The sequence below is a fragment of the Emydura macquarii genome, unplaced genomic scaffold (genome assembly GCF_026122565.2).
Source record: "Emydura macquarii macquarii isolate MOO-44397 ecotype Brisbane River unplaced genomic scaffold, CSIRO-AGI_Emac_v2 contig_2473, whole genome shotgun sequence".
Lineage (NCBI taxonomy): Eukaryota > Metazoa > Chordata > Testudines > Chelidae > Emydura > Emydura macquarii.
Window position 1 is genome coordinate 271,450 of NW_027132610.1, and position 243,652 is coordinate 515,101.

At 40.5% G+C, this 243,652-nt stretch overlaps 2 protein-coding genes, 1 long non-coding RNA gene and 1 pseudogene across 4 annotated transcripts; 1 reads left to right on the top strand and 3 right to left on the bottom strand.

Annotated features, from left to right (window-relative positions):
* Positions 1-9,005: 9,005 nt before the first annotated feature.
* On the bottom strand, positions 9,006-13,590 carry LOC137162901 (vitelline membrane outer layer protein 1-like; annotated as a pseudogene).
* A 25,129-nt stretch (positions 13,591-38,719) lies between these two features.
* On the bottom strand, positions 38,720-39,112 carry LOC137163143 (ribonuclease H-like). Its single transcript, XM_067563293.1, has one exon. It carries the CDS (start codon positions 39,110-39,112, stop codon positions 38,720-38,722), a length of 393 nt encoding a protein of 130 aa, XP_067419394.1.
* Positions 39,113-54,870: 15,758 nt separating this feature from the next.
* Positions 54,871-231,840, bottom strand: CWF19L2 (CWF19 like cell cycle control factor 2). Of its 2 annotated transcripts, XM_067562792.1 has the most exons (18): positions 231,602-231,840; positions 203,007-203,117; positions 195,947-196,063; positions 194,552-194,662; positions 193,233-193,352; positions 181,632-181,725; positions 178,935-179,050; positions 176,540-177,252; positions 162,921-163,017; positions 159,639-159,731; positions 130,717-130,842; positions 129,075-129,212; positions 86,973-87,185; positions 85,343-85,459; positions 78,591-78,746; positions 71,895-71,975; positions 58,761-58,862; positions 54,871-55,976 (listed from the first exon to the last, which is right to left on the bottom strand). In XM_067562792.1, exons 1-18 carry the CDS (start codon positions 231,683-231,685, stop codon positions 55,836-55,838), a joined length of 2,730 nt encoding a protein of 909 aa, XP_067418893.1. In that variant the 5' UTR covers positions 231,686-231,840; the 3' UTR covers positions 54,871-55,835. The 2 variants fall into 2 exon arrangements, with proteins under 2 accessions (XP_067418893.1, XP_067418894.1); XM_067562793.1 differs by lacking the exons at positions 54,871-55,976; positions 58,761-58,862; positions 71,895-71,975; positions 78,591-78,746 and adding an exon at positions 83,964-84,050.
* LOC137162904 (uncharacterized) lies at positions 231,646-235,535 on the top strand. The gene is made up of 2 exons (XR_010922558.1): positions 231,646-231,762; positions 234,380-235,535. It is a non-coding gene; the product is annotated as an uncharacterized lncRNA (long non-coding RNA).
* The last annotated feature ends 8,117 nt before the right edge of the window (positions 235,536-243,652 follow it).

Sequence of the window (243,652 nt, forward strand, 5' to 3'; positions counted from 1 at the left end):
AGAGGACTGCCTGAAAGCTGCCATCTTCCACCCCTACTAAGGCCATCAACTTGGCGACCAAACATCGATCAATCTTCTCCCACTCTTCAGAGCAACAACCTAAGCTACCACAACGGCCCTCTTCAGGGCCAAGTAACACACCAGGTAAGTTGGAGGATCCTTGGTCCAGAAGCTAACACTGAGGGACTTTCCCCGGCAAAGTCCAAGTATCTCACAAACATGTTGAAGACACACAACATTGACGTCCTTATGCTTGAAGAAATCCACATCTCCAATGACCAACAGACTAGCTGCTACCATATCCATGGTTACAACCTCACGACTAATCACTATCATCCGAAATATTAGTAATGCAGTCTTTTACAGCACAAGCTGTACTCTTGCAATTCTTGTGTGAACAATACATTCTCACTTGATCCAGTTGTTTCTTATAATGCGGTCATCCAGGTAAATTGGATACCGTCCATTCAGTAGGTTATCAAATATTGCTGTGTCAGGATTTAGTATTGGTACCTAGACACTGAACAAGATTGTTTTGAACAACGTGTGCATCAGTTAGGATGCACTGTCACTGACCCTAAATTATGACTAGCACTAATAGAGGATTTGTTTACACAATTTGTAGTTACTATGTAACTTTATTTCTTTACCAATTTGTTTCTTCCTTGCCTTCATATTGTTTCCTGCCAATAGTTTGTTAATTTTTACCTCTGTGTTGCTGAAAACAGTTTAGCAATGCTATGCACATTGTAAATGGTGTATAGCAATACAGCAATACTAAAGTTACTTTTACACAATAGCCCAATTCAAATTAAATGACAGCTTAACCTGGTCCAGCTAGTGGTTTTCTAGCTGATTGCCAATTCAATTGTCCATATATGGTATACTGAGATATGTACCGGACCAGTCTTATTTATAAAGCACTTCATTTTTCTTTTCTTGAGGCCTGGGGGTTTCTTCACAGTATACTGATGATTTCCTGTGTCTTTTGGTCTGTGAGATGCAACCTACTTGTGTATCACAGAGCAATGCAACCAATGGAACAGAGAAGCTGTGTCCTGCCCAGCAAAGCTTACCAGATGGTAACCACCAGCAGTGATATGGGTAACCTATAACAATGATGGTCACTACTGTGTAGTAACTAATCACAAGAAATTTGTATATTAAGGCCTCATTTGTAATATCACTACTCCAGATTTCTCTTTTACTTTTATATAGATAGCACTGTGGGACACACTGTAATATAGCCTATCCCAGTATTTCAAAAACACTCCAGCCTACTAGTAACAATAATACAGGTGGTAACTCTAATTGCCCTAACAACAACACATTTCTATCTGTGGTACAAAGTGAAAGGGTCAAACTACAAAACTAGATTGAGCCTTTTCCAGTCATATCACTGCATACACCAGTCATAGTCCTGGACCTGACATTCCCAGGACCACCCTAAGGGACTAAAAACAACTGGAAAATAAAATCTGTCCACCAATCGTACAAGGGAATATGTAGAGCAAGGGACAGATGGGGCATGAATATGTGGATGGTAATCAAAGGTGGCTATATTTACAGTGTTTAACACACTGGGTCGTCTTCAGTCCATGAATTACGCTTTTCCAGGATGATGGATAAAACATCCTCCCCAAAAAAAGGCAAAAAGTGGTGGAATGTAGTAGAAAGAGAGAGATTGAGAAATGAAGCCTAGTATAACAGGGCAGATATGAGGCCTGAGCTAAAGAAGTAGATGGGCCCTGCAGTTATAAAACAGAGTTAACAGAAGTCAGTCTGGCAGGGTCACAGAATCAGGCAAGAACACAGCTGGTACTATAAAAACACACATTCCTAAGGAAGAACTAGGCATATAAACACTCACGCATGCACATTCTAGAAAGGTGGTACCAGAACCCCCCAGTACCAAGCACGGTACTAGTACTCTCCTCAAAGATAACAAGAACATGCTGACCCTTCTTTTAGATAAGGTCTGGATGACAGTATGATGGATAGAGATATTTTGATCAAACCATCAGGTACAACGTAAAGGGTGGTATCTCACCACATCATAAGGGCACTACGTCAATTGTTTGCATCAGTGTATAAAAGAGGGTCTCAGGGGTGTGTGTCTTTGGCTGGCCAAGTGGGGAATGGAAAGTCTCACCCTTCACTGAACCAAACCCATTGCAATGAGCATCCATGTCTGAGTGTATCGATAACCATTGAATCAGAGCATTTGGACCATGCTTTGATGACAATAAACCTGGCAAGGGGCCTTCACTGCTGAATCCAGGTCTGTGTGCATTTATTGCACCATTCGATCAAAGTTTGCTTTGTCCACTATCTGCACATAGTGGGAGCAGCACACTGAAGGCTGTATGTGTTCTAACACCTGACAATGCATTTCTGTGGCATTTGAGGGATATACATTTTTATTTTACCATCTCATCTTCATCAGCACTGATGAGGCCTCATTTGCAGTACTGTGTCCAATTTTTGGGCTCCCCCATTATAGAAAGAATGTGGACAAATTGTAAAGAGTCCAGCAGAGGGCAATGAAAATGATTAGGGGCTGGAGCACATGACTTATGAGGAGAGGCTGAGGGAACTAGGCTTGTTTAGTCTGCAGAAGAGAAGAATGAGGGGGGGATTTGATAGCAGCCTGTAGCTACCTGAATGGGGGTTCCAGGGAGGATAGAGCTAGGCTGTTCTTATCGGTTGCAGATGACAGAACTAGGCGCAATGGTCTCACGTTGCAGTGGGGGAGGTCTAGGTTGGATATTAGGAAAAACTTTGTCACTAGAAGGGTGGTGAAGCACTGGAATGGGTTACCTAGGGAAGTGGCAGAATCTCCATTCTTAGAGGTTTTCAAGACCTGGCTTGACAAAGCCATGGCTGGAACAATTTAGTTCGGGTTGGTCCTGTTTTGATCAGGGGTTAGACTAGATGACCTCTTGAGGTCCCTTCAAACCCTCATCTTCTAGGTTTCTATGATTGTTCTACTGCCCATTCGGGTTAGAAAATCCTAAATCTTGTGAAAATGGAAGTCAGGCAACAAGCGTACAAAGCAAGTTGTTTGAGTGCATGGAGGGACAGAAAGTAGCCTGTCCATTCTAACTGCTAAGCATATATTTGTTCTGAAAAACAAAGAGAAACGTCTGCCTTAGACGACACCTGAACCTGTGGTAATTGGAAAAAGTGTTTTCCAAAGGAAACACCGGTTACTATCGTTGGCCTCTTGCTACTAAGGGCCAGAACTGAGGCATCACCACTTTTTATATAGTTCAATATATGCCAGAGGGTTGCGCCCCCCCAGTATCTCCTGTACAGGCAGAGGAGCTATATATTTTTCAAAAAACCTGTCTTGAAGCCAAGAAGCTCTTGCATTTCCAGTGTTGACTCAAGTCACATATAGCAAAACAGGCATTTCAGAATTGCACACTCAGACTGTCGTCTACCAGCTTGTCTGTCTGTCTGTCTGTCTGTGTCTGTGTCTGTCTCTCTCTCTCTCTCTCTCTCTCTCTCTCTCACACACACACACACACACACACACACACTCACACACACACACACACACACACACACACACACACACACACACACACACACCCCACCCCCCCCCCTTCCTAGTCTCTAGTGGAGGTGGGGTTTTAATAAGCCTGCAATAGCCTTTGATTTGGCTCAGGTGTTTCTAACTAACCTGCAGTAACCTCTCCCCTGTCTGCAGGAAAAAGGGCCTTTAGCATTCTAGGGCTGACATAGCGGTCCTCAAATACCTTTTTGCAGTCCTCTGGCTTGACTTTATCACACACGACTTAGCTACATCTCTCAGGAGGATGAGGGTTTTTCCACAGCCCTGAGCGACATAGCTAGGTTGACTTAACTTTTAATTGTAGAATGCCCCTGTAAGAGTCTGGCACAAAATGCTGCAAGAACATGTCTCCCTCTTGTTAAGCAGCGTGAAGGTCTTCTCCCTTCTAGAATATTGAAGACAAGTGATGTTTAGCACCTGGTTTGTCAAAGCACCAAAGCTGAGCCATGGGTCTCTCTCTCTGCATTCTCTTTTCTTAAATGAAAAACATGAGTTTTAAACTCAAAGATTATAGGAATATTCCTATTCAAATTGATTTATTTTATACATACTCTGTAGTCTTCATGTAGCTTTCAGGGAAAGATGTATGGTTGGGAAATGTTTTATAGAAAGCCTTCATTTATTCTTTACACACTTAGAAATGGTATAAGCTTTTTTTAAGGTGTTTATTTGTAAACATTTGGTATTTCAATGCAAGCCTCAAATAATAATTGCCTGAGAAACATTGCTATATAAACAGGAAGGTAATTTGATGCTATCACTAGTTATTGATATAAGCCATGAGTAGAAAAATATTGTTATTAATTAATTATCTGGCAAGGCTTACACAACTCCTGACCAGAAAAGAAAGAGAAGAATCACCTCTCCAAAGACTGTTAAAAAGGAAGGACAATAACTTCAATAACTTATTTAAGTTTGAAAGACTGTTCTGAAGAATGAGTCAAGTTTAGACAGACTATTTTGAGAGCTGCAAGACATTTATGTAAGTGTAGCCCCTCCTGTCTACTAGCCCAGCATAAGGGAGTTCAAGATAGGGAAAGTCTGCCTTGTGAATTTTACACAGATTTGGGAAACTGGGCCTGAGGTTCGACTGTGTGCTCTGTGTTGTTTGTCAGTGTGTATTCACCTGAGACCAGATCTACTCAGAACAACCACCAGGAACAAGGTTTTATTCTGGCAGGAAACATAGAACAGGATTACAGTCCATCGGCCTCCTCTCTCTTTGCCTACCACATGTTCCCAGCCTCCGTCAGTGCTGAAACTTCCTGCTGGGAGCGGGGAGGGCAGAGGGTATTTCCTGGCTGAAGACAGGAAGTTCTCTCAACATGCCGCAGTTTGTAGTCCACAACTTGTAGCTCCCACTGCTGCTGAAGCACACTGGACCTTGGGCTACATATGCTACAAAGCATTTCCCAACTTTATACCTTACTCTAAAGTACCTTTTAAGGGAATGTATAAAATAAATTTGAATAGGAATATTCCTATAATCTTTGAGTTTAAAACTCATGTTTCATTCTTAAGAAGAATGGGGAGAGAGAGACCCATGGCTCAGCTTTGCTGCTGTGATAAACCAGGTGCTATACATCACTTCCCTTCAATATCCTAGAAGGGAGAAGACTTTCACACTGCTTAACAAGAGGGAGACATGTTCTTGCAGCATTTTGTGCCAATCTCTTACAGGGCCATGGCTACAATTAAAAGTTAAATCAACCTAGCTCAGGAAAAACTCACACCCTCCTGAGAGATGTAGTTAAGCCAACCTAAGTCGTGTGTGATAAAGTCAAGCCAAAGGACTGCAAAAGAGGGCTGCTATGTCAGCCCTAGAATGCTAAAGGCCCTTTTTCCTGCAGGGGAGAGGTTACTGCAGGTTAGTTAGAAACACCTGAGCCAAATCAAAGGCTATTGCAGGCTTATTAAAACCCCACCTCCACTAGAGACTGGGAAGGGAAGGGTGGGGTGGGGTGTGTGCGCGTGGAAACTGGGCCTGAGGTTCCTCTGTGTTGTATGTCAGTGTGTATTCACCTCAGACCAGATCTACTCAGACCAATCATCAGGAAAGGTTTTATTCTGCAAAGAAACAAACATAGAACAGGATTGCAGTCCATTGGCCTCCTCTCTCTTTGCCTACCACATGTTCCCAGCCTCCGCCAGTGCTGATACTTCCTGCTGGGAGCAGGAAGGGCTGAAGGTACTTTCTGGCAGGAGACAGGAAGTCCTGTCAACATGCCCCAGTTTGTAGACCAGAACTTGTAGCTCCCACTGCTGCTGAAGCACACTGGACCTTGGGCTACATATGATATAAGAGTGTTTTGATTTATTTGAAAAAAATTTCAACTCCAATTAAACCCTAATGAAACTAAAATATTTCAGAAAATGGACTGAACACAAGAAGAAGTTAAAACTATGAAGTTTAAAGATATGACAGTTGCCTCCAAAAGAACAAAGACAATTAAAACCCTGTTAAATGGTATATTCGTGATCTGAAAATACTTGCAGAACCATGCATGAAGTTATTAAGCTAAGGAAGGGAGTGACAACAGCTAATATTAAAATCCAGCCACAACCCTAAAAGGGGTGTGTTTTCCACCTCCAGTAAAACTACAGAAAGAGGCGTATAAGTGTCTCTCTCTCTCTGGCAGGCAGCACTCTCTGCTCCCATCTCTCAACTTCGATGGCACTGCTGTCTCAACATTCTCATCTCTTCCAAGGACAATCACTGCTTCTGCTACATAACATCACCAACACATCAACGTCATGAGAGAGAGGAAGTTCCCCAAAGCACTGCCAAGGAATTAGATTTATCCTTGTGCCCTTGGGATGATTTTAACAGGATATTGAAATGGTTTAGACTATATATTCCTGGAAAGGGGCATAAGTTAAATGAAGGAAGATAACACTTGTATTTAATATTCTTAGGCAAACTAATGAATCTTATGCCAAGACAGCTCCTGGAATAGCTTCTTTTGAATAACTGATTTAGGTACCTTCATAAGCTTTCAGGCTTAGTTAAGATCCCATGATCACCTAGGCAGGCAATACTTATCCCTTAAACAAAATTACTTTGCCCATCTATAAACTGGCTTAATTATCTATGATTCATTAGAACAGGACTAACTGTTAATTTTGCAACTAACATGCTTGATCTCAACTTTCCTACAGAAGAGCACCACCCCCCAAAGCAGACATATGAAGGAATAATCTCTGTTAAAAGAACCAGACACCAGTCCAAAGGTGAAGCTGGAGTCAGGGTCAAGGGGCCAAGCTGAAGGTCCGAACGAGAGTCAGAAGCTGAAGGGTGAGCTGGAGTCATAGTCAGGAATGTAGCCAAGAGTGCATCAGAACTCGGGGTTAAGAACCAGAACAGAGCAGACAGGCTGAGACTGGAGCTGGACTAGGAACAAGGATGGGAGCAAGGTGAGAGCAGGACTTAGAACAACAGTCAGAGCAGGTAGCAGCTGTGAAAACAGAGTAAGAACAACTGCAGAAATGGAACTCCAAGAGGAGGAGCTGCAAGACTCAAGTAGCGGACCACTGGCTCCCCTGTCCAATCAGGAAGTACAACCATTTGGAGCGTGCTCATTGGGTCCAGCTGAGCTTGCTGGGTTGCCTAGCAACCAGGCTGAGAGCCAGCTGTGCCCCAACACTACTAAAGGGACTATAATGGAAGTAACTGTTATTTATTCTCTCTCTTTTGTTTTCATTTTTTGTTTTCGTTTTCGTGATGAAACAGGCTTAGTTCACCCCAGTGATTATTTGACCTGTTTCTAATCATGGTGTCCCCTAAAGCACGGCGAAGAATGCCATGTGACTAAAATAGTGGGAATTGCTTTCCTGAATGGGTGTTAAGAGAAACAATTATTAAGATTGGGATCCTAAACAAGAGGAACTCCATTAGTGTAGCGTTCTTTGTGAAAGTGCTGAAGGGGATTGATCACAGCCCTTAAAAGAATCCCTGTGGCAAAGCAAATTATGTACTGTTAAAAATGTTTCTGTGGATCTCAGGCTATATTGGACACAACAAAAGATTGTATTCATAGTGCATTGGACACCACGGAGGTTGCCCTGAATAAAGGCTTTATCCTCTGATGTTAGTTGGTGCTGTAAGAAAGAAAAAGGAACTGTTACACTGGCTGGATTGGGGGGGGAGGGAGGCATTTATTATATTTTTTAACATCAATACATCAGAATCATAATAATTCGTGTGAGATATGCCTGTCAGGTACTGTTAGAAAGGCTATAATGTGCTAAAGAATATGATAATGTTTATGTTCATATGTTATGTGTATAATGGAAGTTATGGATATGTTTGTATCTGTATTTCATATTGTACTGTGTTTCTGGGCAACACCCCAGACTGTATGGCTGCAGAAATAGCCTGCTTAACAGCCCATTAAGAAATTTACAGGTACAAGGGGTCCAGGGGGAGAAGCCAGGGATATACCTGATGAGTCACCAGGACTTACTCATGTGACTCTGGACTCCATCTTATTCCTGTAAATTTCCACAAGCAGCATGGCAAAGCCCATAGGACATAAAAGGCAGCTGTACCACATCTATTTTGTCTTCAGTCACCAGTCTTCAGCCTACTTCTGGATCAACTCATCTACAACTGAACTGAAGCTGTGAAACAAAGGACTGAGACTCATTCAGGTACTGGATGTACAACAGAGGGCTATACAAGCCTGCAGACTCCACATTTCAACTGGAAACCTGATGTTTAAATAACTGGTCTCTTTACTGGACCTAGTAGCCAATTGGGAGCCAGAGACTGAAATGCAGTAAAGGGGGATATGTATATTTTTATTTTGGCTTTTTGATAACCAGTGTGGGGAATCAGAAGCACTGTTTGTGGCTGGTTGGGAAGTCTGACTTCAGTGTCACCCACCAGTGCTGGGAGAATCTGCTCTCCTTTAGCAGCCTGCCATGACCTTGGCATTTTCAGGTGGCTGCCCTAGGCACGGACGGGTCACAGGAACCCTGATGCATGTGCTGTGGGACTGTCCAGCATCAGCTAGCTGTGAAAAGAGGTGGATAGAAGAATGAAAAAATGCTCAGCTGCAGCAGCCAAACCTCATCTGAAAATTATATTCAAGGATATTTACCTGCTAAGTCTGGTTTAACTACACCACAAAAGCTTTGGTTCAATGATCATCAAGTTTTAAAAAGGGTTGGGTTTTCAAAATGGATGGGTAGGCTTATGCCCAGAACACAGCAGTGGCATTTGGACATGACTGAGTATCAGCCAAAGACCTACTAGTTTATTGCCACAGAGCTCAATTACATGAATTTGAAGAAGTTTGGACCCTGTGTCTAGACACATTTGGATAAAAGTGTCGAGGCGGCTCAAATAATGCCACACTTCCATTCAATCTAACCCTCTGCTTTTTTCATTCACTTTCCCTAGGCCCCTCCCTCCCACTGTCTATTCATGTATGCCTTCTCTTACTGTATTACAGTTATTCACACCCTGACATGTTATGTCTACGTCGTATTGCCTGGCTTTGTTGTCTGGTCTTGCAGCTTTGATGAGTTGTAAAATCGTTGAATTGTGTCATTGTATTGAGGATCCTGTGAAGTATGCCATTATCTGGAAACACACACTGCTGTAAATCATTTACCCTTCTGTACATTTAATTGTCTGTTTCTTTATGAAAATCAGTCATACACACAAGATTTGGCCCCAGCCATTCCTTGGTTCTCTGGACAACAAATTTGAACAATTTTTACAATAAAATTACTTGGTTCCCAAAACCTTGATACACGCCTTTCTACCCAATATAGTCGTGCCTCCCTTCTCACCTTATCAGAGTCATTATCTCAGCTTCTGGGGTTTTACTCTCCTTCCACACGCCTCCCAGTCTCCTCGCCTCCTGGCTCTCCCCACAGTCCTGCCTACCCTCTTCCCCTGCACATGTGGGGATGGTACATGCTCACATGCCTGATTTGGGTCAATAAGACACAGACGTCTTCTTGTTTAAGAGCAGTGCTAAGCTTTAATGGTGTTTCATGGGAAGCTGCTGGTGTTAGGGGATGGGCAGGGATAGGTGCTTGTTTAGTTGCAGCAGAAGAACTTCACATCATTGAGTGCCGTGTCATCCCCTCTGCCCTGGGATGGCTCCACCTTTGTCTGGATCCCACAAATGGCCCCAGAGATGCAGAAATCACTCCATGTGCCAAAATCACCCCAGGATTGTGCAGTGCCCATCAGCTCTCTTCCATCTGAGCATCTGAAGTGTATGTTGTTGGCTGCCGTGTCATCGCCCATTCCCTGGGATGGTTCCACCCTCAGAGCAAAGGACATCAGGTTGCTCCTCTGGCACTTTTGGTCGTCAGTCCATTCGCCCCACCTGCCAGAGAAGAAAATAACTGCCTGAGACTTATTCAGCATCTGCTACCCATCAGGGGGCACCAGTCATCCTAGCTACAGTGCACCGGGGCCAGTGTTCATAGGGCACACGGCAGTGACCTGAAAACAGGCCTGGTAGGGCCTCAGTTATTTTGTTTTCTTTGTCTTAAGTAGTGGGGGGGTTTTTTGCTTGTATTTAACCTTAGAAACATCAGAAGTGTCAAGCCTGGTCTGTCCTGGTTTTGCTGGAGAACTCCCTGGGGTTCTCAGGAGACACCCCTTGGGTGAGAATTTGGGAATATCTGTGTAGAACTTAACACTTCTGGTTGATATTATGGAGTTATTATGAAGTCTTACTAAGGAAAACTGTTCTGTCATAAATGCTTCTCTGTCACTACTGACAGGACACGCACCAGATATTCTCCAGACTAAAGACCAAGGGACCATGCAAGAGTTATGTAGAAAAGCAATTGCATCCCAAGGCAAAATATATTTCCTCCTCTATCCGAGGGGAGGGGTTTTTTGGAGCAGGGGAAAGTTACCAAACTCTGAAGCAAGGTGACCAGGTGGGATTTAAAGATGGGAAAAAAGTCAGAGAGGAAGAGGAAGCATTAGGCAGGAGAGAATAAGATCAGAGAAGCTGGAGAAGGGAACTCCATGAGGGAGAAGTCATCCAGCATGCAACACTCCTGCATGAGACAGGGGAACCCTGCCTGCCAGCCTTCCTGGACACAGATCCATCCCAAAGAAAGGGTGAACTGGGAAGTGGATACATGGATGTTTATTGTTTTGTATGATCTGTACTCTTTTGGGCTTAATATGCCTAAGTAAAAGAACAATTCTGTTAGACTCTGGGCAAAGTGTTGAGTGTGTGTTCTGTGTGTCACAACTACTGCATGCCTCTGGAGGGAATTCAATGGGGTGAAGATCTGGGAGACGGTATATATGAACAACTGGAGTATTGAGAGAACCTACAGGGTGAAATCCTGTCTCCATTGATGTCTGTAGTAGAAAGAGAGAGCATGAAACATGGATCCTGGTACAAAACCTGAGGCCTGAACTAAAGTGAGCAAAAGTCTGGCCCTACTGATAAGAAGCAAAGTTAGCAAGAGTCAGGCTATGGGCAAAAGTCAGGCACTGTTACAAAGCAGACGTTTGCTTACAAATTCACTGTGTGGTACATGAATATGGCAAAAAACACAGGCACTTCCAAGAAGTACAAGGCACAGTGTGTTCATGTACGCACATTCCAGAAGACACAGGTACACCCCAACATAAAGGTCTGGCATAAACACAATACTGGGATATGCAACAGGAACACACCAACCCCAAGTAAAACAAAAACAAGGGGACAAGATAGGATGATGGATAAAAATGCTTTGTTTGAATCAGCAGGTACAAGGGATCAGATTGGTAATGTCAGAAGGGTAATAAGTAACTTGTTTGTATCAGTGTATAAAAGAGGGGATACAGAGGAGGTGTCTCTGGCCTAGAGGGAAGTGGAAAGTCCTGCCACTTACTGAACCAGTCCATTGTCTCAGGCATACATGTATTAGTGTTCCTGTAGAGTCTATGGGGTGCTAGTACTGTACTTTATCAGCAGTAAACTTGGCTGAGCACATTTGCCACTGAACTGAGTCAGTGGTTTTCTTGGGCAGCTGAATCAAGGTCTGCTGTCCCGGCTACCTGCCCACAGCAGGTGCAGCACACAGAGAGAACACACATGCAGCCAACAACTGATAATGTCAATGGCAAAATCCCCATTCACTCCAGCAGGGCCAGGACATGAAGGACGTAGCTAAAAATCCCTATCCCCAGGCCAATTGCTGCAGCTTTCACACTGTGCTCTGGATCTGGTATCATTTCACTGCTTCTCTCCAGTCCTCCACAGTAACTTCCAGGGCACACAAGATCTGAATTTTAACATAAAATGGCCATCAGTGTCTAACATGAAGAAGCAGAAACAGAACAGCCATTGCCCTATTTTAATTTTCCTTTATAGATTATCTCTAAAGAGAGGAAAAAGTCAGAGAAGAGACCCTGTGCAAATGGCATTGTTCATGGTTATTCTCTCTGTGGGTTGCAGAGTAAGAGGGAGAGAAACAAAAGAGCTACTCACGGCCCTACAGCGGACTCGATGAAGGAGCCGTCAGTACAGTACAGGCGAATGCCATTCAAAGCTGTGTCATCACGTAATATCCCAGCACCTTGGACTGCCTCCACCTGGGAGAAGGGTACAAGCGATGGAGACACAGGTACAGATTGGTAGGAGAGGGTTGGAAACTCCACCCCCCAAGCCAATAAATCTTTCCAACTTCCTACTATTAAATTAACTGCATTTCTTAAGAGAAAGGAAAATGTCCAGTAATAATTAGAGCCATGAGGCCCCTGACACTTATAACAGCCACTGCCCTGGGAAGCTGGGAGACAGCTAAAAAACCTGTCCCATATGTTCCCCCTCATGTTTCCCACCCCTTTGCCATCCACCCTGTAAAGCAGAGCCCTGGATCCAAGCCGGGAAGAATGAGGAGGCTGCCCCTACTCACAACCCCCACACTGGCTTTTCACTCTTGCAGCAACACAGATTCAAAGCCACTAGAGGGGGGAGATAGCCAGGCTGGCTTTAAATGAAGTGGCGATGGAGCTCACATGCATTCCCTTACTGTACATATTAACAGTTCCTCTTTGGCTGGGAAACCCGAGACCTACTCTACACTAAAATAGTTTTGCTGTTCTAGCCTTACTTATCATGTCCTCCTTGTGTAGCCACAACCATAGTGGCCAAAAAGTACTTTTGCTAGTATAGCTCATTCCAGTTTGGTGAGTAAAATACACTATCCAGACAACAGCACTTTTGGCACACCTACCAGGACTTTTGCCAGCAGAGAAATATTTTCAAAATGAAAATAAATCACACCCTTAGCAGGCATAGCAATGACAGCAAAACTTTCAAATGAAGATCTGCCCTCAGAATAAGTTTCAATCAAACTTCCTTCCTAATTTTATTCTTTCTCCTACTTTTACCCCCAAATATCTATCACCTTTGATGTTAACACCTGTCAGATACTTACAGACAGTGGTCACATCCTCACTTCTTACTTGCAGCTTACCCGAGCCAGACAGATTTAATTCTTTTAATATCGCCTCCTAAGTCTTCCCCTACACCCCCTTTCTGCTTCAACAGATGTCTCTGGTTGTGCCAAAAGCAAAGCCCCATAAACCCGGCTGTGCAGACAATTGTGTTCTCATCTCCTTTCAGCCCCAGATCTGGGTCACAAATATTCCTTTCCCCCGCCCTTTAATAAACTGAGTGGCCCTGTATGTCGATGGCTGGCCAGAGTGTGAGGAAGAGAGGATTTAAACAAAACAATTAGGAACAGTCTAGAGTCAAGAGAAGGTCTTGCTGGGATACTGAGTGATGAGTGTGGGTCAGAGGGTCAGGAAGTGGCAAGGAGATGGGAAAAATTTTACCTTCAATGAAAATCCATTGGCGTAGCCACTGGGGCAAAACTCCTCCTCCCCCCATTCACCCCACTGGAAACAGTGAGGGTGGAGCTGTATCTTCGTGCCTCTGCACCCTGGAAGCAGCAGGAGAGGAGCAGGCAGAGCACTGCATGGGTGAGGGGCTGCATGGTGCAGTATCAGCTCTGGATCTACCCACAAAGAAGCTGGTGAGTGACTAACACCCTCAGATACGAGGGATATTTATACCCAGGAAAGTTGGGCTGGGTTTCCTTGCTGCCCTGGCCTGGTGCCAAATCCATCTTGGAGCAATCACTCATTGCCACGTCCCTGCACCTAGACACTGACCTCCCCTCGCACACAAAGGGCTCATCATTCCCCACTGAGACTTTCAGAGACTGAAGGAAACTGCTGCCCAGGGCAAGGGCTAAGTGGGCAAAAGAGGGAGTGTGAGTCCTGAGGGCAGGCTGCGGATTTTAGAGCAGCTGCTGAAGGTTCAGAGGTAAAGAGGAGCAGTGGAGAGGACCTTGGGGCTGTGTTGGACAGAGGGTCCTGGCATTGGCAGGAGAAAAGAGAGAGATTTTTTCTTCTTTCATAGCTTTATCTCAGGGTCTCATTTCTGCTCTCTGCAGTTCCCTCACACTGAGTGGTGAGATTCTCCCACACCCTCTGCTGTCACTCTGCCCTACCCCATCCCCCTGTTCAGAAGTCTGGGCTGCAACCACCATTATCATAAAGAAAATATTTACATGGCTCATGAGATTGTGTGTATGGGATAAGGGATTGTGGTATGTGTGTGGGAGGGGGCCCATGTTACAAGTTTGTACTGTGCCTGAAAAAATTATGCTTGGGCTCTGATCATGTGATTCTGGTTGAGAAAACACACTTGCCTGTTGCTGTCCTGCCTAACCCAGACCCTGCCCTGGAGGTTGGTGGGGGAGGTGTTCCCCACTCAGTTAGGACATGGGACACCCAGAGGCTAAAGGTAAGGCACAAACACCTGGCCACTTACATTTATGAGGAAGCAGAGGCCATCTGCAGTCTCTGTCTCCTAAGTGAAAACAAGGCCAGTTAGAAAGCCTGTTTCTTCTGAAATGCCTATTCAGTTCTTAGCTCTTTCCATTTAAATCTGTGTGACAAGCCCACCTGGTTAGGTTAAATCCAGTTTCTACAAAAAATGTTCTTAAAGAATAAACAAGTCAGCTTCTGGGGAGAGAAGGGCCAACAGGGAAAGGCTGCAAGAGCTAGGGTCATTGTTAACAGTTGCATGTGTAAGCGCAGTGGGTTGAAGTGCCTACAAGGCAGGGAGCTTGTTACTACCATCTGTTGATGAACAGGGGAAAGAGTGCCAAGAGCTGCTTCAAAGCTGTTTACCCAGAGCTCCAGAGAGACAGAAGTTGTACAGGGTAAGGAGATCTCTGCCACCATTGATTGGTGAACAGGGAAAGTACAGCTACCGACAGTTCATTTATGTAAGTTTTCTACCCAGAAATCCTCCAAGTGACACTCTGGGGAGTCACCAGAACAAAGCACAAACTGCAGATTGGTGTGTGAGTGGGACCGAGGTGCAGGTGGGAGGAGGGGATCCGACTTTGTGGCAAGGAGTCTGCTGCAGGTTTCCATGTGCTACTGGTCCCCCGTTGCCGAAAATGTTGGGAAGAGATAACACAGAGGTTGCTCTGCAACAAGAGGCAGTAGCGAGGTAGGTCTTTGCTGAACCTGCAGTGGACAGCAGCAGAGTTGAGTGAACACTGGTGAGGAGCCTCCTACCCAGCACCGAAAAAGCTGAAATCACTGTAGGAGTGTTGGATGGTGGAGCCTCAAGACCACTCCAGGCAGCACTTCCTCTAGGGGTGGGATGCAGGCTGGCTAAGTGCTATCCTAGACTTTGGGACTACACTATCTATTGACACCAACCATAAATGGGGCTTAGTGGAGAGAGGGGAAGTGAGGTGTGAAAGGGGCAGTTGCTTATCTGACATTCACACTGGGGGGTGGGGAACTGAGTTAAAGGGCTTCTGCCAAAGATACCATAGCGTGGCTAATTTCTTCATTTATATGAAAAAGTATATATAAAAGTTGGTGTGTTTTCCCAAGTTTATCCTGTGTCTCTCCTTGCACAGTAATGAATTTTTCCTTGTGTTATAAGCAGACTCAGTGCTTGCAAGAGAAGTAGTATTGCCTGTTAATGGCACACAGGGGAGGGTATTTCATTTTTCTCTGATTTCTGGGTGGGGATTGAAGCTGCTGGTGTTTTTTAATTTCAAGAGGAACCTCTTCAACGTCGGAACCCAAACCTTGTTGTCGCTGACAAAACCTGTCAGAAGGGGCCCGTTTCTTATTATAGACAGGACTGCTGGCACCGACTCTTATTTAAGTTGCTCAACAGTTCTCCTTCTTAGATTCGGTTTTGAATTACTTATAACTTTGCCAAACTATAACCATTTGCATTGAAATTTTTGCATGCCCTGTGTCTGCCTCAGGCTGAGTTTTTCTGGAAATTTTCAGTCAAAATGGTTCAGCTGTTTCCAAGAATAAGGCTAAGGAAAATATTTTGTGTTACCCTCTGTAAAATCTCTATGCTGCAGGGTCGGTTGAAGAGAGAGAGAGATTGAGTCAGGTAGAGTGATAAGAAGCGTTTATTCGGTTACAGCTTCTAGTCCGCTCGTTCCCCTTTGCCTCGCGACTAACAAAGTGAGCCCCGAGTTCACTACTTTAAAACTTTTATCTAAAATAAATGTAAATACACACACTTCTACAATGCCCCATAAAATCCCTATTTGGTGATATAAATGGTTATAAAATGAATATTAATGGTTAGGGGAGTCATATAATTATATCCGCCCCTGTTTATTTCCCACGAAACCTGCATAGCATATACATTTATCTTAACAGCAGGAATGACCATGAAGTCCCTTAACAAAGTAGCAACCAGGGAAGAACTAGGGGAGAGATCCCGAGCCTTCCCTAACAGACATGCTGAGAAAAAGAGAGACAGAGAGAGAGTGTTGTGGGGGGGATAGGGGGTCTCATCACTCCGTGCATCTCAGAGGTTCCCAGGAGACAGGCTGTTCAGCTTAGGGTCCGGAGCGCTTGAGACAGGCAGAGCCCCCAACACGATCAGTCAGGATCCAGGCATCAAAACAGGGATTTGAACTTGGGTAAGGGTTTTTGTAGACCACCAGGTTTGTTTATGGGTAAACAATGTCTCAAGGAAGTATCCCAGAGTGATATTCATTGTGCTGGACAAGAGGAGCTGATCATTCCTGGCTATGGGCAGTGTTCCTTGAGGGAGTTCACAATGCAAACAGGCAGATTCAGTGTTTTGCATATCAATAACTAGAATGGCCTGATAACTGCGGAGCTCGGTGTGTGGAGAGTGGGTTCATTTACATCAAGAGCAGAGATCTCCCATCATGCAGTGCGTCCCTGCTTTGCCAGTCCCAGAGTTCAGTGTGGTCCTTGCTTTGGAGCTTGGTTCTCCATACGCTATGCTAATTCTTGTTCCATCTTCGATGCAGATGAGGCTTCTGTTCGCCATTCGATGTGCTAATGGAGATGCCTCCTTTTTACATCTTTGATGTAGACGAGGCTAGGGGAGTTGTCTTAATCTTCCATTGCCTTTTCATTGCTTTTGGTTTCTGGTTCAAGCAGAGGCTGGGGGGGGGGAAATCAGGTGAGCCAGAGAGAGTAGGGGTTTTGCGCCCTGGTTCCCCAAGACCACAGAGCTGCCAGGTAACAAGTCCCCCCATTGATGGGGTGCTAGCGTTGAGCAAGTATCCCCATCACATTCTTACTCCGTGGTATCAGGTCTGATCTTCAATCCATTGTAGCCGCCGCATCAGTTGCTGGATCCAGCAAACCAGCATAACCAGACCAATGCTAATATAATTTGGAAACCAATGATCACCACAATGGGGTGAAGCATGATATTCAACATACTTGTTGCACTGGGGCTCCATCCAAGCAAAGTCTCCCACCAGGAGTGATATCCTGTGTTTTTAACTGTGGCTGCTAACCTAGAGATCTCCTGGTTATGATGTTGAATTTCGAGTTTTCCATTCTCTCCCAAAGTTTTGAGCCTTTGCAGCTCAGCTTGTAAAGAGGGATGAATTAATAGTTTCTTAATGGCAGGGAGACCCATTCCCAGTGAGATGGGGGAAACCTCCTTCTATAGTTCCGGATAGGCATTTAAATGTTGTACAGTCCATATAGGCACAGTAAACTTAATATCACAACTAACAATGGGGGTTACATTACAGAAACAGCAATTAATGTAAGGCACCATGGGTTGAATCCAATGTCCATTAATCAATACAATATTACATCTTGTTCTCACACACACACGCTTTACCAATATAGACAATAACAGATTCTCTCTCCTGGATAACGTAATAGGAACAGTGAGACTTATTCCCAGGTTGGGGGAAGAAGCATTCATCATGTTCCTCCCATGCTTGGTCTTCATAGATGTAACTCAAACCTTCTTTTCTCCTACACCCTTTTAAATTCACTGTGTTCCACACCTTATCTTTCTGCTAAGCCCAAGTGTTATGATCTCTGGAGTACATTACGGAATTCTCATCAATCTGTAATCCCAGTGGGACCACTGGGTGGATTACTCTAATTTCCTTGCCTGCCATGGTTATCAGGAATAACTGCAAGCTCTGCTGGTGCTGATTATACGAAGCATTAACTAATCTCCACCAGGGCTGGAGGGCTAATTCTTCTTCCGTTACATAGGGCCGAATCAAGTGAATTGCTTCCATGGGAATTTGTCCTGCTGTGGCCTGCCGAATCATTCCCATGATTACATTCTGGGTGAGAGCCTGAGCTTGCTCACACACTGAAGCCAATGAAACATTATTTTGGAGGGACTGTATACCAGACATCTTAACCCTTCATCTCTTTCTATGAGTCCTTCCCACCCAGGAAATACTTTACTTATTAACTGCTGTTCCTCACTTAATTGTTTCAAAGATGCTGTTAATGGGATTCCCATTTTCCCTATATTTTATGTGGCATAGGACAGTTTATTAGCCAGAACGTCTATATTTGAAGCATCAATTAAAGAAACTCCTGCTCCCACAGGTGCAATGCAATCATTTAATTCCCGTTTTACTCTATTTCCATGGTTGGCCCCTTGCCACATTTTTACCCATTCCTCCCAACCCTTATGGCTAATTCCAATCAAGGGAGCACATGCAGGTGCAATGTGAGAGATATTCATGCCTTCTAAGTGGATTTGAACCTCCTTCAGGGAAGTCTGAGATTGAAGAACCAATTGTTCTTGTTGATCCAATTTTAATACATGGGGTCCCAAAATTGGGGCTCTTAAAAGTTGGAGGGGAGCCAGGTTTGTGATCAGAGGATGGAAATTTAAAACTGTTTTTTGTTGTTGACCCAATTCCACCCTGTACAATCTGGACTCATGGAATCCCTCCGAAATGGCGATGTGCCCATAGAATTTAAACCAAATTGTTGGCATGAGCTTGTCACAGTGTGTGTCCTTTAGTGGAACTACCCAGTCTGGGGGACCTTGCTGGAGCAGGTCATGTCCGGCTACAGTCCAGTTCAGCGGTTCCCAGTTCATGAGGAACCGTGTGATATTTTTGCCTGCTGGTGTGATCAGGGACAGCTGCAGTTCATCTCCTGGCAGCGGAGGCATCTGGGTTCCAACAGCAATGATGACACATAGGGGCATGGTCGCTCTCCAAACAGCGGAGGAAACCAGGGCTAGCATTCACCTTCCGCTGCGTCTGTCACTGTTTGCTTTCGATGGTGTCTGTCCCTCTTAAGTCCACACTGGTTTACAGAAGAAGGCGATGGAGTCTGGTCTGGCCTTAATGTCATAACAAAACGTGAGTGGCTCCCCAGTGGCACTGTGTGTGCAGGTGACAACACTTTGCCAAGGCAGCCTGAGGAGCTGTCGGCAGCGTAGAACTGGTAGTGACACTGCAGGGCCAAGGGGTTGCTCCCATTCCCATAGAATCCATGCATGTGGCACAGCAATTTTACCTCCTGAGCTCCAGCTGCAAACATCTCCAGAGTTCAGAGGATCACTGGTTTAGCATACAGCCTGGACAGCATCAGACCCCAAACACCTATGAACAGCAGGGCTTTGGTACAGCAGTGGGATGTCATGGCTCATATTTGGGACTTGTGTGGGGACAGAGAAGAGAAAGACAAACTCCCACACTCCCCCCGTATATACTGGGAGAATCTGGGACCAACAGTGCAGGACAAAAGTGGAGTAGTGACCTACGAGAGGGTGGCCCTAATAAATCAAGGACTTTTCTGGCCTTTTTCTGCCTCAAAATCAGGGTAGGCACTGACAAGCCCATCCAACGTGTATTTTCCAACGGCCCAAAGCCGTTGCTAGTCAAGAAGGGTGGCTGGCAGGATAGAGAAGACTGTCTATAACATTACTTGAGGGTCGGGTAGTTTACCTTTCCATTATTTAAGCTGTGATGAATAAAACCATTTTCGCCAAGTTTTCCCACCTTTTCCATTCCAGATTTCAACCTGATAAACACTAGGGCTGGCCCAGTTCATAATAATGCAGGGGCCATCCCAGGTATGTATCAAAGAGTGCTCCTTTGCTGTGCTCTATCTGGTTGGTGTCTCCAGTGTGGTTACTAGTAGCAGCAGCTTTGGCTAAGGCATCAGCTCTATTGTTCCAGTGCACTTCTTCTAAGCGATTTTTCTGATGCCCCTTTGTGTGAGTCACCCAGGTGTCTCCAGTTCTTTCCTTGGTCAGGTTAGCAATTTGTCTCCATTTGTCTGAATGAGAAATGGAATGCCCATTTGTGGTCACCATTTCTCTATCCAACCAAAGGGGGAGCCACACAGTGATGGCTCTAGCTATCCAATCAAAGTCAGTGTAAATAGCCATAGAAGTGTCACGAGATTCATAAGCCAGGACGGCTCTAACTGCCTCTACTTCAGCTGCTTGGGCAGAATGGGGGCGAGCTGGTCCTTGGAGCATCTCTCCGTCATTTACACGGATGGCTCCATACCCTGTTCGAGGATGCCCCTTACGGTAAAAACTTGAACCATCTGTAAACCAAATTACAAGCCCCTTCTGTTTTGCATCTGCAAGTCTCTTGCCTCCCTTGACTGGCCATTCAATGTGCTTTACAAGGGGGAGGGGGCAAGTATGTTCCTCTCCCTCTATAATTAGCCCATATGGGGCTGGTGAAACCACTTGCTCTTTTTTAAATTCTACTCCACGATTTACTAGGGTACTAGTCCACTGCGCAATGCGTGGGTTAGAGACCTGGACATCCTGTATTTTCCCTGATACGATGTACTTGAGTGGGGAATGTATAGTCTGAACAATGCCCTTTGACCCTCCAGTAATAAATTCCCAATGTGTGAGACTCCAGACCAATGCAAGGCACTCCTTTTCACATGGGGGAAAGCCTTGCTCTGTGTGATTCAGGAGCCTGGAAGCATAGGCAACGACTCTGAGCTTGTCACATTGCCTTTGATTGAGGGTGGCTCCAATGCTTGTCTCCGAGGAAGCCAACTGAATCACAAAAGGGAGGACAGGGTCAGGATAAGCCAGGGCAGGAGCATTAGCCAAATCTTTTTTTCAAGGTGGGTAGGGCAGTCTGACGGTCTGGTCCCCATTCCCAAAGCCGGTTTTTCTTTAATAATTGGTACAGCAGCTTGGCCTTGTCAGAAAACATTTCAGTGAACTCTCTGGAGAAATTAAAAGTTCCCAAGAGAGCTCGTAAGGAGTGTATGTTGGTGGGAGCAGGTAACTTTCCTATTGTTTCTACCCTTTGCTGATCCGGGGTCCGGCCATCTTCCCCAAGACACACACCCAGGTATGTCACTTGTTGCTGTACTAACTGAGCCTTTTCTCTGTTTACTTTAAATCCTGTCTCCTGTATTATTGTTACTGTATAGCACCTCCCTAGTGATATCCCTGTTCATTTCTGAAGTGGGGGTGTGTATCAAAATGTCATCTACATATAAGATTACATGTGAGTGGTGTTCAGGGCACAAATGGGCCCACATTTTAGTGACATGGGCATGACAGATACTAGGGGCCGAGTGGAAACCTTGGGGGGTTCTGCTGAATGCGTATTGTTGTCCCTATAAGGAAAAGCAAACTTATACCAACAGGAGGGATGAAGGGGCATAGCCATGAAAGTATTAACCAGATCAATCACAGAGAACCATTCTGAGACAGCTGCCACTGCCACTAAGATCTCATTGTATTTAGCTACTACAGGGGCTGCTGCAGGGGTGGTCGCATTTATTGCATGGAAGTCTATTGTCATTCTGTAGGTGACCCTGTCTGCCTTAAGGACCAGCCGTAGGAGTGAATTGCAAATGCTTTGCATAGATACGAGCACCTCTTGTTCCACGAGACAGTCTATAGTATTTTTAATGCCTTCCTCTGCAGCAGTTGGGTATTTATATTGTCTTTGAGGAGGGGGATCTTTTCCTTCAATCAAAACCTCAGTACTTATTTTTCCACACTCTGTCTTATTTTTAGTCCATATACCGGGAAATTCTTGTACCCAAGGATCATTAACAGAGGTTAGGGTGGCTGTGGGTGCCTTTATAGGGGCACAACGATGCACAGCCGAGATCTCTGCCAGACCCTCTTCAAATTTCCATAGCACCCCGTTAGCTAGATCCACAGTTAGCTGAAATGCTCGGAGGAAAGGAACTCCCAGGATTCCCTTTTCATTTCCCTCGTGAACACAGCATTCCACTTGTCCCTGTAGTCTGTCTATTTGCAAGGGCACATCCTGCCAGACTGGGGTTTCCTGGATTTCTCCCCTATCCCCGCTGAGCTGAACCTGTTTAGTAGTGGGTGTCCCTCCAGAGATCCACCGGGGACTTAGAATATTTACTGATGCTCTAGTGTCCACTAATAACTGGGCTAAAATCCCTGGGTTCCCCACTGTAGCCCTCACAGTGGGTCTCCCCCAAACGTCACAATGAATTCTTGAGATCAGCTGGGGAGGCCCCTGGGGAACTGGGCACCGCTACTGAACGACAGATTCCCTTGGGAGCCTCAGTTCAGTAGAGGAGGCAGGGGTCTGGTGTTGACTGGGAGTGGGCGTGCGGGATGCACTCCGTACTGGGGCAGTGGGCCGAGGGATGGCTCTCTGCATTAACTCAATTCTTCGTATGGCCTGAGACAAAGCATTAGTCAGGACACTAAGAGGCTGACAATGATATTTTCCCATATCCTCCCCTAAGTTTACCAGCTCCTTCCAAGCTATACTTCTAAGGGTTCCCTTCGGTTGGCGTGTCCCAGGGCTGTGAGATGTCGGGGTGTTACAGTGGGGAGTGTGATTGACAGAGTGAGGACCATTATTTGCAAAGGTGATCGCCTGCACAGGCTCTGAGATAGTCCTTTTGCTGGGTTTCTTTTTAAAGCCCCAGTCTCTCGCAGCAGATCTCCTGCCTGTTTGATTTTTGCCACTAGTTCATGCCAGGTGAGGTGCTCTAAATTCACTGCCCTATGGTCATTTTGGTCTGAGAAGTTAACCCTGCATAGGTGTTCTGCACCAATTCAGGTCCCTGATAATGGAAAGAAATAATCCCACTCTCTTCTGTCTGGGGTAAAGAATCAGAGAGATATGCCAGCACTTTTTTTTAATTAAGTAAGTTTCTGGGGCCTCTCCTAGTTTCTGCTTTTCCATTATATACAGTTTTTTAAGAGAAGAAGCAGGCAGTAATATTTTAAGAGCACTTATCATCCATTCCCAGGGTCCAGTGGCAGTCCGCTCCCAAGAACCTATGTCTATGTCCAGAGTATCTGCATCACAACGAGAGGCACATAACTGAGCCAATTGGGTTAAGTCCATGCCATCAGCAGAGGGGCACATTTGCCACGTAACGGCGGTGTCACGGTTCAATGATCCCAGTCTCTCAGCAATAACTTTGGCTTGACTGGGAGACCATCTCACCATGTCCATGACCATCTCTGTTGTGGGGAGATCGGCTCCAGCCACTAGGTGTTTAACCTCCCTTGTGGAAACAGGGGCAACATTATGCATGGGGGCCCAGTCGGGGTTGAATGGGCCTTTGGGGACAGCATCAGGGGGTATTTCTATTTTCCCAGGGTGCCCAAAGTCACAATCCTCTCTTATCCTTACAGCTGCTACCACCGCCTTGTGGGCACTAAGCTGGACACGCAGTTTGCTGATCTCTGCCTCACACTCCTGGTGGCTTACTGCTACTTTGGCTGCTTTGTTTTCATCTGCCAAGAAGCGAGTTGCCGCTCTTGCTCCTTCTAACAACATTTTTGTGTGTGTTAACTCTTTCCTATACTGCTCTGCATTCCTGTTTGCCTTGTCTCTCTCCTCTTGCATATCTCTTAGTATAGTCACCATTTTAAGCTTTTCTGCTAGAAATTCACACCCATCTGCCTCACATTTGTCCAAACGCTGTTGTAACTGCTCAAGCTCCAGTTTCTGCCTTCCCTTTACCATTTTAATCAAGTCCAAACATGCATAAAACAATACCCATGCAGCAGCTGCACTCTTTGCGCTACCCCGTGGCTTAATGGTTGTGCAGTACTCTTCAAAGCTTAGACCCACCTCAATCAGGGGATTCTCACCCTGGAAGCACCCTCTTTACCAGGGACATTTCTCTTTCTTCATTACCCATCTCTCTAGCCTGCTGGTTTTCTCCTATCTCAAGCGAGCAGTCAAGGGAGTTTTTCCAGCCATCTCAACTTTCCTTATCACACTAAGGATCAGTACCGAAAGCGCCAGTCACGTAAATCTCTAACAGTATTGCTCTAAAATCTTATTTCTAATGCACAATTCTTACTTAAAAGTTACAGGAGGTTACCAAGTATTTTATGAAAGAGAGAGGAGAGAGAGAGACCTTACTAAAGGAGCTTGGTCTGGTAGGAAGAAAAGGCTTGCTCAGATATGTGCCTCAGTTTCCCCACTCTGCAGCAACTACTCAACAATTACCATGTGATTAAGGTTACATGCTGCCCGCATTCTCCACCAATTTGTTACCAGATTTGTCCATCACCTTGAGGTGTACTCATTTATTAGGGTTATCTTCCTGGAAGGGGTGTGTGATTCTATTAAAGTACTGCTTGTGTTACTTGTGTGTTCATACGGCTACAAGTCTCCACCCAAGGGAGCTATCCTGCAGGACCTAAGGTTTTCAGGGCTGGATTCCTCCAGCCCCAGATTCAAATAAACCCCCCACAGATACACACACACATTCCAGATTAACCGAGTGTGTTCGAGCGGACCGGGCTATCAGCACTCTGAGTTGACCCCTTATATGTCCCTGAACTCAGCAGGCTGGGTGACACAGCACTTTCCGCAGCCACACTTATATACCCCTTTGTACCGCACCAGAATAGGGCACACTTCTTGAGCAGGCTGGGTCCAAACAGCACTTTTCAGCTGCCCCCCTTATATGCCTCTGGACTCCGTAGGCTAGGCAGAGCAGCACTTCTCAGCTGTCCCCTTTATATGCCCCTTTACACCACAGCAGAATAGAGCACCTTTCTGAGCAGGCTGGGTTCAAACAGAGTTTTCCAGACTTCCACACTTGGAAGGCCCCCAAATCCATTTCATCCTCGACCTACTCTCATCCTGAGAAGTAAGCACTACATAGCACTATAAAAAGAAAGCCATTATAAAAGTGATGACAGTGAGATTTGTTGAGAACGCTAAACACACAATCTGAAATTAGACAGCTACAAATGGTCTTCAAAAATAAGGGAGAGACAAATGAGTCATTCAACTCAGCACTATGGGAGTCTCGTTAGAGACTATTTCCTGTAACTGATGGAACTAACTATGACTTTTGAAATTACTAGAATTTGGTATTTTTTATTGTGAACAGATGTCAGTTTCCATTCAAAGGCAGCAAGTTATAACATGGCTGCCAGTTTGAAAGGGTTATGAAATTAAATCTTTGCCTCTGCTTCCATAACGTGTATAGAGCTGTTACAGAGTGCAGGGAGTGACTAGTTGAGCCTGCACTCTGATCACTTAGAGGAAAATTAGTGCCCCAGGAGAAGCTGATTGGGGGTAACAATCTAATCAGGTTGATGGGTTGGATAGGGTAAAAACTGAGTTGGCCCCAGCAGCCCAGGGCTGATAAAAAGAGTCATAGGAAAGAAGGAAGGAAGGAAGAGAGGGGAGAGGGAGGAACAGGGCTAGCTGAGCTTAATCACACAGAGGCCTCAGAGTAGGGAGATGTCTAGTCCCCTCAGGTCCTGCTGAGAGGGCCTAAAGCTTGGCAAAGATTGTAAATAGGCAGGGGCACTGGGGACTATGGTAGTGAAGGAAGCAGTGAAGGAAAACGGAAATAAAGCAGCTCCTGCAGGGAAGACGACGGGGTCAGAGGTGGGCTCTTGTTACAAGATATGGAGATCTGTAAAATACAAAGCAGGCATGCCATATCTACCATGTATGGAGCAGCTGTCCCAAGCTAGCTCGGCCTCACTGAGCGAAACATATTTTGCAGCTATTTCACTCTGAATTGTGTGCTGGTTAGATCTGACAAGCTAACGAGGATGGCACTTGATCAGTACTTGGATGGGAGACCTCCAGAGAAAATCCAGGTGCTGCCGGGATCAGTGTTTGTGTTTCAATAAGTGGCGCTCGTCCCTTTGAATCTACACTTCTGGCCCAGCAAGGTGTTACGGTCACAGTGCTGTGTTTCATAACAGATACCAAACAGGTGCCCTGATCAGATAGTCATTAAAAATCCACAAGAGCAGAGGTGTGAACCCTAGTACTCTGACCAAACCACAATGTAGGGTCACAGAAGTTAAAGGAAGAAAAGATTTAACAGCATTAGATCATCAAATCCACCTCCCCGTTACCCAGACAGAACACATCATTGTCTAGGGAACATATCAGATATTAAACCAATTTACACTGTTGTCATGGGTAATTGCATTCTGCCTGTCTAAATGGTATTCTTCACTGCTGCTGAATTTTTGCCATGCATTGTTAAACAGCTGCTACATTCCACCCCAATGATGGATGATCTAATTCTGACCTATAAAGTTTCTAAAGTGCTTTGGGACGCATCCAGACGAAAGGTGCAGTGAAAATGTGGTTTTTTTATACTTATTCACGTAGGGGCTGAAAGCATTTAGAAAACATAAGAACAACCACACTGGGTCAGACCAATTGCCCATCTAGCCCAGTAGCCTTTCTTCTGATGGTGACCAATGCCAGGTGCTTCAGAGGGAATGAATAGAACAGGAAATCATCAGGTGATCCATCCTGTTGGTCATTCCCAGCCTCTGGCAAACAGCAATTCCTGCTTATCCTGAGTAATAGCCATTGATGAACCTATCCTCCATGAACTTATTGAGTTCTTTTTTTAACTCTGTTATAATCTTGGCCTTCACAACATCCTCTGGCAAGGATTCCACAGGTTGACTGTGCATTGTGTGAAGAAATACTTCCTTTTGTTAGTTTTAAACCTGCTACCTATTAATTTCATTGGGTGACCCCTAGTTTTTGTGTTTATGAAAAGAAGTAAATAACACTTCTTTATTTACTTTCTCCACACCAGTCATGAGTTTATAGACTGCAATCACATCCTTCCTTAGTTGTCTCTTTTCCAAGTGAAAAGTCTCAGTCTTATTAATCTCTCCTCACATGGAAGGTTTTACATATCCCTAAACATTTTGTTGCCCTTTTCCAATTCCAATATATCTTATTTGAGATGGGGCAACCAGATCTGCATGCAGTATTCAAGATATGGGCATATCATGGGTTTATAAAGAGGCAAAATGATATTTTTCTGTCTTATCATCTATCCCTTTCCTAATGATTCCCAACATTTCATTAGCTTTTTTAACTGCCATTGCACATTGAGTGGATGTTTTCAGTGAACTATTCACAATGACTACAAGATCTCTTTTTGAGTGGTAACAGCAAATTTAGACCTCATCATTTTATATGTATAGTTGGGATTATGTTTTCCAGTGTGCATTACTTTGCATTTAGCAATCTTGAATTTCATGTGCCATTTTGCTGCCCAAATCACCCAGTTTTGTGAGATCCCTTTGCAACTCTTCACGGTCTGCTTTGGACTTAACTGTCTTAAGTAGTTTTGTATCATCTGCAAATTTTGCACCTCACTCTATACTCCCTTTTCCAGATCATTTATGAATCTGTTGAACAGTACTGGTCTCAGTACAGTCCCCTGGGGGACACCACTATTTATATGACTCTATTCTGAAAACTGAGCAGTTATTCCTACCTTTTGTTTCTTATCTTTTAATCAGTTACTGATCCAGGGGAGGAAACTTCCCTCTTATCCCATGACTGCTTACTTTGCTTAAGAGCCTTTGGTGAGGAACCTTGTGAAAGGCTTTTTGAAAATCTAAGTACTATATCCACTGGATTACCCTTGTCCACATGCCTGTTGACCCCTCAAAGAATTCCAGTAGATTGGTGAGGTATGATTTCCCTTTACAAAAACCAAGTTTGCTCTTCCCCAACAAATCATGTTCATCTCTGTGTCTGATAATTCTCTTCTTTACTATAGTTTCAACCAATTTCCTGGTACTGAAGTTAGGCTTACGGCCTGTAATTGCCGGGATCGCTTCCAGAGCCTTTTTTAAAAATTGGCATCAAATTAGCTATCCTCCAGTCATCTGCTCCAGAAGCTGATTTAAATGATACGTTACATACCACAGTTAGTAGTTCTGCAATTTCTCATTTGAGTTCCTTCAGAACTTTTGGATGAATGCCATCTGGTCCTGGTGACTTATTACTGTTTAATTTATCAGTTTGTTCCAAAACCTTCTCTAATGCCACCTGAATCTGGAACAGTTCCTCAAATTTGTCGCCTAAAAATAATGGTTCCGGTTTGGGAATCTCCCTCACATCCTCAGCCGAGAAGAGTGATGCAAAGAATTCATTTAGTTTCTCTACAATAGCCTTATCTTCACTGAGTGCTCCTTTAGCATCTCGATCATACAGGGTTGTTTAGCAGGCTTCCTGCTTCTGATGTACTTAAAATTTGTTTTGCTGTTACTTTTTGAGTCTTTGGCTAGCTGTTCTTCTCATTCTTTTTTAGCCTTCCTAATTATATTTTTACACTTCACTTGCCAGAGTTTATGCTCCTTTCTATTTGCCTGATTAGGATTTAACTTCCACTTTTTAAAGGATGCCTTCTTGCCTCTAACTGCTTACTTTGTTGCTTAGCCACAGTTGCACCTTTTTGGTCCTCTTACTATGTTATTTAATTCGGGCTATACATTTAAATTGAGCTTCTATTATGGTGTCTTTAAAAAGGTTCTATGCAGATTAAAGGGATTTCACTTTTGGCACTGTACCTTTTCATTTCCGTTTAACTAACTTCCTCATTTTTGTGTAGTTTCCTTTTCTGAAATTAAATGCTACTCTGGTGGGCCACTTTGCCCCTCTCCTGTCCCGAGAGATGTTACATTTTATTACATTATGGTCATTATTAACAAGTGGTTCAGATATATTTACCTCTTGGACCAGATCCTGTGCTCCACTTAGGACTAAATCAAGAATTGCCTCTCCTCTTGTGAGTTCTAGGACTAGCTGCTCCAAGCAGCAGTCATTTGAGGCATCAAGAAACTTTATCTCTGTATCCTGTCTTGAGGTGATATGTACCCAGTCAATATGGGGATAGTTGAAATCCCCCATTATTACTGAGTTTTTTATTTTTATAGCCTCTTTACTCTTCCTGAGCATTTCACAGTCATCACCATCCTGGTCAGGTGGTCGGTAGTATATCCCTACTGCTATATTCTTATTCAAGCATGGAATTACTATCCATAGAGCTTCTATGGCACAGTTTGGTTTATTTAAGATTTTTATTTCATTTGACTCTATGCTTTCTTTCACATATAGTGCCACTCTCTCATCAGTATGACCTAGTCTGTCCTTCCAATATATTTTGTACCCTTGTATTACTATGTCCCTCTGTATTATCCTCATTCCACCAAGTTTCTGTGATGCCTACTATATCAATATACTCATTTAATATGAGGCACTCAAGTTCACCCATCTTAGTATTTAGACTTCTAACATTTGTGTATAAGCACTTTAAAAATTGTCACTTTTTAGCTGTCTGCCATTAAGTGATGTAATTGAATGGGACTCCTTTTTCATTTGACTGTTTCTCATCAGATCCTACCCAAATTTTATCCTCTGCCATCCTCTCTTCCAACAGACAACGGACGCATGTCCATTGCCTGTTGGAAGTATTTATTTCAATTTTGTTAAAGGAATGTCATCTTAAAAGACAGCATGTTTTAGCATATCCTAGCTATGTGCACAGTAATCCAAACTGCAGTGGTAGTGACAGTAATTGCATCTGGATGACCTTGGGCAAGTCACTTAAATCTCTGTGCCTCATTTTCCATGTGGAAACATGGTTAATAATATGTCCTTTCTCCCACCCTTTGTCAATCATACGTCTGTTTAGACTAAGTTTCTGTGCAGCACCTAGCACAGTGGGGTGCTGATCTTGAGGCTACTGTAATACAAATAAAAAATAATAATAATTAGACTTTTCCCTGTCCCAGGTGTCCTTTGGAATAATTTTTCCTTGGACCAAGAAATAATCATTGACTCCACTGGAAACCAAAATCAGCCATGCAAATAGGAAACTGTGAATTATTTGTCTGAAAACCAATTGGGAGAGAAAACAAAGCCTGAACCCCAAATGTGCCTCTGTTACCAAAATCTGAGGATCTGCAATGAAACAAAGTAATTAAAAAAGCCCCACACCCTTTAAAATATTTGCAATTTAATCTTAATTTCAAAACACAGATGTGGGTTGAGCTAAACCTTCTTGTTGTGAGCTGGTTGTAACCACCGCCTTTCATTCCAGATAAATGTACAGAAATGGTTGAAACAATGGCAGTAGCACCCAAAACATGGGCACAGGGAAAAGCTTGAGTATAAACTGAATCATGTGGCTCTAGGTGTTAGGGCTTTGATTGGTGGAACTGTTTTGGTCTGGGCATGTGTGAGAGAAGGGGCAGAGAGGAAGAGAAGCAGACAGAAAGCCAAGCAGACAGTAACAGAAGTCCTGGTGCTTGTGATGTTGCTCTGAGAGAAAGTTGAGAGAGAGTTTTTTGGACACAGATTACTGGCTGGAAAGGCAGCTTTGGAACAGCGAGCCAAAGAAATGTCTCCTGTGTTCAGGGAAACAAGACTTTATGTATAATCTCGGTCAGTAAATAGGATTGCATCAAAGAAAATACCTGGTTCTATCACAAATTTCTCTTCCTAGTAGAAACCACCAGCAGGACCCAGAACTTTGAATCATTTCAACTTGTCAAACAAAAATAAATAAATCTGAGCTACTTATTTCAAAATAACTGGGCTTGTGGGAACAATTCCTGGGTTGTGCCTAGTTCAGTCAATCAGATTTTTTTGTTTGATCCTCTTCACAATGGTTAAAGAGAAGAGAGCCTCTTTAAGTATGAATGGCCATGTGATCAAAATCCTAGCCCCTACAATCTTGTAAAAGAAATACTCAAATACACAAACAGCAGCAGTTTCACACTGCATAAAAACACCATAGGAAATACCAATTTGTTATGGGTGGGTTCATTTTCATTTTGATTTTTGTGGTATATGCAGAGAGTTGAACCCCTAGGACCAGACCGTTTCCATGGTCAGCTGGGGAGTTCCATGGTGAGTTGAGTTCTCTACTGGCATCTCACTTAGAATTCACTTGGGCTCAGCAATTGAAAGGAGATTCTTAAATTTGCATGTCAAATTATTGTCAATATTTGATTATGTGAGTAGAAAACTTACAGGCTGAAATATTGGACCAGATTCCCCTCTCAGTTACAGCTGTTCAGACTCTGCAGTGCTCTCTGCAGCAGCATGGGGGGATTGGAGCCGGGCCAGCAGGTCCACAGTTATACAGATCCACTGACCAAAACCCTGCAGGAGAGGTGCAGTGCTACTGCTGCAGCTCTACTAGCATAGAATCCATAGTGGCGTTGCAGTCGTGCTAGGTGCTGCATACTTGTGCACTGACTTAAGAGAAGCTTAATCTTAAAGTTAAGGCACAGGGCTGGGAGATCGGAGGTCAGCTCCCAGCTCTGCCACAAACATCCTGTATGACCTTGGGCAAGTCACTTCATTTTTCTGTGCTTCAGTCCCAAATCTGAAAAAATGGAGAGAACGGTATTTTTCCCCACACTTGGTTTGGTCCAATTAGAGTTCAAGATCTTTGGGGCAAGGACTGTCTCTACCTAAGTGAACGTACAATACCTAGCACAATGGGGTCCTGATCTTGCTACTATCGTCTAGTTAATTCTCATGCTGTCTGACCAGCGTGGAAGCCTCCAGACGCATTACGTGCCTCCATGATGTTCTGTCCTGAACTGAATCAGGCGTGTTATGGAGCAGGATGCCTGTGAGGGACAATTGTCTGTTGATGCCTTGCAACAATCACATTTCAGCTCTTCCATGGGGTCTTTTCCATCCTGCTTTCATTGGATTGAAGTCAAAGATGATTCTCGCCAAGAAGTTTGTAGATATTGAGAGCAAATGACCATCGCACCTTAGAGAGCATTGGGTGAACCTTTGAGAGATAGGGACCTGTTTAGTTAGAAGCCAGACCTCTTTATTCAACTTGAAATCAAATGATTTGATGTTTTCGATCTCTCAGAGATACTTCATCTGAATGGACTACTATAGAACTATATTATAGTGCAAATAATAACTTATTAGTAAACAAATAATAGAGCTAAAGGCTGTTTTCATTGCCCTGAGGAAAGGAGACAAAATACCAGCACTGATATCATTTTCTCATGTTAAAACTAATAGGAAAAGTGTATAAAAGATGCAGACAGCCTGAGAATATATACGCATCTTTTCAAAGAGCTCCCACGGTCTTCATTAAGAGCTGCAGACACACTATTACCATCATTGACCGAGTACTAAAAGACTCAAATGACATGTTTAAATATTTACAGACTCCAGGGTGGGCAGATGAACTAATAGGGTCTTTCTTGTCTCTAATTTCTGTGATTCAGTTGTTTGATAGTTTTATTATTTTGTTTGAAGTAGGTTTGACTTCCCCCTTTTCCCACCAGCCTTCAGAGGACGAGACAGTGACCCTCTCTCCAGAGCTAGCACACACATTGCATTGGCCAGTGGGGTTCACTAGAGAGAAACAAGGAGTTCCCACCCAACATGGGGTTAAAAACACCACAGTTCCAAGCCAAGAGGAGCTCAGGACTCAGTCCTAACGTGGGAGCTGGTTCCACTACACCTGGGACAACCCACAGTCTTTATCCTGAAAGAGATCTAGTCCATCTTCAAAATGTAGTGACAGTCAATGAGAATTGTGCATATAATTCTCCAGTGACTCAATGGGAAAATTAGACCCCGTACTCGCTACATAAAAGAAAACAGCGAATTAATTAATTTCTTTAATCAAGAAAAGAAATAGTAATGGAAATTTTCTGCACAGGTATGTTTTCCAAATGATGGAGTGACTCAGCCAGCTAAGTAATTGGCCTGTTATGTGACTGCACTTAAGGATGCAGTTGGGGTTTGTAATTTTTTTTTTAAGCCTTGCTGGTAATGACTACATTGAAATAGAAGAATTAGCACAAGGTTGTCAGACCTGTGGTTATAAAAGGCCCTGCTGTCTGTTGTAAAACAAATGAGGATTCAGTGCCAGAGGAATAATTGGCTGCTGTAGTATCAAACTAGAGTTTCATAAATAAATATCTTTAATAAGGGGATCGATCTGTGGAACAAACTTCCCAAGGAAATTAGACTGATCTGTGTGTGACCACGTTTAGGTAACTGTGCGAGGAGACCTTCCCTCTTTGATATAGCTTTTCTGTGAGAACCAGAATGACATTAAAACTCTCCCATTCTCTCTTCCCCACACCACACAGAGCCAAATAAACAAAGCTTACCCCAGCTGAAACTTCCTACAACTCAGACATGGAGAAGAGCTGGAGTCTTCATGAAGTCCACATTATGGCAGTCTAATCAGTGTGGGAGATGCTATGATGATGGGTAGCAATACAAAACCTTAAGATAGATAGAATGAATAGAAATACATCTTCAGGTAATGGACCATAATGTTAAACTGAACAGCTTAATGTGGACAACACATGTTCGCTGGAGGGGAACAATGAAAACAGAACGACAAGAAACAGTCAAAGGTCAGAAAGGCACTAGGCAGGAGTTGTGTGAAGAAGATTGAACAGAAATTCTAAGTAATATTTATAGATTTTATTTTCTTGGATTAATCTTGCATAATTTTATTATGCTGTGTTGCACGTATGCAACATCATGTGCAAACTGGGCCATACAACTTCAGAGCCACCAAACATTGCTCTAGCAGTAATGTAGAACTCTGTGATTGTAGAGAACTTTTGTAACAATCAGAGAGATTATATGAACAATTAATACATTTAAGGTTACTTTTAATATTAAATGATGTTTGTTAGGACTCATTATACTGTTATTACCAAAATATTTAAAGCTGCTTTATTGTTGTTAATTACACTGAAAAGAAAATTATTCCTATTGGAATAGCCTACTACAATACAGACCTGGGATAACTCTAACTAGAAAAGGAAATGGTTTCAGATTATAGGATTCCACTACATTTGAAGAGAAATGGGGTGCATCACAATTGATTTTTTTTTAAAACATCAGTATTGAACTGTACATACCGCATAAACACGGACCCTTAAACAGTCTTTACTATACCACGATCACAAAAACATAAATAACGCACAGACATCCCCAATTAGTTTTTCTCTATGAAAACTCTAACGTTGGTGAGTGAGAGAGATAAATGTTTTACTATTGTATTTTCTGTTGGCCAAGCTCACAGCGACACTGGACAGCCACTATAAAACAAAGTATTATTTATTTAACCACAGAAACAAAAACAGAGAAGTCAAAGAACAAAGCCTGTACATGTATTTGTGGTATGGTGTGTTGGCCACCGGTGTTTATCAGTGTAGGCTGCGTGCGTGTCCCTGTGCAGATGCTGTCCCAGCTCTGATTAGGAAACCGAGACGGCTCTCACGATCGAATAAATCGACACGACCACGGATTAGCGGAGCAACAAAGGCATCCAGGCTTACTGCATGCAGCACAATGAAAAGTGACCTACAGAGTATCTCTGGGTCAGTTTCGTATAGGCAGCGTTACAATGGCCACAGCCCAACGGCAGGACTTTCCATTATCCCCTAGACTGGACGACGTTGTTCCCACTGACATCCTCTTTTATACATTGTTACATACAATTTCATTCTGCCCCCCTTCAACGTAGGTAGTTGCCACCCTCTTGACGTAGTCTAATACCACCTTTTTCCATTAATTGGCTGATTTGGCCAAAACAACTCCATTTATCACCTTTTAGTCATTTCTATTGATCAGTGTCATTTTAGGGAGTTAGTTCTCTTTGGTATCTTGGTGCCTCCTGCACCTGCTACATAATTTGCATTTTAGTAATATTTTGGCAATGTATACGCTTGCAGTATCAGCACTTTCCTGTGCCAATTTCAGTTAACTTGTTTTTTTTCCCTTTATACTCCTGTTCACTCCGCTTTTTCCACTTAGGCCGTAGCCTGTTTTACAGGCCTTATGACTACATTACTTAGGTCTTATACTTACTACATTTCCCGGCTTTTTATCTTTTTATGGGGAGGATGTTTACCCATCATCCTGGAAAAGCATAATGCATGGACTTAAAGGTAACCCAGTGAGCTAAACACTGTTGTGTGTCACCTCTTTTGCTGCTATCCATGCGTTCATGCCCCATCTGTCCTTTAGTCTGCACATTCCCTTGTACGACTAATGGGCAGATTTTATTCCCAATTGTTTTTGGTCCCTTATGGTGGGCCTGGGAATGTTAGGTCCGAGACCATTTTTATTTAGTGGGGTTCAGTAGTTCACGCTGTTGTTATAGCGCTGATACTTTGTGTTATAAAATATACCTCTAGTAAATATATTGCCATTCCTGCAATTTTAACTGTAATAGACTTTGCTGAATTATTTCTAGCACGCGATTTTCATAAACCACACAAGGATGCATTATTTTGTTCTATACTATTAATTATTGTAAGTATAGTTGAATTAAGATGTTCAAACCCTTGGCTATAAGATTCATATTATCAATAGTGATTGCATGTTGGTCCAACAGCAGGCTACTGATCCTTCCTCCTGTTTTAACTGCCTTTCCTATTTCACTCACAATACTATTTATTTTTAAATTAAGATTTTCAATATCTGCTGAATTCCATATGGACAAGACCTGAGCCTCCCAGTATAGTTTCTGCAATTCCTCTCTTTTCTCTCCTTTGCTGTTCCCATAAGGGATTTTGTGACCCTTTCCAAAATTGTATTTGCATTTCCAATTCTAAATTAAACCAATCTTTATACTGTGGAGTGCATTGTTTTGGCATGGTAATACCAGTAACATTTAACTTCAGGGGTACGTATATCCCACCAACATTTTCTACCATATATTCTATAGTAGGATGCAAAAATATTCCTGATGTAGGCCAAGGCTGTAAATCTGGGCACTCCTTTGTGTGAGATGTTGTTGGCAGAGGGGTTGTAATTGATGGAGGGGCTGCAGTGGTGATTGGGCATGTTTCCTCAGATACCTGTACATGATATATCATTTTCGAATATCCGGAGAGAGGGTCCACGTTCCAGTATAGGTACCCTTATCTTTTAACTGAACATTCTTTATATAAATAGAGGCACTCCATCTATCCTCAAGATTGATAAAGGTAACTCTATTTAACCACCCTTCATATGTTTGGGCCACTCCTTTGATGTAACTAATTACTCTTTCCCTCCTTTAAACCAATCAATCCAAACTTCTATTTTTTTCTTTAGGGTATGGGTGAATGTTATTTCTGTTATTAGAATGTTATTAGAATGTATATTCTAATGCTGTTATATGGTGTTCCATTACTTGTTGAGTATTGGACAGAATTTGTGGTCGGTCCAGTACCTGTTCTTGGTCCCTGATTATCCTGGTCTTATTCTCCACTGATATTACATTCTTGTTACTGGAACTGATGCTAGAAGGAACAATGAAAACAATAACTTGGTCACAATTAATAACCTCATCCACTTTCCAACAACAAGCATATTCCCGCTCTGTGTCTTTGGTCAATGTTAATGTCTTTTCAATTTTTTGTCAATTCATCCCCACTTTCTCCCCACGGACGTGTTCAGTCTGGCTTATTCCTGTAACAGTCCATCCCCATGCCATCTTTATAAGAAATGGTGAAACCCTGACGGTATGTCCTGTTTGTTGTCTTCCTTCTGTTTGGCATACCAATTTTACAACAGTCCCATCGGAATGACTTTGACTTCTTGCATTCAGAGTCTCAAGGGGATCACTGGAAATTTCGGTCCACAAACTTCTTACCATGATATGAGTTTGGTTTAAGTTTTTGGTATCAGATAGCCCGATCACTCCTTGGATCAGAACCGCCACAAGCAGCAATCTCCATATCCAAATCAGGTTTCGGTTCATAATCTATAAAAACAAAACACAACACTCACTTCTCCCTTTTTAAGCTTCGGATTCCTAAAGGCAGTGCTTCCAGCAATTCACCCTTTCACTCCTGTCTGGGTCTTTTTCCACCCATCATTTCTTCCTGTTTATAATCTCTGTCCAATATTTCCAAAATCGTGGCCTCAATTAAGGGTCCGGTAATTTGGAATCGCGCAAGCGGGGGAACACCGGGTTTCAAATTATTCCAGCCAGTTTTTGGCCCAATAACCCAGACTGGTTCCGTCCCTCCTTGCTCCAATTTCCATACTGATGTATGTTTATCATTCCACCAAATGATAATTTTATTGCCTAATCCCCAGTCAAATTGTCCCCTTCCACCCAACCGTCTGACTGCATAAGGCTTGCAGATTTCAAACCTTTGTAGCTGTGCCCAATGGATGAGGGTCAGGGGTGCAGATGTAGTACGGAGATCTAGAACCAACAAACCTCCATCCTTTAATTGGAATGTGACCAGCAAGGATATTTCCTTTAGTATATTTTTTATCATTTCCCTACGCTGCATTTCTGTAAGAAAAATTATAACCCCATATCTTTTATTTTGTATACTTTTTCAGCTGCATTGCATGTTTCCACTGAGGTTGTTTTTCTATTTCTACCAGATATATGGAGGGTGCCAATTTATCTATAATTAGCCAGGGGCCATGCCATTTCTTTTTGGGAAATTTTTTCTTTGGCTGTGGTTCAATTTTTACCATTACTACTTGCCCTATTTTGCCACTGTGTATGATCACTAGCCTCATCAAAGGCTCGATCCATTTTCTGTTGCTCCAGAGCTCGCGGTGCTGCGGCAGCTCCTTGAACAGTTCCCAGCCAATACTTAAAGCTATTCATCCAGGTAGTTTTTGCTAATTCTTGTAATGTGTGCCACTCTGGCGGGCACATTAGATTTTCCCAACCTGGCATTGATCTCCCAAACAAAATTTCAAAGGGGCTGAATTTTATCATACGATTTGGGTGACTTCGGATTCTCATAAGTACCCATGGGAGTATTACAACCCAATTTGTTCCCAATTCATTACACACCTTACACAGTTCAACCTTTAGAGATTTATTCATTCCCTCCACTTGTCCCCCAGCTTGAGGGTGGTAGGGGATGTGTAATGGTAATAGAATTCCTGCCCAAGTTCCCATTTCTCGGTACATCTTTCCAATAAAGGCGGGTCCGTTATCTGAATCAATGCTAAGCGGGAGACCCCATCTAGGGAATATTTCAGTCACAAGCGTTCTCGCAGAAGTGCGACTGTCTTCTTTTTTGGTGGGGAAAGCCTCCACCCATTTATTAAAACTATCCACAATTACAAACAGAAATCGATTGTTTTTGGATGTAGTGGGTAATGGTTCTACAAAATCTACCTGTGATCATTGGAAGGGTCCCTTTAAACTCTGATGCATTAATTCACTCCTCCTCTTCCTTCAAGCAGGGTCCTGTCTGGCACAAGTGAGGCATTGGTGGATATGAATATCTAAATTCTTTCTCATTCCCAGCCACCAACCTATCTTTTTAAGTCTTTCCAGTGCTTCTTCCAATTTTGGGTGCCCCTCCTCCCCCACAGCAGAGCCATGTATCCACCTTAACAGAAAATGTTTAAACTGGTGAGGTATTGCTAACACCCATTCATCATCAGATTTGGGTACGATCAAGCCCTTTTCTTTTTTAAGAGAAACTCCTTGCCAAGAGGAAGGGCATTCCACAATCCACTGCTGGATTAATTTATCCTTTCCCTGTATCTCCTGTAACATTTGTAATTTTTCAGTTTGAACTTGTTCTTGTTTCATCTGTGCAGAATTTCCCAAAGTATGCCAGTTATTGCTGCCTCTTTAGCCAATTTATCGGCTTCTTCATTTTCCCACTGCAATGATCCTTTTCCCTTATGTGATTTTATTATAACAATTCTCATGTTTTCAAATTTTGTTGCCAACTCCTCCATTTGTTGCCAGAGGACTTTGTGTTTGATTTCAGATCCATCTGTGCCCACAATATGCATGGTAGCCCACCATAGCAAATAAACGGTAGTGCCTTTATACACATAATCCGAATCAGTATCAATCACTATTTCAGATTGTTTGTTTTTCACTCTTTTTGATACTTCAACAACTGTTGATTCTTCTGTCGTTTGAGTTCCTCCCTTTGTCAATTTATATTGGAAGGAGTCCACAGCTTGCATGCTCCCTGTCAAACAAACTCTGGCAAAGCCTGTGACCGGTGTACCTTCTTCCATAATATGAGCTTCCATCTACAAACCAAATTGTTTTTCCCAGCACTTGGTCTATCAGGGTTGCTTTAAAAATGGGGTGAGCTTTAGAGTTTGTTTGGGGTTCACAGATATGTTCACAGATATGGTTAGACCCCAAACAGATATTTCAGGCTCTTTCAGGACAATTAATTGAACATTCTCGGTCATGAGAGCAAAACCCCATTGAATAGCTTTGTCCACCCTTACATTGCCTTTAGACAAATTCTCCTGACTCAATAGTTTTTCTAGGGCATGGTGGCTTTTAACAATCACCTTACTTGCCTCTACAATGGCCTGTGCTTTTTGCAGGGTCCAATATGCTGCAAGAGCCGTTTGTTTGCAAGCTCCCAGCTTACTTTCCGGAGCTGTCAAGGCTCGGCTGTAATACGCCACCGGTCTCTCCCCCACTCCAGAATCCCGTGTGATCATTCTCACAATACAGAAATTTTTAACACTAGGAAACAGCATAAAGGGAAATTCGTTATCAGGGGTGGCTAAGGTAGGAGCCTCCATTAATGAGTTTTTTAAACTTTCCCAAGCATTTGTTGCTTCCTCGGTTAAGGTCCATTGAGGTCTTCTAAGTACCTCATATAAAGGTCCTGCTTTTTCTGCATATCCTACCATAAACTCTCTGCAGAAATTAGTAAGTCCCAAAAAAGATTGCAAAAATTTAGTGTCCGTTGGCATAGGTAGGCTAGTAATACATTTAACCCTTTCAGCGTCTACTGATCTTCCTCCCGCACTAAGCCTAATTCCCAGGTATTGCACCTGTTTCTGTTTGATCTGGGATTTAGAGGGGTTACGTTTCAAGCCGTAGGTTTGGCAGCAGAGCAGCACTTGTTTGACCAACTTCTCATGTTCCTCCTCAGTTTCACTTACAATCAAAATATCATCCACATATTGCACTATCTTCCCTGTTTGCAATAATCCTTCCTTTTCTAGCATTTCTCGCACTGCAGTGTGAAATATCGTAGATGAATCGCAATATCCCATATGTAATACACTCCAGCAATATTGTGTCCCTTGGAACACAAAAGCTGTTCTATACTGAGATTCTGAACTCAATGGCAAGCTCCAAAAGCCGTTTTCAATAACAAATACAGAAAACCATTTCATTTCCGGAGACACCACCTCCAGTAACTCTGGATACGCAGCTACCACAGGGACTCCTCATTTCACCATTTTATTTAACCCTCTGTAGTCAATGGTCAGTCTCCAGGTTCCATCTGGCTTTTTTACTGGCCAAATTGGTGCCGCATTAGGCACTGCACACCTTCGGATTAACTGTCATTTTTCCAATTCCTCTATTACTTGCCTAAGTGAGTCTTTAGCTTCCTGTGGTGTCGGGTATTGCTTAATGTAAGGGGGAATTTCTCCCTCCAATTTGACTTCCATTTCTATTTTTCCAGCATATAAGGAATCTTAAGCTTCATACATTTTTCAGTTTCGGCCACCAAGTCTCCCACCCCACAGGTGCCTTGGGTGGATCTTTGGACTTCATTGATTTAACAGTCTGCGTGACTAACCCCATAGGGAAAAGAGTAATATTTTCTCTCCCTGTGGTTACAGTGTGGATTTGCCAAATGCACATGTTTGGGAAGTCTATAATTATTCCTAATTGCCCAATTGTAGTTGCTCTAATTAAATTTTCATTTCCATCAATTGCACATTTTTCCTGAATAGTGTGTGTCCCAAACTGAAGGAGTAGTTCTTTAACTTTATAATTTTGAGATTTTCCCGATATTCCCTGTATGCATGTTGTCTCTAAGACGGGATAATTTTGGTATGTCTTTTACTATAGTAATCCCTGCCCTCGTATCCAATAAAAAGTCAACAAGCCTGTCCCTGACTCAGATGTCTAAATGGGGGCACCCCCAGACGTCTAAAGTCATGGGTTGCTGAAAAATACATTCCGATTCTTGGGGTGGGCTGGCCTATGCTTTATATTCTATGTCCACTGGCTCATTTAATCCAGAGACGAACGCAACAGGTGTTCCTTGCTTCTTTTCCTTATCTCCTTGTCTGCTTTCATTACTGATTTTACATACTTGCCTGTAGTTTGTCAATTTCATCTTTTAACTCTCTGTTTTCCTGCACTAATTGTCCTGCGGATTTCCATTCTCCTTCTCCTTATTTCTCTATTTTTCTCTGTTCCTCAGCCTGTCCAACCACAGCCTCAACCACAGGGAAAATACCCTGGTCCTTCCATTCTCCAATGCCCTAACTGAGTTCATAGTTCACTTACTGGGGTTCCCTCACATTGTCTAACAGCTGTTTCTATTTTTTCTAACCATTCTGGCATGGGTATGTGTGCACCCTCCTCTTCACACCAGGCTTTCATCCATTCAACTACTCCTGTTGGGCGTGCCTATAAGATGATCGCTTTTAAACTTGGCTGATCTATTGCATCCTCAGTTAACGCAAAATATGCCTGAATTCTTTCAGCTAACTGTGCAGAGGCTTCTCCTGGTATTCTGCCCAATGCTCTCAGCGTTGCAAATTGTGATGGTAACTTAAAGTGTTTTTGTACTACACGTTCAATCATTCACTCAATTCCGTCATCAAATCCAACAATGTGTGCACTCAAAGAGCCTAGCAGAGTTTTGAATAATAGTGGCTCTTCCTTTAACGTTCTTCCCACAGCTTGCACTAGCTAAGAGCATTTACTTAACCACCTCATTAAATGATTGAAGCTGTCTGTTGGCGGGGATCCCACAGCTCCTACTAGAGCAGTTAACTCATTAATTTTCAGTGCCCCTGTGCGAGGTGGCAGCCCGCTTGGTCTAGGTCGACCCTATCTGCTCTCTATGACCCCAGAAGCTATTATATCTTGGGGTCCCATACCTACTCTTCTTGCTTTACCAAAATTTCCTGTTAAATGATGATGCATTACATCTATCGCTCCTTCTAATTCAGCAGTTTGCTGATCCATCTGTCCATACACTTTTTGAAACGGAGTTGGTTCCAGACTTGGACATTCTACTCCACTGTGGCCCTCCCCGTTTTCGCTGGTATAGTCACCTAGCTCTCCAGCTCTAACAGGAATGGTTCTAGGTGTAGGTGTCACCGAAACCTGATTCTCAATATAAGGTGGTGGTTTTGGTGCAGTTGCCCCTATGTACGGTTCTTTGAGTAGCAATTGGTCTGGGTCATTCCATATATCTCCATCCTAATAATCCCAAGTTCCTACTTTTAGTTTTGCTAAGGCCACTTTTTTTCCATGTCTGTCCCCTCATACTCTGCTGCTGTTCTCCAAAATTTATTATGGGGGACGGTACTTCTCTTTTTTGTAAAATTTTCTACAGCTGTTTCTAGGTGTTGATTTTCCTGTTTTAATTGCTCGAGCATATCATGTGTCTGAACAGCTTGTTGCCCTGCCAGCAGAGCCTGAGTTTTCCAGTATTCAGCCATTTGAGTTATCTGATTTAACTCTTTCATTGTATTTGTTGCTAGCTCTGATACTTTAATAGCATGCTGCCTTAACCATTTCAGCGCCATAGCCATGATTTGGAGTACTCTACACTTCTTACTCATTTTTTTTTTTAGGGCAACGCTCTCAGCCATTGACCTACATATTCCTGTCCATGTTTCCCCACTCTGTTTCTTAAACTCCTATGGACCACCTTTACTTGCTACCCAGTGCATCCAATATTCACCAAACACTGTAGGTATCTGAAGGGAGGGTAAAAGGGATTACCTAGCTCGTGGTTTTCTGTCATGTTAGATCGCAATTCCTTCCAGAGGACAGCTCGTTTACTTACCAGATCAGTGGCTGGGGTCACCAGTGTGGTACAGCGTGTTGGCCACCGGTGTTTATCAGTGTAGGCTGCATGCGAGTGTCCCTGTGCAGATGCTGTTCCAGCTCTGATTAGGAAACCGAGACGGCTCTCACAATCGAATAAATCAACATGACCACGGATTAGCAGAGCAACGAAGGCATCCAGGCTTACTGCATGCAGCACAGTGAAAAGTGACCTACAGAGTATCTCTGGGTCAGTTTCGTATAGGCAGCGTTACAATGGCCACAGCCCAACGGCAGGACTTTCCATTATCCCCTAGACCGAACAACGTTGTTCCCACTGACATCCTCTTTTATACATTGTTACATACAATTTCATTATGCCCCCTTCAAAGTAGGTAGTTGCCATCCTCTTGACGTAGTCTAATACCACCTTTTTCCATTAATTGGCTGATTTGGCCAAAACAACTCCATTTATCACCTTTTAGTCATTTCTATTCATCAAAGTGTCATTTTAGGGAGTTAGTTCTCTTTGGTATCTTGGTGCCTCCTGCACCTGCTACATAATTTGCATTTTAGTAATATTTTGGAAATGTATACGTTTGCAGTATCAGCACTTTCCTGTGCCAATTTCAGTTAACTTGTTTTTTTTTTCCCCTTTATACTCCTGTTCACTCCGCTTTTTCCACTTAGGCCGTAGCCTGTTTTACAGGCCTTATGACTACATTACTTAGGTCTTATACTTACTACAGTATTGTCTTACCTAAAAGCCATCTAACTTACCTGACACCCCAACATCTGAGTGTGGAGGGACACTGTCTTCCCAGCAGTCCCAACTTCCTCTCTCCCTCTCAGATTCAGGACTGAGGTTTTTATCCCCTTTCAGGTCCTTTGTTTCATATTTCCCACTTTGATTTCATGTGTTCATCCCCTCCACCCACTTGCGCATACCAACCTGTTAGATCATAGTGTGGTGAGAGTAAACTTTCAAAGGAGTTAACACCTGTATTATTTGTTAATATTGGTGATTTGTGTTATCCATTGCATTGTGTGCCTTCCTGAAGATGTATAAAGCCATCCCAGACCATGGGTATGTCTACTTTGCAATCTGGAAGTGTGATTGCAGCACATGTAGACATACTTGAACTGGCTTCAATCTAGCTAGACAGAAGCTAGCTTCAATAACAACAGCAGTAAAGACGCACCAGCAATAGTGGAGACACCTTAGTCCCGCCCAACCGGGACCCTGGGAACATATCAAGCAGCCAGCCCATGCCACCATAGCTTCACTCTTATTGTTATTGGACCTTTTGATCTAGCTCAACTGTCTCTATAGTTGCTCTAATGTAGACATACCCGGAGTTAACTGCGTGCACTTATGTCGCAGATGGCATGATAGTGTTCAGTTAAACATAGGTCCCCATAATATTCATTAAAAAATACAGATTTCCCATATTCTTCACACCCAAAAGGCACTGAAAGTTTTTAACTTAGGAAAGAAACTAGTATCCAAATCATAAGTGATCTATTCAAGAGAAATGAGATTATGACTTTCCAAGAAGTTTAAAATAAATTACAGTGTCTCACATCGTCAGTATTCAGAACATTAGGCAGTATGCTACATGCCTACCCTAAATAGGACTCCCACCAATTTAGAAATAAGGAAAAGTGGAAGTCTGGGGAATAGAGCCCCTTCTCTATTATATAGAAAGACCTAGTTCTACCAAAGAGTAATGTATTTTAATGAGAAATGGCACAGGAACACAGGAAAGACATTATTTATTATTTGTGTTACAGTAAGACTTGAGACTTCAGGCATGAACTAGACTGAGATCCTTGCACTAGACTCTTCTTCCTGTATGAACTGGAAACAAAAGTGAATTAGTTTGGTTAAAACAGGTATAATAGATTCTAATCAAATTGCTTTCCTTGCATGAATTAAACAGATCTTGTGTATATATGGTGTAATCTATTCATCTCTATCCTTCCCAATATTTCTTCTGCTCTGCACCAAACCATTTGCTCAAGAAATAAAAAGTTAAAAGGGGCTTTACATGACTGAGCAGCAGCAGCATTCTGCCCCAGCATAAGTTCTCCAGCAGAAGGCAGATTTCATCTTTTGCTAACCATGGCTCATTCCGGGATAACAACAAAGCTCAGCCCAAAATATTAAGATTTTGCCAAATCTCAAGCAATTGATAGCAGGGTCTTATAATGGGAAGTGTCCAGCAATCTTAATTCTAGGTTGTGCTACCAGCTCTAGTGATAATATAGCCTGGTATTTACAAGGTGACATGTCTTGCATTTCATTTACTTCAATGTGAAATACATGAGCTGGGGAGAATGGATGGCTCAATAGGCTGGTTGCAGAACAAAGAGCCTTTTATCTCTTGGTCATTACCTTAATCAGAGATTTAGTGACCAAATACCATTACCATCTGATGGCTGTTCCAGCATCAATGTCAAATGACATGCTGTTCTTGGCGCAAAAACTAAGGGACAGGGATCTGTCCCACAACTGGCCCCACTGCTGCCAGAAGTGTCCAGGTGTGACAACATGGGAAATCTGTCTACAATTTATGAATGCTGGTTGATGTTGACAAATTATTATGCAGTTGTTACTATGCAAATTGCTGTATTATGCATGCCTCTCAGTATGCGTATCCATCATGAGCTGTAGGGTTTTGTCACATCTCTGCCAGAGCAGAGACAATAGTGGGTTGTTAGAACTCAGTGATCACCTATTGAGATGGAAACAGCTTGGAACAAAAGGTGGTTCCTCCTGCTCAGATAAAACAGATCTCTCTTACCTGTCCATAGGAGACTGGAGGCTAGAAAAAGGAAAGTTACCAAATATGGAACTAAGCAGCCAAGCAATTGGTAGGGGGATATATAACCAGACTCTCAGAACCACCAGGGAAGCATGGGGCAAGACACATAGTAAGTTTGGGCATGAGGAAAGAAGGGGTTGAACTGGGCAAGGTCAGATGAAGCAAGTTGACCTAGGGAGAGAATGCTCCATGTTTCAGAACAGAAATCATGCACTGGAGCAGGCCAACTCTGGATGGGCCCAAAGGACTGTGACCCCAGCCCAAAGAATGACCTGGAGAGGTGAGGAAACAGGCATGTATAGATCTGTGTATTTCGCATGTGATTAAGTAAAAAGCAATACTGTATTAGACCTCTGTACAAAGTGTCTGTGGCAACATATGCTACACCTATCACATGAATCCTTGAAGAGGTAAACCACAAGGATCACAGCTTTGGTGAGATTCTGGAGGAGGGTATTTAAGCTATAAGGGAGTTTAAGGGGTCAGTTCTGTCTTGGGAAAGGCCAGGTGACTTCAAGGTTGCAGCTCGCAGGATGAGGTGGTAAACAGAGGCTCTGCACCTCAAGTGTGTGCCTATGGATGCAAAGACAGGGACACAGTGTCTGAGCTCTGTTCAGACGCTGGACCCTGAGACACCTGTGGAACCAGCATCTGGGTCTCCTGACAGAGATCTGGTGCGCTGCCAGCAGGAAGAACTCAACTGATCTGTGATACGAGGCTTGAATGGGATGCAGATTAGAGCTGGATGAGTCTTTTTTGGATGAATAGTTTATTCAACAAAAAATGCAGTTTCATTCAACCTGAAACTATTTGTGAATTTGACACAAATAGTTAAGCATTCATAAAATGGCCAGAGGAGGAGGAGGAGGAGGAGAAGGTATGGTGCTGCTACTGTCACCTTTAGACCTGCACTTACCTGACATCTGTGAGACCCAGATTCATGCCCCTGCTCTGGAACAGGCTGATAATAAACTTTTTCAATTCACCAAAAATTCCAGCAAGTTTCAGTTCAACCTGAACCAATTTGTTTTACCCCAGAACTGCCACCAGACTGAAACCTGTTATTCACCCATCTCTAACAGAGAGTACTCTGCACCTTGTAGTGACGGTCCCACCAACTCCAAGCTAAGACATTGCTTGACAGTGTTTGTGGGAAAGCTTGCACCGCTGCCACTCACAAGGCACCTGTTCTGGTGGACTTCAGCCTCCAGACGTTTCAATCTGATGTATTTCACAACCGCCCCTCCCCCCAATAGGCCATTGAGGAAGTGGGACAACAGTTGAACTGTGATACATCCCCAGAAGGGGAACTGAACTGCTAAGAGGACCAGCTGGGGCCAGAACAGACCAGAGAGGGCGGAACCATTGCCTCCATGGAGAAAGCCCTGGGGGTGCGGTCCCAATACCATGGCTGGGACTATTTAAAGACTGCAGACACACCCGATCAGAAGGGGTGCTTGCGAGAGGTGGGTGCCACGCCGGTAAAGGTTGTCACATGCAAAGCTGGTGTCTGAAAACTGAGAAACACGGGCAGTGATGTGTGCGCATGTAGGTCCTGCACATACTGGAATAAGGCCTTGTCTACACTACAAAGATAAGTCGACCCGTGTTAGCATTAATTACTGCGGTGGCTGATGCGACACCTCACCAGGAGCGCTTTCACCCACCTAAGAGGGGCGGTGTGGTGAGCTGAAAGCCCGGTCTCTCAGCTCCGCTGGCAGCTTCTTGACGAGAGCCCAACTGCCCCACAGGCTTTTCTTCCCTGGCACTTCTCCCTTCTCTTTTCCCTGTCAGGAGCTGGCATGAAGCCGCCCAGGGCTTCTCACCCCCTGGGGAGCAGCGTCCAGCTGCCATGGCTTCTTGCTCCCCCTGTTCCCCATAGGATCCCAGCAGCCTTGTCAATTTCAGCTCAGCTGTGAAATTAACAATGCTGCCCCAGCTGCCAGTTCGGAGTGGGTAGAGAAGCCGCCCAAGGCTCTCCCTTTCCCACTCCTGGCTGGGAGTAGGGTCCAGTCGCCCGGGGCTTCTCGCCCCTTTCCCATCCAGCCGCTCAGCTCTCCAGGGGTGTGGGGGGCAGCTGAGCTGTAGCTGCCCAGCTTAGCAGAGCCGTGAAATTGAGAAGAATGACTGCCAACACACGATGTAAGGAATGCAGTGTCTACGCTTATACTGTGTTGCCCTAACTGCTCTGAGCAGGGGGTTGCACTAGATGACCTCCTGAGGTCCCTTCCAACTCTAATATTCTATCATTCTATGATTCTATAACTACACCGACATAAGCCCTACAGCTCATGTGGAGGTGGTTTTATGATGTTGGTATAGCAGGGGAGTTACATCGGTGGGAGGAGCATTTCAGGGTGTACACCTCCACTGTTTTGTTGACAAAAGTCAGCTTTTGTCAACAAAACTCTATAGTGTAGACTAGTCCTAACCTTCAGTAATATGCTTAATCTGGTGCTACTTTAAAACCCCATTTTCCTAGCACTTGCATTACTGGATGTGGGGAGACACAGAACCTACTTGCTTTATGTTTTTTATGGAACACCATTAGTGTTTTGTATTTAGTATGCCAGACTCTCATCAAGGGACTCATCTGCTATGCTGCTTTGCTCAACTTGCATGAAAATGCACTAAGGAAAAGGTGAACATTCAATTTAATTGCAAGACTGGATTTGTTTTTCATTCAGAGCTAGGAAGATAATGCAATGCAATGCAAATTATGCAATTATTACAGACAGCCATTTACACAGCATGCATGGCCAACATCCCACCCAGCTTTGATTTGAAATATTTGGACAAAAATCCAGAGGAAAACCAAAATTATATATCCACAAAGCATTTAAAAGTATGTGTTTGCAACAGGCAAAGAGCATCTCCAGGGGAGATTCTATCAAATGAAATGGATTTCAATGGGATTTTTGGAGGTGCACAGGAATGCATAGTCAAGTCCTGAAGTAGGTTCTCTAAACTTTATTGATGATCCTGAACTCCAAGGCTGGAGTAGGGACAGTAGATGTGCACATAGTAGGAAGATGGTAAGGGCCAATTTAGATCTGGCTACGGGGGGGGGGGGGGGGGGCGGGGAGGAGGGATGGGGGATGTGCAACTTCAGTTAAGTTTGTGGGTGCTCAGAACCACTTAGGCAGATGCCTTTAATGTTTGTCAAGTGCTTTGAAGATGAAAGTGCTAAGGATTAAGATCCCCAAGGATTTTTTTTTTTTAAACAAAGTATTTTCAAGAGTTATTTTTAACATCTCACTTCTAATGGGAAAAAGAAATTTTCTTTTTCACACAATTCAGCAGACAGCTGTGTATGGAGACAGGGGTTATTCATACAGGTGTAGGGTGACTGCCCCGCTATCTATTTCTGTTCTGATGCTGGCCAAAATATGGTTCCCTTGAGACAAAACATTAAAAGGAAAGGCCAGAGATCAGAGAAAATTGGAGAGCAGATACTTAGAAATCTCTTGAGAAATTTAGAGAAAATAAAGGCTATTTGAAAAAGATGAATAATATGTATTGCAATATTCTCTGTCTATCCCAGGAAAATACTTATTAAAATATTTAGAGGGTTTGAAAATCCTGGGTCTATTTTATACAAATTATATATTACATTTTACTGGAGTGTTCAGGAATGAACAGATTGGGTTGCATACAGTACTCCACCTCTGTGCTAAATACAGCCATTACTTCGCTCTTTTATAGCACCACTTGTTTTGAATGCATCAGGTCTCCCAATGTCCCTGCAAGGTAGGAAAGAGGTCAAAATCACAGCTCTACAGATGGGAATGAGATGAAGAGAAGCTAAGCGACCTGCTAAAGGTTACACAGGAAGGCTGAACTGAGCTAGAAATGGAATCCAGACAACTGATTCTGTCCTAGCCACAACATTATCCTTCCCCACTATCTCTGTGGATGAGTCTGTTGGTGAGAGACACAAATGTTTGAGCTTACAGTGTGCAAATATTCAGTTATTTATTGTCCAAATATTCAACTACTGCTGTGTACAGTAGGCAAAATTCTGATGCTACTGGGAGTGCAAATTCAGTCATTCCTTGGGTATTCGGTGGACTTATTCCAGTTTTACACTATTGTAACTGAAATCTGAATCTAGCCCTTTGTACGAGAGGTGTTTTCAAGTTGTAACTGCTTGTATGTCTCTCACTTGTGCGTGTGCTAATTCCGATAATATTAGCCTCTAGTATAGCTACACTGTAGCATGAAACCAAGTTTAGCTGGTTACATGGATGCACCACATTTATGTTGGGGTGAAATAACTTACTCTATAGAGCTGGCTGGAGGATGGCAATTTTGGGGGTTTCAGAAATCGTTTTTGTTCTGTACCAGAATGAAAACAAAATCTTTAGATTTTTTCACAAAAATGGAATTGTGGCAGGATGGCTGTTTTCAGATAGGCATCATGAGCTTTTCAATTCTGGACTCCGTCTATATTTGATTAGGAATGACCAGGCAGCCCTGAACCTTAAAACTAACAAACATTTCTTTCGAACTAATGCATCTCTGCAAAATGTTCCAGCTCTGATGAAACAGCACTTTGGACCAACATTCCAACTAGGTCTATTGCTTTATTTACCTTTATTGCTTTAGTGTTTTGTTTACCTTGTTACTCAATGTGGTGTACCAGTGTTCAGTTGGTCCAATAGAAGACATTATCTCATCCATCTGGCCTCTCTAATATCCTGGGACCAACACAGCTACAACCACACTGCATGAAGATTTGTACGACATTTATAATAAATCCTCAAAAGGTGAAATCTACCTTCAGTGTTTCCATAAGCTATTCACATCTATACTTTGAGGCTACCTCTGTCATATGATCTTTTCCCTTGTTTAATTTAGATGCATTACTTTCTGTCCAAGGCCCCCAAGTCCATGGGAATTGTCTTTAAGTTTACTTTAAAGGGTAATCTATTTGCTTGTACTTTTGCTGAGCTTTAGGTTTGGAATTGTATACTCTCTGTGAACACCTGCTTTGTTTTTTAGCCTTCTCTGGGGTACCTGCATTACAGGAGCTAAAATTAAATTAAACAATCAATTGTTTTTCTGGGATTCTAGGAAAGGACAACATAGGGCCAAATTCAGGGCTCAAGCTAGGCCTAAGACACACACATGCAAACTTGTGACTAAGGAGGAATCATGGAATGAGACTCAGCCCTACTCAAACAGAGTTAATTCTCATTCTATGGGTCTTCCCTGGTTTCAGAGACAATGCACTAGAATGGTCTGCAAAAGTCATCTGGTCATCATCCGCTCTCCCCACTAGTTTGAACTGTGCTCCTGGCACTAGTAATTGCCATGAGTAGTTGGAAAGGGATTGCATTACCACTACTGGATCCGTCAAAATAAGTGCCCATATAATCACATCTTTTATTTAATCCAACATCATGGCATTTATTGTCTGCATCAGCTTAAAGCAGGGCCTTGTATTGCTCCTTCTCCAAGAGTTACCCGGGTGATGACAATCCCATTGGCCCATTACACAAAATTCCAAGCCAGGAATATTAACACATTCGAAAAAAAATACAGTCCATTACTCCTGTACACATCCTTAAACTCCAGCTCATTAATACAGAAATTCCCCCCTGCCCAAAGATAAACAAAAGAAGATAGCTGGTGCAGTTGTGTCTAGCATTAGATAAATATGTAATTATGAAGATCAACTTTGCTGATATTTTCACAGAGTACAAATGCTTACTTCCACTAATTCTGATCCCCTCACCTCACAATACAAGTGACTAACCAAGCAGATAAAGTAAAGACTTCCTGAGGCAATCAAAGAGTTAATTACTAGCTTTGAAATTTGGGATGGAATTTTATGGAAAAAGGTTCTGGTAGAAGTCCCACAGACTGTAATAAAAGATTGAGACAAAATGGATTACATTTATGCTGACTACAATATCACTTTAGCCAACAACACATTTTTTCTGCTGTTCTTAAAACAATAAGGGACACGTCTCCCCTATCTCCCCAATAATCCCATGAGCAAATACTGACATCTGGAAAAGAACTTGTATTATTGCTCAACTACAGTAATGTGCTAATGAGAACAATGATGCTAGTGAGTGCAGAGAGAATCTTAAATGTGCAGCCCTCTAGGGATAATTGGTTAATTGGTCTATCTGTCTCAATTGTTAGGATTATAAAGGGTTAGTCAGTGTTGGAAAAATTGTTACTCACCTTTACCTGGAGTTCTCTGAATAGCTTGTCTCCAAAGAGCCACATTCTTGGAATAGTAGCATGTCAAACCACGTGGACACAGACCTTTTCATAGCAACCAGGCTAGCTGGGATCAGGAAGAGGAAGCATGGTGAAATGATTGGAGACTAGTGCTCTTGGTACATACAGTGAGCACACTTTAAACTTTTCTTCAGTTCTGAAAGTTTCTACTGCTTTAAGAGAATACATATAGCATGTATGATTATCCCTATATAACATCAGATTCTGCCATCCTTTTTCGGTTGTGTGGTAACTTGTTCTACTGATTTCAATGGGACTCCTTGTGGAGAAAGGTACTACTCAATGTGAGGGTGGTAAAATGTAGCCTGTAATGAGGGTGTGACCCGTCCCGTGCCCAAGGTAGCCAACTGATAATGCCAAGATCAGGGCAGGCTGCAAATGGAGAGCAGATTCTCCCAACACTGGTGGGTGACACTGAAGTCAGGCTTCCCAACCAGCCACAAACTGCGCTTCTGAATCTCCACAGAAGCCAGTATACAAATACACACAGCCCCCTCTACTGCATTTCAGCTTCTGGATCCCAAATCAGCACTAGGTCCAGTAAAAAGAGACCAGTTATTTAAACTCTATGCTTTTTACTAAAAAGGTTCCTTCTGACCCCAAGGGGTCAGCCAAAGTACCAGATCAATATAAGTTTGGATCTTACCTAAAATACCACACTGTTAGCCAATCCTTTAGTAACTAAAACTAAAGGTTTATTGTAAAAAGAAAGAAAGAAGCAATGAGAGAAATGATAAAGGATCAAAGCAAATCAAATACATACAGATTATTGTAAGTCCATATACATCAGGTTTCTAGAAGAATTGTGGAGTTGCAGGCTTGTACAGTTCCTCTGGTATACATCCAACACCTGGATGGGTCTAAGTTCTTCGGTTCAGCTGCAAAATGATTAGATCCAGAGGTAGGTGTGTGTCTGCAGCTGGACAGGAACAAAGACAAAATGGTTTCTGTGGTTTGATCTTATATACCCTCTGTCTCTGGCCAGGAGGCCTGTGGAAACTTGCAGGAGCTAAAATGGAGTCCGGAGTCACATGGGCCAATCCTGGTAACTCTTCAGGTACGCCTTTAGTTTCTTCCTGGGCCCTTTGCTTCTGTAAAGGTTTTGATGGGCCATTAAGCGGGCTATTGTCCTGCCGCCTCTCTGTCTGGGGTGTGTCTTATACAGCATAGTTTGAAACACAGGTACATCAAATATGTCCATAACTTCCATTACAGATCTAACACATGAACATAAGTATTGCCATCTTACTCAGCGCATTACATCCTTTCTAACAGTACCTGACATGGCATATCTTACATGAATCGTTATGATTTTGACATATTAATGTTACACAATACAGTAAACACCTCCCCTCCCCAAGCCAGCCCACGTGACAGAGGGTGCTGCCAGAACTAACAGAGAGATTCAAACTGAAAATTTTAAGAAAGCACACAACACAAGAGTTTGGAAATGGCAATTACTCTGATTTGGAACTAAAGTATTATGTTGTTGAACTAAACTTCAGTACACAAGTCAAGCAGTAGAGAGGGATAAGGACTCGTATAAATACTAAGAGACCCTTAGGTAGGAGAAAGACTAAACTATCTACACATGAGAAATTTAGGAAACAGAGCCAGTAAGGCAGGAGAGAAGGGAGGAATTTTGGGAGAAGTGGCATTTATTTAGGAAAATGCATTCAAGATCATCATGTGTTCTGGAGCACTGTTTCCCCTCTGCTCACAATCCAGGATATGAAAATGACTTTTCCCTGGGACCCAAAGACATGAGACTTCGCCGTTTCTATGGTTATTCTTTAGGTGACCTGTGGTTGGAGACAACACAGGCTTTCAGGAAGAAGGCAGTTTTCAGTTGTGCTTTACAGATAACATGGACTGCACAGCAGACAAACTTGTTTTCTGGCTTTACCAGTCCTTTCTAGGACCTTGAGTAATGAGGTTGTTATTTCATCACTTCTGTTTGCTATGTTCTCTCCAATGTAGTTTACTTTAGATTAAAAAAAAAACAGATTTAAAATAATCAAAAGTGAGAGCTAAATCAATGTACTTTTAGAGAATATTGTCTGAAAATATTCAAAGACAAAAAACTTACCATGTCCTCTTGCTTGAGGCAGATAAGAGAGGCAAGAGTTAACCTGAGAAGGGGTGATGTGCCAGGACAAAGCCTAGCTTAAGCTTTTAAAAGGTACCACTGAAAACCTTGAGTGCACACAGAGGAAGACTGAGCAAAATGTCTGTCAAGCTATTGAGGGTGTCACAGTTAGAGCTGAGCAAACAATTGATTTTTTGGTTCAGTGGCCAAACAAAAGTATCTGTAAAGCAACTCAGTTTATTTAGTTATTTTCCTCAACACAGTGAAAAACTACTATTTTGAATTAACATTTCATTTTGAACACGTCAATTTGAAACACGTCAAAATGGTTTATTTTGACATTTTCTCGACAAACCACTTAGACATTCACAAAATTTTTATTCTGGGGTTTTTTTTTCAGCCAAAGCAATTTGCCCACATCAATCCAAATTTGCAAATAGTTCCACTACCCCAAAAATGCATTTTTGGCATATTTAGTATTCACCAAAAAATGTTTGCCCTGCTCTAGTCAGAACACTTGGGGCCAGATTCTGAGCTGGTGTAAATTGAGTTAGTTCCACTGACTTCAGTGGGGCTACACCAATTTCCATTAGCCAAGGATGTGGCCCTTAGTGTCCAAGAGGTAAATTGTAACATTGTCAAAGCAACATCATAAAATGATACATTAGTCATTAAAACAAAGATGGCAGTTTATTTATAAAATGATCTTCCCAGCAGCAATACGGTGAGGCAAATTTGCAAGGTTACTGTACAAAATAATTCACATACCATATTTGTGTAAGTGGGTCAAGCTTACTTTAATTCTGTATGACTCATGTGGTACAAAAAGAAAACAAATGTTAAAGGAATACATTAATTATTGTGGGTGTTTAACCCATCAGTAGTTTATCTGGTGAAATACCAATACTTTCTTCAGTCCTTTGAATCTCAGTGATCCATTCCCTAACCTGACTGGGTCACAATAGCAAGCTGAACTATGTGAGAAAACAGTTGAGTGGGAGGATTATTTGAACCATATTTCAACACAATTCACAAATACTGTTCCATTCTGAGCTTGGGCCAACACACAGACTGTCAATCACACAAATCCTGCTTTGAAGGCTTAAGTAGGACTTAAAGCCTTATTACAGGCCCTATGGCCAGGAGTGGATTTCACCTGCAGAGAGCACTGGTGTCCAATATATGTAATGATCTTCATCTGAAAGAGCAGAGGGACTAAAAACAGAACCAGAAAACTCCAAGAAGAATTTCTAATTTAACAGTGTATTATTCAAAATGTCCTTACAATTTACATCTCTGTCAGCAAATATAGTCATTAAAAGAATTAAGCATTGACTTTGTAGAAGATAAGTAACTCATTAGATTCAGAAGCCAGAAAAATACAAAAGTGGAATTGCATTTTGCTGAATTTAACTAGCTATGCAGATGTTGAATTTTTTTTTAATGGGGGAGGGGACTTAGTTTACAAAAACAATGCTGTACGTTTCCAATCTGATGGTTTACAGCTTACTTACAGATCCATCTGTGAAATATGTGGCCTGAAAAATGAGAAGTTTATGGACAATCTGGAGTTAAACAGTATTTCTGGTTTTTCAAATGCTTACTAGCAATGTGTAAAACATGAGTGTTTTACTTAAAATATGAAATATCCTTTAAAAATAATGTACAGTATGTATTGTCCTTGATGACTGTCACTCTCTCTCTCTCTCTCTCTCTCATTTGGATTGGGTAAAGGATTCACTCTTTAGTTTTGGTGATGTCATATGGTTTCCACCACTGTGCAAATTGCAACACTTTCTTCCTCTGATCATCAAAGTTCTCTCGAATTCCTTTTTTCCAAAGCCTTGGTTCCAAGTCCAGCATGCCACCAATGATTTCCTTTGCAAGTAAGACAAAAGAGAAAATAAAGAAAAAGGCTGAAGATTGTATGACTTAAGGCTATTTTGCAGTCAAATCTTAATATATATATGTTTCAGGTTATGGGTAATATCTTCTATGTTACTATTTTCCTCAAATGTCACTCATCCACCTTGTCTCTCTAATATCCTGGGCCCCAGGGCCAGCCTTATGAGTGGGCAACTGCCCAGGGCACCATGGTTGGAGGTGGGGGGCACATTACGGTCAAGAGGCAAGGAGCGGGACAGGCCTGGAATGCAAGGCTGTGGAAGGGAGTTCAGGGGGAGGCAGTGGATCCCAAGAGTGATGGGGGGAGCCAGCAAAGGCTAGGGGGGATGGATGGGATGGCAGCAGGAGCCAGAGGTGAGGGGAGATGGATGGGGGGCCCAGGGAGGCAGTGCGGGCCAGTGGCAATGTGGGGGATGTGTGTGGAGCAGGGAGTCCGGAAAGGCAGCAAGAATGAGGGTGTGTGTGGGGGGCCCAGGGAGGCAGCGGGGCCCAAAGGTAATGGGGGGACAGATGGGGAGCTGGGGAGGCAACGGGGGTCATGGGTGCCCAAATACAAGTTTGCCCAGGGTGCCATCTTCCCTAAGGCTGACCCTGCTGGACTGATCCAACTACAACAACACTTCATAGTCAAGGCTGAAAGAATGAAAACCTGAACATAGCTAAATGTAACATTTTAAGAAATTAAATTCTGAAAGCCTGAAACTCTCCATACTAGACTGAAAAATGGAAGAAATTCAGCTTGTCAGGTGGATGACTCAGCCAACAACCTCTCAGGTACAGCACTGAAATGCCCTCTACAAGGATCATACTACTCTAGGGCTATGTGGGTGTATTAGTAGATTTGTGACTTAAGTAGACAAAAGCCCAGAAATTCACAGGCTCCCCACTCTGTTCATAGCTCTTTTTGAAAAAAAATTAAATTATTCCCCAAGTCCACTTATTGTCTGGTTTTTCATTACTGAATCTTCCAAGAAATTATTACTATGGCTTAATAAAAAAACATAAGTTCTTTTTGCAATTCGTAGTTTATGAGGTAAATTCTGAGCATGGTACGTGCAGGGGTTTAACTACTTCATAATATTAGCACTTATGTGAGAGAGAAATAGAGTGTATGGGAGTACAGATGTTATACAAACTTTAATTCTTTTTATTTCTTAAATGGATTTCATTGAGAGGTTCTTAAAGGAATTTTTCCTCTATCAAGATGAAACTTTCAAAGACAAGCTGTATGACGTGACCCAGTTCCTAAATATAAAGATTATTAAATTGTCTTGTTTGTGAAAAGACTGATGACATCTAGTCATATTAATTTGGCTGATGGATGAATAGTAAGTGGCTTGTTGTTGCTAAGTCTTCTCAATCAGTTATTTTGATAGGATTTTGGAGAGACTTTTTGGTACAATGTCATCTCAAGACCTTTCACTTGGACAAAGTCATGTCAGCCTTCTCAAAAATGATTTTGTGTTCTGTATTTTTGATACTTTGACATTCTCAATGGTATGCAAAGACTGAATTTTTTTTTTTAATAGCTGGCTTAAGTTTTCCCAAAAGTGAGGCAAGCTGAGGATGGCCTAACTGAAATCTGGTGGGACCAAGTTGCATGTCTCGAGGGTAGTCTCACACCTAATTTGCCCAAAGGGCTTGGAGGAGGCTCTGCAAGATAAATTGAGCTTCACTCACTCTTCAGGCACTGAGTCACCCAATGGAAAACTGACATTCTAGAAATTTCGAGACTGATCACCTCGGGAAGAAGTAGTCAAGACATCAACTGACAAGCTATACCAGCCTTTGGCCAGTCTCTACCTGAAGGCCTGCTAGAAAGAAGTGCTCTGTCAGCAAGATCACCATCTGGCCCTTATCTGCAGTTTCAGTTCCTACTCCATGAGAATCTTTAATGTTCCGAGAGCTGAAGGCTTTGTGAACCCCTGTTACTTTAAGTATCTTAGTATCTAAAAAACTTAAATTGTCATGTAAATTTGGGTACTAAATTGTCTAATTTCAGCTTATCAAAGTGTTATGATACAGACTAACAAAATATTTTTGTTGGGAGTTTGAGGATTAAAGCAGTAGCTACCACACTAGAATTGAAATCTAATGAGGAAGCTTTGTAATTGGTTCTTAGGTTATTGCTTCAACATTAGATAATTTATTTTAGTATCAAAATATCAATCAGGTTCTATTTATAGATTCAATTGACGTGGGTGAAATTATTTTGTTGGGGTTTATGACCAAATGGTCACCCACCTCCTTAGATCCTTTCTTAGAATTTATAAGGATTGATTATTTGTTGTATAAATCTGATAAATGAAGTAATTTGATAATTTGAATCCACTCCAATATTGAGACTAACTTGTTGATTTGATAGTTGCACTGCTTTATTCTTAGCTTAATATTATAAACAGTAGCTTAGCTTTGGTGATGTTCTCTTGATTTTAATTTTGTTAAATAGTTTTATTAAAATGTATAACACTGATACTGAGTAACATTTCTTTCAATTAGCAACATGGATCCAAAACCTTTGAGGAAGAAGGTGCATATCAGTTGATCAACCCAAAAGCCTGACAAGACCCCCTCAATTAGCATTTCGTTCTCACAGATGTGGCTTAAATCCCAATGCACTACATAGAAAATCAACTGTCATCTAGTAAACTGTGATAAAGTATGTTAAAATAATTCAGTGTTGGTGATGTCTGATTTAACTACTGGTACAAAAAATTAAATACACGACTGGTGCTTTGGTCTTGTACATGTTAATACCTTTCCAAAATAATGAGGGAACTTATGCTGATCTTCAATCACATGAGCAAAGCCTCCTTGAAGGCCAAAGTCCACAGAGAAGTAGGGCAAGCCTCTAGGAACCTAAACACATATACACAAAAAAACATGCATTTTAGATATTTTAATAGCGTGTACTTACAAAAGAATTGCTGTGATTAATTAAGGCTCCTCACAATTTATTAAAAGTAAGGGTTGTTTTAGAGTTGGTGGTCAGCATTAACACAGAAGATATTTAGGCCCTGATCCTGCAGGTCAATGGGACTAACAACATAAGTGAAGTTAAATATGCATCTATGTATTTGCAGGATCGGGGCCTTATAGGCATGTCTACATGGCATTTTGGAGCGAGCCTCCCAGCCTGGGTTGACTGACTCTGTTAGCTGTTATAGACAGTGCTTTGAAGTTGCCTACTGGATGATAGCTCAAGCTCTGAAGCCTAGGGATGGGGGTGGGCTCACAGTCCGAGCTCTAGTACAAGCCACAATTTCAAAGCACTGTCTATATCACTATTTTTAAAGTGCTAGTATGAGGTCCACTGGCCCAACTCTGATGAGCCAAGCTACAAGGCTTGCTCCAAAATACTCTGTAGACATTTCTATATCTTCATGCATCTTGCTGCATCTTTCATACAAACTGCATCACAAAAAATGTTTTTATATAGTTAAATCTAGCTGCAGAGTTAAAATAAAAAATGTTGGGGAAAAGAACAGGATACAGAAACTAGATGAAGAGATGTTTGAAAATAGATGGAGAGATTATGACATGGAGCGAGTCAGGAAAGTTGGATTCAGATGGCAGGAGCTGCAGAGAAGATTATAACATCAAATTTGGTGAGATTGAAGGGATGGAGAGGAGACTGACGCTAGGGAGATCTAAGTATAAAGGGAGAACCAACATCATCAGAGATTTCCTTGCCTTCTGGACTATAGTTGTGTTAAAAGAGGGGAAATTTAAGAAGCAGGACTGCAAATTAAATTATTGTAAGTGATGAAGAGTATGACACAGGAAAGCCAAATGCCCCAGATTTTATACATACATATATACACTCTTATTGGCGGCCATTTTGATGCCCTGAAAAAAAGAACTTTGTAGGAAACACAAATGCAGGGATACAGGGCTAGAGCAGCCTCCCTACACAGTGCATTAGTGGAAGTTATGAACTAGCCTGCTGAATGGGAAATTTTCCACAGTTCATTGAGCCCACACTGAACTGGCCAGCCTGCCAAGGGATACCACTAAAAGAATTGTCATTGGGAGAGGAAGGAGAGGTGCCCTTGAAAGATTATTATTTGCTATGGTTTTACAAGTGGAGTATCGCTGCTTCATGGAAGCAAACTATTTTATTTCTTCTGATTGCTGAGCATGTTCCGGCACTAATGGCAGGAGTTATTGTGTCTCAAACTCACAGGTACTTCCTCTGTTCCAGGCCAAATGTTTCACTATCCTGGGTGCTGTTTTACAAATTGCTTTCAAATAAAATGATCTCGAGCAGTTCTTTTTTTAAAAAGGTAAGAATTCACATGGAGGGTGCAAGTTAATTTATTTTATAACATACAACATTTATAGTGAAGCATTTAAAGTCAGGTTTAAAGCTGCTAAGTAAAGAATGGCCTTGGAAGAGGAAAAAAGTGATTGCTTTGTCTTACTTGAAAACAGTTCCAAAAGATTAAATAAAGTTCTCCCTCTCTCCGGGTAGATTTTGTGTAGTTTTGAGTAAGGACATGATTTTGATAATTAGTGAATCAGCTAATTTATGTGCGATAAAGCTGTGGGATTTGTTTAATGTGGCTCTGATATATAGTTTGTCCTATAGAATACAGGTCTATACTATAGCAGTTAGCAACTGTTATTGCTTACAATCTATTAAATTTTCTTTAGCAGCCTGAACTATTTCAATTATCTGTGTTATTTTTCATTACTGCTTAGAGGTCCTTTTATAAGGAATTAAAATTAAAAGAAAAATTTTGATTAAGAAGTTTAAAATACTATAGCAAAATTAAATAGATGAATTATTTAATAGCTGACACATAGGATTATGATGTCTGCTTATGAACAAAATTTAGGATGCTTAAAAAAAATTGTTAACTAGACAAATCACATTTCTTCCTGTAAATTCTGACCTGCTGTAGTTACAAATAACCTCTAAGATTACTACATAGTGAAAGAGATTAAAGATAAAAAATATGTTTCTCTCTTTTTCATAGCTTCTCTCATTTGACAGCACTTTGTGTGAAATGCACCGTTTTGCTTATATCAGCAGCACATCTTGTCTCTTGCACTAGCATAAGGACCTCACTCTCATGCCCTGATCGGGTTGGGGGGGAAGGGAGGGGAAATTCACTGGCACACACTTCCTCAAGCCCTTCACAAGGGTGCTTACCAGCAGCAACCAAAGTTGAAACTGAAGCTGAATAGGCAGCATACAGACAGCAGTGTATAGAAAGACAAAGGAGAGGGCGGAAGAGGGAGGCTCCTCAGGATGTTTGGCATTCTTATTTTCAGGGCCTGCCTAAAAACTTTCTAAATAAATTCAAGAGAGCAGAAAAACCCTGATAATATTTGAAAGACATTAAAAAAAATGTTTATGACAAATCATTTGAAGGCAACTATTTGAAACTTGAATATTTGAATACTGAATACAATCCTGCACTGATGTCAACTTTAAAAAAAATCAAGTTGACAGCTGACCCTTAAAGTACCAATAATTATGTGGGTAAGTCTGGTCTTTTAGCCTACATCTAGGAGCCTTTTGTGGATCCTTTTTAAGTCTACGAAGGTCATGAGGGAGAGAACTTCTACCTCTTGTCCTGATCCTGATAAATAAGACTAAGAGCCTTCCGACCCAAGGAGCAAGAGACAAGCTCAGAAGCTCCTTATTTCTCTTCCACATATTGGACCAAATTCAGCTATGGGGTAAGCAAGCATACCTCCCATTGACTTCAGTGGAAACTGCATCCAACAACATCAGAGCTCAATAGAGTTCACTATGTCTAGGATAAACCCTAAATTGAAAACTGTAAATAAACTCATTAAGCTGTCTCTCATTACTGATATGCGAGTTAACAGCATGTGTTTATATTTCAGTACTTAAATGGACCAGGAATGTACACAACTAAACTTGCAGTGTGGGTATGCTGACAAACCCTTCCTGACTTATTTTTAACTTACATTTAAATTTGCTTTACAAGCTTCTGGCACTGCACTCCCATAACCAATTTAGTATGGTATATCAGAGAGGAATAATAAAGGAGTGGAAATGGGAATGCCAGGAGGGGGAAAGGGAAAACAAATTGTTATGTTAGAAGCACTTATCCTTGAAATTAAAGTTTGTATCTAGAAAATGAAACAAAGCTTTGATATATTGGTTCTTATTGTTTTGAAACAGGTAATAACAATGCTTCTAAGTAAAATTTTCTCATCTTCATGGTTGAAGTAAATGGAAATAATGTTAAATAACCAACAAGGATGCAGCAAGGCCCCGTTGTTCCTTAGCTGCACAGAACATGGAAGCAACAATGGAGAAATCCTCTGGAACCAGGATGGTGGGTGTAATGGAGTTTGTACCAGGAACAGTAAAAGAGCTACTGAGTAGTGTTCTGACAGGTTAACAATCCCCCAGAGTCAATAAGGAGTCAGTTAGGGAATAAATGAGTTGTATTATAAACAAAGGAGTAATATAGATTTGTAACTAGTTATACTCATCTAAACAAACAATTAAGTATAAAATATAAAATAATATGAAAGGATATAAAAACAATTAAGCACAAAACATATTGATATAACAAGGTATTAAACAGGCAACTAACTATAAAGACCTAAACTAATATTAAACAGACAGTGGTTCCCTGCCAGGAATCAAACTCTGGTCTCTCACTAAGCAGAGAGGGACACTTACTAGTGTGCTACAAAGACAATTAGCTGCTTGCAGGAAACAGAAAGGGGGGGGGGGGGGAGTCACACAGACGGTTACTATAAGGCACAGTGGCAGAAGCAGTTAATTACAAGACAGATTGCTTTCACACAAACACACAGAGAGATTTCACACAGACAGTTACTGGCAAAACAGAAAGATTTTACACAGACACACAGAGATTTCACACAGACAGTTACACAGACAACGTAGCTGTAAAATACAGACTGATGGGTAAACTCCTTACCAATATTCACAGCATTACTCGATTAATTCGATATGGGCCGGCAAAACTCATTTCACGCTCGGGGGGAAGGGCGAAGACGTGCGTGGGGAGGACAGACCAACTGATCAGGCTGGTTTTGATACTGCTCTCCGAGGGGGCTTGGGAAAGACCCCTCTTTATGAACTAAATGGGACATGAAGGGTTAACTGATTGGCCCAGGAACATGATATGGGCTTCGTGCCAGCACTGGATTGGCCGGGGGACCCTTGCAGTTTTCCTGGTTGCTGGGGAGTTTAGTCTCCCCTGGTCAGTTACATTCCACATATATGACGTGGGAGCCAAAGGTGCAGCCGTATCCATGGTAATGCCCCAATAAGGTCAGGTCGTGGGTTGACTGTTAGCCCGAATGGATGGGGAAATGCGAGGGGGGGCCATGTGCAGGAATTTTGTGCAGCAACAAGTAGCAGCATCCTCTCACTACAGATCTACCTCCATGAAAACTATACAGGAGCTGAAAGTTCTGTATTGAAAAGTACTTTGTTCACTTGTTTAGAAGATCTGGCTTTTACCTGCTGCTCCTCAAGTAAAACTTCACCCTCAAGAACTGATATCCTCATCCTTTTATAAGCCTTTGTCCTTTCACTCTCCCAGCCCCACAATGGTTTGTGTTTTCTCTCTAACTTTAGATTGTAAAACCTTTTGGGTAGGTAAGAATTTTTTTTATATTTGCTTGTTATTCACATTATAATAATAAGCACTAATTTTAATGTAATTATATTATATTAAATAAAGCAAGGAACAATGTTCTTGGGTCTTGCCCTTTTTTTCTTGTACTTATTTTGTAGCATGTATCCATAAATTCATCAGTTCTTCTTTTGTTTCACCATAGTCTTGGAACTTATCTTTAATTAAAGAAAATATATAATTTTCAATGAGCCCTCAAAACCTCATTACAAGTTATTAATACGTAACAGATCAAGGAATTTCCACAGCTACAAACCTAAAACAGTGGATGGAGACAGCATAAACTATTATAATAGATCCCTTGAGACCTGCCTGTCAGTGTTTCTAGGAATAATACAGCTCTTTTGACATGCAGATGTAGACATAGCAACTCCCACGATACCATACGGCCAGCCCACTGCGATACATAACAGAACAAAGCAGTATACTCTGCACTGTAATATAAACAATGAAAAGTAGGTCCTTGTACCCACAGATTTAAAATCTATGGCCATGGCACTGATTTTTTGACATAGGAGTAGAGGCTTCTAAAACTCTGGGTTTTGATATAGCTGCCTAAAGAAATGATCTGAACAACCTGTAAACTAGCGCTATATTGGGAGTTAGTACTGTAGCTATAAGAAATTAGAAATGAAAACATTTGTTTGGATTTACTTGAACTGGGAAAATTAAACGCAAAAAGTGGTTGGCTTCCATGGGTCTATACTGGTTGAACCTTCTGGTGTTCAGGACAAGAAAACCTGAAAATTCAAGGTGAAGTCACATCTATGATTTATATACCATTGGTGTGCGTGGTGCTTTACAAAAAAAAAGAAAAGAAAAAAAGAAGAGATTATAAGGTTCTTGACTCAAACAGCTAAGGGTTAGATTGTGTCTTCAGATATAGCCCTGAGTCAGGGCTAAAATATCTATTCTAGTACAATCACAAATTATGGGTTTGGCACAGCAATTACTAGGTCAAAATATATGGCTTGTGTTATGTAAACAATTGATTAAACAATAAATATGTAAGCACCTGGATGTTAACAGGGTTATAAGGAATAGCCAGCAGGGATTTATCAAGAATAAATCATGCCAAACCAACCTAATTTCCTTCTTTGACAAGATTACTGGCATAGTGGATATGGAGAAAGCAGCAGATAGGATATATTTTGATTTTGGTAAGGATTCTGGCACAGTCCCATATGACATTCTCATTAGCAAACCAGGGAAATTTGGTTTAGATGAAATTAGTATAAAGCAGATCCACAACTGGTTGAAATACTATATTCAAAGAGTCATTATCAATGGTTTGCTGTCAAACTGGGAGGGCTTATCTAGTGACGTCCTGGAGCAGTCTCTCACTATCCAATGTTCTGACTACTTATTTGGATTGTGAAGTGGAGAGTATGCTTATAAAATCTGTGAATGACACCAAGTAGGGACAGTTTGCAAGCACTTTGGAGGACAGGATTAGCATTCAAAACAACCTTGCCAAAGTGGCGATGTGATCTTAATTAAACAAAAATGAAAATTCAATAAAGAAACCTGCAAAGTACTTCACTTAAGAAGGAAAAATCAAATGAACAACTACAAAATAGGGAATAACTGGCTAGCCAATAGTACTGATGAAAATGATCTGGAGATGACAATGAATCACAAATTGAATATGAGTTGCCCTAATATCATTATGGAATTAAAAGGAGGGCTGTATGTAAGACATGGGAGACAGTTGTCCTGCTTTACTCAGCATTGGTGAGGCATCAGACAGAGTACTATGTCCAATTCTGGTCACCACACTTTAGGAAACGTGGACAAATTGGAGATTGTCCAGAGGAGAGCAACAAAAATGATAAAAGATTTAAACTGACCTATGAGGAAGGGTTAAAAAAACTGGGCATGTTTAATTTTGAGAAAAGAAGACTGAGGGCGAACTTGATAACCGTCTTCAAATATGTCAAGGATTGTTATAAAGAGGACCGTGATCAGTTGTTCTCCATGTCTACTAAAGGTAGGACAAGAAGTAACAGACTTAAACTGCAGCAAGGGAAATATAGGAGAGATATTAGGAAAAACTATGTAAATATTAAGGTAGTTTATCTCTGGAGATGGCTTCCAAGGGAAGTTGTGGAATCCTGACCATTGGAGGTTTTTAAGAACAAGCTGGACAAACACGGGTCAGGGATGGTCTAGGTTTACGTGGTCCTTCCTCAGCACAGAGGGCTGGATGACTTCCCTTCTAGTCCTACACTTCTCTGATTCTATGTAGGAGGTCAGACTAGATTATCATAACAGCCTTAAAATCTATGAAGAGAGTTGGTGAGTAAGCTGTATTACCCAAAAGTAGTCTTGCTCAGTCACAATTCCTCCTGCACTCCCCACTTGGCAGGAAAGAGGGAGGAGGAATTAAAATAATTCAGCCCTTGAAAGGGGCTGTTTCCATGTACCCAGCCATATTCTCTGGCCAGCATACAGACAAGTCTCCATTCACTCACTATTCACAACACATTGCCCCTACAATTGCTCCCTAGTGGGAGCATCCACAAAGCAGCTTCTGTTCTCCACACAGGACCCACACCCAGACGTGATGTGTTCATACCAAAGGACTGGGAGAAGACCTAATTTTCCTCTATATTTGCATTAAAATTAACATCTAGTCCTAGATTACAGAGATAACACAGGTAAAGACGGGGGTGGGGGAGACAGGCATGACGCCAGAGGAAAAGGCAGTGAACAATGGGAAAGGTATACAAATGCTGTCAGAACACACTTGCACCAAGAAAGCAGACTCCATAAGGATTTTTCATATATTTCTTGTTTGCTTGTTTATATAGTCGAGCACTAGGGCAGGAGCATAGAACCATAGATACTAGTGGTAAAAATACTAATCAAAATAAAACAGAGACAAGATAAGTGAAGTAATAGCTTGTATTGGACCAAATTCTGTTGGTGAAAGAGAAAGCTTTTGAACTACAGAGAGCTCATCATCAGGTCAGGAAAAGGTACTCAGTATGTCACAGTTAAATATAAGGTGGAACAGATTGTTTAGCATGAGTAGTTAACATATATTCTAAGATTGTTGTATGCAGTAATCTTGTAGCCGTGTTGATCCCAAGATATTAGAGAGAGAAGGTGGGTGAGGCAGTATATTTTACTGAACCAACCTCTGTTGGTGAGAAAGACAACCTTTTGAGCTTACACAGAGCTCTTCATGAAGTCTGGGAAATGTATTCAGGTTTCCTTTGAGAATGATACTAAGATATCAGATATAGAGTGATCATATTGTGAAAAACGTTTGCCCATAGGTGATACGTTATTTTTGTCTGATCATTTTTCTGTGTATGTTCATTTGAGAGCATACTAATTGCCTGGTTTCACACACAAAGTTAGTGGAGAATTTAGTGTACTGGATGAGATACACTCCATGTTGTGATGGGCATGGGTAGAACCCATGGATCTTGAAAGGCGTGTTGGGGGCAGGGTATCGAGCATAGTAGCAGTGGAGATATTACTGCAAATTTTGCATCTGTTGTTCCGGTAGGGTCTGGTGCTGCTTTAGAATCATAGAAGATTAGAGTTAGAAGGGACCTGAGGAGTCCAACCCCCTGCTCAAAGCAGGAACAACCCCAACTAAGTCATCCCAGTACAGCTATGTCAAGCCACACCTTAAAAACCGCTAAGGATGGAGATTCCGCCACCTCCCAAAGTAACCCATTCCAATGCTTCACCACTCTCCTAGTGAAAAGTTTTTCCTAAGATCCAACCTAGGCCCCACTGCAATTTGAGACCGTTGCTCCTAGTTCTGTCATATTCTACCACTGAGAACAGCCTAGCTCCATCCTCCCTGGAACCCCCTTTCAGGTAATTAAAGGCTGCTATCAAATCCCCCTTCATTCTTCTCTTCTGCAGACTAAACAAGCCTAGTTCCCTCAGCCTCTCCTCATAAGGCATGTGCTCCAATCCCCTCATCATTTTTGTTGTCCTTTGCTGGACTCTTTCCAATCTGTCCACATGCTTTCTATAGTGAGGGGCCCAAAACTGGACACAGTACTCCAAATGAGGCCTCATCAGTGCTGAATAGAGGGGAATAATCACTTCTTTTGATCTGCTGGAAATGCTCCTACTAATGCAGCCCAATATGCTGTTAGGCTTCTTGGCAATAAGGACACACTATTGACTCATATCCAGCTTCTTGTCCGCTGTAACCCTCAGGTTCTTTTCTGCAGAACTGCTGCTTAGTAAGTCGGTCCCCAGTCTGTAGCAGTGCATGGGATTCTTCCATACTAAGTGCAGGACTCCGCACTTGTCCTCGTTGAACCTCATCAGATTTTGTTGAACAAAACTGACCCCAGCAGCGACCCCTGGGGCACTCCACTTGTTACTGGCTGTCAACTAGACATTGAGCCGTTGATCACTACCCATTGGGCCCGATGATCCAGTCAACTTTCTATCCACCTTAAAGTCCATTCATCCAACCCATATTTCTTTAACTTGCTGATAAGAATACTGCTTTGAGTTGGTGGGTCCTGGTCAGTGGGGAGCTTGCTTCTGATGAGCTTTGTGAGGTTGGTGGGGGTTGAGTGCCAGAAGAGGGGCTCTGGGAAAGATTTCTTTTAGAATGTGATCCCCATCGAATATGGATTGTAATTGTTTAATGATAAGAGTGAACAATTTTCACAAAACAATCACTCTACATCTGACCTCTCAGTCCTTCCTTAACCTGCACAACACCTTCAAAAGAGAAGCCTGGGAGATTAAATTCATAACTTTGCTAGATACTAAAAATCATGGACTGCATAGAGACACTAGAGTTCTGGTTCATTACAACAACAATCTGTAACCAAATAATCCCTCCCTTGTTTGTCCTATGATTGCAGAGGTGTTAAAGGGTCACTTCACCTTGAATGGTCACTTAGACTCTGTGTTAACTACTTATGCTAAATAATCTGTTCCACCTTGTATTTAGCTGTGACACTCTGAATACCTTTCCCAGACCTGAAGAAGAGCTCTGTGCAGCTCAAAAGCATCTCTCTCACCAACAGAAGTTGGTCCAATAAAAGATATTATCTCATCCACCTTGTGTCTCTAATATCCTTGGACCAACAAGACTACGACACTGTAATCAAAATAAATGAGTTTCGAGGAGGGGGTTGAAGAGGAGAGCGAGGCTTCTTTGCATGCCTAAAAAAAGATGACTGGAAAAGGAGACAAAAGAAGCATTAGAAGTCAGAAACAGAAAGAGTGTAGGGCATGAGAGGAGAAAGAGAAAATGAGGGCTGAGATATAAGCAAAATTAGAGCTGCATAGAACCTTGAAAGTGAGAACAGAGTCTGAATTTGATTTGGATGAGACATAAAACCATGGAGGAGACTCAAGGAATGGAGATGATTTTAGGTGCAGTGGCTAGATTGGAGGAGACAGAGGTGATAAGCAAGGACAAATGAGAAGTCGTAAGAATTAAAATCTACTTCCTTTCTGCCCTTATTACTAAAACCCCTGATCACCAAAGAATGGCTCAAATGTTTTAGCAGCAGACGTAGAGGAAGGGATGAATTTTAGAGACGTTTTAGAGGAATAAGCAAGAGGTTTTGGTGAAAAATGTATTTGTAAAAAAGGGTGAACAGAGAGGAATTGAAGTTGCAAATCTAGAGATCTCAGAAGACAATGAGGTTGTCAATAGTGAAAGAATAGAGTAGAGAAGAGGATGAAAGAAGGAAAGAGGATTAGTTTTATCTTGGGGTATGTTTAGTTTAAGAAAGGAAGTGTGATATAGAAACGTGGAAGATTTAAAAAAGAATAGGAGTCCAAAAATTATAGGTAGAAATTCATTCATGGTTATGCAGCACTGATAAACCACCCAAACAAAGGAGTAAAAATATATAAGACCCTGACAAAGTGTTCCAGAGCACAGAGAATCATTTTACAACAGAGTAGAAATTAAGTAAAATGATGTAACAGTTGTAGCTGGGAAGAAAGAAGATAAAATTGTTGAACAGCATCTGAATCCCTTGGAAATATATGACAGTGATAGCAGAAACAAGTTACATATACTACTGCATTTCACTGGATGTTCATAAAAAGATCCACCAACAACTAATTCTAGAATTCACAGGTACAGATATCACAGAACAGGGAGACAGTGCAGTGCTTAGATTTACGCATTTGGTTCTTTCGACTATCAATCTCTCCCTCAAAAGTGATACTGCATTAATTCATTACAATACAGTATTTCAATAAATAAAGCGACGTTTGTCATTATCATTCTTCTTAGTATACCATAAACTAACGACAGGAAAAAGATAAATAACTATAATCTAGTATTTTGTAGACATAAGCAAAAATAAGGATGTTAAGGATTTTAATCTAATGGGAAAAGAGCATGATAAAGATGACAAAAAAAATTCTTAAAATTTATTCCTGGCAAATTGAACATGCAGAATCTCAGATACAAGAAAGACATCAAGAAGAAGAAAAATGTAATGGAGAGATAGACAAAGCAAATCATCCCAGCTAAAATCACGGCTTATTAAAAAACAATTTTCTAGACACTAGACTCTAAAGGACTTGATAAACTTTAGGGGTGTTTTGCCATTCACTTCAATGGGGCCAGGATGTCATCCTAGGTAGATAGTGTACTGCCCTGTACAGTCTTGTTACACATGATCGATAGTTGATAAAGTGTGTTTAAATCAGTCTGAGCAAAATAAATATGCTGCTAGACATATCTGCTGAATAAACACAGATGGATAAAGTAAAGAACTGCAAGATCTGTTTTAGATTGTAAGCTTTTTCAGCTGCAGCTGTCTAAAACCCATGCACACCTAATGCTCTATCTAAATAATGTATACTACATGGTGGGTCGCTTAAAGATAATAAAAGGGAAGAGAACCAAGATAAGGAGCCTGAATGGCAGTCAGAAAGATGGAAACAACCGACCACTGCAAAAAAGTCTACAATTTGTGGCAACCTTTCTGCAGTATGATGCCTTAAGAAACAAAGATCCTCAATAAGATCACTGAGCAGATGTGATTGTAACCCATTCTAAGAAACGTGGAGTTGCTAAGAGATGGGTTAAGAAATAAAAGCCAAAGCAATGGATACGATGAATTAAAATATCATGGCTTAATGAAATCATACAAAATTCATACTATCAGCACAACACAGAAGAAATAAGAACAGAACAATAAAGAATATGAATGCCTTTTAACAGGAAATAGAAAATAAATAAATAAAATAGTAGTGGAGAGACAGGTGTTTTGTCAGGAACAGACAAGGTAACTAATGAAGCAGACAGAATACTTATGAAACTAAGAATGGGTACAGAGAGCTCTGGAAAGATGTAAGCAGGCTCAAGTGAGCTGACAAATGAAAATATTAAAATTACTCAACAGTGTAACATTTCATGCATAGATACACTTTCCTCTTTTATACAGACACCTTCAAGGTTGTTAGTCTAAAAACTAACCTGCCTCAAAAGTACTCTTATACTGAAGTTCTCATCTTCAGATTCCATCTTATTTTCCCCTGCACAAACTGATTGCTGCTGCGGAAACTATATATAGTAGCACAATAGATTATGTGTGTTTCTAGCATCATATATAATGTGTGTGTGTGCGCATGTCAAAATTGCCTGGTGCAGCCCATACTCAGTTAATTGATTTCTAAAAGGTATCTTCAATAGGAGACCGCTGTCAAGGTAGGCCAGTTTTTAAACATAAAAAACCTGGTGTTATTCTTTTAATAACTAGTCTATATGAAGATTTGTTTCAGCATAAGGCTGTAAGATAGATACAATACTTTTCTCTCCTTTTAAAAATAAGTTTTATATTCATATCGAAATCTCCACAGTATGTACTTTAACATGATAGTGGTCCATAGTCAGGGCACACAAAAATTATACCACACTTTTTCTAGACTAGTAACCAACATCCCATAGGTTCCCCCCTCAATTTTTTAAATTAGTTACAAGGATATGGTGCTGGGAATTGCGTACAGTCAGCATACATTTGATCTCAGTGAGCACTTGGAGTCCAATCCAACTCCTACTGGAATCAATGGGAATCTTTTCACTGATTTAAATGGGAGTTGGATCAGGCCCCCTAATACTCATCATGTCTTCATCATCTGTGTTTATTCCATCAGACTTGGCCCTCCCACCTAATTGTTCTCTCTCTCTTTCTGAGATACACAAAGATTTAGAGGTTGACTGATCTTACATACAAAAATTTCATGTTAAATGTGCTTCAGTACTTACAGACTTCCTGATATCTTTTGAAGAAAGCTCAATCAACTTCTTGTTCATGGACCACTCTTCATCAGATTCCAGTATAGCTTTCTGTAAAAGCATTGTATCTAAATGTGAAAACAGACCCTCACACAGCAAAGCACAGAAGTGTAACTTTTTAATGCAATAAAGTGAATTATAAGGAATAGTATGCAATGTGAATACCAATAATTTCTCTAAGGAAGTAGCTTTATTTTTTATAATATTTTTGCACTTTTTCAGAATGTAAATATTTTATAGAAATAGTGTGTAATGTTCAGATGCTCATTTAATTCTGTTTCTTTTACTTTTTTAGTTTTATAACCGCAACCTAACTTTTGTCTAACAAATAATCTTTAACAAGAATTTTCAATTTAATAGAGAATAAAAAAAGTCACATATTCCTATTACCATGCTCACTAAAAGCCACTTATGAATTCATTAAATGTTACTGCTCTTTTCTGCAGTAGAATCCAACACAGAAGGCTACTGGCATTCAAAGACTTATAATGCTATCTAAGTGTCTGCCCTCATCATATGGAAATGGAATCTACTGCACCTACATTTTAAATGTCAGTTGCCATGTATTTTAATAGTGGACACACTGGAAAGAAAGTGAATCACATTAAAATAGCTCTCTATTAGATCTTATACAGTATCTTCCTTTTAGAATTTAAAGAAAAAGAAAGATTCACTAGCATCTAGTTTGATATTTAATTAAACCAATCAGGTGGAAAATTTCACATGTGCTAAAAGTAAGTTACTGTGTCTGCACACGTCAGATCAACTGTTTTATGTTGTTGGAAACAAAGTAAAATGTGATTTCATTCCAGGGAAACTAAAAAAACCTCAAGAGGAAAGTCACTATCCATGTCTGCATGAACAGAGGGCCCCATACGCTGTTCCTTACTGTGGAGAGAGAGAATTTGAGGAGCCCATGGGGACTACCCCATCTGGTAGGGGGGAAGAAGAGAGCAGACAGGCACTGGAGCTGCTTCTATGCACATTCACTGCCCATTGCTCCCCACAGAGCTGAGACACAGGCCTGGTCTATGCTGACAATGGAGGTCGATGTAACGCCACTTACGTCAACCCCCTAAAGTATGCGTCTCCACTGGCATGTCAGTTCTACCGACCTAAATCATGGTAAAATTAGACTTAATAAAACCACCTCTGCAAGTAGCGTAGTGCTGAAGTGGAATTCAGTGGGTCGAATGAGCGTCAGTGTAGGCAGAGCGCAATGTAAATCGACGTCATTGGCCTCCAAGAGGTATCCCGTAATGGTTTGTTCTGACCACTCTGCACATTCACACTCTGCTGCACTGCGGCCATGTAAACAGGAAATAGCTTCTCCCTGCAAGCCCTTGGAAATTTTGAATTCCCATTTCCTATTTGGTCAGCATGAAGAGAGCTTGCCAGCACAGCTGATCATGGCGACGGCATGCCCCAAATGTGCTCCAACCTGGAGCCAACCTGAGGTCTTAGATCTCATCAGTCTGTGGGGCGAAGAGTCTGTTCTGGCTCAGCCCTGAGCCAGCAAAAGAAATTTGGAAACCTACGAGAAGATATCTTGCGGCATGTTGGAGAAGGGGCACAACAGGGACGTGCAGCAGTGCCGCGTTAAGATAAAAAAACTGAGGCAGGTGTAATAGAAAAATAGGGAAGCTAACAGCCATTCTGGCTCCTCGCCCAAAACATGGCGCTTTTAAGAGGAGCTCCATGCAATTCTCGGCAGAGATCACATCACTGTACCACCGCAAAGCATTGATACTTTGGGGGAATCCGAGGCAAGGATGAATGAGGACGAGTCCGTGGATGAGAAGGAGAATGTGGGGCAGGCGAGTGAGGTATCCCTTCTCCATGAAAGCCAGGCGCTGTTTGCAACACAGGGAGAAGCCGAACCAGATGCAGGAAACCATGACTGACCGTGATGCCAGGGAAGGCACATCTGGTGAGTATATACGGCAAATTGCATGTCTTTGGTTATATCCCATCCAGAATCTTGTACCAGCGGAAAAAAAGTGTGTGTGGCAGTGTGGCTGTGCTTCCTTGAACTTGGTGTGCTTAAGCACTGGGTTCACCCTGGAAAAGATTATTTATGTGCACAGGAATGCTCTGAGAATCCTCCATGCATATCTCCAGGAAGCTTTCGTGCAGGTACTCTGCAATCCTCTGCAGAAAGTTTCTTGGGAAGGCAGCCTTAATTCTTCCACCACGATAGGACACTTTCCCCTGCCACTCTGTTATTAATTGTGCAGGCATCACAGAGGAACACAGCATAGCAGCATAAGGGCCAGGGCCTGTAGCCAGATGCTTGCAGGAAATCCTCCCTTTCCACCTCTGTGACCCTCAGCAGGCTGATATCACTCATGGTTACCTAGGGAAGATGGCACACATTTACAGTAGGCGACCAAGGAAATTTTTTAAAGTGTGTGTTATTGCACAACTGGGGATGGTTTCTTGGTTCAGCACACTACAAGTCCCAAAGCAGGACATTGTTGCTATGGCCCCTGGGCATCTGCAAATGGGTTCCCATTTTTTTTTTACTCCAGAGACAGTTAACTCATAATCACCCCTCACCCCTTCTTCCGCCTGTTAAAAGCCTGATCAATTGGGAGCACCACATCCATGCTGCTCTAGGGAGCATGGATCTGTGCAGCATGGGCCCCGGGGATTTCACTAACACGGATGCACTCGCCCCTTGCTTACCATGGCTAGAATGGCACTCTGACCCCTGCAATATCAAATAACAGAATACGGTTATTGCCTTCCCTTGGGAATGTTCAGGGACTATTTTTACATTGTAACATTGTTAACTCTTCCCATGGATGAAAAGCAATGGGAACCTTGTGCTTTGCTTCCCTCACAGTGGACAACGTGGCTTTCAACACTCCATCATCTCATACTCCTGTGTCGCTGCACCAATTTTGCCATGACCACCCCTCGCCCCCACCACCCATTCAGTGCTAACAGTCAACCCACGACCTGACCTTATTAGAGTATGCCTATGCGATCAGCTGTGCCTTCATCTCCCACGTCATATATGGGAAACGAAACTTAACTGACCATTATATGGGAAACGAAACTTAACATCAACTAGGAAATGAAACCTATTGCACGTGTCCCCCGGTCAATCTGGTGCTGGCACGAAGCCCATAAAAAGGGGTCTTACCCAAGCCCCTGCTGAGAGCCTTCCTGAAGTACCAGCCTGATCACCTGGTCCGGACTCTCCCGCTCCTGTGTCTCCCCCTCCCCCACGAGCGCGAATCGTCTGTTAGCCGGCTGAGTTCGAGTTTTTACGTTTATCATGCTGTGTGTCCTTCTCGCCTGGATGGTAAGGAGTTAACTACCAGTCTGTGTTGCAGCTTTACATTCCTTCCTCCGTATCAGTCTGTGTTCTGCACCTGTCTGTTTTACATTTCTCCCTATCAGTCTGTAACTTGCAGTTAACTGTTTGTTGTCTTTTTAACATTAGTTTGTACCTGGCAGTTAACGGTCTGTTTAAAATCATTCTGTGTCTTGCAGTTAACTGTCAGTTCAAATTCAGTTTGTATTGTATAGTAATTGTCTGTTTCATATTTTATTGTATTAGTCTAGAAATGGTTAAAAATCTATATTATTCCTGTTGTTTTATAATACAATTCATTTAGTCATTAATCGACTCATTATTGACTCTCGGGGATCATTAACCTGTCGGAACATCCTGCAGAGCACCTATCGCAGATAGGAAAGCAGGAAAAAAAAAAACTCGGGATGATATGTCTAATGAGTTAATGAGCACCTTTGCGACTGCTGACACAGAGCTAAGAGCGTGGAGGATTTCAACACACGAAGAGATGCTGCGTATAATGTAGGATCAGTCAGACATTTTGAGGTGTCTGGTTGAGCTTCAGGAAGCTCAGCGGCAAGAGAGACTCACTCTGCAGCCCTTGAAAAACTCTGAGATAATGCAGTCTTTCCTAGTCCCCACCCCAAAGTGGTCTAGAAAGAGGTTGAGCAGGGTGCAGTATGTGCTGCACTCCTTGCCAGTTGAGGCGAGCTGAAAGAGATGACGGTCCCTTTATGGAATGGGGATGTGTGATTCATTCCTGTGTGCACAGCCAAAATGGGCTCTGTCCCCTGGCCCCACTAAATGCATGCGGAAAATTCCATTCTATTCCATGTCCCCCCTATGTGAAGGATCACCAATATAGAAAGTACTGCTTTCCAATTCATTGCTCTTTATTTATTTATTGATAAAAAGGGAATAAGGGGAGGGGGAAGTTGGGGTGGGAATGGATTGGAGGGGTGGGGGCAGGTTGTGAGGGAAAACATACTGTTTTACATTTCATTACTGTTTGTTTACTGATAACAAGGGAATAAAGGGAGGGGGAAGGAGGGAGGGACTGGAACGGTGGGTGAGGGAAAGAGGGGGAACTGGCTTGGTGGGGGACAGGTAGGGGATGTGAAGTGAAAGCACAGCACAGAGCAACGCACATTACTGTTGCATCTCATTGCAAAAGCGGTTTTTCAATGCTTCCCTGAGGCGCAGCACTCCATGATTGGCTCTCAGTGTCGCAGTGGCATCTGGCTTCTCAACATTTGCGGCCAGCCTATCTATCTGCCTTCACAACCCAACCCAATGGGAACTTTTCCCCCTTTGTCTCACAGACATTACGGAGCACACAGCAGGCAGAGTTAACTATTGGGATGTTTTTCTCACTGAGGTCTAACTTAGTGAGCAAACTTCACCAGTGCGCTTTTAAACGCCAAATGCATATTCCACCACCATTCTGCACTTGCTGAGCCTATTATTAAAACGCTCCGTCTCGCTGTCCAGGTGCCTAGTGTAGGGCTTCATTAGCCAGGGGAACAAAGGGTAGGTAGGCTCATCCAGGATCACAACTGGCATTTGAACATCACCAATATTTATTTTATGGTCAGGGAAGAAAGTGCCTGCTTGCATCTTTTTTTAACAGACCCAAGTTCTTAAACATGCACGTCATGCACCTTTCCAGACGACCCCACACTGATATTGGTGAAACATCCCCTGTGATCCATAAGGGCCTGCAACACCATTGAGAAGTATCCCTTTCGGTTTATGTACTCTGTGGCAAAATGGTCCGGGGCTAAACTAGGGATGTGCATGCCATCTATCGACCCGCCACCGTTTGGGAACCCCACTGCGGAAGAGTCTTCCACACTAGGTCTTCCACGTTTCCCAAAGTCACTACCCTTCTTAGCAGAAGTCTATTAATGGCCCGGAACACTTGAATCATAGCTGCTCCCACAGTGGATTTACTGACTCTGAATTGATTCCCAACTGACAGGCAGCAGTCTGGTGTTGCTAGCTTCTACAGAGCGATGGCCACTCTCTCCTCCACTGTCAGAGCTGGTTTCAAGCGAGTATTCATGCGTTTCAGGGCTGGGGAGAGCTCTCCGCAAAGTTCAAAGAAAGTGGCCTTTTGCACAAGAAAGTTCTGCAACCACTGCTCATCATCCCACACCTTCATAACGATGTGATCCCACCAGTCACTGCTTGTTTCCCGGGACCAGAAGCGGCGCTCCACTGACTGCAGATGGTGCGTGACAGCCTGCAGCAAATGCGAATGGTTTCATTCTATGGCTTGTAGCAAGGTGGCCTCTGTAACATCGCAATTTTCAGCGGTGTGGCTCCTGTCTCGCCCCTGAAAACACTGCAGAATAAGTCATGAGGTGTTTGTGATGCTCACAATAATAGTGCAGAGCTGAGCGGGCTCCATTCCTCTCAGGCAATGGCATGTGCGCAGCAGACTGAAGGGTTTGAAAAAATGGCGCGAAAAGGAGTTCGTCTGTTTGTTTTGGACTGGGGCAAGAAGGGAGTGGAGGGGAGTACATTGCATCATGGGAGGACGACGACTTTCCCAAAAGCCTCTGTGCCTAGTTGCACTGTGGGATGGCTATCCACGGTGCACTGCTTTGCTTGTCGACCCAAGCACGGGTGGGGACGCAATTTCCTGACACAATGAGTGTGGTGTGATCATGCTCCTCCGACTTCTAAAATTCGGCGGGTGAAAGTTGATCTAAAATAAATCGACTTCACTCTGCAGTGTAGACATACCCACAAGCAGTGTGGAGGGTAAGTCAGCCTCTGAGCTGCAGCAGCAGCAGCCATAGAGCAGCTCTGCAGTGTGAAGTGAGGAGGTCGTGTTCCATCCACACCTGCCTAGATGACCTCTCTAGTGCGAAATCCACTTTCTCAGTCTGGGTGTGAACAAAGGGCATTTGGTCCAACTAGAATATATAGATCCATCTAAATGTTATAAATTCCCACGTTAATATATTTGAAAATCATTTCCTCTTTTGCTTACCTGCTAAGACCCAAGTTCTGAGTTTTGAGTTTCTACTGCAGGAATTAATGATATCACAAACCTTTATAGCCTTGAAAGGAATTCAGATTCTTGGTCATAAGGAATCTAAGACTGTCAAATACTAGAACCCTGCACAGAGAAGAACAGCTCTTCCATGGGTTCACCTCTCTAAAGAGGTTCAAACCCTGCTATCATTCATGAAGTGAGGTTAATAGGACCCACCGATTCTAACACCAAGGCTTATATCTTGATAGGCAAAAAAAGACATGTTTTTCAAAAGCTGTACTCAAGAAATCAGAAATAAAAGGAATATGAGAAAGCCATTCAGCTGTCTGAAGAGTAAATACTTTTTAAATACCTTAAAGTAGATGGGAGCCATATCCCCCAGTTCTTTTGGGAGAGGAATGCATTCATATACCATATGATATCGTTTCTTTATACTCATATTTGTCTCTAGGAAGACACAATCCAATTCTTTAGCTTCAAACATCTTTACCAAGACCTTCCTGAACATCTGTAAAAGAAAAAGATTATAAGTAGCAATGTTTAAAGCTCTCCAAACTCAGGATCTAAAAGCTTGAATCTCTCACTAAGAACAACATTGCTCGGTGCTGTGGAGAAACTAACCCCAGGAATGAACAGCCAGAATGATTCAAAGGACTGGACATGTGATAAAGTAAATAAGAAGGTCATCACAAGAAAAACAATCCAGTGATTATAAAATTAGCCAAAAGATGTGCTTTGCAGAGAACTATGAACATCAATAAACCATTTATAAATATTTAAAATATAATCAAAGTGCCTAGCCAATTTATTTTATTTTTATTTTTTCTTCTGAACAACAGCAGTGTAAAATATTGCTTTGGGTCAGAAAAATTTGGTCAGCTGTGAAGTATGGGTCTGATATTACTCTTATTATAGTCAATAGGAATCTTTGCATTGAATTTAACAGGAGTTGGATCGAATTCCAAAGCTTCTCTGGGTTTAATTCTTATATTATCCTAAACATTTTAACCCTCTCCATCATTGTTACTTGAATTACAATTCCACAATTTACAATGAGACATGACCACACTGGTTGGGATAAAGAAAGATTTCTGTATCATCTTTAAGTGTCCCCCCCTTTAATATATTTTAAAAGTTTAACTTTTTCTCCCTTGTTTGTGCACAATTCTACAGCCTGTAGTTCTCAATGAGATCAGAGGCATCTAACCAGCAAGAAAGGCTATTCTCCTGGTATTTTTGTCCCATCCATAAAAAGGAAGTACAAGAATTTGAGTCACTCTCGTATTTCCAGACAAAATTTTCAAATGGGACTGGATAGTTTAGATGAGATCTGGCTTAAGAATCCAAACCTTTAGGGTTCTTATCCAGACCAATCCCTTTGATGTTTACCCATCACTAAATTATAGTCACAGATGCAGTATTTTCTAACTATTGCCCCCCAAAACCAGGCAGTATAATACATAACAACTATAGAGGTACAATACATATCCAGTCAGCTCTGCACTTTTTAATGTTAGGACACTGATCCTATCAGGTGTAGGATTCAGAAGCAGATTTAAAACCTGCTTATAATTTTATTTCCATGGGAGTTTTGCCAGAGTAAGGACAGCCAGGTTTGGTGGGGGGAATTGCACACTTTTAAATCTGTCTCTGCACTTTCTGTGAGCTGCAGGTGGAAGAATACTGCTATGCAGGGCCAGAATTACTGAGCCTAAACTGTGTGTGTGTTTGGGGATTGGGAGGATTAAGATGACTACTCTCACTCAGCCCCAGGCCAGTGAGCATCTGGAGGGTTCCTCCACTGGGCTACAGCTTGCAATGCAACAAAATCTCTTGTATGGATGCTGATGAAAAACAAATAGCTGCAAATACTATAAAAGTCACTCCAGTGGGTCACTTGAAAAAATATTGCTCATCCCTAGTGTTGTACATCACTTTTATGTATAACAAATGCTCTCCCTTTTGCTTTTTGGAGTTATTCTGGATAGCCCACTCAGTGAACTGAAGATACCTTTATAACAGACCAAATGCTTATGGCTTGAGGGACGTATGCTGAACAACCTATTCTTCCCAATTCAATAGCATCTGCAAACTTGACACACTTGCTTTCATTGTAATCATCCTAGTGTTAAGGCAAAAAATAAAATAGCAGGGTTTCCAACAAGAATTCTAACTACTACATGACTCGATTGGTAATCTCTTGGTAGCATGAAAAGGTTATATTTATAGGTAACCTTTGTTTTCTCTGCTGTAACACATATGCAATCTGTGGACCTATTGTGGCAAGACAAGTGTATTTTACATTTTGTCTTGAGTTCTTCCAGAAGTTAAATGGCCAGCATTAAAGACAGAAGCTGCATTTTCTTATCTTTTCCCCTTCTTTTGTTCCTCCTTGTGAGTTTGTCTTAAAAAGAAATGGAATCAGACTTCAGCAACAGCTGCTGAAGCGCTAATACCTAAAATTGACTATTCCCCAATAAAGACCCTGAAAACCATAAAAAGAGCTGTCAAGAAAGGAATTTTACTTTTGAAAACTTTTAAAGCCAGAATAAAGGTATAAAACATGCACAGTTTTATTTAACTTAAATGACTGAAAGAGTTTTCCTGCTTCTTTGTGTGTTTAAAGAAGTGTTAAAAGGTTTTCTGAAGATCACTGACAATGGAAGAAGACCAGCATAACTTTACACAAACTCCAAAGCACAATTAACTGTAAACCAAGAATTCTAAAGCATCTTAACCTTCTCAAGCCAATACCCCTTCAACACAATGGACCAGAAATGGTCCACTACCTACTTGCTAGTGATACATGAAGAGCTGGATGGTTACATGATATTAGTTACTGCTCCTCATTTCTAACAGCTAAACTGAATTAAAAAGACAACTAAATACACTGAATACTTTCCTAAGTTAACTTTTCCATGCAAGTGATCACTGTAGTTGTCACAGGTATGTTCTTTGATAATAAATGAGAAATGTGGTGGCCCACAGAATCACAAACAGGAGGGACAGTTATACTAAAATATGCTCCAGACAATGAAAAGGCTTGACAAACACTGAAAACAATTTTTTTCTCAGGGCTTGATTACATGTGGCAGTTAGCATACACTAAGAAAGGGTGGGAATTTAAAGTGCACTAGCTATTCTGTGATTAACTCCCCATGTGGACACAAATATTGCACACTAGGAGTGCCCTCAGGCAGTTTAGCTTAGTCACTTTACAGTGTATTAAGCTAAAGTGCAGAAAAACACTTTTAGTGCACAGCGTCCACATAGAGAGTTAGTACAGAGTAGTTAGTGTGCTGTAAATTCACACCCTTAGCATGCACTAACTTCCCCATATAGAAAAGCCCTACAAATCTAAAATATATAATATCCATTTATTCTCTCTCATTAATCTTTGAGGATTGGTGATACATACATTTTCTCTTCTCATTTATCTTTAATCAAGATATGTTCACCAGCTGCTGCAGAGGTCATTCCTAAACCATTCAATTTCTCAGCATATACCCTATTTCCAATAGCAGGATTATTCCATAACTATTGGCATGAAAGAAATCACATTCCTTCCATAGCTGATATCAAACTAAATGTCTTTATTTTTTTTCTTCCAATAAAGGGCGATTTTTTTGACCATTTTGTGCCCTCATGAACTTTCTTCTGAACATGTGAAAATGTTTAATAAAGCTTCTCCATTTCCCATCTCCTAGTCAATTACGCTGTTTTTTTTAAAAAAAATATGTAAGTTATCTAGATCTGACAAACTGCCAAGTTTAAGAGCCTCTGACCTTTTTATACTCATTACAAATGTTATTTTCACACTGCTTCAGTGCTTTCCCAGATGTAGGTCTGTAGACCAAAGAAAGAAAATCTCTTATTTTCCTATCTTTGATTGCTCACTTGTCACTATTCCCTGAAAATACACAAACTTTTATTTAGTTATTACACTGCAGCATACACTATAGGGGGTGTGTGCAGTAATAGTTTTTGTTAGCTGAGTTACTTTGTTATATAGTATTTAACACCCATGCACTTTTTACCTACGTCCACTTCCTGTAATTCCCTATCCAGTCATTAGATTGATTTTTTTAAGCGTATTCTATAACTGTTGCTCTATTTTTTCTTTTGCTACATTGATTTTACTTCCTATATGAGATTTAATCTTTCAAGGAATTTATATTGCATGCAGCAGGATTTCTTTCCTTTCACTCCGTTTGGCAAGAGTCTAATTTAATGGATGACACTCTGGCTGAATTATGTCAACTTTGTCCAATTCCATTCTCAAACTATTTTTTCTTTGACAATATGCAATTTTTTTTTTAATGAACTATTATTTTTTTGTTCATACTCACTAAGGTATAGCAGATCTGACATTCACCTCCCTCTAATGTATCACATGTAATTGCATTCCTAATCTGAATGTGCAATTACTGTGATTGCATACACAAATTAGACAATTCTACATGTCAAGGACTAATTTTCTGCAGTATCACATATCCCCCAGAATACCTTTCTACTTCTCTTACAGGGTTGTTTGCACAGTCAGTTAATTCACATCCAGAATACTCTGTATAATCTAGTAACTTGGATGCAGGTGATAGGGTACTGACAGCTTTGAGTTCCATTATTATTTGTTAAGCAAGACCAGTGTGTTCAGCAGGTGGGAAGATCCAGGGGTGGACACAGTGACTACCTCTAGCACCTCGTAAAGTAGAAATGTAGAACACGACTGAATAACGGAAAGTTAAAGATAGACAAATTCAGACTGGAAGTAAGGCACACATTTTGAAGGGTGAGAGTAGTCAACCACAGGAACAATTTACCAAGCGTTGTAGTGCATCTTCATCACTGACAATTTTTAAATCAAAATAGGATTTTTTTTTTTTTTTAAAAGATATATGCTCTAGGAATTATTTTGGAGAAGTTTTATGGCCTGTATTATGCAGGAGGTCAGACTAAATGATCACTGTGGTATCTTCTGTGCTTGGAATCTATTAATGTAAGTGTGCGTGTGTGCGTTTTTTTACTGTTACTCTTGTCCCGCTGCCTCTTGTCTGTCTCTGATTTGCTACTTGCAGCACCTTTTTTTCAAATTTCATTTTAAGGTTTTTGGAGCAAGAAGCCTGTGTGTTTTGTACTGCACTTACCATAATAGGTTCCCATTCTTATTAGGACATTTGGGTACTATGACAATACAAACAGTACATATTAAATAACAACCATCTCTGCTGTGTCTATTTCCAGTGATCTTTCATTAGATGATTTGCTACTATGTTAAAAAACAGATGAAAAATACAGCTATCACACTCCAACAGCTCACTTTTTTCCTCACAGTCTTTTGTCCTTCAGTTCTTGGACCTTAAAATTCTACCTGTCATTTAGGTACGGGATGTTTGTTTTACAGGACACCCATGCCATTGAATGAAAGTTGCCTTGAATAGAAGCAAATCTCCTACAAGACAAGTTGCACTTTACAGTTCCAGGACTGTTTTCTATGCCTATTTCTTAATGGATGGCCTTTGAGCTACTTAATTACATATCATAAAATCTCTCTACATTTAGGCATATCTGCTTTGACCCTTGGTTTCAAAGAGCTCGGATATGAAAAAAAGCAAGAGTACAGACACCAGAACATTTATTTCTCTGAAGGGCAATCATGATATTTTCTTTTTTTTTTTTTTAAGCACTTTTGACCATTGTAGTCAGAGGGAAGAAATGACTAGTTCAGTCACTCTCTTCTGAAGTCTTGCTCTTTCCCACATTCTCTAGCCAGATGTCCTTGAATCCTATCCAGAAAGTTTTTTAGTCATCAGGACTGTAAAAATGTATAACATTTTGAAGAAAGAGTATATCAGATATTAGGGCTACAAGCTACATCATAGGAATAAGATAATGAGAAACACACTGAATCTAAAATCCTATTACCAGGATTGGAAAAATGGTGACCCACTTGGCCATCCAGCTCTTAATGGTACTTACATGACATTATAAATTTGATGTCAATAGCTGAAAGTATTCCTAAAATACAGGGTTCCAATATTCATTTTTAACAATTTACTTTACCTACAAACTTAGAATACCAACAAAAGGAATGTTTTACTGAAATAAAAAAAGCTGTTTTTAATGACTTAGATGAATAGTGGAAAATTCTACAAAAGGTCTATTTCATAAACAATCCCTTCTGCATAAATGATTACCAGATTTTTTTTACGTGAGTAAAAAACTAAAATCATCTCTATAACCGGTTCCGAATATAACATATCACCTGTCCATAAAAGAATATATTCCAGTACATATTACAGACAGAAAACATTAATACAAAAAGCAATACAAACTTTATGAATTATAAATATATTTTGACAAAATTAATGCCTAATTTATCCATAAAAGCCAACAGTGAAGATTAGAATCCGAACAGCTGGCACACCCATTATATATATTTTCACCAGGCACTTATTAATATATCATTAACATAACATATTTTGGTCACAAAAACTGGTAATATGAAATCTCATGGGGCAGGTTTTTTAAAGATGTGTGCACAGCTCATCCTTGTACCCAATGTGTGTTATTCAAAGATTTAAAAGGGAAACTAATGTAAAACTGAGCCCAATGAACAATAAAATAGAAGCCAAAAGAAGAGTAAAGTAAAAATAACCCAAGTATCATATGAAAGAGAGTGGATAAAAAGATCAAACTGATTAACGAAAACAGAAGGACCAGGAGTAAAATTTTCAGAATGACTTAAGTCTCTCTAACTTTCAATGAGACTTAATAACTTAAGTCACTTTGTTGCTTTTGAAAATGTTATCCCTTACGCTTTCTCTTGAGGGACAGCTAGAGAACTCTGATGTACTTAGTAAGGATGGAACTCCAGACACAGGGGGGGTTCCTGAAGTGAGATAGTTCTGTCCACAGCTAACACCAGCGCAAATCTTGGAATGGAAAGCAGAGAAAACCCAGACAACCTCAAAAGCCCCAAACGGCTGTGGATCAGAAGCAACAGTCACTGATGATAAATATATTAATATTTGCACCAAATTATTAAGAAGTGGCCAGAAAATGAGCTATCTTCACAGCGGTAACAAATAGCAGTGCTTTGCTGACCTGGATTTCTTCCCAGATGTCCTCATCCAGAAGAGTGGCTGCAGTATAGTGCTGCAAAGGGGCTATCACACAATGACCTTCGGTAAGGGACTGACAGTTCGGCAAGGATAGGTATACCTACACAAAGAAACATTTTCATTCCCGAGCACAATACTCATTTCTCTCCAGCATCAAAAAACCTTTTAATCAAGCTAAAGCTGAGGAACACAAGATTTTACTAAAATGTAATCTAATAAAGGCAGTTGTCCTTTTCTAACAATGTTTAAAGCAAGAAACTAGCACTTTAGTGTTAATTTGTTAAAATCATATTTAAACCAATTAAAATTAAACAAACAATAGGTTTCTTGCAATTTTTGCATAGCTATTGTAAGAGTCAGTTAAGCTGATGAAGGTTGTGACTAAGCCTCTTAGCTTCTTTTGGGCCAGATCATGAAAAGCCCTGAGTCACCTCAACCCACAAACCATCAACAGGAGTGAAAGCTGCTAAGTGACTTAGACTTGGCACTTTGTATATCATATTTACTTTGCTAACACAATACTAATAGTATCATTGAGACAATGTGGTATCAGCGTTTCTACTAAGTAGTACCCCAAATATAATCAGTATCATGCTGTTCAGTGTACTGTGGTTGCAAGCTCACATAAAAACGAAGAGTATTTTTACTTTTTTCATTTATTATTAATTTTAAATCAAGTAAAATATCATTCGAAATAAAGTATGAGGAATTTGGGGGGAAAGTGGTAAAAAGAGAAGCCTACACAGTATTAAAAGTGTTTCAGATTTAACGGGTCAAAATATTTAATGCTTTTGTCCGATTTATAAATATCAACAGAGACAAGCAGATCCTCAGAATAAAACTTGAGCTGAAGTATAGCTCCTTAAATAATGTAAAATCATTGACATTTGATTATTATTTGTGCCAGATTCCAAAGGTGTGTATGGGTGAGTATAGGATTAATCCTACAATTCTGTGAAATAAAGGGAGTGTGGGCAGGACAGACCCATGGAAATAGTTTAGTGATAACTTAGCCTCTACATGTGAATCCCCACTGGGACAAAAGAGAAGACTCAATTTACACTCCCACGTGCTCTCTTCAGCTTCAAACAAAATTAGGGGTTAATTTAATTGAAAGGTAGTTATCATGATACTTTTTTGTCTTCTGAATGGTTTCCACTCAACCTTGTTTTGTCTTTTTTAATTATACTTTTCTCCTTAACTGCTTCTAGTTCCTTCCTATCCTAAGTGAACTTTTTTCTTCTTTATATATACACACACTGAACCCCACCTGGTCTTCTGCATATTCATCTACTTTATATAATCTATGTATTCAGCTCTTTTATCATTGTCTCCGTATCCTTGAGGTTTTTCCATAGATACCAAAGTCATCTGCAAATCTAAAGTGGATCAAGTACAGAAGATAAACTTCATCATTCAAGATGGCTTCATATCTTTTTATCTCACCCTTGAGGAAGTTTCCTTTGTATTTAATTAAAAGGACTAGAAAAATAACATGCAAATCAATAAATCATGCCAATGAAGCAATTTTATTTTTAATCTCAGGAAATTCTAGCACTAAACTGCCTTCCTTTATTTCTTTGCACATTCAGGTCAAGCTGCTATTTTCTTACCTTGATGCCAATTGCAATAATAAGATGTTTTGGAAGTGCAAGGCTATCAAAGCAATATGGGCACTTCTCCATACGTGCAACAAGCTGCTGCTGTTCACAGATTGCTCTTCTTCTTTGTCTTTCCTCTTCTACCCCAGTCCGCTCTCCCTTCGCTGCTTTGGAAACAAACATGTCATCCAGAGTGTAGTATTCTCTATCAGTTTTTTCAGCAAGCTGAAAAGAAACAAAGAAAAAAAATGTATGTACAAATGAATAGAAAAGAACTAGAATTATTTAGAACATCCTAGTATTCTTTATTTAACCAGAGAAGTACAGGTATCACGCAGTGTTTCCTTTTACATGGCGTCTTCCAGACGCATAATTATGAGGTGCCTGGGTCAACTGACAGCAATCATGTGATATCCATGACAGCTAAAGTAGCAAAAAATACTGTTGAATGATACAAACAAGCAGAATATAATATCACATTCCATTTTCAGATAAACTTCCTTCTGGAGCTGCAAATATCTGGTCTGATAATATCTTAAATTTACATAGTTTAAATTTAAATAGATATATAAACTTCATCCAATGCTTTTTGAAAATTTTGACCCTTGGAAGCTTTTATTTAGTATCTGTTGTGACTCCCAAATATATCTAAAATGGGACAAGTGTCCAGCACTGTAAATACAAAGAGTTTTCTTTCCAAAAAGATTTTATTAGTATTCTCTTTTCCTTCTACAGTGCCCAAAAGATTATCCTTCTAAAATACACTACTCTACTTCTAGCATTCGTATCTTCCACACAGGCACCTAGGCTAATTCTCCTTACCAATTAAACCGTGTTTAATCATAGACTCATAGGACTGGAAGGGACCTCGCAAGGTCATCTAGTCCAATCCCCTGCACTTATGGCAGGACCAACCATTATCTAGACCATCCCTCATAGGTGTTTGTCTAACCTGGTCTTAAAACCCTCCAATAATGGAGATTTCACATGTTCATAGGCAATTTATTCTAACTATCAGGAAGTTTTTCCTAATGTCCAAACTAAACCTCCCTTCCTGCAATTTAAGCCCATTTTCTCTTGCCCGATCCTCAGAGGTTAACAAGAACAATTTTTCTCCTTCCGTCTTATAACAACCTTTTATGTACTTGAAAACTTATGTCTCCGATCAGGCTTCTCTTCTCCAAACTAAACAAACCCAATGTTTTCAATCTTCCCTCATAGGTCATGTTTTCTAGACCTTTAATCATTTTTGTTGCTCTTCTCTGGACTTTCTCCAATTTGTCCACATCTTTCCTGAAATGTGGCACCCAGAACCGGACACAATACTCCAGTTGAGGCCTTATCAGCACTGAATAGAGTGGAATAATTACTTCTCATGTCTTGCTTACAATACTGCTACTAATACATCCCAAAACGATATTCCCCCCCCCCTTTTTTTTTTAAAAACAGTGTGACACTGTAAATGGATCTTTAGCTTGTGATCCATTAGACCCCCAGATCCCTTTCCTCAGTGCTTCTTCCTAAGCAGTCATTTCCCATTTTGTACGTGTGCAATTGATTGTTCCTTCCTAAGGGGAGTTCTGTGCATTTGTCCTTACTGAATTTCATCCTGTTTACTTCAGACCATTTTCCAGTTTGTCCAGAGCATTTTGAATTTTAATTCTATCCTCAAAAGCACTTGCAACCCCTCCTAGCTTGATATCATCTGCAAACTTTATAAGTGTACTCTATGCCATTATCTAAATCACTGATGAAGATATTGAACAGAACCGGACCCAGAACTGACCCCTGCAGGACCTCGCTTGATATGCCCTTCCAGCTTGACTGTGAAGCACTGATAACTACTTTCTGGGAATGACTTTCCAACCAGTTATGCACCCACCATATATTAGCTCCATCTGGGTTGTATTTCCCTAGTTTGCTTCTGAGAAGGTCATGTTAGTATCAAAAGCCTTAGCAAAGTCAAGATATACCATATCTACCACTTCCCCCCATCCATAAGGCTTGTTACCCTGTCACAGAAAGCTATCAGGTTGGTTTGACCCAATTTGTTCTTGACAATTTCACGCTGACTGTTACTTAATCACTTTATTATCTTCTAGGTGTTTGCAAACTGATTGCTTAATTACTTGCTCTATTATCTTTCCAGGTACTGAAATTAAGCTGACTGGTCTGTAATTCCCTGGGTTGTCCTTATTTCTCTTTTTATAGATTGGCACCATAATGCCCTTTTCCAGTCCTCTGTAATTTCTCCCGTCTTCCATGACTTTTCGAACTAGGATGTATTTCATCAGGCCTGGTGACTTGAAGACATCTAACTTGTCTAAGTAATTTTTAACTTGTTCTTTCCCTATTTTAGCCTCATTTTCACTGATGTTCTCTATGTTAGACGTCTAGTCGCTATTAAGCTTTTCAGTGAAAACGGAAACAAAAAAGTAATTTAACACTTCTGCCATTTCCACATTTTCTGTTATTGTTTTTCTCTACTCATTGAGTAATGGGCCTATCCTGTCCTTTGTCTTTTTCTTGCTTTTAATGTATTTATAGAATGTTTTCTTGTTACCCTTTATCTCTCTACATAGTTTAATCTTGTTTTGCATCCTTGGCCTTTCTGATTTTGTCCCTACATACTTGTGTTATTTATTTACAATCATCCTTTGTAATTTGTATCTTTTTTGAGTTTTAGGTTACTGAAGATCTTCTGGTTAAGCCAGAGTGGTTTCATGCCATACTTCCTATCTTTCCTATGAAGTGGGATAGTTTGCTCTGGGGCCCTTAATAATGTCTCTTTGAAAAACTGCCAATTCTCTTGAACTGTTTTTCTTCTCAGACTTTTTCCCAGGGGATCTCACCTACCAATTCCCTGAGTTTCCTAAAGTCTGCCTTCTTGAAATCCATTATCTTTATTGTGCTGTTTTACCTCCTACCATTCCTTAGAATCATAACTTCTATCATTTCATGATCACTTTCATCCAAGCTGCCTTTCACTTTCATATCTCAACCAGTTCCTTCCTATTTGTCAAAATCACATCTAGAATAGCTGCTCCACTAGTAGCCTTCTCCACTTTCTGAAATAAAAAATGGTCTCCAATACATTCCAAGAACTTGTTGGATAATTTGTGCCCTGCAGTGTTATTTTCCAACAGATGTCTTGGTAGTTGAATCTTCCCATCACCATCAAGTCCTGTTCTTTGAATGACTTTGTTAGTTGTTTAAAAGAAGCCTCATCCATCTCTTCTTCCTGGTTAGATAGACTGTAGCTGATCCCTACCATGACATAACCCTTGTTTTTGATCCCTTTTATCCTTACCCAGAGACTTTCAACAAGTCTGTCTCTTATTTTCATCTCAACCTCAGCCCAAGTGTATACAGTTTTAATATATAAGACAACACGTCCTCCCATTTTCCCCTGCGTGTTCTTCCTGAGCAAGCTGTATACCAATATTCCAGTCATGTGTATTATCCCACCACGTCTCTGTGATGCAAACTGTCAGTGGTTCTCAACCAGGGGTTTGCAGAAGTCTTCCAAGGGTACATCAACTCATCTAGATAGCTGCCTAGTTTTACAATAGGTTACATAAAAAGCTGTAGTGAAGTCAGTACAAACTAAAATTTCATACAGACAATGACTTGGTTATACTGCTCTATATACTATACACTGAATTGTAAATATAATATTTATATTCCAATTGATTTATTTTATAATTGCACAATAAAAATGAAAAACTAAGCAATTTTTCAGTAATAGTGTTCTGTGACACTTTTGTATTTTTAGGTCTGATTTTGTAAGGATATAATTTTTAAGTGAGGTGAAACTTGGGGGTATGCAAGACAAATCAGACTCCTGAAAGGGGTATAGTAGTCTGGAAAGGTTGAGAGCCACTGAACTGTGTCATAGTTATGTTTCTCAACTAGCATATTCATTTGTGTACAAATGTTCAGTCTTCAGTCTCAATTTTTATTCTTTCTTGCATGCAACTACTACACACATGGATTTTCTAGACTTATTTAACCTAAATAAATGTCTCTATACACAGACATTTTACATACACATTATCTGACTCTAGGTGGAAAAAAACTGAAAGCTTTTAAGTCATTAGGCCATAAACCTTAAAATTTTAGTTGACTGCCCAGTATATAAAAGGAAAGCTGTCAAAGTGTTGGATTCCCTGCAGAGTGATGTCTGAAAGTTTGTGCTATCCAGGTTTTGGTGTGGTTGCCATAGAAACCACACAGCTGCTCCTCTAAATGTTTTCAATTAATGTACAGGACAAATCCCTCTAATTTGTACGAATTCCCCACATTTAGTACTGATTAGTGTGGACTGCACCATCTATACAACTAATTCTATTTATCTTGACAATATTCTTACAATATTATATAAAAATAATGTTTGCATCATCTTTAGAATTCTAACTTTTCTGCAAATAATCCCCCTTTCTTTCTTTGCAACAGATGAATTTCTTGTGGCTTTTTTTTTAAATACTTAAAACTTCTCTATTTAGATATTATTACCGTATTTTAAAAAATGCTAGAATGCAGTGTAGGCCTTTTGTTATTGATTTTGTCATGCTTGCATAGTGGTGATATATATTCATTTCTATCTTCTCATATGCTGCTCTCTGTCCCATATAGTGATCCTGATTTAAAAAGTATAATTAGCAAAGATTTGTTTTGAATGACATTAAAAATAATTTCCCACAAAACTTTTCATTGTTGTTTCCTTTTCTTTATGCATTTTTAAAAATGTGATGTTTGTACTATTAATATTAAAAATGTTGCTCTCTTAGATGCTAAGGATTTTAAACTAAGTCTACTATTTTCTAAAAAAGGAGATGAAAAATAGAAGATGGGGTCAGGTTAAAAAAATCACAGTAAAATAAAAAAATAAATATTTTGACCACTATCAATTAAAAAAAGGTGATTCTATTGGTGGGTTACAGAAATGTAACAGAAAGAGCAGCTTTCTTGCTAGGTCTCTGTGACCCTAAGAACGTCTTTTATAACAACTGGCAAAGGGCACAACCAACATGCTCTTGTCAGAATATTTAGCCAATGTTGAAAGGCATTGTATGTAAACTGGTGACACGCTGGTTATGAATATCACTGCATGATGTATGTACGGATTGCATATAAAAAGTTATGTATGTATGCTGGCAATATGTTCTTAAAACATGTCATGGAGGCAACTGATAAACAAGTCTATCCTAGACAAAGAAATGTGGATTTACCTGCCTGCACCAATCAAGTTAACAGGCAGATAAGAAAACAGCGTGGCTTGATTACAAGACAGGACAGTGAAAGTACATTTGCATCTATGGTAAACAAAATGATCTAGCCAATCAAAAAAGCACACTGAGCAGAGGATGAAGATTAGGATTGGGTGCTTGCACCCTCAAGAACAAGCAGCAGGAAAGGGGAACTTTGTCTGGGTTTGCTTTTCAAACAATACATTTCAAAAGTTTTCTGCATGGATGGCAGGTACAATAGGCTAGGCAAGGCTAAGCCTCCCATGGCGCAGCCACCGCCCTGCTGCTGAACGCCTGGGCCATGATGGCCCCACCTTTTCCCCTCCCTGCTGGGAGGATGGAAGTTTTTGCTTATTTATGCACCATGCAGTTTCCCAGGCAGTTGAGGGGGCAGTATCTGCTACTCAGGTTCCCAGGTCCCTTGGACTCCCCAGGGAGATTACTTATGAACCTGGGAAGCTGAGTAGCAGATACCATCTCCTCAGCCGCCTGGGAGCCTGCATGGCATAAAAGCTCAGCATTTTCCACCCACCACTGCTTGGCTTCTCCTCTCCAGCACTCCACCCCTCCTCTCCGGAGATCCCTACCACTGCTCGCCTGTTTCTCCCCACTCCTTGCTCAGCACCCCCTGCTGCTGCTTGCCAGTTCCTCGAACCCCATTGCTGCTTGCCAGTTCCTCCCTGCCTTCCCGCTCAGCCACCCCACCCCCGCCATTGTTTGCCACGTGCATTCCTCCTCTCCTCCCCACCTCAGGCCCGCCATCTCAGCGAGTGGCAAGGCCAAGTGGGGGGCAGAGGGACACACGCGACAAGTGGACAGCAGGCTGGGCCTGGGGCAAACCGGTGGTGGAGTGTGGGCAGGGTCACGGGCAGAGCTTCACCGGCCACCCATGGTTTTCTGGACTATAAAAGGGAAGAAAGGGGACTTATTTGTTACCCATCACTTAGGGGACAAGGGAATCAGCACCCTCTGATTCATAGAACGGTGGATACTCCTGCCTGAGGGGCTGGTATTTTGATCTCAGTGCTGTATATTGAAGTGTGCATCTTCAACTAAACTGTCAGGCTGACGTATGTACTCTCTCTCTGGATGAAGCAGACTTGATAATTTCTGTGACTGTGCAGTGATAGGGACTGCACTCTGGCAAACTCGGGTTCACTGAATGTTACCTGCAAGGCACGCGTTACAGTGGCACAGTCTCAAGGAGTTCGCTGGCAAGGCAAGCAGGCTGGAGCATCAGGGAGTTTTAAGCTCCAGTAAAACTATCTTAGTGAAGCAAAGAGGTAATATCATGTCTTACAGTCCTGGGCATCCTGAGAGAGTGTCACAGTCTCTGACTCTGTATTTAAAAAGTGATGCTGTACTGCTACAGTATGCTAATCTGCAATGCTTTTATGCTAAAGTTAGGTTGCTACTAGGTACAGTTCACTGCAACTTTCACCTTGAATAATTTTAATGATTACCTGCATCGAAATGACAAGACAAAGAATAAAGAAAGTGCACTGTACAGCAGATTTTGGTTTTGAGGCTGCTGTATCTTCAGAAGCATACCAGATTTGTGCATCATCAGTTTTGCATATAAATGCCATAGACTTCAAGAATAGCTAAGAGACCTGATACAGCAAATGCTCATCTGTAATAAATACTGATATATATTAGAATATTAGTGTGGCAGGATAGATGTTAATGGGAGGTATTTTGTTCAATGGGCATAATAAATCAGCTTCCAGGTCTGTATGAATTATATCCCAATCTTTGTTGTCATAATTAAAAGTGACCTTGCAAGAATTTACAAAAACAAACAAGTTTAGAGATATATCCAAATAAGCAGGGTAAGAGATTCATCCCATGAATAACAGAAAACCTATCTGCCCATTTTCCCTTCTTTTCCAGGTCCTGAAGTTCTGTCCTTATATAGAAGATCAGTTCCTTATCAGTGGTGTCACATTAACCAGACCCCTGCTAAAGCCCACATGCTACCTATACGACTGGCTAATCTATATTTCTTCACAGAATGAACAGTTTGCAGTTTGCTCCAAGTTATGCTGTATCCTATAGCAAATAAAATATAAACAGCTTCCCAAATCTAAGCATCTTATGGAAAAAACCACAGGCTTGTTTTGTTGTTAATTTGCCAAATGTCCTTTTTGCTTGGATCACTAGGGCACCTAGATTTAAAGTTACATTTTGTAAAATTTCTTGGGAAGCCACCTTAAATGTGCTGTGTAAATGATACTGGTTCAGACAGATCAACTTACTTGTTCAGATCATATTTGAAAAGCTTCTATTTAAAAACAGAGGATCTTTTACTTAAAGAGAGAAAAGCTGTTCAGGCTAAAGGATCTTTCTTCTCATAATGAAAAACATTAAGCCAACCATATCAATCATTCTGAACATGAATTAAATATCTGTGTGACTAGCATCTAAGGCTAAATAATAAAGATTCAGTAAGCTGAAACCTCTGAGTGATAGTCCTTCTTGTCCTAGCTCTTCTACAATGAAGTCCTGTCAGCATGAACCACTGATCTACGTGAGTTGACTCTACAGTGCATGACTGCTCAATTCATTTTCTCTTTTCCTTGGAGACTAAATGTTCTTTGGAATGATCTCCCTGCCTGACATGTTCAGATCTGGCAACTTGTTAATTACAGTAATTGTCATTCTTGACCCAACAGGCAGCCACAGTAATTGAAATACAGTCTCTTGAATACAGCAAAATTTTCAAAGTATCTCCTGAGCTTTCTGGGTCTCTATTCAGGTAATCTGATGAAAAATATTTAGGCCCTTATTTTCCAGAGCAGATAAGCAGCTTTTCCCTGAAAAATGGGACCATCAGTACTCCTTACTCCAGTTCAGGCTTCTTGAATAATCCTTATACTTCTATTCATACAGTCCAACAGTTCCTGAACAATATGTTCAGGAGGTAAGCACTTGTATTGCCAAATGATTGGAGACTGATTTTTAGGATATTTGGTATCCCTAATCTTACCTTATTTTTCAAAAACACATTTGACTTTTTCCACATACTTTCCTGTGGTAGCTACTGCGCAACAAAATTAACTGTTTAAAAATTCACCTATGTACTCTTACTCCATTTTACTACATTCCTATAGGCCTATATTTATAAAAGGACAGGCGATTCCTGGGCCTGAAAATAATTCTTCAGGAAAAATGTTTTTGGTGTCAAACTCAAGTTTCAGTGCTCCTGTCAAAAGGGCATTAAGGGAAAACAGAGCTCTCTCTAAGGGAATAAATGTTTATTTTATTATCTATTGTGCCATACACTTTAGGCTTCCATGGCACTTTGCAGACAATAAAAGGCCTATTTTTTCCCCCTAAAAAATGTTCAATTCTAGTTTGTTAAAAATTAGAAATCTAACCTGCCTGCCTAAGAAAAGGAGAAAATAAACTGATAGTTTCTAAACCAGCTGGCAACCAATCCAACAGCATGCGAATAAGAGTCCTAAGCACTCTCCATGTGGGGGAAAGCTCAGTACCATTCTCTTTAATTATTCCTTGAAATTGACAGAAAAAAGGGAGCAGTAAAAAGTGATCAAGGGGCGAGCACAAAAGAACATAAAAGGTGAGAAAAAAAGTGGCTGGCACTTGGAAGATAGCTTCTCTGTGTCTGATTAAGCCAAGTTAGAACAACAGAAGAATAGGATAACACCTCCAACCGAATTTGAGGCCTTATCTACACATACAGCGCTGCAGCTGTGATGCTGCATTAGGTGTGGTGAAGACACACTGTGTTGATGGGAGAAAGCTCTCTTGTTGGCATAAAAAAACACTCCTACAAGCAGCATAAGCTACGTGGATGGGAGAAGCTCTCTAGCAGACATAGCTCTGTGCACACTAGAGCTTATGTCGGTATAACTTATGTCGCTTTGGGTGGAGGAATATTCACATCTCTGAGCAACCTAAGTTTTGCCAATATAAGCTGTAGTGTAGACATAGCCTAAGAAAGAACCACGCAAAAGGCTAAGTTACACAAGTTATAACCCTGTAGGTTCCATTATGTTGGTGGGGACTGATGAACGTTCTGGTCTCCCAGCACAATATGGATTGTTGTCAGGCAGGGTGAAGCACCAGTATCCCCAGTTATACACTACACAAGATTTCCTCAACCCAGGAAATACTCATCTACTTACTCAAGGCAATTGTAAGGTTCTCTTGATGTTGGTACAGCAGTGCAAAGTGGACTTAGCAAGACTGAAAATCTGGCCTATTATGCATAGAATGAAACAGCAAGTTAATAGATCAGAGACCATTTTAATAGATGAGAAGTAAGTATTCTATTCAGGTGAAATACTACCCATCCCTCTATTACCAGAAAAATTTGGAAAAAAATCCCCACCTTTCAATTTCATAATTTAAAAAAGTCATTTTCCATCCACAAGCACGGAATGCACAAACTGAGTTCCCATATCTACAAAATGTAACAAGAAAGGTTTTCAGTGAAAAAATATAGCCTACTTTTTTCTTCATATACACATTTCCTTCAAGCACTACACAATGAACTTATTTCTCCATACTTTTTTGTTGCTTCCACATGAGACTTCTTTAAGTTTGCTTAAGTTTCCTAATTTATATTGTATCACACACCTGTCAAACTTCATGGTCTATTATTTCACGATAGCCATTGTAAAGTGTTAAAAAGAATCCAGCAGTTCAGCCAGAAGCTTGATCAAATGGAAAATAACCCCACACACAATCTTCAGTATTAGCGAATCATGAACCCTGCGCGAACCAGCAAGACAAGCGAAAATGTTTTTCCCTTATGGACAACAGAATATCTTTTACAAGTACTGAAAGACCAGAGTCATCCAGCTGATGGACATTCTTCCATAACACAAAGTAGACTGGCTTCTGGATTCAGTCCATGAACATGCATCTAAATGTAATACATTTTCTGTATTAAAATAAATCAAACTATTCTCTGTTTAAATGGAAAGGTGCAATAACAACTTATTTCATAGGATGAAATTAAAATACTTAGGTTCAACTACAAGTTGTTAAATATGCCACTTGAATTTCTGCAAACAGGAGTTTAAATGGCCAAAGCAGGAACAAAATCAAATTATCAAATTTGAGCTGAGGGCTCGATGACTCGGGAAACTGGTACCAGGCATCTACAGATATGGCTCAAATAAATCTGGAGCCATTTACCATTAAGTCACTTGTTTAAGTCTAGCCCAGGCTAAAAAATCCTGTCATGTGACATCTGTTAAATTGGTTTATGGTCTCAGTCCAGTTCCCATCACTTAGTGATCATAGACAAAAAAACACAACCATAGCTGCAAGCAAAAAAAATCAGGCATAAAGACTGAACCACAAGTTAGAGATGATCCTTCTAGAATATGGGAGACATACAGGTTGGAGAAGCATGAGAAATTATACACACGTATTTGTTCTATGGATACAGCTATTCTGTTTCCAGGCTGAAAATACAATGTTTTTCACTTGTACTAAATTCATTAAAAATGTATTCAACATGAACAAATGTAATTTCCCTTAAACCAGTTAATACCCTCATCTATATGTGTAGAATTGTTTATTAGTAGTAGTATATCTATATTGCTCAGTCAGCCTGAAACTCTATTATTTTTGGACACCTAGACCCCCACTTATCTCTTTTCTTGCCTTTCCCACTCCCTCATTTTCTAACTCTATTCTGCAAACTCATCTATTGATATGATTAGCCAAATTCTAACCTGAGTAGATACATTCTGCCTGCCTAAATTTCCCCATACTCTTAGTGGATAGGGTATTCTTTATTTTCTATTCTTAACCATTGTATAATTCTGCTGTCTGCTATTGATCAGTTGCTGTATTTCACCCTAGAAGTGAGAGAATTTCAGGGGTAGACAGAATAATCCTTGTATATAGTTTATACAGATTATCTGTCTGTGTTGCACTCTGGAATGAACAATTTTAATGTAATCACAGAATCATTGAAATATACTGTTGGAAGGGACCTGAAGAAATCATCACATCCAACCCCACACCTTTTCTGAGCAGGATGAAGTATATCTAGACCATCCATGACAGGCTTTTGTCTAACTTGTTCTTCAAAACCTCCTTTGGAAGCCTATTCCAGAGTTTAACTAACTTTCCATAGTTAGAAATTTTTTCCTAATATTTAACCTAAATCTCCCTTGCAGCAGATTAAGACCATTTATCACCATCCTCTTTAACAGCACTTAACATACCTGAAGACTTCTCAGGTCCCCCTTCGATCTTCTTTGTTTAAGACTAAACATGTCCAGTTTTTTTAAAAATGTTCTCATACATGAGGTTTCTAAGCCTTTTACCATTTTTGTTGCTGTCCTCTGGATCCTTTCCAAATTGTCCACATCTTTTTAAAGGTGTGGTGCCCAAAATTGGACACATTACTCCAGCTGATGCCTCATCAGTGTTGAACAGAGCGTGATAATTACCTCCCCATCTTACATATGATGCTTCTGTTAATACACCCCAGAATGATATTTGCCTTTTTCGTAACTGCATCATGTTGACTCATTCAATTTGTGATCCATTATATCCCACAGATCCTTTTCTGCAGTACTACTGCCTAGCCAGTTATTACCCATTTTATAGTTATACATTTGATTTTTCCTTCCTAAGTGTAGTACTGTGCAATTTGACTTCATGAATTTCATCTTGTTGATTTCAGACCTATTCTCCAATTTCTCAAGATTGTTTTGAATTGTAATCTTGACTTCCAAAATGCTTGCAAGTCTGATCTTGGGTCATCTGCAAATTTTATAAACATACAATCTGGATAATGGAGTAGAGAGTAAGACTGTTAGAGTTCCAGTTACGTGCCATGAAAAAGGTATGTTTACTTCCTGACATATCAAGGAAAACTGAAATTTGTGCATGTTTTAGAACAAACAAGTAATCCAAATTCACTTTAGAGAGTGAAATCAAGACAATCAAAGGCGATTCCCTTGAGTCTGGGGGTTGTATTCTATTACCAGGTGGGCAAGGTGAGCTTGAGATGGCTGGGTCTCATTTTATTTATTTCTATATATTTAGCATATGGATTTTAGTTATGAGTATCAAAAGAAAGACTTTATTTGCCTTAATTTCTCTCCCTAGAGATTAGTGATTGCAGCAGAAACAATAATTTCAGGAATAGATTAACTTAAAATGAACACTGTGACAAGCTGCCAGATTCTAGAACCCTCCATGGAGATGCAAAGCTATTCTGCTATTTCATCCTGGCCCCCAGACCACACAAGTTTTATTAACTCCAACTCAGGACGACAGAAGTTAGAGATTTTCTAAGATAAGAGCTGCTAGTTTTAGATACAGGAGATCTTGCAGGAAAAAAACCATAGAAGCAGTGAGCTCAGACCAAAGCATATGCTAATTGTTATGTCTGCCATTTTAAGTAAAGAATAAAGGAACAACCCTCTTCCTATGAGGTAAAGTCTGAAAACTAAAATAGTATGTTGTGTTGAGATGGGAGTTGCGACTCAAAACTATTACATCTAAACACATATAGTAAAGGAAGCAGGAAGACTACCATTGTCCCTAAACAGCTTATAGGGAGAAAAATTTTTATGGTGGTGTGATGGGGTAGACTAGGCCCAGAGGTCCGCTGCTTGAGGTCTCAGGGTACTGCTGCACCTGTCCCAGGAAAGGAGCAGTGGAGCTAAGTCCTCTAAGTGGTCGAGAATGGCTGCTTCCTGCGCAGTCTATTAGGGAAAGGCTCTAAGGGGCTAGCCAATCAGAGGGTTGCAGGCTAGTATAAAAGGAGCTGCAGTGCAGACCAGAATCAGGTCCTTGCTGGAGCCAGAGGAGTGCAGCTGGGGCCTCCTGGCTGGCCAAAGAGAACTGCAGCACCATGGACAGATCAGTGCTGGCTGGTTGCTGGACCTGAACTTAGAAGAGCCCTGAGGTAAGGAAGCATTGGTAAAGGCTGTGGCCAGGGGGAAGTGGTCCAGGGAACTGAAAGCAGATTAGTTAAATGACAGGGCAATGTGTGGCTGCTGTTCTTAGGGTTCCTGAGCTGGGACACAGTAGTGGATGGGCCCCCCCCATAAGCCACTGGGGAAGTGGCCTACAGTTGGACAATGATAAACCCCAGAAGGGGGATCTGAACTGCTATGGGGCCCAGCTGGAGAGCTGGGGCCAGAACAGACCAGAGGGGGCAAAGAGTCTCCAAGGAGAAAGCCAGGGCCAGAAGCGCTAAAGACTTCGTTGGACTAATACCTCAGAAGGGGTCTGTTTCAGTTGTGTTCCATATATACTGTGTGTGACTTTGACTGGAGGGCTGAGTCACCTAGAAACTGCCAGAAAGGATCACCACAGAATGAAAGAGGTGCAGACACACACCAGAACAAGAGGCTACTCGCAAGACGTGGATGGCATGCCATTATAAGGGGGGGGGGGGGGGAGAAGAGGACATTTTATCCTCTGAAAGTGTCTAGCAATTCCCTTTTTGTGGTCATTTCGTGGGATGCAAGCAACTGGAGATGACATCATTAATATTTAAATAAAGATTTTTCACTTCTAGACCATCTTCCCTCCAAATCAATACTTTAAGTGACTTATCTGAAGTCAGACAATTAATGTGACAGAGTGAGCAAAAGAACTCAAGTACAGGACTGGAAGTCTAGTGATCAAACTATGTACTTTCCTCAGCTATTGATGTTTTAATGCAGCCAGAGTAGATCACTGTAATATGTTCACCTATCTTCAGTGCTAGCTGCACCAATATGAATTTCCAACTCTGCACTATTACCTTTGTGGCAATTAAAATCAACTTGGGACATTCCCAAGTGCATCTGTTCTCAAGAAAAAATATACTGATTAAATGCTGATAAAAATCAGTTACATCATTGATTACACCAGGGAAACTCTGAAGAGGACATTCTAATAAGAATCTAATGAACTACATACTCCGCAATACTTAAAAGACTTTACCGTAGTTTTAGTACAATTTAAGAATCTGAGCTCTTTAAATATAAATATATCAAACACAATTCAAAGGGAGAGACCAGGCCAATCCATTCTAAAAGTACAGTGGAATCACAGGTGAAGAGGGTTCAATCTCTGATTACTGAACATGAAGCCAAATTCATGGGATGCAAAAACCAGGCAGTTGGAGACTATAGTGGACCATAAAAAACCCAAAAACACAGAATAACAATTTCCTGCTGAAACCAACTGATGGAATCCTAACAATAAAATTAGAAAGCAGTAAAACAGAAATCAAATGCCAAGTCAGTGTTTCCTTCTACTCCAAAAATTTCATGATCCACTGTGAAGCTACAGACAGATTCAATAATGCAAATACTGACCAGGACTATTACAAGAATATTGTCTGAATGTTACCAAGTTTTCAAGTATTTTGGTGGTGGAAGTGGATATGGAGCTACTCTGCTACTTGCCTCCATAGAAGAGAGAGTTTAGAAATGAAAACAAATTAGAAATTAGTTAATCATATGGCAACAAGTTTTCCTTGTAGTTGTTGTTTTAAGAAGCAATGGGAATTCCTAATTTTAATACGTCCTCTTCAAAAGAGCTAATAGTAATTCTCAATGTTTGTTTTTTTTTATTTTCAGAGCACAGTACAAACACAAAGTAATAGATACTCTTAAACATGCCCACATTTTAGACACAAATTAAACAAGTCAGCCAAGAATTCTATCTAGTGATGAAGTAAACAATCTGGCCAACCTAACTAGATCAAACTTCTCTCAGCTCTGGATCAAGTACTGATGAGACTTCTGGAAAATAGAACAAAAAGCTCATATAAAGACGTGGTCAGCTTAATGAAAATTAATGTTGCTTAAAAACCTGACTGCATGAAGGGAGACCAAATCACGAGCAACATGAGATCACTCAATTTCAAGATAATATAGCATGAGCAGAAAGAGACAATGGGGCTAATATGGATTCAGCTATTTTACTACTTATTTGCCATATCAGATGCACCAAGGAAAAATCCTTATAATGTGATGACCCAAAAAAGAGTACATTTAATCAGACTAAATTAGGTCTGAAATTGAAACAAAATCCAATATATGACATTTAACAGATATCACTGAAAAAAGCAGAATGGGTGAAATTCAGAACACTGAACTAAAATTAAAAATGCAATGAGGAAAAAAAGGTGGAACGCTCATCTAGCCAGATGTTGGAATCACTCAAGATAATCAGTGAGAAAAATTCCAAGGTACTGTAAACATTTCCCAGAAATCAAACTACAGTATTAGAAAAATAAAAATTAAATGAATAGTAATAAAAATGAAGGGAAACAGGAAAATAAGAGTATGAAATAAAGGTATTTTGAATTTAACAACAGGCTTATAAGTTGCTGGAACTGACTTATACATATATTTGTCCAAATACTGTGCTTAGATACTACAGTAAAGGGTGCTACAGAAAATCCAGAATGACAGGTAGATTTTAATTTTTTTTTTAAACTAATGTAACAACTGACACCCTTCTAGGTACATATAGTAGCAACAACCTCAAAAATTATTCACAAAGACAACTTCAGTATGTAGAAAAACATACAAACACTATCAAAAAAGCTTTATAGTTACATGGCACATCCACAGGTAAATTACATTAAAGGAAGGGGCAAATTATCACCAGTCAATTAACAGAGCTCAGATATATTGTAGTTGAGATTTAAATGAGATGGAAAACAGATGAGTCAAAAGGATACTATACAGAAATGTGGTTCCAGGCAACACAAGCTTTAGAGAAGGCTTTTAAACCAGGATAGTGGTGGCTAATGGCAGATGAATGGAGGGAGTGGGAAAGGACAGACACAATGAATGAAATCTTGGCTTTTTGGGAGTTTTGGCATTGACTTCAGGATTTCATCTGAGGTCTGCAAGGTAAGCTGGAGAAAAATCAATGGGGAGTCTTAAATGAGGACACTTTCGAACTGAACCCTGAAAAGACTAGGAAATTATGAACCTATTAGGGAAGGATGTATGTGTAGATGGATTGGAGGGAAGAAATAGGATTAGGAGAGATGCTATATGTATCTTTTTGTACGGTATGTGACAGAAGGCAGCTAGTAGCAAACTTCAGGGACATGAAGGGACCATGGAAAGTTGTTGGGCCAAGAAATTGGAATGGTTAAGGCAACATAAGATGTAGACAAAGATTTCAGCTGAGGTGGTATCAAGACAATAGAGCATGTGAGTAAGTTTGCAGAGATGACAACGGGCAATTTTACAGACACTGGACAGAAAACATGAAAGAAAAGTTCTTTGCTGAGGATGATGCAAAGGCTAGAAAGTAGAGGGGGAAAATGGGTGTTCTGAATTGTGAAGGCTAATAAAAGATTGAGGTATGTTTGAAGATGCACCCCTAGCTCAAGACAAGGTTCTCTGAGTTAAGCATTTATTCAGAGGATGTTGAAACAGCCAGAAAAATGTGATAGAAGCTAAATTATAAGGAGCTAGGGATGGGAAACAATTGTTGCTGGTAGAAGGAAGGGGATTGGGAAAGGAAAATGGAAAGAAAAATAAGGGATTTAGAGTTAGGAACACGGTTTCTAATAATAATATATATATTTTTTTTTCAGTGTTCTGACCCTGTTGGTCCCAAGATAGTAGAGAGTCAGGGGGGAGGGGTGTGGTAATATATTTTATTGGACCTACTTATGATGATGAAATAGACAAGCTTTCAAGCTTACACAGAGCTCTTCCTCAGGTCTGGGAATGGAAGTCAAGAGTGTCACACATAAAAACAAGGTTGAACAGATTGTTAAAACTGTGATGTTCCCCTGTGCAATCTGGACTGGTCAATCTCTGTATCACCCGAATCCCTCACTCTTGGAGCCCGTCTTACCCTGCTTTTCTGTGAGAACCCCCACTCCTGGGCAACTCACGCACGGCTTATAGCATGTAAATTGCTCCCAGCTCAGTAAGTGAGTGCCTCTAGCCAGCCAAAAATCAGGGGATTATGAAAAGGTATGACGCCTGTCCCAGATGCAACCCTAGGAACTGCCGACTTACAATGTTCAGTGTTGCCCACTGAACATTGCAAGCTTATATGTTCGTCAGTTTATCAAAGAAATTGATATGCACCAGTCTCGTCACTTATATGGAGTCTCTAACATACCTTAAAACAAATTCACTGCTTTAGATAAAAACAAACAAACAAATTAATTACATTCAGAAAGATTTTAAGTGATTATAAATCAGAGGAGAGCAAGTCAGATTTGATCAAGAGGAAAAAAAGGCACATCACAGTCTAAACTAAGCTTAACACATTCAGCAACCTTACAAAGTCAGATGATTCTCACCACAGGCTGGCTGGTCTGCCTGGGAGAGAGAGAGAACAGCAAAACGTCTCTTCTTTTTAAAATGTTCCTACTTCCCTCTGGAGTTTCATCCCCTCCCCCTTCAGAGTCAGGTGACAGTGTCCATGCATGGTTCTCTCCATGCTCTGAATCACTGTGGTCCTTTGTGGATTCATTTGTTGATGTCTGGGAGATTCCTCTGGGAGACCGCTCCCGAGGCCCTAGAGGGATTAGTACTGGCAACCTCTGGCTTCCCAGTCTGCTGCCCTAACTGCTGCTCCTGGAATGTTCCTTTGTTCCTAGAATGCTGAACTGGGTTGTTCTATACAAGTCCTAATAAGGTGCGTATTGCTCCTCAGCTCTGTAGAGTTTTGCCCAGCTCTGTCTCAAGCCATGAGACACATATCTGGGAATATTACATAGCGAAACCTCATATGCATACACATGGCATTGCAACAAATATATTACTATAACAATAATGTTCAGTATGCCATGAACATTCCAAAAACATCTTACATGACATACTTTGCATTAAACAATACACAATTACACTATAAGGGTGAACATGAACGGTACATAATTACACCATAAGGGTGTACATGGGGGCACAGTGTGTCAAATAAGCATGTTGCAAGATCCCATTCAAATGGTATCATACATGTAACCTCATCTCCCACAAGCCCACCTAATGGACCTTCTACATACTTCCCAAGACAGACAAACAAGGGAACCCAAGCAGACCAATCATATCTGGCCCAGCACTCATGCTGAAGGAATATCAGGACTCAGACTTTAAGGCTGGAAGGAACCATCATGATCATGTAGTCTGGCCTTCTGCACATCACAGGCCACAGAACCTCACCCACCAACTCCTGTAATAGACCCATAATAGACTCTGATTGAGTTACTTATGTCCTAAAATCATGATTTAAAAGCTTCCAGTTACAGATAATCCACCATTTACTCTAGTTCATACCAGCAAGTAACCCATGCCCCATGCTGCTGAGGAAGGTGAAAAACCCCAGTTGCTCTGACAATCTGTTCTGCAGGAAAATTTCTTCCTGACCCAACTTATGGTGATCAGTTAGACCCTGAGCATGTGGCAAGACCCACCTGACAAACACTTGGGAAAGAGTTTGCTGCAGTAACTGAGAGCCCTCTCTATCTAGTGTCCCATCTCTGACCATACGAGATATTTGCTCCTAGCAGTCGCAAATGAGCCACATGCCATTGTGGGCAATCTCATCATACTGCCCCCTCTATAAATTAATCAATCTCAGTCTTGAAATCAGTTAGGTTTTTTGATCCCACTGCTCCCATTGGGAGACTGTTCCAGAAATTCATTCCTCTGATGGTTAGAAATCTCTCTCTAATTTCAAGCATAAGCTTTTTAATGGCCAGTTTCTACAGAAACCATCCTCAAATCATTAACACACAAAGGGCCAGTTTTCTGCAGGCCACAACTGACTTCTTCCAGAAACTCTGCGACATTAACCACCACTCTCAGAACACCACCTATGTCAAATGGATGTCACCTCCCTATACACCCACATCCTCACAATGACAGCATCGCTGACTGCCTCAAATATCTACAAGGCAATAGACAAAACTCAGACATCCACCCTAAAACACATCGCCAAACTCATTCATTTCATCTAACAATCTTACATTCTTACAGTCAAACACTTTGTCTAAACTAAGTACGATGGCTCCCCAATATGCCAACCTCTTCATAGGCCACCTCCTGGAAGAATTTCTGGACAAATGCACCAATGATATTTTCATTCTCTGGACAGATAACCTAAACTCCCCCATAGATTTTCAACAGCCCATCCATCAAATGCTCTCTAGCACATTCCCACACCAGCATCAATTACTTGGATATCACAATCAGTTTCAATAATGGAACCCTACAGACAACTATATACAAGAAATCTATAGATCATCACACTTCCCTTCACAGATCCAGTAACCAAACACACCAAGAAATCTCTTTATCTACAGCCAGGCACTCAGATTCCACAGAATATGCTCTGAGGAGAAAGTCCGGGATATACACCTTCACCAACCATCTTCACCAAACAAAGACACTCCACCAGAGAAGCAGATTCCAGCATGGAACAGATCCCACAAATACTCAGAGAACCTACTTCAATACAGAAAAAACCTACTGAACACACAACCCTATTTATCACCTACCACCTCACCTATACCGGGGATCATTAAACAATTACAACCTATACTCGATGAGGATCATATTCTGAAAGAAATCTTTCCCAAACCCCTCCTTCTGGCCTTCAAACAACCTGCCAACCTTGCCAAGCTCATCATCAGAAGCAAGCTCCCCATAGCCCAGGGCACACCAACTCAAAGCAGCACTAGACCCTGTCATAGCAGCGGAAAAACCTGCAGACAAATCTTCATTGCTATGATGATCAAAACCCTCGCACGACTCATCTTTCCAGATCCATTGGTCCTACACATGCCTAACACAACATGTGGTGTACCTCATCCATTGCACTGAATGTCTCCAACAACGAAGTGGGAGAAATGAGACAATCAGTACACTCTCGAATGAACCCACACAGAAAATAATTAAAGACAAAAGCACCCTACCATCGTGGGCAAACACTTTTCGCAAAACAATCATTCTTTGTCCTTAGCCGCAAAGGAAATCTGCACAATAACTTAAAAAGACAAGTCTGGGATGTTAAATTCATAACTTTGCTAGACACTAAAAATCATGGATTCAATAAAGACATTGAATTTGTGGCTCATTAAAACAATCTGAAACCCAATAACCCTCCTTTGTCCTATGACTGCAGAGGTGTTAGCTGCCCACTTCAACTTGATTTATCTCTTGCAATATGTTAATTCCTTTAGTTTAACAATTTATTCCACTTCGCATTTAGCTGTGACACTGAATACCTTTCCCAGACATGAAGCCTGTTTCTTTCACTGACAAAAATTTGTCCAATAAAATATATTACTGCACCCACCCTGTCAACATTTTTATTGGAGACACACTAAAAACTTCCATATGATAATTTACTCTTGTATAGACAAAGAGGAGGAATATGGAGTTAGTTCAAGAAACTGATCAATAATTCATAAAATAATCTGTAACTGGGACATAACATGAGTAAACACAATAGCTTCAAGAATCATGTGACGGTGTATATTATGGAGATCATCTACAGTGCTGTAATTAGGTCATATCTACCGAAATAATTCACTGACTTGTTTACTAAAATTTTAACATTTTATAAAGAGTTCAAATTGTCCCTATGATACACATTTTCAAAAAACCAAAGTCAAAGTCTCAGTCATCAGGATTTATTTTCCTTTAAAAAAGTAGAAAAAAATGTTAATAATGAGGTTATGAGATGTTAAGAATGAAAATAGTGGCCTTTGTTCTACCCACATTCACGAATATCTAATATCAGTACATGATGACATGTATGCTGAAGATCTTAGGCAACAGGAATGAGTTAAGGATAGGTCACTCTATCATCATCTCTTCGTTAGGTTTTAACACACCATCTGTATTACTTAAAAACCTGTTTTGCAGCTATATATATTTCTACCACTAAACATGGCTGGGAGAGTAAGACCACACGCTTCCTTACCCCTGATGCTTCCCCAGTGTACCTGGAAACATTTTTGGTGACGTAACTGCGGCAACTTTCTGACACAATGGACATTTAATAGAGGAGGAGAAGAGAAAAATATCATCCAGCATAAACATGAAGCAGCTGAGAATGCTCCTCCTTCTCTCTGAGAAAATCATGAATTCCTTCCTGATAATTACAGAACATTCTACAAATACCAATTATATAATTTTGGTCACAAAATAATGTGTTTTGTTGCTTTCTGCAAGTGCAATGATGTTTGGTTTGCAAGTACAGAAGATATACCATAATGTCATCAATGTATATTGTCAGTGACAGCGGAAACTTTTTAATCTCTTGCTTAAGGATGCAATTTCTTAAATACAATTCACAGATACTGTGAATACTACAAAATGACTGCACTGTAACAATAGAACTGCTACCAAGGTAGATCTGGTAATAACTCTTCAACTGTTGCCCTAAAAATTGGACCTTTTGAGAAATTTCCCCTCTGGGAGACAATGGGAGTTTCTCCTTCCAAATACTTATATTCTCTCACAATCAGGTGCGTGTGGTTTGCTGCATACTGCGTTGTTTAGACATAATGAAAACTCTCTAAACAATATAACAAGTGCTAGGGAAATTGGAAGAACAACAAGAGAAAGTTCTTCAAAATGATAGAAGGAAAGCAGGTAATAATTTCAAAACCAATTTCCTTAATAGAAAAGTTAGATAGAACCAACATAAGCCCAAAGAAGGAACTGTGATAATGTATCAGAGTAGCTAGAGTGCAGCTGCACTGCATCAGATAAAGTATCACATCTGATTAAGTAAAAGTCACTGATTCTAGAAGTTGTGTTTAGTTCACTACACTGTTATCAATTGTAGTTGTCATGGTACAGCTGTTGAATGGAACTTTGAGTTGTAGAAGACCAGAGAGAGATCAGGAGCACATTACATATTAAAGGATATTTTATCTTCTACAGACTTAATCGTATAACATAACGAGAGCTTGTACCTGAATCCTGACCTGAGATGAAAGGTCTAACTTGAGCCAACTTACCTAGAGACCAGCTTCTCTTTCCCCTGACTCCTTACCAATTTAAACCAATCTGCCCTGTCTACCTTTCCATACCCTAAAGTTTCCTTCCATGTGTGTATGTCTTCGTTTTTGTTTTAACCATTAGAAACAATTTGCCACCTTAGCTTTCCTTAACCTAATAAGGGGCTGCCAATACTAGCCACCCATGAACATACAAAATGACAAAGAAGAATTAGAACAAAGTGGTCCTGGGGAGTTCCCTTTCATTTCATTGTGAAGCTGAATGCTGTATTCCTAGCACCAGAGCGGGCTGTGAGAGATTGCAATTAGCAGCACCAGCCAGTTCTTTGGTGTAACCAAAAATGATGTAACCAGTAAGTACTGGTGGCTTCCCTAAGATCTAAAGGAAACCCAGAATGTTTGGGTTTTTTTTAAATAGTCCTCCAAGGTAAAAATGCCCACTATCCTCTTGTACTAAAAGGAAAAGATGCAGGAAGAAACCAGACTTGTAATGAACATTCTGCAACTAATTTTTCCCAGTTTTAGCTTGGGGCTTGATATTTGTTATGATGAAGAGAAGAAGGATGCTGGCATGGAACTTAAGAGACCTGAGTTCAATCCTTGTTCTGCCACAGACTTTGTGTGTGACCTATCGTAAGCCACACAGTCCTGGTCTATCCCTAAAACTCCATACTTCCACAATCAGAGAGCTGGGATGCTCAACCTCCCCACTACTCTGGGGCCGGAAAGGCCAAGTATCCCAGCTCTTTGGCTGGGAGAGTGTGAAATTGACAAGAGCCTTCCTGACAGGCAGCTAGGAAGCATTTTGGAAATTGAATTTTTGTGGAAACTCCTCATAAAACATTTTTCAAAAACGCAAAATTTTTCACAGGAAGGCATTTCTAGTTTCCAGCCCTCTCTAATAAATACATTAAAGATTGTGAAGCACTCAAATACTATGGAAACATGGGCCACAAAGTACCCAAGAGAGAGACATTTTGCATCAGCTTTTGAATAGCTCTCTTCCTTGGGTTCTATCATCCTCAGAAGTGGATAGTTATGTAATAGTGGTATAGTGCAAACATAGGATAAATCCAACAAAAGAGTCCAGAGATTTCTAAATATCTACCACGGAAGTTCACAATGAGATCAAAATCAGAATCTTTATTACTGAGGATGATATGTGAGAAGGGAGGAATCTGGCATAATATATGCTGATAAAGCCTATTTATATCTGTAACATAACTTTATGAGCGTGGAAGAAAAGGACATTTCAGTATTATTTCAGCTTGTATTATTGAGATGTTGTTTCTCTGGGATGAGAAAATGAGGACCAATGGTGTGGGTGTGCACTCTCAAAGAGCCAATCCTGGATCTGTACTACATACACTTTGCAGTGCAACTTCGTTTCATGCTCCTGTCAACACACACACACAGCCAGAAGTGTATAAATCAGTCTAATTCTATATTGATTCAGTTTCTCCACAGCTATAGAGACCATCTAGAGTGTTACAAACTGCTGACAGTCTGTATATTCATACTGACCTGCTGTATTTATTGTGTCCCTTATCTCTCCCTCCTCTGATGCTAACATGCTCTTTGAGTGTAGCCTTTGGAAAGAAAGTAGTATTAAGCAATTTAGTTTCATTATTATACTGAAAATAAGCCCCACAAGACAGGATTCTGCTTCAAAAATAAACTATTATTGTCATACATCTAATACATATACACAGAACAATTCTCTTTTTGGTTTGAAAATTACCTCTGTACATTTTGATGCAAAAAACAGAAAATCTAATTAAATATAATAAAAAAGTAATGAAATAAACCTGCATTTTTCTATCATGCCCACTTCCAGCTTTTTTGAAAATGTAATTTTTATTTATCTTTTGTCTCAAGTAATCTGTTTTGCATACACCTACTGAACCTTCACTTTTCCTTTTCTATCACTAATGCAATCGTATTTCAAGTTTATTCCGTATAAATTAATAAAAGTGCAGTGCTGCTATGAAAATCTGACAGAAAGGTCTACAGATTTCTCTATATCAGTTTGATTTTAAATTGCCATGGCAACACTGACATCTTCAATGTTAAATGGCAGTTTATATTTATGGAATAATGTACTCATAATATATTTTGGGAAACCGCAATAAAAACACCACATTTTTATTTTAAAATGAGTCTGAGTGACATGAATACATCTCCAACACATTTAAATTCAATTAGCATTTAGCACCTATTGTTTACATCAAATCATTTCAGAAAAGTCTTCTTTCTGTTCTCATTCAAACAACATTTGCCTAAATCAAATAATTAATACTACATTTACAAGGTTTAATTATGTTAATCTCTTTATTACTAGTCCAAGTCTCACTATGACCACTGACACCTAAATTTGCAGACTCACACACACACACACACACACACACACACACACACACACACTGTATACCATCAGCCTCTGTTCACTGAAATAAATACAAGTGTAAAATAATAAATATATTAGATTGATAGTATTTAAAATTGAAATATATTTGAACAGCACCCGGCACACCGATGCCCCAATCCTTGTTAGGGCTTGTCAGAATTACTAACATGCAAACATTATTATTAACGTTTTGGAAACAAAATTAGGACTATTTTAGTGTTCTGTTGCTTGCCTTCTATTGCTCTATAGAGTATTCTTAGGTGGATAGGCACCACTCTCAAATCATCAAGTTTACTTTGATTTCTTGCTGTATTTTTTTTTAAATGGAAAATTATGTACTATGCCATTAAGAGTTAGATATTCAGTGGCATGGCAGTAGGCAGGAAAGTAAGCAATTATGTAAAGTATTTTTTAATAAGACAAACACACACACAACTTTTAACTTCAGAATTCTGCTTTTAAATGTGGAATTTATTAATTCGCTGCACATTCTAGCTGCCTCTGGACATAATTATAGTACATACAACAAGACAACGTTGTATAGGACTTCAGTTACATTTTGATGTAATTCACTGTACTTCTGATGTTTACCTAGCAATTTAACATGGACTGCATCTGTGTGGTTCTGGATTCTTCCAAGTTTTCTTTTCTATATTGTTTATGTTTCATTAATGTTGATTTGTTTTTATGTATAGGATCGGATTTGTTTTCGCTCTGCTTTTTGATTAAAAGTAACAAAAGAAAGAAACAAGACCTGCATGATACATTAAATTATGTAAAACCAAATATAGGTGTTCAAAATAATATTGACTCAGTTATTTATAGAACACCATTCACATATTATATAAGACGACATGTTTATATAAGACAAGAGAGCATAAGAGCTCCTTTCAGCATGTCTTTCACATATTTGTGAAGTGTGTTGTGCCAAAGGGGTTTCACCAGTTTAAACAGCAGAATCAGGTTTATTATGTACAGCAGAGTTCACAGCAGCAGCCACAGTATTAAACTCTTAAATGATACCTTTCAGTCACAGATATCAAGTTTTATTAAATTTTACAGATGGAGAAACTGATGCACAAATATGAAGCAACCTGTTCAAGGTTACACAGCAAGTCAAAGGCAGAGTCTGGAACAGAACCTCGGTTTTCCACCGTATTGCCTTTGGAAGCAAAGAATGGCAACACAGAATGGTAGCACTCAAATGTCTTTCATTCTGTCCTAAAATATTAATGCAGTGAAGTGTTTTTAAAGTTCCTCGGTAAATCCATAACTGAAACTCATGTTATTTTATTTGACTATTTACAATTTTTTTTTCAAATATCTAAAGGGTCTAGTGTATTGTTACAGATTAACATAATGTTACTATTATTATTTAATTATTAATGTTACAGGTTTTATTTTTAAAAGTTAAGCTATTTCTAATGAGTATCGGAAGAAGTCAAGATGGTCTAACACGTCATTATAACAAATTATCATATTCTCAGTTTTTCTTAATGAAAATTTACCAAAAAGTGAAAGGTTTTGACTGAAACATAAAAGAAGTGCCTTAAATATAAATTTTCATATCATTATCTAAAAGATCATTTTTATTGTGGTTGTGTCCAAAGGCTCTGGATATCAAATCCTATATGTGATTTGCATAAATATATTGATAAAAAGAGATTACATGAGATATGGTATAAAAGTTTTATCAGCATGAATTCGGGACAGCAGAATTACTCACGAGAACCAAAGCCACCAGTGAATTAAGCAGGTTATTTCAAACTAGCAGTAATAAAACCTTAATACTTCACATATATTCTGTATAAGCCACATATTTTGCAGAAAAGTTTTTCAGGGAGCTTTTATATATTTTATTGGTAATGTTTTTATACTCCTTTGTCTATAAAGTTAGGCAGTCCTAGCACCATGACTCCAACTCCCTTTCTGAAGGCGGAGGAGAAGAAACCTATACTAAGAGTCATCAAAAGGTTACCTTGTGACATTGACAGACCAGGAGCCAGCTCTTGCCAAAGCCTCAGACCAATTCACCTGTGTATTAGTATAGATCAAAGTGATCGTTGAATGTATAAGAGTGTATTTGATGTTTAAACTTCATGAAAACTAATGGGATGCTTCATGCATTGTTTTCACTTATCTGTATTCTGTTATAATATAGTAGGAAACATTTACATTGTGTATACGCCTATAACTAAGTAACCCTTCAAACAAGAAAGAAGCCTTGTGGAATGCAAATGAAAAGCTTTAACAGAAAAAGTGCTAATTTCAAAGCAAGTGGTCATTGTGTATGATTTGAGGTCAAAGATGCTAAATGCATTCCTCACTCTCTGACATCAAAGGAAGAGCTCATGTGGTTAATGACCCTATCAGCTTGTTTTGTGAGAAGAAGCTATAAATATGGATTCAGAGAAAGATACTGCATCTCTGAACTGTATTGTTTCTACCATGGCAGAATAACTGAATGAGAAGACTGAGATCCCCAGAGATATTCTGGGTAGCATTGAGAGACTTTTGGAAAACTGTCAGATTACTACATCTGCTACCATTTGGAATTATAGACTGACTCACCTATACATATATTTTACCTGCTTTAACCTCTCATGAACTCTCACTCCCTTTTCTCAATTAATAAACCTTTCGTTAGTTTACTATAGAATTGGCTACCAGTATCGTCTTTGGTGTAAGATCCAGGATACCAATAAATCTGGGGTAAGTGACTGGTCTCTTGGGACTGGAAGCAACCTAAATGTGGCATAAGTGACCTTTTATCACAAAATCCAGTTTGGGTGGCAAGATAAACTGGAGGGGACTGTGATTTTATGGTAAGACTGCTTTAGTGATCCAGGAGTTCACATTTGTTACTGGCTAGATGAAATCTAATTATAGAACACACCAACAGTTTGGGGTGTCTGCCCTGGTTTCTGACAGTCTGCCCTGAGGTAGGCACCCACCGTCTTGAGCTACTCCCTACAGCGTGACATACCTAAAATAAATTTTACATACATGATAGTGTCATGATTTTAAAGTTTTAAAGCTGTCTTAATATAGCAAAGAAGGAAAAAAGCTCTTTCCGTCATTGCAAATGAGGGGGTTTGGGAGTTCTTTAAAAAAGCCTTATTTCCAGATGCTCAGAGAATGAAAGAGTATAAGAATAGAGATACTAAGCAAATCAATGGTCCATCTAGCCCAGTATCCTGTCTTCCAACAATGGCCAATGCCAGATACTTCAATGGGAATGAACAGGGCAATTATTAAGTGATCCATCCCCTATCATCCAATCCCAGCATCTGGCAGTCAGAAGCTTAGGGACACCCCAAGTATGGTGTTGCATCCTTGACCATCCTAGCTAATAGCCATTGACAGACCTATCCTTCAGGAATTTATCTAATTTTTTTTAATACAGTTACACTTACAGCCTTCACAACTTCCCCTGGCAACAAGTTCCACAGGCTGATTGTGCACTGCCTGAAGAAGTACTTCCTTTTGTCTGTTTTAAACCTGCTGCCTATTAATTTCATTGGGTGACCCCCGGATTCTTGTGTTATGTGAAGGGGTAGATAACTCTTCATTATTCACTTTCTCCACACCATTCATGATTGTATAGACTTCTGTCATATCCTTCCTTAGTCATCTGTTTTCCAAGCTGAACACTCCCAGTCTTTTTAATCTCTCTGCATATGGAAGCTATTCCATACCTTTAATCATTGCCCTTCTCTGTACTTTTTTCATTTCTAATACATCTTTTTTGAAATGGGGCGGCCAGAACTGAACACAGTATTCACGGTGTGGGCGCATCATGGATTGATATAGTGGCCTTATGATATTTACGGTCTTCTTATCTATCCCTTTCCCTAACATTGTTAGCTTTTCTGACTGCTGCTGCACATTGAGTGGATGTTTTCAGAGAACTATCCTTAATGACTCCAAGATCTCTTTCTTAAGAGAGGTAACATCTAATTTACACCACATCATTTTGAATGTATAGATAGGATGATGTTTTCCAACATGCAATTATTTGCATTTATCAACACTGAATTTCATCTGCCATTTTGTTGCCAAGTCACCAAGTTTTGTAAGATCCCTTTGTAATTCTTCAGAGTCCACTTTGGACTTAACTATCTTGAGTAATTCTGTATCATCTGCAAACTTTGCTCCCTCACTATTTACCTCTTTTTTCAGATAATTTATAAATATGTTGAACAGCACTGGTTCCAGTACAGTACAGATCCCTGGTGGACCACACTATTTACTTCTCTCCATTCTAAAAACTGATAATTTATTCCTACCTTTTGTTTCCTATCTTTTAACCAGTTACTGATCTATGAATGGACCTTCCCTCTTATCCCATGACTGTTTACTCTACTGAAGAGTGTTTGGTGAAGGACCTTGACAAAGGCTTTGGAACAAGTGAGCAGAGGGCAGGAGGGGCATTCAACTAAATTTTCACAACTGGTCACTAACTCTGTTGCTCATTTTCTGAGTGCACAACTTGAGGCACCTGAGGCCTGATTTCCAGAAGTGCTGAGGCATTCACAACTGCAGCTGAAGTATATGGGATCTGTGGATACTCAGGACCTCTTATGGTAAGGCCGTGTGGTTGATAGGAATGAATATAAAGCTAAGTGTGAGGAGGTATTGAGTTCTAAACCTGGCTCTGCCACTCACTCACTATCTGGGCTTGGGCAGGTCACTTTGCCTTTTTCTCTCAGTTTCCCCATCTTTAAAATGGGAACAACAACATTTACTCACCTACCTCACAGAGATATTGTAAGGATTAATTAGTTTCTGCCTATATAGCACTTCATACAAATAAAGCAGTATAAAATGTTAAGTACTCTGAAAAATCAGTTTGTAGGTGTCTCAATTAGGGCATTCAGCCACCCAAAAATAGGACAATTTTGGCCTTAATATCTCTGTGCCTCAGTTCCCTTATCTGAAAAATGGAGATAATACTACTTTACTGTGTCACAGCAGAGCTGTGAAGATAAATGTTTGTGAGACATTTGGATATAGCGATGAGAGCTATGGAAAAACCCACAAGGGAATTAATAATTCTGTATTCTGTGCAAGGTATGGATGGTGTGCAGTAAATGAAGTATACAGGGCTACCCCCTGAATGAGGTAACAATTATTACTGAACAGCTGGCTCACTCCCTGAACACTGACCATCCTGTGGATGGAATGAGGCAAGGATCCTACAGGGGGAAAAATAGTATCTGATCATGTAATTAAAGACTATTATCTAGGCTTGGCAGAATTCAACTTATTGATTTTAAAATTTCAATAGATATCAATGTTTATTTTTTTTTATTTTAATTGCTTTAAATTTTCACAGGTATTTTGATGGGAAGAGGCTAAGGTTGGAGCAACAGCTTCCATTTGCCTTTATCCTGCCTGGAGGTTCAGTTCCATGTAGCATGCTGAGGCAAGACACTGGAGTATGCTAAGTGTAGATGGAGTATGGAATGACTTTAGTGAATGTCTTTAGCAAGCTCTCAACTAAGTTTAACACAGACTGCAAAAGGCAATTTTTGACAGCTTATAATTGGGCCAAATCTTGGTTGAGTCTCACGGGGACAACAAAAGGCACCTCCCCAATTCCAAAACTATCCATTACCAGATTTGAGTCTTGCTGAAAACCATGCTGGCATTATAACACTTAAAAAAATATATCATATTTTTTGTATAATAGGAAGTGGTAGGCAACCTTAAAATAGGGGCTGCTACTGTACACCCTGTAATATGTGTGGGTATATTATATAATGCCAATGTATTATAAATTACACATATTTTAACATTATCTGGGCTGCAAGGGATAATTTGTTTTATACCAATAGCCGTGCCTAAGGAATAATGACGGACACTCAACAGCCACAGTTCAGCCTGATAAGATGAATGAGACTACTCAGAAGAGTTTAAGGGATGTTTTTTTCTCACTTCCTAGGCAGGATATCATTTTTAGACTTTCAGCAATTTCCTCCTGCTTTTCCACTTGAGAATGACAGATTCCTTTCAGTGGGTATATTTTCCATTTCTCCCTCAAATGAAAGCACAAAAGAGAAAGTAATTCTTAACTGTCAATTTTGTGCAATATATTATTAATGAAAACTGACAACAGGGGGTTTAGTTGCTAAATTTAAAATCCTACTGGAAGAAAAAGAAATGCACTCTGCCACATCCATTTACAATTGCTACTTTTGCTGTCTGAAGATTCACCTACAGAGCTCCCACACTGCAACACAAGATATTCTAAAAGGTCTACATCATCTTTATTTTTAAACTTTTTATTCATGTTTCAAGCTATGCAAAGTACGCAAAGAATGCAGCACTCAATACATCCACAAGCACAACCAAACTTTTAAACTGTTCCCAAAGCGCATACACCAGCATTGCTATTGAAATAGCTGTGAGCTGGAAGGCATTCTACAAAATGGCATCAAGTTTAAAGCCACTTTAGTGTCCGTTCTTTAATATCCAAGCTGAGGCATGCTCCTTCCTGTCCCTTTGGCGACAATATAAATTAGGTATCATCTACATTTTGGTGAACTGAGACACACTGTATTATATGAAGCAGAGTACAGCCTCATCTTTAAACAGGAGGTGTAGCCCATGGAAAGTAAGAGTCCCAGCATACAATGTTCTATCATATTAAAACACTTCTCTTTTTCCATGAGACATAGTGTGATCTGTAGGTTTCAAGAGAGTCATTCTGCTAACAGGCTTATGATGTAATGCATGATTGCTTAGTAGTATAAGAAAGAGCAGCCAGGGTCTGAGCCGAAGTCTGATGAAATCTATGGGAGTTTGTTTATTTCAGTGGGCTTTGGATCATACCCTCATAGAAGAAATGTAGGAAGATGATTAAAACAGAGGAGACACAGTAAATTCAGATTTTGGGTATATCTTATTAGAAAGTTTGATGTCAAAACTGTTAAAATAAGACAAACCAATAACTCAAATAAACTCAAATAAACTCAAATAAAATAACTCAAACCATAGGCATAGTTTTACTTCTATATTTGGGGAGGCAGGGACAGAAGCAACACATGGGGGGTCATGTGCCCGGTAGAGATGATGCATGAAGGGTCACAAGGAGTCAAGTGTCCAGCAGAGATGATGCATGAGAGGGCATGCATGGTCACATGCCTAGCAGAGTTGAAATGTGCCCCAGGGGAGCAGAGGCAAAAAATGGGGGGCACATAGTATCTGTCTTCCATCTAGCACAGAGGTTTTCAAACTTTGGCGCACGTCCCCCCTACAGTTTGTACATTGTCGCCTCCTGCCAGGAGTCAGTGGATTGGAAGCTGGTGGGAGCCACCTGGACTGCTCAGGCTCTTGGCTTTCTGCACTGTGGGAGCCGGGGCACTCGTTGCCTACCCAGCAGCCCTTCCTGTTCTGTTCCCCAAGTCAGGACCCCTTGGCACAGCGAGACGCTCCCCAAGCAGGGCAGGTGGCACAGCTCTGAGCTGCGTCCCTGACGTGCTCTTGTCTCTCCCTCCCAAAGGAGGCTGGTGCCCACTGGCAATGCCCCCATGGAACCTGTCCTCTTGACCTCGGAGCCCAGCTGCCATGAGACGCTCCACAAGGTGCTCACTTACCTCTGTCCTGGCGTTCCTGGCTCTATAGCTGTTCCTGAGGAGCCAGGGCAGCAGCGAGCAAGCGCCTCAGGGAGCATCTCATTGCAACCTGGCTCTGCGGGCAGGGGCCGGTGCTGGACTCCTTCAGAGGAGAGGCAAGAGCACATCAGGGGCACATCTCAGATATGTGCCGCCCACCCTGCCTGGGGAGTGCCCAACCATGAAGAGATGGCCAGGCTCAGAAAGCCGGGCAAGAAAGGCTGCTCAGCAGCCAGCCAGCACCCCAGCTCCCACAGCATGGAGAGCTGGGAGCTCCAGCAGGCTGGGTGGTCTCACCAGCTTCCGATCTGCTGGCTCCTGACAGAAGGCAACGGTTATCAAACTATGGGGACACGTGCCCCTAAGGGGGCATGCCGCACAGTTTGAAAACCTCTGTGTTAAATAGAAGGCAGAAATCTGGGGGGCCATGTGACCCCACATGCCTACCCCACATTTTGCCTCTGGTTTGGAGGGGCAACACCCCCCACATCCTCTCCAATCTCTGCCCTGACTCCAATGTTTCCTTTTAGATCCCAAGAGACATCTTAATACAAGGAGGAGGCATTCTGAGAGGCAGGGTGGTGAATGGAAGAACATGGAAGTGCAGTATTCTTAAGCATACAAGATGGAATAACCTATTTTGATGGATTTGGAGTACAGTCTGTGGTTTTTTAATGTAACATAAACCTGCCATAGGAAGTACAGATAAATATTTTCTTTTATATTCATTTTTACATATATTTTTTTTAAATATCTTAGTCTTCCAAAGCGCAGGACATTACATATACTATTTCGAATTTTAACAGAAAAAGAATTGGAACCTATGGTTTCTTTCATCTGAAAACCAATCAAATCTCCTTCCTGATAAATCTAAATATCAGGGTGCATGGGAATGGAGGGTTGCAGTAAGACATACCACAATGATGAAGACTTCGGTGGGGATTCCATCAGGTCCAGATGCCTTATTGTTTTTCTAGCTTTCATTTGGTGGCTTACTGTACATCGATGAATGTTGGTGGGGTTCTGAGGTCATCCTTGATAGGATGTTGCGGAATTAAGTCAAAGATGCTTTCATCAATATTGAAGTCACTATTCAGGAGGTATTTGAAGTATTCCTTCTATCGTGCATTGATCTATCTGTTGTCCCTGAGGAGATTGACTCCATCCCTGGATCTAAGGGTGGTTAGCTTGTGGGTACTGGGTCCGTAGAGGGCTTTGGTGACATTGAAGGATCGGTTCATGTCACGGGTGTCAGCGAGTTGCTGGCTGTCCTTCAGTTTGTGCTCCCAGCACTTGTTCTTCATTTCATGGGTTTTCCTTTGAATCTCAGCTTTAAGTTGATGGAGGACATAATGTTCCTGCTTGGAACTGATGTCATTCTGCCAAGCAAAGGCGGCCTTACGCTTAAGGTCAGATTGGATTTCCTCATTGCTCTTGTCAAACCAGTCTTGGTGCTTCCTGGTTGAGAAGCCCAGCATTCTCACACGCAGCATGGATGGCCGATCTGAGTGCTTTCTAGTGACCTTCAGGACTCTCCATCTCAGTTTTGATATTCATCAGTTTCTCTGTAAGGCACTGGTAGAAAAGATCACATTTAGTTGGGGTCCTTAAGACTCTCAATGTTGATCTTCTGTCTGGCTGATTTCTTCTGCATTTGTCATTTTGGTGGGAGTTTGATGGAAATGATGGAGTGGATAAGATGATGGTCAGTCCAACAATTGTCGGCACCCAGTCTTCACTTTGGTGACAAACATCTTCACAATCACGAGCATGTACAATGACACAGTCAATCAGATGCCAGTATTTAGACTGAAGGTGTTCTGGTTTTAATTCAAAGAAGGTGGAGAAGAACTGTTTCACCAGCTTCATGCCTTAATCCTCAAGATTTGGAATTCAGAAGAAATCCCAGCTATTTTAGGGATGCCATGATCATGACCATCTTCAAGAAAGGAGACAAATCGGACTATAGAAACTATCAAGGAATCACCCAGTTGTCTACGTCCGGAAAGATTCTTACCAGAATTCTCTTCAACTGGCTGCTCTTCATGGCTGAAGAAATCCTCCCAGAGTCACAGTTCGGATTCAGACCATCTCAAGGTACCAACGACATGATTTTCTTCACAACCTTCAGGAAAAGTACCATGAGCAACATCGACCTCTGTACATGGCCTTCATCAACTACATGAAAGCATTCAGCCCGAAAATCATGAGGCTATGTGGAGAATTCTCCTTAAATTTGGATGACTGCCAAAATTTGTTGCCGTCCTCTGACTCCTCCATGAAAATATGTCTCTGATGGTTGTCAGCAATGGATCGGAAACAGATAGGAGTCAAACAAGGCTGTGTCATCATTCCAATCCTTTTTTCCATCTTCCTTGCTGTCATCCTCCTTCTCATTGCTGATAAGCTTCCCCCCACACTTGACATCTAATACAGAATGGTCAGCAAGCTTTTCAATCTCAATCACCTTCGATCCAAGACAAAGACTATCACTAAATCATTATTGAACTCCAATATGCAGATGACTGTCCTGTGCACTCACTCAGAAGAATTATCTTAAAAAAAATAGTCAACACTTTCTCCAAGGCTTACAACCAATTTGGCCTCATATTTAAAACAAATAAAACTAAAGTACTCCACCAACAGGCTCCAAATCACCAGGATTCTGCTCCCATAATTCAGATCAATAAAGAAACCCTGGAGAATGTAGAGCACTCTTTTACCTCGGTAGCTATCTGTCACAGAAAGCTGACATTGACGAGGAAATTCAACACTGCCTTCAGTGCACCACTGCAGCTTTTGGACACTTGAGAAAACATGTCTTTCAAGATTGTGAAATCAAAAATCAAATCAACCTTCTCATGTACCAAGCTATTGTTATTTCTGCTCTCTCGTACAGTGCCGAAACCTGGGTCACATACAGTAGACACCTCAAGGTTCTTGAAAGATACCACCAATGGTGCCTCTGAAAGATCTTCTAAATCAAGTGGGATGACTGACGCACCAACATCAATGTTCTGTCCCAAGCCAAAACCTCCAGCATTGAAACCATAGTCACCTGCCACCAACTTTATTTGACTGCTCATGTTCTTCAAATGCCAGAAAGTCAACTCCTGAAGCATTCATGTTCTTACAACTGAGCCATGAACAATGGTCAAGGGGTGGGCAAAAAAAAGGGAATCAAAGACACCCTCAAGCCAACATGAAGAAGTGCAATATTGACAAACTCATGGGAAACCCAAGCCATCAATTGACCAAAATGAAAAAAGACTGTGGCAAGAATGCCAGTATTTTGAGATCCAACAGAGACAACAGGAAACAGAGAAATGGGAAAGGCTGAAAAGAACATGCCACTGTCCGACCTAACAATCCAGATCTGCTCATTCCATTGGGAAATGCCTGCCTCAACTGTGAGAAGGTCTGTGGATCCCAGAAAGGTCTCATGTCACCTGAGGATTCACCAACAATAATCGATTATCATCCTCTAACTCCAAGGGGTTGCAACAACCACAGTGATTAGTATGGTGTTGATATATTAGTGAGCTGTACAGATTTAGTGGGGAAGACATGACACCAGAGAAGCTGCAGGACTTTGAGAATCAACATAATGATGATCTCCCTCCACAATTAGTGAATCTTCCCCATTCTCCCATTTTCAATTTATTTTTATTTCACTTATTCCCAACCCATTTTCAATTTATTTTAAATCACTTGTTACTGTAATGTCAAGAAAAAGGCTAACATAGGGACAAGTGAATGAGCCTTAACTTAAAAGTGTCCTTTCCTGTTTGAAACAAAGTAATTTGAAAATGAACAGATGTACCCACTATCTGAATATACAAAAAAAAATGTATTTCTTTTAAATTTTGCAAACTTCAGTGTCCTGAAACTATATAAATGACAGGTAGCTTTTTAAAAGTTGTTTATTATTTGCATAAGTGTTGATGCACGCCCTTCAGAAAGGCCAAATATCTCCCAGTAACAAAACTCACTGTCCCAGAGCATCCCCTTCATGATGTAGTGGGCATGACTATCAGGGTCCAGACATCCCCCGCGGAGGTGGGGGAGAGGTCCTGAACCCCAAAGAATAATCAATTGAATCAAGTGGTTGTATAAAATGGTATCATGTATACAAATATTTGGAATAAGATCTTTTATGAAAACTTCTAATGTTCTGAACTTGATGGTCATTATGAGATGTATGCAGACTGTGGTTATGAATTTATGTATATAGTACGGACCTGTGCTCATAAAGTTTTACCTCCACCTCACCTGGGCATGATCAGGAAGGTGGAGGAAGGCTGCCTCTCCAATCAGATGAGACCAGCTCTAAGTTCTACAACCCAGGAAAAGACAAATGATGGATCAGTAAGCTTAATGAGAAAACAGACCCACCTCAGATAGAATTTCCCCATCCTAAATCACCATGCAGAAGGAAAAAAAGCCCTTTTTAAAAAGGAAACTTGAAACTGAAATCTTTATCCAGAACTGAGGAGCAGTCTCAAAGGTGGAGGTGATGGCAGTGGGGGGTTGTCTCTGAATGCTGGATTCCCCCCCCCCAGGACTAGGGGGCACATGGAGAAACTCTTTGAAGGCAAAAGGTAACTTGAATTAGAAAAAGGAATTATCTAATATAGAAGTATAAAGCCTGAAGTTGCATGTAGAGCCCTGCACAGGACTAGTTTACAGCCCTACATCAGGACTGGGATCCCATGAGATCCAAAGGATCCACTACCGTAACAGCAGAGCAGGTGGGACCGGGATTTTAAAAAGTCCTGTGCCAGGCTCTAATTGCATCTTTATATTTATTTCTGTGTACCTTGTATGTGTTTGCTTTTCCTTACTATTTCATCTCTGAAACTGGGATTTTTCTTGTTACATAACCTTTGCTTATTTTACCCCAAGCAGGTCTCTAGTGTGCAAACTGTGTGAAGTGTGAATGTCAAAGTAAGCTAATGTCTGGGGGGCAGGTTTGACACCTTCAGGGGTGACGAACCAGAGGGAAAAGTTCATGTGTCTCGTAGTTAAGAACTCAGGGTAAGACTGATCTGGGGAGACTCAGGACTCAGATGGGCTGTTGGTCAAACTGGCCACCCTGTCACACTGCCCCTCTCAACCAAGCTTATAAGAAACTCTGTTAGAGTTTATCTACCTAGGGAAAGGTGTCTATTATGGAGGTAAAGTAGCTTCTCCATAAGTAAGGTTGCAACTATCTTCTATTACAAACCTCCATTTTAACCTCCTTACAACTTTTTCATGGAAAATTACTTTGGCCTGAAAGTCATCACATTCACCCTGAATGAAAGAGAATGTTTCTGCAAACTATGAAGAAAAATGGAAGCTCAGGTTGCTCAACATCTCTGAAAATCTGGTCACTTCTATTTAAGTGACAAAGACCTTGATCTTTCAAACTCTTACATACATAAGTAGTCCCATAAACATTAATGGGTTACTTACATATATAAAGTGTGTGGGGTTCCAGTCCACGGATCCAATGAACCATAACAATTACCTTGGTACATTCTACAGCTGAATACTCTGTGCCAGTGTGGTCTCACAGTAGTCACACTACACTCCTTGATAGTCGACTCAATAATGACATGCACATAGTACCAGCGATGCTCAAATCGACCCTAGTCGACTGGCTCCCGGTCCTATCACACATCCAGCCTCCACAGATTAGAAGAGCTGCCCAGACATCTCGCTTTCCTAACCATGTCAATGCAAATACAAGAATCTTGTTGCCTGATGACATGCAGAACCCACCAAAGACAAGATTAAAATCCCGTAACCCTGTATGGAACCACATCAAGACCCTTACACTCAACAACAATGCTGAGGCTCAATGGAGAGACATGTGGAGCATTTCGACCACTCAAAACAAACACTGACCTTGCCGAGGAAACCAGCAGGTTTTGATTTATATTGGAAAGACTGGTGCAGATTGAATCGCATCAGGACATCTCATGGGGAGATGTGGACAAACCCTCTCTAAAATGAGGCAAACATCGGTATGAGACTGTAGTCACCAGTCATAAACAATGGAGCATATCTGAGTTCTTTCACAGGAGGCCTGAGGGACATTCACCAATGTTCTGGCTATCAAATCTAGATATAAATTTGTACCTATCCAAATCATACGAAAAAAGATGATGACATATAAAGTTAAGAACTTTGTTATCTGCAAAACTGGGATACAAATATAGATTTAATAACTTAATTTTAGGAATCCAGGTTTAAAAATTTTGTCCAGCAGCTATAAGTACCCCATAAAAATAATTCCACTGCCAGCTGACTAATATGTTAACTGAAATCAGGATGAAAACATACATTAAAAAAAATCTCTGGAGCAGAGATAAGGTGGTTGTTGTATGATGAAATATGCATTTCTTTAGACTGTGTTTATTATAGCAGGTGGGCAATGGAGAATTTATGATGTCCTTAACTATTGATTTGCTTACTTTTGTATGGTGGTATTTTGTAAATGATGCAATAGGTAACTACACTTAATTAATAGATTTAAATAGCTTTTGAAACCTAGTTTTTTGTTTTCTGCCCATGGACTTAACTGCAAGTAGGATCTAGTCCTTAGGGCTTTATCTTTTGGGTGTTCTGGTTGGAGACCAGAATCAAAATGTTAGTCAGAGATAAGACAAAACACAGCTGGTTGAGAAGATTGCTTTTGTAATGTTTTGATAATCTCTATAGAAAGACTTCCTGACAGCCGGTCTTTCCTCATTTTTTCCTTCAGGCAGATGTTATAGCTTTTTAGGTTCTTCCAACTGCTTACAAATCTTTTCCTAGTCTTGCCTGAAGGACTCCTCAATGAAAGGACAACTTCAGGGTTACATTAGACAATGCTGCACTTCCCTAGCAGATAAATGACAAAACAGTCTTGTGTTTGATGCTGCCCAGTTCCACACTTGCCAGGCTTTCCAACACAAAAAGAAACTCCTTAATCCCACCCTTCTAACTCGTGTGCAAATCAGTGGTCTAATTATCCAGTAGACTCAAAACCACCTTTTGAAGAACCAGGTCTCTGAAAGCTCACAGAACACACAGGACCATCCCTTAACTATAGAACCTCTGTGAAGTCCAGGAGAGACTAAGCACCCTGAAAGTGGTATCCCTCTGTGTGTGAGCTCTCCATGCCAGGCAGAAAGCATCCTTAATTACTCAGTTTGGAACGTGAGGGGGTTTATTCTGCAACAAACAGCCTATAAGGTTGCAAATTCTTTGAATGGAGTCCAACATCCAATTGCAGTTCATAAATCTCTGGTTGAATTCTGATTACAGAGCCCTCAGGATCCACTGAGATTATCTCGGACTGGAGGTGTGCTTGACATCTATGACATAGTCCCTGGTGGAACATGATGGCAAAGCAAATTTTTTTTCTTGGACTCTTGTAGAAGAAAAGCAAGTTTTCAGATAAGTCTCATGTCCAACAGGATTTTCCATTTGTCTTGCAGAGGACAAATTGGAATTTGGAGTAGATTACCATGAATCTTAGTGATTCTAGCACTCAGGTGTTGGAAGAGAGATATTTTTATCTCTGAGGAAGTGATAGCCATCTTCTAAAGAGGGGAAAACATGGTTCTTCAATGTGCTTAAGTACCGCCCTCAACTAATGCTCAGTATTTAATGAGCTCACACCTCACAGACACCAGACTAAACATATACTGATTTGGTTTTGCTATTCTTGTATCTGAAATCTGAGATATATCCAGTGGATGTACTGTATTTCCTGTGTGCACATAATAGCCCACCTGGTCCAGAGCACATAATCAGTTCATCCTGACACATAAACAGAACTTTTCTCTGAAACCAGGTGATTGAAGTGTCTGAGATCCTGTCCTTCCCAATATTTTTTGTATCAGGAAATGTATGAAATAAAACCTCTTCCTCATTTGTCAGATGGTAAGGATTTTTTGCCATACGGATCTGGATTTCTTGCAGGTCCTCCTTCTGATACTATTGTATTCAAGATCATTCTCAAATGAGGGTAATTTTTCAAATTTTGCAGTCATACTTGAAAATTATGAAGATAAGAGCTTACGGAGTCATCACTAGCAGAAGCCCCATAATCTTCCTCTTACATGTAGATCTTTGGACTTCGATAGGCGGCTGGATATGTGCTACTGAGCCTTTGAAAAACCTGAAGCTTTTGTTGCTTTTAGTTTGTTGTCAAGGTCCCTCAGTCCTCTGCTGATACTGAGGCTTTTAAATCTTATTTATCTTTCTCTGCTTCAATGGCTTTTCATGGTAATTTATTTCATGCAGCATATGCATCATGTTTTACATGAAATATTGCCAAACCTGTTGACTTGTATTTTGCTTTTTTTTTTTAAATAAATAGTTATAGTTTTGCATCATTGACCCATATAAAGAACTTTTTTCTATTAACACTTTTCAAAGTTTTGAAGACTCCTCTTAGGTTAACCAAGCCCTATTTACTAAAGAAAATAAATTTAACTTTCTTAATCTAGCCTAATAGGGACTTAGATTATTGAAGTATGGTATTATCCGATCTGAAAGTTAATAAGTACCTCTTACATGAACCGCACCATTTTTTTAGTTTTTGCTCTCTTCATTTGTTAGTAAAACCAAGTGTGTATATTTTATAATTGCTTTACACTGACCTGATGATTTTAAAGGTATTTCCACAATGGCACCCACATGGCACTGATCAGCATGCTAGATAATTAACCAATTTATCACACATAACCAAGTCCAGCTCCTTGCTCCTACTCCTATTATTTTACATGTGTCTACACTGAATTGCACTGGTCAGAATTTCATCAGTATCTCAGACTTGACATTATGGTCACTAAAAATTAGGTGCTCTTTAATTTCTGACTTATTTACTCATTTCCAACTGCTAGCTCCATGCACCATTACTTGTTTTTTCCACTACTGTTTTCTCACCAATTTTTTATAGCTGGAATTCTTTATGAAAAAACACACTAGACATTATATAATCCCATTTTATCTGCAAAAATCTCTCTTGGTTTAATCTCATCATGCTGTCCTAAAGGTCTCTATGATCAGTCAAGAATCGCCATTTCTTTTTTTTTTAAATCTTTAGTTTCAATTAAGATGATCTTTGCTATGTCAGCCTAAGCACTATCATTTTGCTGGTAATAGTTTGACACTCATATTTCCTTCCCACTTGCTTTACCTATCCCTTCTGAAAGTGTTACTTGTAAACTCTACACACTAGGAATTGAACATCCTAATCAATGACTTAGCTTAGCCAAGTTTTGCTTACTTCACTGAAGCATTCCAATTCATGGGAGTCACAAAGTCCTATCTCACCAGTTTATGTATGTTACTCTGATTTTGTTCCTCCTGAAAAGATAGGTATCCTTCTCTACTCACCATAATAAACACAAAAGTAAAATACAACTAAATGCATTTGCAGATATAAGAAAGATTGCACTAACAAATACCTAGCCCAATAGATATTTGGAACACTGTACTAAAATATGCTTAAAGCAGTACGGAATGTAGCACATCATACTTCAGATGATAATCCATAATATCCTTTAAATATGCATATCTATTTCTAAAGTAAATCTTTCACAAGTCACCATTCAGCACTTGTGTACATGCCAAAATAAAGTTTAATTTGAGTTATCATGGTGCAAAGAAAGCATCTTTACAAAATTCTTAACAAATGAAAAAAATAATTCACTCAAACAGCTAAACTAATTCTTACCCAACTTGCAAACAACAACAAAATCCACATTCAGGCTAATATCAATGATAGGAAGATTAATCCCAAATAGTGATTTTTTTTTTTTAAAGAAATTTGAAAATAATGCATTACAATGGAAATGCTATTTCAATCTTAAGTATAAATTCATGCACACTATTCCTTACCTTTGATGCCATTCGCATAAATAGTGTGTTTTGATCCTCTGCTGTTCTCATCTTTTCATTTTTGACCAAATCCTTCAGGCTCAGATCATCATCATCCTGAAAATACCTGACCCTTTCTTTATCTATGTGAGTTGCACTCTGGAAAGGAGAGATTGAAAATGAATATCAATCTGGTAAGAAAGCCCAGGTGTGAAAATCCTAAGCCTCTGGATGTCATTGGGGCCAGGACTTCACTAAAGGGGTTTAAAAAGTTAAAGTATTTAAGAAAAGAACTGTGGAAGTTAACTGAAAAAGCTAACAGTACATGAGGATGGGATGTGCCAAAGACATTCATAACTCACATCAGTCTTTGAACTCTCAGAGAACTTCATGACCAACTGTGCCAGAAAGAACAGTGATCTCATGAAAAATTCATGCAAAGCTAATGTCTTTGCTGTGGGATATTCCCATAACTGGTGAAGCTCCATCCTAGTTCATACTAGATATTTGTTCACATGAACCTGTTTTGCACAACTGGTGGTATCACTTCAGGAAAGGCCCCGGACTGAACACAGTAGGAGGGCACTAACCTAAGTGGTGAAGTGATGGTGTTTTTCCAAAATGGGTAACAATTCTTCCTTTACAGCATTATGTCAAGTTGATTGTCTTACTAACCAACTATGTACTCAATGCAGATGTGAACAACCTGCTGCTCTCAGAAGCTCAAAACACAAACTCAGATCCCTTCTCTGACAACTAAAATGTTGTCCTGGCATGCAAGAAATATAGTAGAACCTCAGAGTTATAAGCACCAGAGCTATGAACTGACCAGTCAACCACACACCTCATTTGGAACTGGAAGTACACAATCAGGGAGCAGCAGAGACCAAAAAAAAAAAAAATACAGTACAGTGCCGTGTTAAACAAATTCCATCCCCGAGGTGTTTGTAACTCTGAGGTTCTACTTTACTTTTAAAAATTATGGGCATTTGAATGAGAGTAAAATAGACCTCAGTAGTAAATAGGACCACTCATTGCAATTAATATGATATAAACCAACAGAGCCAGTATCATCAGTTAATATTTACAATGTAATAGCACCCACAATGAGCTAGGCACTGTACAGTGCTATAAGAAGACAGGGCTGCATGCCCAAAATGTACATAGACCAAAATTTTGCTCTACTGAACAGGATGAAGACCCCTTATTTATATGTTTTTACCGTTATTCTGTGTTTTGCTTCACACAACCAGAAGCAAACAGATAGAATAGAACAAACAGCTTTTAGGACCTAGACAAGTTATCATCAAGATATTTGGCTTGGTGTGAAAAGTCTTTTTTGGTTTCATGTATATATGTACATGTCTTCTAACAAGTGTATTTTATTTGGCTAAGATGTATTAAATACATTGAAAAGATTTAAAACATTTGGTTAGGTTTATATTTAAATAAAGTCCCCAAGTAAACCCTAAGGGACAACACCACAACTTTAAAATAAAACTATTTTTCACCATTTAGTTCATGTAATTATACTGAAAATTAACTTATTTTCTCACTTACCTACTCTTTGAATAAATACCTACACCGGTTATGCCATTATAATAGTAAACTTACAAAGCAGTCTAAGAATTACATTCTAATAAAGATGTTATATAAAGCATACCATCTGTCCCTTTCTTCTTCCTCCTTTCGGCTCCAGTGGTTCCGCCATTGTGTTAACAGGCCATGCTCTTCCAGATTGATCTGTTCTGACAAGGATCACTTCATGGTCTCCCTGCAAGCTTGTAGCCTATGTCAGATTTTAAAATAGATTTTAAAAATATGGTACACGGATTACAAAAGCAAATAAATCATTAAAATCCCAAAGACTTAAATGTGTAACAGATAAAATCTATTATTTATTACTAGGGCTGCAAGTGATTTAAAAAATTGTGATTAATTGTATGATGAATTACGCTGTTAAACAATAATAGAATACCATTTAGTTAGATATTTTTGGATGTTTTCCACATTTCTTAAAAATATTGATTTCAATTACGGCACAATACAAAGTATACAGTGCTCACTTTATATTTATTTTTGATTGCAAATATTTGCACTGTAAAAAAGAAACAAAAGAAATAGTATTTCCATTCACCTCATACAAGTACTGTAGTGCAATCTCTTTATCATGAAGGTTGAACTTACAAATGTAGAATTATGTTAAAAAAAACTTGCACTCAAAAACAAAACAATGTAAAACTTTAGATCCTACAAGTCCACTCAATCCTACTTCATGTTCAGCCAATCACTAAGACAAACAAGTTTGTTTACATTTTTGGGAGATAAATCTGCATGTTTCTTGTTTATGTCACCTGAAAGTGAGAACAGGCATTCACATGGCACTGTTATAGGGTTGTACATTGCAAGGTATTTATGTGCCAGATATGCTAAACATTCATATGCCCCTTCATGCTTCGACCACCATTCCAGAGGACATACTTCCATGCTGATGACATGTTCTGCTCAATAATGATTCAAAATAGTGTGGACTGACGCATGTTTATTTTCATCATCTGAGTCAGATGCCACCAACAGTCTTTTTGGGTGATTTGGTTTTGTAGTTTCTACATCAGAGAGTTGCTCTTTTAAGACTTCTGACAGCATGTTTCACACCTCATACCTCTCAGATTCTGGAAGACACTTCAGATTTTTAAACCTTGGGTCAAGCATTGTAGCTATCTTCAGAAATATGATATTAGTACTTTCTTTCCATTCTGTCAAATCTGCCGTGAACGTGTTCTTAAATCAAACAACATATGCTGGGTTGTCATCCAAGATTGCCATAACACAAAATACATGGTAGAATGCAGGTAAAACTACAAAGTAGGAGACATATAATTCTCACCCAAAGAGGTCAGTGACAAATTTTTTTTAACAAGCGTTTTCTTCATGGAAGCATGTCCTGTGGAATGGTGGTCAAAGCATAAAGGGGCATACAAATAAATTCTTAACATATCTGGCATAAATACCTTGCAACACCGGCTACATCAGTGCCATGTGAATGCCTGTTGTCACTTTCAGGTGACACTGTAAATAAGACATGGGCAGTATTATTTCCCATAAATGTAAACAAACTTTTTTTGCTTCATGATTGGCGGAACAAGAAGTAGGACTGAGTGGACTTGTAGGTTCTAAAGATTTACATTGTTTTGTTGTTGAGTGCAGTTATGTAAAAAAAAAAATCTACATTTCTAAGTTGCATTTTCACTATAAAAAGATTGCACTAGAGTACTTTCATGAGGTGAACTGAAAAATACTATTACTTTTATCTTTTTTACAGTGCAAATATTTGTAACCAAAAATAAAGTACATATTGTATTCTGTGTTGTAATTGAAATCAATATATTTTAAAATGTAAAAAAAATCCAAAAATATTTATAATAAATTTAAATTAGTATTCTATTATTGTTTTACAGTGTGATTAAAACTGCAATTAATCATGATTAATTTTTAACTGAGTTAACTCAAAACAAATAAATCACTTGAGTTAACAGCAATAGATAGCCCTATTTATTACTACTTGCTTAAAAATAATTTTGAAATAATATATTGTACATAGTTCCTCTATCCTATAGTCACACAGGAACGAAGTATTAAATATTAAATCAGTGAAAATAAGTGTGTTTATCACAGAATCAAAGGTTTAAAAAGTCTATTAAAAAGACTAGAGATATATTATAACAGTGACAACAGTTGCTCAATTCCAGAAAAACTATTAGTTACTTTAACAATCTATCAAGCTAAATAAAAAACAAAATGTGTTCGCTAAAAGCTATATTAAAAATTGTAAGATTCAGTGACCTATTCCTGATGCCTCTGTGCCTTACTCATTGCTCACAGTTTTACACATTTCATTTAAGTCAAAAGGATTTCAAATTCAATTGTGTTAATCTTCCAAGACAAAATAAAAATACACTGAAGATCATTAGAATCATAGAAGATTAGGGTTGGAAGGGACCTCAGGACATCATTTAGTCCAACCCCCTGCTCAATTCAGGACCAACCGCAACTAAATCATCCCAGCCAGGGCTTTGTCAGGCCACACCTTAAAAACTGCTAAGGATGGAAATTCCACCACTTCCCTAGGTAACCCATTCCAGTACTTCACCACCCTCCTAGTGAAAAACTTTTTCCTAATATCCAACCTAGACCTCCCCCACTGCAACTTGAGACCATTGCTCCTAGTTCTGTCATCTACTACCACTGAGAATAGCCTAGCTCCATCCTCCCTGGAACCCCCTTTCGGATAGTTAAAGGCTGCTATCAAATCCCCCCTCATTCTTCTCTTCTGTAGACTGAACAAGCCTAGTTCCTTCAGCCTCTCCTCATAAGCCTTGTGCTCGAGCCCCCTAATCATTTTTGTTCCCTTCTGCTGGACTTTCTCCAATTTGTTTACATCCTTTATGTAGCGGGGGAGCCCAAAACTGGACACAGTACTCCTAATGTGGCCTCACCAATGCTGAATAGAGGGGAATCACTTCCCGTGATCTGCTGTCAATGCTCGTACTAATGCAGCACAATATGCCATTAGCCTTCTTGGAAATAAGGGTACACTGTTGACTCATATCCAGCTTCTTGTTCACTGTAACTCCCAGGTCCTTTTCTTCAGAACTACTGCCTAGCCAGTTGGTCCCCAGTCAGTAACACTGCATGGGATTCTTCCGTTTTACATGCACGACTCTGCACTTGTCCTTGTTGAATCTCATCAGATTTTTTTTGGCCCAATCTTCCAATTTGTCTAGGTCACTATCTTAGTCCTACACTCCAGGTTATCTTCCACTACCTCCAGTTTAGTGTCATTTGCAAACTTGCTGAGGGTGCAATCCACGCCATCCTCCAGATCATTAATGAAGATGTAGAACAAACCAGCCGCACCACCGACCTTTGGGGCACGCTGCTTGTTACTGGCTGCCAACTAGACATCAAGCCATTGATCATTTCCCATTGAGCCTGATGATCTAGCCCGCTTTCTATCCATCTTATAGTTCATTCATCCAACCCATACTTCTTTACCTTGCAGATAAGAATACTGTAGGAGACTGTATCTAAAATTTGCTAAAGTCATTACCATTTGATAGATGCTTGGTTACACAGCAAATTCATTTATTTTCAGCTATGTGTGTCAGTAAAGATCTGTTGCTTTCACCACAATATGAGGCTTGGAATTATTTAAATCTTGGCTACATGATCTACAGCATTCATAAGAAATGCAACCCAGCCCACCACAGACATTTTTTGTTTATTTAGTCCAATCTATGCCGTAGTAACCTATAGGAGCAGGAAAAAATCATGTTTGAATCATCAGATAGTTTATGTGCTGAAATATTATGGCAATAGTAATTAATATGAAACAGGTATCAAGATTTAAATTGCACTTGGGGTGGCAAAAGGAATCCATTCCCCACCCTCACGAAAAAAGATTTAATCCTGTGGTTGGGTTTATTCTTCTGCACAGCTGCAGAGCCTTAGGAATCACAAGCAGCATGGCTTCCAAACCCCACCCAGCAATGTTTGTAAGTACAGCCTCCTGATGGCAGAGGGATTTCATTCCATACCATACCAACATTTAAACTCAGACCGTCGTCATCCATGAAGTGGACTTCTAGAACAAAGTGCAGGAATTAGCAACGTTTTTAGGCAACAGTTTAACAATCAAAGTTCCCTTTAAAGTCAAGGCCAAACCTAACATAAATAGAGCAGGACTTTATCCCAAGACTTCAGCTATATCAACTACTTTCTGTCACCTTCCGTTCAACTGTGCAGGTTACAATATGCATGAGTGAGCGGAAGGCACTTTCCAAAGAGGTCACTAAAACACACTTTTCTCTGGGAGCGATTACAGAGGGCAACTAAGAAGTCAAGCAGAATTTAGTGAGTAGTACAATGCTGGAAATGAGAAAATCCAAGTCTCTCTCCAATCATTAGTCATATTCCTGTGATGGCTTATGTTATTTTTGCATTTTCCCCCCATTAAGCGTGATTCTACTCTGAAAAAGCAACTTTGTAATGATGTCACTATAAAAATAGGGTGCAAGCTAGGTGAGTTAATATATCAAGCTGGTCCAATAAAAGATATTACCTCACCCTGTCTCTTTCTAATATCCGGGGGCTAAAAAAATGGCAAATTTACGTTGTCCTTTGTTAGTCTTTAAAGTGCTATAGGACTCTTGTTGTTTTTGCTGTATACAGACTAACACGGCTACCCCTCTGGAACAGTTGTCCCAATAGATTTTCATATCAAATTTGCTTCATTTACAAAAAATTTCAAACAGCCAGCCTTGCAAAATCATTGTGGAATATAAACCTCAAGATTTATACTTTCCGCTCTGTAGATCACCAAAAATAAGAATTTTCTGGGAAATACTGTATATCTTAGCCTCACAACAGTGCTTTATAGTGCACATTAATTTAAATGTTTTAAAAGTAATTTTCTACTCTTTACAGTCTCATATTGGTTTTATTTTAGACATAAAGTAGCCTTTAAGCAGAATAATATCTTAAATTAGCTACAAAAATCTTAAAACATTTGTTAATGTTAACATTTACAGTTTTGTGGTAAAATCCCCTGCCCTGTTTTGAAATCTCAAGCTTTCTGTTTGCTTTGTTTTTTAATAATCAAAAATCAGTAAGATATCCTGCATTTTGAGCAAAATGAACAGTCCGTATACTGATAATTTGCAGTCCAATGAAGCTCAAGACTGACTATATTTTTAAAGTGAGAAACTGATATGGATGCACAATCTTACCAGCTATTTCATAATCACCACCATCTGACAAAACATGGAGAAAATAACACTACACAATACTGGAAAAGCAATGGCATGATGTATTTATTTCCCTCCTGATATACATCAAATATCCTTATAGGTAATACAAATGCTTATGGATTATGAACATGAGTTTTTATAGTACAGTCACTAAATGCTCTGCATGACTATTCAACAAAATATCTGCATCTTTAATTTGTTATTTAAACTGAATGAAGATTAGAGGAACCCCTCTTATATGGTCATCTTTTACTTTAGTTTTCTCGGATAGTATCTTAGGCAGAACTATTCTATAATAATTAATACTGTTAAAACCTCATGTCCCAGAACACCAACCAATATACTACAGAACTAGAAACTAGTTTGGGTGTTTCCTGACTGATTTTTTCCACCCTCCTTTGACGCACTGGGGAGAAGCAGGAAACCAGGCTAGATTGACTAATGGTCTGAAATGGTATGGCAATCTTTCTGTTACAACTTTGAAATGAGGCTAAAAAAATGTGAAGTAAAGAATACTGAATACCTATTCTGTGTTATGCCTCTAATCTCTACTGTATTTCCATGGAAAGTCCATATTTTAATGGCAGAAAGATATCGTTTTGCAACACTGTATCCCAACAACATTGCTTAAAAAAAATTCACTAAGAAATTGAACATTTTTCATTTATGTTTCTGAGTGAATCTAGTATTTATAAAACAGAGACAAAGAGCAGTGTCTGGATGCCAAACAGATATAGGCTATAAACACTTCCCACATGCATCTGAATAGATATGACCATTTTGTTACTATAGATTCAAATAATATTCAGATTCAGAGGATGGGAAGTCCTGACATTGGATTAATCAAACAACTGAATTCAAATGTGGAACTATTTATACCAAAGCCCTCCAATGATGATCCCACTAACCCCAAAAAACTTTTCCTTTTAGTTTTAGAGTGTAGGGAGCTGTTTACCTAAGGACTTTATCTAAGAACTTCACACTCACACACTTACCAACACATTGAAAAAAAAAATGTGTGAACAACATAAATTTGCATTCAGGTGATATTTTAAATGAAAGATCCCAATATTGACATAACTGGAATTTCAAATCCCAATATCCTGGACCCCATCTCCCTATGTCTCTCACTCCCCCTACTGCTCAATCTAAGAACTCAGGAAGTTTCTCCTTAACATTTCAAGACTTTGGGGCAGAGAGAAGGTAGTGACATTCCTCCGTCTGGCAGGAGCTCCCCTTCTCTCCAGTACTTCAGGGAGCGCTTCCACCAGACACCCAATAACCAACTTCAGGAGAGTGCTTTTTATGGATACACAAGATGTTCTCCCCTTCCACAATTAGCTATAAGTCTTCAAGGAGTCCTGACAGCAGCCTTACCCCATACCAGAGCAACATGAGCAGGAAATGGTCTTGACCCATCACTGCTGGTTGCAGCATCAAAAAATACTAACTCTCCCTACTGATAAGTCCACCAACTTCAGCTTCAGTGAGAAAGGAACTGGATAGAGATTGACCACTCCGTCCCAGTGAGGAGAGAGCAACTTTGAGGAGTGGAGAGAGAAGAAAATAAACTGGGCTCTCACCCCACACTGGGCTGAGACAGGGAGTGCCTGGGTATATTTTGGAGTCATGTCTTTTGTGGTCTGCTCAGGAAGTCCCTATAAAGGAAGCTAGATGTGACAGCTTCACCACTTCTAGTTACCTTAGGGTGGCAAAAGAGGGATGAGCAATGCGCTGTGAATTGGCTGAATGCTGGTTTCTGCAGAGGAGAGATTTAAATCTGCAGAAATCTCTCTTGAGCCAAAAGTAGCCAGACTGTAGGGATGGACAAACAGAAAGCTCTAATTCCACTGGTCCTTGCCACTTTGAAGCAGATATATAATCATTGGCAAGGTTTAGGTCATAATGAGAAAGATCTGTAACTTCAACACCACTGACAGCACTCGCTGTCTATTATTGGAAGTACAGGATGATGACTGTCAACAACCCTACTCTTCAATTTGTCGTTGTTGAAGGGTGAGTAACTAGTAAGATCACTATTATCCATAATATGATTATGGATGAGGGCTCTTAATTTCTTATACATCAGGAACTGTGTCAGATAGTACAGTAGGTCCTTTATTATACTAGATGCCTCCAGGAAGATACTCTGTTCAGAATAAGACAAGGGAGCACTGGTGAAGTAGTGTTGCCATGTTGTTTGCAACTCCCCTTAAAGGAAAGAGACCTCTCATCCCAAAGTGGGATTCAGTAGCATGAGTCCATCTTGCAGGAGTGTCTTGGCATGTTGAAAATGGCTGTCAAAAGATCTTTTCCAGAAACCTTCAACTGAGGTTTAAAATGGTTTGGCTGCTTATATAGACAGGACCACTAGAGGGTGATGGACTCCTTGCTCCCCCGTCTACACATGCTGCCAAACTATTTTACCAATCCCAGAAAAGAGGCTAAAGTGGACCCATTGCCAGCATGCATCTTTGCTACTTTTTCCCCACCCTTTCCTCTAAGTACATGCAGGCTGTGCATGTTTTAAGCCAGTTGGTAGAGAGCTGGAATTATTCTCAAGAGAATGTATTTTACTTAACTTTCTGAGAAAAAAATTACAGACAAAAAGGTATAAGGCAGATACAGTATTAGCTTCTTGCTTACTAACGGGAAAAAAAGAAACAATATAAATTAATTGATTAAATTAGATCTAATAAAGCAGACATCACTAAATTGGGTATTAAGACAGACTTTGTCAAATTTTATAAACAGCTTTATTAATCTCAATCTGAGGCTATTCTCATTCAAATAATTGATGTGTCTGCCTTACATCTGCTGTCCCTGCTTCATAATCAGAGCCTGTCCCTGTAAGCTCCAATAAAGCCTGAAAATTCTGTAGTTATAAAGCATGCTGGCTCGAATGGCTTAATTATATTTTTTTTCAAGGAAACTGACACATGAACATAGAAATTATGGATTAAAAGAAATGTAAATCCACTTCCCCTCCTCTATCATACCATAAAGTCCCATTATCTTCCCATTCTGCAGAGTAAACCAATATGTCTGAGATGTTGGCTTGGCTCCAATAAGAATTAATCTCTTTTTAAAAAATCTGTATATCTTTAGTTTGAGAAGCATATTCTTACACCGCATTCCGATCACTATCTAAATTAGTCTAGAGGATGGCTGTAGGGCTATTTCTAGCACTCGGATGTCCTCCTAAAATTGGTGATCAATTCAGTACTTTTCAGGCCAGATTCTACCAAGTACTGAGCCTCTATTACAAGAAAGAAAGCACCACTATCACCAGAGCACTCAACACCTCACAAGACCAGCAACTAAGCAGGACTTTGCAAAAAAGTGCTGTAGAATAGAAACATGAATATCTTCTTTTGTAACTCATCCCCATTTAATGCAGCCCTTTACTTTCTTTTCCAGTTACAGTTCCACTACACCTTCAACTTTCTGTCACTGCCACTGCAATAAAATACATCCAAAAAAACTCTTAACTGATTTAAATACCACCATTTCAGAGTTAAATTAATTAGCAACAAATTAAATTAAAAAGACGGGGACAGAAATTAAGAGATACAAAGTAGAAAAAATATTGTATGCTTTGAGATGAGACTTGAAATGAGATAGTCAGTGAGACAGAATGGTACAGGAATGACATTCCAGATGTAGCAGCTGCAGACATCAATCCTGCACCAAGAGTTGCAAGAGCATATGGAGGAGCAAACAAGAGTTCACTGCTACATGAGCATAGGGAATGAGGAATAAAGTAGAGAAAAGTAAGTTCAGTGAAAAAAAGGAGGAACACGTCCCTATTGGGTTTTAAAACAAGGAAGGAATTTCTGTTCTAGATCTTGAAATGCAGAAGCGAGGTTGCTGGAGAGTTAGGAGACAATGGAGGAGCTGGTTATGTTTCTTTGTGTGTGTAAACGCGGACAGCAAAATTCTGCATGTTCTGAAGTTTAAGGATCTGGGATTTAAGGAGGCTACAGAGCTGCAATTAGGGAGAGAAGAAATGAAAGAATGATGATGATTTCAGTAGTTGTGGGAGGAGAAGTTCAGAGTAAAGGAAGAAATCATGGTTATGGATGAACAGAGGAATATGGAAGGTCTGAATCAAGGGGACAGAAAGCTGAAAATATAGTGTTAGAAAATGCTCCTCTTGCTCAAGAGAAGCGTATATCTGAGACATCTAGCTGAAACAATTTGAGACAAACTTTACTTGGTGGAAGGGAGGCAAACAGGATGTGAAGATGACCAAGTAAGCACAAATCAATCTAAGCTAAGAAAGATGTGTATGAACTGGAAATAAGAAAAATTAGAAGAATGCACAAAAGGTAAGAAAGGAAAGATGCACTACACAACATAAGAAATTCATCATGAAGGCCCTGTTCCTACAGAGACTTAAGTACATGCTTAACATAACGCATGAATAAGTTTTCCCAAGATCAGGGCCTAAGAAGGAATAAGAGGTCATCAAAGATGGCAGCAGGGACTCTAAGAGACTGAAAGGTTAATTTATGATTAAAAGATGTGGATGTTGTCAGGACTTGGCCAATTATTTTTGAATAATCTCATACAGGGAATAAGGAGCATGGTAGCTCTTCAATGAGGATTAAGGCAGTGCAGATGGTGGGGAAGAAGTGTAAACGTGGTGGAGACAGGGACAAGAAGAGAAAATGTGTGTGAATGTGGCAGAGGGGTCCTGCAGACACTTGGAATTGGGATTCAGGCAGTTAATAGGGGATTTCATAGTAGTGCCCTTTCAAAAGCCTGCTCCCTTATCTTCCTCCCCTCTCCCCCCCACTATTGGGACTGTGGAGGTTACTGATGCTCTGGTTCACACGGAGCTTCCACAGGGGGAGATGATGGGAATGAGGACAGGTATCCAATGTGGATTAAAATCCCTTTCATCTGTACACTGGTGTTCTGGAAGAAAGAGAAATTTTCTAGGAGGGGGTGGCTACATCCTTTCCTCTCCCTGATCTCTAGATTGTATTCTACAATATCATTCCATATACAAAATGATGATGATCAGAACGTATTACTATTCAGCAAAATGGCCATCAACAGCAATAAACTTCAAATATCAATTGTAAATGAAGGCTGTATTTTAAATACACTTTTAGTCTATATAGTAGGTGGTGAGAATCTTCTCAAACTAGAGTGTTAAATAAAATAAAATGGATATCACTTGTGTATTGCCTTGTTGCAATATACACTTATCTGTAGACATCAGAACTCCAATACTGCTTTCTCCATTTTTACAGTGCACTGTTTTTGTGGTTTACTTACTTCAACTCATAATATTTTCAAAAGTGCCCAAAATGGGTTCTAAGTGCCTTTGCCAAAAAAATTAAATATACAATCAAATCAAAAGTGAAGCCAACAGCTGCTCTTCAACCCCAAGCCAAAAAACTAACCAACCACAACAAAATCAAGTCCAACTAAAACCCATTTCTCTCCCACAAACGTCAACACTTATCACTCCACTCTCTCCCTCCAAAGGGATAGGCCTTGCATTATGTCTGCAGCTTAAAAATTAAATAAATCAGGAAGCCTGAACTGCAAGAGGGACCAGTGGGCTCCAAAACGGCTGGCTTCAATTCCCCTATTTTTTCTCATTACTATATTTTGATGCAACAACACCATATTCAAGAAAAACCTCTTGTCTTGGAATGAATTTCTTCTATTTGAAAAAAACAAAGTCTATTTAAAAAAGAGTTCCCTGCCCATTCATATGTATTAGCCATCTCTGTCATTGCCCATGACAATCACATCTGCTGGCAAGCAAGCTAGTTTCTGCCCTTGGGAGGGTCAATTATCTGACTTAACATTCCACCAAAAGTGAGATATTTGAACACAACTTTGTAACATAACATATGACTAGAGATATTAAAAAAGAAAAATACAGTGCAAGAAACAACAAACATGATTAAAAGTGATTGTTTGGCCATAAGACCATTTCCAACCTGAAAGAAGCAAGCAGCACAAAAATGTGTCTTTAAACAGTCATTCACTTATTCCATTTTGATTGGTTTCAGAGCATGCCAGAGGAATTACCAAAATCCCACTACTCCTAGTTACATCAGCCATAGTGCCATACTAAATAAATTACTTCCACACCTGGTGCTCACACATTTAATTTATAGACATATTCCTTCCCCAACTTCTTATTTTTTGGCCAAACTACATTTATTTAGCCCTTTTAATCTTTCCTCATAATTAATCCCTCCAACTTCCTGATCATTTTGGTCATCCCCCTTTTTTAATTCCTTCCAAATTCCAATATTTTTCTGTTAATAAGGAGGCCAGAATTAAACACAATATTGTAGATTTGGTCACATACAAGAGCTATATAGAAAGGGAGTCCTTGTTCCATGACATGATGGCTTCTGTCCATGCAGCTTTAACCTATTTTGCTGCATTATCATATTGCAAACTCGTGTCTAATTTGCTTAACAACATTTACCAACACCCCTACTTCTCTTCAAAAGTAATGCTTTATAGGTTGTTCCCTCCAAATTAATCTATATTTTGGTTTATTTTACCCAATATGTATCTCCATTAAAAAAAGGTGAGCTACTGCTGTTTTACTAATTTTAATCAAGTAACATTAACCAGTAATATTCTGGTTTCTGTGAAATGCAACAGATATGTTTGTTAGATGAAAGTAAGTCAAAGTGTAACAAATATTATTGCAGTAGAACTGAAAATCGTACATGCTAACTGAGGAGGTCATTATTTCATAACATCTGGTAATAAATCAAAAATTCTCTTCAAGTGAAAACAATTTTTCCTCCCCAGTCTGTCAATCTAAAGCAGAGGAAACCTGAATCTCAGCTTTCTGTATTTGTAATAACTACTATCTTTCTATAAGTATATTAAGTTTATTATTTGTCTATTTATATACAGCAAAGTCCATTCAAAAGTACCACATGCTAAAAGGAAAATGTACTACCTGTCCTACTAAAAATAAATGAAACCACTCAGGAGATGATGCAAACATTCCCATGAACTCTTACTAGTTCTGAACAGAAAATACAGTAATTAACTTACTGTGTTTTATATACAGACTTTGCTGTAGAGTTTTTTAAAACTTATGTACATACATGCTAAGTATGCTCTTTTCCTTTATTGCTTCTTCCAGGGACTCAGCTTTCAATAAATATACATAAATGGCTTTAAATCATGAATAACCTCTTGTATTATTTTTTTTATAATATTTATATTGCAGTAGCATCTCCAGGCCAACCAGTATCGGGGCCCATTGTGCTAGGTGCTGTACAAACATAGATCTTACAGTCTCTCTCCCAAAGAACTTACAGTTTAAAAAAAAAAAAAAATTAAATTATTAACCTAGAGTAGAGTTTTGCGTTACCATTCACGAAAAAATTGAGAGCTCTTGTTCAGTCCAGTTGTCTATACAAAATGTTTTTTTCCCCTCACCAAAAAGTTACAAAATGCCATACAGCCATTAATATACAACCTAACTCAGGAAAACAAAGCAGACAGTTTTAAAAGATGGTACTTTAAGTAAAACAACTCTGGCAAGAGATCTGTACCAGATCTGTACCAGAGGAGGAGACTGTTCCATAATTTAACAGCAGAAAATGAAAAAGCCCTATCACCAAGTGTGCAGCTTAATTTGAGGGACAGCCAGTTGACTGAATGGCTGAGTAACAGGAGTGGCAGGCTGATAACTTGAGAACAGATCTATTAAACTGAAACCGCTTTTCAATACTAACAGCTAAAGTGAATAATAAAATTTTTAAAAGTCAATATACTGTGGAATAGGAAACTACTGGAGCTTACAAAACTGGAAAAATTTGGTCCTTGTTCTTCAAATTACTTATCAAATGAACAGCTGAATATTGCATGAGCTCAAAGAAATGCAAGGATGACTGCAGATCTCCACCAAAAACTAAATAAATAGGTCTAAGCATAATATCATGAAGGAATAAAATTCTACAGAATATTCAGCATCAAAACATAGATATTGCCATTACAATGGCATTCTGGACACTACTTTTGACACTAGCTCCTAGCCCAAGAAGGAAAAAACAAAACACAAACACACTTTCCTTTCCTTGATGTTGAGGGAGAAAGGAAACAATTTGATGTCCACCATCACCTCACTCTTTCCAGTGGAGAAGTCTGCTCCAGATTATCAAATCATTTAAAAACCCAAAGGACCTCCTGAACTCCTCGCTGCTGGACACAGCTGGGTTTGTTTTTGGTTTTTTTTGGTTGGTTGGTTGGTATTTTTGGTGGCTATTGCTTTCTACTATCTATGACTACTCCTTTTATCAAACAAAAGGACTTGATTGTTTCAACTCATTATATCTAGATATGACCACTATGACAGAAAAAGTTCAGATAGTCCAGAATGCAGCAGCATGCCTCTTCAGCAACAGCAGCTGCAGAGAATATATCCTGCCAATGCTACTGTAATCATTACACTGGTTCCCCATATAATACCAGATCAGTTTCAATGTCGCTGTGTCAATCTTCAAGTTCCTTTATCCCTCAGGAACAATGAAACTGTCAACTTCAAGCATGAAACCTGTTGAGAATGCTACGTGTCCCAAAATTACAAGGCCAAGGCCAAGGCTTTGAAACTCATTACCACCACAAATCAGAATGATCATAAATCTAGGCTATCAAATAATGTGAAGCTTATATCTGTGACTCAGTTTTGTCTCAGACACAAGTCAAAACAGCAAAGAAGAAAAATAGCGAGAGAGGTAGGGCAAGAAAGCAAAGAGAAAAAAGGAGAAGAATAGTATGGATGGAGAGGGAGAGAAAAAAAAAATAAAAACCCTCATTGATTTAGGGGAATTATGGAAGAAAATTAGATGCCCCAAGATTGTGATTTAGTATCTCTCAGGAGGCACTCACATACCATGATATTGAACACCACCATGAGAACCTAAGATCCTGGACAGGGAGATAGGTAGCTGATAAAATGAAGGATGATAGAAAAACAGCCACATAAGATTGGACCATTGGTTCACCTCATACAGTATCTTGTATTTGACAGTATTCAGTATCAAGTATTCACAGGATGGTGCAAAACATCCTGTGATGGACAATTAGAGATTAACCTGCCCAGAGAGAAGTATCTTCCTAGCCACATCAGTCAGTGGTAGGTTTATGCATAAAGCATGAGGGTTTGTATCCTTTAAAAAAATAATCGTAGCTAATGTAACTATATGAATGTTCTCATCCATATAAATGTCTAATCCTTTTATAACTACTGCTAATCACCTGGTCTCAATCATGTTTTTTTTCCAATCGGATTTCCACAGGTTAATTATACATTGTCTAACAATGTCAATTCAAAATGTATTGCCATGCAATTTCAATGGCTGTCCCTTTGTTCTTGTATTATGAAAAAAGGTAGAGCAGTAACAAACTATTTTCTCTATACCATTCAATATTCTGTACAACTATCATGATTCTCTTACTCACGTCCTCTGTAAACACCGCCAATATTCATTCTCTCTCTCTCTCACACACACACACACACACACACACACACACACATCTAGTAATCTTCAGTGCTTCTATTCCACTGCATCTTTTTTTGAAATGGGTAATCAGAACCACAATTTACAAGTTAGAGAGACCATATATTACATTCTGTAAGGATACAAATCCCAGATCATAAGAATATAAAATGTATTAGTACAGTTACACTACTGGACACCTGATTAGTGAAAAGATATTGACTGCATAGTGGTGGGGAAGATCAAAGTGTCAATTAGATCTAATTAAGTAGTAATAACGAGTATCATCAATCACTCACATATAAACTTGTCAAATATCAGAAAAGGAAAAGGTTTTTAGAAACAATTTCTGGACATTTAAGTGGCTGGCTACAGCTTGGAACAGCTAGTTCTAAAGCATAAAAGAGAAGAGGATAGTCTCGACTTAGTCTTAGGTAATGCGCAAGAGTTGTTTCAAGAAATATAGTCGAGCCACTAAGTAATAGCGATCACAATAAAATTAAGTTTGACATCCAATGGTGGGAATTAAACCAGAGACTAGCATGACATTAAATTTTAGAAAGAAAGGTTTAAAAAAATAAGGACACCAGTGAAAAAAAATAAAATGAAACTACCCTAAATTCGAAAGAGGAATTTGAAATATTTAAGACTTGTCTCCACAGAGGAAAAGTATGCACTACCTAGTGCACATTAGTTACTCCAGACTGACTCCCCATGTGAGCATTCTTACCAAGCACTAGCAGTTTCTTTGTGTGCATTCGCTTAATGCACTTTGGAAGTGCATTAAGTTCAACAGTCTGAGGGTACTCTCCATGTGTAGTAAGAGTGTCCACATGGGAACTTAGTGCGGAGTAGCTAGTGTCTTTAAATTCACATCCCAATTTACTGCACACTAACTCCTCCATGTAGATTGAGCATGGAGGTTATTTAAACATATCATCACTGAGTCACAAAAGGCACGCATGCACCTCTATACAAAAAAGATCTGGAAAGGAAGAAAAAAGACATACTATGATTAGATGGCGAATTTAAAGACGTTATTCAGTGGAAATAGACATCTTTCAAAAATGAAAATCCAGACCAGAACAGAATGGAAAAGATATACAAAAACTAGGAGGGAATTTGAAGATTAATAGCCAATAATCCAATTTGGTGACCTATATGAAATGAGTGGTACACTAAAGCTAGTTAAGAAGAATCAACAACAAAAAGCCACTATCATTACTGGCACTTTTGTTCACAGTATCAGTAGAGAGCCAAAGAACTGAATGGACATGAAGACTAAAATGCCTTCTTGCTCCTAGAGGCAATTCATCCAGGTCAGAGTTAAGGCACACTGGCAGGATGGCATGGGAAAAGCTTGCTCCGCCAATTGTCCATGCTGTACCCATTCTGCATGTAAACAGAAAAATTCACTCTCCAAAGCAGTCAACTCAATGCCAACAAAAAATACTTTAAAAAACTGCACACACATTGCAAGCTGTGCAGTTAAGGGAGATTATCACATACTCCAGATGTGTTGGCTGTAAACCAATTGTCTTTATCCATCCTAGAAGTATGGGTACACAGTTTAATTGTTCTTCTTAAACTACATAATTACACACACAAAAGTTTTTTGATACATTTTTGTAACAACTGGCTAATAAGCTGTTAACCCTGTGATTACACCAGATACCCATATGATCATAATTTTCTTCAGCTGATCAGATAGTCTTCACATCCATTTTTTTTAAACTGAAACATTCTTGTATCTTTTTGCATAAAACTAAAAAGCACATCACCAGTCATGTTTTATTAATTTATGGTTTACATTTTCAAAACAGGCCTCGAATTAAAGCTTACAGAGGCTGGGCTGACAGTTTACAACTGTACAATGTTTTCTGGAAAACCTGGAATAAAGGGGTAGCCTTGGGACTCCTATTTTGGGGCTAATTCAAGTGCAGACGTATCATTGTGGTTCTACATTCTTCATGTTCAAAACACAGAATGTCTGTTAAAACAGTCTCTCATTGCCCTATTTAAAGATAAGTCACTGAAACAAGCTTCCCATTTGGTTAAGGTTGGGGGGGGGAAGGAGGAGGGGTCAGGTAAGAAAACCAAAATTCTGCATTCATATTTCCATGCAGAAGTAAATTAAAACTAATTACATGAAGTCTAGATTTCCAAACTATTTGGAAGAGTCATAGCTTTGCACCTATGTCAGGAGCTGTACAATACAGTACAAACACTGTACAATAAGGCATTTATTGAGAGGCAGGTTATGCAACTGAACTCATTAGTTCAAAAAAAATAGTATCCCCATATCCTTTTCTAAACTTTAAAGTAATCCTTGTGACCCAAGAACCTCTTAATGCCAACTGGCAAGGGGGTGCAGAAGGGCTACAGAAATCTCATGAGTGTACATTCTAGTTTATCTGAGGTCTCAGATAAAAGCTGGTGTTACACTGGTCATCAATATCATTGCAAAACACATTTATGGGCATTGAGTAAGGAGTTACCTACACATCCTGGAAATATTTTCTTAAAGTCTGTGACTGGGGGTTAGAGAGGGGATGGTCACCAACAAGGATGAAAAACAGGTTTTCTGTCAGACAACAGATGTTTATCCTTCTGTTTACTTGTACATTAAGTATTGTCTCATTCACAATGGTCTTCCTATCACCAATCTGAACTGAATGCAAATGAAGAATTGTAAGAACTTCAGAAAGAAACTAACAGGAAGAGAAAACAGGAGGCGGGGAGGGGAGGGGGGAGTGAGAACAAACTTTATCTTGAAGTGCACTTCAAAGGTTTGCTATATTTGGAGGGCAGAGAAGATACCCAGATCCTCTTCATTAAGGAAGAAAATGTGTAGTAAGTGTGCTTCAAGGGGAAAAAAAAAAAAAAAAAAAAAAAAAAAAAGATCTTAGTCAGGCTTGGCTGAAAATGCTGAAGTGAACTTCAGGTGAGATAAAACTTCTTCAGATAGGAGATCAACATGTTAGTTTAGTTTAGTCTTTAGAACAAGTGTTATGATTTTGTTTTATATGGAACTATTTGTTTTCAAGATTGTTCCTCAACACCACTGGAATCTCTGTTCTTCGATAATAAACTTATTGTTTTCACTATAAATATATCTAAGTGCTATGATGTTAAGCAAAATGATGGTCCTGGGTTGACCCTTACAAGCTGGTGTTTACTGCTCTGTGACAGGGTGCTGGAGGGTGAACCCCTGGGCAGCCCCCTGCCACACTAGCTTAGCTAGCTGAGGGGCAGCAGAGCAGGTGGCTGGGCTGGGGCTTGATTGCCTGATGGGAGGCAGCTGTGCGTAGGCACAGACTGAGTAGCCTCCCTGGAGTTTGATTAGGCCATGAGGTGCAGCTGTCTTGCTGGCCCAGCAGGGTTTATACGCCAGGCCCCAGAGGGTTTGAGGCCAGAGAGGGAAAAGAATGGGGGGGGGGGGAGGAGGAGAAGGGGAGTGCGGAGGTGTTGTCTGTCTCCCTGGACCCTGAGTAGGCCCAACGACAGCTGGCCCAGGCAAGGTCCTGTATGGTGGTGGGAGGTTCTTGTGCACGTTGTAAATAAACCACTGATGACTGCAAGCTTGAGGGTCTCTGAGTCCTTTGTGGTCCAGAGGGACATTGAGAGATGGACGGTGAGAGGATACCATGCTACACATGGGGGCTTGTCCAGGACCTTAGTTCCAGCCTGATTGAGAGGTGGGAGCCCAAAGTTGGAGGAGATCTTGCAGTGGGTGGTGAAGCAGCAGGAGGCAAGGGGAAGGCCCTCCAAAGCCTCCAGGAATCACACCAGGTAGAAAGATAGACCTTGCTGACCTGGCAGGCAGACCAGCAGAAAGCCCTACAAAACTTTATAAAGGAACAAGCTGGGGTCCAGCAACAGCTCCTACAGAGACAGATGAGTCCCATGGCGGGAGATGGTGGCTGAGCACCGGGACTAGGGCTTTGTAAAATGGGCCCGACAGACAATCTGGTTGCATTCCTTGGCATCTTTGAACAGGTAGCCATGCGGGCTGGATAGGACAAGGCGACTTGGGCTCTATGACTAACACCCTATTTGGCGGGAGAGGTCCAGGCAGCCTACATGGCCCTCAGCTAGGGTCAGGCCCGCAACTATAAGGCAGTGAAGGCGGCCATCCTGGACCGGGTTGGGGCGTCTGCGGAGCGATACCCCCAGAAACTTCAGGCAGCAAGCTGGACGGGGAATTAGCAGCCCCGGGCGTTTGCCCAAAGACTGGGAGATTGAACCACCTGGTGGCTGTGGCCCCCCACCCGGACAGTGGACGAGTTTATGGACATGGTGGTCCTGAAGCAGTTTTTACAGGGACTCCTGGACAACGTACGGGTCTGGGTAAGCCGTATGGTTGACGGAGGAATATACAGCTGATGGACGAATATACAGAGGCAAATACCCCCCGCGGAAAGGCGGGCAAGCCTGATAGAGTTCCCAAGGCTGGGGCAAGGCCCAGAAAACCCCTACCCAGAATGGCTCCAGAGAAGAAAGGGGAGGACAGTCAGGGAGCCCCAACGCTCATATGCTGGCAGTGCAGCCAACCCGGACATAAGCAGCAGGAATGCCTGCAGATAGATTGTGGGATGGGCAAGTTTTGTGATTGGACTAAGGTGATTGGGAGGAGGGTGGCGAGAAATGTGTCCACCATACCTGTGAGGGTGGGAAGCAAATCCCGGAGGGGCTTGGTGGACACGGCTTCCACCTGTATCCTTGTCTGGAGGGAGCTGGTGAAGCCACAATGGAGGTCAGTTGGCCCGGGGTCAGTTTCAATGGAAACGAGTAGCGGTAGTGGAGGGACTGCCATACCCAGTGGTGGTGGGCATTGACTGGGAGTCCTCCTGAACCAGAAAGAGGGATGGGAGTAGAGCACCCATTGGGTTTCCCTAGAAAGGGGTCAGGAACCCCTGGGGCAGGACGCCAGAACATGAAAGAAACCCCCTAGACAACAAGAACGGAGTGAGGACGGAGTAAGGCGGCCCCAAGAGCCGAAGACCGGGGGAAGGAAGGTATAGAGAAGGATAGAGGGGAGGAGGGGCCTAGGGCACACCACCAAGGCGAGAAGGGGAGAGCAATTGAGTCCCCGCCAATACAACCTCAGGTGGGAGACTTCCTGGCCCCGCCTATTGGGATGGACACCCCCGAAGTCCCAGGCAACTGCCAAGAGATGAGGGCTGCTCAGGGGCCCCAGCCAGAGAGTTTGCACAGCTGGGATGAGGGGTAGCCATGAGGCTGCAAATGATGCAAGGACTTGTAGGTGGCACCACCCCCAACCCAGTGAGGAGTTTGTGGGTGAGGGGGAGGGGGAGAATAAACCCCAAACGCCGGAGTCCAAGGGCCACCCAGAAGGAGGGGAAGAATCCCCCGTCTGGGACCCCCCCCTCATGGTAGAAGGAGGGGGAGGGGAAGAAGAAACCTAGCAGTTTTGGGGGGGGGAGGAGAGTGTGTGACAGAGTGCTAGGGGGAGAACCCCTGGGCAGCCCCCTGCCACACTAGCTTAGCTAAACTCAGGGGCAGCAGAGCAGGCAGCTGGGCTAGGGCATTTGCGTGAGGGGAGGCAGTTGTGCATAGGCACAGACTCAGCAGCCTTCCAGGAGTTTGATTAGGCCATGAACTGCAGCTGCCCTGCTGGCCCATCAGGGTTATAAGTCAGGCCCCAGAGGGTTTGAGGCCAGAGAGGAGGAAAGGAGTCAGGGAGTGTGCAGAGGTGTTGCCTATATCCCTGGATACTGAGCAGCCCCAGCGACAGCTGGCCCAGGCAAGGCCCTGATTGGTGGTGTGAGGTTCTTGTGCACGTTGTAAATAAACCACTGGTAACTGGAAGCTTGAGGGTCTCTGAGTCCTTTGTGGTCCAGAGGGACACCGAAGAGAGGGACACCGAAGAGAGGGAAGGCGAGGGGACGCCGTGCTACATGCTCCTTTGGGAACAGCAGGCCTGGTAATTTTGTGAATGCCCAGTGGACAAGGGGCTGGACACTGCAGGGAACGCTCCATGGACTCAAAGGTTGGTGTTTGCTTATCACTACCTATACAGAGAAAAGTAGGCCAATGGTGGTCTGGAAAGCAGTGCTTGTGGTGCCAGTGGTTTCAGGGAGCTCATTCATAACAGGCACAGATAAGACTTCTTCGCAATCCTAGTTACCCCTGGGGAGTGTCACACTTCTAACTTACACTCTCTCATTGGCACTACAGTAGATTGTTATGGTAGTAGCTTTGTGAACTTTGGTAAGTCACAGACCAACACGCATTATTTGCCTTGTCTACATTTAGGCTGATCTTCCTAAGCCTCAAAAAAGAAACATGGGATGGAGAGCACAAGAGAGATAATATATTGAAATTCTACTTATTTGATCAATATTACCCAAAAAAAAAAATAGCTGGCACTATCAATTACGAATATGCATGGCATTTGAAAGGTCTTTTATCTCTAGTGTCAGATACTACTTCAAAGCTCTTTTAATATTAGCTTGATCATTCTTAGAAGTTTACCCACTGTATGTCCCATTATTCACATTACATGTATTGAAACCAAAAAGATCTTTTATGGAAGCCAATATTTCTCTTCTTGTTAGTTTGAAAACCAGACGTACTCTTTACTATCACGTTGCCCAAATACTTTTAATCGGTCTGTGCAATTCGTCCTGGATTTTAATGACAAAATTAAAATTACATACCCCAAGATTTCCCATAAATTGCACTCAAGAAAAAACACTTTGTCTTAATGTGTTTTTCTTATTGTTATAAATAGTTATTCAAATACTGCCTTTTAACATCAAACATAAGCCTCCTTTGAAAGCATGTCCTATTCTCAGCATGGTTTGAGCCTAGTTACACATACTCTGCAAATCTATAACTTTAGCACTTAATCTATCCTGTGACAACCTAAGCTTAAAAACTAGAGACATGGAAATACTGGAGTAGGAGCTTTTTGTAGGAAACCAATACTCTCCGGATAAAAGAAAAAAAATTGTCCAAAAGAGGCCTTTGACTTCAGTTACTGTGATCAAGATGGTTAAAAGCAGAATTTTTATTTTGCATAGTAAAGTTTCAAAGCTGTATCAAGTCAATGTTCAGTTGTAAATTTTTGAAAGAACCACCATGTTAATGTTCCAAGTTAAACATTTCAGAGTTATGAACAACCTCCATTCCCGAGATGTTCATAACTCTGACGTTCTACTGAGTAGAAGACAACTGTTGCTTTTAATCATCTTAATTTAAATGAAACAAGCACAGAAACAGTTTCCTTAACTTATCAAATCTTTATTTTTAAACTTCCCTTTATTTTGTTAGCAGTTTACATTTAACACAGTACTGTACTGTATTGATTTTTTTTCCCTCTCTCTGCTGATTGCATACTTCCTGTTCCAAATGAGGTGTGTGGTTGACCGGTCAGTTCGTTTCTCTGGTGTTCGTAACTCTGAGGTTCTACTGTAACTTATTTTTTCTAGAAGTTCTCTCTCTCTCTCTCTCTCTCTCCCTACCCTCCCATTTCTAATGCACCCAAGGAATACAAGACTATATGAAAGCAAGTTGTACCTAACAGACATCAGGCCTCTGACACATTGAAGTTTGGCATCACTGGTAGCTTGTTACTGTCCATAATGGGGAATGATTTGGGACTTGTTAACTCTTATTTATTCCTTTTCTCTCTCCTTAAAATTATTACTCCCATAGGAAATCATCACATAACTGTTCTTCCAAGCTCCTGCCATCTTCACTGAAAGAAGGCTTTTGTGAAAAGATCAGTCCTGAGTTCTGCCCCAATGATGAATGTCGACAGAAGAAACATTGCTCTCCACTTTGGCAATCTATGTGTCTAGTAATTATGCTGAGTCCAGTAGGACCCCAGACCTGGGCACTCTCCTAGAAAACTGGAGGATGGACAGAGGCTGATACATCCACAAAGAAGGCAGTCAGTAGCCTACGGAATGTTTCCCTCTTCTTATCAGTATCAACTCAATCAGTGTCAGACTGTAACTTGATGTACTGTATCTGGCTAAATTGAAGACTATCACTCTCCAGGGATCTTTCATCCACTCTCTATATCCAAACAGCTCTCAGAGATACATCTGTATATCTTTAAGTGGAAAAGTCTGATCAGACATGCTTCTGAAATTGCCATATCTTGTGACAAAAGAGATGTCTATTACTTTAACCTTTATTTGATTCCTACTCAACTGAAAGCAATTGCTTTTTAATACAAAATCCAATAATTAAATATAAAGACTTACTATGCTGAAGTTATCTGTTTGTAAGCCTTCTCCTTGTAATTTTATGTGCCTACTGTTTGGCTGGGACACAGAGATCCCATACCAAAGATCCTACATTTACTTCTCTAATCTTTTTCCATGCTTTTTTAAAAATCGCAATGGTACAGTAAGTGTATCTTAACACCCGAAGATGCTTGATATCTGAATGCTAATATGTGCAGCATCTGTTCAAATTTTCAAATATTTTCTTTCCTGCTTTTAGTTCTATATTCTGTGTATGAGTGTGAGAATCATATATATTTATTAATGCATGAACTGTATAAGTTAATAGTCTCTTCATCATTCCCATGTTACATTGCCTAAAGTACTTACTTGTGGCTTTCACTGAATTAGTTTAATATTTTAAATTTAATACATCATTATTAAGAATGGTCTGCAACAATCACAGTCAGAGTCTGGCTTTTGTTACCTGTTACGTTTTGTTATGAAGAAGAGCTATGAAATGGAAGAATGACTTTTCATAAGCTATACAGAAGTGCACGTACTGAAGTAATGGAATTGACCAGAGTTTTGTATGTTGAGAGTATCCAATATCCAGTATCTCAATATTATCAAACAATCTAACAAAGCAGCTTACTTTTTAGTGTGTATGTGCATGCAGTTTGATTTATTTGCCCCCTACTTATTTCGTTAAAGTCAGCCAAAAACCACTGGTAACAGAAATGGACAGGTTAAGAGACATTATTCTTTCACTTAGACCATAAACAAGCATCTGAGTTTTAACTTCTACCATTAGTCTTATTTAGGTACTCCAAGTTGAAAAATGCCTAAGGAATAGAGGGAGGGAGAGGGAGAGATAGATAGCTAAGAATGCCAGTGCTACATTAGCCATCCAAGCAGAGTTGGCTGAGGAACAAGTGCTCTCAATATTTGATTTATCCACCAGAGATATACTCATCCCACTGAACCATTTCTTAGAAAGCTTTCTTAGGCCTTTAAGTACATTTACAGCCTACAGTAATTCAAACTGATCTCAGAATTCCCCTGATATTGCCAAATCTGATACTTTTTAAAATTGGTCAATAAATTTGTCTAAAGTCATAGCTGCCCTGTAAACTAAAGCATTCTGAACTGATATCTGAGAATCTACAAAACTATACGAGAGACTTATATAACTCTAGTGGCCAAAGACCCAAGACAGCCTTCTCTACTAACCATCTAAAAAAATAAAAAGGTTCCAGGGCAAAGAGTGATGTAGGGTGGAAAATATATTCCAAGAATTAGAAGATCAAGGCATGCAAGTAATCCACTAATCCATATCACTAATTGCTTGGAAAACTACCAAGGAAATCAATACTTTATGCAGTTAGAAATTACCAACATTTGCCCAAGAATTCTATAACAAAAGAGTACTCATGTTCCAGTGATACTTCATAAAGATCAAAGGATAAAATAAAGAAACTTTAAACAGCTAAATTTCACCAAAATGGACTAAGCAGGATAGATCCAATCCCCATAACCAAACAGACAGAATGTGATTAAAAGGGTAACAACCATTTCACATATCAGAAAGACAAAGCAGCTTTCTTTTCTCTATAATCCTAATTTAATATTTATTTTTGAAATCCCTAAACCTCCTCAAACTTTTGCTGGCACCTGATATATTATGTGTATCTAAACTGTGTTTTTTCTGTGTGTACTAAATTATAAGCTCTTTGGAACAGGAATCTTATCTTATACAATACAGAGCACATTGTCAGGGCTCAAACTAACATTTTTTCACTAAATGTTCATTACAATTTGAACAGAAACAGCTAAATTTTTATGTGAAATTAAAACACCTAGCCACGTATTCATCTCCATGTCATGCCACATAAGTACAAATTCTGCTCTTGGATGTTCAGTGAGGTTTGAGACTCCCAATGACTTTGAACAGAACTGAACACTGAAATGCAAGGGCAGAATTTGGCCTTTAGTTTAATCTTGTTCTCCAAAGCATAGACTTTTTGGGGTTTTTTGTTTTAAACCATACCCTATTTTTTCCACACTATCACTGCACATGGATGTACTTTAATTGTAGGGTATGTATTCCATGTAGTTCATATAATATGTAATCAATAAGGTTCTCTAAGTTTAAGCACATAAGTAGCCTCATTGAAATGAATAAGACACTCGTGCTTAAAGTTATGCATCTGCCAGCTTAAGCATTTTGCTGAATCAGGGCCTAGAGTAAGAGCAATATTCTAGTGTTCTACATACAATATTCTAATGTTCTTTTCTCACCAAAGTTATTTAATACAGCAGGGCCAAAAGTTAGGCTATTTTGAAGGCTATAGGGTTAAAGTTGGGATCTTATTCTGCTCTAATCTCACGCTTCAGAAAACTAGCAAAATTGGGATCAGAATACTGATTTAAAATTTCCAATTTAGAGAAAATAATCTGTGATGCATTCAAGGATACCAGATATTGACATAATTAGAGGTGTGACTAGAAGAAAATCTAATTTGCCTTGTACTGCCAATTATTTTCCACCCGTATCCTGGTGTTATATTTCACAACATCTTGTCACTGAAGAGTTTCCCTAATTTACTATGGTCAGATATTGATCTGTGGTGTCTCAGTCTTTATATTTATTTAGTTAAGAAGATAAAATGTTTCACTCTATAATATTCAGGACACAAATATGAGACAACTAAAATACAATAGGACCTTTCTTAGCTACCAATATAATGAAGTATGAAAAACATTACTAATAGCACATTCCAATTCAAAGTCTATCAGAAATAATTTATTCCCTCAGATTTCAGGTTTAGATTTACTTTTTAAAACAGTCTTTTACATGACTTGTTACCAAAACATTGCCTACAGGAAAGCAATAACAAATGTGTGATCATGATATTAAAGAATGTACAAGTTATTTGAGAGAACTATACATTTTCAGTGGATCAAGAAAACCTCCTCTGGTAACCACCTTCAAAAAGGAAAAAGCAAAACAACATCTACACCAGTCTACAATAAAAATAATAATATAAACAAACCTCCCTATCCAGATTATGGAATTCATATTTCAACATGGATACTTCAAATCAAAATTAAATCTATTAAAATACTTTAAAAGCCAAAACCAATTTAAGATTTCAACTAATAAAATAATCATTTTTCCTGTATTTTGGACACAAGCAAAACTAGCAGCTGACAACAAATGAAATAAATGCCAAACATATAAAATGAAGGTTGGTATTTCTCCAGTTCCTCTCCTGCTCCCTACATTTGTTTTAGCACGGTCATTATCTCTGTTCCTTCACATATATCTTCATGCTGGTGCAAAAGCCTTTTCATGTAACTCCTGCCCTCTTGTACAGATTGTTTATCACTCTCTGCCTCATCAATTCACCATACACAATTTAAAAAATCCTGTTCATCACAGAAATGGGGTTGAGGGAACCCCAGCAATGGTGTAGTGAAGCATGAGGGATTACTGACCACTGTGCAGAGCAGTAGGTGCCCCTCCCATGGCCAGATCCCTGGTTCTTTGCAGCATCCTGTTTGATGACCAGAAGGCTGGATCCAGCCTCATTCTCTTAAAATGGTGCCAACTCAGGAGACAGGTACCATTGCTTCTTCCATGCTTCTATGGCTATGTCTACACTGACGGCAGCACAGTCGCCGCCATCAGATCGACTTCTCTGGATCACCTGAGCAGTCAGTGAAGACCAGCTCAGGCGATCCAGAAATCAATGTATTAAGACCACCTTCTCAAGTGGCGTAGCACTGTGTTGATGGGAACACTGTTCCCATCGGTGCAGTGCAGTGAAGACGGCACGCAGAACAGAAGCAGAGAAGTCAACGGGAGTTACGCAACTGCCGCCAAATCTCCAAAGTAAGTGTAGACAAGCCCTGTGACAGGTTGAATATAGCCATAAGAGGAAATTAAACCTGACCACTAGCTACCTGTGGGGACTCTCTCTCCTACCAATGAGTATCACAATAGGGTACAGCTGTAACATCCTTGTCAAGTTCTCTTTGACCCTCACCCCAAAACCACAGTCAAAACTTGGCTGGGGCTTGTAATCAGAATTTGAGAAGTCACTAGAATTTTTCAAAAATAGCTGGGAATAACCCTGGTATGCTGGCCAACATCTCCCCCTCAATAAAAGACAGACTGATATGCAAGTCTGTGTGAGAGCAACTGCGGAGTATATAGTGGCAGGCAGTCGCATTAATATACATAGTTCCACTCTTCGAACTCTCAGGATAAGTCCCAATTACTACAATAAGCCCTATGCAGGCAGACTTCATGACTAATTGAAGCCTAACCCTTTACAGTAAAACGCTTTGGTGTATGAGGATGCTACATGAACCTAAAAGGAATAGAGCAGTTACACAGAAAAAATATTTTTCATTTGTAGTTACACGTGAACATAAAATTAATAGATTTTTTCACACATCCAATCACTTATCATACCACTAATACGTCCTAATTATTAACTCTTAATGTATTTCTTTTTACAAGACCTTGGAATAGAATTGCTGATATCCTAAAATAGCCTAATTTTTCATTCAATCATGGCATCATGTTTCCATATGTAAGCTATTTCAACAGTCCAAACTTCCAGATTTAAAAACAAAAGTTCAAAACTGTACTTTTAAACTGGCAATATCAGATTGAATGTTACCAAGCTTTTCAGAAGTGATAAACCAACAAATGCACTGCATCTGAAAAAGTATCTAAGGTACTAACAAATAACAGAATTAAAATAGACACGGAGGAAATTTTAAAAATGTTAAGTATTTGTAAGATACATCTTTAGATGCTTTATTACTCATCCTAAAAAATAATACTTTTTTGGTGAGAAATATAATAGAGTTTTTCAATATTCTAAGGTATTCTAGTAATTTAACTGTGCGTTTCTTCTTATTGCAATATATACTGGTAATATTTTAATCTTTTAATGAAAGTTAATAATTAGTGTCTGTTTTCTTGTGGTGTTGGTTTTGCATGCCTTTTTCTCAGTTCACCCTAAAAGGCATAATTATGCTACTTATTTATATTTAGTTACAATATATTCACTCCCAGTCCTTTATGAAAAAGACACCTTTAAAAATAATGAGCTAAGTATATACCCAACATATTTGCTTCTAAAAAAGATAACATGCCTCTTGTGACCTAGAAGAATTATAATTTGAATCTGTAATTAGAACACTTTGAAAAACTAAGTACTTTCACTTTCTGTTCCCTCTTTCTGCATACTTATTTTTCAAAGTTTTTCATTTCTAGCAACTTTATAAAGATCAAGTAAAAACCTCTCTAAACAGTTCACTGGACAAAGCCCAATCTGATTAATTCTACATTGACTGTGGATATATTTTGGGGTCCTTAAATCTGAAAATTGCTCTATACAATCTGATGCTGTAATTTTCCTTCCAGCTTCATTCCTGAAGTTTATATTACCACCAGAAATTCCTGTTAGAAATAGCACCTCGTGCTGTCCAGCTGGAGAAGTTTGTTCTCTATATTTAAAAAAAATATAAACTACTGAAAATGTAAACTACTGAAACCGGAATATGTTCAGCATCACCTGAAAATATAGGCACAACTGACACTTGCTACTGTTTTACCAACGTAAGCAAAGCAAAGTGAAACCTGGATACTGAGGGCAAAAAAACACTCAGTACAGAGGTGCCATGCAATGGCTTAACACACCGCTTAAGAGCTGTAGTAAGAGCCAAATCCTGTTCCCATTGGAATCAGTGGGAGCTGTACTATTCATTTCAATGACAACAGGAATTTGGCTCTCATGGGGTATGTGTATCGGGCATCACACAGGTTGTGAAGTATGCACTGGAATGAACTGCACCCAGAAGGAGATTATGACATTTTCCCTACAGCTATACAGTCTGACATTTTAGCACTCATTAGATGACTTGATTCTTTTACAGATGTCGAAATTTACAAAGGTTATCTAAATTTAAAAATATCCACAGGTATTTTGCACTTGACTGGTGATTTTTGTGCTAGTAATTTACAATACAAGAATATTTTTCCCTTACCTCCTCCTCAGATTTTCTTACAGGAGTCTCTGTTCTACTTTCTTTTAGTTTACGTGCATTTTCAAGCTGGGCTTGAAGTTTTGAAGCTAAATCCTGTAAAGAAAATTATAAAAATGAATTAAATTAGTTGTTTTAGCTCTTATTTACAAAAATGTATATCCCAACTGTCCGTTTCTCTGGCTTCTCCATTTTTTGTTTATTTTTAAAACACCAGGTCACTGGCATATAAAAGTACTGTTGACTAATGCCACTGCCATTTGAACAATTCTTCATCATAGGTACAATATCAAAAAATTTTCCAGCAAATTTAAGACAGATGCATCAGAAGTACTGCAACACATATTTAAAAAAATTGCACTTACATATAACATTATATTTTCAAACGCAGTGTTCAAATATTAATCAATTTATGCTCATAAAATCCATAGGTACGCATAACTGCCATTGTACAGATGGGAAAGCAGGTAGAGGTAAGTCTAAACTAATATAATTTACACCTTTTTTCAACACCTTTAATATACAAGTTCCACTAAGAGTCAAAGGAAGCAAATCTTATAGCTGCACAGATTTACCCTCCCTTAAACACCACCTTGGAATTTGACCTTTAAGTCTAATTTGAGTTCTGGATGACCCAGAGATGTAAGAGTGAGGCCTATTTGCTCCCTCTCATTAATTGTTTTCCTGATATAGCCCTCTCTTCCAGCTCCTCATCATACAGACAAGGTGGGTGAGGTAATATCTTTTACTGGACCAACTTCTGTTGGTGAGAGAGACAAGCTTTCAAGCTACACAGAGCTGTTCTTCACATCTGGGAAAGGTACTGAGAGTTTCACAGCTAAACACAAGATCGAACAGATTCCCTTAGAATATGTGCTAACTACTTATGCTAAATTATCTGTTCGATCTTGTATTTAGCTGCAACTCTCTCAGGACCTTTCTAAGGCCTCAAGGAGAGCTTTGTATAGCTCAAAAGCTTGTCTCTCTCACCAACAGAAGCTGGTTCAATAAAAGATATCTCACCCATCTTGTCTCTCTAATATCCTGGGACCAACATGGCTACAACAACACTGCATAGCTCTTATTATGTAAATCACAGCAATTTAGACTCCTTTAGTCTCAATGGGCAAAAGTCAGAGCGATAGAGCAAAAAGTAATAAATTAATTAATTTGATTTACATTTATTATTAAACAAGGTAATCAGGCCTAAATTGCTGATTCCACACAATAGTAAAAACTAATTCCAATGTAAATAATTAAAATAATATGAAATTAACAGCAACATAACGATTTTGACTATTACTAACTGAAATAAAACAAAATTGCAGAATATCTCACACATACATCATTTGTATTTACAGGAGTGTTTTTATTGGGAATACTTTCTTATTCTGTTACTCTAAAGAACACTGTCACCTTAAAAATCATGCTTCTGTCCTAATGTTTCCCTTTACTCTTACACACTTCAGCTAAGATCACCATAAATAAAAATTAGAGAAAGAACATATTATGGGTTTCTCATGTCCCCCACCATTTTGATTATTTTATGCACTTCATAGCACTTGGTATATAGTTAATTTCACTGTTTTCCCCTGTAGGACCAGATACCATTTCTCTCATCTGCATGGGTTTTTCCAAACATCAAAAGGGAAGAGAAAAATATTCAAAAATACAAATTTAAAATCCCACAAATTGCCAGGGAGACTTAGGAAGAAGATGTCGTATCTGAAATTACTTTTAGTTCATTTAAAGCTCGTTTTTAGTTCTTTTCAAAGCTGACTAGATTTCTGCTTGGCAATGTCTCTTTAAAAGCTATATCTGTTTAAAAATATGTTGCATACACTTATTTATTTTGATGATTATGCAAAGGGAAAAACTAATACTGATCTAAAAATAGATCTGGAAATAGATATTTATAATGTGTCACTTTCTCATGTGAAACAGTTTTTAAAATGTTTAATACTGACTTTGGGAATACCAATAGGACACACAGATCTGTCTGAAAAATAATCTGTAAGGGCATCTTAAAAAGTCCTGAAAGTCAAAAGAGCCACTGATGCCTCAGTGAAAAAAACTGAAAGTCATTTTTCCACAGGAGTTTATCTGCTACTTCTTATTTCCCCCACAAAGTCTTAGTCTTTTTTATGGCTTCACAATTATAGTAGTTGCTATGGAGGTGATGTCATAAAAAGATAATTATTGCTTCAGGGGAGACAGAGGCAGCAAGCATAGATGTATGAAAAAAATCATTCTTACAAACAAACAAAAAACAAAAAAACCAAAGGACCACACTGGTTGAATTGTTTCTAAAACAGACATATTTCACCATTCTCCATTAGGTTTTTGCTGTAAGTCTTTAAGAGCAATGCAAGACACAATTACTTGCAAAGCATAGCCTCTAACAAAACAAGACTATGACATGGCTGACATCTCTAGACAATACCAAAATACACATGACAAATAATAATAAATGCACAAAAGTGTGTGGAGGGAGGGGGGGGGGGTGCCAAGCAGGTGCCAATCTGCTGAGGTTCCCACAATTTAGAGTTATTGTGTTAACCCCTCTCAGCATCAGCAAAGCACCAATGGACTTCTGTGTCAGAGGGTAGAAGTTAGGTGGACACAGTTTTCACTTATCAACATTAGTTCAAAGGCATCAAATAAACCAATACTGTGTATCTATAGTTTTATATAATAAAGGTCTCTTTTTAGAAACAAGAGCCTTTCAATTAACTGTAATGTTCCTGATTTTTCAGTCTGCTTCAGCAGTTACAGTTCACATGGTGTTGCCAAACCTGCAGCTGATAGAAGCTCCAGGGACAGGTTACAATCCTAATCTGATGCTTGGAGCTCATATACCACTGCAGTGCGACTTGGACTACGAGTGTCTTCATGCTGACTGAGCTCTATGGTGATAACATGATCCCCAGGAAGTCAGGATGTCTTCCACCTTTATTTTGACATTGGCAGGAGCACATTACAAGTTTCCCCTTGCTCCTTTTCAACAGGAAATCTCTGTACACTGTTTTCTAACTCGCCATAAAGAGACAATTGTTTTGAACATGTTCCTTATTCTACCAACCTCTATGGGGCTGAATTCCCTCCCCTGGACCAGAGGGCATAGCCATTTGTAGGAGAAGTTATGAAAAAGGTTGCACATTAAATCCTGGGCCAGATCAAAAGGCTTTTCAGAGTGCTTTGGTCAAAAGGAGAGGCCAATTCAAGTCTTGTGAGCTACTGTACATTACATCTACGGTAAATCAAGGCAATCTTCAAAAACCTTACCAAATTTCCCATCAGTTCTGCTTTCACAATCTTGGCGCCAAGTCTGTTCATCTCCTCTTCACTAAGAGCCTGGGGAATCCTATCTTTTGAAGTATGTCTGGTTGAATTACCACCAGCATTCAGCCCATAGGAAACAAAAAAAATATTTACTTAATTAATAACCATTGCTCTGGCAAACATGTTCAATTGCTGAAAGTAATTTAAAGCCATCATAATCACAACTATTCTTCTACAAATCCTTTCAGAGTCACTGAATCTCTCTAAAGGATGCACAAGAACTTTTGAAAAAGATGTGTAAACACGATGCGCATAGCTAAATGTTCCTTTGGTTTTAGGATATTTTAGAATGAAAGGCACTATGTATCGTACATTTTCTTGGCTCAAAGGAGCAGTAAATAACCAATAGCAGGTAAAAGTGTGCTATGACCACAGGATAGCTTCCTGGAAGGACAAGCCAGTTGAGTCCAAAAATAGTTCTTCCAGAAGTATCAAACCATCCCACCTGGCAATAGCCGAAGACCCTAAACCTTCCCTTGCACCTCTTAACCCAAGAAAATCAACAGGCGGTTTATCCACTTGGAGGTTATGTAGTTCTTCATTTTCCAAAGCTTAAATTGTTCTTAGAGTTATGTGTTAACAGGACAACCTTTGCTTAAGAAAATATTATCGCTGATATGCTAGAATCTACACTGAAAGTTAATTGGTGACATTTGTAAGTAAAACCTCCCCTAGAGATTCTGTTCCTATTCTGTGGAATAGGATGGCCTACTGGACTAGGAATCAGAAACTCATGCGTCCCAATCTCTCTCTCTGCCACTAATTCACGAAGTGGCTTTACACAAGGTATTTCACCGGAATTGTACCAGGATTGAATTTTCTCATCTGTAAAATGGAGTTAATACAGAGGCAGTGATAGGAATAATCGGTGTTCATATTATGATTTAAAGACTGAAAGTGCTAATCACACTAATAATAATTTTTAGAAAAGCATGATAGCTGGGAATTATCCTAAACAGATATCACCAGAACATAAACTAATTTATAGCGCTTAGGAAGTCTTAAAAACAAGCAAAGGCTGCATGAAATAGAATAATTAATTGCTCTTTCACTGCTCAGCTGCTGAAAAGCAAATCTTGCTGGACAGCTGAAACCATTTCCCAGGTACATGAGTAAGGACATAGAGAACCAAATTAGCTGAAAATGTATTAAAATACCTTTTCCATGCAGACACATAGCATTTTATGTCCAAACTACTCTAGACTTAAAATAGTCCATTTATATCTGATGTAGCTGCCTTCACTGTTGGAAATTCATACCTATAAGATACGTATCTGAGTTCCTATTGAGAGAGGAATGCACCTCCCACCCCAAATTGACTGAATATATGCTTAGCTCTGTTTTTAGCTGTTGGAAGAAGTGTTCCATTCTGAGGCTCTCCCAGGACAATCTGGTTATAACAGTATTGTCCATTAAAATGAAAGAAGCCTATCCCGAAAATGGCATCAGGATTTGGAGATATAACCCTCTTTCAAACTTTGCCTAAAAATATAATCTTGCTTCAACATAAGTCACACTGATTTTAGCCATGTCTGTTCATATAGGTGACCTATTAATTAGAAAATTAATTAAGTATTTTATAAACACTAAACAAGAATAAACATTTCTTACTCATTTGGAGAGTAGACAACACCACTTCTGTGATTAATTTCTATTTATTGTTTACTTATTTATTGTTACATTTAACTTTTCTTATTTATGTAACATGAGACAGGATTATAATTCTATAGAAAGTGTTTATATTGCTCTATCCACATGTGTAAAAAACGTGAGCATAATCCAATTCACTTGCCACAGTACTTCCTATACAATATTACATAACAGAGAAGTCATTTAAAAAACATTACAAGAATGGGAGCAACCAAACTATTAAAAAAATTAAAGACACGCTGTCATAACAGAGAAAGAATGCTGCTGCTTAATGTGATGAACATAACGTGCATGATTAAATCACATGGGACTCACAAAATCAAAGCTCTTTTAAACAGGTCTCACTTTTTAATGTGATAAATCAAAAGTGCAAAGCTCTGGAAATTTTTTTAAAAACCATTTCTGCCTGCATTTCAGGGGCCCAAACCAACATCATCAATGGAAGGATTCCCACTGATCTCAATGGGAGTAGAATCTGGCCCCAAGAGGGGCAATGACAACAGTTTAACTCCTTATAAAAAGGAAATAAACAGAGAAATTATAGGTTCTGGAGATCTTGCTTCTCATATCTCCTTAACCTACATGCTGTAAAGCAATTAAAACAAACAGTAGGAGTATTACGTTAGTGACAGTAAGAGACATTTATTACTTTGTACATGCTCTTAGCGGTGTTATTGCTTGAATCATCTGCACTTTTTCAGCTCAATAGTATTTTTCTCTCAGCTTGTCTCAAATTAAACTCCAATGCATGTAACATTTTAGTCCCCTTATTAAGCATGACTCTCAGCAAAAACTATCCTATCTTGATGAATATTTCTTCTGAGGAGATTCCTCAGGCATCCAATCAGCCAAGTATTACTAGGCATGCAACCTTGAGCTTTTAATGAACTCGTCATAATTGTCCAAAACTCTGATTTAAAAGCTAAAGCAGCTCTGAATTTGTTGGGAGAGAGAAAATTAACGAGGACATTGTCAGGACAAGGCATGGAGAACTGGGCGAACACCACCAATTAATGACAGTGCGTACACAGCAATGAAAACTTGCTTTTTGAGATACACTAAACATTCTGAAAGGATATGATACATACTACATGACTTTTAGAACTTTAGCAACAGAAAATGAATCAAAGCAGGCCCATAAAGAACTCCCAATCAGCAAGAACACGTTACCCTAATGGCCCAGTTCTGAACTCCCACTGAAGCCATGGGGAAAAAAAAAAAAAAAAAACTCTCACTGAAGTTAATGGTAGATTAAAGTGTTCTGCACCCCAAAGATAGCAATGAAGAATAATAAAGAGCTGAGGGGAAGAGTTAGCACAACATGACAGGAGGCAAAAATACTGTGGGCAACAACCTGTAAATCAATGCAAGCTGGACAAATCTGTACAATCCACATGGTTTTCCTGGCCTAAGTTATTGGCACAGGAATATATACAAAATGTTGTCAAAGAAAATACACTAGGTAGCTATGTATATGACAGGATTTAACAGTACTGCTATGGGTTGGGCTAAACCTTGTTATAGGTCAGGTGTAGCCTCTGCATTCCTTTCAGAATAAACATATAGAGGGAGAGGTAATTGTGAAGTAATTGCAGTTCTTCGAGATGTATGTCCCTTTGGGTGCTCCACTTCAGGAATACATGCGCCTTTCATAGAAGATTTTTGGTAGCAGTGTCCATTCAGCCCCTGCATGCACTCTAGTATTCCTCCTGGCCCATTCCAAGGATATATTTAGCTGCATGAGCAAATTGCCCCCAGGTCCTTATCTACTGCAAAGCCCTGAGATTCTGAAGCATAGAGGAAGCAGGGCGGGTAGTAGAGCACCCATAAGGAGACACATCTGGACGAAGTTCAATTATTGTTCAACATGAGTAATGGTGCTTTACTTCAGGTGATTGACTAGGGTGACCAGATGTCCTGATTTTATAGGGACAGTCCCAATATTTGGGGCTTTTGTCTTATATAAGTGCCTATTACCCCCCACACCCTGTCCTGATGTTTCACACTTGCAATCTGGTCACCGTAGGTGACTCCCAAGCAATATTGCTTGATGGAGGTGGGAACTTCAGATTCGGATTTAACACTGAAGACGAGACTGCATTGCTAACTGCAGCATCTGCTCTAGAAGAATGAATCAAAGCATAATATTCAGAAAATGTATCTATTGAGGACTAGGTTGTGGCTCTGCAACTTTCAACAACTGGGACATCAAAATAGATTGTGACCTTGTAGAATGGGTTGTCACCCTAAAAGGAAATGAATGTTGCCAACATCATAACAAAAGATAATATACACAGAAATCTGTTTTGAAAGTCTATGAAATGAATTCGCAGATCCCCTGGATCTGTCAGCAATTGATACAGTTTAGAAGACTTCCCTGAAATGCTTGGTTCTCTCTAAGTAGAAGGCCAGTGTCCTTCTGATATCCAAAGAATGTAAGGTGGCTCCTTCTCTGGATTGGTGCGGCCTCAGAAAGAAAACCGGGAAATAAATAACCTGATTAATATGGAATTCAAAAAAAACTTTACGTAGAAATGTGGACATAATGTAATTTTGTCCTGAAGAACATTGTGAAGAAGAGGGTCTGCCACCACAGCCCCATTTCTCCATCCTTCAGGCAGAAGTGCTGGCCACCAGGAAGGTGTAGTAGAATCACAGAAGTGTAGAGTGGAAAGAAAACTCAAGAGGTCATCAAATCTAGCCCCTTGCACTGAAGCAGGACCAAGTAAACCTAGACCATCCCAACAGGTGTTTGTCTAATCATTCTTAAAAACCTCCAATGAGGTGATTCCACAACCTTCCTTGGAATCCTAATAATCCTTATAAAGTTATACCGAATATCTAACCTAAATCTCTCTCATTGTGATTAAGCCCATTACTTCTTGTCCTACCTTGAATGGACATAGAAAGAGAATGGTGATCACTTGTTATCTAACAGCCATTAATATATGTGAAGACTTATCAGATCCCCCCCTCAGTCTTCTTTTCTCTAGATTAGACATACCCGGTTTTTGGTTTTTTTTTAACCTTTTCTCACAGGTCAGGTTTTCTAAACCTTATATCATTTTTGTTGCTGTCCTCTGGACTCTCTCCAATTCATCCACATCTTTCCTAAAGCTTGGTTCTCAGAACTGGTCACAGTACTCCAGCTAAGGCTTCAACAGTGCCAAGGAGAATGGGACAATTACCTCCTGTGTCTTACAATATGACCTTCCTATTAACACATGCAAGGATGATATTAGCTTTTTTCGCAACTGCATCACATTGTGACTCAATGTAATCCACTATAACCCCCAGATCCTCTTCAGTAGTATTGCTGCCTAGCCACTTATTCCCCATTTTGTAGTTGTGCATTTGATTTTTCCTTAAGTGAAGTACTTTGCAGTTGTCTGTATTGAATTTCAACTTGTTGACTTCAGATCAATTCTCCAATTTATCAAGATCATTTTGAAGTCTAATGCTAGCCTTAAAGGTGCTTGCATCCCCTCCCAGCTTGGTGTCCATCTGTAAACTTTATAAGTATACTCTCCATTCCATTGTCCAAATCATTAATGAAAATACTGAATAGTACCAGAATCAGGACTGACCCCTGCAAGACCCACTATATACTCCCTCCCAATCTGACAGCAAATCATTGATAACTACTCTGAGTATAGTCTGTCAACCAACTGTACACCCACCTTATAGTAATTTCATCTGGTCCACATTTCTCTAGTTGACGTATAAGAATGTCATGTGGGACTGTGTTAAAATCCTTACTAAAATCAAGATATATTACATCTACTGCTTTCTTCCATCCATTCCAGTTAGTGACAGACCCACACTCAGTGCCTCTGTTGTTTGGGAGACATCCACTTACTCACAAAGTGCAAGGTAACTGTAGAACTCTTCTTATCTGTTTTTATTACTGAAAAAAGTTAATACTGCTATAAGTAACTCCTCCCTGATGTTAGAATCCAACTGTTCAGCACCAAAAGCTAATTTATAATCTGCCCATAAGACCTGTTCATCAGTAACTTAAATAATATGGGGGAAACAAAGGCTATGTTGTCACTTATAGTGGTGTGTAGAGTACAGGTATTACACATGTAGCTACACGCCACAATGAAAGACAGGTGTGTCTAGTCTTGTCACTCTGGCATATAGCTGCACATGGCAATGAAAGGCTCCAGCAGCAGGGTAGCAGAGGAGAAAAGTTTTGGCAAAGGGGAGGCAATGGGACACTACGCTGCTAAAAATAGCGTTGTAGACATGGGAGATACTGCTTGGACATGTGAGAGCATGTAGCGTATATACACAAGAAGTTCAAGAGTGTAAGGCACTCTACTCACCTAAACCATGCCTCATCATCTACACCGCTATTTAGCTGGGCGTACAGTGTCTGTTCTCTAAATAACCACCATAACTGTAGACATATCTAAAGAAATCACAATTTTCATCAATTCCTCTTTCCATCTTGACTTTTCTATCACCTTCCTCACGTGTTCTTGTTGCTGAGCGCTTCGTTGCTTGCCCACTTTTCCTACATTTATTAAATTTTGCCAATTTAGATATCATTTGGGCACTGATCCTACAAACACTTATGCATATGCTCAACTTTACTACTGAGAATAGTCCCATTGTTCAAATAGGACTACTTACGGTAGTAAACTTAAACATGTGCATAAAGCGTTCACAGGATTGGGGTCTTGGTGATGGCATAAAGGAAGGGTGGCCAGGACTTGCATAAGAGTCCAGTGATTTTCTCACTTCTTTCCATGATTACTCTCTACTTTCCTTCATAATACCAAAACAGACAGAATAACAGTAATTCTTATTACACATTGCTTTATGATATCTTTTCAAATTCTATTGATCATCTTTAACCCCTCTGAAAACATACATTCAAACTGATGCTTTCTCTGTCATTGATGTCTGAATAAAACTATTAGCTTAGTTTTCCCCAGTTAATTTGCCATTCAGCACACCCAGACACTTACAAGTAGGTTTTACTTGTTTATACTCAGTTGTAAATGAAATATTATTCCACAGCCTATCTTAATAGTAAGAGGCAGACTTTACTGTAAACCAAGGTTCAAAGGAAGAGTAAAGTAATCCATTTTCATGGGCAATTTGACTGAAAATACACTGTGTCAAATCGAAATAGATATTTTCTACATTGCCTACTTTAGCTTTGAAAATGAGACTCCCAAATACCAAAGGGTCAAGAAGGAAGATGAACTCCAATATTAAAACACTATATTCTATTTAAAAAAGTGCCACTTTAGTGCACCTAAAAAAAGGTAAAATGCTACATCACTATGATGAAATGTATTTTTAAAAGTTGCATAAGTGTTCTCAACTTCCAAAAGTTTCTAAGGTAAACAGTAATATCACCAACTTTAAATTTACAAAGTGCCTTTTCACCCCAAAATATCCCAAAGAGCCTTAATAAACTATATTTAAATAAATATACATTTCACTTCACTCAACACTGAAGTAAACACATCTCTAGGGTTGAATAAGTAGTTCTTTATCATGATACAGCAACACTATACAATTGTTGTCACAAAGTGAAGAGAAAATTACTCACCTTGTGCAGGAACTGAGGTGCTTCTAGATGTTGTTGCTTCATTTCAGGTGTTCGTGTGCCCCTGCACTTGTAATTGGAGATTTGTAGTAGCAGTGCCTGGTAGGGTCGCACATGCACAGTCCGTCTTGCGCCACTTCAGGCAGTTATCTGGCGCTTTGCGACCAAGCCCCCTCCCCCCCACACACACACCTGTTCCTTCTCTACTGCACAGCTATTATGCAAAACTCCAATGTAGAGGGGAGGAAGGGGGGTAGTGGAGCACCCACAGGGGAACACATCCCGAAGAACCTCATTTACTGCACAAGGCGAGTAACCTCTTCTTCTTCAAGAGATGTCCCTGTGGGTGCTGCACTTTAGATAACTTCAGAGCAGTGCACTCCAGTGGAAGGAGGCAGCTTTTAAGTTGAAGTCACAGCAAATGACAATATGGTAAGTTCAGAATATGGTAACATTGGAAGTTGTGTGTTGTTCTAATGCATAATGTTTTGCAAATGTATGGGCTGAGGCCCACGTTGCCACTTTACAGATCTCCTCAATGGGGATGTTGTTGAGGAATGCTATCGAGGTCCTGGTGGAATGTGTGCGAAATCCTGCAGGGGGTTGTAGATTGCATTGATAACAGTTTGATATAGTCTGAAATCCATCTGGAAAGTCTCTGCTTAGATATGGCATCTTCTTTTGAACATTCAATGATTCATATGAATAATTTTGAAGGCTTGCAGAATGGTTTTGTTCTGTCTATGTAAAAAGCCAGCATCTTGCAGACGTCTAAGGTATGGAGTATTGATTCTCATCTGCGCCCATAGGGTTTCAAGTGGAACACTGGTAGATGGATATGTTGACTGAGGTGGAATGATGAGTCAATTTAGGAAAAAATTTGGGATGTGGTCTTAGGGTAACATTATCTTTGAAGAAGATTGTATAGGATGGGTCTGCCATGAGGGCTCTGAGTTCTCCTACCTATCTGGCTGATGTGATGGTGACAAGAAATGCTACCCTCATTGAAAGCTGGAGGAGAGAGCAAGTCACCAATGGTTCAAAAGAGGTCCGGTAACACCCCAGAGGACTAAGTTGAGATCCCATGATGAGGTAGGTGTTCTTACCTCCAGGTAAATATTGTTGAGGCCTTTAAGAAACCATTTAGTTATTTGGTGTGCTAAAATTGATAGGTCATCCACCTTTTGGTGGAACGCTGTGACAGCCAAGAGGTGTACCCTAACTGGACTCACGAAGAGGCCTGATTTCTTAAGTTCTAGTAAGTAGTCCAGTATCAAAGATAAGGAAGCAGAGATTGGCAAGATCTGTTTGTTCATTTCTATTTGTGTAGATATGTGTGGCAAGTAGTTGCTCTGTGACTATTTAATTGGATGTTCTGTACTTCTTCTGAGCACGTTATTTCTGGTCCTCATAGCCATGGAGAAACCACACCTTGAGATGGAGAGTTTCTAGGTTCAGGTAAAGGATTTGACCTGCATCCTGGGAAAGGAGATGAGGAAGAAGAGAAAGATTATGTGGTTGACACACTGACATTTTGAGAAGGTAAGGGAACCATGTTTGTCGAGGCCACGTGAGGACTATCAGGATTACTGTGGCTTTTTCCAGTCTGATCTCGTGAAGCACTCATGCCAGGAGGGGGATGGGAGGGAGGGCGGACAGGAGGGGAGCATTCCATTTGATAAGGAAGGCTTCACCCAAGGAATGAGGGCCCAGTCTCACTCTGCAGCAAAATTGTGGACATTTGGCATTGTATGCAGTCGCAAAGAGGTCTATGGTTGGGAACCCCCACTGTTTGAATATGCTGTGTAGCACTCACGTGTCCAATTCCCACTCGTGGTCTTGAGAAACGTTCTTGCTTGGTGCATCTGATGTAGTGCTTTGGCTTCCAGGTAGGTATGATGCTGTGATGTGGATTGTTGTGTGCAATGCCATATGGCTTCCATGCACAGGGAATGTAAACATGCAACCCCTTGCCTGTTTATGTAGAACATGCATGCTGCATTATCTGTGAGGATTTTTATAGTCTTGTCTTTGGTCGTGGGTAGGAAGTGGTAGCACATGTTGCGAACAGCTCCTAGTTCTAGAAGATTTATGTGTAACAAGGATTCTGTTGGTGACCAATGACCCTGAGTAAAGTGTGAGTCTAGATGTGCTCCCCAACCTTTGGAGGGATGCGTCCACTGGGATGGCCTTCGTTGGGGAATCCTATACAAAAGGCACCCCACGGCAGACATTGTCGGGTTATGTACACCAGAATAGACAGTTTTTTATTTTGTCTGGCATTGTTAGGCATTTTTATGCTGTGCCTTCGTGGAGAGCAGGTTGTGTGGAGCCAAACTTGTAAGCCCCTCATGTGTAGTCTTGAATGTTTGCCAATGAAAGTTGTTGCAGCCATGTGGCTCAATAGTTGAAGGTAGGTCCTGGCTGTTATCTGAGGACTGCTTAGTGTTGTGGAGATGAGATTGGTCAGAGCGAGAAATCATTGTCATGGTAGACAGGCCATGGCCTTGAGCGAGTTGAGATACACGCCAGTGAATTCCAGTTTTTGTACTGGTTTTAGCATTAATTTTTATGTATTTATTAGAAGGCCTAATCACGTGAAGAGAGCTACCATTTCTTCGGTCGCCTCTAACACTGTTGAAGCTTTCAGTATCTGTTCAAGTATGGGAATATCATGATTTTGTTTCTGCAAAGATAGGCAGCCACTATACCCAGAACCTTCAAGAATACTTGATGGGCAGTGGCTAGGCCGAACGGTATGGCCTTCTGTTGAAAGTGATCCAGGCCAAGAGTGAATAGAAGAAAACTGCAATGTGAAGGGTGAATTGTTATATGAAAGTATGCATCCTGGAAGTCCAGCGCTGAGAACCAGTCCCCTCTTTTCTAGCACTGGAAATTATGGAGGCTAACATGACCGTCTTGAAGTGTTGAGTCTTCACGAACGTGTTGAGTCATCGTATATCGACAATGGATCGCCACTCTCCTGTTTTCTTCTGTGTGAGGAAATAATGTTGTTAAAAGCCCGTCCCGCTGTATTTTGTTGGTACTGGTTCTACTGCTCCTAGGTGTATGTATGAGGTCATTTACCTCTTGATGCAGTAAAAGTTCGTAAAAGGGGGACCCTAACGAGGGAGGGTGATTAGTAGGGTTGGAAGTAAAAGGGATGAAGTATCCATTCTCAACTATCTTCCCATCTGTCTGCTGTGACTGTTTGCCAGACTGGGTAGAAGGGAATCAGATGATCTCCGAATGGTCAGGAGATGGTAGATGGTTCCAGTGTTGAAAGATGTGTGGTTTTCAGGCCCTTGACCAATATTTCAAATTTGCTGCTTTGACATCGATTGTTGAGACATAGTAGTTTGAGGAGGAGGTTGTCGTCTCCTCTTTGGTCTCTGTTTCCACCCTTGAGGTTCATATTATCTGTACAGTTGTGTGTAGGGAGTAGATCGGAATCTCTGTGGGGTATAATATTTTCCCTGTTTTTTCTTGGTCCTAGGTGTATAGCTGCCCAAGGATTTCAGCGTTGCCCTCAAGTCCTTAAGAGCGTGGAGGGACTCATCTGTTTTGGTGGCAAAGAGCTTTGGTTCTTTGAACGGACGATCTTCCACCATTCATTGCCCCTCACTAGGGAATCCATAGATATGGAGCCAGGATGATCTCCTCATGACTACTGTAGCTGCTATGAATCTTGCAGCCGTGTCTGCTGAGTCCAGGATGGCCTATAATGGTGTTCTGGGTATCAGGTGCCCTTCTAAGATATGGGACCTAAACTGTTCTTTCCTTTCTTCAGGAATAAATTCCAAAAGTTTGGAGTAATTATTGTGGTCATATTTGGCAAGTAATGTCTCATAATTGGTGATCCTAAAGTGTAAAGTCACCAAGGAGTAGGCCTTCTGACCAAAGAGATCAAGCCTCTTCCAGTCTTTGTTGTAAGGCTTGTTCTTGGGGTGTTCTTGGTGTTGTCTCCATGAACTGCATCCACCACCAGGGAAATTGGTGTAGGGTGCAAGAACAGCAATTTTGTTCCCTTCACCACCATGTAGTATTTTTTCCTCAGACCTCTTGCACATTGGTGGAATCATTGCTGGGGTCTGCCAAATTGATTTGACTGGTTCAATAATCACGCTATTCATGGGGAGGGCGATTTTGGATGAAGTGGACATCTGCAAGATGTTTAATTATTCATGTTGTGTTTCCTGGACATCCTCTAGTGAGATATTCAGTGAGTTCGCAACTCTCTGATGTAGGTCCTGGAATTGTTTAAAATCGTCTCCTGTATTGAGAGGGGCGGGGGAGGGGACGACACATAATGGTGTTGTCAGGAGAAGATGAGGAGAAATGAGCTGCTGGTTCTATCTCCTGGTCAGAAATCTGTTCTTCCTCTTTGGCCACGTCCTCTGGAGGTTCCAATAGTCCTGGTACCAAAGGTGAGGGTGAATGATATGTTCTTGCCCTGGATGGGCTGGGAGGTTTGTGGAGTTGCAATGGGTATGCTGCCCATGGGCTTCAAAAAGCCCATTATGATGGAAAGGGCCTGGGTGGCATCTATGGTTGCCCGCACCAGTGTCCCACTTTGGGTCCAGTATGATATCCCTTGTGTGATGGTGGGTCAGGTCTAGTAGGCAGGTCAGGTGGATAGGAGAAGACTGGTGGGAAGAATACAGTTCCTCTTCAGGCTCATCCTCCTCATCACTCGAGAATGGGGGAGCTGGACGAGGTGGAGTGGTGATGCGGCTTGATACTGCCTGTGCACCAGGATGACCTCGGTGCAGAGGATGGGAGATTCCAGCATCAGGATGATCATTAAGTACTTATGGTGCAGGAATTGCTTGGGCACTGGTAACAGCGGTGCCATTGAATGAACAGTAGTCAGTAATGACAATTGTGTAGTGACTGTTGGGGCAGGCATAGATTGTTTTGTGCTGGCAGAAGGTGGCAGCATGGTCTGCGGCAATGAGGAGCCACTCCTGAGAATCTAGTGGGCTCCGCTGGTGCCAAGGCATGGGGTTTCTGTTTCCCCTTAGTGCTGGTACCAGAGCTAGCATGCTTGGGGTCCTTTGCTCTCATGGTACTCATGTACCGGAAGGTCCTGTAACTTTGGCTCTGGAGAAAGCCAGCGCAGTTGGTACTGACACAGTTTGCCAGTTTGGGGAATGCGGTTTCTTGGCAGAGTCCCATACTGGTGGAGTTGTGGCCCACTTTTTTGATGTTTTCTTGGTGGATTGATCCTGAGTCTGAGCCATGGAAGAAAGTCCTCTGTCAGAGGCTGCAGATGGTGATCTCTGTCGGGGCGGGGGGCATGAGGGGGGAGAAGGGGGGATGTATTCGTGCATCTTGCTCAGTTGCTGGTCTGAGAGACTTCTCCATAAGGAGGAATTTAAGTTGTAGGTCTCTCGCCTTTTTAGCCCAGTCTTTTAGGTTGTGACAATGCAAGCACTTCTGAGGTATATGTGTCTCGCCTAGGCAGCGAACACACAGAGTGCCCGTCTGAAACCAGTATTGAAAGTCTGCAGGTGAGGCAGCATTTAAAGCCTGGGAAACTGGCCATGCCCCTCAAAGGAGCATTCCTCCCCCACTCTAAGAGGAAAAGCTAAGGCTCCACTGTAATGGTTATCAATAGAAACCTAATCTTCTACTGATGGAAAACAAGATTTTTTTGAAGTATAAACAAAGAAATTAAACAGGGAGAAAAAAAACTAACTATATCTAATACAAACTAAGTCTAACTATTGAAAAATTATGCTAATTAGATTAGACACAGAGGCGCTGCTAGATGCTCCGACTCAAGCCAAAGGCAGTAGGAACTGAGGGGGGGTTGGTCATACAGTGCCAGATAACTGCCTGAAGCGACATGAGACGGGGACCACACATGTGCGACCCAACCAGGCACTGCTACTACAAATCTCCAATATTGAGTGCAAGGGCGCACCAACATCTAAAATGGAGTGCCCACAGGGACATCACTCAAAGAAATATACTGTCAGCATCCAAAGGAAACTTCACTGCAAATGTAGCCACCAAATTTTAAATTTTGCCAGGTTAATTATGGTTTCACCCTTACTCATAGAAATTGGTGTTTTAATAATCACGAGTCCAAAATGACCACACCACTGAGCCCTACAGGGCTCCCCTACCACCATATTGGACTCAGAAGTGTTACATCTACAAAATCATTTTCTATAGATCTGGGTTTTTGGGTTTTCCATCCAAGAACTAATCAGGCTCAGATATGTTTAGAAGTCTGATAAGATCTCAGCCCAAGGAGATATGGCTGCAGACATATACCTCCTACAAACTACCCTGCAAATATAAATGACATCTACCAAAATAAATCATAAGATACCCAGAATATGATGCTTTGCTGTCTGGCAGTGACACTTTCTTCTTGGGGATGTTTCCAAGGTTCTCTTCTTGTGACTTCTCTCTTTCAGCATTTGGAACTCTCTCATGACTGGCAGTTTTTTCTATTTTCAAAGGCTTTTGATCTAATGTTGGTTTCTCATTTTCATTTTTTACATGTGTTCTGTTCCATTGTGTTTTTTCTTCACTTTCATTAACAGGTTTTCGGAAATTGCTGCTCAGAGAGCTACAAGATGGTACTTTTAAAGAGGACTGCTGTAGCTTGTAGTCTTTACTAACAGATGACAAATCATCTTCAGAGGGTTTCAAAAATTTATATTTCAAATTACTTAGAGAGGAAACCTTCTCCAGACTTTGTTTTTCAACAGAATGTTTTGCTGTTTTGGAGTAACTGTCTCTTAACTCAGAGTTTGTGCTACAACATCTATATTTCTGTTCTTCTCTTGATCTGTCTTTTTTATAACCTCTGTCTTCTAGTGGATATACTTTATTATGCCTATCTCTAGAATGTCCTTTACACGCATCCTTGATTCCATCACCTTCAAATTGTGTTTCTTTGAATGTTTGCTGCTCCCTCTCTTTTTGCTCATTCTCTGAATAGTTAAATTTTCTCCATCTTCCTCTTCTATATTCATTTCCCCCTTTTGATGCAGCTTCTTCAGCTTCTTCCAATCTTGACTGAAATATTTCCACTGACTACAAGACAGAAGGAAAAATATAATGGCATTATTTTTAAAATGATGTCCATATTAACAACAAGCATGAAAGAGAGAGAATCATGATAGTGTTATGTGACAAAGATTTTAGTGATCTAAATTTGAGATGGCCAAATAAGTCATGCAATTGTGGTAGTATCACAGAGGACATATCTAAAAGAATCAACATGGATATTTAACCTTCAACCATCACTAGAAGGAAATCAATGATTTACACAAGTAGTGGAGTTTCTACCATATATTCAGAACTGAAGTCTGACTGCCCAACATCAAAAAAATCTAAGAAACTGTCATGCTTACCATGTCACAAATTTCTGAATTACCTATTTTTTTAAAAAAAAAAAAAAAAAAAAGAAAGAAAGAAAGAAAAGGGGGCGGGGGGCGGCTAAGGGGACATCACAGAATAGTATAGCAGTTGGCAGGCAGCATGGCATTCAATATCAACTTTTTTGAGTATTTACCTTATAGTAGCTTTCCTTCAGAATCACTGGCACTTTGCCTCACTAAAGGAACTAAAGGAAACAGAATCTCATCCACAATTTGCCCCTCAGTACTACTACTCTGGCATTCACAAGCCAAGGACAGAAGTCCAATGTGCTAGTTGAAGCAGGAAGCCATCCCAGCATCTCCAGAACGTCAGTGAGCAGCACTAACAAACTCAAATAAAGACAACTCAGCATTTGTACCCTTACAGTATTCTTAAACCTGGTCTTGGTATACGACTGAATACCATACCTCCTGAACCTTTCACCAATAACTTTTGAAGCCAACATCACATTTTGAGGGGTGAGGTTGAAGAGTATATATTTTTGTGGCAGATTTTTTTTCTTAAAGGTTAGCTTTTGAAAACTACTCAACGGTTTAGCAAGTGAGAAGCATTCTTGGTAAAGATGGATTGCAGGTAAAGTGGCCAAACGATGCATGATAAAATTATTTTATCACATACCTTTCCAACTTGTTACATGGATAACATTATCACAAAGGGTATGTCTATACTTGGAGCTGAGAGGGGGATTCTCAACTTGTGGGGACACACTTGCTCTAGCTCTTATGGAGCTAGCACCCTAAAATTAGTAGTGGAACCAGGATAGTATGGGTTTGGGTGAGCAGCTGCATGGGCTAGCTGTGCAGCATACAAACCTGCCAGGACCTCAGGGTATACACACAGCATGGCTACACTGTGCTGCTGCTCACCGCTGCCCACCCTCCCCCAGCTATACTACTATTTTTAGCATGTTAGCTCAATTAGCACTAGCACAAGTATGTCCACTCAAATTGGGAATCATAACTCTGTGTGTATGCATGCACGTGGGCACATGTGTGAGAGAAATATCTTTGCAAACACAATTTTGGAAGGTACTCAGATACCATGACAATGGGGACCATATAAAAACTTGGGTGAATTGAAAGATAGAAATATTTTAAATATAGTCTAGCACTCCACTCTGAAAAAAGGCAGCATACAAAATCATGCAAATCAAAGTCTGACCGCAATAATGCCTTCATCACCTGATGGAAGTTTCAAGAACTGATTGTTTTCAGCAGAGCATCATCATGTCTTAAGCTATACATTAAATACTTCTGCCTTCACAAGGATTTGATCTTTTCCAAAAGCTTAAAAACTATAAACAAGGAGAATACCTTTTCTTTTAAGAGGCTTACCCCATATCTTTCAGCTACAATTTCCTCAAAATTTCGTTTCTCTCTCTCAGCCTGCTCCTTCATCCTTTGATATGATTTCTCTAACCAACTTAATCCACCATCTTCCACCATTGTAACTAAAAGAACAAAAGAATTAGATGTGATATTTCTGTATTTTAGGTTAGCTTTTATTCCCTAACATTTACTGTATATGATACATGCAGCACAGAAACATAATTTCGGTCTAACTGAGCTGTTTTGTATGATGACATGGAGCACCTCTAGCTTTGTACTTTCATGTTCTTGCCCCTAATTGAAAATACTGTAATAAAATAGTTGTTTTCTTCCTATCCTGAATACATGAAACAGAAAACAGACACAAATGTTCTAGTCATTCACACCAAATATTTCTTCTTAGAAATTTACTTTAGTTGAATTCAAAGAGGATCAGTTTCTTGAAGAGTAGTTTCTTGGTTTCTCTACCAGAACAAGCAGAACCCCATGGGTGTACATGGGAGTCTGTTTGTATGATGATAATGGAGGGTGAACGCATACAGGGAACATCTACCTGAGAGAAAAAAGCCTTGTGGCAGAGCCGCAGCTGGCCCAGGTCAGCTGACAGGCTCACAGGGCTTGGGCTGCAACGCTAAACATTGCTGTGTAGGTGTTTGCTGTAAAAATTGCTGTAGAGATATTTTCTAAAAATTGCTGTGTAGAGCCCAAGCCCTGGGGCCCTCCATCCTTGCAGGGTCCCAGAGTTCAGGCTCCTAACCGAGCACAAACATATACACAGCAATTATTCAGCTGAGCCGAATGGCCGAGCTCCATGAGGCCGAGTCAGCTGACCCAGGCCAGCCACAGGTTTTTTTATCCCCACGTAGACATACCCACAGAAGGCCACGTGAGTCACTCAGGATTGATATAAGAAATAAAAGGCGGTTGAGGATGCATGGTGACAATGTGCAGGGGCACCCCCAGAAATTTTTGACTTGGTACACACCATCAGTCTCTGTGGAGCAATCCCCACTGCAGCCATTGGCCCCAGTGCCTTGCCTGCCAAGTCTGTATGACACTAAGATGTTGCCTGCCAGCCTGGCCCACCTAAGTGCAGTGTTACTCCCCAGCCCTGTGGGGGGGGGGGGAACAAGCTGCTGGAAGTGGGTTGAGGCAGGCAGGCCCTTTGGGGGTACGGGGAGAGACCTGTGCAGCAGCCAGCTCCACAGCAATGGCAACGAGCAGCAGCACTGGCTGCCCCACTGCCCACTTAGGCAAGAACCTGTGGCACTGCGACCTCTGTGCACCAGGTCGCAATGCCATTCACTCAGTTTTGGCCCCCATGCCCCTGATCCTGCCATAGAAGCTGTGGAGCCAAATTTGAGGGGTCAGTTGGCATCCAGCGCTTCTGCTCCTAGCCACTGCCAATAGCATGCCCCATGCCTAATGTTCATTTGCCTGCCGGCCCCACTGGCAAGATGTTTCATTGATGAGGTGGAAGGGTGATGGGTCTGCATTGCCTGCAAGTGTCACAGATGAAGGGGAGGGACAAACAGATAGTGCATCTAATGGAGCAGGTGTTCCTGGGAGAGACATGTATTATTTATACAGCATCATAACATGTGCAAAGGATAAAGCATGGAAATAAAAGACACGATCCCTGTTCTGGGACTCTTACAACCTAGTTTTAGATATTTTATGAGCAAAAGCAACATACAGTAGGGGGAGAAAAAGGAAAGCAAGGACAAGAAGATTTACATGGTTACTTAGTTTAATGATGTGCATATCGTGATGGTACAATTGATTTTCTCTAATCTTTTCCCTTTTATTATTTCAACATATAATGGGTGTTTTTACAGGAAGGAGAGCACATGGACATTCCATTCTTGAGTCTACTCTCTGTCACCTCTCTGGCATGCAAAACAATCAGATCCCCCTTACCTGCAAAACTAAATTAGTAACTAGATTCTTTGGCTGGGAATGTTAGTGGGACTCCCAAGATCCTGAAAGACCATGCTGCTCTTCATCTCCTAGGGAGAAGAGATGGCTCTTATAGACAGGCCATGGGTATTCCTGTTTATGCGACAGCTCGCCTGACGGAGTACCCTGGAAGCCCACACAACAAACTGCCCACAGAGGAAGTTGGTACGGACTCCCAGTCCTGGCCATCCCACCCCCATTCTCTACAATTCAGTATAGAAGGACTCTTCTTAATATTTTATAAATGTTATGTGACATTCTGAAAAAATATTTCCTAGATGCACTTGTTGGAAATAGACAGGATAAACCAAGGGTAAGGACTGAAGTGAAAAGGTTACAGAAATGTTTTTTCACAAACTGCATTCTTAATGTATTTCATTTAAATGTGACTCAGATTTCTGTAGCTGAATATTTTAAAACTGTAATTTGTGTAATGGAATGAAAGGAATCAAATGAGATGACAACAATTTATCATGTCCTGGTAGAATCATTCTTTCATTTAATTAGATCAAATGGGAGAAAATCTGTGTAGAAATTGAAGGTCAAACTATTCAAGATTATAAACCAGTCAAATGTTCTGCAAAACAATGTACTGTTTTAACCCAATATTTGCTACTGAAATAAGTTTTACTTCATCTATCTTCATTGTATGTAACGGAGAGCCCTGCTATGCTGACCACTTAACAACAGGAACATCCCTCAGGGATATATATATAGCCTTTCTTACTAAGAATAGCTTTTTACCTTTTTTAACAGAAGTTACTTCACCCTCTTCTGGTGGTAAACCTGTACCACCATCTTTCCAATAGGGGTTCAGCTCTCTTTCAGAAAGTCTAGACTATAAAAAACAAATTTTCAACTGATGCACAAAAAACCCACTTTGTCTAACAATTGCTGTTACAACTTTTTAATTATTTTTATGATCTATATAGAAGTGTAATCAATTTAAATTTATCTAACTCACTAACAAACCTTCTGCTGGAACTTTAAAATAAAAAGTTTGACAGGGCAATACAAGTTTCAATATATTTTTTAAAAAACACTAATTCATAAGAATAGCCATGTGAAGAATTACCTATAATTGTACACAGATAATATTTATGAATGTTTTGAGGAAATGTTAGTGTTTTCTATATATAGTAGTACTGGACATACTTTTCTTCAATATTTTCTTCCAAGGAATAATCTCTGTAAGACTTTCTTTTGCAGTTCAGAAGAGTGTACTTTCAAAACTACAAGAATTAAACATTCCACTACATTACTTCTTCTTAGCACTAAAGAATCTGTTAAGAAATAAACAAAGGTCTCAACACTTTGGGTTGCTTCCACTTACCTATCTTTAAGTAACTGATACAGAATCCTATCAGTGCCTGTGTCAGTCAAAAACCCCAAGATAGATCTGGTATAGTATTTCTCTATAATTCTAACCACTAACAGCAGGCGTTAGATTTTCTTGGCAAAACCCCCATGATCCAATAGTGGGGGGGAGGGGGTTTGGTTGATTTGTAATCTTATTAAAATTAAAATAAAGAGTAGTAAAGAAACAGTTCTGAAGGAAGTATGTTATGCTAATGACGTAAAAACTAACAATTTTTTTCAAGTACATCAGAAGCAGGATGCCACTCGAACAATCTAGGACACTAAACAATCAAGTATAAAAGGTGCAGTCAAGAAAAACAAGGCCAAGGCAGAGACGCTAAATGAATTATTTGCATCAGTCTTCATTGCAGAAAATGTGGGGGAGATACCCCATCAGAGCTTTTCTTTTCGGGTGACAAATCTGAGAAACTGCCTCACAGTGAGATGTTAATAGAAGAAGTTTTAGAAGAAATTGATAAATTAAACAATAACAATCACCAGGATCAGATGATATTCACCCAAGAATTCCGAAGAAACTCAAACATGGAACTGCAGAACTACTAACCGTAGTACATAATCAATCGCTGAAACAAGTCGCTGTACCAAATAACTGGAAGGCTGCTAATGTAAAGATGATTTTTAAAAAGGGATCCAGAGGCAATCCTGGCCACTTCAAGCCAGTGAGCCTAACTTCAGTACGAGGCAAATTGGTAGAAACTATAGTAAATAACAGAATTATCAGAAACAAACGCAAGATGTTGGGGCAGAGCCCAACATGGTTTTTTTGAGAAAGGAAGTAATTCTTCACTAATACATTAGAATTCTTTGAGGGTGTCAACAAGCATGTGGACAAGGGTGATCCAATTGATATAGTGTACTTGGCCACTCAGAAAGCCTCTGACAAGGTTCCACATCTTAAGCAAAGTAGCATGGCATAACAGGGAAGATTCTCTCATGGATCAGTAATCGGTTAAAAAATGGGAAACAAAGGATAGGAATAAATTATCAGTTTTCACAATGGAGAGAGGTGAACAGCAGAGTTCCCCTAAGGGTTTGTAGTGGGACCTGTGCTGTTCAATGTATTCATTAATGATCTGGAAAAGAAAGTGAACAGTGAAGTGGCAAAGTTTTCAGATGATCCCAAGTTATTCAAGATAGTTAAATCCAAAGTTGACTGTGAAGAATTCTTCTGGGTGACAAAATGGCAGATGAAATTCAGTATTGATCAATGCAAGGTAATGCACATCCGAAAACAATCCTAACTACACATTCAGAATGATGGGTTCTAAGTTAGCTGTTATGATTCAAGAAAGATCTTGGAGTCACTGTGAAGAGTTTTCTGAGAACTTCAGCTCAACGTATAGTAGCAGTCAAAAAGCCTAACAGAATATTAGGAACCATTAGGCAAAGATACAGAATATATCATAATGCCACTATATAAATCAATGTTGCAGGGGGAATATGATAATCATCTATAAAATCATGAATGGTGTGGAAAAAGTGAACAGAGAAGTATTATTTACCCTTTCCCACAATACAAAAACCCAATGAAATTAAGAGACAGGAGGTTTAATACAAACAAGAGGAAGTATTTTTTTCACACAACGTACAATTAACCTTTGGAACTCATTGTCATGGATGTTTTGATGGTCCAAAGTATACCTGGGTTCAAAAAAGGACTAAATAAATTCATGGAGAACAGGTCCATCAATGGCTATTAGCCGAGACGGTCAGGGATGCAACCCCATGCTCAGGGTGACCATAAACCTCTGATTGTCAGAAGTGGAGACAGAGATAGATCATTCCATAATTGCCCTGTTCTGTACACTCCCCCTGAAGTGCTGGTCCTGGCTACTGTTGGAGACAGGATACTGGGCTAGCTGGACCATTGAACTCACCCAGAAGGCTGTACTTGTACTTCAAGAAAGGGTTGAAGAAAACCAACATTTAATTGTAAATGGGAAGACAGAGAGTAGAAAGAGTAGAGAGAAGTATCAACAAAACTTTTGATGATTGCAAAGATTTCCATTCTAATCCCATTTTTAGATGTTCAGAACTTTTTTCAGTGGTGAAGGGCTGAAGTTCACTCCCAAAGGTGAATTTTCAAGCAAAATCTTATCAAACTATTTTTTGACTTATAAGAGGATTAAAAAGAGGGTTATATAACAAATTAATTCTGATCACTATTTTCTCCTCCTTGGGAGATCTCAAAAATACCTGAACTCTGAAACTTCAAACTTGATATGTAAACGGGCTTTAAGAAACTGTACTTTCTTTTCTAAGTTTGAAAAAAAAACAAAAAGGAACTAAAACAGTTAGGGATGCAGGGTGAATAAAAATAAATGATTGAAAAAAGATGTATTTATTTAAATTGGATGTTTTATTTAAATACACCAATTTCAAATTAAAATTGAAATTGACAACCTATGTTAAGGCCTAAAATTATTATAATGTATTTAAATCATGAACACTGAATACAAAAATAATATTAAGCAGGACATGTTCGCTGCCAAATTTTAAAGAATGTTAAACCATTGAACTGGTGGAAATCACTGATGAAGCATCTGGAACCAGAGTTTGCTGAAGAGCTAAATCTACTTTTGACAAAAACAGCCACTTGTGCAAGCGCATAGAGAATATTTTCTTACTTTCAGTTCAGTGTAATGTTAAGAAACCAACTGGAAGTTAAAGCAGGAATGTCTTTTTTCCTCTTCCAATCTATGAATAAAAATTAGGTGTGAAGATGAAATCTACTAGTTCTAAAATTTTGAAAGATGAGATATACCATCAGTTCAGATCATTAACTACAGATACTTCCCTTGTTCAATAAATCATTTTTAAATGTCAAAAAAAATGATAAACCTTTTCTTACATATCCACCACATAAGGTAGTTTTATTTAATAAAAAAATGTTAAATGCTGTTTTTGTGCATTTTTAATTTATTTGAATTTTTATTTAAATACATCTTGGCACAAATTGCAAGTAAAAATATTAATCTCATAAATAAGAAATTCTTCATGTACCATTTTGTAACAAAAATGTAAAAATGAAGCATCTGAATAAGTGTTAGTTAAGATGTATAATTGCTTACATAAGTGTATAGACAATGTAGCCACTAGTTAGCAAAAGGACACCAAATTTAGTGTAAAGACTATATTAAGTTGCAAAATCAACGTTTTAATGTTTACCAACCAATGAGAAACCACCTTTCTTTAGGAAAATAATTTAAAAGTACGAATACAAAACATGATTGAAATGTATGCTTTAAATCAAGGTTTCTTGCTTGCTGATTAAAATCAGTGATTTAAATCAATCCACCCCATAAGAATGTTTGGAAATGCAGGACTGACACACAGTAAAAATAATTCTGTGAAGCTCTCAGACACTTACAGATAGATATGCTGTATAACAACTAAAGACAAAGAAATGAACGTACAACATGGTCGACTGAAACATAAAAGGGACTTGTAGTGGCACTGGAATGCATTTTATAAGAATGTTCAAGTCTCCAAGTGTAGAATGGGAGCCTTATAATTAATATGATTATGGCTAAGCCATAGCACCACAGAAGGATTAGCCGTTACATGTGACTAATAAATAAGCATGAACAGCAGGGCACTGCTACAAAATACAATGCAAATACCATCAATATATTGGGATGTATTAACATACTCTATTCTATGTGGTATTGAATAGCGCTTTAGGCCTTTTGGAGCACTGCATTCTGTTTTAGGCACCCTGCTTTAAAATGCTGATAGACAAATACAAGACAGACTTCAGAGGAAAGCAAAAAATAAAGAGTTTGGAAAATAAATTCTAGACAGCAGTTGAAAAGTTCAATACAGAATAAGGAAGACTGGACTAACAGGAGTCAGGATAACAGCCTTCATGTGAATATGGGAATGTTCTAAAGATACAGATATCAGTTATTTTCATTAGCCCGAGGAGATGACAAAGCAATCTGTTTATCCTGGAGAAGGGAATGCTTAGGCTGAAATATAAGAAATGCCTAAACAGGTATAGTTAGGCTATCCAACTTTGAGGGGATAGGATATAACTGGACAATTTGATTGGGATATCTCCAGAACGTAGATTAGTAAATTACTAATTTACAGTGAATAGCAGTAAAACTGTTGCCTCATTAAGAGAGTATTAGCCTAAATAGAACCATGTAATGTAAGAATCTTATTATAAACGAATATTTTAATAAGCAAGTTGACAAATAAAAATGAAAGTCTAACCTAAAACATTTGAAACAATTTCTTGCAATCATTTCTAATATGACCACATTTCTGAGAGGCCGAAATCAACCATAGTGAGAAGTTCTATAGCTTTGTTAAAACTGGGATAGTATCAAAGTAGTCATGCTAGTGAAAGCTTCATTTTGTACAGGTTCAACATGCCAACGGTAGGGGTTTTTACTGAAGTAGCTATGCAATGGCTAGAATAGCTCTTGATATTTATTTTAGTCTAGCACTATATCCTACACTTTCTCCCCACATTTTGAGAGACCAAGTAACATTAGTTATACATAACAGTTAAAAATCTACTATAACCACAGATCTTCAGTGTTTTCCTGTGTGCAAGAATGGTGACAAAAATAGATTTAGCAAAATAAAAATACATCTGAGATTAGATGGGATTAAGAAGAGAATTCAAAGAATATGAACATCCTGAGGCAAAAACTCATATAATGTTTACTATACTTTAGTAAGTATAGTGTAAAAATATACAGTGTTACTATATTTTCGTATGTACAGTGTTGATTTGGGTATTTTCTACTGGTAGGGTATATTTTTCTACTGGTACTGACTATGACTTTCTATAACTCATAGTTAATCTTTATAACCATGGAAACCAGACATTCATAAATAATAAAAGTAACAGCTACAAAAAGACTAGTTCCCAAGAAGGAAAAAAAATTAAACTCTTCTGAAATACTGAATCTTTGAATTGTGTTTCTCTTCTTGATTAAATTGTCTTCCGTGTCTTCAGCATTTCCTACTCTTTGTTACTAATTGTATCTATTTTCCTTTGCATATTAATTAAGTGTATTTACTGGTACATATTGGTTGTAAAGCAACAATTTCTGAAAAGGTTAATACCCCTGATACCTGTACTGCAACTGTTGTTTTTCAACATGTATTCCATTCAGGTGTGTATGCCCAAAAATGAACAGAATCTAGTAGGGACCCAATTAATTTGATTTTTTGAGTTGCTATTAATGCTGACTTTCCCTTATTCAAAATCAGGCCTAGATGATCAAAAAGACAGTGTGAATTGGACATGACAGAGAACTTGTTCTTTGCACTTGCCCCTCACTGATCAATCGTAAAATCATAAGACTGGAACGGACCTCGAGTGGTCATCTAGTCCAGTCCCCTGCACTCATGGCAGGACTAAGTAATATCTAGACCATCGCTGACAAGTGTTTGTCTAACCTGCTCTTAAAAATTTCCAATGATAGAGATTCCACCACCTCCATAGACAATTTATTCCGGTGTTTAACTACACTGACAGAAAGTTTTTCCTAATGTCCACCCTAAACCGCCCTTGCTGCAATGCAAGCCTATTTCCTCTTGTCCTATCCTCACAGGTTAATGAGAACAATTTTTCTCCCTCCTCCTTGTAACAACCTTTCATATACTTGAAAACCGTTATGTCCCCCCCTCAGTCTTCTCTTCTCCAAACTAAACAAACCCAATGTTTTCAATCTTCCCTCACAGGTCATGTTTTCTAGACCTTTAATCATTTTTGTTGCGCTTCTCTGGACTTTCTCCAATTTGTCCACGTCTCCTGAAATGTGGCCCCCAGAACTAGCACAATACTCCAGTTGAGGCCTTATCAGCACGGAATACTGCAGAAGAATTACTTCTCATGTCTTGATTTCAACATTCCTGCTAATACATCCCGGAATGATGTTTGCTTTTTTTGCAACAGTGTTACACTGTTGATTAATATTTAGCTTGTGATCCACTATGACCCCCAGATCCCCTTCTGCAGTACTCCTCCTTAGGCAGTCATTTCCCATTTTGTATGTGTGCAACTGATTGTTCCTTCATAAGTGGAGTACTTTGCATTTGTTCTTATTTAATTTCATCCTATTTATTTCAAACCATTTCTCCAGTTTGTCCAGATCATTTTGAATTTTAATCCTATCCTCCAAAGCACTTGCAATCCCTCCCAGTTTAGTATCATCTGCAAATTTGTAAGTGTACTCTCTCTGACATTATTTAGATAATGGATGAAGATACTGAACAGAACCAGACCCAGGACCAACCCCTGCAGGACCCCACTTGATATGCCCTTCCAGCTTGACTGTGAACCACTGATAACTACTTTCTGGGAATGTTCCAGAGGGGTAGCCATGTTAGTCTGTATACAGCAAAAACCCACTTCGTCAGGTTACAGCCCACAAAAAAACTTATGCCTGCAGAAATTAAATTTGTTAGTCTTTAAAGTGCTACAGGACTCTCGTTGTTTTCTCTGGGAATGGTTTCCCAAACAGTTATTATTCTGTCAAAGAAAGCTATTATGTAACTGTCAGCATGGATACGTCAAGAACAAATCATGTCAAACCAACCTATCACCTTATTATCTTCTAGGTGTTTGCAAATTGATTGCTTGATTATTCGGTCCATTATCTTTCTAGGTACTGAAGTTAAGCTGACAGACCTGTAATTCTGGGTTGTCCTTATTCCCCTTTTCATAGATTGACACTATAGTTGCCCTTTTCCAGTCCTCTGGAATCACTCCCGTTGTCTTCCATGACTTTTCAAAGATAATCGCCAAGTAGCTCAGATATCTTCTTAGTCAGCTCCTTGAGTATTCTAGGATATATTTTATCAGGTCCTGATGACTTGAAGACATCTAACTTGTATAAGTAATTTTTAACTCATTTTTTCCCTATTTTAGTCTTTGATGCTACCTCATTTTCACAGGCATTCATTAAGTTAGATGTCCAATTGCTACTAAAACTGAAAACAAACAAAAAAGTCATCTAGCACTTCTACCATTTCCATATTTTCTGTTATTGTTTTTCCCCCTCATTGAGTAAGGGGCCTATCCTGTCCTTGGTCTTCCTCTTGCTTCTAATTTATTTGTAGAATGTTTTCTTGTTACCCTTTGTGTCTCTAACTAATTTAATCTCATTTTGTGCCTTGGCTATTTTGTGTCCAAGTACATAAAGATATGAATTCCTCTTTTTCTGAAATATGTTGTCACTGCAATCATGCATTTGGTAAAATACATGTGGCATCAAGGACAGGCCAAAAGTAAGCATTGTGTATTGATAATGTTGACATGCCACTACAAATCTCAAAAACCTCTGTGGCTCAGGACAATTGCCACATGAAAGCAAGCATCCTGAAGATCAAGAACAGCAAACCAGAAGTGATTCAAAGTAGAAAGAACAGTAACTAGGATAACCAGGTGGAATGTCATGTATTTGATGTACTTGTTGAGACTGCAGGGATCAAGGATAGGTCTCACCCTGCCATTGGACTTGGGGAGCAGGAAGTATGATAAGCAGAATCTCTTCCTCCAATGCTACTGGAGAACCTCCTTTATAGATCCCAAAGCATGCACAGTCTGTACCTGGTGAAGGAGCAGTAACTAAGAAGATGGGTCCCTGAAGACAGAGAGGGGCAGGGAGTAGAAAGAGGGAATGAACAGAAATTAAATGGCATAGCCCTATCCCACAGTGCTTGGGGCTCATTTGTTTGTGGTTACTGCTTTCCAAGCACTGTAGCAATGAGACAGCCTGTCCCTGAACAGCAGATATACAGTCAGGGAGTTCATGACTGGAATGCTGCTCTCGATATGCAAGTCAAAATGAATGCTTCCTCTAAATTGGCAGAGGTTGTATTGGCAGGTTAAAATTGGACCCAGAAGGCCTCTTCTACTCTTAGTCTGGGAGCATGTGTAATTCTGTGGAGAAGTTAATGATAGAAAGATAAGGAAGGTATCATTTGATTCATAAAAATCTACAGAATCGTAATTTCAAAGGTGTCACCCTCTGCCATGTGGCATGGGGAACTCACTGGCCTCCTGGCTCCCAGTCCTCCAGTTAGAGGAAATTTTGATTGTTGGAAATGGGTCAAATTGGGGGATCACTCGAAAGCCGTTTCTTCCACGAAAATAGTAACAAACAGAGGGTGACACCACTGAAATTATGATTCTGTAGATTTTTACCAATGACATCTCCCTCACCTTTCTATCATTAACTTGCCCACGGAAATACACATGCTCCCAATCTAAAGGAGGAGGACGCTTTCTGGGGCCAATTTTAATCAGCTGGCTCATCCTCTGCTAGTTTCAAGGAAGCATTATGCTTCCACTTGGCAACAGAACAGACAGTGGCACCGAAGCTAGGGCCAATACAGTACTGAACCCACAGGTGTGGTCTAAAGCAAAGTCATCATTGATATTGAAGACAGTATCTGTGACTAATGGCGCCTCAATTCCAAGGAGGAGGCCAACCTCAACCCTGCACTCTAACTCTCAGGTGGTATGGAAGACGGCATCAAGGAAAGTACTCTGTGACCAGTCCAGGAGGCACCAAGGACACAGCAGAAGAAACCACAGAAGTTGAATGCTCCTGAATTATTGGACAGTCAGGAATGGAGCAAGTTAGATGTTGCCTGGCACACTGATGTAATCAGTGCTGGACTCAATATGCATCACACAGACTGTACCCAACTGATTTCAACTCGGTACCAAAAAGCAGTAAGACAGCCCAACTCTATCATGTGTACCTGAGAAATCATGGTGCTGATCTGTGCGCTTCTTAGAAGAGGAGGAGGAATCTCCCCGAGGCCTGGAATGGTAATGGTCCATCTTATGAGACCTCTTCCTCAGAGGACCAAAAGAAGGAGAACAATCTCTCTTCCTCCTAGGAGGAATCAAACTTTGGGCCCAAAACAACGTCTCATGCAGGCTCCAAAAGTCTCTGTAGGAACACACAATCTTCACAGGTCCCTGACACTGAAGCAGGTCACATGGCCTGCTCCCTAAGATGCTCTTTAAGAGATAAGTCTCTTGCCATCAGCATTCTCTTCTTGAATGACTTATGATGTGGAAGTCACCATAATGGATAGACACCCCCCATGCCAGGGAGTGTTTAAAACCTGGTGAGGGGATCCCACCAGGCTAAAATGTACTTAACTAAAGTGTACTAAGTGTACTAACTAAAATTGAGAGGTAATACTATAATTATATAAAACAAAATCACAGAAACATTGAGATAGAAATAGCGATACCACACAACGCTCCAATTCAAGCTGCAGGCAGTGAGAAGGAACTATGGGGGATTAGACATCATTGCCCTTAAATAGCCTTAGGTCGGTCTACAGGCCAGAAGGTATAAGCGCCACCCCTACGAGTATTGCTAGGCAAAATTTTCAGCTTCGGTGTGCTGTGTAAGTGCACATTGAATGTGCATGAGTGGAATATAAAAGTCTGCAACCAATCGAAGAACTGTATTCTCTCAGTTGTACGAAACCTTGAGATTCTACCTCCAGATTATAAAAGTTTGCACTTTCCATGAGATTCAGTATGTTCTAAGAGAGACTCCCTCTGGGGCAAGAAAAAAATTGCTTCACTGTAATTCTTGTTCCCAGGAGATATGTGGAAATAGATCTTCAATTCTGAGTCAATGTTCCCAGGATACAATTAGCAGGCACCTCCATTATGCAAAAGTCTGTATTAGTTAAACTGCTTCACTGCTGGGAATGGGCTTGCACCTGCCCCTGCAAGGGAGCCATAATGGCCTCTACTGCCTCTGACCACTAGTTTCTTTTTCTCTAGCTAAACCAGAGGGCCAGATTCTACTTCATGACCCTCCCATTTGACAGCACTCTGGGAGCAGGCAGGAATGTCCACTGAAGTAAAAGGCTGCATAGCACAGCTAAAATGACATTGCACTCCCAACTCTTCATCAGCGCAGGCATAGGGGACACACTATGGGAAGGAGGGAGAGTGCCTGGACTATGCTGCACTCAGTTTTAAAGCCACATTTGCGCTCCCACCAGCACACGCCTTGTGAACAGCTCTGTCAGACTGGAGAATCTGGTGCAGAAAGCATAAAAGAATGACTGTATGGAGAAGGTGAGTGGGTGGGTAACGAGGGGATCTGTTAAAACATACCTTCAGAGATCAGGTATTACATGTAAATAATCACATACCACATGCCTAATGCTCATATCACTTAGAATTAAGAATTCATCCTATTTTTAGGCTGAACGCTGGAGACCCTTTAGGAGTACGGAAAAGTTTAAAAAATAACCAAAAAACCAACAACAAAATATCACCCCCCTTCACACCTTCTCAGAAGCTAGTAAGAACAACAACTAGGATGCTGTAAATTGAATCCAAATAGAAATCACATTCCAACACTGATGTTTCTTAGAGGCACGACAACAAACTAGAAAGCTCTACAATTGTGGTGGTTTAAGGGACAACTAAGGGCATATAAATGCTAGATAATATGTCTGCCATCTGCCTGCAGAACTGAACAGAAGGTCAGTCCCCCACTGACAATTTCTACCTATTCAACATCAATGTGTGGTGATTCAAGTATTATGACATATGGGTACCATAAAATACAGTTTATTTTTATTATTTAATCTTTTCACCCTAGTTTAATTGTTGTTTTTTTTTTAAACTATATTTGGCTTGCTTCTTAATTAGTTTTATTCTTAGGTTAGTTTAATGGATTTCCTATCACACAATAAGCTTCCTAAAGGACACTCTCTCCTTTATCCCAAACAAATAATAATCTACCAGTATAAAATAACTAGCACCATATGGCCAACAAATATTATTTTAAGAAGATTTAAAAAATAAAACCATAATCTAAAAAAGTATTCATTTAAGCAATTTAGCATATGTGTAGTTTATAAAAACTTAAGTACCTAACAAAACTATACAGTGCATTGTGGAAGATACAGAGAAAACTGCTGCAATATGGAAGTAATTCCTTTTACCTGCTCAATTGCTTGGGCTTTCTGTTGCTCCAATAATTTTTCTGTCTCTTTTTCAGCTTTGAGTGATGCTGCAGACACGGTTTTCAGAGACATAAAATCTAAGGTCATCCATTCATCCCTCTGTAATACAAACAGTTTCATCCAAAACAAAACAACACTCACACTCAGTAAATATTCATTTTCTGTAATAAAAATATATGGCTCAGGTATAAATCTAACTCACAAAATTATTGAGATCATCTCATATCTATAATATATGGCATAGATTTTACAGTAGTTTCTAGTTTTCAAAACATTTTTGCATGCAAAACAAATATTCTAAAAACTCCATTCATGAAAATTCACTTATATATGCTTTTCTTTGTAATTCCAGATGTATAGTCTGCATGTGATTTATTTATGAGCAAGCACACTAGTAAATGTGCGGGTACATACAAATTCATAAAGTAAATATGGAATTGAAAATGTCTTTTTACACTGAACTTTGTACATTTTGTACATCATTTTGACAAATCACTTTATAACCCATCTTATTCCAGAATTGTTGAAGAATTAATTATTTTTATTGCATTTGGCTTCATGATCTCTTCAGTCTAATTTAGCAAGCACAAAATGTGCAATTAATCACAGGATGCAGTTCATAGCTCCCAGACACCTTAGACTCATAGAAGATAAGGGTTGGAAGGGACCTCAGGAGGCCATCTAGTCCAACCCCCTGCTCAAAGCAGGACCAACCCCAACTAAATCATCCCAGCCAGGGCTTTGTCACATCAACATGGCTAGAACAGTCACACTGAATAGTCTGTGCTTAAACCAGTGCAATCACACTGGTTCAGATAGGGAAACATCAACTCTCCAGAGGACACACAACTTGTGAGGTGCAGAGCATAGCTAAGAATACTAGCAAGATCCCTGATGCAATCAGTCTTGCTACTCAAAAATTCTTCCGTTTCTTTAGTTGCTGTACTTCAAGCACCATGTAACCAAAAAGTCATTAAAGATTGACCTGATCTATGCGGAGAAACTAACAGGATTAGTTAAGTCTTCAATCTGCCCTTATTAAGGAAGTCAGGCTAAATCACTATGTACTTTCGCATATGATTCACAAAACTAATGCTAAGCAACCTAATTGTAATGCTTTGGTAAATGCCTGATAAGACAAGAAAAACTATTCAATTAATAAATATCTAACATTTACCTAAATATATATAATACTTACATTTTAAGTGGCTATTGATCAAAGAATTTTCAAAGTAATTTAGCCACACTTTACACTAGGCCCAAATGATTTTCCCTTTCCATAATTACCAGCTACTCACCTGAACTGCAGGATCTTCTGTAGTATCCAACTGCTCATTCTTGACTTTCCAAGCCTTTTCTGTGCAAATTGACTGTGATATGTTTGACTCAACCCATTCAACTGAAGAATCCTAAGAATAAGGGTTGGACTAATTGAGAATAATTCAAAAGCACTGTATTTTAGAATGATAAACCTTAAAGCGCTGTTATGCATGGAGAACATATTATTACTAAGGAAATTTTACAAAGAAAATGCCATTTGATGTGATCTCACCAAAATAGCATGTTAGTCTCTCCCTATTCTTCATCACCAGTTTATTAATATCATATTGTCATGAAAAGAAAACAGAATGACCATTTGCCAGAGAGTTGAAACTATCCTGTTGATACTTTGAAACAAACAAAGAATACGTACAATTAAAACATTTAAATTAGTGACAGGAAAAAAAGAAATATTTTATTAAGCTTTCCTGGTACTACATTTAAAATGTAATTATTTACATCATCCTTTTACATTTTAATTGTATCTCATTCCAACCTTCCCCCGCCCCACACCCAATATATATGCATATCTCTCTAAGAGCAAGAGCAGTTTTCCGGAGTGCTGAGATTTTACACTTGCAGCAAAGAGCCCTCTGCTGATCAGATATTCCCTACTATTTATAGAAACCTGTCATGGGAACAAGAGACTTTGGATCAAGGGTATCAGGGTCAGAAGGCTGCTGCATCTTGGGACTCTCTGATGCAATTTGCAGCTTTGGTTACTTCCCACAGGAAACATGGAACTAATATGTGGTTTTAGTTATTTCCCACAGGTCAGCAAGTGAAAAACACAAATTCACTCAGATGTATGTTCAGAAAAATCTTGTCCTATTGAACCTTCATACGCATCAGGAAGAAAGGATAATCTTCAAGAAGAAAACAACGTTACCACGCTTGCACACAAATGTCCATCAAAAATGCTACATTTAAATTGGGGACTTTGAAACACGTATCAAACTCAGAAAATCCAATCAGAATAGGATTTCCTGCAGGCCTGTTTACTCCACTTGATAAAAACATAAAAAATGAGAGGGCCAGGAAGCAATGCCATGATTTCCAATTAAGTCTCGGTCTGCTAAAAAAAAAAAAAAAAAATGTAAATCTACTGGCCCCTAACTGGCAGAGGGAGCATTACAGAAGCATTAGAGAAATTTTAAAAATGGCATTTTTAAATTAATAAAATACTTGGTGTGCCAGCAAGATATCATGGAGCACTGTCTTTAGGAAAGGGAAAATAAGCCTCAATATTAGTAGCAACTCTTTCCACAAAGGCAGGTTAAAAATGATTTATTTGGGTTTTTTTTGTTTGTTTTGGTTTTGTTTTTGTTTTTAAAAAAACATTCTTTCAAGAAAAAATTAAGTTTAATACTTACTGAAGAGCTATCACCTGAATCATTTTTTTCAACTTTTTCCTTTTTGCTTTTCTTCTTTTCTTTCTTAAGTTTTCTTGAGTGTTTATCCTTTTTCTTCTTTTTCTTTACAGAATGTTCCTACATAAGTAAACACTTATAAATTACATGAAAACAAATCACACAGAAAAAAGATAGACCATTAATCAAATTACATACAAAAAATATAGCTGATTCTAAACTATCGAATTGTGCACTTATCTGACCATACCCGCATGTTCTTATTACTGTTTCTATCATCCTCCCTCAATCATTCCATCTGTCAGTTTCTTAGCACTTGTCTACACAGGATTTTTTTTAAAATATATTTTTCCATTTTAACAGCTGAAGTGATTTCCCTTGTGAATCCTTGTATCCATAAAGATCTCCCCCCCCCCCTTTTTTTTTTTTTTTTTTAAATAGATGCACAATATTCTGGGCAGGTATCCCATGGTGCAGATTTCCACTGCCAGGCTGTTTACACACAGAGATTTTTCTCACAACTGCATAGCAGGATGCCTTCTGGAACCTACTGGATTTTAGGATTTGGGGTCAAAGGAATCAAATCCCATGATTCCTCTCCTGGCATCCCATAATTCATCTGTATTTTGCTGCAGCATGGAGAAAACACTGCTGAATGTCATGATCCTGACCTGACCTGATTGCGATTAAAACAAACAGGCTTCTCCATATGTATTGGCAGTAATGAGGCCAGCTGGCTCTGGCTGGATTGGGAGACAGCCATGGCAGTGCAGGAAGACGTGGGTCAAGCAGTTATTTCTGGAGGATTCTTTCTTGAAGAAACTTCACTTTCTGCACTACTGCTTCTGGGTTCAGCAAACTAGCACAAACCGGTGGGAAACAATAGCAACACCGACCTGGGATGACCAGCAGTGAGGGCAGAACTTCAGGAAAACAAAGGCCACTTTCCTAAAAATCTTTTCAGAGCTCAAATTGAAACTGCAGTGATGGAATACCAAAATGAGAGTTCCCCTCAGCATGACAAGCACATGGCCATCGACATCTGAAAGTTCACTTTTACTAACTGTCAGTAGCTAACAACTTTGGTGTTGGTAGATCAACTTTCGGGGCTGTTCTCCTGGCAGCGTGCACTACTATCCCAGGGTGCCACTAGGCCATTTCATAAAGCTTGGTAATCATAGAAGACATTTCATGGATTTACCTGGGTGCCTCAACTGAGAAGGGAAACAGGATCTGGGATGTGTTCAGTAGAGTGGATGGAAAATGAATGTAATGTAATCAAGGAAATGAATGAAATGTTTTTGTATAAACATTTGATTAGAAAGAGATTATATTGGGGGGAATTGAATTTCACTGAAATTTCTCAGCTGAGTTTGTCATAATAAAACCCTTTGTTGATTCAAGGTAACGTTGCACATTTAAATTGCAAATTTAAAACCAATGGAACTATGACAGAACAAATGTAAACTGCTGAATCTTCACATCTGTACCAATGGCTTCACAGGTGTGTGTGAGTGAAGGGTCAAAATTGTTACCCTTATCCTGGGGGATGGAGTGGTGTGGGAAGGGACTATCTTGATGCAAAGGAAATATAGGAAAAATAGTAAGAGGCCAAAATGGCTGCATCAAGAGCTTTTTAATTACCTGAAAATCAAAAAAGAATCCTACAAAAAGTAGAAATATGGACAAACTGCTAAGTACAAAACAACAGCACATGCATGTTGGGACAAAGCCAGAAAGCCACAAAATGAGTTACATCTAGCAAGGGACATAAAAAGGCAGAAAGAAAAGGGAGGAGAAGCTGGGCAGTCAGCAAGAGGCTCTGCCCAGCCACTACCCAGAACTAAGTTGTCTAAACCGACCTATCCAGTTGTATTGTAAAAGAGCACATACTACTTACTAGTAATGTAACCCTCCAAAGCAGTTTCAGACTGGCTCCCTGAGTAGGTTTTGGAAGGCATCTCCAGTGCCTGGGTTGCTGGTTTGGGTTTTGCACTGCACAGAGATCTTGGCTGTCCAGGCTAATCTCCTCCTAGTTAGGATCCAGGTCTCTTGGGTGCCTTCCAAGGCCCTCCCTCCAAACTGTCCAGAATCCCGTGCCACAGTTCAGAGTTAGCTTCCCTTGCCAAAATCAAGTCTAGTCCTCATAATACGGATAGATAAAAGGAGCACTATCAGAGATCCTGTTCTTGTCCCTTGCTTTACCATAGCCCTGTTGGCGCTCCTTTGCTTTGTGGAAGCACTGGCCCTTGACCCAGGAACACCCCATCTCCTGTATTTGCTCTGCCAGCTGCTCATCGAACTTGGCATTCCAGTGACTGATGTTCAAATAGGCCTGGACATGTTCCTCTCCCCAGACCGCAAGGAAGAATCCCATGCACAGCTATAGACTGGGGACCGACGAGCTAGGCAGCAGCTCTGCAGAAAGGGGCCTGGGGGTAACAGTGGATAAAAAGCTGCATATGAGTCAGCAGTGTGCCCTGGTTGCCAAGAAGGCTAATAGCATATTGAGCTGCATTAGGAGGGGCATTGCCAGCAGGTCACGGGAAGTGATTATTCCCCTCTATTCGGCATTGGTGAGGCTGCATTTAGAATATTGTGTCCAGTTTTGGGCCCCCCACTACAAAAAGGATGCGGACAAGTTGGAGAGAGTCCAGCGGAGGGCAACAAAAATGATTAGGGGGCTGGAGCACAGGACTTATGAGGAGAGGCTGAGGGAACTGGGCTTGTTTAGTCTGCAAAAGAGAAGAATGAAGGGGGATTTGATAGCAGCCTTTAACTACCTGAAAGGGGGTTCCAGGAAGGATGGGGCTAGGCTGTTCTCGGTGGTGGCAGATGATAGAACAAGGAGCAACGGTCTCAAGTTGCAGGGGGGGAGAGGTCTAGGTTGGACATTAGGAAAAAGTTTTTCACTAGGAGGGTGGTGAAGCACTGGAATGGGTTACCTAAGAGGTGGTGGAATCTCCATCTTTGGAGGTTTTTAAGCTGTGGCTTGACAAAGCCCTGGATGGGATGATATAGCTGAGGTTAGTCCTGCTTTGAGCAGGGGGTTGGACTAGATGACCTCCTGAGGTCCCTTCCAACTCTATGATTCTATGAAGTCCAGGACCTCCTTACAGGTCCACACAGAAGCCCAGAGCATGACTGCTATAATGGGTGTGTAAAGTCAACAATAACTGGATCACAATGTGCCAGCATTTAAACAAGGAGAAGACATCTGGTCAAAATTACCCTGAAGCAGTAGAAGGCACAGAGGTAAATGGACAAGAAGATCCAGGTGTGAAGCTATAGTGTGGATTAAAAATGGGAGGACTGCTAGAGGAGGAATAGTTAAACTGAACTATGACAGCTGCTACATGCATCCACACAAACCTTAACGTGAAAAAAGCTTATTTCAGAAATGAGCTATTTTGTTTCCAAAGAGGATTAATTAGCATGGGAGAACACATCAGATAATTTTTAAAAAACTTGTGTGTGGATACAAGGCAGTTGATCCTGAAATAATCTGGTATTTCAAAACATCTTTCTTGTGCACACAAGGCCTTTTACACACACTTGTTGGGTCTTGCCAAACACAAGACATATAGGTCTTCTACTAAGGAAGTGTCTATACAGTGTGTTTGTTAGTCCACACCAGTTATGATGTAAATCCTAATGAGCACTGGCACACTGCACACTAACTTAACCGTGTGGATCCTGCTGCAGCACACTAAAAGTTCCTGAGTACACATTAACATATTCCCAATTCAAACAGTATTACAGTAACGCTTGCAGCCGGTCACAAGTGGAGTGCCCCAGGGGTCGGTCCTGGGGCCAATTTTGTTCAACATCTTCATTAATGATCTAGAGGATGGGGTAGATTGCACCCTCAGCAAGTTTGCAGATGACACTAAGCTAGGGGGAGTGGTAGATACCCTGGAAGGTAGAGACAGGATACACAGTGACCTGAACAAATTGGAGGATTGGGCCAAAAGAAATCAGATGAGGTTCAACAAGGACAAGTGCAGAGTCCTGCACTCAGGATGGAAGAATCCCATGCACAGCTACAGACTGGGGACCGAGGGGCTAGGCAGCAGTTCTGCAGAAAAGGACCTGGGGGTTACAGTGGATAAGAAGCTGGATATGAGTCAGCAGTGTGCCCAGGTTGCCAAGAAGGCTAATAGCATATTGGGCTGCATTAGGAGGAGCACTGCCAGCAGATCGAGAGAAGTGATTATTCCCCTCTATTAAGCATTGGTGAGGCTGAATTTGGAGTATTGTGTCCACTTTTGGGGCCTCCACTACAAAAAGGATGTGGAGAAGTTGGAGAGAGTCCAGCGGACAGCAACAAAAATGATTAGGGGGCTGGAGCACAAGACTTATGAGAAGAGGCTGAGGGAACTAGGCTTGTTTAGTCTGCAAAAGAGAAGAATGAGGAGGGTGGTGAAGCACTGGAATGGGTTACCTAGGGAGGTGGTGGAATCTCCATCTTTGGAGGCTTTTAAGTTGTGGCTTGACAAAGCCCTGGCTGGGATAATTTAGCTGAGGTTAGTCCTGCTTTGAGTAGGGGTTAGACTAGATGACCTCCTGAGGTCCCTTCCAACTCTAATCTTGATTCTATGATTCAAAGACACACTAGAGAACTTTTAGTGCGCTCCAGCAGAGTCCACACAGTCAGTTAGTGAGTGACACACTAATGTGCATTACCAAATATTTGTTTTCTATGTAAACTGTGATCACCTCACTCCTTAACCTTCCCCTTGGTTAAGATAAATAGATAGAGCTCCTTGAGACTATCACTAATAGGCATATTTTTAATTCTTTAATGAGTCTCATGTCTCTTCTGTAAATCCACTCCAATTTATCAACAAAATTACTTTACTTTTTAAATGTCTATAAATTGAACCTCATTGTTGTATATCCGTCTAAGCACACCAAGTGACTTATGTCTCTGCTGCCATTTTTACATGCCAAAAATTAGATGTAAAACTGAGCTAAAGCAATACTTCTGCTTCTGTACAACCAAAACAGGACTCCCACATGGTAGGGAAAAAGGGTACACTTTACTGGGGCCCAGAAGTCCTGGGGGGGCCCGGCCCAGGCTGCAACCCCCACTACCATGAGGAAAAAATTGAGGCTAAATAGTAGATCATGCCGTAGGATATTTATAGAAACTTATTTCCCTGTATCTATGTATCAATTGTCCAGATCTTGTGAGATTTGCTGGAGCCAATCAGAAGCAGTGATAAAGCAGTCTCAAGCAACATTCTGAACAGTGAGATGCTGGGCCTCCTGGCCCAGCCCAGGGCCTTCTCTAGAATAAAGCATGTGTGCTTGTACAGTTAGTCTCAAACTACAAGTCCCAGTTTGAGAGACAGAGTGAGAGCTTTGTCCCAGAGTTCCTTGTGCATAGGCAGGAGGGAGGGAGAGCTGGTGGGAGGGGCAAAGCAAAGCACTATAAAAGACAGTAGGAGCCAGTGCTGTTGTTTCTTCTGGTAGGATTTGCAGGCCCAAAATATATGTGAGTAAGTGTCTAATTCACTCACAGTCACACACACACGCATGCACCCTGTACTGCCATGTCTGGTGGTGGCTATAAATACAAATCAGGCAGCCAGAAACGTAAGGAGGTAAAAGAAAGGGAACTAAAAGAAGCTAACAGACACCAATCCTTCCTCCAGTTTTTCAAATCAGACAAGGCCTTTCTGCAGTCAGGCAATATACTAACTAGGAAAGCAGATGAACAAAATCAACATGAAAATGATTTCAATATAGAGACTGTGTCTGTGGCACTGGCAATTGATGACAAAGAAAAGCTGCCAGAACATGCATCATGTGACTCCAATCTAATGCTTGAAGATAGTCAGGCAGCATCACCATTAGCACCACCACATTCAGAAGGTTTACAAGAAGCAGGAGAGAGTAGTGCTGCACTATTTGATTCTTGTCTTTTCAAAGATCTAGTCTTGTGGCCTGAAAACATAATAGAACAATTTTTTGATGGATAGAATCTATCTTGTGTCCTGACTTTTGAAGAAATGCGGAAGCTAGCAAAGTCAATGCCAAAATATGTTGATGGGCATAATTTTTCTGAATTTCTTCTCAAATGTAAGACTTCCAACAAGAGAGAAAAGATACCAAGAGACTGGCTTTTTTGGAGTGCTACCAACCAAGCACCGTATTGTTTTCCATGTCGGCTGTTTCCTGAAAGGAAGCTTAAACAACACAGTATGCTGGCAAAAAATGAAGGGTATTCACCAATTGTGAAAAAATGGCAAACTATATACTGAACTTCCTGAACATGAAAAGAGCATAGACCATAAAACTTGCTACTGCCAGTGAAAGCAATTACAGCAGTCACTGTAAGGTGAACATGGAATGGACAGTGAGATTAAATAACAAACATTAACAAAAGCTACAAGATGGAAAGAAATATTGGAAAGATTGTTGGATTTTACCTTATTTCTTGCTCACGAGGTTTAGTATTCCAAGGAGATAATAATCTGATAGGTGACGCGCACAATGGTAACTTTCTTGGAACTCTATAGCTCTTTTGGCTAATTCATGATTATGCATTGAAAAAGGCCAGAAAAATAAAGCTTTAAAGTTAATTGGCCTAATTATAAAACATTTGTAGTCACATGGGTCCATTAGAATTAAAAAAAAAAAAAAAATCAAGACATTGATAGGATATACCACCTTTATAATGACCAAAAAGTTACAAAATAGTCAGCAAACTTTTAGGACTCTCAGGCTGGATGTTATGTTAAACAAAAATAACAAATGGGGGAGAGGGGAGGGCATTTTTCAGACATGTAGAATATGTAACAGTAATATCAGAATTCAAACTTTTTTCATGGCTCATGAGATTGAATGAAAACAAGGGAGGATATGTGTTCGTGTTACAATATATATATATATATATATATATATATATATATATATATATATATTTCCTTTTAGTTTTTACCAAAATTGCTTTTGAAATACAAGGCATTCAAAGATTATTTTCTACATCATTTTAAGTCTCTGAATATTTCAGTTTACTTCAAGATAATGGAAAGCTAGCATGAAATTCAATCACCTTTTCCAGCTCTTCCACACGTTTGTTCACATCAGCGAGCATCCATGTATCCTCACCTCGCAGCCGCTTGAGTTCTTTACGTTTCTCTTCCTTCTCATAGTCAGCTTTGGCCTAATATGAAGAAGGGGGAAAAGAAACAAATAGATTCTGAATGTTTAGATGAAATGATGCTGAAGTTATTAGGTTGCAATCTGGATTTGAACCAGGCGGTCCCACTTCTGAGAATAATTTAATTTTATTTAGAGGATGGCATTACAAAATATTGATTGACAATACGTTACTGGTAAATGGAATTAAAGACTACCCTATACCTAATACCATTTCCAGTGTGCTATAGTTTTGAAGTTGTGCCAGCAGTAACCCCAACCTAATTACACAAATAGAGCTACACTAATTTGTTTTCGCTCTGAAAATGTTTCTATTACTAGCCTCCGTTCATTTTCTCATGTGTTATAAGACTGATTTGACTTTCTATTCTTACTCATCCCATCTCTCAAAGGCCCCATTGGGTAGTTTTGGGCAATTGCTTTTCTACCCCCAAAGGATGGCTCGTATGGGAATTAGCTCAAATAGACAGCTGCTGAGAGAGAATTCTCCATGGTGGGCTCTCAGCTTTGGAATTCATTTCCACCATGTCCCGAACAGCCCAGATCTGTTGAACTGCAGGGCATACTACAAAACCCTTCTTTTTGACCTAGGCTTTTGGGAAGTAGAGGGTTAATGGCTGGGATGCATTGTTCTCCTCCTTGGTTTTGGAAAGATTGTTGGATTTATTTTTGTTTTTTATTCTGCAGATTTTAACATATGCAAAAGTACCTGTACTTTCAATAGATTTTTATGAATTACATAAATCTAAATTAATAAAATAGAAACTAATTAAATCATTGAGCCCTATCCTACAATTAGCTCATTTTAAATAAAAGCAAAAGGTCCAATTCATTTTAGAAGAGTAAAAGTATTTAACTAGAGTAGAATGCCATATTACACTATACTGTGGCAACTGCACTTTGCAAAGTTGCTTACTTCTTAAGAAAAATATCAATATGTTTCAACTAGATATGATTTAATACTAATCTGAACACATCTGGTAACCTAAGTCACAACATACAAGTCACCCTGTTTCAGCATTTCATTGCAAGCTGTAACCATAGCAAACTGCAGAGAGAACCTTTCAAGTCTCACCTTTACTATTTAATACTTGTTTTGTGGAAAAATTATAAAGCAAAAACTGGTTTTACTTTTTTGGTCTTGACCCTTTTTTTTAAATGTGAGTTGTTTTCATCATGCACTAATAGATTTTATACTAGTGTAATAAGAATGGATGCACAAGGTATTTCAGGGGATTAGGTAACCAACTCAGAGGCCTTCCTTTTTGCTTCAGACTATTAAATTCAGTCAGCTATTAATTCTCTATAAAGTACTACAATTTAAAGGTGTCATTGTTATAAGCCCTCCCACTAGAAAAATAATTATCTATTTTTTCTCCTCTGGGCTAGTTTCCTTTTGATAGAACCCAAAATGGACAATGCAGTGTGGCTAACTCCCACTGTTTTATCACGAGTCTTACAATATTTGGGGGGATTCTGAATGCCCCAGCTCTTGGAATCTTGTGATTAAATCAAAATCTGAACTTTAATTTAAAAAGTTTTTAGCCCTTGCGGTTGCAGATGAAAGCTTGAAAACATGACCCAAGTGCATACAAAAGATTAAAAAAACAGAAGGCAAACATTACCAAAAATTCATATTTTTAAAAAATTCATAAGTCAATCTCATGATTTTTGAACACTTGGGGTTGGCAAAGCTGGAAATGACAAAAATAATTAGAAATGAAATGAGAAAGTTAAAGGAAATACAACCGAAGTGTATGCCTTTTCCCAACTCAGTCACCATCCAAAGCAGCTAATCATAGGAGAACATTTTTGCACCCTTTACTTTCTTGGACAGCCTTCTTCCACAACCCAAGAAGTGAACAAAATAATTCTGCACAAAACACTAAATCATTCTGGACATGGGGATGCCTCCAATCTAGAAATCTCTGGCACAAACTTTGATAATTATGAATTAAAGTCCACAAATATTACAATTTAAAAGTTTTCCTAAAGTCAAAGCGGCAAACAACTTGAGCACTGTCAAGACAGCATTTTAGGGCTTTAACAACATTACATTGCACCACAACTTCTTCTCAGAAGTCTTAGAACAAAATCAAGGCAAAACGGTGGCCATTCACAAGATTCAGCAAAACATGGAATCCGTAGATAGATAACCAGAGGTCTATTTCATAAGATATGCACCTAAACCTTGTTCAGCAACCATGCCCCAAAAAGACACTCCCCACTCGACCACCACAGTCTAAGAGCTTGTTATGCATAAAATGCTACAATGGCCCAGCTACACCGGTACAGCTGAGCCATTGTAGCGCTTCAATGAAGACACTACCTATATCGACAGGGGGGTCCTCCCATTGGTGCAGGTACTACACCTCCCCGAAAGGCAATAATTAGATCAACTGGAGAACTGTCCTATAGACCTAGCACAGTCTACACCCAGAGGTTAAGTCAGTTAACTACATCACTCAGGGGTGTGGATTTTTCCTGAGTGACATAGTTATAATGACCAACTCATTGATGCAATCAGTTTCCAGGGCATAAAGGGTAGGTAGCTTCACATGATAATAACCCCCCCCCCCCCTTCCACCTCCCCCCTCCTTTTTTTTTTTTTTTAAAACAAAGACCCTTCCCAACAGACCTTAATTTAATTCAGAGATAACCTTCTGAATAAAGATAGAAGGACTAAAGTTTTAAAAACCACTTCACATTACTGAAAAATTATATGCAAGAGGTCAACAGGAAAAGGTAGCCAACACCCTCTGGGCTTGATGTAGAAATTACAGGGCCTGTGTTATATATAGGAAGTCAGACTAATTGATCATTGTGGTTCTGTGGGTGATCAATTTTAAAATTGATGCAAAAAAACATTAGTAAAATTATAGTAATTTATTCTTATGTTACGTAATTACAAACTTGCCTGTGCCTTTACTAAATTTTAAGAGAGAGTTACTTTCATACATGATGTTTGGAGAATATAACTCATATACTTACATTTTTGGTTACTTATCTAATAAAATGACATGTCAAGCTAAGGAAATTCCAAGGAAGAGTCTGCTTTCTGTCAGCCAGTAACATTGGCTGCTGTTTACTTCTGTCGGCAGGCAGTGCTCCACCCTAGCTCCCAACCCACCGACCATGGTGATGAAGAACCAGTATGCTGCTCTGGCAACTAGGCATGAGGAATTGCCCCCGAAGGTGGAGGAGGAGAAGCCATGTACCCTCAGGGATGAGAGGATTGCAGCCCCCACTCCCAGGAGAAAACATAGGGTAGTGGTGGTTGCTAACTTGCTTCTGAGAGGGACAGAGGCACCTATCTGTCAGCCTGACATGGCATCCCGGGAAGTATGCTGCCTGCCAGGGACCTGGCTGTATTCAAGATGTTACAGAGGGATTGTTGAGGATCATCCGGTCCTCTGACTACTACCCCATGCTATTCATCCATGTGGGCACTAATGATACTATGAGGTCTGACCCTGAGCAGATCAGAAGTGACTACAGGGCTCTGGGAATAAAAGTGAAGGAGCTGGGGGCACAGGTGTTGTTCCCTTCGAGCCTTCTGGTCAAGGATAGGAGTGCAGGCAGAGACAGATGCATCCTGGAGGTGAATGCATGGCTGTGCAGATGATGTCGTCAGGAGGGCTTCGGCTTCCTTGACCACAGGATGTTGTTCCAGGAAGAAGGACAACTAAGCAGAGATGGAGGTTCACGTATCAAGGAAGGAGAAAAAGTATCTTGGATATAGACTACCTAACCTAGTGAGCAGGACTTTAAACTAGGTTTGATGGGGGCAAGAGACAAAAGCCACAGGTAAGTCAAAAACATGGAGACCTGGGAGAGAGGGTTGGAATCTGGAGAGAGCATGGACCATTATACCATTATAACAGGGACAAGGGAGAGACAAGAGGGAACACAGAGGGGAAATCAAATCAGTATCTTAGATGTCTGTATATTAATGCAAGAAGTATGGAGAACAAACAGGAAGAACTAGAAATACTAGTGAATAAACAAAGCTATAACACAGTTGGCATCACAGAAACTTGGTTGAATAATAAACGTGACTGGAATATTGATACAGAAGGGTACAGCTTACTCAGGAAGGGCAGGCAGGGAAAAAAAGGGAGGAAATGTTGCCTTGTATATCAAACATGTATACAGCTGGACTGAGGTTGAAATGGAAATAGGATACAGACTTGATGAAAGTCTCAGTTAAAAAAAAAAAAAAAAAAAAAAAGAGGTAAAAATATGGGTGATGTCATGGTAGGGGTCTACTATAGACCATCTAACCAGGAAGAAGAGGTGGATGATGCATTTTTTAAACAACTAACAAAATCATCCAAAGAACTGGACTTGATGGTGATGGAGGACTTTAATTACACAGTCATCTGTTGGGGAAAAAATACAGCAGGGCACAGATTATCCAACAAATTTTTGGAATGCATTGGAGACAACTTTTTATTTCAGAAGGTGGAAAAAAGCAACTAGAGGAAAGGCTGTTCTAGATTACTTTGACAAATAGGGAGGAACTGATTGAGAATTTGAAAGCAGAAGGCAGCTTGGATGAAAGTGATCAAGAAATGACCGAGTTCATGATTCTAAGGAATGGTAGGAAGGAAAACAGTAAAATAAAGATAACAGATTTCAAAGATGGCAGACTTTAGAAAACTCAGGGAATTGGTAGGTAAGATCCCATGGGAAGCATGTCTAAAGGGAAAAATAGTTTGAGAGAATTGGCAGTTTTTCAATGAGACATTATTAAGGACACAAGAGCAGAACTATTCCACTACATAGGAAAAATAGGAAGTATGACAAGACACCACCCTCATTTAACCAGGAGATCATCGATGATCTGAAATTCAAAAGAGTCCTACAAAAAAAAGAGGAAAGTAGGTCAAATTACAAAAGGATGAATATAAACAAACAACCCAAGAATATAAGGACAAAATCAGAAAGGCCAAGGCACAAAATGAGCCAGCTAGAGACAAAGGGTAATAAGGAAACATTCTACAAATACATTAGAATCAAGAGGAAGACCAAGGATAGGGTAGACCGTTACTCAATGGGGGAGGGGGCCAAGACTAACAGAAAATATGAAAATGACAGAATGTGTTAAATGACTTTTTGTCTCAGTTTTCACTGAAAAGGTTAGTACTGATTAGATATCTAACATAGTGAACACCAGTGAAAAGGAGGTAGTAACGGAGGCTAAAATAGGGAAAGAACAAATTAAAAATTACTTAGACAAGTTAGATGTCTTCAGGTTGGAAGGGCCTGATGAAATACATCCTAGAATACTCAAAGAGCTGACTGAGGAGATATTTGAGCCATTAGTGATTATCTTCAAAAACTCATGCAAGACAGGAGGACTAGAACAGGGCAAATATAGTGCCAGTTTATAAAAAGGGGAATAAGGACAACCCAGGGAATTACAAACCAGTCAGCTTAACTTCAGTACCTAGAAAGATAATGGACCAAATAATAAAGCAATCAATTTCCAAACACCTCGAAGATAATAAGGTGAGAAGTAACAGTTAACATGGATTTGTCAAGAACAAATTATGTGAAACCAACCTAATAGTGTTCTTTGATAGGGTAACAAGTTATGTGAATGGGGGTGGGAGTAGTAGATGTGGTATATCTTGACATTAGTAAGACTTTTGATTCTCGCAAGACCTTCTCATAAACAAACTAGGGAAATACAACGTAGATGGAGCTACTATAAAGGTGGATGCATAACTGGTTGGGAAACCATTCCCTGAGAGTAGTTATCAGTGGTTCACAATCATGCTGGAAGAGCACATCAAGAGATTCCTGATGTGATCGGTCCTGGGTCCAGTTCTGTTCAATATCTTGATAAATGATTTACATAATGGCTCTTGTAAAGTTTGCAGATGATACTATGTTGGGAGGGGCTGCAAGCGCTTTGGAGGATAGGATTAAAATTCAAAATGATCCGGACAAACTAAAGAAATGGTTTGAAGTAAATAGGAGGAAATTAAGGACAAATGCAAAGTACTCCACTTAGGAAGGAACAATCAATTGCACACATACAAAATGGAAAATGGCTGCCTAGAAAGGAGTACTGTGGAAGGGATCTTGGGGTTATAATGGATCACAAGCAAAATATGAGTCAACAGTGTAATACTGTTGCATAAAAAGCAACATCATTCTGGGATTTATTAGCAGGAGTGTTGTAAACAAGACATGAGAAATAATTATTCCGCTCTACTCTGTGCTGATAAGGCCTCAATAGGAGTATTGTGTCCAGTTCTGGGGGGAGCCACATTTCAGGAAAGATGTGGACAAACTGGAGAAAGTCCAGAGGAGAGCAACAAAAATGATTAAAGGTCTAGAAAACATGACCTAGAAGACAGACTGAAAAAAAAATGGGTTTGTTTAGTCTGGAGAAGAGAAGTCTGAAGGGGAGGACATAAGTTTTCAAATACATCAAAGGTTGTTACAAGGAGGAGGGAGAAAAATTGTTCTCATTAACCTCTGAGGATAACACAAGACGCAATGGGCTTAAATTGCAGCAAGGAAAGTTTATGTTGGGTATTAGAAAACACTTCCTAGCTGTTAGGGTATCACTGAACACTGGAATAAATTGCCTATGGAGGTTATGGAATCTCTGTCATTGAAGATTTTTAAGAACAGATTAGACAGACACTGGTCAGGAATGGTCTAGTTATTACTTGGCCCTGCCTTGAGTGCAGGGAACTGGAGTACATGACCTCTCAAGGTCCTTTCCAGCCCTTCACTTCTATGATTCCATGTTCTTATCTAAGACACCACACTGGTATAGAGATGACCTTGATCTCCAGAAAACAGTTTGTAGGCCTGAATGTAAGAATGTTCTTTATTCAGGATCAAAGAGAAGTGATGCTTAGAGATGTTCTGAGAGCTATAACTATGCTGTCTTCATATGTGGAATCTACTAAGGCATGTAAAAAATCCATGTGGCTAAAACAGTGAGAGTCACATTCTTGAATTAGCAATAAGACAGACACTTATTAAGATAAGGTTCCTACCATTTCCTGTTCCTCTAGACCAGTGGTTCCTAAGCTGTGGCCTGTGGGGGTCTTTCAAAGTCACCAGCTGCTCCTAGGAAGGAGGACCCAGGCGGAGCATGTTGCCACGGGGCTACAAGACCAGTGCAGAGTCCTTACTGCAGCCAAGGAGATGGGAGATCAGCAGTCTTCTGATGTTCCCATCTACAATCTGGACTGGTATATCACTGTGTCATCCCAATCCCCCACTCCTGGAGCACATCACATTCTGCTTTGCTGCGTGAACCCCTACCCCTCGGCAGCTCATGCACAGACACCAGCAAGCAAGTTGCCCCCCTGACTCAGTGAGTGAGTGCCTCTAGCCAGATATGATCCCCAGTCAATATCCCCAGTCCCAGATGCAACCCTAGGAATTGCCATTTTACAGGGTTCAGTGCTGCCCACTGGACTCTGCAAGCTTGTATGTTCATCAATTTATCAAATAAATTGATATGCACCAGCTCTGTCACTTTAAATGACGTTTCCACACACACAAAGCACATGCACTGCTTTAGATGAAACAAAAATAAGTTTATTAAGTACAGAAAGATGTTAAGGGATTATAAACCAAAGGAAAGCAGGTCAGATTTAATCAAAAGTAAAAAAATCACATTCTAAACTAAGCTTAACACTTTCAGTAACCTCACAGTCTTAGATAGTTCTCACCACAGGATGTTTGGTTAGTCTCCAGCCAGGCTCTCCCCTGTGATCAATGCTTCAGTTGCTTGATATTGTCCGTAGCTGGATTGCAAGAAACAGAGAGAGCAAGAACCCAAAATGTCCCCCCTTTTTCAAATGTCTCTGTGGCCCCCTTTGGGGCCTCACCTCCCCCCTTCGGGGTCAGGTGACCAACAGTATTCCTGCATGGTCTTCTCGCCATCCTGAGTCAATGAGCATCACCTTACCAGATGCTGATCTCCCGTCCCCCTGGCTGCAGATGGGAACCATTGCCTACCGACCCAAGTGGAGCGCACAGGGCTACAGGACGCAACCAGTTTCCCTGCTGCAGCCAGGGGGATGGGAGATCAGCAAGGAGGCAGCCTCCTCACTGAATTCCTTCCATCTGGCTACAGTGGGGGGAGGAATGCTGGAGGAGCAGCCAGGACCCACAATGCTTGAGGAGAGACAGGACTCTAAAAAATCAGTGCATTCTGGTTTGGCCTGCACTTAGCAGGCCACCTACCACGACTTAGCTGCCAGGCCATGTGCTTCAGTGTGTAGTGACAATCACTCATCTACACTACTGCTTTGTCTGAGTGTGTGACACACAGTAATTTGTAGGTGTAAAATAGTGAATGTAAAAATGAACACACAAAATCAAAAAAGTAAAAGTCAGAGGATAGTACAGCTGCAAATGTATCTTGCCGTGAATTTAATAGCGAGTGGAAAGAAAAATACACGTTTAAGATGGGAGGTGGCAGAAAACTAGTCTGTTTGGTTTGTAGATTTTATGTTGAAAAAATACAACTTGGAATGGCACTACAGCACTAATCAAACAGACCTTGAGGTGAAATATCCAAGCAGCTCTGATGTACAGCAGGAGTACATTGCCCGGAAAGGGAGTGCACTGAGCAGTCAGCAGTCATTATTTGTGAGTAAACATGAGAAAAACAGACGTACAGTTGTTGCTTCCTATGAGGTGGCTCTATTATTGGCCAGAAAAAAGAAGCCTTTTACAGATGGAGAAGAAATCGTGAAGCCCATCCTAAAAATAGCAGCCAGAATGTTGAGCGACAAGCAGGTCGAGACCAAATTTAAAGATATACCTCTGTCAAATAACACTATAACAAGACGTGTTGAACAGCTTGTTGAGAATCTCAATGATCAAGTGGCTTTTCATGCCTCAAACTGCAAGTTCTTTTCACTGGCTATGGATGAATCTAATGATATCTCTGATATGGCACAGGTCACAATTTTTATTCAAGCTGTCAGTAAAAATTTTGAGGTCATTGAAGAGCTGGTTGGGCTTCAGTCAATGCACGCCACCATAAAAGGGAGAGCCTGCCCTGAAGACATGCGTGGAAAGAAATAATCTGGACTGGGGAAAGCAGGATAGCATCTGCACAGATGATTCACCTGTGCTGACAGGCAGACACGTCTTTCTCTGCTGGAGCAGTTTCTTGAACGACTGCTGTTAAAGTACCATTGCATCATTCATCAAGAGGCATTGTGTGGAAAAAGTTTGAATCTCAAGCCTGTGATGGATGTAGTGCTGAAATGTGTGAATAAAATTCACGCCAGGGCTTTAAATAGGCAAGAACACAGACAATTTCTTCTTGATTTGGAAGAGTATGATGAACTGTTGTTGCACTGTGAGGTCCGATGGCTGTCAAAAGGTAAAGTTCTTTCTCACTTCTGGGAATTGAAGAATAGCTTCAGTTTCTGACAGAAATCGATGAGTTGAGTATGGGATGTGCATGTCTTGCAGACAGTGACTGGCTGAATGATTTGGCATTCTTAATCGATATTACTGATCACCAGAATACTTTGAATCTGAAGCTTCAGGGAAGCAATAAACTCTTCATAAATGTGTGTCATGATGTTTCTTCCTTTAAAATGGGGCTTCAGCTGTTTATTGGTCAGCTAGTTTACAGAAAGTTTTACAATTTTGAGCATCTGAGCGAGAGATCAGTGTACAATGGACTTGACATAGACAAGAATAAGACTAAAGTTGAGGCACGATTGTAAGTTTTTCAGTTCCAATTAAGACAGTTTGAAGCAGAGGAGAACAACATGGCTCTCTTTACAAATCCATTTGTGTTTCCCAATGACAAGATTGGTTCACTAGGAGAAACTGCACCCGGAAATTATAGATCTGAAGTGCAACACTGCCCTGAAGGTCTAATTTACCGAACTTCCAGCCCTTCCCACTGAGGCAGATATGACTTCATTTTGGTGAATGCTTCCAGTGACTGAATTCGGACATTTGCATTCTTTTGCTCAGCATTATGTTTGCTGCTTTGGCAGTACCTATCAGTGCGAGCAAACATTTTCTGCGATTAAACTGATCAAAAACAGAAATCGTGCCCACCTTACAGACACAAATTTGGGTGGTCTGATGATACTGGCGACCACAGACCTGAAGCCAAACATTGACAAGTTAGCTTCTGATCTTCAGCCACAGAAGTCGCATTGGATTAGAGGTGCATGAACTGGACATAAAAACAGTTACAAAGTTACAATGTAACAGTTTAATTTTTTTTAATTTGCTTTGCACTAAATGTTTACTTTAAATATGTAGTTATTTGTAGTCCTTAATGGTATATACGTCAATACATTTTTTATGAATTGATAGACTGGTGGCCCTTCAGGATTGTAAAAATAACATTTGTGACCCTCGAGCCAAAAAGGCTGGGAACCACTGTTCTAGACAATAACTTTTTAGAGACAGAATATGGGTGAGGTAATATGTTCTATTGGACCAACTTCTGTTGGTGGAAGAGACAAGCTTTTGAGCTTCACAGAGCTCCACAGACCAGGACACATCAACTCAAAGTAGCATCAGACTCTAACAGAACAACAAATGCAAAACCTGCAGACATATCTCCACTACTACGATCAACACACCAATGGCACAAATAACCTAGAGATGGACTTGCTGATTGTTTGCCTCTACAGTGGAGAAATACTGTCTGTCTTGCCTAAGACGGCAAAAAAAAATAGTATGCTTACTCTCTATTCCATCTTGCTTTTAATCAAGAATGGAACACTGCTACAGCAACAGCTCATCTTCTTGCCCTTTTGGCAGACTATCTGCATCCACCGTTGGAGAACTAGGACTATCCCCTTCCCACTGAACCTCCACCCACATCCTGAGGAGTGGCCATCATGCTTTCAACTAAGGAGGATTTGTAATAAAGACCTTTGCAATTGATACTACTTCTCAACTGACTAAGTAATCAATACTGGAAAACATAAAACTGTCTCCCTTACTCCTCAAATAGTTGAACATACTATAATCACAGCTCTTTTTAGGGATGGGGTGTGAAAGGGAGAAATCTAGGGTATCTAGCAACATTTCACACTTCCTAATGGCCAGCGGTTTCTGTAAAGGCATATTAAGATTAAAGTTCAATGCTACAGTAGATATTTTAGGATTGTCACTATAAAACTGACATTTTGAAATTGACATGGGAAAATTGCCTTTCAGAACTTTTTAATAAAACAGCAAATTTTACAAGTTTTTAAAGCAGAAGCTCAACCTTCTCCATCTCACCTTTTACCAATTATTTAAACAGCACCACAGATATTGCTAACAAGCTTCATACTTAACAACTGTTTATTCCTTCCGTGGTCTATTTCCCACATTCTGACATTTTCACCACCTATATTATGAGCTGTGAAAAACTGCTTCTAAATTTTAGTTTATTTTTACCATTGAGACAATTTATCAATATATGAAATTTCAAGGGAACAAAAGGATCAACATAGATCGCACACATTCATAATCAATAAATATATTGGGTATATAAACCAGAAGACTTTCACCTTTGTTTAAAATCAAATAATGATTTATAATGGGGTGTTTTTCCCTAAACATCAATGTACCCAGTAGTCCATAAAAAGAGGTGCCCACTATTACAACAAATGGCCCATTTCCATCAAAAATACAAAATGAAAAACACTGTAAAACTGAAATATTTCAACTGAAAATAACTAGCTGGCTGGAAAAATCTAGATTACTACCATCTTCTCCTTAGACATTATTACAGAGCAAACATGTCAACAGTATATTTAAAAAACTAATTTATATAATTTGGGTGAGCTTTCAAAGAGCCTTTGACAAAGTCTCTCAACTAGAGGCTATTTAAAAGATTAATCAATCATGTGGTGACAGGCAACGTGTATGATGTATTAGGAACTGGCTGCTTTTTTCAAAGGCTCCCAGGGAAGTCAAGCAACAAAGCCATGGTTGAGCACTCATTTTTATTCCTTTCATCTCTCCCGTCTTCAAGCTACCTTCTCTCTTTTCCTCCCCACTGCCTCTGCCTCTTCTTTAGCCCCCTATCCCCTCTTACATTTCCTATCATTTCTAGCATGTCAGCATTCTTTTTTTCTTTCTCCTTTGTTTACTTTCTTCCACTCTTCTCTTTTACTTTGTGTTCCTGATTCCTACTCCACTGTTAATCACCCTCTATAATTGCTCCATCTATTCCTCTAATTTAAATCTCAACTTCTCCCACATTTTTTTTTTCTTGTAATCTGGCTTCTTCCACCACCCACTGCTTACTCTACTTCCAGGAGAGTTTCTACACACACCTTTCCCTCACTCCCTTCACCCAAGAAAGTGAGGAATTCCATTCCCCCTTTCTAAGGCTATGTCTACACTGCAGCACTAATTCAAATTAGCTTAATTCGAAATACAGAAAGCGATTTATAGAAAGCGCTGCAGACTGTCCACACTACAGTGTTTGTGCTGGTTTCTTGCATCCACACTGGCCAGCCTTAATTCAAATTAGAAAGCAGTGCAATGTGGGAAGCTATCCCACAGTGCAACTCCCAGGATGCAGCACTGCTTCCCCCACTCTCTTTTCCCACCCCCAAACAAACAGGAAAAGGATTTTCATGCTGTTTTTTTACTCCCCCGATCACCATTGCTGCAGGCACATGGAGCCAGCTGAACTATGCTCTCATTTTGACCGTGACAAATACATCGCAGCTTATCCTGGATTACTTTAGAACTGTATGTGTTTGCCTTTTATGCTCGCCCCACTATCCCCTGTATATTGCTTGCCTTTGATTTTTCCCTTCACCAAACCAACCCCCCCTGCCCGCACCTGTATGCTGTTTGCCTTTTATGCTCCCCCTACCACCTCCTGTATATTGCTTGACTTTGATTTTGATTCTACAGGTGTCTGTAGAATGTAAGATAAATAACAACGGAGTCAGTTAGTATATTAATACAGTAATACAAATGTTTCCATTCAGCTATGGAAAGCATGATATAATGTATCCACATGTAGCACTGTGAATAAACTCTTAAGAAAGTATCAATTTCCATAATTGGCCACTGAAACAATGTAGCAAAGAATTTCCTCTCACTGCTGGCAGTTAAAACGCATTCACCACGTGGGGAGGGGGGTAGGTGGTGAAATCTTTCAAAGGGACAAACTTTAAAGGGCTAAACTTTCAAAGGGACAAATCTTAAAGGGACAAACTGCAAAGGGCTTGCTGGGCAGTTAAAACGCATTCACCAAGTGGGGAAAGGGGGTGTGAAATCTTTCAAACCCTTAAAGAAACAAACTGCAAAGGGCTTGTTGTGTGTGTGTGGGGGGGGGGGGGGGGGAGGAAGGAGGTGATCGCAGCTTGGATTTTAAACCCATTCACCACCGGAAATGAAGATTTAAATCTTCCCGGGGCTGCTTTGTGGGAGGGTACTGAAATGGGGCATCATGGGATACAGTCTGGAGGCCAATTAATTCAAATTAAGTCCCATTGCGTCCACATTCTCACTAATGCGAATAACTGACACGCTTCAGGCACTAATCCACTTGCAGAAGTGGTTTTATTAATTTGATTTTAAAGGCTCCTTTATTCGAATTAACAATGCGCAAGTGTAGACGTGGGAGTAATTCATTCGAATTAAGGGACTTTAATTCGAATTAAGCCACCAGTGTAGACCAGGCCTGATTCTCCTCTGACAGTCACAGTCCTGCGCCAATCTCTTACCTCTTTTCACAGTGGCAGGGTCTCTGCCCTCTTCTCTCTCCTCCCACCCCTAAAAGGCAGGGTTTACTAACTCACATCCTTATAACTTCCGCAAAGCAGGACACTCTCCACCTCCCTCATACAAACTAGCCTCTTCCCCTCTTCTCATTCCCCCTCTGTGACAGGAAATCTGCAATAATCTGCCAGTTCTCCCAGCCAAGAAAAAGCTACCTCATTGCAGGGAGGAGCAAACATTGGTTGACATAGTCTCATTTAAGTGAAAGGGTTAGCAATGGTCCAGGAACAGTATGAATAATCTTAAAGACACGTGAATATAAAACATACTGTAAATAATAAGGAAGGAAGTTATGCTACAGAGGCTAAATCTAATAATTTCACCTCTCTCAACCCAGAACAGTTCAAGCACTTTATTTCAAATTAAGGCTCATTAATTCTTTGTGATGCCACAAAAATATCCACCAATTTATCCTTTCACCCTTACAGATAAAATGCACAGGAAGGTAGGAGTTCAACTCTTGTCACTGTGACAGCTTTTTTAGTTTCTTAACTATAATATGTTAGTTTAACTTCTTTTATCCCAAAGTGCTTTATTAATTCTTAAATATATAGATACACATAGCACTGCTAAATGCAGCAACTGCGTGGAAGGAAATTGGACAGCATGCTGCTCAACATATTTACTGTCCTACCCTGCAAAAGACACCTACCCATTCTGTGCTTCCATTTCCCTATCTGCAACAGGGAGATAATATTCCCTCAGTCACAGGGATGAGGTGAGATTTAATTCTATAGTGTCTGTAAAGAGCTCTGAAGTCCTTTTTTGGAAGGTACTATAAAAATGCTAGGTATTATAATAGCACTAATATGTTAGCCAACAACAGGGGAGCAAGCTCCATGAGATTTTTAATCCAAGCAAAACTGATAGCATCTTGTGTTTTAGCGCCCCATCAGAAAAAAACCACACAATAATATTCAGGGAACTCTATTTCAATGTCTCCCTCCACTCAGCTCCTCAGCCTCCATGAGTACCTCAAAGAGAGGAAGTTGCTGTCCCAACCCTACAAGACGTAGGGCTAGATATGCTTGGCTACACAGAAGGGGCTCTTAGATTTACAGGATCCAGGGAGTGCTGCCCTTATCACACTGCAGCTGCTAACCATCTTCTAACTCCAACTAAGCTACCTTCCTGCTGCTACTGTCATAAGCATGAGTGCTATGTCTACATCAGTCTTTTTCCCCCCACCCAACGTTTCCTACTGTTGCTATCACCAGTATTGCTTCACTGGTGGCAGCAGCAATGGAAGCATGAGCATGGGACAGTCATCAGGGTTTCAGTCACTAATCATCTAACCCTGTTCAGCGCAAATCTAAATAACATGGTGCTTAAAGTGGCAGTCGCACCACCTTCTCTATAGTGGCATTCCCATTCTTGCTATCTTTGGTGCAGCTGCACCAGTGGTAGCAACGGTAAGGAATTTTAGGAAAATATAGTGTAGACAAGACCTATGAGGCTTCCTCTATATATAATAGACACTGTGGCAGGGAAAGTTCAATGGGAAGGAGCTATAGAATTTAAGAGGCAGAAAACCTGAAGGATTCTACAGAAGTTACTGTTAAAATTTTGGTATCTTCCATTGTTGTTTGCCATATTATTGTGTAACCATGTTGGTCCCAGCACGAGACACAAAGTGGGTGACTTTTTACTGAACCAACTTCTGTTGGTCTCTTCTAGGGCTCTGTGTGGCTTGAAAGCTTGTCTCTTTCACCAACAGAAATTGGTCTAATAAAATATATTACCTCACCCATCTTGTGTCTCTAAAAAATATAGCATTTAATAGAGAACTACTCTATAAAAGTCTAGAATTGAAATATAATTGTCTATTAAAATATAGAGGATTGTTAAAAATATAGGAAGAGGACAGCATTTTTAAAAAGGATGGTGATTATCTCTGAGATGGTAGGTAAAATCCCTGGGGTGCTAAATTACCCTCTCAACATATTTTAATATACCAATATTGAATAAATGATGCTGACCTCCTCACTTCTTTCATAGGTGGGAATCCAGAATACAGCAACGCCTCCAGAAGGACTTGACTTGGTGAAAGAACAATAAAGAAAAGTGCTTGGTGTTACAGTGTACCGAACACTGCAGGTGAGAGCATGACAAATAGCTCTGCCTCTCCTACGGGACTGCAAAACTATATGGTTGTGTCTTGCACTTAATCCAAGATTTAAGGTTTATTCCTGGAATTTTCCATAAGAAAACCAAGTGAAAAATAAATGGCAAGGCATCATATCTTCAGACAAATATCAACCACTGCACCAACAGCCAATTGGATTTATGTGAAAAATAACTGACAGTGGTTCATTCAAAAAATGTTTGAATTTCAATGTTTTAAGTTAATATACAGTATACTAAATACAGTCATTCACATTTTTACTAATTTATTTTTTTAAGGTTTAGCTTGTTTTTTCAATGAATATAAAATATAAGAATCAAAGTCAGACCACTGGTAAGGACTTTTTTCTAAATCAAAAAGCATCAGCCATGAAACTATCTTTTTGTTTAAAAAAAAGTGAATGAAAGCACATCTTTTAAGCCAATTGTTATACAAATCTAAATAAAATAAATAAGCCAAATGCACCATTCTATACTGTGGGATAAAAGTATTTCACAATAAAAATGGTATTAACATTATTTCACAGACATACATCTTCATACTTAAGTAAAATTGCAATTTAAAATGAGACCTTGTTTATATACATATGGAGGTATTTTGTATTGATATTCCTGCTTTTTTATTGGCATATGACTACAAAACATGGTTTCTACTACAATTCCTACTAGCCCAGACTCCTCCTACATGAACCTGCAGTAGCAAAAACCCACATATTTTGATATTTGTTTGCCTTTTCAAAACACAAAATGTACATATTTTAATATTTTATTTTGAAAATTTAGTTTCAACCTTTTTACTTTGTAATAAATTCTGGAAAGTTTTTCATCCATATGTCACCACCCTAAAGGCAGAAGTCTTACTGAATGGCTTTTATATTAGAAATTCAGGTACTGTCTATGCCTCTTTACCCTGGAAAATTCTATGAGTAACTGGAGAACTAGCATAATAAGGATATTACAAATATCAAGCAAGTGAAACCTGGATTTGGAGAGGGTAGCAGGAAATTTTTTTATATTAAATAACACTTTTTTGTTTATACCTATTTAAAATAAACTCCAGATGGCAGATAACATATTCTGCAGCATCCCAGAGTTCAACTCTAGCTAGCTCCCTCTAGCACTGATATGCAATATTAATTTATCTTACGGTTAGTTTAAGTTTTCCTCTTCCACCTCCTCATTATTTCAACCATCCCCAACAATCAGAAGAAAGGAGGTGATAACTAGGGGAGTTATGGCCAAATCATACATAATTTAGAGACCAATGTCAACATCTTAAATTATATGCACAAATGAATCAGAAAGTGAAAGATATATACTATTCAGGTCCATCAAAAATGATATAAAACTGTCTTCAGACAATCCACTTCACCGCAGAAGTTCTATACTGATTATGGGACTTCCCACAGATGATGATTATTTCAAGTGTTCTATGTAGAATTTAAGCTCTCATTAAAAAGAGTTTCTAGCCTTCCAATTACCAAAATAATCTTTTGAATATAAGCCAACAACATGTCATCTACCTAGATCTGTAGGCTGAAACAACCAGGGCATGAACTATCCCACTCATGCTAACTCTGAAAACAGAAGACAATTTGGGTGTCAACCATAATTATTTCAGTGTTGATCAATTTGGTCAATGTGTCCAAGTACCATGCTTTATCCCATGTGGTTGGTTCAATTTGGAAGGATTCTTCAAAACCCTTCCTCACTTGCTTTTATCAGGCATAAAGGTTACGGGTCTATTTAACAAGTTGCAGTCTGTAGATCTTAGTATCCCAATGAACAAAGATGACCAAAAGAGTCATGTAAAGAAGATGCTGTGACCCATCCCATGCCTAGGGTAGCCCCCTGAAAATGCCATGGTCAGGGCAGGCTGCAAACGGAGAGCAGATTCTCCCAGCACTGGTGGGTAACACTGAAGTCAGACTTCCCAACCAGCCACAAACTGCGCTTCTGAATCCCCACAGAAGCCAGTATACAAATACACACAGCCCCCTTTACTGCATTTCAGCTTCTGGATCCCAAATCAGCACTAGGTCCAGTAAAGAGACCAGTTGTTTAAACTCTATGCTCTTTACTACAAAGGTTCTCTCTGACCCCAAATGGTCAGCCACAGTATCAGATCAATATACGTTTGGATCTTACCTAAAATACCACGCTGCCAGCCAATCCTTTAGTAACTAAAACTAAAGGTTTATTGTAAAAGAAAGAAATAAACCATAAGAGAAATGTTAAAAGGTCAAAGCAAATCAGATACATACAAATGATTGAAAGTCCATATACATCAAGTTTCTGGGAGAATTATGGAGTTGCAAGCTTGTACAGTTCCTCTGGTATACATCCAACACCTGGATGGGTCTTAGTCCTTTGGTTAAGTTGCAAGTGAACTGATCCAGAGGCAGGTATATGTCAGTAACTGAACACGAACAAAGACAAAATGGTTTATGTGGCTTGGCCTTATATACTCTCTGGCCTTGGCCATGCGGTCTGTAGAGTTTTATAGGAACCAAAATGGAGTCCAGTCACATGGGCAAGTAGTCCAGAGTCACATGGGAAAGTCCTGGTGCCTTATCAGGCATATCTCTGGCTTCTCCCTCTGGGCCCCTTGCACCTGAGGATGTCTCAATGGGCCATTAAGCAGGCTACTATCCTGCAGCCATCCTGTCTTGGGTGTTGCCCAAGCAGCACAATTTGAAATACAGATCTCTCAAATATATCTATAACTTCCATTTCACATATTACACATGAACATAAATATTATCATCTTACTTAGCGTATTACAACCTTTCTAACAGTACCTGACATGGCATATCTCACATGAATTATTATGATTTTGACATATTGATGTCACACAATACAACAAATGCTCTCCCCACCATCTTCCCAGCATGAAACCCCCAACGTGAGACTGGTGTAGAAAGGAGTAATCAGAGCTCAAAGGCCCCCTTCATTCAGACAGTGTGACAGATGCTTCATTTGCTTCTTCATGATTTAGACCCGCTACCACAGAGCCAGCCAATCTAGCTTAAATTGAATCAATCTAACCCGCAAAGTAGAGAGAAAACCCATTTATATTCAATTTTTTACAAAATGTTGGACCATTAAGACTTCACGTTACAAAGAAAGTAAAAAACAAGTATAGTTATTCAGTCCTTTGCTAGCAGTGCTACTTCATCTTGAAACAGTATGGCCTGGGTCCACACTACAGAGTTAGGTCGACATGCCCTCAGTAGACTTAACAGGTACACCTCAAGAACATGATTAGCCAGAAATAACAGAGGCAAGAATGAGCAAACTGTCTGGAAAAGCTATGGATATGTCATTAATATGTACGAACACGCCAGCCTATAGAATAAGAATAAGAGGGGCAACCCACCATGTCTTATGTCCAAAGGTCTTAAGTCTAGTGTCTTTAGTATTATCTTAGTCCTAGTGTTATAGTATTTCTATAGCTCTTGAGCAGTTCCTAAGATCTCCACCTCCCACTCAAGAATTGAGGAACCTGGACATCAGCATACAGGAGTGAGGCTGGTCCTTTGTATCTTACCACCAGGTTATCAAGGAAGAGCGGGAATATATTAATCCAAAAGCTTTATAGTACATCATACCACCTGTAGCTCTAGAATATTATTGCTTTGCAATTCTGATAGATTATTATCCATTTGATTATTATTCTATTTTATATCAATAAAAGTATTTAAGGCTATATTTTGGTTCTTAGCGTGATTGTCCTTGTTATATATCCAGATGGTCCTTGCAAAACTCTGTGTAGCCTGATTTTGGGACAAGAACCTTATCTTCCGATCAGATCAATTGGCAAGCCTATAACCCCATACTATAAATATAATTATTGAAATTATTAAGAACCTAAAATCAGGCAATATCCATATGGGCAAATTTTCAAAAGAACTCAGCAACCGAAGTGCACCCAGTATGCTTAGTTTTGGAGCTGTGTGTGCATAAAATATCAGTCTGAATAGCATTCAAATCTTTTTATGACTACTCATAACTCAAAATAGACTTCAAATTTTGTTCAGATATTCCTAAAAATTCACCTTTGGACTGAGACCATGCAAATAGGAATGTGCTTGAAAAAATCATGAAGAATTAAAGAGAGGGATTAGAAGGGAAAATGAAACTCATCCTCAACTAAAACAACAAGTAAATGACATTATATGGAAATGGGGGTAATCACTTGAACAAAGATAAGCATAAAAGATTTTTAGCTGCTTCATCAAATGCTATATTTAAACTAATTTGCCCTTTGTCACGAACAAGCCTGAAGTCTGCACATAAGCAGGCTCCACTAGGAAATCTCATCTCCTGGCATCAGAGGGTTAATTACAAGCGTCTCCATTTCTGGTTTTGAGTAAAAGCGATTTTATTCTTTGTCAGCAAAAGGAAAAAAGGAGATGAATTCTATTTCAGAAACGAAGCCAGAAAAAGCAATGACATGGCAGCAAATATATTACAATGCTTCCAGGTGAGACAATGCTTAATGGACTTTGAATAGGCCTGGTGACGTAGCAAACAGACAACTTCTCAAAGTCATGCTGGTTTGCATAACTAAAGGCTAGTTCATCCCTACAAAGAAGTGGGGGGAAGGAAAAAAACATAGGACCAAGCAAATCCATTAATCTAAACACTGAATTTCTGTATCAATCCATTAGGATGAAGATAGAAGACAGGATGTGCCCTCCTTTGCCCTCTGAGGGTTTATCTTGTTTAGGATAAAAGGCCTACTGTTAAGTAGGTGTTTGCTAAAAGTCTAATGTAGAATAAGTGTGCATACTTTCAACATGTACTAGCAAATCTACCTCTCGCCTGCTTGTATTTTTGAATTCTCTTCCCCAGAGAATAGCTCAAGTGTCTTTAACTGCTGATGGTTACAGTTTTCCTAACCTGCAACAGAATGAAACTGATGTTATTCTTGTAAGTTTCAGAGCTGCCCAGAGTATTAATAGCAGCAATGAAAACAGACAAGATTTAAGTCAGTTTTCACTTGACTACAGCATATAGGCAGACAAAAAATGACCATCAACAGAGGCACCAGTATTCCAGGGGCATAGCCAGAAGAGATTTTCTGGCAGGGCCTGTGATTGACTCGGATGATGACCAGTAGCAGGAAGTTCAGGAAGCAACCCAGCAGAGAAAGGCTGCCAGACACTACAGTTACCATGGCAACTGGAGTTTCCAGAAGCTTAGTGCTTCACCGCAGGTCGCTTCCCAAACGTCCTGCTTCCAGTCACGTGGCCAGAAGCAGGAAGTTCAGGTAGCCACTGGCCGAAAGCAGCCGAGTGTCGGCAGCAGAAGCAACAGAATGGGTGTGCCTGCTTTCAAAGTGGGTGTGCCATGGCCCAATCAGGCCCAGCCATGGCTACGCCCCTGCAGTGTTCTCTCTTTACAATTTTAGGAAGAAATTCTCATCATCTTAGGAAGGTTCTTCTTTACAATCAAGTGAACTAGAAACTTTTTTTTTTTTAAATATACATTTAAATTCTGTGGAAGTTGATGGCAATTTCCCAAGAAAGCTAACTACTCTCCCTATGTAAATGGATTTTTGAAGTTCTGGTGTTAAGTGACATTCAAAGTATATTTATCAGGATTATATGACTGTATACCAAATGCCCTCCATTCTCAGGTGTGTTGTGCTGAACACCTTCCTTATTTTATAACTGATTTGGAGAAAACAAGAGGAAGAACTTCTAAATTACCTCAAATTCTTAAATAAGGCATTTTAAAATACACCTAAACTCAAAGATAGAGACCTAATAAACAAACTATTTACATTTGGGAAGCATGACTGTGGAGCTACACAACTACCAGTTTCAAATTCTAATATCTAGACAAGAGTTACCATTTATTAAACTGCTCGTAGCTCTTCCCATGCCTACTAGAAGCAAAAGCTCTGCAAACATGTATCTAATGAATGGAAAGGTCAACAGTCAAAAACCAAAAAGCAATACAGAGAAGGTCATGATAAACCACCACAGACAGAGGTAGAACTGTAGTCACAAAACTCAGTATTCTATTTATTTAGTTAGTGTAGCATACAGATTCTAGTACAAACTCAATAACCTGCAGGCACTACCAGTATCTCATCCTCACTCATCTCTTCTTTGTCTACCATCTAAATGCCTCTTCAGCATCCCCTTCAAAGTTGGCCTCTTCACTGCTACAGCAGGTGTGTCTTACTGTTCTGATGTTTCTGCAATGCCACCACAATAATACCTCCTTTAGTAGCATTGCTTAGTTAACTCTCATAATTCACAGGGACATCATTTGATCGATTAAATAAATCCACAGGATTTTTTTAAAAATAGATTGCAGTGCACTGAAGACCACAGTCCAGGTATTACAAAACAAGGAAGTGTTTATTTTTAAATTAAGTTACATAGTATTTCATATATCACCTTAAAAATAATAACTTAGGAGGGGAAGTAAAAAAAAAAAATATTTCTCTTGACCCTTCTGCCCAATTTCTGGGGAAGATATGAGCTATAGTAAAAAAAATGTAAAAACTATGTTTTCACTGTAGAATTGTAAGAACCACCATTTATCTTATGTAAAGCTGCTAATAAAAGTAGGAGTCAATATCAGAGGAATATGGTTATTTGCTAGGCATTGCCAATGCGCATGGCTATTCAAGATATAAAAATAAGTCTTTGCACCAAAGAACTTACAATTTAGAAAGCAGACACTGAGAAGAGACGATGCATTGGGAAATGATGGCCGACATTATGTGAGCTTCCTGTTTTACCAGATCAACACCTTTGTTGTGTGTTGCACTTGTTGGGCAGAGCAAGAGAGAAAAATCCTGGCACAAGTAAGTGACAGCTAAAGTTATTCACTCTCAATATACAAAATATTTCAAAATCTATATTCTTTTCAATCTGCGGGATTCTCAAACATAGTAGGTATATGCAAGACAAATGTTAGTGAATCAGTTTAGTTGCAAGCATGACTTGGGCTATGTTTACACTGACAGCGGCAAAATCGCCACTGCCAGATCGATCTTTCAGGATTGACTTAGTGGTCAGTGAGACCCGTTCAATCGAGCAGGAAGTCGACTGAGTAAGTCCACCCCCTCAAGTAGCATAGCGCTGAGTCAACAGCTCAGCAGTGTGAACAGTGTGCAGAAGGGAAGCTGAGCAGTCGACGTCAGTTACGCAAACTACGCAGAGTAGTTTGCGTAACTCCCGTCGACTGCCGCTGAATCGCACGGCCGGTGTGAACCAGCCATTAGTCCTAAGATCTAAAAGAATCTCCTTCAATCAGCTGTGTTCATGTAAGAGAAAAAGCTTCAGGGTTACAGTGGAGATTTTGAGTGTGTGTATACAGAATGGCACTCTTATTTATATCAATCATTTATCAAACATAAAAAGCTTTCCCAAACTGAACAATGGATTACAAGTTATTTCTTGGATTTATAGATACTTCTAGTGCTTTGAACAGATAGCTTATAAAAAGCTGCACGGAAGAGATAAAGTCCAATTATTTTATTTTATTGAAATATAGGATAGTATATTAGAGAACATATTTTTGCATTGTTAGCAGAACAGTATATTTAGTCACCTATAACAATATCCAAGTGAGTGTACCACTTGATTTTAGTAAAACTTGTAAAAAAAAATTGTGTAATTGTGATTTCATATTAGAAAGAATTCTGAGCCAATATATTCTTTAATACCTGCAAGCTAGAAAGAGAGGGGGAGAGAGAGAGTAAAGATATTTGTATATATACCTCAAAGTATTATAGGCTCTGCATCATCTACTAAAAGTCAGTGGGAAGGACAGGTTCTTAATTCAGTGTCATTTTTTACCATCCCAATCCTGATGCAACGATGTAAACTTTATTTATACGTTCTCAAGTATAGTTTATAAAATTAATTCACAATATGTTTTTTCATTAGAGTTACAGACAAACTTCACCCATTATTAGATTTGAAGCAACAAATGTAAACATTTCCAGGAAATAATTTTCTATTCTTCACTCATTTTGTTAAATTGTTTTCGTCTAAATCATATTTATGGATTTAAAACATAAGAACAGGAATACCTGGAAAACTAAATCACTAAAAAATCTGGATTCTCAATGTATCTATTCTGTAATATACTTTTTTACCTTCTTCACAGTGTGATGCCTAACATTTAAGTGGCTGGCACCCACATGTAAAAGTTCTTACTTTATTGTAATAAAGTGCAAAAGAGGTAATTCAGCCAGTCTCGCTAACTGTAGGTGGAAAGTATGACATTTCCCTGGTGACTTACAGTGGGAAATGGTCAAGTTCTTGGTAAAATAAATTCATAATTTCTAGCCTTCACTGATGAAAACAATAAACTTCTGACAACAAAACTTGCTTTGTTATTTAAGTAACCTTCTTCAGAACTTCTGCTGTTGCTCAAAGCTTTCATAAATCCAGTGACCTTTACAAGACTAGCCAGTTTCACAGCTGTTTTTCAAAAGCCCAGACATCTGTGAAACTGACAGCCACCATGACAATTTCATGCTACTGCTTAAGCTGTCAGCAGAAGGGGCAAGCACAGAAGATGACAACAGAGTCCATCAAATAAAATGTGGGAGAAGACTTCAAATTTATGAGACTTCTCAGTCACACAGTTATGAGGCCAATATAAAATATACAGCAACCAAACAGAGTCCAGAAACAACACACTGGTAGAGATACCTGCCCCCTCACACTGGTTTGTTGCTTCTCAATCTCATGGCTATCTGACCACACATTCTTTGATTTGGCCTTGGGGTAATAAGATTAATCCTCTGGCTAGCAAATTTTTATCATTTTTTCAAGTCAGGACTTCACTGTTTTCCATAAGCAGGGTGTTACCCAAATTGTAACTTGACCAGGACATCAGGGCTAACTATGTTCTCTTCAGGAGGTGCCGTTGTCATCATTAATAGATCTGATTACGAACAGGAAGCTACCAGACAACTATCCAACATCACATTCTACAAGCCACTACTGTGTGATCCCACTGAGGAATACCAAAAGAAACTCCCTAAAGAAACACAGGAACAAATCTACACAGACACACCCCTTCGGCCCCGACCAGGATTATTCTATCCGCTACCCAACATCCACAAACCTGGGAATCCTGGATTCCCCATCATCTCAGGCATTGACACTCTCACAGCAGGACTGTCAGGCTATGTGGACTCTCTCCTCAGGCCCTATGCCACCAGCACTCCTAGCTATCTTTGTGATATCACTGACTTCCTGAGAAAACTTCTGGGAGATCACCGATGGATTGTAAACACCATCCTAGCCACAATGGATGTAGAAGCTCTCTACACCAACATTCCACACAAAGATGGACTACAAACCATCAGGAACATTTTCCCTGATGATGATATGGCACACCTGGTAGCTGGACTTTGTCCTGACCCATAACTACTTCAGATTTGGAGACAATCTATACCTTCAAGTCAGTGGCACAGCTATGGGCACCTGCATGGCCCCACAGTATGCCAACATTTTTATGGCTGACCTAGAACAACGCTTCCTCAACACTCGTCCACAAGCACCTCTCCTTTACCTATGCTACATTGATGACATTTTCCTGTGGGTCCAGATGATGAAAGAGTCCCTCGAAGAATTCCACCGGGATTTCAATAATTTCCACCCCACCATCAACCTCAGCCTGGACCAGTCCACACAAGAAATCCACTTCCTGAACACTACAATACAAATAAAGGATGGTCACATTAATACCACCCTATACCGAAAGCCAACTGATCGCAATACATATCTTCATGCCTCCAGCTTTCATCCTGGACACATTACACGATCCATTGTCTACAGCCAAGCCCTAAGATACAACCGGATTTGCTACAATCCCTCAGACAGAGACAAACACCTACAGGATCTCCATAAAACATTCTTAAAACTACAATACCCACCTGGAGAGGTGAAGAAACAAATTGACAGAGCCTGACAGGTACCCAGAAGTCACCTACTACAGGACAGACCCAACAAAGAAAACAACAGAACACCACTGGCCATCACCTACAGCCCCCAGTTAAAATCTCTGCAACACATAATTAAGGATCTACAACCTATCCTAGCAGATGATCCCTCACTCGCTCAAGCTGTGGGAGGCAGACCTATCCTTGCTTACAGACAGCCCCCCAACCTGAAGCAAATACTCATCAGCAACCATACACCATACAAGATGAACACTAACCCAAGAACATATCCCTGCAACAAACCCCATTGCCAACTCTGCCTGCTCATTGACTCTAGTGACACCATCACAGGTCCTAACCACATCAGCCACACTATCGGAAGCTCATTCACCTGCATGTCTACTAATGTAATATACGCCATCATGTGCCAGCAATGCCCCTCTGCCATGTACATTAGCCAAACCGGACTGTCACTACGCAAAAGAATAAATGGACACAAATCAGACATAAAAAAATGGTAACCTCCATAAACCAGTAGGAGAGCACTTCAATCTCCCAGGACACTCTGTAGATGACTTGAAAGTTGCTATACTTCTACAAAAAAACTTCAAAAACAGACTTCAAAGAGAAACTGCAGAACTGGAACTCATCTGCAAACTTGACACAATCAACTGGGTCTAAATAGGGACTTGGAATGGTTCTCTCATTACAAGAAGTAATCGTCAAGGTTCACACATTCTCACCTCCTAATCAATGGCTGTGAATAGGCCTCAACTACTCTAACTGAATGGACTTTGTTTACACCTAACTTCCCCATTGTTGTTCCTTACCCTTAGATGTGTATATATATACACACCTCCTATCTGATTTCTATTCCTTACATCTGACGAAGTGGTTTGCAGCCCACGAAAGCTTATGCCTGCAGAAATCAAATTTGTTAATTTTTAAAGTGCTACTGGACTCTCGGTTTGTTTATGTTCTCTTCAAGTTCCAAAAGGCTAAATTAAACTTCCTTTCCTGTCCTAAACTTCTCTGATATGCTGTTAAAAACAATTGCCAGGCCTCACTCCAGGGATAGCTGCATTTCACTTGCAAGTGAAGGGAAGCTTAGGCACCAACTCCATGGGTGTTGAGGCACCCACAGAAAAAAACAGTGCTGTTGGCAGGCAGTGGACAGCTCTTTCACACAGGCAAATGCTGTTTGGCATGCCCTACCTGCCTAGCAGCTATTGATTGAGCCTATTAGCTGTTAATTAGTTTAATGTGTTTTACAGGTACCCCCCAGGTCCCACAGGGGCTGAGTTACTGAATCACAGCACAGTCCCTTGGGGCTGCTGCTCCAGTCAGAGATGGGGGCAACTCCCATGTCATGCCCCTCCCCCATCAGCCCTATGTAGCAAAAAAAAAAAAAAGGCTTAGGGAGAGTTAGGTATGGTTGTTCTAGGTCATCAGCAGTCCCTTGGGGCTGCTGCTCCAGTCAGAGATGGGGGCAACTCCCAAATCATGCCCCTCCCCTATCAGCCCTATGTAGCAAAAAAAAAAAAGGCTTAGGGAGAGTTAGGTATAGTTGTCCCAGGTCATCAGCAGAGTTAGGTATGGTTGTCCTAGGTCATCACCTGCCTGCTGATGACCTAGGACAACCATACCTAACTCACTCACCTGGGAACACACACTGGGCCACCTCATGCCTCTCTCCAACCACCTCCCCTCATACCTGCATGAATGTGCTTTGGGGGCAGGGTGTGTGTGGCTGCAGCCTACAGCTCTCCTCCCAGCACTCCTGGCAGCAGGTAAGTCCCAGCAGAGGGAACCTGACTACTAGGCTAAGGCTAGGGGGGTGGGTGCACAGTGGTAACCAATGAGGGGCCCCTGGAAAATTGGGCACCAGCTGGCATCCCCAGCAGCAGACATCCAAGGATGGGTGGGGGGAACTAAGCTCCCTGGAGACCCTCGGCAGAAGCACCACGGGCCACTACTTGCCAAGCCGTGAGGGGCAGCTAGACCAAAGCCCCTGACCCCAGCAGAAGCCGGGAGGGGGACAAACAAGCCCTGGCTCCCGGCAGAAGCCAGGCGGGCGAGGAGAAAAGCTCCCCGAGGGAAGCCATGTGGGTAGCCAGACCCAACCATTAGCCCCAGCAGGAGCCAGGCACAGGAGCCGGGCACGGGAACGACAAGCCCCGTGAGCAGGGAGCCGGACCTGCCCATTGGCCCCGGTTGAAGCCGGGCAGAGGCGCCCACCGGCAAAACCAAAAGTCGGCAGCTTTTGCGCCAGGCCCTGGCTTTCCGGCCGGTTTGTCCGGGACGAGCACAACGGGGCTAGGGCAGCAGTGAACCGCGGGGGGCTGGAGGAAGGTAAGAGTGCGACAGCTTCCCCCTGGCTCCGGAGAGCCGCCGCAGCAGCAGCAGCAGCCCCGGGGACAGGCCGGTCCCGCCGCTCTCCTCGTCAGCCTCAAAACCCGGCCCCCTTCGCAGGCCGCTAGTTGGGGGAGACTATGGGGGGCCGGGGGCTGAGGAGGGCAGAGCCAGGAGCAGGGCGCGGCGGAGGGGCGCTCCCCAGGGGAGGCAGGGAGCGGCGGTAGTGAGGGAGGGGGTTGGGCAGAGGGCGGGGTTGGGGGCTTCTCCCCGCCCCCCCGGGGCTGCAGCGGGCGGGCGGCCAGTCGGGCTCTCACCTGCCCCAGCAGCGCCTCCCGCTCCCGCCGTCTCCGCTCCTTCCGCGCCTGCAGGCTCTGCTCGCTTTCAAACCCCGACGCCATGGCCAGGAGCTGCCGGAAAGCGACGCCACTGCTACGGCCCGCACCCTACGGCGTTCACGGAAAATGCCGTAAAGCAGGTAGCTGGGCCGGCCCCGGCGTGATGGCTGCCGGACGGTGTGTGACACCCCCGCCCCCCCCTGACCCCGCCGGGAGTGGAGCCGCCCGGCCCCGCCGCCATCCTTCTCTCTGCCCGCCACAGGGCTCGCCGCGTGACACGGGGCTGCCTCCCCTCGTGGGAAACTGTCCGTCTCTGGTCAATGGAGGGCCCGGACCTGCCTTTCCCCCACTTGTCTATAGTTGGATGGCGACATAGGCCCGGCCTTCCCTGGCCTCAGACCACCAGCGCCCCCATCTCCTTGCACCCCAGGGACCAGTTCGGTTCAGATGTACTATACAGGCCTGAACGGCCCAACCAAATCTACGCCGTCATGCTAGTGCTGCCAAAGGGGGAGAAGACATCCGCCATGCCGCATGTGGCATCTGTTTAGGGCAGAGCTTTGCGGGCCGGAACGCGAGTTTTAATCTCCTTTGGTCCTTTGCTGTTATTTCCGAGTCTCACTTTGCTGGCATCTTAATACGCACCACAGCATTATGTTGCCTGACACCCCAACTTTGCTTCCAGCTCTGAGAACAGGTCTGTTAAGCCTCTAGAATTACAACTTCCCCTAGAGCAGATCAAACCCAATCCCATTGCAGCTACCAGACTCCCACAAGGGTCTTCCCACCACCTGTTAGGCAATTGTCAGAGTAAAGTGTCATTTAATGACACAAATACCTAAGTAGATACATAGCAACATGAATTCATTGGTAAATGATTTTACTTTACATTCAGCTTCACCCCATCACTCCTGTGGCCCTGCCTGGTAGGGATCACAGCTGAGAGGGCCAATCTGAGCTCAGACTGTTAAAAAACTGAGTAGACACTGGTGGTATATTCTATCATTAGATTTAACCAAACCAGCAACAAATGTGTGCTCCTGGATCGCTATACTAGTTTAACATGGAGCCACAGCTTAGACACTCCAGCCTATTTTACCACCCAGACAAACTGGTTTTCTGTGATGAGCTTTTGATACGGTTTCCCACAGTATTCTTATCAGCAAGCTGAAGAAGTATGGGTTGGATGAATGGACAATAAGATGGATAGAAAGCTGGCTAGATTATTGGATTCAACAATTAGTGATCAATGGCTCAATGTCTAGTTGGCAGCCAGTATCCAACAGAGTGCTCCAGGGATTGGTCCTGGGGCAGGTTTTGTTCAACATCTTCATTAATGATCTGGAGGATATAGTGGCTTGCACCCTCAGCAAATTCACAGATGACACTAATCTGGGGAGGGAGTAGTAGATACGCTGGAGTGTAGGCATAGGATACAGTGACCTAGACAAACTAGAGGATTGGGCCAAAAGAAATCTGATGAGATTCAACAAGGACAAGTGCAGAGTCCTGCACTTAGGACAAAAGAATCCCACACTCTGGTACAGACTGGGGACTGATTGCCTAGGCAGCAGTTCTGCAGAAAGGGACCTGGGGATTACAGTGGACAAGAAGCTGGATATGAATCAACAGTGTGCTCTTGTTCCCAAGAAGGCTAACGGCATATTGGGCTGCATTAGTAGGAGTATTGCCAGCAGATTGAGGGAAGTGATTATTCCCCTCTATCTGGCACTGATGAGGCCACATTTGAAGTATTGTGTCTAGTTTTGAGCCACCCCAGTACAGAAAGGATGTGGACAGACTGGCAACAAAAATGATTAGGGGGCTGGAGCATATGACTTATGAGGAGAGGTTGAGGGAACTGGGTTTGTTTAATCTGCAGAAGAGAAGAATGAGGAGGGATTTGATAGCAGCCTTCAACTATGTAAAGGGGGGCTCCAAAAAGAATAGAGCTTGGCTGTTCCCAGTGGTGGCAGATGAGAGAACAAGGAGCAGTGGGGGTGGTCTAGGTTGGATATTAGGAAAAGCTTTTTCACTAGGAGGGTGGTGAAGCGCTGGAATGGGTTACCTAGGGAGATGATTGAATCTCCATTATTAGAGGTTTTTAAGGCCCAGCTTGACAAAGCCCTGGTTGGAATGATTTAGTTGGGATTGGTCCTGCTTTGAACACGGGTTTCGACTAGATGACCTCCTGACGTCCCTTCCATCCCTAATCTTCTGATTTTCCCCTTGTTCTTGAATTCTCTGGTGAAAACATGCTCGTTCATAAATCATATTTCTCTGAGGTACAAAAGTACGCATCAAACATAGCCAGAACTCTCTCATAGTCATCTTTGTGGCTGTCTTCACTAAAGTCAAAGGAGTTAAACATATGCTCTGCTTGCTTCCCCATCACATAAATTAAAGATACCTGTATATCTCCAGTTTCTTAGTGAAGTTGTTCCAATTCAGAATTTACTTCTTCCAATTTGTCCATTGGGAAGGTTTGTCAAAGCTAATGTTCTCTGGGGCATTGAAGATTGGCATGCTGATGAGATCCTGCAAACTGTGTTGCTGTTCTTTCTGTTTCTGTTCTTAGTTTACTTTTGACACTATGTATGTACTGGTCACAAAGCCTGCTTATACACACCAGATATGTTCATCGTAAGAGCCTTAATGCACTGCATGGTATGTCTGAGGTTCATTTTAATAAGGTATTTTGCACACAGTACCACCTGGTGGCTGAGCAGTATAATACAGTGTATCATTTTGTTACAGCAGATGATGACACAAGCATCCCAAGCATACGGAGCAGCAACATAGAAGGCATGAAGATGAGAGAGGGGAAAGAGAGAGTGGGCTTCAGTTGTGGACATTTCTGTGCAGATGTACAAGGTGGAAGAGAAATCAAGAAATCTTCCCTCCTTTGCCTTCCCCACCCATCAGCAGAGCAGGCCCAATGCAGAGGCAAATGTACACTGAACCATTTCAGAAGACTGTAGAACTGCTGCTGCTGAAGCAAACACTCACACAGAGTTCCAGGAGGAATTCTGGCTAAGTGCAGCATTGCATCTGTCTCATACAAATATACACACAGTTTTAAAAGCCACCGTCTGACCCATCGAGAGCAATAAAACAAGAGGATTAGAAAGGGAAAAGATGCAGAAAGGGAAAAGGTCATGTAGAGTCTTATAGGTGAGGAGGAGAATCTTGAACATGATATGTCAAGTGGCGGGAAGCAAATGAAGGGATTCAGACAGATCATCGACATAATTGAACAGATGAGTGGTTTTTTATAGCATCATATTAGATAGACTGATGTGTGAGAGAAGTTAGAGGCAGTAAGAGCAGACAGGAGACATTCACAATAATCAAGATGAAGAGATGAGCAGCCCATGAATAAGGGCTTTAGTGTGGGGTATTCTGAATAGAGGGTAGATTTTGGAAATGTTAAGAAGAGAGAGATTTATGTTGCTGGATATGTACAGAGAGAAATTTGAATCAAAGAATGGATCAAGACTGTATTGTGAAAACTGCCTTAAACTTGCAAAGGGTTTTGCCTTTTGGAGTTAGTAGTGCAGGATTTACTATGATCCTTTTATTGTAGTTTTAAATATTGTCAGGCCAAAAATAGAGTAATGACTGAAGAGAGCTTCAGAAGTCTGCAATGACTTGATTGCAGCCCTGACAAGAATTCTTAGGAGTCCTTTAATGGACTTTGGTTAGAGTTTAAAATATTAAAGCCATGCAAAAGTAAGAAGGAAGGTCTGAACCTAAATACTGATGGGTGACTAAAACTGATGAGGAATGTGCTTCTCGTATATTTTGCTTTGAAATACACATCAGGAAAAATAATGAAATAGCTAAGTAAACAAGATGATCTAATTAGCAGCAGCCAATAAACTACATTATAATGTCTGCAATCTCTAAACTATCAGTAGGATGCGGAATGATTATTACAGTTTTGATTTAGATATTAGACCAGATGGAATATCAAGAATCTCAAGACCAGTTATAAAACATCTCGCACCAATTTGTTCTACTGCTGTGTATCTCAGATCAATAATTTTCATTTTAATTTAGATTTTAATGAGAAAATTCTTAATTGTGTGTTCTCATAAACATGTTATTTGAGAAAGAAATTAGTGCTGTAGGAGATGGATGTTCTTTTCATAATTTGGATAAAGAGTATCATTAGTCTTACAAAAGTCAGCTTGCCATACCATTCCAATGATAAAAGAGAGCATTTCTGTACTGAAGGAGAGATTTATCCACTAGAGGAAACATTTCTTTTCACCTGATGATAATGGAAGTCCTTGAAAAAATCATTCCTCTGTCTTTTGTAAAACAAGGGTGGGGGTGCACGGAGCTGGGCAATGGTTTGTCATGCTAAAGTTTTATAATGAATCACAACTTAGTCATGGAAGCTTCCTGTCAGATAGCCCCTTCCTATATCTCTGATCTGGTCCCCTTTTGACTTCCCACATGGCCTCCTACTCTGCCAGAGATACCAGTCTTGATACTCGTCTTGTCTTGTCTTGCAAACATCTCTGTGCCTTCTTTTGTCCTACATCAGGTATAGAACAGCCAGCCCTGTTTGCTAAGCCTCCTCCCTTTCTTCATTAAGAGCCTGATCCAAAGCCCATTGAAAGCAAAAGGGATCTTTCCTTTTGACTTTTGTGGGATTTGGATTAAGTCATAAAATAAAATCATTTCGGCCATCTTATTTATTAGAAGACAGGGGAGGGGAGGGGAGGTTAGGAGGGAAAGAAAGGAAAAACAGAATAATCATGTTTTACCGAGTAAGTACCTAATATTGTCACCTTCATCCCTCCCAGGTCCCCTTTATCTGTTTATAACCCTTGCTCGTGACAAGGTCAAATTCTGTCTTTTGGGCAGGGAACATGTCTTGGCTTCTTTTTGTGAAGCAACTAGCACATTTTTGGGCACTTGAATAATTTATGGTAGAATTATGTCAAGTCATAGGGAGAGGTGGTGAGTATAATAGGCTTGGGGAGGCTAAGACTCCCCAAACAGCTGCTGTTAGAAGCTCCCACTCTGCCCTGCCCATGCTCCACTCCCACTTCATCCCAGGCCCCGCTCCCACTCAGCTCCCTCCCCAGAGGCTCCCCTGCCTGCTCCCCATGAGCTACAAGCAGCAGGTGGGGGTTAAGAGGTACAAGAGGCAAGGCCTTGGAGGAGGGGCCCCAGTAGGAGCAGGGCCTGGGGTGGAGAATGGGTGGAGCATGGGTGGAGCAGAGTGGGAGCTTCTAACAGCAGCTGTTTGGGGAGTCTTAGCCTCCCCAAGCCTATTATACCCACCACCTATCCCTATGACTTGAGGGGCAGAGCAGAGGATGGGGCCATGGTCCAAATGCTGGTGGCCCCCTGCCCAGCTTTCCCAAAGGCAGGAGTCACGTGCCACCCATAGTCATAATTTACATTGTTTTAATCAAATCCACTTTTATTTTGCTGTTAAATGGTTTTAAACTGTCTCATCATTTTAAAGAGACAAGATGGGTGAGGTAATACCTTTTATTGGACCAACTTCCATTGATGAAAAAGACAAGATTTCGAACTACACAGAGCTCTTCTTCAGGTGTGGGAAAGGTATTCAGAGTGTTACAGCTACATACAAAGTAAAATAGCTTGCTAAGCATAAGGAATTAACATATGATGCAAGAAACCATTCAAAATGAAGTGGGCAATTAGTATTTCTGCAGTCACAGGCCAAAGCAGAATTAGTGGGTTACTGATTGTTGTAATGAGACATAAAACCAGTGTCTCTGAGTCCCTGATTTTTGGTATCTAGCAGAATTATGAATATAAGCTCCCAGGCTCATCTTTTGAAGGTGTTATGCAGGTTTCCTTTCAGGATGAGGACTGAGGAAGAGCTCTGTGGAGCACAAAAGCTTGTCTCTTATGTCAACAGAAGTTGGATCAATAAAAGGTATTACTTCACCCACCTTGTTTCTCTCATATCCTGTGACCAATACAGCTACAATAACTATGATCATCATTTTTAAAGTACTTAAAACCTACTACTGATGGCTGCAGAGTCAGTCCAGAGCATAGGTGAATGGTAACATCCCAACCTCAAAACCAATTGCATTAGTCCCTTTGAAGACATGACAACTAACCCTAATTTACGAGTTAATTTTTCCTCATAACCTCCCATGCAGTCTATGTTTTTACTTTGCAGATCTTAAGGTTCTCCATGAAATTGATTCAGTTGTTTACTAAGACATTTACCTACCCAGATGGGCGAAGGGGAGGGTACGGGGGGAGTGAGCCAAATCCATTATTCCAATGGCACAAAAGCAGCCTCACAAATTATCATTACCAGTTGTGCAACTCAAACATTTCAGGCATTGCATTGGAGGTGGGGACTGGAAGGGCTTAGACCACTGAGAACAAAGTACAGAGCCTCCCACTGCTGGGTCAGAACCGGTGCAGATTAGTTATGACCTTAAGGCTGAGATCCACAAAGGGAATCAGGCACTTAAATCCCATATTTTGGTGCTGTGCAATCCCCCAAAACCCCACTCAGTTTCCGCTTAATCCTGTAGGCATCTAACTCACTCAGTGCCCAAATTTTCACTATAAAAGTTGAATTGGTGTCTACATTTCTACCACTGGGCATGTGAACTGCTACTTCAGGCAGGCACCTGAATACCTATCTCATACCTTAGCCCCAGCACAAGCCTCAGACCAGGTGAAGATAGGCTGGGCAACACCTATGTTACTTGTGGAGCCTGAGCTGTTAAGCATGCACTAAGTACACTAAACTATGGCAAGGAGGGGAAGGAGTCAGTAGCCTCCCTTATAACCTTCAGCCCAATGGTTAGGGTATTAACCCAGGACGTTAGAGACCCTAGTTCAATTCCTGATTAAGAGAAGGGATTTGAATAGGGGGTTTTGCACCCCTCAGGTGAGTACTTTAACCTATGGACTATGTGATATTCTGATGCGGCTCTCTCTCCTCTTGAAGCTGTTCCATTATGTATTAAATACACATTGGGCCAGCGAGCAAGAGAAAATGACACTGTAGTCCTGCGACTAGGGCACTCATCTGAAATGGGAAAGCTCTATTCAAATCCCTCCTCTATCAGGCAGAGGGGGGAATTGAACCATAGTCTTTCACATTCCAGGTGAGTAACCACTGAGTTAAAAGGGAGGCCACTTCCTCCCTGCCTCCCAGCCATTTTGTATGGCGTTAGGCACGCATTGCTGCCATTCTGGTAAGAAACAGCTGATGCCATCTGACTGTAAGAGAGGGTTCATGGCTATGGATTGCAAGCAGAAATAGTCAGCTCATTCCAGCCTAGATTTAGGGGCCTAACTCTTTGAGGGAGTGGAGCATAAGACACACCCCTCTCTTCAGCACTTGCTATTGGCTAATTTAGGCAGCTCCTTGTCTAGCCTGCTGTGTTTTGTGGACCCCACTCTCAAGGACTCTCACTGACAGCTGAAGTGACCCAGAACAGAAGTATTCTGGAGGAAGGTCAAAGCAAGCCTTCAATAGAAAGCCAATGGCCCAAAACATTAAACACACAAGGCCAGAATGGCCGTTAGAACTACTGCTGGTTTGGTTCTCTTTACCTTGGAAGGATGGGGTTTTGGTTTAGCTGGTGCCTTAACTTACCAAGAGAGTGAAGCAAGTTGTAGCAGCAATGAGGGGAGAAGAACTTTGCCACGTGTCCACATCACAAAAAACAATGTAAGTGGTGCCCTTCTTAATGGCAGAGAAACCAAGGATTAAATGGGCATGGAGTTCAAACTACCATCTCACCCCTCAATAGTGGACCCAACAGATTAAGATTCCACTAGTATGGGCTAGTTTGCCTGCTGCTCCCTGTGGTCCCCATTCTATGACTAAATGAAAGGCTTTCTTCTCAGACCAGTTTCTTTCATGAACACCAAGACTCAGTCTAATAAGAGTAGCTAATAAGATTCAGATTCTGCTCACAGTACCTATTGTTCTGAAAGAGCTGAAGGCTTTTAGGGGCTCTGGGGAACTCACTGACATCTCATTTTACTTGCCTATTTCCAGTAATGAATTCTTGCACAGGGAGGAATATTTCTGTTTAGTCATCACTGCTTACAGCTAAGCAGGTATTTTACTTTTCATGCAGGAACTTTTACATATTGCTACATAATAGCCACCTGTGGCATTTCAGGGACCACCCAAACCCTGTAAGTGGTTCTGTCACAGCTTGCCTTGTCACTTTGGGTGCCTTAATTCTATGCTACTATAGCTCAGAGCTTTGACACCAGGAGCCAGATGTCTTCCACCAGCCTAGATACTCCTTGCAGACACTTGGACTTTTCCCCTCTGGTTTGTCACATCTGAAGGAGTGAAACCTGCCCCCAATTATCAGTTCACTTTGGCACACGCACTATACACAGTTTGTACAACAGAGACCCACTTGGGGTAAAAATAAAAAGTTTATTTAATAAAAAAAAATAGATTCAAAGACAACATAATAAGGAAAAGAAAATACACACAAGTTACACTGAAAATAAACACAAAGATGCAATCTCAGGCTTTACATTTCTAGATTAACTAAATTTCCTTCTTTTCCTTCCTTCAAGTTACCTGTTGCCTCTGAACAGTTTCCCAATGAGCCCTCTGTCACAGAGGGGATCCAGTGTTCCACAACAACATCCCACTTACATGGTGGCCCTCAGTTTCTGGACAGCCTTCATTTTAAACCACTTCCCTTTTAACAGGGTTTGCAGTTTTTTGGTCTTTTCTCTCAGACTATGGTAATTCATGGTTACACAGAGGGGGAAATTCCCTCCTTCCTTAGCTTTCCAAGATAGGGGTTTTAGAGTCTTTCCATTAACTTTAATGGTCCACCATTGTCTGACCCTGAGGTATACAATGCTAGGTGCTTGGAGTTAGTTTCATGTAAACATTCCAGAGGGGTAGCCGTGTTAGTCTGTATACAGCAAAAACAACGAGAGTCCTGTAGCACCTTAAAGACTAACAAATTTCCGCGGGCATAAGCTTTTGTGGGCTGCAACCCACTTCGTCCGGTGCATGAATTGGAAACCACCGATAGGAGGTATATATATACATCCATGGGTAAGAAACATAATAATGGGGAGGGCAAGTGCTAACAAAGTCAGATCAGTTAGAGTAGAGGCCTATTCACAACCATTGATTAGAAGGTGAGAATGTGTGAACAGTGACAATTACTTCTTGTAATGAGGTAACCATTCCAAGTCCCTATTCAAACCCAGTCTCATTGTGTCAAGTTTGCAGATGAGTTCCAGTTCTGCAGTTTCTCACTGAAGTCTATTTCTGAAGTTTTTTTGTTGAAGAATGGCAACTTTCAAGTCAGCTATAGTGTGCCCTGGGAGATTGAAGTGCTCTCCTACTGGTTTATGGAGGTTACCATTTTTTATGTCTGATTTGTGTCCATTTATTCTTTTGCGTAGTGACAGTCCGGTTTGGCCAATGTACATGTTAGAGGGGCATTGCTGACACATGATGGCATATATTACATTAGTAGATGTGCAGGTGAATGAGATCCTGATGGTGTGGCTGATGTGGTTAGGACCTGTGATGGTGTCACTAGAGTCGATATGCGCGCAGAGTTGGCAACGGGGTTTGTTGCAGGGATAGGTTCCTGGGTTAGTGTTGCTGGTGAGTATTTGCTTCAGGTTGGGGGGCTGTCTGTAAGCAAGGATAGGTCTGCCTCCCACAGCTTGAGCGAGTGAGGGATCATCTGCTAGGATAGGTTGTAGATCCTTAATGATGTGCTGGAGATATTTTAGCTGGGGGCTGTAGGTGATGGCCAGTGGTGTTCTGTTGTTTTCTTTGTTGGGTCTGTCCTGTAGTAGGTGACTTCTGGGTACCCGTCTGGCTCTGTCAATTTGTTTCTTCACCTCTCCAGGTAGGTATTGTAGTTTTAAGAATGTTTTATGGAAATCCTGTAGGTGTTTGTCTCTGTCTGAGGGATTGTAGCAAATCCGGTTGTATCTTAGGGCTTGGCTGTAGACAATGGATCGTGTAATGTGTCCAGGATGAAAGCTGGAGGCATGAAGATATATATTTTGATCAGTTGGTTTTTGGTATAGGGTGGTATTAATGTGACCATCCTTTATTTGTATTATAGTGTCCAGGAAATGTATTTCTTGTGTGGACTGGTCCAGGCTGAGGTTGATGGTGGGGTGGAAATTATTGAAATCCCGGTGGAATTCTTCGAGGGACTCTTTCCCATGGGTCCAGATGATGAAAATGTCATCAATGTAGCGTAGGTAAAGAAGAGGTGCTTGGGGATGAGTTTCGAGGAAGCGTTGTTCTAGGTCAGCCATAAAAATGTTGGCATACTGTGGGGCCATGCGGGTGCCCATAGCTGTGCCACTGACTTGAAGGTATAGATTGTCTCCAAAATTGAAGTAGTTGTGGGTCAGGACAAAGTCACAAAGTTCAGCTACCAGGTGTGCCATATCATCATCAGGGAAAATGTTCCTGATGGCTTGTATTCCATCTTTATGTGGAATGTTGGTGTAGAGAGCTTCTACATCCATAGTGGCTAGGATGGTGTTTTCTGGGAGATCACCGATGGATTGTAGTTTTCTCAGGAAGTCAGTGGTATCACGAAGATAGCTAGGAGTGCTGGTGGCATAGGGGCAGAGGAGAGAGTCCACATAGCCTGACAGTCCTGCTGTGAGAGTGCCAATGCCTGAGATGATGGGGAGACAACCTATACCTTCAAGTCAATGGCACAGCTATGTTGCTGTTAATTAATAGTGGCATTCTGCCTAGTAGAGTCCAGCTACCCTAGTTCAGTATGAACTGCTGCTGTCTCTTATCACTTCTGCATTATAGTACCACTCTTCCATTGTTCAATCTTTACTAATGCACTGCCCCTCTAAACAGACTCTGCAACGTGCCTGAGACTAGAGGAAACACTCAGTTTCGGACAATCTGTTTTGTTCCGTGCCTCTTGAACCTCCCTGAGTGCATAAATCTGGGAGTAAAACTTCAACCTAAAAAATTTGCCTTTGTTGTGTTGTTGTAACTGTTTTGTGCAGAGACTGGAATTATAGTCTACAGGATTAAAGGGCAAAGTGGGAGAATTGAAGGCAACCATGCCCCATGCTGGCAGGTACTTCAAAAATATATTTCTTTAGTTAGAATTCCTTGGATACTTAGCATATTTTCCTACTTATTATTCAAGAGTTTTTTTCAGAAGACAGAAATAAAACAGAACTCTATTTGCTAATGCAGCATTGCGTGAATTTCAATTTTTATCTGCTTGCAGTTTGGCTGTCTTGGCCTTTTTTTCTCTGTATCCATGGAAGTTCATTATAAACTTGCCAGTGCATCAGTAAAAGTAATGAAAAATATCTCACCAGATGAAAACATTTTTGTGGAAATATCATCTACTGGAAATCTTGGATCTCAGAAAAGACAGCAGCCTGTTGCCTGATCTATTGATTTATGTGGATTATATTACTAAGGCTTGGTCTACACTTACCTCCGTGATTCGGCAGCAGTCGACCGGAGTTACGCAAAGAATTTGTGTAACTCCCGTCAACTGCTGTGCTTCTCTTCTGCGCACTATCTTCACTGCACTGCGCCGACGGAAACCACGTTCCCGTGGACGCAGTGCTACGCCACTTGCAGGGGTGGATTAATAATGTTGACTTCTGGATCGACTGAGCGGGTCTTCACTGACCGCTCAGTCAATTCAGATAAGTCGATCTGACGGCGGTGACTTTGCCGCCGTCAGTGTAGACATAGCCTGATTTTAGTTTCCCCAATTAGCACTCTGAAATTTGGTAGGTTCTTGTCCGAAGATCACACTTGATATTATAAGAATTATTGTTTAGTTGGGATCCCTGATTAGCACGATGTTGCAACATTCACATTTAGGAAATCTCATCATATTTATAAAAGTTTTATGACTACAGCTAGCAAACACACCAACTCAATGAGGTAGGTAGAAATAATACAAAGAGAGCTATGCATCCATATACTTATACTACCCCTTGCAAAACAACCTGAAATGTTTATTAACTTCTTCCTCATTT

Excerpts from the sequence above, each read along its gene's own strand:
- LOC137163143 (XM_067563293.1), bottom strand. The coding sequence starts at position 39,112 with ATGCAAGCTGTGGACTCCTTCCAATATAAATTGACAAAGGGAGGAACT.
- CWF19L2 (XM_067562792.1), bottom strand. The coding sequence starts at position 231,685 with ATGGCGTCGGGGTTTGAAAGCGAGCAGAGCCTGCAGGCGCGGAAGGAG. Across the intron at positions 130,843-159,638 it reads TAAGAAAATCTGAGGAGGAG|GCTACAAGCTTGCAGGGAGA; the intron begins GTAAGGGAAAAA and ends AATCTGACATAG. Across the intron at positions 78,747-85,342 it reads ACATCTGGGAAGAAATCCAG|ATGTTCAGGAAGGTCTTGGT; the intron begins GTCAGCAAAGCA and ends TTTCTTTTACAG.